The sequence below is a fragment of the Rhizophagus irregularis genome, chromosome 31 (genome assembly GCF_026210795.1).
Source record: "Rhizophagus irregularis chromosome 31, complete sequence".
Lineage (NCBI taxonomy): Eukaryota > Fungi > Glomeromycota > Glomeromycetes > Glomerales > Glomeraceae > Rhizophagus > Rhizophagus irregularis.
The window spans coordinates 2,193,964-2,482,321 of record NC_089459.1 but is presented as its reverse complement, the minus strand read 5'-3'; the positions used below and the strand labels follow the sequence as shown (position 1 = coordinate 2,482,321).

The following is a 288,358-nucleotide window of genomic DNA, read 5'->3' as shown; positions in this document are numbered from 1 at the left end:
AATCAAAAGGTATGAACTAGTACTCTTTTTATTGCTGTTCGTTTATAAATTTTACTATATCGTGTTTTTTAATAGGGAATTGTTGAAAAATTTCATGAAGATTTTGAAGATACGCTTAATTCTGGTCATTCTTCTGGTATAAATCGTTCATATTTTATAAGTATATCATTACGGTTTCAAAAAAATATAAAATTAATTTTATTCACAGAAAGTGAACAAGTGAATTTACAAAAACGTCTTGGATTTCCCATTTTTACTAAGAAATTTCTTAATTATGACCGAAGTAACTATATTAGTCAATCTATTTACTTTTTCAACCACATTAACAATTACTTATCGCAAATAAAATATATTTTTAGGCAAGCGTACTCAACAACAAAAACTTGAACAAGAAAATAAATTAACTTCAATAGAAATTGATGATCTTCGTGAAAAAATTCAAGAACTTAAAGCTAAATCTGAAAAAACCCTAAAAGAATCTGATGAAATACAAAGATTAAACAACGAATTAACAGAATATATTGAAAAAATTAAATCATCTTTAATTCAATTAGAAAGAGAAATTGGTCCCACAGTTAGATCTTCTGGTGTCAAATTAGATGATACTGAAAATATGGTTGCCTATATTAATGATTTTAGAAAACGTATTGTTAGTGGATGTCTTTTACAACCCGAGTAAATAGATTTTATGTGGTTAAATGTAATTGGTAACGAATTTATAATCTCTTGAAAGTCTAATTATAATTTTTATGTTCACTATTAGTATGACGTTTATTTGACAGTTTTCGTTAATACTGCATATGGCTAAGAAATTTTAAATTCTGGAATAAATCTTATCTCAATTTTTATAATTGGTTTGATAGATTGTATCACGTAGCACGTTTAGAAAAAAGTATAAATAGCTGAAAAAAAAAAAAAGTTTTCGTTTTCTTAAAATATAAAAATAAAAAAAAAACAATAATGCGAATAAATAAATTTTCTCCAAAATCGCCGATTCCAACAAAGGAAACAGCAGATCCTTCATTATTCTTAAAGTATGGTAGAAGAGTACAAAATTTAGGTTTAGTACGATATTTATCACCTTATTCAAGGTCTTATCATGTTGGTAGTATTGTTTTAAGTGTAGGTAAGTAAGAACGTGAAGAGCAATTAACTAATTGCAATTTAAAGTGAATAATTCGAATTTATTATTAGCTACTGGAGTATATATCGTATTATATGCAGACTTTGGACAAGATAGTCATTGTTTTGTACCTGTATGTTTTCTTATTATTAAATTCCAAGATATTTTATTTGCTGGTTGTGCTTTTCTATTTATATCCCGAAAAATTTTAGATACGAAATTGGTATCATCACAAAATTAGTGAATTCTGGTCACTTAGTGATAAAGAGAAACAAGAATTAAGCGAACAAGGAAAATTGTGAAGTAGTAATCTTTTATTAAGTGAATATTAATAAATTAGAAAAATTAGTTTTTATATTATTTATATTATTGGTGGATTAATAATGTCCAATTTATATTTAAGTTATTTAAGTTAATAAATTATGCTGTTCTCCAACTAGAAAACCGACAAAACATTTTTCCAACATGAACTCATAATTTACCCATGCGTGTGTTGTCACTAAGGAAAAGGAAAAGGAAAAAAAAAGAGAATTAAATAAGATTATTTTAGGGATATTATTCAGTATTAAATCTAACTTACTAAATAATTTGGTCCCATCTTTACCAGCAGATCTCATTAACTCTTTTTCACCTTTTTGAAATGATGCAAAATTTTAAATTATTAATAATATATATAATTATAATTATCCTTTTTTTTCATAGAGCTTACCTCCAGGGTGAAATTTGAGATATGGAGTAATGTTATAAATTTTGCCATTAAATACTGTCCATGCATCATCTTTAGTCTTATGAAGTCTAACTTCTTCAATGGGGTACTTTCTTATTTCTGAAACTCCCTATCAAATAAAGACATAAAATTAACTTTAATTCACAGTTTATTACAAATAGATCTTTTCAAATCACCCTAAGGTTAGCTCCACTACTGGTTAATTTTGCCCAATCTAATGGGGAATGACCGGGTTCCAAAGCAATCTTTTGTCGTAGTTTGTTTGCTTTCTCCAGAGGTGTTCGTTTTTTGGAACGTTGTGGACTGTCAATACTTGGGAACGTTGGAGCAACATCGGATATTATACCTATGAATATGGCGAAAGCTTATTAGAAACTATAATACAACTAATATCAAAAATTCGATTTTATGCATACCATTAAAATCAGACACTTGCATTTTCGGCACAGAAAGTGGAACTGTAAATTCTTTGGTAACATTTGCGGTACTTAAATTCTCTTCCGTCGTCAACGAAACTTTTACGGTCGTTTGTCCAGCTTGGGAGGTTTCTTCTATAGTTTGGTTTGTGGTTTTTGTATTTTTAGTAATTTCTTGTTCTGTACTTTCCTCGATAATTTGTTCTTCGGAACTTCCAACTACACTATTATATATTTTGCTAGCGAATGAATACATGTTTTGAACCGGAGCTAAAGTTTTATTATCAAAAATGATTGCAAAAGTCTTGAACAGTGAAAAAATGTATCACGATCCAAATGATAAATGACTAAATTGTAAAATTGATTATATATCAAAACGCTATATTATAAATGAAACCTTCTTGTACTACAGCTAGTACATTGATGTACAAATAAGTCACATATATTTAATCATGGGTTGAACTAATCATCAAAATTTCCTGTTAAGAACAAAATAACAAACAGATATATGTGTCTGAATTTTGTTTGCAATCGCGTCGGAAAATCCATTTTAGTTTAATATCAAAGTTAGTAATTAATATGTTAATCGGACAAACGTTAACGTCAGATCGTGAAAAGTTTACTGTTTGCTGATCGCAATTTATATTGAAAGTAAAGTGTTCAACCAATCTTAAAATAAATCCTCTTTAAGTGGTTTAGATTTCTCGTAAAAAATAAATAAGTTTCTTTTATAATAAATAAATTTATTTACGTTAATACAAATTATAGCTTTAAATCAATCAGTATTTTAAATATCATTTTCGGTTTTGTCAGTATTGTGTTTAAAATCTTCAATATTAACAACTTGTCCGATTCTCCTCGAATGTTCCGCGGCAAACACATATAAATGGGAATCTATTCATATTCAGAATTATAGAATTATTTTACTTCGAGCTTTTCTTGTTTAGATAATAAATAATAATGATGATGTCTAATTACCGAATGTTTCTTCAGCTCCTGAAACATTAAATTTGTTAGATTCGTCTTTTGATGAAATTGCATAAAGAAATGCTTCCATTAAGCCAATGTCACCTCCACCTGTAATTATTAATGATATTTAACATATTAATTAAAAACTAATTGTTACATTAAATTAGAATAAAACTTACCATGGCCACCCAAATCAGTACCACCAGTGATATTTTTAGCGTTTAGAATTTCTTTCTTTTTCGTTAGGAAATTATAATAGCTTATTGTGTTCATACCATCACATTCTATCTCTCCAAGAGAGCCAAAGATCCTTTTATATAGTAAAATTTATTTTTAATTCGTATATAAGAACACCAATATTTTGATAATGGATTCCTTTACCTAGTCTTTTTTTTATTAAATAAAAGAGAGACTTTTAATCTTTATTCTCGAGGTTATTTATGAAAAAAAATATATAAATACTAAATTCTTACTTTTCTTTCACATATGGATTCAGTAAAAGCAACCATTGTAACGGTTGCTGTAGCGCCACTCGCAAATTCCATATTTACAACCTATCATAGAAAGCAAAAATTTAAAAAATTGAATCGAGTCATGTCGCGCTTATTAGTACCTGGTGATCCGCAACATCATTATCACATTCATAGACACATCGACCATACGGCCCAGTTTTTAATGCTTCAGCCAAATGTTCAATATCTATTATAGTAAATTTAGGAATTGTATATTTTAGCATATAATGTGCCTAAATATGTTAGTCAATTCTTATTATTTTGAAAAAAATATTACCAAATACATCTGTAACCACGCTTACGGGCCAATGAGTATTTCCGTTTTCAAATGACTTGATATAAATCTTCTTCGCAGAATATGCACACGAAGGTTCATATGCACAATCTAGACATCGTCTACATAAAATTTGATAAACTTCTATAACTTTGATTTTTATATATATAAAAAGCATAGTTTTCACGTAACATACTTTGCATCTCCTGCTCCGGTAGGTTTATTTCTTGAATTAAAATGTGATAAGTTTCCAAATGAACTTATTTTCTAAAGTAAATATAATTTTAGCTTAAAATAATTTAAAAAAACGTCTCAAAAAGCAATAAAAGTCTAATCACCACACAAGGAGAATCATTCCAATGCAACATTAAATCTGTAAATTAATTTAATTAATTTGAATTGATTTTAATTTGAAATGAAATAATATACATTAATTCGTGTTTAATTACCAATATCGTGACAACACTTTTAATAAATTATAATCAAAAGTTAATACGAGAAATGATCGTAATTATATTAACTGCATTTAAACATACCTTTGTCATTAGGGAAAAGCAAGAATCTTGTTCTTTTCTCCAATTGCCTCTTACATACTTTGAATTAAAAGAATGTTTTCATTAAAAGTATGAAACATTTACTGAACCATAAAACAACTAACTTTCTACTCACCGAGTGTGCAAAATGCCAATTACCAACCGGTTCCAAGTGTTGAATATTAATAATATTTCCCAACAACCCTGAATCGATAATTCTTTTAATAAGCCGATTATGTGGAGTGTATCTTAACACGTGTCCTGAAATAAATGACGTTTGAGTTTGATTAAAATCATATGATCTAATAAAATTCGATCTGCCTATTAAACGGAAAATCTGCTTGATCTGGAAAAAAATACAAACCTACTAAGAACACGATCTAATTAAATTTTTTGGTTTGTTAATTAAAATAGTAATGTATAAAAGAATCCAATTTCAGTAATTCCTTACTTTGTTTCTGATTGCAGCATCGGTAATTTTTTTGCATTCATCAAGATTGACGGACATTGGCTTTTCTAGTAAAATATGATATTTTAAATCTGCAAATGCGATTGCGGGTTCCATATGGAGATGATCCAAAGTTGCAATTACAATCGCGTCACTTATCTTAGGACGTTTTGCGAGCTAAAATAATTCAGGATTTTAAATTAATTTGTTGAAGTTGTTTATTTAAAAGTAATAAAAATTACATACTTCTTTCCAATCGCTAAATACATTTTCGTCAGGAATATTATATGTCTAATAAAAAGCAAATTTAAATCAAAAAAAAAATTTTTAAATTCGTACAACATTAGTAATTAAACCAAAACCTCTTGCATTTTTTTCCTGCGACTTTCACGCGGTTCAGCAACAGCAACAACCTTAGCCAATTGTGGATTCATTTTAGCATAAAATGCGTATCCGCAACCTCTGATAATATAAGAAATAAGATTCGGTAATTATCGTTGGTTTTTGTTTGAAAAGATTCTTGGCTCGTAAAATTAACAAACCTCTGACCAGCACCAACGATAGAAATAGTAATTGGTTTAGCTGGAAGAGAAGGTATGGGATCTTCTAGAGCTTTTAATGTACTGGCAAATGAAGTTCCTTCATCGATATGCTTTTGTGGGACAATTTTAACGGCGCTAGCTTTGGACATTATGAAATTTCTAAAAAACGGTATCATAACGAAATCAACGAAATGAAATTTCAAAATGATAATCAGCCAATGCAATATCGACTCGTACATTTCTAAAATGGAAAAACAACACGCTTTTTACAAGGAAGCACAAGTACCTATTTTTGTAATAATAATAAAAAGTAGGACAAGACACAAGATACTATTTGTTTACACCACTGTCATTTGCTACGTTCTCTAATTTTGCCAAGACATGTCAACCATCTATTGATCTCGATCGTTTGTGTTCCATTAGATTTATTAGATTCGCGATAAACAACGGGTAAATTAATCCAATGATCCTATCACATACGGAGTGTTATCTCCTTACTAAAAATATAACAACTGTGTTTAAAAACCGTTTGTCATTGAGACAATCGAATTATGGCATACATATTCTAAATATAGATCAATTAAGGTTTAATCCCTGTAAAATTTCTATTCTTTTATTTTTGAATACTTTAAATAGTAACTTCCGGAATATATTATTTAGTCGACGATTTAAACGCGGATAATCATCTCGTCCAACGTCTCAATAAAACCGCATGAATTTCACTTCAATCGAAGACTAATTCATAATACGAAAAACCAGTCGTAAAATCACAGATTAATTTAAAAATTATAAAGTTTTGGCGAGGATCCTTACTAAATATAGTTTCGCCATAGTCGGAAGATATCATTAAATTTCGTCGTTTTTATAGTTGCACTGCATCAAAATCATAGCATAATTATCTCCTTCCAAATTGTTATAGGTTGAAGTAACCCTTTTTAAAGATTCAAAGGACCTTCTTTATAGCGTATTTGTTTATTTTTATTCTATTTATAATTTTTATTTAGTTAAATCATATTATAAATATTTTTTCCATAGTTCGTAACTTGCTCTGCAACCCTTTACTCACAATTATAAGCCCTTGGTCATCTCGAGTTTTTTTCCTATTTCAAAAAAAAAATAATATCTTTATGATGGCAGCTGACGCAACTATTCTCGGCATACCTTTAAAGTATGTCAGTTTGGTCACACTTTGCATTCAAAATAGTACGCTAGTAATCGTAATGCGTTACTCTCGACTTGATAAAGAGAATTTATATTATACTTCAACTGCCGTATTTTTATCAGAGCTAATTAAGCTCATTATCTGTCTCTATGTCGCTGGACGAAATCAAGTGCGTGAGACTGGACGACTTAGTATTCAAGAACTCTATTCTCAAATTTTTGCACCTGACGCATGGAAATTAATGATTCCAGCAGCTCTTTACACTATTCAAAATAATTTACAATATGTTGCCGTAAGCATGTTGGATGCTGCTACCTTTCAAGTTACTTATCAATTAAAAATCTTGACAACAGCTTTATGTTCTGTCATTATGCTCAAAACTTCTTTAAGCGGAATGAAATGGTTTTCTTTAGTCTTACTCACTTTTGGTGTTGCACTTGTTCAAATGCCAAGTAGCGATCATGTAAATTCAAATGAGGATGATGATGCGACCATGGAAAAAATTGTGGGTTTAGGGGCTGTGGCTGTAGCTTGCGTAATTTCTGGTATCGCTGGTGTATATTTTGAAAAAGTTCTTAAAAATTCTAAAGCTTCCGTATGGATTCGAAATGTTCAACTTTCATTCTTTTCACTTTTCCCGGCTTTAATTATGGGAGTTTGGTGGAAAGATGGGGCAGGAGTTTGGAAAAATGGGTTCTTTTATAATTACAATTATGTAGTTCTAGGAGCAATCGCCTGTCAAGCTATTGGTGGTATTATTGTTGCCATGGTCGTAAAATATGCAGACAATATTCTTAAGGGATTTGCTACATCAATCTCAATTATTCTTAGCTTCCTCGCATCAGTTTATCTCTTTAATTTTATTGTTACTTCAACATTTTTGATGGGGGCTACACTTGTTTTAATTGCAACATATGTGTATAGTAAACCTGATCCAAAAAAAGAAATACCTTCAAATAATAAGGAAAAAGATGATGGGTATGGTTATGATTATACTCCTGCTAATAATGTTAACGGAAACGGTTATACTTCCGTTGATGGATCTGAATCACAAGTTTGATTGGAAATTATTTTCTTTTTTTTTTTAAATCACACACATATATACAGAAAAAATTCCCAACCATTCTTCTTCAGCTTCAAAAAATCGAAGTAACGAAACATTCGATAAAAAATCATAATCGACTCTTCAAGTTCTTTTTTTTCCCTGTTTTAACTATTATAGATTTAAATGTATAATATAAGTTTTTACTTTGTAGATTTATAATTATTGTTATATAATAATAGCTTATTATAAATCTAAGATTTTTTATAGTGTATATTAAATTACAATACAGAGTTAAACTTTTTAATTTCTATTTGTTCTATAATATAACGCAGACTTGAACTTTTTTAATTTCTATTTATTCTATAATAATTAAAAGGGGGGGGGATTAGATTGATTAATTATATTATTTTAATTAAGGGTCGCTGCAAATTTCATAAATGATAATTTGTAAATAGTTAAGTTCAAAAATAAACTAACTTATAGGCTATGAAAATATAATAAATTAAATAAATTAATATTCTCTTTTATACACTATATTTGATATTTATTTTATAAATAACCTGATGTTTTAATCAATTTTAATATTCTTTCTTCGAGATCAAATAAATGAGCATCATACGCATTTGGTGCTATAGTTCTAAGTGCAGATGCAAGGTTAAGTAAATATTCACTGTTAGGTCCACTTGGACCTAATGAAATAATAAGAATAATAATAATAATTCAATATTGTAATTAATAAGTCAAGAAAGAATGAGACAATTATAAAATAATTTACCAATGCATTCATATATTTTCTGAGCCAACAAATCCAAAGAAGTTGGTCCAACATATTCCTCATTTTTGGTTGTAGCAATATATACTATCGCCTAATAGGAGAGATGTTAAAAAAAAAGAAAAGGTTGGAACGCTTTTAAATTAATTTAAAGGAAACTGATAAAGATGACTAATCTCCTACATTTTTTATAATGGGCTCTTCTTTTTCTAATTGATATATATCCAAATAATGTATAGTGTATCCATTCTATAAAGTAAATAAATTAGCATTTATCTACAAAAATTTTGTACAAACTCAATAATAACAAACCTTCTCTCGATAATCCAGATAATCCATCACTTCCTTAACATCTTTCTTGTTGATTTTGTATGCGACACCCCAAGTAACATCATCTTCTTTATGAACGTGCTAGAAAATTCGAATAAATTAGTGAAGTTTATATACATACATATATATATTTTTTTTACAATTGACTAAAGTTTTTATCCTACATAATCGTTAAGTAATTTCCATTCCTCAATTGGGATTAAAGTCACAACTCGACCGGGGTTTTCTACAGTTCCTCGATGGTCTGTACTTCGCTAAAGAAAGATAATCAATCGTACAAAGAATAAGAAATAAATAAAATAAAGCCACCAAAACAAATTTAATTAAAAAGCGATAGTATATACCTGCCAAAACCTTCGAACATATCCTTTAATAAAACCTGGTATTCTGAGTGAATAATTCTTTAGTATACAGTGATCTCACAAGAATAAAACAAAATATAACACTAACTTTTCCTCATATATAGGTGGTGGCTTCCAAATTAGAGAACCATAGCCGAATATCCAACATTCTGTATTATCAGTTTCTTCTGAAATGTTCTTTATTGTTACAACTTCATTAGAAATCATTGTTTCCAAGAAAATCTCCGAGTGTATCCCGCATGTGATTTATTGGTAATCATCTACATTCATCTACATATGTCAAATTTAATAAATTTATTGTTTTTATCCGGATCGATTTTTTTATCACAATAAAAATTTCCATTAATTTTAATTTCATAATTTCAATGTCTACCACATCAAACTCGACTGATATACAAACCGTCTCAGGTACTGGCCCTGAACGTCCTGAACGATCTAACAGAGAACAGCGCCACTATAATGATCATAGACCACGAGGAGGACGAGGACGAGGACGAGGTCGAGGACGAGGTCGAGGTCGTCCTTATCATCATTTTGTAAGACATTCGTCGAACCATCGAGAATATAATTCAAGCTCTAGTCAAAATTCAAGAAGCTCTGCAGCTACTAGACGTACTTTCTCTAATTCGAACGAAAATTCCAATTTAAATGAAAATTCTCATTCGGACGAGGATTCTAATTTGAACGGAAATATTAATTTGAACGAAAATGATTCTCTTTCTCCAGTTCCCTCAAATGAATCCGTTTGTTTTATCTGCGCAAACCCCGTTATATACTATGCTGTTTCGGAATGTAACCATAAATTTTGTCACTTGTGTTCATTGAGGATAAGAGCATTATATGAAAATAAGAATTGCGCTTATTGTAAGGTAATGATAAAGATTGATTATTTATTTAACGTCAATTTTCAACATAATGTGAATTAATTTTAATGATATATTTAGACTGAACAAGATAAAGTTATCTTTACTCGTAAACATGATAAAGAATTCCAAGATTTTAAGGAATCTGATATTCCATACTTTGACGAGGATTTGAATGCTTATTGTGAGGATCAAGAAATGCTTGATGATATAAAGTTACTATTGAAATATAATTGTCCATATTCGAACTGTGACGTGTCTTGTGAGGGATGGCCGGAATTAAAGCGACATATTAAAGATTATCATCATTTAATGTTATGGTATGTTAATTTATATTATAATAAAGTTATAAATTGTATAGTTTTAATTTTAATTATTAACATAAACATTTTTGAAATACTATAAATTTTAGTGATATCTGCATTCGACATAAAAAGATCTTTTCACATGAACATTCTCTTTTCAATAATAAAGATCTTGATAAACACTTTCGTGAAGGTGACGATGATTCGGGGTTCAGAGGGCATCCTGAATGTGAATTTTGTAAAAGACGCTTTTATGGAGATGATGAACTCTATGAACATTGCCGTGATAAGCATGAAGAATGCTTTATTTGCATGAGAGCTGGTATAAGACATGGTTATTATCGCGACTATAATTCATTAGTATGTATTATTTGTTTAATTAATATCTTAAATCTTGATTTATTTTACATATAATTTATAGTTTCTATCTTTTTTTTTTTTAGGAAGGTCATTTCAATTCGGAACACTATCTTTGTCAAGATAAAGAGTGTTTAGAGAAAAAATTTATTGTATTTGAAACAGAAATTGATTTAAAGGCTCATGAAGTAAGTTTTTTTTTTTTAAAAAAAATATTTTAATAATATTTCTAATAATATTATGACTTTTTTAATATAGGTCGAAGTTCACGGAACTAATTTAAGCGGACAAAGAGCTAAACATGAAGCAAGGAGGATTGGGATTCTTTATACCAATAGTTACGCAGATACACATCCACGACGGCGAAGAAGTCGTGAGAGACAGGTAGGAATTATAGACAAACCGTACTTATCATTTTTTTTTTTTTGAGTTGAATCAATGAAACATTCTAAATGAGTCATTGATGCTTTTTATCTAAGATCTAAAATTTAAATAATTTTGTGTAGTCGGAGAGGCGGGCAGATGGCGATGAGGTTGTACAAACTGTAGTTGAAGAAATTTCACGTCAAACTCAAAATCTTAATCTAGATTCCACTCCCTCTGCTGTCAACGGTACGACTGTTAATGCTAGAACAACAACAAGACCACCTCCAGGTTTCGGTGCTTTGTCTCCTGATGAAGTGATCGGATCAGCGAATGAATCACCAGAAAGTGAGGTGCAATTACGTAATGCTTACACACCACCTCGCATACGGGAAGAAGATTTTCCTACACTAAGTGATGCAATGGGGGTTAGCATGAGTAATAATTCAGGTACCATTAAAAATTACAGTGAAAGAGTAAAGCAAAATTCTAAGCCTGTTGATAAACCTAAACCAGTTGATAAACATAAACCTGCTGATAAGCCTAAACCCACTGCTAATAAGCCTAAACCCACTGCTGATAGACCTACACAAACGGTTGCAAGTAGTAGTCGAAGTGAAACTTCCCCAACTCCACCTTATTCTTTACAACAACCACCAATGTTTGAGTCTACAAAAAAAAGAAATAATTATGCCTTTCCTCCTTTACCATCTACGAGCCATTCAACTTCTACGTCAAATAGTAGCAATAGCACTAGTGCCTTAAACTACAGAGAAAAAGCCTTGTCTAGTTTTGAAAATTCAAATTCAAAGTATATACATAATATATATATATATATATTTCCTTTTTCTTTTCCACTTCATTTATTGTATACAAGTTTCTAACCATTCAATGAAATTTCAGTTCTCGTAAATTAGTTTTGCACCAACGTGTTTTCGGACTTTTATCCAACGATTCCGCCAAAATGGATGAATTTAATTCGATAACTGAATTATACAGTGACTCCTCATTTCTTAGCGCACATTCATACGTTGAATCATTATTGGAGCTGTTTAACAGAAAGGAGGATGTCGGTAAAGTCGTAAATGGTATGGTAGAAGTATTGGAAGACGAGAAGAAGAAACAAGAATTATTAAGAGCATGGAATGATCATAAAGCTAAGGTAATCATTTGTGAATTATATAATTTTCGATTTTATATAATTCTTATAACAATAATATTAATTTGAAAATTACTGGTTACAGCGTACTACTACCGATTTTCCTGCTTTAGAACCAGTAAATTCTACACAAAGTAATTCTAAACCAAATATTACGACACCTAAACCATCACCTCGTGTATTAGTAATTAAATCTTCAACTACTCGATCTGGTGGTACAAAATCAAGTAGTGGACCTCAAGTTTGGGATAAAATTGCTGCTATTGCTGCCCGTGAATCCAAAAAAAATAATTCTGCTTATCCTTCACTTGCAACTTCAGCTAGTACTTCTAATAATGATCTTTGGAAAAACTCTTCTCCAAAATTCGTCCAATCCTCTCCACGTAGGGAATCTCCTTCATCTAGTGTAAATAATTCTTCAAATACTTCATCATATACAACCGCTTTTGTCAGAGGTAGACCTACTAAAGCTGAAAATGTTGAGTTTCCTGAATTACCTATAAATTCAAACTCTTCTTTTTCACAACAAAGAATCAAAAAGAACGGATCAGAAAGCAATGCATGGGGACAAGGAGGATCATCTGCATCTGATAATAACAAGAATGAAAATGATAGTGAGGATGATTCTTCATACAGTGAAAGTACAAAAGATGGAAACAAAAAGAAGAAGCAAAAGAAACAGAAAGGCAAAAATGTCATATTTCATCTTGGTCCGAAAAATTACCAATAATTCTTATTCTGTTAAGTTCTCGTAATTTAGTAATTGATTTTCATATAATCAATCAAAATATTTAAAAGTTCTTTGAATGTATTTGTAATTGTTTATCTGTATTTTTTAAAAAAAAAATTTTTTTTTTATAAATATAGAGTACTTTTTCTTAACTGAAAATATATTATTGTAATAAGAATCTTTTAAAAACTATACCTTGAAACAATAAAGCAAAGCATTTAAAAGGTGTGGTTTGTCCACTTACTCACTAATGTTTAATTTTCGATTACGAAATAATGAAGTTTAGATAATTAATAGAGTTTCAACAGGAGCGAGCATCTTATACGCGTCAGTCGCGTCACGTTTTATACTAAAAATTTTGGTTATATTATCAAGATCTACATGATGACATGAAATATGCGTTCGGTTTAAAAGCTATTGTTTAATGTTAAATTTAAAGAGTTTAATGGTGGTCAAATTCGTGGTGACATGATCTTAGTCATGATCTTGTTACTTCCTAGAGTTAACTTTTAACGACCTTCTCATAAATTAGGGAGTAGACCTTCAAAAAAACGACGAAAATACGATTGAAAGGAAATTCATTTAATACGCGATCGTTAACCATCGATTCCCTTATTTTCTTTTTTATTTTTTTCGAATTTCTCCAATATATATATACATATAAAGTTATAAACCATGTTTAGGTCTGTATTTGCATAGATGATATGATATAATCATCATACATATCAAATACTAATGAAAATAAATGGTTTTACTCGACTTGATAGATACTATTTTAAGTGAAATTGATTAAGTTGAGACTTGAGATGTATAAGGGAATTATGGGCCTAGTGTACTTTTGGTTATCTTACTCTTTAAATAAATTAATGAATAATATAAATTTGTAAATTGTACTCTATCAGATACATATTGCTACTGTATGATGCACCACGTAACATTCTATTGTTATTCCCATTAATTTAAATAATTCCATCACAACTTAAAGACTGGTATCCGGTGACATTCACCACAGGTGAACTTTAAAAGAAATACTTACATATATATACCAGGGTTATCACTAAAAAATTTAATATAACTAAAATTTTTTTATTAGATCATAATTTAGAGAGATGAAGAAAAAAAAACAGAGAGAAAATTTTTTAAATGAAACCGACCGTAATAATGAATTATAAATTAAATTATAAAAATTAGTACTTTTTAACGACCCCAAGAAATTCTCATAATTTGCAAAAATAACTTCATATAATAATTTTTCAATTCTCACATCAATATATTTGAGAGAAACTTTTTTACGGGGGAGTTGATGGTAATGCTGGGGATTATTCACAAATATTCACGTGATTTTAACAATGGGACGATGTGTCACAAAAACGTAATGATACCGAATTGAGCCATGAAAGCTACGGTTTAATATGGATTTGAAAGGAAAATCTTATTAAACTTAAATTTGACCATTGTTGTAAATTATTTAAAAAAGCTGTCATTATTTAGGTATCGACAACTAATTTAGTCTATCTAATCTAATATAAAATAAACGAACGGGGGAATGAACGGAATGATTTAATTATGCAAGTAAAAGTTAAAAATAAATTAAGATTTCTTTTTTTTTCTCTTGTTTTCCTATAATGAAGAACAAGTCATCGTTAATAATAATAATAATAATAATAATAATAATAATATTTATATAACGATAATAGGAAAGGATTCATTTATTTTTTCTTTAAATAAAAGCATTGATATGTATATTTCGGGAATAAATCAATGAGTAAATTCACGAAATGCACAATAATCTATTTCAATTTATTAATTTAGATCCAAAAAGTTATTTTTTTCATTATTTTATTCTAAAAAGCGAAAGATTTATTATCGCGTTACAAAAAATACAAATATGCAAGTTACAATATGCAAGTGAAATGTTTTTTTTATTAATAAAAGTACATTAATAACATTAATAATGTTTTTATTTATTATTTAATAATGCTTTATGTAATCTTTTATTAAAGATTGAACTGTACCGTATAAAGTTAAAAAAAAAAAAAAAAGGATCCCGAATCTATTAAATATAAATAAAATTGAGATATCAATGAGAAGTTTTAGATCGTTATTAATTTTTAATGATTATTAATGATAAAATTAAATAAGGTTAATTCAATTTTAGTAACGCGAAAACGGATCGGAAAAAGGTTTCTTTTTTATTTAGTTCCGAAAATTCCGATTTTATGATTATCTTTTTAAGAATTTCCCCCCATTTCCCACGCAATATAAAAAAAAAAGAACTTATTTAATAATTACAAGATGAATAATATTTTTTAATAGAACGCGAAATCGGATAATCGGATAAAAGTAGGAAAAAAAAAGGTTAGATAATGTTGTACTCTTGACTATTTTCGTTAATATTTATGAATGAGAAAAAAAAAAAATTAAAGACAATACACTAAAGCTTTGTTCCTGAAAGTTTTTCTAATAATTGTGTTTAATTTTCTTTTAGGAGTTAGTTAATATGTGTCTATGTGATATTATGATATTATTGTGTTATATAAACTAATTAAATAATCACTAAATTTAACAGAGGTTTGACTCAGTGAAATACGCAATAATGAAGATTACTAAAATTATTTAATTTAGTTTTTTTAATTTAAACAAAGAGAACGCGTTAAATGGGCTACGACTCCATATTTAAATACATGGGATTTACAACAGGGATTTGCAACAGGGATTTGCAGACAAATAACCAACCCTTGATTTAAAAACAAAAAAAAATTATAAATTATAAACCTTTTATATACAGTACATCGGACTAATTAAGGGTCGATTTTGAAAGTCGTAGACCTATTGGTATAGTATGACCTCGGATAGATTTTGTTTAACGTGGACATGGGTAGATTATGTGATTTACAAGGGTTAATCATGTTACAAACGTGAAATTACAATTTTTTTTTTTGCCGGAATTACAGGATTAAATAAAAGTTTTGGCCTCTCATGGATGATTTAATAAAAATTCGGATATATTAATTATAGATAATAGATGATTTATAATGTACTATTTGTGGAATAACACTAAAAATTTTTTTCAAAGTTACTGTATGCTTTTATAATAAAATAAATAAACATGATTGGTTTGTTCGGAAAATGTTTGAGATTTTTATACATATTTTGCCGAAACGCTTGAACGGTAGAACCAATAATTTTATGCTTTAAAGACACCAATAATAAAATTTGATCTTTATAACACGAATCTCATCATTTTTAATTATTCAGCAGGTTGCATACTTAGCAGTGCATCATATGATAAATATGTCCAGAGACTATCATTAATCTTGGCTGAAATTATTGCGGAATTTGAAATATTTAATGTTGGTAGAATTAACTATAAATCATTAAATGATTGTCACGAAATGCTCTAAATGTCAGATGACATACGCTGATACGCAGGTAACGCAGCTGTCATAGCAAGTGCTTTTTATTATAAATTATATAACATAAATCACCACTAATACCCCAAAACATTTTTTTTTTTCAAACATTTAGACCTTAATAGCATTTTTAAACATAAAAAATAGTGAAGGAAATCAAAACTCAAAAATAATATGACTGAATAATCACATGATAAGTAACATTGCAATTCTATTGGCTGTGCGATATGCCAGCTTTAAAGGTCAGCTTTGTATTTCGAATATATATTCAAGTGAAAATTCGAGTATTTTATGAAAAATTGATAATCTTGGTCAATTCCCTGATAATAAATGTTAAAGTAAAAAGTCTTTTTTAAACAAATTTGAAAAAAAAGATCTTTATCAGTTTATTCGGACGAAATTTTTTATAGAAGCACTTTTAATGAGATTACGCAAAGGAAGAATAAAAATAAATAAATAAATAAATAAAAAATCCCGTGTTACCAGATAATAATCTTTATTTGGATACAAATCATAATTTATTTGATATTTTTCCGAATATTCTCAAATCTAATCTAAACAAAGAAAAACTTTTTTTTTTTTTGTCACCATATTACAAAGACCCAAAAGAATGAGAATATGAGGGGTTTTTTTTTCGATTTTTACCCAGAGTTTTCACCGGAATTTTTTATTTTCCGAAATTTGCCGGATTTTTCCAAGTTAATACCTATAGAATTAAAAAAAAAAGACCTTTTGACCCCTGTTTTATTTATAACAAGGTTTACCGATCTTTTTTTAGTCAATTCATGGTAAATGTTCATTTCTTCCAAAAAAGTTTTAAACCATTCACGCGATATTTCTTTTCTCGGGATTAAGAAAAACAAAGATGCTATAATAAATATAGTTTTTTTCACAACATACAATGAATTAAAAATGTTTCATATAGATATATATAACATTTAAATAAAATATATATAATATGATATAGCATATATATTTATGTTGTTTTTTAGTGTTTGCAAAAAAAATAAACTTGTTTTTTTTTTGATAAGCTTAGAATTTATTTATATTGTACAACTTAAAAAACAAAGGGAAATTACAAAGGTTAAAAATTTACTACAAAGGACGAAACTAATAAATAATACTGTAAATAATTGAAACGTTATTCTAACTAACTAACTAAATAAATGATACGTAATCAACATATTCGCCGTCCCAATAAGAAAACAAATATTAATATAAACAAAGCTATAATGGACGTACGAAATAAATTGGTATTACTTACATATCACGTACTGCGCTTATTAATATAGGAAAGTCGAGTTTTTAATGAAATTCTTTAATTGGAAATTTAATGTAAGTCCGAATAATCAACTTTAATTTCTGATTGTAATATATATTGATAAGCGTAAAGTCGGGATTAAAACTCCGTTTATTAATTCTATTTAATTTGAACTGAAAAAAGATAAATTATAAAAGAATTTAATTTAACTTAGTCATTTAAGGATTTACAAAAAACAAATAATAATAAAATAGTACGTCTTACGATAACGTATTTGTGTTTAAAAATTTGCAGAAATTTTAAATTTAAGCTCTGTTACATGGAAGGGTGGTCCAATCATTTTCTTGATTTTTTCCCGCCATTTTTTTATGATTTACATCAACAGTATCAACAGTGTATGCAAATGAAGTTTAAAAAAATTTTGAATTAAGGAAACCCATACCTGCATCTCATAAAAAGTAAGTAAGGAGAAAAAATATTTAAACAAGTTAATATCAAGTTTTTATTAGTAAAAAAAAATTTAGCCGTATCAGGTATAATATAAACAATTGTTTGACTTTTGAATACGGGGCTTTCCGTTGTGTGAAAAATAATATTGTGTACGACTTTCTGTGAAGTACAAAATATATATGCATGGATATTGATTTATTATCACCTAAAAAAAGAGGGTACTCACCCTTATTATCTCTGTGATAACTTAACTTGTGTCTCATATAACACATGTCCATATCATATGAAACCATCATCTCTTTTTGATGTGCAACTAAACGAAACCACCTAATTAAACTTGTCGAAATTTTAATATAATATTTTGGATAACAAAAGGTCATGCAAATTTATTCAATTTAAAACAAATATATATATATATATATATTCACTGCAGAAGTAAATCCACACGAGAGTGAATCTATCGTTTGATACCATAACACGCATAATGCTGTTACTCAGCTGTCATTTTTTTTATTTTTTTTTCATGAGTTATAAACACAATACAATTGAATATTTTCACGAGGTAAATTCTATTATACTAATGAATTTTTAATTTTCCGAGTTTAATATAGTACATGATCGTGCATATAATAAACTTAAAATAATATGACCATAATTTCTTTTTTTTTACCTTGAATACATATATAGAAAATAAGGATGATGTAATTTCGTTGCATGGGGTTTCAGTTGATAATTATTTAATTATTTGAACACATGTTTAATGTATTTAATGATCGGTTATGCTGCTGCGAGAAAAGCAAACCATTAAAGTAATAAACAAGAGCACATTGTATACGGTTTCGATTAACATTTTCATATGTAAATTCATTTTATATTTATAAAATCGAAAAAAATATTTAGGTAAATAGCAAATAAATATTTAAGGATCTACAATTTTCACGCCGAGTTATTATTATTAACGAAAATATTTAGTGATAATAATATTATTAATTGGTTAAAGTTAATTATCTATGAATTAAATCGATTTACCTTGATCAGATTCAAATTTTGTGTTCGGATTTTCCGCATATTAATAAATTTTTATTAGTGGTACTGATAAATGATTGGTTTAATATACTTTTACTTATATGCGTTGATTATTAACATATAATTTCACTGCATAATTATAATAATTACCGAGATAATAATCTTATTTATTTCAAAATAAATTTTATCACTAACAATAATTATTTTATCAAGTTTTTTAACAAGTCTTACCAGTTTTTTTGGTCTTGTGTAAAGATTTATTTGTACTTCAACGTTGATACCATAATTGAACATTATTGAATTTGTATATTTTGTTTATATGTAGTATCGATATATTTTTTTTTTCATTTACTGTAATTAACCCACGTGTAAAAAAAAACACATGGCCCGTGCATCAAAATCTACAATATTTTACTGCGTCTAATTGATTACTGCATTATGTAAAATACATAAAATAGGTAAGAATATAAATTATTATATATTATTGAATGATATCAAGTTACACACGTATAAAAATGTATGTACAAAATTCTTGGCCTGCAAGTCGGGGATTAAATTTCTTTTAAAAAAAAGCACAATTAATAATCATGAATTTATAGATCGTCTTAATAGAATAATATAATACTGTAGTAATCATACGCAAAAAAATAGTAATAGTAACAACCATAATACCATACATATTACATAGTACGCACGAAGAAAATAATAATAATAATAATAATAATAGATTGTTCTTAATTGTTGTAAAATAGAAATTTATTTTTAATTTTGCATAAACTTTTTTTTTTTTAAAAAAAATTTTAATTTTATGTTCTATAAAAATAGAAAAACATTATTTAAACTCCGATCATCATTATTGTAATGTAACTGCGGAATATTCTATCAACATCGTAATCATGTGATTTGTATGTAAAATCGGAGATTTTAATTTTTTTTTCTTTCTTTCTTTTTATTCATTTTTCTTTATTCGGAGTAACCTTGATAACATAAATTCGGAAACAAACTCCTTGAAAATAATAATATACATATTGCATGCTTACTATTAGAATTCCGTTCCTGAGTCAAAATAATTAAAAGATTGTTCTATTTTTCTATTTTTACAATTTTAATTTCTTACGAAACTGGAAACATATTAAATGTGAATATGTGATTATTTCGAATTAACTTTAAAAGAAATAAATTAAAAACATGTTTTACCATTTCAAACGCATAATGCTCATAATATTTACAGGTAAACCATACTAACTACCAGAATCCAGAATTCCCTTACTAATAATAAATAAATATAAACGCGTGTTCGCATATTTCAAGATAATTCTAACCATCAAAAGAAAACAAAGAAATTCTTTTTATAAGCCATCATAATAGAAATAAATAAATAAATAAAACAAATAAATAAAATAAATAAATAAACAAAATAAAATAAATAAAAAATATAATTTATATTATAGTATAAGTTGCGTGATCTTGGAATTATTGATTATCATCAATTCAATAATAAATCACAAGATGAAGTTTAGTTCTTAATATAGAGATTATTCGCTGAATTAAGATAAATAATTTATGACGAAATTGACGAAATTATAACTGATATAAATACGTGTAAAATATTTAGCGGAGTATGAAATGGAATACCCGAAAGAAACACGCGCCGCTAATTATTGATTAATATGATTAATATGATTAATATCAAACGTAAAATTAAACACGTAATGCATGATCCCGTTTGATGACAGATTATCTATTTGGGCGTTTTAGTTAATATTTATATATTATATAATATAATTTATTTATATTTTGTTTAATTAATTTTTACTGTACAAACAATCAATATTAATATTTATTATTAATTATTAATCGCAGGAATTGAAACAAGAAATAAAACTTGGAATCAAACAATTATAATTTTATAAATGCATATGATTGTGTTCTTTTTGAACCATTGATGTTGAATCTCTTTAAATGATCCTGGATTCAAATAATCGTGATTTTCAAATCAAATCAAACTTGTTTCACTATCCTTAATACCAATAGAATTTTCAAAAAAGAATTTGATTTTTTTTTTTAAAAAAAAAAAAAGGTTTTCTTTTTGATCTTGTTTTCCAATATTGAAAAACAAAGAAAAAAAAAAATTAAAATTAAATGAAGTAAATAAAATATATTAAAAATGTTTTTTATATATGATTTTTTTTTTTATAAGACGGTGCTTTGCTTATTATGATGGATCGCATGACTTCCAATGTGACGTGACTTTTTATTTATTTTTAGGTCACATTGTTTATTTAAGTAATGCTGCCATATTTAATTAATTCACGTAGTAATAGATTAAATATACGCCAGATAAATATATACATATTTAATCTTTTAAAATCTATTTTAAGTTTATTATTATAATATAAAACACGAACGAAATTATGTATGTATTTTATATCTTTGGTTCTCCTATTACAAATTGCAAAATTTGTAATTATGGATAATGTCATTATTGTGTAATTAATCGCGTTTTATTTTTTATTCTACTGTGCTTTGTATTCCGAATTAAGTTCTACTTCTATGAGAAAGTAAAGGGTTTATTTGACATTTTTAGGTGACGATCAACACATGTTGAAATTTAGCCAATTTAGTTAATTATTTTTTATTTCGTGGCCAGAATTATAAAAATTATGATGGTTTAATCCTAGTAAAAATTAGTTTAGTGATTTTAATGATCTACTTTTCTTTTCTTTATTTGATATATATGATAAAATGGACATTTCCGTCATTGCATGTATTTTGTTCATTGCGTCATGTATACTATTTTTTACAATAAATTTCAGTATAACAAGAAAAAATAGGTTCCCATCATTTCTAATAATAACATAATGATGAAACTAAACCAATAGCAGGGGAAGATGGAGGTATATTAATATTGATATATTTGATATTGATATATTTATATTTGATATATATTGATATCTGATATTGATAATGTTTACTTTAATCACATGACTTTAATATTTTTCCACATTGGTCATTTACCGTAAACATGTCGGGTATTAGACTTTTAATAAAATTTTTATTTCTTATTTATTTACATAAAAAATATTTTTAATAAATTCGAAACCTTGTAAAATATATGTGGCTTATATATCCTAATTAATTAAAATAATTGTTCGGACTTTATATAACAATGATTATAATGATTTAATGAATTTTAATGATTATAAACAACTCCGTAATCTAATAGAAAGTAATTGTTATTAATACATGTACGGTAATTAATATCATATAATATGTGTTTTATTACGGAGAAGAAATTAATTCAATCTATTACTAATGAAAATTCTTGTTTATCGAAAAAGAAAGCTTACTGTATTATATATTAAAGGATTCCGAAAAGGGTGATACAGGAATACAGGAAATGAAAGAAAAAAAATTCAATAATGGTATAGTGTGAAATGTGAAGATAATCTTTTACCCGCATAAATGACATAACATGCTTATTAGAAGATAATGAAGTATTATTCAAAAAAAGAAATAAAATATTAAAATTTCAACATTTTTGATTGGTTTCGGAAACCAGAATTTAAGGTTCATAATGTTGTTATTGATCATCATCAGGTATTTGGATTATTGAACAACTCTATTGTTGTTAGTCTAAACTCCGTTAGGATTCTGATTTTTGGAATTTCGAAGATCTCACTTCGATAAAATTTTTATTTACAATTAAAATCTATTTGAATATTGTTCAAGAGTGAATTGAAAAAAAAAATGTCCCCATAGTAACAAAAATAAATTTATTCATAATTTGTTTAAATGGCGTAGATTAAAATTAAATGAACAATCATCCCTATTCTCAAAAAAATTTATACTAGTAAACAAACAGACTAATTGTGTTACAATAGTAATTTCATTCAATCAAAATAAATTTGCAATCATTTAAAATTTGTCTCCAAAATAAAATTAAAGTTGAAGATGATAACCTGTTAATGTTATTTACTTGTTAAAAAAAAACTTAAATAATGGCGGCAATTGTTTTGCGGGGGAAACTTTTATATATTGGGGAATTTTTTTTTTTTTTTTTATTATTATTTTTTTTATTATTATTATTTTTTTTTCTTAAAAAAAAAAATCATTATATATGTTTTTTTTTTAACATTGTGTAACTTTGACACAGAGCTGACCTTGTCCAAATGTTATTCTCACTTTTTAATATCACAATTTGTGTCGACCCCTTTTTTTTAGGCCTATCACACGTACCAAAATTGTTAATCCTGATCATATGCCGTAGACAATGCACGAAATAATATTTTTTTTTTCATTTTCACGTAAATGCTACGTAAATAAAAACTTATTATGTGGTGTATCGAAATAATTATTCCAGTAAGATGTATATGATAATCTCTTGTTTTAACCACCGTTTCATATTAAATCCTTTTATACCAGTCCTAATACCTAATGATGATGGTACACGTTAATATTACTACGTAAATATAAATATAATGTAGTAATACAATGCGGTTTTCATTTAGTTATTAAAAATTTCCAATTTTAGAACTTTTATCCATTATATCGAAAAATGGAATAGCCATCTGTTAAAGTTCGAAAATTAGAATTTAAATTTAAAAAAAGTTGTTGGATAAAGGAGAAAGAAAAAAAATTTGTTATATAAAGATTTTTCATTCAAGGTTCTTTCATTCAAGGTTCTTTCATTCAAGGTTTTTTCATTCAAGGTTAAATACAAGGAATGAAATTATCAACCACATATACCAATGAAATTTTGACAAATTTCTTTGACGTATTCGTCGTATGTCCGATATAAATTACGTTTTAATCTAATCACATGAAAGAAAGGATTAATGATAACGTTAATAACGTCAATATGCAACCCTGTTTTTTTTTTGTTTGTGAAGAAAAATTTACATGTCCCATGATTCGGATTTTTCCTGCATGCCTTAATTACTTTATCAATTAGGAAAGAAAGTTTCATTCAAACGCGTTTGAATTGTTACCGAAAGTTTCACTTAATAATTATTGCATATCTTTTTTTTTTTCGAATAAATTTTATGTAAGTTTTTAAAATAGGAATGATCATTTGATTTTGTTTTTTAAATGTCTAGAACCTTAAAACTTGTAAAAAAAAAAACATTTGAGTAAATAATATAAATAATAAATAATTTTGCATATACAATCGGGGTTAAATGTTTCCTTGTTATTAACTTTCAATATTACCAAAAAAAAATTTTGACGTCGCTTTTTCATGAGCTCCAAACCCAAATGTCGGAAAAACGGAAAGTAAATCCCTACCAATCACATGACATTTATCATCCTGCAAGGTCTTACTAAAATATAAACATTAATTAACGATCATGTATGTTTTACTGTTAAATTTATGCAGCCCGGAATTTTATATCGACCAATAAAGAATAATCATGAATAAAATTTCGTAACAAAAAAAAAAATTCAAGTTTCTAGATTTTTAATTTATTCACGAAAAATATATTTTGAGCGGAAATGTCGAATTATAAATTATTATTTGTTAATTATTATTATTTTGTTATTAAGAAATTAAGAAATTCAAAATTTTATCGTAATTATTTATATTTATTAATAGATTTTTTTTAAAAAATTATTAAATTATTAAATTATATTTATTAATAGATTTTTTTTAAAAAAAAAATTATTAAATTATTAATAAATATTAAATTAATAATAATTTATTAATAATTATATTTGTTTATCAGGAGATTAAATTTACGAGCATTTTCATTAATTCATAATTAAACAAAAATATTTAAATAATTATTATCAATTGATTATTAAATTAATTCAGAATCTTTTCTTTTCACATACATGCTGTACATAAGGAAAGAATTCGAGTCATACGGGTGAACGACTTGAGTCCGCTTCAATTCGAAACATTATATATGCTATATTAACCACAAAACGATAAACAAAACCCTGAAGGGTTTAAATTTATTAAATTCTTAAACGTTTAATTTCATTTCTGCGCGAAATTTTATGGTTGCAATCATACCATTTGCTTAATAAAATAAGTGCGTTAATATTTGTCTACGACAAACATGCGAGGGAAAAGGTGAAAATATTTAAGAGTCAAAACATAAATAAAGAAAATAGTTAGAATAATAATGCGTCATAATTCATTTTATAATGGTTTTTACTAAAAATATTACAAATAATGAATATTAGTTGTGTAAATATAAATATTTGTACTATATAAAAAAAGTAAAATTCCCGCATAAACCAAGAAATTGTGCAGTTATTCAACCCGGGAATTTGACCTTTTAAAGGTTTATTAATTTCCAACTTTTTTATGTTTAACAACTTTTTTCTTTTTATTTGTAACTTTGGAATCCAAAGTCTTTTTCTAGAATGCGAGGGTTGAAAAAATCAAAGTCACGTGGTTGGGTGGATTTGATTGGATGTTACGATAAAATCGGATATTAAAATATTCCTATATTCCATATATTCCATGAAAATAAAATATAACGGTTTTAATAATAATATAGTTTTTAATAATAATAATAATATACTATGCAATATGTAACACAGAACAAATACGTATATCCCTGCGATCCCTACATTAAAAATAAAATAAAATAAAGTTGCATAAAATACAAAAATTTTATAAAAAAAAAATATATATAACAACTTTTGATCTGCCTTCTAGATTATTTACTCAATCAGTCCACAATCAGAAAATGGAGATTACTTTTAGTAAATTTAATGACCGCGTGACGCGTTTCATTTAACTTTCCAACAAAGGATAACAAGGTAAAAATTTTTATTTATTTATTTATTAACGTTAAAAAAAAAAAAAAAAAACAACTGTAAATTTTTATCTTAAATAATACAATTTGTACTCTCGTGGTTAAATTGCATTTTTCATATTTGGGAGAGAATTTTGTGTGATAGCATAAAAGGTTTTACCGAAAGTCATAAACTTTAAAACTTGAATTAAATAAGCTCCCATTTAATAACTATTAATAACTGCATTTTATTGACAAATAATATTTAAACTGGTTTGTTTGGTTTCTTTATCAAAATTATCTTACATAAAGAACGGAATAAGAATCTTCCAAGAAAAAAAAACCTGATTTGAACCAATAATTAAATAATAAAATTTAAATCATTGTTTTAGATTTAAATCTTGTAATCTCATACTTTTCCTAATCTGTCTCCTTTTTAAAGAATATTTGAATTTCAATCTATTTAATCTGTTTTGACTAATGAAAAAGAAAGTTTTTTTTCTTTTTTAGTTTAATGCAAAAAAATGCATCCCTGATTCTCCTGATCATCCCAACGAAGAAAAATGTTTCTTTTTTTTTAATCCTTCCTTAAAAAAAAATATATATTATAGTTCCTAACTTTTTTTAGTATGTAGAACATAATTTTTAATTCATTCTTCCAATACTTTTTTCACAGACTGGTTTGTTTACGGGATTTGGGTCACCTGTTATTATTAAAATGTTTTTTTTTTAAAAAAAAACAAATATATTCTGTTATTTTTAATATATACAGTAATATTTTTCTTTAATATAAATAAAGGATATATTATTTGTTTTTTAAAGCCCCTTTACCATTAAGAGAAAAACTTAAAATGTTGAGTGTCACCATTTAAGCCTAATCACACATCTTCAATTAATATAAATAAAAATTTATCACTTTCAAAATCTTGTTTTTTTTTATTATCAAATATCAAATATCAATATTATGTGATTAGAATGAAATTGGATCTTGCAAAGAAAAAAAACAAATCACCCAGTTTGTTTTTTTTTTCCAACTTGTTTACCTATCTTGAAACACAATAAATTTTTTAAGTTGAATAATCATTTAAATTAAGTTATCATTTTATCAAACCATTGTATTTTTAATTATAATGAATAACGATTGATATGGTTTGTACATCCCATACGAGATATATGAGACCCTCCGATGAAAAAATACTCATTAAAGTTATATTAAATGCATATAAATCATATGCTTTATAGTGAATTTTAAATTACAATAAACTCAATAATGAATCAATAAATTTTTTTTGGGGGTAGGAGTTTTCTATTTATTATGTATTATGAAATATCTAATTACTAATTAGAGTGAAATAATTACATAAAGGGAAAGTATGATTTTCTATGCATTTTATAATGAGTCAATTATTTCCAAATGAGATTTGCAACAAAAAAAAAAAAAAAAACGAAAATAGATCCATTTTTTTTTTTATTTACATTGAAATTTTATTTCTCCTTATTATACAAGAATGGTTATATATATAATGACCCCCCGGTCTTAAAAAACTATAATTCCGAAAATTTGTGTGACTCAATTTTTGTCATGCAGGTAATTTGACATCTTAAAAGAGTTAACAAATAAAACATGTAATATAAAAAAATGATGTGCCGTGTTACTTTATTACGTATATTGGTAATACTTTAAAAACCGCAGTTATTTTAATTTTATTTGGTTGTTTTTATTGAACTTTAAAAACGAACTGAAACAATTGATGGTCATAATATTGATTGATTGTAAATCTATTTAAAAGAAAAAATCTATTATAATGGTTAAATGCAAGGGTTTAAATAAATGCAAGGGTAGAATGAGTATAAGGGATTGAATAAAATGAATGAATGCAAGGGATTGAATGAAGCGCAACTGCGCAAGGGAGTGAATAAATGCAAGGAATTGAATAAATGGATGCAAGGGTTTAAATGTGTGCAGGGGAATGAATGAATGCAAGGGTTTGAATGCGTGCAAGGGTATTAATGAATGCAAGGGTATTAATGAATGAATGAATGTAAGAAAAATTTCAAGAGAGAAAAATAGGAAAAAAGAAGATACCTAAAAAAAAAATTATTTATGAAAGGTTTTCTTAAATTACACCTAAACTTTTAAACTTTTACAATATTTCTTTTGTATTTTTTTTTTTAGGGTTAGTAACAATTTAGTTTGGGGAATTTTTGCTTGTAAGACCGTCAAACTTTTCGAAACCTCCCCAATTGTTGAGGAGATGAGCTAATCGAATCATTACTAATTCTTCTCTTTTGTTGATGACATCATGAATACAATTAAAAGAATGAAATTCGGTCAAAGGTGATAGTGCAAGAATAGTTTTTTTGGATTAACGAACGAAATCTAACGAAATACGTATTATTACGTATTAGGACATTAAACAAAATATTGAATAAAAAGACATTTTAAAGGACGGAATAGAATGAATGTATGTAGCCTTGGAAGAAATAAATGTATATATTTTATTGAAAAAAATATATAATTAATATATAATTTATTGAAAAGAATAAATGTAATTCTTTTCGCGTGGATTTAGTTATCAACTCTTCTTTAATGAATTTATATACCAAATTTTCTTCCTTTCATCTATATTTCTTGATATAATGGTGTTTTGTAGCTTTGTATCGTCGTACTTTCTTTGTTACTTTTTCGTTTTTCAACTATACCGCCCCTCTTCGTCAAAGAAAAACTTTGTCAAGTGTCTTTGTGAAGGACGATCATAATATGCCTAATTTGGCTAGCGATGTCAAAAAAAGATGATTGAAACAATAACATTGTTTCGAGCCCTGAGCATAGCATTACACTGCTTCAAAAAAATTAAAAAGAAGATTTTTCTCTGTTTCAAAAATTAAAAAGAAACAAAGTTGGTAACACACGGTCCCATATGCCCGTATCTTGTGTAATGCGAAATTCCTGCATGAAAGACGGCAGAAATTTTAACCACGCTAACCAAAAATTTAGTTATTATTAACATCAAAATTATTACTAGATTTTATATTACAATTTAAAAAAGAAAAATATCAAAGCAAAAATGGAAAATTTTCATTAATATTTCGCTTATTAACTTCTCCATGTTCGGTTAACCATATGATTATTTATAACGCCACATCTTAAAGTTTTTAGTAATGTTAATTATAAATCGAACGAATAATATTTTAGATATTTTTTTATAGTATCAGAAAAAAAAAATTTTTTCACCCCAAAAAAAAAAATATATCACACCACAATATCACATCATATTTTTTTTTTGAGTAATCCTTATTTATTATATGACAAATTTTAAAAAAATTTAATCATGTTTTACACTTTAAACACAAATTTATCTCATTTAAATGATTTTAACTGTTGCCTTAAAAGTAATATAAGAACAAGTTTAATTTTCTTTCATGATACACATATTAAAGATCTTCACAGTGTGAACAGTGAGAAGAAAATCTACGGGTCATTTTTAACATTTTTTAATTAGAGAATGGTAATATATTTTATTTTAAAGATTCCCTTTATTAGAATGAATGATAAAAATCTCAAAGATAAATTAATAATGTATGACAAAAATTTTGGGTAATGTTGTAAAAAGACGTACGATAAGATTGTATGCTGCGTCACGATTTTGCTATATTTTGTTTGATGTTATCATGTTTAGTTATATATTTTACATATTTTCTAATTTATGAAACTATTTAGAATTATTTTTGCGATCCTTTAATTATGTACTACGAGAACAAAGATAAAATAAAAAAAAATAAAGAGCATTTATTGCGATCGGTATAAGCCGAAGATTTTTTTGTACCAATAATTAAATTTTTTTGTCGTAAAAAGTTTCAACGTAAAAAAAAAAAAATTAGTGTTTTCTTTGTGTAAAGCAAATTATCACAAAAATTACCCTTCCCTGCCGCAAATCTCCCACTCATTCATCATTCTAATGTTCTAAAATAAAAAAATGTGATCATCAGATTTTAATTTGGTAATAATTATCAGTTGTTACCCAAAATAATGTATATTTTGTTCGATATAATTAAGGTGATTTTTTTTTTAAAGCCTTATTACTATACAAGTTAATACAATTTTGAAGTGTCATTATAATCGTCGGTTATTATTTACTTTAGGTTGCATTTACAGATCATTTGTTTAAATAAATTAAACAAATTAATGAATGAAATAAAAAGTCATGAGAACAGGTTTTTAATAATTGAAATGTTTCGAATTTTTGATGAGTCATCTTTGATAACAACGAACACAATTCAATCTTGACTCTGATCCTTTAAATTATTGTTCTTTTGAAAAAAGGTAATTGCTGCAAGAAATGCGAAGAATTTTCTATTCACGCTAACTTATGTTATTCATGTGATTCCTTACAAGAATCACCCATTAGAACAGTGATAAATGTTACAGATTCATAACGTATTGTATGTACATATGTACAATTACATTACTTTAATTATATCATATTGTTCTTGTTTTCTTTTCTTTTTTCTCTTTTCTTTATATTATTCCGATTCCCACGTTTATAGTATGGTCTTTGCTTTTTGTTTATATTAATGCACTCCGAAATTGGTTTCATGGGTCCATGGAAATTTTAATCTACTCAAAAAAAGATAACTAAGATAAAATTACACATTAAAGACATTGTTTCACCTAAAATAAGCTTATGTCTTCATTTTTATTTTATTTTAAAATTTTTGGTTTCTTTGATTTACATGCGAAAATTACAACGATTTTATTACAATGTATAATAATTATCGTATTGTGTGAATTTTTTGGAACGGGAAATGTTTGAAAATTCCTGATTGATTAATGATTAAATCGATTTAATTTCATATATTATTTGGTAATAAACCAATGATAAAATGATTTGTCATAGTAAAAATGATTGACTGTACATTTAAGCCCGGAATAATGTCGAAACAATAAGTTCATTGTACAAAAATAAAATAATATCGAACTTAAGTACCTTGTAAGACGTCATGATTATGAAAATCAATATTACGACAAGGGTTCAATTATCACCTGATTATCTTGGCCATTTCGTATTTTTTTGAGAGACAGGGACGATAAATAATAAACAAAAGGGTTAAGAGTTTCAAAAATTAATAGATAACTGGTCCAATAATTCTTAACATGTGACTTGTCGAATAAAAATAAATAATAAAAAAAAAATAATAATAATAATTTTTTACTAGGTTTCTTTAAAATAGTTTTCTCATAGTGGAGGTACGGAAACAATGATCAAACGTTTCAAGGGGAAAAAAAAAGCTTATTCAGAACACATACACAAAGAAAATTTTACCAATTAGGAAAATATTCTTTTACACAAGAAAGAATATTGGAACGTATTTTCGATTGAAATAAAAAAAAAATTATAATTTTTTTTTTTTTTTTTTAAAAAAAAAAATTTATAATCGGCTTTTTACTCATTGAGGGGGGATTCTATAAATCCCAAAAGGATGAACATAAGTATATTCCCATGTTAGAATGTGGCTGATAAGGAAAATTTTACAAAACAAGATTAAAACCGGATTTTATGGCTGTGAAATTTGTATAACGACCCATTGTTTAAAGAAATCAACTCCTGTTTATCATGGGTGATTGTGTGGCGTTACATCGAATCATACCAAATTAATACTTTTTCCGCCACAATTACTCAATTACTTCGGTTTCTGTTCCGATTTTTAATTCCTCTTCTAGCTCCATTAGAATTTTTTATTTGAGACAAAGAAAAATAGAATATATGAAGGGAAAAAGGATTTTTAGCCCTAAAAATTAAAGTTAAGAGTAGAATTTCTCTTTACTTAATGGATTGGGTCCGATTTTATTATTACTAATTTTAACAAATGATTTAATAAATGCGATCTCGTTGTAACCCTTAAAATGCCGGAGTATCAATCATCAATCAAACTTTTTATTTATTTTTTTTTTAAACAAGGGATAAAAAAAAAATACTTAATTGGTAATAATATAATTATTTATTAATAATTAACTATAAATAATTTAAAAGAAGCGCCAAGAAAACGGTTGAATTGCTGCGTTATGAATGAAAAAACTTACACCCGATATGTACTTGATAAGAAAGTGTGGGTTGATTTTAAGGGAGTACAATATCCGTTACAATACCCGCAATTCACTCTATATTAATTTATATTGTATTGTTATTTAGATAAAATAAATAAATAAATATATATATATGTGTATGTATATATAATATTAAATATATATATAAAATATTATTGTATATAATTAATTGTATAGAAGACAATTATAAATTTTTAGATAGAATGAAAAAATGGAAACATCCGGAGTTCAATTATAAGTTAGTTGGAACCGTTTTTTCTCTCGCGTATACTTAATAAGTAAAAGAAGGAAGATTATGAATAGAAAGAAACTGATGATAATAAATAAATAAAAGTAAGTGAGTCATTTCGCGTTTTTTTATTCTTAACAATATATTTAAAACTTTAAAATGAATTCCACGTGATGCTTAAACAATATTTAAATAACTTAGAATTAGTCATTATTGTCACATATTTTACATATATTTATTATATTTCAAAAAATCTATTATATGTTTTAATGTAATTTACGGCGTAGCAAAAAAAAAAAATGGGGACCCTTTTTTTTCATATTCAATATTCATATATCACTTCAAAATCACAATATAAATTTTTATTTTAAAATATAACAATAATTTCTGATACATGATTGTTGTCACACTACTTTGGAATCAATAGGAATAAATTGTAATTGTTGTTATATATATATATTGAAAATTTTAGTAAAAAATTGAAGATCAAATTTTATTTTACCTAAAAAAAAAAATTTATTTATATTTCTCGATGAAATAATATAAAAATCAAATTATAATTGTTTCTATATATTCTATATGAATAAAATTTTCTTACTTTCCTCCAAATTTTTTTTTTTTTTTTAAAAAAAAAATAAAAAAATTAATTTAATAATTTTTTATATATAACCGTTCTACTTTCCTGTGGATTACGTAAATAATTATTACTTTTAAGTCAATAGCATGATTATTTTTCGCACTACCTTCTGTTTTATCACATTTATATACAGCAAATAAAAAAAACTTTTTATTACTCTAAAATTCTTTTGATGAACATATATGGATTGGCATAATTATATACCATTATATCAAATATATATATAATATTTTAAAGTAGAAAAATGTGTAACTAAGTATTAAAAAAAAAAAATTTTTTTTTTTATAAACGATTTGCATTTTAAAATAACATATATACTTTATTGCTCTTGGTGTGTAACATTATTTATTATATAAAAAGGTCCCTTCTTTTCTTACATATTTTTTTAATCAAAAAACTTCAAAACTTCAACTTCAACCAGTCTTTCATTTGGGACGGGACACACTCACTTAAATATTCTTTTATTTTTCAGAGAACAAAATAAAACAACCCTGTTTGCCAAGGACAAACACCCATTACCTTAATAAAAATTAGTAAATTCTGGTGGAGAATTATACCGTCCAAATTACTCCATTTTGAGTTTACTGATATTTTTTTTTTTTACCAAAAAGTTTTTATTTTATTTTATTTTATTTTTTTTACATTCTTTTTTTTGTAATTTATATTTTTTTTTTCTCTTTAAAAAAAACTTTTTTTTCATAAAAAAAATGGACGTGGAAGCGAGAAGGAAATATTGTGGACTCTTGATGTTCCCTCCAACACCATCGAGGAACAATGATATTACCATTAATAATATGTCAATGAGGGACGTTGACCCTTCCTCATCGACTTATGAATCATCTAGAATCATGATGAATGACCATCAATTCGTTATGCAAGACGGTTTCGGTGAATTTACAGCTTCAAGTCGCGCTCTCGCAGCTGGTGCCGCTGCCGGTGGTGACTTAATAAATCAAGAAAATCTTGATACTTCAAATGTAATAGATGGTGATGCAAATTCAAAATCTCAACCTGCAAAAAGAACTCCAAGACCTCCAAATGCTTTTATCCTTTATAGAAGAGCAAAACAACCTGGTATCATCGCATCTCAAAGAAATTTAACCAATGCTGAAGTATCAAGAACAATAAGTGATATGTGGAGAAAAGAACCTGAAGAAATTCGATTAGAATGGGAAAGATACGCCGATCGAAAAAAATTGGAACATATGCAAACTTATCCAAATTATGTTTACCGTCCTAATAAAAATAAGTCCAAAGTTGATAAAAGAAGGCAACAAAGAAAACAAAGTACTAAAGATTCAACAAATTCATCAAATAATAATAACAATAATAGCAATAATAATAATTTGGTTGAAAATAAACCAACAAACCCAGGACCCGTTAGAAGAAGATCAACAAAGAATGTTAACAGTAAACCACCTACTAAATTGGACTTACCTTTATCAATGAACGGAATGGCTGGATTCAATCAACAAAATTCTAATAATAATAATACTTCAAGTACATATGCCACAATACTTCCTAGTCCTGAGATTCCCTTGTTGTCAGCTCATTTTACAGAAAATCCCGGAGAATTCATTAATTCTAATCCTATAACTCCGATAACCCCTCTTACCCCTCCTGAAAATGATCACGATTATAAGTTATTGCATGAATTAACTTATCATCAACAACAACAACAACAGCAGCAACAGCAACAACAACAACATCATCATCATCAGGGAAATGCTCAACATTTCTCCTTCCAGCCCATTCCCTTAACACATTATAACGCTTCTAATCAAACGGTTGAACAATTGGATTTCTGTTTCGTTCCTGATGTTGAACAGCAACAACAGCAAATGCTTGCTGAGATGATGCTTCATCACGAGCAACATCATCACATCACTCCAACAGCAACCGTCCCATCTTCGAATCCTGCTTCTACTGTTCAATATTATGCGAACAATGGTTCATTCACCGAAATGCTTGGATTTGAATTTCCTTACATAGGTGGTTCTGTGAGCCACAATGGTAATAGTCTTGATACATCGGGTCAATACCTCCAATAAAAAAAATTTTTTTTTATTTGCATTCTCCTTTTTTTGAGAAAGAAAGAAAAAAGAAAAATTTTTACAAAAAAAAAGAAGAATATATTTATTTATATCTATAAAAAAAGAAGGTTCATTGGTTCTTGGGTTTTGGCAAAACCGGTTTGTGGTTCTTTTTGTCGTTATTATTAATTTATTTATTTTTTTCTTTTCCGTTTTTCTTTTGGGTTTGGGTTTTTTTTCCTTCTTTGTATGTACATTTTTCACCTTTCCCCTCTTCCCCCCTTTTTTCTTAGTTTTCTTAGTACAACATCGAATGAACATTTTTTTTTATTCTCTTCTTTTTTTTTATTTATTCAACAATTCCCTACTTTTTTTCTTTTTTTTCCTTTTCTCTTTTTTTTTTCTTTGTTTCACTAACCTTAGACGGTGAGCTTGGAAAAAAAATGTAGTATACATGTTTCGTTTTACATACATATAAATATATACCATTTACAAACCTACTTTTTAATTGGGAATTTATTAAGTGAAAAACGAAAATGGGATTTTTTATTGTGAAGCCAATTTACTGCACACAGAAATTTATAAGTAACCTGTTTTAAGAAAAGCCAAAAATAAGCAAAGCAAAGCACACAACACTAGTAGGTAGTAGAAAAAAAAAAAGTATTAAGAAATTAGAAATAGTCAAGTAAATATTTAATAGATTTTATTTCTTTTTTTCTTTATTTTATTTAACAGCTCTTTTAGTCATTATTTTGATGTGAATGCTTTTTTTTTATTTGGTTTTTCACAATAGCATTTAATTTCTTTTTTTTTTTTACAATCTTATTTTATATTGGAAAAAAAAAAAATTGTTTCTACTTCTTCCTTTACCCCCCTTACTTTTTCATCATTATCGCCCTCCTTTTCTTCACTTAATTTCTCAATTTTTTTTAAAAGAAAAAAAAAAAATTTATTATAGACACTTAGGTTATTATTTAGTATATTTATAATTTTTAATTTTCTTTCCTATTCCTTCTCGCACTAATAGAATTTGTCCTTTTTGGTAAACAATTTTTTTTTATTTTAGTTTTTTCTTTAGATAAGAAAAAAATAAAGTAAAAAAGTTTAGGGTTGTTGGTTTTGTTCTCTACAAATAATTTTTCATATTTTTTATTTTTTTTTTCTTTTTATTTTTTTTTGTCTACTGTGCAAAGAAATTTGAATAGTGTTGTGTGTTTGCTGATATGTCCTTATGTCCCCAACGACAATTGTAAAAGTCCCGCAGCAATTTATTAGGAAAAATTTTTTTTGGTTCTGTCCTATATGATTTGCAAATACGTCCCGCAGTTTATTATAATTCTAAATTACTCTAGGTAAAACGGATTTTCAGGGTATAAAACTATGTTAATAGTTAATAGCCGGTTTCAGTAAAATGTTCATTCTGCCCTTTTCACTGAGTTAAAAAATTATCCCTTAACATGTAACATGTAATAAATTCGAGACAATAAAAAAAAACTAAATGCAGAGCTGATACACTAAACAAACGTACTTTGTTGTTATATGATTGTATTATTTCGCCCATTATTCAGAAAAAGGGATAAACATTTTATATAAATATAGAAAATTCGGTACAATTTCACACCTACTACAAAACTTATAAATGTTAAGTAAAAATATATTAATAATCTAGCTAAAATGGAGAAATCTTGGAGAGGCGGAATTTTTCTGATAAGATAAAAAGACCTTTACGAAATTTTTTTTTTTCCGCCAAAATTTAATTATTCCGAATTAGAATTATCCGCAAAATACGCAAAATAAAATACCGTATAATAATAAATTACGGTGGTATCCGTCCGATACTTCCGATATCGAGAATACCGAGAAAAAAAAATTTAATCGAAAATAATCGCAATTATCCGTTTATTATCGTATTGTGTTAAATAAAAAGTTAACTTAACCCATTTTAATGCATTTTGGCATATACGCGAAATCGTATTAGTCATGCACTCAAAGCCACATGATATCAGATAAAAATTTTAAAATTAATCTCATTTCTGTAGCTTTATTTTTTTCAAAAAAAAAATACTGTGGTAGTTCATGTGATTTAAGACGCCACGGTTAAGGAACAATCTCAATTAATTGTTTAATCGTTGAAATAATAATAAAAATGATAAACCCTTTACAAAGGACTCGTGAATTCATTCAAAGTTTCAATTCATTGTGATACATTATTTAAATGTTTCAAATTTTGAACTTCGACCCACTAGTAAAACAAACATATATACAATTTTTATTGCACTGGTTTATAAATGCTAGTATAAAAGTATAAAATTCATCTGTGTATACGTGAAAAGTAATGATAAAACCGGTTATTTTATAGAAATCTTATGAGAACTCCGTATTCGCTGCAATATATTGTACTTATGAAATAACAAGTGTTTGAAAAAAAACGTACATGATTTTATCGGTAATTCTAAAATATTTATAGTATAAATGCTGTAATGCTGTTAATTTAAATAGATGATACGAGCCATTTGAAAAATTCTCAAAAGTTTTAACTAATTTTCGATTAGGCGACACAAAGTGGTAAAATGGTTTTCATAGTCCGGCCGGATCAGTTTTTGTTAGGTCTTAAAATGAAAAAAAATTTTTATATTGTTACTATGCCGGGTGAGAATTTTTTAAAAATTGAAAAAAAATTTCACATAAAATTCTTGAAAAAAAAAAATTAAAAGCCGGTTGCCGGGTTATTGATGAAATTTTTATATTATGAAAACCATAAAATCAAGTTTGTATGGCCTTAGTCAAATTCGTTTATTCTTTTGGAAATAAAGCAAATCTCGTGCAATACATTTATAAAACTTTTTTCACCTAAATTTCTTTGCCGAATCCAAACGATTTAATTAAATTATTCTATCGTTATCGTCGGTAGTCTGCATTAGAAACTTCCAATAATTGGAAATAATATTTAAATTGGAAGATTTGGAAGTACAAAACTAGTACAAATATGTTTCCAACTTCCAGTGCACATTACTGATTGTTATCGATTATTTTTATTTTATAAATTAGAAAATAGAAATACTATTGGAATCGTGTCTTAGACCGATATCTTATTCTTATGATCGGGTAATAAACGTGCAGATTTTCGTATAGCGCCGAATACAGTAGTGCTTTCTGCAATATTGTCTTCTTTAGACCGTTCAAATCTATTGAGCATATTGAGAACATAATTTAGAGCGGAATTAGAGAAAAATTCAAAACTATAATCTGAGTAACACGTGATAATAATAAAATGAATGAATCATTATATTTAATTTCGACCAAATTTAATGATAACTCCGGCCAAATACCACCTCTAAATTATATTGCTCGTGTACCAAAAAATTTATACTGGTGTTTTTTCTTTGAAATAAAATCAAACTGTATATAATTTTCGTCTTTGAAGCGACGGTAATCAGCATTTCTTCACATTTGATGAGTTTCAAATTGTTCCAATTGGTGAACGTAATCGTGTATGAGATCCCTATAAAAAACGAAATGTGCTAAATTTGTTTTATATTTGTGCTCGTGTAATAAATGACTAATAAACCACTATTTTGTTTAATTTTTGTTTTTTTGTTTTTTTTGCAATAAGCCATAAATCGGACAAAATGGTGCTTTTTAGACATTTTTTGCACATGAACACAAATATAAAATGAATTTAACCCATTTCATTTTTATAGGGATCCATTTAAAAAAGTTTTTAACTCCTTTTTTTTCGTGACGTGAAATTTTTCGTGACGTGAATTTAATCTTTAATATTTTATATGAAATATAAATCTCTCTTTATTACATTGTCAATGGAGTAATTGCTAAAATTACCTGTTGAATAATGTAGTAATATTTTGACAAAAGAGTGGACTCTAGATTCCAACCAAAAGAAACGAAGTCGTTGGATTGCTTAACCAATATTAGTTAGAAAGGTATGGTTTCTGTACATTGCGATTTTCCGACATACTGTACGTGCGTATCTTTTGCCCGATAACGATTGCCCGAAAAGTAAGACATTTTCCCGAATGGATCCGAAAATTGATTGATATACCGAAATGCTTGATCCTATAAAAATTTTTGACAAAATTTGTTCGATATACCAATTGAGGGTATTCAGACTTTTCGCCAAAGTCCATTTCACTAAAACCCATTTCACAGAAGCAATTTCGTCGAAGAGATATTTCACCAAAGTGCCATTTCCTGAAAGACATTTTGCCGACATTTCGCCAAAGATATAGAATTCTTAAGCAATATACATTGTATCAAGTCATGTTTGTTTATTTTTTTAATTAAAGGAAATTCGGTCCTAAGTTCAAAAAAAGATCATATCCAATAATTTTTCGAAACCAGTGAAAATAAAATAGTTTAAAGAGAATTTGTTCTTCGGGCATTTTTATTTTTTTTGTATCAAATGGTTAATGATTAAGGAAATATGTCAATCACCAACATTTTAAATGTCCTTCAATGAAATGGGGAAAGGGATTCGGCGAAATATCCTTTCGGAGAAACTTCCCTTCGACAAGATGGACTTCAGCGAAACGTACCGTGACCCAATTGAGATATACCGTACTTTCCTGACTTAAATCATGATTTAAATCAAATCAATTCTACGGCAAAAAACTTTCATGGAATTTATTATAATTAATCTTTGTAACATCACAATAAATTTCGGTGAAAAATATGAAATGGTTAATGATTATTTTATATATGGAATCAAAACATTTCGTTATTTAGTTATTTGTAAAAATTATTTGTGTATTTGTATTATTTATTATCAAATTAATTTATAATTTCGTAAATCAATTTTCAGAGAATATCCAGTTGGGAAAATGTCTTCAGAATATTATTCATGTCTGTCATGTCGGAAAATAATATATCGATACCTTATATTGTCGACTAGGTTTTGAAAATTTTTTATGCCATTGATCGAATCGTTAACGATTCAACGACATATTGACTGATATATATAACGATCAGGCTGGACAGAACTTAAAGGCAAAGATTCGTCAAATTAATGTTCATCCGGAATATCTCTTTTCAAGCAATCGTTGTCGGGCAAGAATTGCGTCCATCATCGATGGTTCTATAGAGAATGTATTGATATATTCTAACAATAAATTACGGTTAAAAGTTTTCGACATGTTAAAATTAGATCGTGAATTACTGCAACTTATATACCATATCTTTTATTAGCTAGTGGAAGTCTTCAATTACTGGTTTTGTTCCGGCTCGCTTATTAAAGAGAAATGTGCATTAAAATTTTATTCGCGAAGAAATATATCGTAGATGTAAGTATATCAATTTTATTCGAAATTAAACACTTATTCTCGGCTACCTAATTCCGTAAGTATAGTTAGTATAGTTATTCGTGCAAGATTGATTCCAAATCCAATTGCAAAAATGATATAAACACAATTTGTGCGATAATGTATCAATTTATTGACATGATTATACTATTTTTTTTTAATTATTTTTTTTTCCCTTTTTTTCCTTTTTTTTGAATTTTTTTTTTACATTTTTTTTTTAACTACGTTTTTTTCTCCGCCTTTTTTTTTGACAAATAATCTAATCTTAAAATTTACAATGTTAATTAATTACATAAAGATAACCTAAATGTTTAAATGATTGCAATTTGTCCGCCAATATCTTATTGCCTTAATCTTGCAAGAAGGTGAAAATATATATATTATATAGAAGTATATATTACTAAAATTAAAACTATAAATTTTATGTTAATTTTGTCTACAATTAAAAATCTTAAAATTTAAATCCTTATTATATTATCTTAAAGTTGAAACTTATTATTCTATACGACTTTACCATAGTATGTGATTTCACAAAAACTATAGCCTACAGCTAGACTATTAATAATATAGAATAAAAAGTTAGGGTAACAAATAAAAAAATATATAAATCATATAACTGCGGTGTTGAACACTGCGGTGTGAAATATAATTTTTGATTCTATAATATAAAAAATATTATAGGTCTTATTTCAAAAAAAACAAAAATTCAAAAAATTATATAAAAAACTACTCTTATTTCTTTCATCCTTCTCCTTTTGATTTTTACTATACACTGTAAAAGTAGTATTTTCTTTTGATTCCATTTCTATAATATATTCGCGAGCTAACTTATTATTCTCTTTTGATTTTAAAGTATAGTCGCGAATTAACCCATTATTTTTTTTTGATTTTATAGTATATTCGCGAGCTAACTTATTATTTTCTTTTGATTCCATTTCTATAATATATTCGCGAGCTAACTTATTATTCTCTTTTGATTTTAAAGTATAGTCGCGAATTAACCCATTATTTTCTTTTGATTTTATAGTATATTCGCGAGCTAACTTATTATTTTCTTTTGATTCCATTTCTACAATAATATAGTCGCGAATTGACTTATCATTTTCTTTTGATTTTATATTATTATGGTTGTAAGTTGATTTATTATTTTTATTTGATTCTACAAGATATTTGTATATTGACTGGTAATATTCTTTAGTTTCTTTTGATTCTTCACTAAATAATTTACTAACAAGTACTTTTAGTTTTGGGTCATTTGGAACATTAAGATATTCCGAATGTGAATAAAATACTGTGCAGTAAAAATTATACAAATGAAGTTTTTTGCGCGGGTTTATAGTGTTTATAGGAAGAGGGCGTTGTCTCATTAATTCTTTTAGAACTTCAATTCGATCCTCGACTTGATTTTGACGGGAAATGCATATTTTCGAAAGGATCAAAACCAAGATAACGAGAATCAATAAGTTGAAGTTGGAGCAACTAATCATTGTGAGAAAATAATAAGAAAGATTCATTGTAAGATGTTTTACTACCTTTGAAATTTGAAAGAAAAGGAGATATATTTTTTTTTTTTATGGAAAAGTGTAAAAGCTTTGATAAACTTTATATTCTTTCAAATGATTTATTTTTGGAAGGAAAAAATTCAAAGATTAAATAAGAATTTGCAAAACAAAATTAATCCATTTTAGTAAAGTAAAGAGCATTGATAATAGAATAATCACAATTAACTTTTTATTTAAATAAACAAAGAATTTGGGGATTTATTTTATTGTAATATATTATAATCAAAATTTTTTCGTTTAACATAGTTATTCCGTGATTTATTAGGAAGAAATTTATAAAATTATACATTTTAGAGTTCTCATGACCAAAAAATATTACAAATTTCCCCAAAAATAATCACAAGATTTTACATTTATTATTGTTTATCCAATCTTTTTTTCAATCTTTTCAAGCTATTTTCCCCAAGTATTGTCATTTTTAATACATTCTATTCCCCAAAATATGATGATGAAAAAAAAAATTAAAATTTTTTATTGTTTATCCAAATCTTCCAAGAGATTTCCCCCAAGAATTTCTCTCCCGAATACATATAATATATAATCACCTTTCCATGTGATAATCTCAAAAGAAATTGTATTTTCAATTAGACAAAGATTTTCGTCATTGTAATAATCAACCAATACTATTTTCCCCATTTTTCCGACATTAAATTCACTTTGTTTATTTCATTTCATTAAGAATGTCAATTAAACACTATTGGTTTAAATTTAGAGTAATTACCCAAAATAGCGAACAAATGACGAATTTTCGCTTTAAATTCAGATTGGTTATTAATCTATGATCATTTGGAATGGAATATGATCACACATACTAAAATTTTACTTGTGAATTAATTTGACAAAATTTGATTCGAACATTGGCTTAAAATTAAGTAAAATTATTTTAAAGTAATCATACAAATAGAGAAATTTTATATTTTAAATATGTAATCAATTTAGAATGAACTTTGATCACGCATTCTATTTTTATTTTATGCACAAATTTTTTTAATTTATTTCGCCTCAATTACTGAGATCTTCGAGGACGATCTTAGAAATATTTATGTGGCGATCACACTTTTGTTCAAACTTCAATAAACAAATATAATATTTACTTTTGTTTTTTTTTTAAAAAAAAATGGACATTTATTTGAATTTATTGAACAAAAAAAAATTGAAAAAAAAAATGATACAACAAAAAAAATGATACAACAAAAAAATAATAAGTTAAAGGTATATAAATAAATTACAAGAAATTAAAGTGAAAAAAATATAAATATTATGTAAATATTAAAAATAAAATATTATTATTGAGTCAAAAAAAAATTCTCTTCGATTGAATTTTCAACGATTGATTCTGGTCCCAATTTCAGGTAATTATTGAAGTCATTTGTGAACGATCCATATGGTTTTGATTCTCCCGTCCAGCAGGAATCGTGAACATCATTTGTGGACGCATCATTGTCTAGTTTTATATAACTCATGATCAATCCATTGTCATCATTATTTGATTTTATATTCAAGGAGTCGTTATCAATGATTGGTTCATTATTATCATTGTCTGATTTACAAAACATTTGCTTTAATTGATCATTAAGTGTTTTCTTAAATTGACCCGAAAGTTCTTTAAAATGACTTTTCACTTCTTTTGGTTGTATACTCCAAAGATAGCTAGCAATCTTTGAGTGTTCCTGCATACTAAAGTTGTATCCTAATGATCTTAAAAGTTCATTAAGTTGTTTTCTAAAAATAATAAAGCCATTTCCTCCATTCTTTGTAGTCATATCCTTAATTGTTTTACGGCTCATGTTTTCATTACGATTGTTTTTTATATAGCTCTCTACTCGATCATTATGTACTTTTTTTATCTTTTCTGAAAGTTCTTTATAGAACTCTTTTACTTGGTCTGGTTCACTACCCCATAATGATCCAGCTAGAGGAGAAAGTTGCTGCATAGTAATACGTTCTCCTAATATTTCCAGATGTTTATTGAGTATTTTTCGGTAAACCATAAAACCATTCCCTTTGTTCATTTTACTCATGTCTTTGATTTTCTTATTTTTTTCATTTTCGGAGACATATTCCTCCACGTTTATGAATGGCGGAAATTTTGGTCTGAAGTATTCGAAAATTAAATGATTAAAGTAATCACCATACAAGGCTTGAGCGTACGAAGGATCAATATGAAGTCTATTGAAATCACAGGGCACATTGTTATGTATCAAATAATGTAAAAAACATTCATTTTGTAAAGGGTTTTCTTGATTAATTTGACTTTGACTTTCCATCTTTACTATCCTTGCTTAATAGGTCGAATGGATCAAAGAAAAAATGATGATTATTGAAAAAGAAATCTCTTTCAAAAAGCGTTCATTATATATAAATCCTAAAATAAATGAAAGAATATCTGATTTACAATGTTAATCTTAATTGATAATGTAATGTAATCGAGGAATCCATATATATATTAGTTGTTTAACCAAATTAAATTACAATTTTGAAAGGATTATTCTGAATGATTTCGTGTAACATAAATCACATCCAATCGTTCATTTTGTCTTTCATAAAATTTCCTAATGGGATAACTCTATCCTTAATTTTTGACAGAAATCGCTTTGTTAATTTTTCATTTTAAAAACAAACAAACAGATTAGAGGTCCCTTTTTTTGTGTTACACCAATTGTTAATGGGCTTCCTCATACGTATTAGGTATTACGATTTAATAAAATTATAAAACAATCTACTATAAAAAATTAAATAAAGTTGAAATTGAAAGTAAAAAAAAAAAAGATTGTAATAAATAATTATTCTCTATTCCCACTTATCCTTATCAAACAACAAAGAAAGCAAATCATTAATTTTTCTTCCCCACTAGGTTGCACACAAAAACATCCCCCCTAATCCCCTTCCTTCAGCATGCATTGTAAATCATTTAATTACACAAAAAAACATGAGATCAAAAAAATACACACTATCTTCTATTATTATTTTGTTTTATTTACGCAATTTTTTTTTTTTTTTGACATTGTTTCCATTTTTCCATTATAAATAAGAAAAAAAGATTTATCGAATCTTTTATCTGGAAAAAAAGTAAATCCGATCATTTAAATAGCGAGAGATGGTCATATAAAAATTCTTCGGTAAATGATTCGTACGGCCGATGTCTTATAGTTTTATAGTACACAATATATCCGGGGACAATGAATAATAATCTAGAAATTTTTCACATGGTCAGATCTTGTTCAATAATTCAATCCCTTTTTTGTGCTAATTATGAACTTTAAAATTTTTTTTTTTTTCATGAATATCATAATTTAAGGAAAAAATGTAAAGTTAAATTTTGTAATGTCTAAATAAAGTTTTAATTTAAATAATACAGTAAAAACATTACCATTTTAGAAGAAAAAGGAAATAAACTAATGATTACTAATTATTATTTTTAATTAAAGTAATCAAAAATTTTCATAATAGACATTATTATTTAAAGACATTCCAAACATTTCAAACTTTATTTATGTAGTAGCACATTATTTATGATTAGTCGTGCCTTTTTACCCTTTATTGATAGGACAATCATTTTACCATTTTAATTCATATGAAAAATTTCCGGATAAATACAAACTATTGCTTACAACATTTCTAGAAATATTATATAATTATTATATATATATATAATTAGAGATTTTTTTTCTGTTTCTTTCATTTTACGAAAGTTCTTTTTTTTCAAAAAAAAAAATTATCTTATATTTTTTTTACTTCAGTAACTCTTTACGCATCCAATTAAATACATTTTTTCATGGTGTTACTATTAAAAAGTCACTTTATATATATCTTAAACTAAAAAGAATAATATATTATCTGATGATTCTGATCCCATCATAGTTATTGGATTGGGAAAAGAGATATCGGTCGACCGATATCTCGAGTTATAGTTCAGTCATTAGGAATACCGCGGTGACCAATAGAATCAATGTTACTAACAACGTTTTCAACATTGGATTTCTCATGAAAATATCGGTCATTAAAATCCGCATATTCCGAACAATAATATGTATTATAATCTCTTGATGTACGAACAAAAAAAATAGGTGACCAATCATTGGTTTAAATATTTAGCGAGAAAAACATATTCATCGATGCATGGATGATTATTCTTGGATTAACTATGACACTAGATTAGTTTGATGGTATTCAAATGCGCTGGCGCGCATGTAATCATCTGTCATATCTCAACCATCTATAACGTAGTGACTTACCTGATTTATTCATTATATTAATTATAAGCAAGAAGACCATACTTTCTTCTCGTTTAGCTGTAAAAATACATAAAGCATTGATAGATCTTATGAAAAGACTTGGAAAAAAAAAATTCTAATGTACATTAAATCACTAGAGTATATTAACAATGCTGGAATGTTAATATTAAAGAAGATGGGGACAGCAGCAGTAGATAATCCTTATGGCGAAAGTAATCGAAAAAGCAAGTTTGCTAGCAAAACGATAGTGTGCACGTGTGAATTTAACATAGGGTAGTTTGGATGAAAATATTGAACACTTTGTTAGACATTAATAATCATTTAACTATCCATAACGTAGTATGAAATGACCACTTGTATGTTTTATTGGTTATATTAATTATAAGCAAGAACTTCTCATTTAGTTGTAAACGCACATAAAGCGCTGATAGATCGAGTTTTTCCTATATTAAATCACTAGTGGGTTACACATGCAAGTCATATGAAGACTTCTATTCTGTCTTCATGGCGACCGGGTGAGTAATAAATAGGAATCTACTTATAGAAAGGGGTTAGAGTATATTACCTATAGAGAAGCTGGTTCCATCACAAAATTACATGATGCAAACAATGCTGCTGGCATGTTAATGTTAAAGAAGATGTGGGACAGCAGTAGATAATCCTTATTGCGAAAGTAATCGAAAAAGTTTAACTATGTTGTTATTTGGTAGAAGGGTGTTGGTCAATTACCCTGTAAAAAAAGTCAATCCTTTTTTTATATTCCATCTTTTTTTTTCCGTAGAAGGCTGGCTCATATTTCCGGAATTAATAACCTTATATCACGGAATTTATCGAATTATTTACATTTTCCGTGAATGGGTCCGTGAAAGGCTTATCTTTACAGAAATAACGAATTAAAATTTTTAGAGTTAAACATTTAATCGAAAAACCTTTACAACACCACTGCGACTATAGTGAACAGCCAGCAGATGGTAGTGCTCAATTTGATTACAATATAAGAGCCAAGGCCAAAGTTATTTTATCGAAGGTTGACTATTAAAATCTTTCTCGAGAAGAACTTACTCTTGATGATTTCTCGATTCAAGTTTGTTATCACTAAGGGTGAGTTTAAATTGATGTGAATTTCTTAATTATGTGAATTTCTTAATTATTTGAATTTCTTAATTATTTGAATTTCTTAATTATGTGAATTTCTTAATTACCCAACTTTTTATTGATTTTATTTATTCTTTTTAATTTTTTGCTCTTTAGGTTAAAATGATTTATAAATGTTTTGGAAAGGTCGTGTTTGTTGAACGTATAGTACCGTTATGCTTGGGTACCGTGATGATTGGATAACTAAATCTTTAATAATTCGTGAGTCAAATTGCATGTAATTTCTTTATAGTATTAACTGGTTGACACTCAATTATCTGCCCTAATTAATTAACCATCTTACTTGTTTATCACAGAAATATTTTGTTATTTTTCCCAAATTTCGAAAATTCGTCCCTTTTTGCAATTGATTCAAACATTACTGAACTAGTTTATCACAGAAACATTTTGTTACTTTTCCCAAATTTCAAAAATTCGTCCCTTTTTGCAATTGATTCAAACATTACTGAACTAGTTTATCACAGAAATATTTTGTTATTTTTCCCAAATTTCGAAAATTCGTCCCTTTTTGCAATTGATTCAAACATTACTGAACTAGTTTATCACAGAAATATTTTGTTATTTTTCCCAAATTTCGAAAATTCGTCCCTTTTTGCAATTGATTCAAACATTACTGAACTAGTTTATCACAGAAATATTTTGTTATTTTTCCCAAATTTCGAAAATTCGTCCCTTTTTGCAATTGATTCAAACATTACTGAACTTGTTTATCACAGAAACATTTTGTTATTTTTCCCAAATTCAAAAATTCGTCCCTTTTTGCAATTGATTTAAACATTACTGAACTTGTTTATCACAGAAACATTCGTAATTTTCTCAAATTTCAAAAATTCAATAATAAAGTCCTTTATGCAATAACATATTGAACTTGTTAACACAGAAACATTCGTAATTTCCCCAATTTTAAAAATGCAATAATAAAGTCTCTTTTTGCAATTGATTCAACATTACATAATAATAAAGAATGAAAAGAAAGTAACAAAGGGGAGGTAGAAGAAGTGGAAGATTTAATCATAAGCATGATGATGGGCAATTGATGAACTGTAATTAAATAGCCTGGTTATAGCATTAAGTAGTGACAAATACATTATAATTAGAAATATATAATTGACAACAAAAAAAAAAAAAAAATCAATAATTGCAAGTTATTATAGTACAGGTAAGTAGCTTGTGACAAATGTATTATAGTTAAAAATATAAATGACAACAAAAAAAAAATCAATAATTGCAAGTTATTATGGTACAGGTAAGAAAGTAGCTTTGATGCTGCAATTCATCGAATGTTCTAAACGATTTCTAATTATACATATTTTTTAACGCATTAAATTTTATACATAAGGATACAAAAGAATCAAGAATGAATTTCTGGATAGTGACTTTCCAAAAAGAGGTAAATTATTAATTTTTAATCACGAGATGTTGTTCGTAAAATTGGATCAACTAAAAAATATTCATAATATTTTGGTTAAAAGAAAGAAAGAAGGTACATAAAATTCTAGATATAATAATTCTAAAATACCTTTAATGGACATTTTTGATATACTTCACTCGAAATATGATAGCTATCTGTTCCATCAGGCCTTCAATTTTGAATAAAAAAAAAGGAATCAATTATATCGCACTTATTAATTAGACACTATAGTTCACCCTTTTTATAACGAAAATTATAGTGAATTTATAATAAAAATTCGGTATAACTAGAGTTATAGTAAGGGTGAGCCGTATCATATAATGATTATGAACTCACCATTTTATTTGAACAAAAACATCATCAGAATCATTCTCGGTCTCACGTACAACATTCAAAATAGTCGCATGATTTTCCCAATTATTGTGAGTATATAGTGCAAAATACTGATTTGTCCTTTCAATTTCTTCACTAGCAGGTTGTAACCATTGGGGAATATCAATAGTGATTTCATTGGAATCATTCGTGGAAACGTCACTATCACTGACAACGGTATTATTATCATCATTCGAGCCATTTGTTTCTTTAATAATGGTTAAATCAAGTTCTTGCTTTTTATTAACATTATTTTTCTTAAGAGATTTACGACCTCTACGATTTCGATTGGCACTATTTTTACGAGGGCGACCTCTGCGTTTAACGATATTTTTCTTATTTATCCAATAATTTCTGATCAATGATGGTGCGTTTCTTTTTTTTAAAAAAAAATTGTATTATCAGATATATTTATTTTAATTAATTCATTAAATCAAATTTTTCATAAGATAAAAAATCTTACGTGTCTTCCTCATCGATCCAACTATTCTCTTCATCACCAAAATCCTTCCATTTAAGCAAATATTCCATACCTCCCTTAAAAATATAGGTACATATGAAAGAAATGTTATGAAATAACGATAATTCGATTATCTTTACTTACATTTGATTTTGTTTTATGATCGATAATAGCCTCAACTTCAAAAAATATAGTTTCAAGTGTTCTATTATCTATGGTCATTTTTATTCGAAAGAATTTTTTGAGAGATATATAATTGATTTGGGAGAGAGATAATTATTTTGTGGGATATATAGTGGGATATATATAATTGAAACGAGAGTAAAAGTGATCAGTAAAAAAATCATTTTTGAAAAAAATCATTTTTTTTTTTAAAAAAAAAGTATAAATCATTTGAAAAATAGATAAACAGATCATTATAATAAAATAGATCATATAATAAAATAGACCATTAGAATAAAATGAGTCATTAGAATAAAATAGATCATTAGAATAAAATAAGTCATTAGAATAAAGTAGATCAATAGATTATTAGAATAAAATAAGTCATTAGAATAAAATAAGTCATTAGAGTTAAATAGATCATTAGAATATAAATCATTAAAATAGATCATTGGATTATGAGAGTCCATTGGAAAGTTAAAATATCAGTTTATTAAACTTCCTGTATACAAAATTATTTGTAACTACACGTCATCAGTTTCATCAGTTTCATCAGATGTAAAAGCGAATATTTCATGATTTTCATCACTTTTTTGACACAATTAATCACCTGATCACTTGTAGAAGATCAAAAAAAAACACGTGAATGATTTGAATGATTAGGAGAAAAGAAGCATCGTCTAAATCATGTGGAAAATAAAGTCTTGGCAAACTGTTCTAAATATAAAAAATATGACAAACCTTTGTCTTGGACTCTTGGCACTTACGAAAATTGATCGTAATTCGTTTAAAAAAAAAAATTCAATATCTTAAAATATTTTTTTTTGTTATGACAATAAATAAATGATGATTTACTGAAATTATCGATAAATCACTTTTCTCTGTGTAAGAACTTTTATACAGTACATTAATTATAATTACTAAAATATCCGGGGGAATAGATTATCCATCATATATCACAATTATCACAAGTGATTATCGTAAAAATTAATGGGAACGGATAATCCGAGATCCGAAAATATTTCAGAATCAAGGACCCTTGATTAAATTAATATTTATTGTACTGTAAAGTATTATATATATATTATTACACATACATATATTATATATACATTTACATTTACATTTACATTACACATTTACACATACAATAATACAAGAATTAGCTTAAGTCATTGTAAATCATTGTCGATTTTAGTTAATAATTTTGACTTAATAATGTTGAACAAATTTTCATAAAAAAAAAAAATTTTTTTTTCAATATTTACCCTGTTACATATTATTATAATAATTTACAAATAAGATGATTATTTTCTCTAAAAAGACTTTTCTTTCTTTTAATCATGAGATCATGTTTTATTATTAATTATTATTTGAAATCGGTTCATTTATAATTTACGTTAGATTAGAAATTATTTTACATGCATAACCTTTAGCATATCGTAATAATATATATGAACTTTCTTGTGTGTTTTCTCTTACAAAAATATAGTTATAATAAGAACATTTTGGTTTATTGGCGTATTTAATGTTTACCTTTTAATTTGCCTTTAAAAGATCTTTTAGATGAATAAAATAAGAATTAAATTACCCAATTAACGATATTTTTAACGGAGAGGAAAAAGGTTTATAATTATGACATTTACGGAGGTACTTTAGTTATTATAACATGTGCCCTGAAACCCTAATCTTAATAAAGCTAATTCATCTGTAGATCCGATCAATTTAATTTCCAAAAGGAAAATGTTATTTCCCAATTTTTTTTTTTGTTTAAAGGGAGTGAAAAATATCACGTGTTGTTAATTTGAAAAGAGAAAGGGGAGGGAAAATTTTTAAACTTTATTATAATCAAATTGAACTAAGGATAATTGATTCTCTTCCGATTTACCAGAGATCAATGTAATATATTTTTTATTTGTTTTTTATTTCTTTTTTTTTTTAAAAAAAAATATATTAAAATATATATTAAGTGAATTCCTTTATTTTCTAAAGAAAATTCAAGAACCGAGTTATCGTAGTACCATAATTTAAACAAATAATCGATTTGAAAGAGATAAGGGATTATAATTGGATATTGTTTTATGAAACCTAAACGCGAAAGGTTCCTTGACCCTTTTTTTTTATCTTATATAAACATAAGATATACTATAATAAGTAATTCGGCTTTAGAAGATCCCGAATTTACCTTCTTTTCCCGATTTTTTCATATAATATGGACAATCATAATGACGCGTAAATTTTATTATTATATATTTAAAATATTTAAATTAAATTGAATACTTTCTTTTATCTTAATTTATAATACGATGATTTTTTTTATTAAATTAGCGTTGTGAAACATTATAAAATGACATCTTTTTAAAGTCCGATAAAGCGGATTTACGCCCGTCAAATATTTTTAAAAATGGTTTAAAAAAAATGTTTCATAAACAAATCCTTTGCTATTAGTATAATTACAAACCTGTTTAAAAAAAATGTAACCAATAAAAATATTGATAATAATGATCATTGTTTTATTATTATAATGAGATATAATTTAATTAAGATTTTAATTTGTCATAACGTTTCAATCGTTTCATGATTTGTTCCTTTTTTTTTCCTTTATTTTGTTTGGCGTTTCATTTTATAATAAAATCAATAACTTTATTAGGAAAATAATTTTTCAAGAAATAAAAAAAAAGAGAGAAAGAAGAGAAATCATTTAACCAATAATTTTATTACATCCTATGTCATAATACGGCAAGCACGATGAGTCAAGCACGATGAACATGATACAAATAAAAAAAGCATTAAAATAATTGGGTACCCGGAAGGAAGTTCTTTTTTGGCGCAGTAGAATTCACGCGTACATAATATACAAATTATACATAATACTTTGTACTTCCTTCCAAGCCACAAATAATAAATTACCTGTTACAATATAAATCTATTTATTTGTTGTTTTTGTGTAAGCTTATATAAAAATTAATTTAGCAGGAGAACCTGTATTTAATAAAAGTTAAACTTTAAATGAATGTTAAAAAACTTTAAAAAAATAAAAAAATAAAAAAAAATAAATTTAAAAAAAAAATAAAAAAAAAAATAAAAAGAAAAAATTTATTTGTTTATTCCCGTTAATGGCAGCCACTCAACATTCGGGGCACACTTGTTAATGTAATTCATATATATGTTATATGTACGAAAGATTATTATTATTTACTATTTATATTAAAGATTTTCATTATCTGTTATATATTTCGCTACATTAAAAAAAATTTAAAATTTGTACAAAACTTTCTCCCTAAAAAATATTTAAAGTTATTACCCGAATATATAAAAACTTTTTAGTTGACCATTCACATAAATTTTGATCTTGATTCGTTTTCCTTTGAATGATTATAATTTGGTATAATTTTCTGTTGTAAAAAAAAAAAATTTACCTAAAATATATTAATTTGTGATGATGGATTTACAATCTATTCAATCTATTCCAATTTTTAAATAAAAAATGGTCACCAGATAGAATTACAAATTTTAATTCAACAATAAAAAAACTGGTATTTAAAACCCGCGTTTTGTAGGGTAATTTATTAAATAAGAAAATCGGTAATTTATTAATATAATTTTGATTCATGAAATTTTTCATAATCAAATTTTACTTTTAAATTCAACCAATCAAATTAAAAAATCAAATTAAATTTTTTTTTAACGGATACTTTATAAGGTAAATTTTTTCTTTTTAAAAAAAAATTCACTTATAAAGTAATTATCAACAAATATTATTAAACAATGTACGTTTTTAATCGGAATTCGGATTATTTTTTAAAGATTTTAAACTAATTTCCTTTGTTTAATTGTAATTTTTTTTTTATTATTTCTTTGTTTCAAGAAAAGATCATTATTATACAAAGAAACAACTAGACAATTTTCGATAATCTAAAATAAATCGGGTTTCTTTGTGTGATTAATCAAGTAAGAATGTATGTGTATGCGCTGCGGCAAAATCACTTGATAAACATCTGCGCCACTCTATTCCCAGCCCATTCCCACACTATAACTCCTTTAAATTTGATTCGTTTAATAAATAAAATTTATTTATCCAATAATAAAATTCATAATGAGTAAGCAATATTCCCTTTTAAAGTAAAATGTGAAAAGATCATCGTGAAAAAAAGAAGAAAAAATTTTTTTTTTTTCTAAATAAAAAAAATCTTTCTTTTTTTAAATTATATTTTATTTATATATTTATATATCTTTTTTTTTTTTTTTTTTTTTTTTCTTTTTATTTTGAAATTATGCCGAAATTTCAAGTTGATGTAAATAAAGCCGTTGGACATCAATATCCACCTCAAAAGGTATTAATTAAAGTTATAATCTCTGGAATTATTTAATCATTTGATTGATCACTACAGGTTTAATATTTACAGGTTTCATTTAATAAACGGGATCTTATTTTGTACGCTTTATCAATCGGAGTTAAAGAAGATGAATTTAAATATCTTTATGAACTAGGTTTGATTAATTTTGAATTACTAAATTTAATTTAATTATAATTGGACAATTTTTGATTAGGCGTTAATTAAACTTTTTATAAACTTTTTTATAAACTTTATAAACCTTTATAAACTTTAGATAAGAATTTTACACCGTTTCCGACTTATCCCGTTGTATTATTTCTTAAAGGTGACTCACCAGATGTAAATTTATTCGCTGAAACTATAAATATTAGTGGACCAACACCAGGATTACCTGATATGGATCCAAATAGAATAGTCCATGGAGAACAAAAAATTGAAATTTTAAATCAATTACCTACATCCGGAGAATTTGAATTACGTAGTAAACTTAGTGGAGTATATGATAAAGGAAAAGGAATATTATTAGAACGTACATATACTTTAGTTGATCCAAAGATTGATAAAGAATATTGTGTACTAACTACTCAAAGTTTTGTTGTTGGCTATGGTGGATTTGGTGGTTCAAAAGGCCAAAAAAGTCCTAGTTATAAGCCACCTAAAGATAAAAAACCTGATGTTGTCGATGTTTGTTCAACTAGTAAAAATCAAGCTATACTATATCGATTATCTGGGTGAGTATGAACTTAATTACAGTAATTACTGATTAATCTATTTAATCTATTAATAAGTTAATAAGTTTTAAACTTTATTGATGATTATAGTGATTATAATCCACTTCACATAGGTAAAGTACATGAGTGTTCTATAATTATATTTATTCATTATTATTATATAAGTATATTATAATAAACCTTTATTAATCCTTTTAATAAACCTTTATTAGATCCAAAAGTCGCGCCAAAATTAGGATTTGAAAGACCTATATTACATGGATTATGTTCATATGGGATTGCAGCTCATGCAATAATTAAACATCTTGCTAATAATAATCCTGAATTATTGAAAAGTATATCAGTTAGATTTACAGCTCCTGTATTTCCTGGAGATACTTTGGAAACTCTTATGTGGAAAGTACCTAGTGAAAAATCGGATGAAATTAATGTTATTTTTATTACTAAAGCTAAAGAAAGAGATTCTATAGTTTTAGGTAATGGTCTTGCTATATTAAAAAATGATAAAATTAATGCTAAATTGTAAAAAAAAAAAAAAAAAAAAATTTGAAAAAAAAATTGGTTAGTAAATTATCATTATGTACATGCATCTATATATATATATATGTATATGTATGTATATATATATATTATAAATGATATCCTTTTATATATATATATATATATATATATATCTTCTTTTCTTCTTTTTCTCTTCTTTTTTGAATTTATGAATAAAGGAAGTTGATTTAAAGAAATATTCAAAAAACGTAATGATGCGTCAAGTTACACACAGGTATCTTTCACATCACTCGCAGAAGTACACCTGGTAATCCTCATTCAAATTTCCATATAAAGCACTATTATTGTAAGAATCAACTAAACCAAATTAATAAATAAAATATCAAATCAAATCATTTAGGGTATTTTAATAATAAAGTACTTTTTACAGTGTGAATACATTGTGTAAATTAAAGAAATTAATTGTGCAACTTGTGTTTTTGTTTTGATATGTTGAGGAATATTAGTTATTAAAAAATTGAGTGATATTTAAAAGAAAAATGATTATGAAACGTTTGAAAGGATTCATTTTACACATTTTTACACATTTTTACACACTGAAAAAAAATAAACATTGATCAATGAAAATATAAAGTAAATAAAGTTTGGAACCTTAAATTATTATTCAAAAGGCGCAGCTGGGATATTAGTGACGTGACTCAGGATATAAAGATTTCTTTGATACTTTCTTTTTTGGATTGTACAATAAATTTCCTAATTAAGGATTTTAACGGCATTTTCCGTCAAACGAAGAAATACATTCAAAACAATATTATTCAAATTTCTTATTGTTTAAAAAAAAAAAAAATTTTTTTATTTCACTTTGATGATTTTCTAGTCATCATGAATTACGTGATTAATCTGATTATAATCTCCAAATACTAAAAAATCTTTTTTAAAATCTTTGAAATCTTTTTTGATAAATTATTATATAATATCTTTTTTATAATTATTATAATTTTGTATATCGATAATTTAATATATTATTTATTTTTTTTATGGCATTTATCTTTTGAAGATATCTTTTTATAAATAAATTACCTTAAATTGTATAGTTTTGAAGATTTATAACGAATAACGGAAATTCCGATTACGTAAATAGATTTGATCGTTTTATTATATTATATTTATATATTTATTAAAAGATTATTCACGAAACTTAATATAAAAACATTTGATAATTGGTAAATAAATATATCCTTTTCTGTTACTCGACAAAGAAAACCAAAATATTTAGATCTTTTTTTTCTCATTTTAAACTCCGGTTTTATTTCTAGTTTTGATTCATATTTACAGTATTTAAAATTTACCTTTCATGGAAATAACATAATAAAACTCATAAAAACAAACATTAAATAACAAGTTTATTTATTTTTTTTTCCTACTTCTTTCGATTTTTTTTTTTCTCAAAAATAAAAAATAAAAATACACCACAGAAAGAATAACATTCGTTGTACCAACTTAATTCCTTAAATGGATTAAAAAGGGAAAAGTCATTAGAATAAATTATAGTGTTACATGTTGAAACATGCGACTACATTAAATTCCCGATTGGATATTGATAAAAAAAAAATTTCCCAATTAAAGATAATTTGTGATTTACTATAATTTCTATTAATATTATTATTATAATGATTTGTTTATATCAAAAGGTTATAAAATAGAATAAATATTAGGTAATTCAATATAATATAATATATATTACCATGTTTAATCGGAAATCTGGAGTAATAATTTTACCCGTTTTATTATTTGAGATTAATCTTTAAAAAATTTATCTTTTCAATCTAGAAAAAAATATATATATATATATATATATTTTTTTTTTGATAGATCAATAATAGATCAGTAGATAAAAAAAGTTTATCACGTGTTACAAATGATCTGACGTAATAAAATATCGTTTATCGGTTGGATTCTTAAAAAAGTGGTGTGAACGATGTGGGAAATGTGTCAATTTATTAAAGTTTACGGGGGGAACATTTATTTGGTAAATCAAAATGGGATTGGTTTGTAATTAAGGTTTTTTCTTCTTTTAATGATTTACAATTTATTATTATTAGTCTTGTAAAAAATTTAATTTTCAATAAGGAACTTTTTTTTTTTTTTTTTTTTTTTACAAACGTTCAAATAATTATTGCTTTTTATTATTTTTTCGATTTTATACATTTTATACAATGTTTTCTTTTTTAATTTTATTATTTTGTATATTATTTGTTTCTCAGATTTTCTCAGGTAATATAAAGAAGAAGAAGAAAGAAAAAAAAATATGTAATATATATTATATATATATATTTAGAAAATAAAAATAAAAACGTGATAAAAAAAAATATTAGAGATCCATAATTAATAATTCTCTAAGGATGAATGAAAATGATATTACCATCTTATATGTACAATAATTATCTAAAAAATGCCAAAAAAGAGAAAAAAAAATAAAAAAAATAAAAAAATTTTTTTTTTTATTTATTATTATTATTATTATTATTCAAAATAAACTCTAAAAATGAAACCATTTATGCCAAATTTATTTATGTAATAATAAGTGATAAGAAAACCTTAAAGGGGAGTAAATAAAAGGTCAAAAATTTGCGCCAAATTAAACTTTAACTAAAATTGTACAGCCCTTATACTCCGAAAATTCCGAATTTCTTTTTAGATCCATTTTACTTGCATAAAAAATTCCCAAAGTTTACTTGCTTTATTGACATCTATTCTAAGAAGTTTTTGAGCATCACTTTTACGGAATGGTAAAGATTTTTGTATATATCTTCGAGCTGATGAAACTAAAGTATTCTTTGCTGTCAAGTATTGAACAGGTGTAAGTCGAAGTGTTGAAGCCACAATTGCTTCTTTTGGATGTAAAGAATTGTAATGTGGAAGATGTAAAATCGATAAAGGTTGTCCTTTCCAGTTTATTCTTGGATTTGCTTTATTTAATAATTCTGTTGTGAGACCTAATTTATCAATACTTTTTATTAATTCATCAAATTGCATTGGAGGCGGAGGTGGAATACGAAGTGGTTTAATTTCCCCTGTAGTTGTTGAAACAGGATTAAAAGTTGTTTCTAATAAGCCACGATCTGCCATTACTCTTGCAAGACTATTTCCTTTACGTTTTCTTTCTGAAACATGATTTTTTGATCTCTTTGTTTTTGTTTTTCTTTGTTTTTTAGATGTTAATCTTGGACTATTTGGTGGCGAAGAGTCAGATGATGAAAAATCTCCAAAGAATAATGAATTTGTTGAATTGGAATTTGTTGGTGGATCATCACTTTTTAAAAGTGATGTTGGATCCGCTTTAAATGGTGTAAAAACATCAACTTTAAGAGTTATTCCTGGTGAAGATTTTGATGGTGCTTTTTTTGGATATGGATTTTTTCTAGAACGATTTCTTTTATTTTTTTTATCTGTAATCATTTTATGTTGACTTGTTTGTTGCGCCGTTGTTGTATTATTTGGCGTCGTAATGATCACACGACCTTTGTTATGACTGGAGGATTGATTTAATGAAGAACTGTTTTTATCATTTGTACTACCCATGATGTCGGGGACAGCGGGTACTTCTCCTGTAGTTAACGCAGAAACCGCAGTTGATACATCAAAGAATTTTTTATTTGACGAAACAGTTGATTTATTTTTTTCTTCTTCGGAAGCTTTAATTAATGTTAAAATTTCTATTGGTGCTTCACAAATTCTCATTCTATATTTATTACGAGGTATTGAAGAAGTAATAGAATGAGAGTTTGATGATGAAGTTTCTTGAGTGACAGTAATTTTTGGTAAATTATTTACTTCTTCTTGTTGTTGTTGTTGCTGTTGTTGCTCTTGTTGTTGTTGTTGCGGTTCATTTGGTCCTCTTTCAAGAGGATTATTATTTAAATCATCATTTTTATTCGATTGAGTCATTTCTCTAGTTAAAGGACATGGATTTGGAGAAAGAGGAGGTGAAATAGGTGGAATTGGTTTTACCTCCAAGAAATTTGAGCCTTGCATATATTGTGAAGACATAATCTTTTTTTTTTTTTTTTACGGAGAAAAAAAAAATTTTTTTTTCCTCAATTAATTAATATATATATATATATGTAATTTTTTTTTTTTTTTTTTTTGTGAAATTTGTGAAATTGGGGCTTAAAAAAATTTTTTTTTTTCAAGAATAATCTCCTGTCTTTTTTTTTTTTTTATAAAAAAAAAAACTGTTGTTTATATAGTAAATGAATTCGGAATGATTATAATGTACTCCGATAAAAATAAAACTAAAATCGGATTTCAAGGAAAATAGTTTTTAATTGTTTTGGTTTTATGTTTTACTAAATATGTTAACTATGTAAAGAAACTTTATTTTAATTCTTTTTTAACAAAAAAAAAAAAAAAAAAGGTAAGAAAAGTTTTTTTTTTTTAATAATTTACAATAATGACGATAAATTCGAAGAAGAAAATAAATTTTTTCTTTATGAAAAAAAAATAAAGAATTGATAAGATATATCGATATTAAAGAGGGGGTTAAAAAAGGAGGAAAAAAAATAATTTATTTGTTTTTTTTCAAAAAAAAAAAAAATTTTATATATATTTTTTTTTAAAAAAAAAACGTGGTCAGGTTACTAAGCTCTTTAAATATAAATACTTTTTTTTCAAGTAATTAAATAAAAAAAAAAATGGATAATTTAGTTCCGATTTTATATAATGATATCATAAATAATTATATATATTGGATTGAAATAATAATAATAAAAAAAAAATTTTTTTTTATTGTACTCCCCTTCCCCCTTACAATAAAAAATTTAAATTAAGTATTGCTAAAATGAATAACAAAAAAAAAATGTTCCAGCGAAGAAACAATTCAGAAGGAAAAAAAATGTTTTAAAAAAAAAATATTTTTTTTTTTTTTTTTGAGTTGAATGGAAATTTAGCTAGTGCTAATCTGCAACATAAATAAAGTAATTTTCTATATCAAGTCGATTTTATTTAATTTTATTATATATATTTATTTTATATTACTCATTCAATTTCTAAATATATTACTTATTGTAAAAAAATTATTTTTTAAAATAAATTTATTTATATTGTGGTCATTTTAAAAAAAAAAGATGGTTTTGACGATTCATGTCATGTTTAAAATAATATTATTATCACTTATTATAATTTTACTAAATCCATATGATTGAAATCATTTGTAATAATAAACATGAAATTATTAAAATGCCAATAACTCCTCAAAGTATTGTTTGTGTTTATAAATGATTATTATAATTTATACATTCCGTAACAATTATTAAAACGTAATAAAAAAAAAAAGGTTTTCAAAAAAAAATTTATCATTCAAGTAAAAAAAAATATTTGGTTAATTAAAAAAGAATATTTTTGTGAATCGGTTTTTATCATTCTAATTAGTAAATTATTTCATTACAATGGTTTATTCGAATTTTGAAATAATTTCAAGAATTTACCAGGGAATTCTTGGTTTTTTCAAGTTTTTGAGTCGTTCTAATTCTAAATTTCTATGTTATAAATAGATCGTCCATTTTTGGTTGCTCAATGCGTTATAAGAAAGCACAACATGTAATTACCTCTTGATTGTTAAAGAAATTCTATTTTCTTAAAGAGAAAAAAGAGAAAAAAGAGAAAAAAAAATAAAAAAATAAAAAAAATAGAAAAAATAAATAAAAAAAAAATTAAAAAAATTGTAACATTTTTTTTTTTTTGAATTGTTAACTTTTGTTAACTTTTAAAGGGTTTCAATTAAATTTTTTTTTTTATTCTTATTTATTTTTTTATTTATTTATTTATTTATTTTTTTTTAAAATTTTTTTTTTTAAAAAAAAGATTGTTAATTAAGTTTCTTTTTTTTGTTCCCTCATACATTATCACCTGCTTGATTTGTAATTATTATGCCAATTCGAAGATCTGGATGATTTCTTGGCTATATATAATTTAAAAATGTAAGCCCCCTCTTTTTTTCAAAAAATCAAACATGATTTTTTAAATTAAATTAAATAAAATTATTCAAATTTAATGATGTCATAATAATAATTAAAAATTTAAATTGCAACTGGCAATCACCGAAATTCGATATTTCTAAATCCAATGATAAATCGTAACGAAACAATAAGCCACAAAAATTTCTGGTTTTATAAGTTACATAAAAATTGCCATTTTTCCATAGAAAGTAACGAATGTCTTATCACTACTACGCACAGGCGCAATGACCAAAGAAGCCTTATATTTTTTTAATAAACGAAAAAAAAAAAATATTCATGCGAACGAAATCATCTTTCTTTTATTTTCATGTAATAATAATTATAAGCATAGAAATACTTTTTGTTTTATTGAGGTTCCTTGAAATTATTCAGGGGATGGATATTTTAATCGGCCCATCATTTCATTCAACAAATAATTTCTAGGGAAAAGTGATTAGCCGTATTTATTATTTAATTTCGGAAATATCAATTATTTTTTTATATGCAATGTTATGCAAAGGAACATATAACGCCGTTGAAAAAAAAATTACAATAATCTCGTCATTAATTTATTCAAATGGCGCAGTAATTTTTTTATGATTTTTTTTTCGTTAACTGCGCCGGAGCCATTAAAAGTATGCAGTTCCATCACGCAATCACACTACGTGTCACATTACGCATCACCGGACATTTTTTTTTTTTAGTTTATATACCAAAAGTGGTAACCAATGCTTTGATTTCCATATGGTCTTTCATATGGTTTGCTTATTATTTACCAAACTATTCGTTTTCAAATAGGAATAAATAACACAATCAACTACATCAATTAACAATTACTCCCACATTTAATTCATTTCAAGTTCTTTTAATCTTTTTAATCTTTTTTAAATCTCCCCAACTTCATATAATAAAAACTTTATACACAAAAAAAAAAATACTACATCTTCAAAATGTAATAAACCTTTTTTGGTTGATCTAGTTAACTTTATTTATCAATGATTAGTAATTTTTGAGTAATGTTACTAATTGATAAGAAAAAATTATGCAATTTTATAATCATCGAATCTTTTTTATTGAAATTACTTCTTTTTGAACAAGGAAAATATATAATTAAATGATCATCGTAACACCATTTAAGTAAATGCTGTTGATTTCTGTGATTTCTGTGATTTCTGTGTGAATGTTGCATTATTATACTTAAATATGCATATTCATTTTTCTTTTTTTTAACCAAAAGGCGAATTAAGAAATTCATTTTTCTTTGTATTATCATCCACGAACCAACCCCATCTGTCCTCCCCATGAAAAAAAAAAATTCATTACATTAGAATGAACGAAAGGTTCAAAATTTTTTTAAATCGGATTACATGATATATAGGTCACATGTTATAAAAATATTTTGTAAACAAGTTAAAAAAGTTCATCAATATGACCCTATTAAAATGCGCCAAACCGCCTTCGTACAGGGAGAAAAAAATCTATTGCAAAATGATGATATCACTTTGAAAAACCTAATTTCACGTGATTAAAAGATTTTCAACAATTTTATCCCTAAATCAAATTACCGTTGTTGTTTATTAGGTTATGCATTTTTCTTTTATTCTGTTTGGAAGATATTTTAGGAAGTAGTTCGGTCACACATTTCATGCGTCTATAAAGAATATAAAGGAACGTGGCATTAAGGGAACTCAATAATAAAATTATTATTAGATCCTGGTACTCTTCCTAATTCGCCCAATACAAAAATGTGGTATGACTTTAAATAAACTTGCTATTCGATCAACAAAATTTTAATTTTATATAATTTGGATGCATTTATTATTCTCACGCCATTATAGCATTGTTACTGCGGTACATTAAATGCTTTTTAATTGGTACAAATTTTAGGTTTTACAAAAAAAAAGTAAACGGTTTGAGTTATATAATCATGTTTTTTTTGTTTTTGTTTGTGTCAATGGTACAACTTTTATTTAAGAATAAACTTTGCAAATTAGTTCCTGTTTAATATATATTTATAACGTATATAACGAAGATTAGTATGTTATTTTAATGTTATTTCAAACTATTTGAACCGAATCAACGAAGATTACTATTATTCAATGTTAAATGCTATTAATGATATTGACCGAATCAACGAAGATTTTATTAACCGAAGATATTATAATTTATTTAACTATTTGAACCAAATCAAATAAATCAATATATAATTATGAATCGTGTACACTATTGATTCAATTACTTTCGAAATAATACAAAAAAAAAACATTTCCTAATTTGGAAGTATCCGATAAATATTTTTTTTTTTTCGCGTCTACATTCGTCTATATTTATGTCAAATTAAAACATTTTTGATAAGATTTGTACATAATCGTTATTCGTTGGTCTTTCGTCAATTCAAAAAAGGTCCTATTAAAACTGAGCTTACAAAGCAGGTAGTTCTGGAGACTACTAATAATAATAATTATTTCGTGTACTTTGTGATGCGATTTTTTTTTTTAAAAAAAAAGATTATCTGTTTTCAAACCATATTCAAAATAATAATAAAATAATACATTCAAATGCATGAATATTTTTTTTTAAAAAAAAGAGATTATTAAAAATTGTTTTGAAAAATACATAAAATACATGTAAACATACGTAATTATAAGCAGGAGTTATTGTTGATGATCTGATTTTATCGATCTTTTTCACTGTTTTATTATTATTATTATTATTATTTTTTGATGGTAAATCACAATAGAAATAATGTTGCACATCAATTTGTATCATACAGAAAATGTTTTACTGTTTACACATTCTATTCGTATAAGAAAAACAATTTTAATTTTTGTTTACATGGCGTGCGTTTCTTTTAAAGAATGTAACAGGGGACATATCATTCATAATATCTCACTAAATATTATTATTAAATTTAAATTTTAAAAAAAAAATTTATATATTTTTTTTTCTTTTAGTAATTTTGGTAATCAAAAAGAGCGAATAATTACTATAAAAAAGATTGTGAGACTTTTTTCCGTCATTCAACCATTTAAATCGAACCAATCTAATAAAAAGAAAAAATTTTTTTTTCTCATTTTAATTTTTCCCGCAAATGAAAAAATATTTACAAAATTAGTCAGTGATCTTCAACATTTCAATTTTTTTTTTTGTTGTTATACAATCGTGGAGGACATCAATTGTAAAAATATGGTTATTATAATTAAAAAGATATATTTGGACCCTTACATAAAAAAATATAACCTTTTTTATATCTTCAATGAGGAATTTATAGGTTTTATTTACGAAATTTTTTTTTATCATTCGCTTTTTTTTTCTGTACGGAATTTTAAAAAAGAATGAACGCATTTTTGGTTATATTAGATTTATTCAATTTTAATAAGACGACGCCGTTATGCATAAATAGTAATTATTATTACACTTTTTTTTTTTTTTTTTCTGACGCATGTATTAAAAAATGTCTTTATTGTAAGTAAAAGGCTTTTTTAACTTCTTCAATAGAAAGAAAGAATGAAAAAAGATAAGATAAAAAAAATAGAATAAAAATTAGTCAAATGATAATAATAATAATATAAATAAAATGGGAATCAAAAGGAAATAAAACCTTTTGTAATACATTTATGGAATACATTTGCCACCTTTTCACCGCCACCCTTTTTTCTTTTTTATTTCTATTTTTTAAAAAAAAAAATTTTTTTTTAAAAAAATAATAACCCTGGATCGGATTCTAACCTTAATCATTATAATAAAAAAAAAAACTTATATATATTAAGATACTAGATATTTATCTTGTTTCAAAAAAAAAAATAAAAATAATAAATTCGGTTGTTTTTTATTATATTACTATTATTATTTAATAATATGGACAAGTTTTTTCTTTAACCAATTAAATTTTAGAAAATTAAGTTTATTTTACAATGATGAATCATAGTAAAAAAAAAAAAAATGTACTAATTTAAAAATCAAAATATTACGAAAACAAACATTTTTTTCATTCTCCTTATAAATAACTATAATAATAGCTATAATAATAATTTTATTAACTAAAAAGAGTTTGAAAAATAAACAAATTTTCTCTTTAAGAAAATAAAAAAATGCAAAATGCAAATATATTTCTCGTACGATATAAAAATATGTTGTTGTTACTTGACTCGATTAAACCATAATAATAATATTTTTTTTTTCAATGATAAGAGGAACGGATGAAACGTATCTCAATAATAAAAAAAGCCCCTCGGGACTTTTTAAAACCCGATAAAGAAGAGTGTATATTTATGGTATTTAATACACTTATAAGGAATAAAAGGGAAGGGTGGCGCATTTTAACACATTAACACATTTGAATCATATGATTTACCTGCTGCACTCATTAGAACCACTAGCCAATGTCGTTTAACACTCTTTGTCAAACTTTGTCAATTTGTCAAACGGAATAAAATTTACCGAGTAAAAAATAAAAAAATACACGTTTTACCTTTTGATCGATAATTATTTACACCAAAAAAAAAAGTAACTTTAAAAAAAAAAGATGATATAAGCTTATCGGAATTAATTTTCGGACTTAAAAAATTGCATGAAAATTTCTTTATTAAATATCATTTGATTCTCCTGATTACCATAATATAATAATAACCGAGTTCCTAAATTTAAATTACTTTGTTTTACTCATTTTAGGAGATAACCATCATTTAAACAATCATCCGATAATGTTACATCCAACCATTTTGAATGAAATTATTTACTTTAAGCAATTTTTTCAATGAAAAATTTTTGATTGTTAAAATGAGAATACGTATTTGAACATGTTTTCTCTCGTTTTGATTTAATAATTATAATTATTAATGAATTTTTAATAAATAAAAATAATCTTGAAAGATTCTTGAAATAATAAATAAATATTTATTGGTTTGATTGAACTTTTAAGGAAATTTTTTATTCCGAAATTCCGTAATTCTTTGATAATCAGGTTATGTTTCAAGTTTTTTTTTTTTCTAAAAAGATATTTCTTTCCATAAAGAACGAATTCGTTTCTTTTTAAAGTAAAAGTTTTTTTTTTTTTAAAGAAAATAAAAAAAGGTCAGCGATAGTCATTGGCATTATTAAAGAATTATTAGGCTAAAACGTTTATGGAAGTTTATCAATGATTTATTTGGTTAGAATTTACTTCGGAAAAAAGAATTCTAAATGGCGGGAAAGAACAATTATAAACTTGTTGGTAATTGTTGTAATGTTATAATGTTAAGTGTAAATGTTGTTATGTAAACGCCCAATGTAAACACTTTTTAATGTCAAACTTTAAAAAAAAACTGCGGTAATAAAAAGAATTTATATATCTGATTAGCATTTATTCGTAAACTACGTAATTGCATGATACATCTCTTATTGTATTCGCAAATAGTAGTTGGTACGACGGATAGAAAAAAATGTTATACGCAGTAAATTATTGTTTCTGTTATTAACTAAGCTACGTATAGAATCGCGTTCGTTTAAATAATTATAAATTTTTTAGAAAGAAAAGTCATTGTTTAGATTAGTTATCATTCGATTATCACTTAATTAACATGTGTAAAATTCCTCTTTCTTTCATGAATGAAAAAAAAAGGACGAAACAATTCTTTTTTGTTTGTTTATGAATTGTTTCACGCCGAAACAAAAAAAAAAAATTACGCCTTTTTTTTTTTTTTTTAATATAATTTATTCAATTATAGGAATGATATAAAATAAAAAATATCGGATTGTTCTTTAATGAAAATGCTAAATTTAGAAGGGTAAAAAGTTTTCTTTTTTTATTTAATTTTTTTTTAAAAAAAATATATTTTTTTTTTATTAGAATGAATTCATTCTATATGGGGGTCACATGATCATAGATAATAATTTTTAATTAATAATTAATAATAGTAAAATGTAATAATGATCATTTTTTTTTGGGGTCAGGTATACCTACCCTAATTATTGATTAATAATTTGGTGAAACCTATAAATAATAATTACCAAGTAAAATAACGTTAGAATAATCCTTAAAAATTTATTTTCCGATTTCAACTAAAATAAAACTGATGATTTCTTTGGATTATCAATGATATCCTTTTTTTTTTTATTATTATTTCAAATTAAGAACAAAGGATATCATGGTACGAATCCCAAAAAGATGAAAATTTAGATTATTATAGATTATGGCTGTTTGGCTGTAAATGCTTATAGTGTTATTGTATGCCAAGACGAAAATTAGATTAAATAAAAATAAATATGGATCTACATTTTGTTTCAATGAAACCTTCCTAAAATAATTTCCTTTCTAATTCGAAGAAAAAAAAAAAAAAAAAAAAAAGTAAATATTATAAAGAAAAAAGATTTTATTAAATGAACTTTTTATAAAAAGACAATACATTTTTTTCTTAATATAAATAAATAAATAAATAAATATTCCTTAAAAGAAAAATCTTTTTTTTTTAACGGATTAATTCAAAAATTTGTTGAACCTCAAACTAACGAATTCATTTAAAAATTATGCGGTGAAAATTACGGGTCAAAAAGTATGCAAATGTAAGATTCCGGTAATTAAAAATATATAATAATTATTTTTTTCTTTTTAATAAAAAAAAAAAAAAAAATTGATAAGATTGTGTCACTTTTTTCTTTTTATGAATAATTATAATAATTATCAAAGGTGATGAATTATCATCTTAATCTATTTTTTTCTTTTTTTTTTTTTTATTAAATGGCGATTTTATCACTGCGCCCAATTTTTAGCCAAAAAAATAAATCGTTCGTAAATATTTTTAATTTTAATATAACCGTTTAAAAATGTTTATGAAATGCAAAAGTACGGAAAAGCCGTACATCCATCATTTTAATGTATAATTATTTTTAAGAATCTAATGAATAAAAAATATTCGTTAAAAATTTTTGCCAAGTATTGAAAATCGCCAAGTAAAATGACTTTTATTAAAATGTAAACAAGTTACTAAATTTGCATAAATCAAAAAAATAAAAATAACAATAAAAATTAAAATGAGAAATGAGAAATAAGAAGAAAAAACACAAAGAACGTATAAAAAAAAAAAACTAAAAAAAAAACTTTTTTTTACACCAAACGTTTCTTTTTGATTTTCTGACTTGTTTTTGACAAACAAAGGACAACTACCACAAACATAATCCATACCAATAAAGTCAATGAAATGAACAAAAAGTAAATTCGAAACCGAACTTCAAAAAGAAGTAAAATGATGATCATTGATACCAAAAGAGATAATTAATTTATCCATTAGGATATTTGCCTGTTTTTATATAAATAAAATAAAATAATTTATTTTCTATTTTAGTCCGCAGTATTATGAGATTATCAAGAGAGAGATAATGCGATGCTCTGTGAATTTCACAATTTTATCAAATGCAAGACAATTAATGCATAAATAGAATTTCGAGAAATTTGGAGAGATTTCAGCATAATAATCATTTAACTTAATTTAACAAAAATGGTGAAATTTCATTGATTTTTTTTTTCAATTTACGATTTTTTCCTCAATAAAACCGATATAACTTTAAATTAATCCTTTTTAAATGCGTATTTTAACTTATTATAAATTTTTAATAATAATAAACCAAATGCACATCCTATTGCAGGAAGTTAATGAGCGTGAGAAAAATTCATTATTTTACGCAGTATGTAAGTATGTAAGTAGGCACAAAAAAAAAAAATGCTTAACCCTTTTTTTTTAATTTATTGATTCGGATCTATACCGATGATATTTTTCATCATGAATTTTACAATGAGAAAATATAAAGAAGAAAAGAAGAAAAGGAAAAAAAAAGAAAAAAATGTTAAAGTAAGAATCAATTTCCATAATAAGAAGTAAGAGAGAAAATCTATGTAATTATATATTTACAATTTGTTTAAATTAAAAATCTTTTTATTATTTTCATTTAATAATGTATGTTTGCTCATTTAATGTATGTGTGTGGCTTATAAGATACCATGAGTGGGGAAAAGAAGATTAAAAAAAAAAAAAAAAAGAGAAAATAGGGATGATGATAGGGGGATGTATATAAAAAGTTACACAAGAATATTATTAAATTTTTTTTATTCTAAGCATATTTATAAGTATCTATTATTTTTTTTTTTTTTTTTTCAACGTTTCATTATATGATAACACAATCTTAAATTAATTAAATCCATTTTACTTGCATAAAAAATTCCCAGAGTTTACTTGCTTTATTAACATCTATTCTAAGAAGTTTCTGTGCATCACTCTTACGGAACGGAAGTGATTTTTGTACATACCTCCTTGCAGATGAAATTAATGTGTGTTTGGCTGTTAAATATTGAACAGGAGTAAGTCTTAAAGTTGAAGCTACGTGAGCTTCTTTTGAATGTAATGAATTATAATGAGGTAAATGCAAGATGGATAAAGGTTGTCCTTTCCAACTGATTTTTGGGTTTATACGTTGAAGTACAGTTAAATCAAGATTTAGTTGTTCAATATTTTTCATTAATTCATCAAATTGCATTGGTGGAGGTGGTGGTATACGAATTGGTTTAATTTCTCCTGCTACAACTATAGGAGTTAAGGTTGATTCTAAGAGACCACGATCTGCCATAACTCTAGCGAGACTGTTACCTTTACGTTTTCTTTCAGATATAATTGGTTTTGTTCGTTTCGTTTTTGTTTTAGTTTTAGTGATTTGTTTCTTTGATGAAGAACGTTGTGGTGATTGTGGTGGAGAACTTTCTGTACCTGATGAACTATCATTGAATGATGATAAAAAGGAACTACTAGATGAAATTGAGGATGTTGTTGATGAATCACTTCTTCTCAATAAAGCTTTTGGATCTTCTTTAAGTGTCGTGTAAACATCCACTTGAAGGGTGATCCCAGGAGATGATTTAGAAGGAGCTTTCTTTGGATAAGGATTCTTTCTAAATCTGTGCCTTTTTTCATCAGAGGTAATAATTTTATGAAAACTTGAATTATTTGTTATAGTTGATGTTGAAACGGTCTTTACAACGGTATTAGAAGTGATAGATTTTTCCGGTAAAGACTTTTCATTCTTCATTTCTGAACGTTTTATCATTTCCAGTAATTCCGGAGGAGCATCACAAAGTCTCATTCTATATTTATTTTTTGGTTTTGGTTTATTGGAAATAATCTCGACATGTTCAACTTCATTTATAATATTAGACAATGATGATGATGATGATGATGACGGTGATGATGATTCCGAATTTTTAAAAATATTTGAATCTGGAGATAAAGGTGGTGAAAGTGGTGGCGCAAATTTGGCGCCCTTAGTAGTAGTAATAGGAACTTGCATTAATAAATTTGAGGACATTCTTTCTTTTGATAAAAAATAAAAAATTATTATTTTTTTAGTGGGTTGTTTTATTTATTTTTTTTTTTTAGTAAAAAACGAAAAAAAAATTTTTTTTTTTTTTTTTAGGTTTTTTATGACAAGAAAGAATGGTACCTTTGCGCGTTGTTTATATATGATTGTATGAGGGAAATTTCGGAGTTATGATAATTTATATCCGATTAAATTAAAAAAGAAATAATCAATGTTTATTTTAAGAAATTACGAAATTTCTATTGTAATATGGATTATTACTTTAAAATTCAATATGCCAAGAAAAAAAAATTTTTTTTTTTAACTTTGTATATATGTAATACAATATATAATACAGTGTATATAGTATATTATTATTATTATAATAATATATGAATATATATAATATGTGTGTAATATATTATAATATTTATTGTAAATAAATTAAATTAATGCGGAAAATGACAAATTATTTTTTTTATATGAGTCAAGATTTTTTGTCTTTTTTTTTTTTTTTTTTTGCTTTCCGAATTCTCTTTAAAAAAAAAATCATTTCATCTGCTTTATTTATATTTGAACGCAATTATTATTTTTTTTTTTATATTTTATTTTAATTGTAATATAAATTGGATTATTAAAAAAAGATTTTTCTATTTAAAATAATAATAAAAAAATTTTTTTATATAAAATACCTAAAATTATTTAAATTATTTATATGTCTATAATAAAAATACATTAAGATCGCCATTCACATAACATACATGTGAATAATAAATTCGGTGTGAGAAGTTTGTGACATTTCGAAAAAAAAAAAAAAGTTCATTTTTGAAATATTTATATCTTTAAAAGGAATTCTATATTATAATATAAAAAAAAAATTTTTTTTTTTGAATTACACCGAGCTAAAAATCATTTAACTAGAAGATTCGTCAATGAATTGGTAAGATATGGAGATTTGATTCTCTACTGCGGAAATTTACGAATTATTTGTCAAATTCCCATTGACTCACAATGAAAAACCATGAAAAACCGGCAAATACCGTTTCGAATTAATAAGAAATTTATAATTTTTCCATAGAAACAAAAGTAGAAATGGCGTAAAAAGTTACCCTGCCCAATCTAACCGAATAAAAGCATTTTTTTTTGTTCTTTTCGAAAGAAAAAGGTCAAAGAGAACCAATTTTTTTTTTTTATAATAATTCCCAAAATAATTTAAAAAAAAATTTTAAAACATTCGAATAAAAAATTTGCCGTTTTGGTATGAGGATATACATTACGCAGTCGATTTTTTCAATGCGCTTTTTTTATTCCATAAATTCCAGTCAATGAAAATAGAATTTTTTTTTTTTTATTATTATAAACAATTACCAATTCGGAATTGGAAATAATAACATTTTTAACCTTTAGATAATGATATAATTAGCGCAGTCATTAACTGCGACATATAATCAATATAATACATATAATATATTTCCTTTGTTTATATTTATTATTGGAACTTATGACCAATTTTGTTTATTTTCGGCGCGTTAATTTCCCCAACAAAAATTTTGCCAGATCATCCCATTTTTTCATTTATTTTATTTTATTTTATTTATAAAATTATTTTTTTTTTTTTTTTACGATATGAAACTTTGTTACATTTTAAACTTGTTACAGCTTTACATTTTATTATTATTATTATTATTTTATTATTATTATTATTATTATTATCATTATCATTATTATTATTATTTATTAACAAAAGTTTCTTTAAAAGAACCAACCTAATTAGTGAAAGAAAAAAGATGATCAGACCCGCTCCTGTAATTGTTGCTAATCTTCATTACTTTATTTGCGAAAAGTATTCACATATAATTATCTTCTTTTTAAGTGAATTAAATACAAATTTTCGGAATAAACCGTGAACCGTGGGAACGGTAGTGTCCGTCTAATTATTTTTATTAACAAGAGAAACAAACCATCGTAGAGAATAAGTGAGTTCCTAAGGTGGCGTGACAAATTGATTTGTAAAACTTTGCGGATATATGTTTATCCTGATTAGGCAATTCATATCCCCGATTGTATCATAAACTTTATTGATCACGTGATCTTATGACGTGATTATTTGATGTATTTTCGGAGTTTTACAACGTAGATCTTTTTTTTTTTTTTTTTTTTTTTAACGTTATGCATAAAAATTATTTCGAAACCTTGGTTTACCTGAATTCTTCCCCTGATTATGTTCGTTATATTATTTATATTACTTACCAAATAAATTCATGAAAAAAAAAATAATGTCGCGTTCAATTTGCTAGAAAGAAAACTAATTACGGATTGTTTATAAATCTTTTGCATATGGAAACAACGCGTTGGACTGATTATAATACGGTATTAAATTTCATTCATTTAAATTCGTTGATATTTATATTAAATTAAGCAAGTCTCATGCATCTTAAATACCTTAAATCTTATTTTATTGACTAATTGTATTTCGGTAATCTTGATTGAATTTATGCAAGGACTTGTTTTTTAATTTAAATATTTATTTTCCTTTTGGCTGAATGTAGTAGAAATTGCATAAAAATTTCACGTTTTGTTATGAAAAAATATGTATTTATATATTGAAAATGACTTTGATAAACATTTATAAGTAAGAATGATAATTTTATATTTTTACACGTAAATATATGTAAATATGTAAAATAAGTAAAAAAATACGAAATACGTAAAATACATAAAATACGTAAAAATATGTAAAATACGAAATACGTAAAATACATAAAATATGTAAAATACGTAAAATACGTAAAATATGTAAAATACGTAAAATACGTAAAATACGAAATATGTAAAGATCCAAATAAATGATAAAAGAAAAAAAGAGAAAGAATTAATTGGTTCGAAATAAATGAATTTAGTTAATTGTAATTTTTTTTTATGCATTTTATTTATCACATTTCACATTCATGCACATCCTCCCAGTTAACCCATTTTATATAAGATAAATGTTCTTCTCAATGTACAAGTAGATAACAGAAGAAATGATTTGCATATTAAAATTTTTTTTTTTTTTCGAGAAAAAAATATTACCCGTTCAAGTAAATGAAACTTTCTAATTGGAATGTTGCATTATAAAAATCAATTAAGTAATGGCAATTAATTATTGTGAATGTGACGCAAAGAAAACAATTTATAGGTTAAACTTGCGTAAGTAATGCAAAAATTTTGAGATTAATTAATATCAAATCACGAATGTACCTTTTTATTTTAGTGAGACATTGATATGCATTACCGGTAATATGCCGGTCCCCGTTCGTTCAAACATATATGCAATATGACTTTTATTGTGATTTTTTTAAAAAAAGATTTACAAAAACTTTAAAAAAAAAAAGCATTTGTTTTCAGAGATAGTTTGATCATCTACTTACAGTATAAAGTAATTAAATTATTTTTTTTTTTTCTGTGGTGTATGAAAAAAAATAAAGGTTTAAAAATAGTGTTTGGTTGAGATCAACGAAATCCCGCAGGGTTCAAAAATGTACTGTAATGCAATAAATAAAATGAAGATCCAATGTCTGACATATGGAAATTACGGTAAACGTTCGCTTGATCCGGGTTTAATTTAATGCATTTCCTTTTTATACGCGTATTTCACATATTTCGTATATTTTCGCATATATATTTATTTTTACTTTTTGTTTACTTAAAGGCCAATGATTGTTGTGAAATATTTAGTTGTTTTGACCAATATTGTAATTAAATTAACATTTCCTAATAAGCCTTTCAAAAAAAAAAAAACATTTTTCTATTTTTAACAAAAAAAAAATAAAATAAAATAAAAACTTAAAAATCATGCAAAGTATCATTTGTCCAATTATATATATCAAATCGGGCGTAAAATAAATAAAAATAAACACAAACCTGGCCCAGAAGGATTTTTTATATTTCCAATTAACAATTATTAATAATATTTTTTTTTTGAGTTATATTAAATATCGATTATAAACCAATATTTTTTTGTTTCATAAAAAAAGTATATGCAAGATAAGTGTTCCACATTTTATAAATTTTACATATTATGTTTACTTGGAACAACACCACAAAAAAAAAAATATTATTATTATTATTACAATAAAAAACACTTTAAACCAAAAAAAGAAATTTAAGAAAAAATTTGACTTTGAAAATCTTAATTTTTTTATTATTATTATAAAGATGAAATGTTAAAATACTTTTTTTAGGGTTGATGTTTAAATTTCATTAATGCAAAATGCATGGCCGACATTATATAAATAAATAAAATAATTTAAAAAATGCTTCTTAAAATTAAAAAATGCGAGTTGAATGCAAAGACATTTATAAAAAAAGACAAATGTCCGAAAATGTGATAAATACATGTTTATAATTAGGTGAAATGATATAATAATCGGAGAATTTTATTTTATACCTTATATCATTGTACTTTTATGGAACCGAAGCCAATTGTCATGTGAACGACGCAGCTCGAATGATTATTATCTTTAAGGAAATATATCAAAGTGTATAACCATTCAAAACTTATTCTTATTTTTAATTAAGGTTAATAAATCTTTTTGAATTCGAAATTTTTGATGGTATCTATTGTAAGTTGTAACTATTGTAACTATGTAACTATTGTAACTATTGTATCTATATGATATCTATGGTATCTATCAGTTCAGTTAGGGGAACATTTATTGATCAGAACAAAATATTTTGCCAAGAGTAACATTAACAGTATTCGATCAGAACAATATTTTGCCAAGAGTAAAACTATCGATCAGGGATATGCTGCCAAGAGTAACGTTAAGAGTAACGTTAACAGTATCTATCGATCAGGGAAACATTTAACAATATTTACCGGGCTCTTTACCGGCTCTTTAAAGGAAAATAGCAATATTTGCCAAGCACTTTAAAGAAAAATAGCAATATTTACCAGTCTCTTTAAAGAAACAAATATTTACCGGCTCTTTAAAGGAAAATAGCAATATTTATCAGGCTCTTTAAAGAAACAAATATTTACTGGCTCTTTAAAGGAAAACAGCAATATTTATCAGGCTCTTTAAAGGAAGATAGCAAAAGAAACAATATTTACAAGGCTCTTTAACAATATTTACAAGGTTCTTTAACAATATTTGCAAGGCTCTTTAACAATATTTACAAGGTTCTTTAACAATATTTACAAAGGCTCTTTATCAATATTTACAAGGTTCTTTAACAATATTTACAAGTCTCTTTAAAGGAAAATAGCAATATTTAGAAACGCTCGCTTAGCAATACTCGCTTCTTTAACTTCTTTAAGAGAAATTATAATAATTATTTTTTTTTTAAAAAAAAAAATTACTTTATTATTTTTTTGAAAAAATTGAGATTCCATAGAATAACCATTTTGTTTGTTTTGTTGTTGTTTTTGTTTTTTTTTGACAAAGTAAATTACTATCTTTTTAACGAAAAAAAAAAAGAAATAAATTACTTAATCTTAATCATACTATTATTAAAATCGAAGTTTAGCGTATTGATGAAAGTTTTCGAAATTAAATCGTTAAGGCGAATTTTTTTTCTAATCAATCTATTTTAATAGTCGTGTTAATTATATTAATTTAAAATATTTATACGCATATGTTTGCCCACGAATTACAATTAGTTACGCGATTACAGCCGTTGAAATTTCGTTCGTATTTACAAAAGTTATTGAAAACATAAAAATGCATTTGGGTAAGGAAAAAAAAAGGGGAAAATAAACGTTTAAAATTGTGTAAAACGTTTACGTTTGTAACAGAAAAAAAAAAAAAGATCTATTCACAAAATAAAATTTATAAAAAAAAAATGATCAAGAAAGAAAAAAAAAGAAAGAAAATCTAAAATTTATGCAATAAAAAAAAATTATTTACAAATAATATAATGAAATTCAGTTTCTTTGAAAAAAAAAAACAATAATAATAAATGGGAACGACTCATTGTATTTATAAGCATATTTATAAAATTTTTTGTTTGAGATTTTGCCAATAATTATCAATCCATAATAAATAAAGATGTTCTATAACAATGATATCATTGTCACCTTTAAATCCATTTGACTTGACGAAAGAATTCCCAAAGCTTACTTGCTTTATTTACATCGATGCGCAAAAGTTTCTGTGCATCACTTTTCTTGAATGGTAAGGCCCTTTGGACATATCTTCTAGCAGCAGAAACAAGTGTATGCTTTCCAGTTAAATATTGTACTGGAGTAAGGCGTAATATTGAAACTACTTTTGCTTCAATCTCATGTAGTTCACTATAATGAGGTAAATGAGCGATATTAAGAGGTTGTCCTTTCCAAGTGATATCTGGAGTATAATTATCCAAGATACTGTGATCTATATTCAATTCTTTGATGACACTTAATAATTCATCATGTCGCATTGGTGGTGGGGGAGGTATTCTAACCGATTTGATGTCAGTTGAAGTGATATCAGTATTAAAAATCGATTCCAAAAGTCCTCTATCTGTCATTACCCTGGCCAAACTATTTCCCTTTCTCTTTCGTTCAGGTTTGATGACACCAGAACGTTTCACTCTAGCTTCTTTGTGATGACGTCTTCTTCCCGATGATTTCTCCTTAATCTTTAAGGAAACGTTTGACTTCCTATCTGATTCATTGTTGGATTCAACCAAAGAAATGGGTGAGAATTGTGGAACGGATGTTGTTGATGACATTTGGTTTTTAGAAAATTGACGGGAATCTACTGAATCAGTAGGTGACGTAGCGGCAGAAGTGTCATTGCTGCGTAAGATTGCAGCAGGATCTTTCATAACTGGAGTATAAACATCTACCTTAAGATTAATTCCTGGAGCATCTTTAGATGGTGCTCTCATTGGATAAGGATTTTTACGACATCTTCGTTTTCTACCAGCATAAACCCTACGATCAATTTCCTTACCAAATTCAGGTGTTGTAGATGATGATGATGATGATGATAAATTTTCATATTCATCACATGAATTATCCAACATAAAATCTATGCTCATCCTAGATAACTTTTTGGTTTCAGTTTGTAAAATTTCGGTAACTTCTTCTTTATTATCATCATTAATATCGTTGTTTATCATCGAATGTTGCCTCCAACTTTCAATCGTTTTCATGTGATCAACATAATAATTTTGTTTCACGTGATTTGAATGGGATATCGCTCTAGAAGAATTGTAGGGATAAGGGCCATAATTCAAGTTTGGTGTCGAAGGATGAACCACATTGGACTTGTGTAAAGTTTCCTTGGAGTTGTTGTAAGGATAAGGTTCGTTACCTTTCATTGTTGGCCAGATGCTGTCAGACTTTGGTGGTGAAGGTGGAGGAGAGACTGGAGCAGGCGAATATCTTTGTTCTCCAGTATAAATGGTATAGTGTCTCATCTGAGGATACATTGTGTAGACTTTATATATTTTGTTTTATTTATTTTTTTTTTTAACAGGTTATAAAACGAAAAAAAAAAAGAGAATGAATAATGGATTATGGATTATAGACTGTATGTATGCTATTAAACGACAAAAACTATTTGTTAACGAGGAATAAAAAAAAAAAAAAGTTTCTCTTAAAGAAAGAAAGAAAGAAGGTATTTTATATTTATTGTTATTTTATTTTATATATATATATATATATATATATATATGTTTTTTTTTCTTTTTTTTTTTTTTTAGAGAGAACGATATTTATAAGATAATATTTTAACAACCGAGTGTTGAACTTTTGAGACTTTTTTAAAGGCTAAAGGAAAAAAAAAAATCACGAGTATCTAGTGAGATTAAAAAAATGACGAAATGTCAAAAAAAATTAATTCATTAAATTTAATGAATTAAATTTTTTTTTTTTTTTTTTAGAGAGATTGATATTTTTTTTTTGAGGAACAATCCTTATTTATATTTGCAACGAGTTCTGTTTTGTATAAAATTTAGTGTCACACTTGATTAGAGAGTTTTAGTTTTGATCCGACTAGCCAATTTGGGAGCATCACGGAGTTTTATTATTATTTATCAGTAATTTAAAAATTTTTAGTCGTATGTTTAATTTTAAAACCTTGATCGCTTTTTTATACTAATATATGCATGAAAATGGTAAATTTGCCGGTATGTATTATATTCCTTTTTTATTGTGTATTTATAATTTGTCTGAAATATAATAAGCATATAGTAATAAAAAAGCTTCAAGTTAAAAAATATTTAAAATATTTTTAAATATTTTTAATATTTTTTTTTTTCTTCTTATTTATAATTATAATAATATATATTTTATATAAATAATGTACTTTATATATACATATAAATTATAAATTTGAAATATGTAATAATATAAAAAAAAAAAAGGCTCATACGAACGGCTAAACTGTTGGGCCAAGTTTATATAGACAATGGAAAATTCTAAATCATTTACAAATGGGTGAACTTACAGTAATTCATAAAGAAGCTGGAGAAGGCCCTGCCCGAATTGTTTTTTTTGACTGTAACAACAACATATTCGGGGATGTACTACTGTGATAAATTTAGGTTTATAATATATACTGGTCATTTAAAAAAAAAAAAAAAAAATTTTTTTTTGTTTGTAAAATTTATATTCTAAAGGAAAAAACTAATGTAAATACAAATTAAATTATTTTAAATTTATTGTTGTATCTTTTAAAGAAATTTTTTTTTTTTTTTTTTTTTTAAGCATTTTTATTGTATTTTATTTTTATTTTTATTTTATTTTTTTTTGAATTTTTATAAAATAATAAAATAAAAAAATAAAATAAAAATAAAATAAAAAAAGTAAAATAAAATAATAATAATAATAATAATAATAATAATAATAATAATAATAGTAATAATAATAAAAAAAAAAAAATATGTAATAAAACGGTTTTGGTCATTCTCATCTGAAACCGCATCAATTTTTTTTTTCTCCGAGTTTTAAAATATTTTCATGTACGTAATAAAAAAAATTTCTTTCCTACCGTAGATGCAAGTGTAAGAGTAAAATGATGTAAAAGAAAATTTTTTTTAGTCGTACAAATTTATCGTTGAAATTCCACATAAAAAATAATCAGCCACTGCGTCATTAACATAAACACAAAGTAGCAAATATAACAAGGAAGAAAAGGATTTTTTCCAAATTCAATTGATCAAATTATTACTTATAAAGAAATAAGGCGTTATCAGACCATGTAATGTAAGAGACTTAAAAAATTACGAAATAACAATTATAATCTTTTTATTTACGCCGATTAACCTTGTAAGGATTTTTTGCCCCAAGAAATCAAAGAAATTCATATATTCCAAAACATCTGTCTCATAAAAAAAATTTGTCAAACCATATTGAAAATCAAAAGAGATACTTTATTTGTTTTTATTTATTTTTTTTTCCCAAGCGTATTTTTTTAAGCCTACTTAAATAATGATGAATGGGGAAAAGTTGTTAATGCAGTGTAATGCGTTTATTATATATAATTGTCTCTCTTTAGAATAGATTTTTATCATACAATGTGGGTGATTAATTAATAATTTTGCCATGTGAGTAATATGAATACGTGAATAAAAAGTAATAACATTCCTATGTATTAAAAATTGAAATTTTCTTACATTTCGGTTTTTTCCGGTTTTTTTTCTCCTTTTAGTACTTTTATTACATATAATTTCTTAATTATCACTTTTTTTTCTTTGTCATGACTCTCATGACTCAATTGACTCATGATTAAACAAAAATGCCAAGTAATTTCTATATAAAAAAGCCACATTTAACCATAAAATCGATCATGCCATCATAAGGCTTTTCAATAATCAGTACAAAATTCTAAATCCAGATTTTAAATTAAATTCCTAATCGAACTATCGAAGGTTATACATTTTTAAATTCTTTCTTACCATTCTCTTATGGGTAAAATATTTACGCGTTTTAACTATAAATGTATATAATTTCATATGTCTTAACATAAATATAAGATCTAAATGACGTATTGACTTTTATCTGTCCCGGAAATTTTAAACAAAAATTTTCCTATAACAGTAAATTTCAATCTTTTCCTTTCACTAATTCATAACCGGTAAATTTCTGTAAAAATTTTTTAAAAAAAAAGTAAAAAAAGGATTTTCAGGATTTTCCGATTGTTTAAATAAAGTGGTAAAAAAAAAAAAAAGAGTATGTATAGTAAAAGAACAAAAGGAATTAAAATATAATAATAAATTATGGCGTGATATTTATTCTACCAGAAAAAACTAATTGTCTGTGCATATAAATCAAAACTTTATAATTTATTTATGTTACAAAAGATCACATGGGATTGTTTAAATTTAATATCATCCCACTTCATTTCATCCATTAAAAGTAAAGATCCCATAAATTTTTGGACGAGGTCCACCAAAGATATTATGGAAACAAAAAAAAAATATATATATTTATATTGTGTAACAGGTTATAATATACAAATAATAAATTTTTCGGGAGTTAATTACTTGTTATTTTTTTTTTTCGTTTATAAAAAAAAAGTTTCAATTCTTTTTACGACAAACATTCGGAACATTTTATACAATATCTTCTTAAAAAAGACTTTGTCCGACCTTATTATTAAATCGAATACGCAGATGTCCGTAAAAGATTCCGCGGAATTCTCCTCTTCGCTTTTGAAACTACGGAAAATTGCGGTATATCTAGTACTTTTATATTCTGTAGACCGACGATCTTATGCATCATATCAATATTTGATTTTGCGGGATTAACCGAAGCAAGTACTTCTTTTTAAAGAAATTTAATAATAAACAATCCACAAAATTAAGTATTTGATTTGCAAAATGAACTTGTTTAGATATATGAGATATTTATAATCATCCAGATAATAATAAATTGTCACCAATGTGTTCATAATTTGTTGGAAATAAAGAAAACAAATAATTAAAAAGATTACTAAAAATATTTGAGTTATCAAAAAGGTTCGTCGACATTCCTGGTGATGATAGTAAAAAAAGTATTATGAACAAATAAAGCAAAAAATTGTCCGATATATTTTTCCGAGCCATATTGGTTAAAAAATTTTGCAGGTCTAATGTTATACAAAACCATATAAAAATGCACAAATTACCTATATATTTCCAAATTTAGAATTTTTTTAAATTATTATAAACATTATTGACGGGTAATTCTAAGCAATTTTTTTATTTTTTAATAAAAAGTTCGTGGTTAAATCAAGTTGGATTAGATGTATCATGTATCTTTTGGACCGGATAAATCATCTTATAACCTTATTATAATTTGAGAAAATGGTAATATATTATATATTATATATATATATACAAGGTAATATTATATATATATATTATATATATATAGTACAATACTTACAATACTTTGGGGATGATCTAAATATTATCAGGCTTTCTACCGAATACGCTAATGCTAATTTGTTTACTATTATAAATTCTAATTTTATTCGTCGTACCTGGTAAATTAATACTTGTATGTTGTTTCACAATCATTTACAACATCAGATGTTGTAATATGAGCGTTTTCTTTAACGTTCTCTAATTGAAATTGATAAATTTGACAGATTAATTTAGTTGACCAATTAATAGTTAGGTCTAGATCATCAGATGTTGTTAAAAACACTTGTGTTTTTTTTTTAAGGGAAGCAATTCAATTACGCCAATGATCATCATGAATTTAAAAAAAAAAAAATTTAAAAAACACCCCTTTTTAAATTCCTAATAAGTTTTTCCGAAGCCGCACTTTTATTGATATTACAAATCCAATAAAAAATACATATTATATGTGAATGATCTTTTTTAAATGACTAATTTATTTATCTTATTTTATTTTATTTAAATTTTATTTTATTATTTTATTATTTTATATTTATTTTATTTTATTTTTAACTCCGATTTACTCCGGTAATCTCTGGGTTTTTTTTTCCTATTTTAGATTTATGTTACATGTAAGTCATCTTTAATTATAGTTAATTAACTTTTTTTTTCATAAACCCCGGTTAAAAGCACCTATAATCGTGGAGACATGGGCGTTTTTTTTTGTAACCTGTATCAAACTTTTTCCTTTATATGTAGACATTTCACAACTTAATTTTTTAACACTTTAAACATTTTAGATCAAATCTATTCAGGGGTGTGATATATATAATTTTTACATTGAGTTAGACATTTAAGCGTGTAACACGTCAGATAAGAAGATGTGTAAACTTAAAATCATTTCAAACAAAAAAATATGGACCATGTGTAAAAATTATGATAGTGTGAATGAATGAAGATATTAAAAATTATTTTAACACAATTTTTTTTTTTTTCTAAAACTTTATTATTGGTACTGTACAACAAATAAAATTTATACTACGTTATTCAAGTTAATAATTATCAGATAGATCTCTTGGTCATTCAAAATGACCGATTTTTCATGTGTATATGTATGCCGGCTGAAACTATATAAAGTATCTATATATATATATATATATATATACATATATATACATACATACATGTATACATTACATAACATACATAGTATATATATATATTATATTTTCAAATTGAATTCATCAGAATTCATCAGATAACAAAAAAATTTTTTTTAAATAAATATATATTTGGAATACAAGTAAGTTCGTTCTTTACTTCTAAAGAAGAATTGAGAAGATTCTTAAATAAACACCTGATCAAACCCAAAGATTTTTATTACATTTTCTAGCTCGTAAGTGCTTTAGTGCTTTAGTGCAGTAGTGCAATAAAAAACTATATTTATATATATCACTCCACAATAATTCTTTTGTGTGTCGATCAAGCAAAAAAATAAATAAAGTCAATGAATCTTTAATAATAAATTATATATAGAGAAATTAAATTTTACAATGATCTATTGTGATCATTGATTTTATGGTTAAGAATAAACTAATAAACTGCAAGTTTACAAATAAAAGGAACGCGAAATTATGTTTGAACTCTTTTTAAATTTTAAAAAGAAACCTTTTTTGAATTTTTTTTGATTGAAAAATTTGATATTAAAATGAATGAGTAAATAATAGAAATAACGAACGCGTTATTAAATAAGTTACGATAATAAACGCCATTTTGTCAGTTTATCGGAAATTTCCGTTAAAAAATCTAAAACTGATTGTTTTTTTTTTTTAAACTCAATCATATATTATTGGGGTTTTGAAATATAATAATAACTTTAATTTTTGCAGAATAGTCATACGTTGTAAAAAAATGAACAATATTAAAAAAAACGAAAAACGAAACTCGTGTGTGATACGGCTTTTATATGTACACTTTATTTGAACCGGTTTTACAATAAAGAATAAAAGATTACTAATTGTTGAATGATATCTATACCTGATTTGTTTAATATTTTCTTTTTGTTTAATCCAAAGGGCGTTTTTGATGTTCTCATCACATGTAAACTTGGTTTACAAGTTGTGTAATTTACACACGGTAGTAAATGTACGTGTAAAAAAAAAATCATTTTATTAATAGAAAAAAAAAAAGAGATTTTTGAAGATAATGATTGAATATTTTTGTGACAAACAAAAATTTATTAAATATATTATATATATATAAAAAATCTATCGGGAAATATTTGTAATATTTTTCTAAATTAAGTATAAATTAGGCACTATTAAAATCACATGTTTTATTTCTTTGATGATTAGTTGGTACCCGCGTGACTTTTATTGACAGAAGTGACCGGCAAAGTCGGGGGATTTCCAGCTCACGTGTTATTTTATTTATTTATTTATTTATTTATTATACTTTAAAAAAAGATTTCTAAAAATTTGATCATAACACTGTTTTTGAAGTAATATGTCATTATATTATTTATCCTTGCTGCACAGGAAACTACCAAACAAAAATTATTATTTTTTTTTCCTAAATTTGATAAATTTGATCCAATCAATTTAATCAATTTCAAACAAAGCCTTTCACAATGAACGATTTATTTATATATATATATATATATATATGTATGTATAATTTTTTTTTAAAAAAAAAATTCAAAAGATCTATTTTTCGAAGATACTGTATATATACAATTAATAACATTATTTACATTAAATGGTAAACAAGCATGAATTTATTTGTCAGGGATTAAAATAATCACTCTTTTTTTCTTGCATAAATATAATCTATCTATCTATATATACATATATATATATAGTATTATGTATATAAATAAAGTTATGTATTTATTACTCAGATCATAATATGTCGCTTGAAACAAACACTCTAACTATTTCAATATAACAAAGGAAAAATTCCTTAAATTAATATTTAATATTGTCTTTTTTTTTTAAAAAAAAAAAGGAGAGGAACGAGGTAAAAAAATTTATGAATTATAAAAATAAAAATTTATTATTATTATATAATCATTTATAATTTGAATTGATTATCATCCTCTTTCGATGTTGGTAAGTAAATATAAGTAAACTAAAGGAAAAATCGTAAAAATATCATATTATTATTATTTTGTTTAATAAAAATATTTATTCTTTTTTTACTATTCATAGTTAAACATGCAGAAAACAAATTATAAATCGTGGAAGGGGCGAAAAGAACAATTGATATTTTTGAATTAAACAAATTTATCGTTTCGCGTAATAATATTAACAATGTTAACGAATAATTTTAAAAATGATTAGTGATCCTATTTACCATTGCTACAGTTCATGTGACTCGAGTTATCCAATCAATGATGATCTTCCTTAAACTTTAATAATTTTGTATTACGCAAACACGTTTATTTATACCATTCACAAGGGAAAAAAAAAAAGTTATTTATAATTTAAAAAAGTTGAATTTTTTTATCAACGTGAATTTGATGTAAAATTTTTTAATTGGTCCGTTAAAAAATTATTTTATTTTCATAAAATAAAAAAAAGTTCCGAAAGTAGTAATAAATTTTATAATGTCATAAAATTATACATTCAGTAATATAAAAATGACGAAAGTTAATGTACAAATATTTATTCATTTTAAAATTCGATTAAAATTAAAAAAATATTCAACATTCAAAAAAAAAAGGGATAAGGAGAGAATGAAAATCAATAAATTAAATAAAATAAAAAATAAGTAAATAAATAAATAAAAATGTAGAGTAACTTACGATGTCATGATCGGGAGTGATTCGCATTTCTTTATTTCAATAAAGAGTAAAAAATAAAATACTTCACATTGTTACCCTTTTACCGTTTATGACTACCGTATTGATAAACATACATCTTATAATTGAATTCGTCATTTCAAATCTCCGAATAATAAAGAAATCAGTACCTTAAAATGAATTATCGCGTGCAAAAAAAAAATTTTTTTTTTTTTATTCATATGCAGGGACAATATAAATACGACATATCTTCATTTGTTTTTTTTATGATCGGCTGAAAAAAAAAAAAAATCTTATTTGAACTTTTTTTTCTTTTTTTTTAAAAAAAAATAAAAAAAGAAAGAAAGAACTATCTCTTTTTTTGAATTTTCGTCAACGAGCCTTTTTAAAAAAAAAGTCCTTGAATAAAATTAAAGTAATATACCTATATATCGTTTCGTTACAGTATATATCGTTATATATATATTTATTTATTACACACAAGATATTATATATATATATATATATATTTTTACTTCTTTTCGTTTTGATTTATATATTTATTGTATTTATTGTATTTATTAGTATTTATTTGAAAGTAATGCACTCGCAATACAATAAATTTTATAACTACGATAACTATAATAATTATAATTATGATAATTATAATTATAATTATAATTATAGTAGTAGTTTATTGTCGCAAACACCTTCTCCGCCTATATCAACACCAACTTCACCAAATGATGATTTCGTAATAAAACGAAGGAACAATTTTGAAGATTCTTTATCTTTAAATAATTCATCTTTTAATTTTTTGCATCAAACACCTAAACCGATATCCCAAATTTATTCCCCGACAAATAATAATTATTCAAATTTTAATCATAATTCACAACCGGATTATTTTAATCAAAGTTCACGTCTATCAATTAAAATGTTATTATCTGAACCTACTCAAGATTTAACTTGCTCAGAAAGTAATCAATATAATAATAATATACCATTTGAAAGATCTTCATCAATTCATAAAATGACGATGGCTGTGCCTCAATGTGTGGGAGGCACAAATGGTGATATACATGCAAAAATTTCCACAATTTCCACATGCTTGATCAATGATGGAACAACATTAACACCAGAAAAAACAACAATGCAAACTACGGCCAAATCAAACGCATCAGAGATTGAACCTAATTTTGATAATAAAGTTCATATTGTAGGACCAACCCTTTGTTCCCGCGTAAAACAGTATCAAAAAATTGCACCAAACTTAAAAATTGATATGGAATCATCTGATGATTCGTCTTCCCCAATGAAGATAAATTATTTATTAAATTCACCAATTAATTCACCTATTAATTCTAATTTTCCAATGAATTCACACACTAATTTTTCAAAAGTACAAAAGACTAGTATTTCTAAAATTCGAAGTTATGATAAACCATTTTCTGAAAGAAAGAGAAAAAGTAATAGTTTGGCTAGAGTTATGCAAGACCGTGGATTATTAAAGTCCACATTAAATGTTACTTCGACAACATTTACTGAAACGAAATCAGTTCTTTTCCCAAATCCACCTACAATGGAAATCAACGAACTCAAAAAAAACATCAAAGATTTAAATATTGAAACTACTTGTTTAGATAATGCTAATATAAATATAAAATGGAAGGGTCAACCACTTAACATTTCTCATTTAACTCATTATCCTCTCTTACATCCAAAAGAAGCTCACGTGACTTCCATCTTACGTTTAACTCCTGTACAATATTTAACATCAAAATATATTTTAATTTCTTCAGCGAGAAGATATATTAAAAAGAATTTACCATTTCGTAAGAGTGATGCACAAAAATTATTAAGAATTGATGTAAATAAAGCAAGTAAGCTTTGGGAATTTTTTCAACAAATTAAATGGATCTAGAAACATCTTTTAAGAAGATGTATCGTGTTTACTAAAAATTAAATTCATTATTTATTATATATGCAATGTTAGTTCATTATGCAGATAGGTAATTTAATAATAGGATGTATTGTCTTTCTGGTTTCATTTGTTGTTTTTATAGATTCAGAACCAATTAATTTTTTTATTTTATTATTCTTATATTTTTTTTTTATTATTTATCCGTATGCCTTTTATTTATTTATTTATTTATTTATTTTATTTAAATAAATAATCAAAAGATGTAATTGGTGTTTTGGTAATATGTTTATGTAAAAAAAAAAATCATGGATGACGTAATAGCCTATTATAGAAACATTATAACAATTTATAAGATACTTTATATATACTATTTCAAATTATATTAAAAATTTTTAAACAAAGTAAGTTTTTTTAGAAAAAAAAGTTTTTTTTTTCTTTATTTAAAAAAATTATGCTCAAATAATTACATATAATTCGTCCATTCTTTCAGCGGTTATGGATAAATAAGGACATCAACTCAAATACGCGTACTTATTCTTTTGGTAATTTTATAACTAGTATTTAAGCGGGCTTAAATCCTTGAAACATAAAAAGTTTTATATTTTAAAAAGTTTTATATTTTTATTATATATATATATATATATATATATTATTATTATTATTATTATTCAATAAGTTTTTTTTTTTGTATATGAAATAAACACGGTAATAATTTACCATTTTTTTACGAGTCAATTAATATTCAAATTATTATATGAATTTTTATTTTTATTTTATAAAATAAACTTTTTTTTTTTTTTATATAACTGGAAGAATTTGTGCTCGGAATTACCTGCTTCTTCCCGATCATCTGCAGTGTACGTAAATCAACTCGAGCACAATATTAAATAAAATATATGCAAGAGACTTTTTCCATTTTATGTCACAAACAAATCATTTACTCGGAATAACCGATAAGAATAAGCATAAATAATATTTATAATAATGTATTATTACTAATTATAATTCCGGTTTACTTCATACTGGTTGAACTCATGACATCAAATTTAAAACTATTTCAAGTAATACAATTAAAAATATGAAATTAATAAATTAATAATTTCAAAAAACTTTTTTCAGCTCTTCAATGGCTGATAAATATAAATAAAATGTTATATATCTATATATATATATATATATATACGGTATATATATAGCGTAATGCTAAAAAAAAAAATAAATAAATAAATAATTAAAATAAAAGAAATATATAAATTCTAAATAACATAAAATAAACATATTATAACATATTGTACAATAACATGTAAAAGAATATTGTGTCATGTATAATTATGCATACGATAAATTCAAGTATATTTTAAAATAGTGTCTTATTTTACTTATATTATATACTTTATTTATTTTTTTTTTTGCATATCATTTATATCATTTATATCATTTTAAATATAATATAATATAATCGGAGGAAAATTTTTAATTTAAGGTCTTTTTTTTGTCTTGACCAAGAACACGTGTTATTCTGCCTCGTGACTGGTTGATCATGCTAAAAAATTTCAGTGTGAGCGTAAAATTATGCAAACTTCGAAAACCTCTACAAAATTTCCTTTTTGAAACTGCATAAATCATTTACCTTCAAATTTTGCGTACTTATGACGATCATTCTCTTCCTTAAGGAATTTGTTTTGATTTTCGAAATGCGTTAGCATAATAGTATTATATTAGTCAATAAACCATTTATTCTCTTTTTAATTTTAACGTGCATAAACTTTCAATGAATGGGAATTATTTTAAATTATATTTAATTGGATTTTTATAATTTATTAATTACATCATTTTACATCATTTTATTGATTTCATTGTATTTATGCCAAACCAAACTAAACATGACGTGAAATTACTCCATTAGAACAAATAATAAAATCCACGTGACTTATCTAGAATTATTTTGTGTCACATTATCAATTTTTGTGCAATTCTTGATTTGATTGAATTGTTGCAACTTTTTTATAACTTGCAGATTACACTACTTAATCTCTTTTTGACAAGAATTGACAAAAAAAATTAAACGTTTTGTTTTGTTTTGTTCTTGTACGAATCGTAAAAAAAAAAATATACATATACATATTTTTCCACTTTCTATAACTTGCAGTAAAAGCTTTTATTGGTGAAATAAAGTTAAGGGATTGATGGAGCAATCTTTCTTTTTTTCGATGATCATTTACGTATTAAATTTTTCCGTTAGATCAACATGAATTATTCTGGTATGAAACTAAACCGATCAAACGGGGGCAATAATTAAATAGGGAACTTTTCTACTTCGCCCTAGTCCGGAACTATCCGAAAATTTTTAATTTTGTAAAACCAAATTAAGAGAACCTAATTAAAGATATATATAACTTTTTTTTTGATATTGAAGTTTATGTTAGACTATCTTTTTCTGCGCAACAATAAAAAGTTTTAAACGAGATCTTTGAAAACGATTGGATCATTCATGCATCCTATAATAGATTTGTCATATAAATTTGTATTATTTTTAAATATCGGTCCTTTAATATCCGAATAATTATTATAAAATGGCATTCCGTCGGATTACCCCTGGTTAGGATTATCATTACATTTGAACATATTTTTTTCAAGAGTTACAAGTATTAAAAGCCACAATTTTGGCTAAATTTGGTACTTTGACTTAAATGAATGGAGATAAATGTTTACCCCTTTTATTTGTAATAAAATGATTTTATTAAAAAAAAAAGCCAATTTTACGGTTGAAATAACGTAACATACATACTTTTTTCGACATAAAAAAAAAAATTCTCTCATTTATAAAAGAGATTAAGAATATTATCTTAATAAATAATAAATTTAAATACATTCCTATAATAAAAATAAACAAACAAAATCACGAAGAAAAAAATATATTTTTTAAAAACCGAAATTATTTTTTTTTTAACAAATGAAATTAGAATGACGTATTATGATAATCATGTGATTGATGATGTAAGGTGGAAGTCGAGTGATTTGTGATGACGTTGATGACGTTAAAATAAGAACCGATGCGGTAAACGCTAATCGAGATAACTTAATATATATTTATACAACATTCCTGCATGAATGCTATACAAATATTAGTCTTAATATCCTAAGTCTAATTTAGTTTTTTTTTTTTTGTCATACTTATATATTATTATCTTATATAATAATTATATCCTTAATTTTCTTCTAAGTCTTAATTGTCTTATACCCTATGGAATAATTAATGAAATAGGTATTAACGAAATGTTCAAATATTTAAAATATTAATAATCAATTATACCAAATAAAGGTTTTTGATATATATATATATATATATATAATATATATATGAAAATTAAATAAATCTATGATCATCGAATTCGGGCATATTATTATTTGCCATTTCAAGTTGAAATAGGGGAAATGATCTGTCATCATGCAAAAATGTAGTAATTGGTAAGCCAACCATATTAACAAAATTGAAGAAGTTATGTTCAAGATTAAACCCGGTGTTGGAAGGTGGAATGATAGTTTGATCACTTTCATTCAAAACATGAGGATCGACATTAGAAATTTCAGGAGTTTCTAAAGTACCCTCAATTTGTTCATTAAATGCGTTTTTTTGTTGTTCAACACCTGAATCATTTGAAAGATTTTTTTCATATTCCGAATATACAAAAGTAAAAGTTTTTGGGGTATTATCGGTTGTTTCCCCATTATCTTGAAGCATTACAGAACTGGCAGCGTTCTTTCCTTGATGAACATAAAACAAATGTTTAGATCTATACAAGGTTTTAGTTTTTTCAGCAAGATCTCTATAATGTTGTTTAACTTCAGCATCTTCAAGCTTCCACTTATTTGATGCAATTGTTGAAATTTTACTCCAACATAAAGTAATCTTATTTTTCTTGATCTCAGCACTGACAACTTTTCTATAAATGATGAATGCATTAAGAGTTCTCAAGCTTACAGTATATTTGGAAGGAAAAAATTTTTCAAGTTTAACATTGGGAGGAAATGGTAAATTTAATGTAATCTCAGGATCTTTACGTTTTGATGATGATTTCCTTTTACCATTTTGTTTTGATGACTTCTTTTTAGTATTGGTATTACGAACATTTCGTTTTGGTTCTTGAATTGAATTCGTCATATGGAGGAAGTTGACGCGAAAATAATGATTTGTTCTAAGAAAAAAGGGGACGGGTATAATAATTTTCTTAGGATATTTTATGTAGGAATTTTTTTCCTCGGTGGTTTGGTTTGTTTCACAGAGAATGAATATAGTTATGGTGGGTTTAAAGTAGTGAAATTATAAGATAATAAATGAAATAGGAATATATGATACGAACGTAGAGAAAAAAAAAAATCATTCTTGTTACATGCACTATTTATAAATAAATTTTTACAATAGTTTATATATTTTTTTTTATATTATCCATTATTAAATAAACGCGTTTTTTTTTTAAGGATCCAAATCGGGATTTGAATTCGGTTGCTCGGTTGGTGCCGCGGAAAATCGAGCCACCTATTACAAATTCTTAATAATACGCGTAATACTAATAATGAATGATCAAATAATTGGTATACTTTAAAAATCTGATAATGTATAAGATAATTTTTGTAATTATTTAAACAGGTTGTTAATAAATTTTTTTTTTTTTCATTTATTTATTTATTTATTTACTCACTTATTTATTTATTTATTAATTTTATTTATTTATTTTTTTTTATTTACCCATTTTCTTTTTTTCTTTATTTATAACCCATATTAGTATATAACTATTAAAATGCGTGGCAAGATAGTGTACAGAAGTACCAATAGATGCTCAGTTTTATTTATTTATTTATTTATTATTATTTTATTTTTCTTATTTTTTATTTTTGAATGAATGAACTTTAACATTCATTTTTTTTTTCATATAGAAATAATTACTTTGCATTTTATTTATTATGAGAATCGGCGCAGAAAATAAATGAATTAAACCTAATATGGAGTTCGGAATTGTTCCACTTTTAGCGGATTTTCCGGTCTTCTTCCAATAATTACTACTAAAATAGTGAATTAGAACGAATAATGAAATGATTTTATTGGAAAAGCTTAACAACCTTTCGTTTTTTCCAAATCTTTATTAATAAAAAATTTGTAATCCATATTAGGTCTAATTAGATACACATTTTATAACGCGTAGAAGGAAAAGCAATTTAATTAACACTACCATTTTTTCTTCTTCCGATTACACTATAAAAACTAAATAATCAATGAATGCATACCATTTTTCGAATAAATGAATGAATGCAATTATGCATGATTCAAGTGTGAATAATATGTTGTAACCGTATCATATTTTTTAAGATTTTGCCATCATGACTTTATATAGTCATAGTGTATAATATTTTACCCCCTTATTGAAATCTGTCAAGTTATATGACGAAACTAATTTACATATTTAGTAAATTGAATATTTTAAAAAAGAAAGGGATGGAATTAATGGAATTTCTACAGTTTGTTGTGTTATTATTATTATTATAGAATTTAAACGGTTTCCGGAAAGATTAATTTTCAAAGAAGAATAATGAGAATAATGAAACAATATTAAAAGAATTAGTTGGTTTCTATATATATCAATATTTAATCTTCGGAATATTCGGGGACATCCGTATTTACTAAACTTATCGTAATTAAACTTTTTTTTTTAGAAAGATATATTGTACAAAAGTACTATTCCCGATTCCCTTTGTTTAATTTCCAAATTTTATATATTTTCATTGAAATTAGAAGGAAACACAACATCAATAAAAAAAGCGTAGTTTGAAAATTATTGCATCATTTGCGTGCGTTTTATTTCTAATCTAAAACGCGATATAAATAATTGATAACAATTAATGTAAAAAAAAAACTTACATTTTCTCATTCGTTATTTACTAAATGGAGTTTAAATTCCGCATTAATAAACGCCAAAAATGTTTTTTTTTTACACAAGGGATAAAAAAAGCGTAAGGGGTAAGCTCGGGTAAGTCGAAGTTTAAAAATAATCCCAGTTGACAGGTCGTTCGTCGTCACGTGATCTTACAAAACCCAAAATTGGTGTTTTCTATTTACTATTATAGTAATTTGATAAGAATCATCAAAAATTTTATTATCCTAATTTGAAATATATAAAGTACCCAATTAGGAAAGGTAAAAAAAAATCTAAAAAGAAAAATGTTTTAATATGGATAACAATCAAAGTTTATAACGGATTTTTTTTTCGAAAATATATTAATATATTTTGATATATATATATATATATATATACACGAAAAAGTACAAATTCATCTTAAAAATAATCTTGTGTTCTAAGAATAATTTGAATCATCAAAAAATGAGTTCTTTCCAAATTTATCATTAACGGCCGGATAATTATTTAAAAAATTTGCAAAACAAAACAAATAAAAAGTTTGTTAGTGAAAAATAGCAATGTATAAGAAACACTTTTATCTATGAATTACTATTTATATATTCAAAACAAAGAACGAAAAACTTCATACTTCATACTTCATAGTTAATTAATGTATACAAATTTATTTGTAACCGATCATCATAATATTCTCTCTTTATAGATTTCGAGATCATGTAATAAACCTTAGTTCAAAATTGCTACTTATGTAAACCATTCACCAGTAAATTTAAAGTACGACATATTTTATAAGATTTCTCGTTTAATAATTGTTTATCTTTTTTTTATTTCTTTTTTATTCTCCGTCTATTAATTTAATATTGATCATTTTTCCTAAAGTATAATATCTTAGGTATGCATCAAGAAGAATTTTAAAAGATCGTCTTAAATTCTGACATTTGAGGATGGATTATTAATAATAAATTTGTTTTTGTTTATTTTGATTTACTTTTCTAGACATGATATTTATCTTGAATGGACAAAAAATCGATCATAATATCCGATTTTTTCATTATATAAAATCTTACATAATCAATGCTGACCAATCAACATCAGTCATTCATTTGACAATTATCATTAATAGTTTGTTTCTTTTTTGTCAAACGTAAATAATCCAAAAATTTTTTTTTTTTCTTTTTGATTAAAATTATATTACGGAAAATACAGAAAAATACGAATAAAATATGACATTGAAAATTTTCCTAAATAATCATTTTTTTGGTTATGTAAAATATTACATAAAAATGAAAAAAAAAAGATTTGATTATCTTCCCTGAACAATATTCTCATCTCATATTTTCTTTCTAACAGCTGATTTTTTTTTCCGATTTACATTTATTTGTACACGAGATAAACTATTTTAAGAAATTCTTTACTTTATGTAATAGTATAGCGTGCTTCGCTTTCCCTGTCCAATAAAATAAAGGATAATTAATATTTGTAATTCCTTTTAATGATTTATGCGAAGAATCGATACACGTGTTTTTTAAATTGGATTAATCACAGTGTACAAGGTTAAACATGCTGTACATATTTTAGTTAGGAGTTGAGGACCGAGGATGAATATATGCTATATGTGCGATATATGCTATATATATGCGTCTAAAATAAATATACATTTTTTCATTATGATAATGTTTATCTCTTAAAAATAATGTAATGTAATCTAATCCGAGTTTAAACAATCTAAGATTTATAATATATCATAAAAATTAATAAGTGTTATTTTATAATTTTTTTACATAATCTAGTTTACGTTATAATATTATAATATTATGTAATGAATGATGTTGTGTTATTATCTTGTGTAATTTCAGTGTCTTAAATATATACGCGTAAATTCTTTCAAAAACATACAGCGGTTAAACACATTCATCAAATTAATAGGTACTTTAAACAAAAACGCATATGATTTAAATAGAGTGATACTGATGATCATAATTCACTTTTCATTCTTCTATTTTTTCTAGTCTCTTTAACAGTCATAGATGATAATCCGGATATACTAAATAAATAATTTTTTCTTACCTCATTTTAGAAACCATGAATGATTTATAACTTTAAATATTGTTCTTTTTTTGGGTTTATAAAAAGATTGATGTTTTCTAATCATTCTATGATTCTATGGGAATTTTTTTTTAAAAAAAAAAACTTGAATTTCAACAAGAAAAAAGTACACAGCATATTAAATATTACATCAAATGACTCACGAATCTATGGAGTTCGGGTAAATAAATAAAAAATTCCTTAATAGGTAGGAGATATGTATTTTTGAATAACTGATAGTTTTATTTGATCATTTATTCATTATTTCATTTAAAAAACAGAGATAATCAATCATGTTATACTACTTTAAAAAAAAATAACATTTAATAATAACATAAAGTTGATTATATAACTTATTATTTATTTTATTTATTTTATATATATATATATTATATGAAATTTATTTACTGTGTAATTCCTTGGCATTTTTTATTTCTTTATTTAAAATAATAATAATTGAAATACATATTAGGATAAATTTTGGATTTCTTACATTTTGGACATTTTGGATTTCTTACATTTGGTTTCGGGATTTCTTACATTCGGGATTTCCTCAACTGTGACAAATTTTCTCTTTTATTAACTACTAGTTTTAATTAAATAATTTGAAATTGTAATTCTACCATTCGTTATTTGTAAATTTATTTATTCGAAACATGTTTCATGAACTGATGATTATCAATTTTTGGTTAGAGGTAACCAACTAACCATTAACGTTCAAACCTTGTTATACTTTTCTAGTCTATTATCGGAACTTTTAACTTTCAACACCAAAGATTCGTAACAGATAATCAGATAATAAAAAAAAGGAAATCTTATAATCACTGATTTCGGGTTTTTACATTTTCCAGAAAAAAAAAATTTGATCATTGATACGATAACACATGATGGAATTCAACTCGGTAAAAATATAAGAACTATACTATAAATATACTATGATTATATATCAATACTTGCATTAGTCCTAATGTTTAAGCATAATAAATTCATTAATGGGCTATATCAGTCGAAGATCCTCCCCTTATCTTACAAATAATAATATTAATTAATGATATTACAATTTGCATATACTAGGTGTACAAGGAAGTTATTACAACCTATGAAGCTATTTTACAGTTTTTACACGAACGTACTAATACAATCAAACCGTTCGAAAGCGATTCGTTCATGGTAAAATAATATGGTAAATATCAAAATATATCAAAATATCAATTTTTTAACTCAATAAGCACATCAAAATATGTTTTGGCACTGCAAAAGTACATGTATTAATGTTATAGTCAAATATTTCATGTAACTTTGACATGTATTCTAATTTTGTTATCGGAAGTAATAACATGCACAAGTAGTCAAGAACTTTCAATTTAATAACTCTTTCATGGAACAGTACATATACGCGTGACGTGAACATGAATTATGAATAGCAGCAAAAGGTGAGATCAACATTTATCAACTTTTTTCATTGAACCAATTCTAAATCAAGTATGGTCTTGATTTTTTAGCATAAATGGCACCCGCTAGTCGGGAATATTATGTATAATTTTTGTTATTGAAATATTTTCTTTCCCGGTTGCGAAGTCTTAATGAAAGATGATTTCCTGGTGGCTAGCATACGATAATTCACGAGAGTATGTTATTTTTATAATTATTATAAACGTATCTTTTTGTCTATTTTATTATCAAATTCTTTAATTTTCTATTTATATATCGATATATACCAAAGTAAGAGATGGAAGTAGATGGAAGTATGACAATTGCAGTTGCAGTCTGGCCCCAGTATACCGATATTCGATATACCGATATATTATTAAAAATTTGATATAAAGATATCCCACTCTATATGAGGGAACATATATAGTAAATATCTTTTAAAAGATTTTCATAGAGATCCGGAAAGTATCGTCCTATAAAAAATTCACATGTCTGAGTTTTTTTTTTTGGGGAATAAAAACTAGAAAAATGGTCATTTATCGGAAAATATTTTTTAGGGTCGTTATATAGGAATTTGGTTCGTATGTAACAATAATAACATACTTAATACATTTCATTAAACTTTTATTACTTAAGATTAGTATAAAGTAATTAAGATTATTTTACATGAAAATCATTATATTTCACTATCGATTAATTCTATTAGATAATAAACACATTATGGTGAGATGAATCTAATGAGCTAAGTTTTTATTTTTATATGGCCAGTTATTTGTTAAAAATAATAAGTCGTAACATGTACAGTCGTACAGTCGGCCCTCGATACAACGAACCCTCTGGTTTTCACCTGTAAGATTATAGCGAAGAATTAATTGGCTGGTTCATTATAACGAGGGGATAAGCAAAGAATTTAAAAATTTAATTGCTGACTCGTTAAAAAATTTAATTGGCTGACTCGGAGATATTTGACGCATTTGAGAGAAAAATTCGTTATAAAGCGAGTTCGTTATATCGAGGGCTGACTGTATGTTATATAATATATTAACAAAGTATGTAGCGAGTTTTACCCAACAAACTAACCCTTTTTTTATCATCATATCAGAACGCTATTTATCAAGCATTTCGCTTTCTAACGTTTGTAATCAAAGTTGAGTGTTAACGCAAAACCCTCCCAACAAATAAAATATTTTATATTTTTTTTATGTAGACTCTGAACAAACAGCGAAAAAAGGTGGTCTATGGTTAAGGTAGGGAGTTCACAATGAGCACCATTGAGTTTCCACAAATAGATAATGTATTGGCATTAAATGCCAAATGCTTCTTTGAGTATAGCTAGGGAACGAAACAATTATTGTGGATTACCTCGATTCGATATACCGATATTTATTAAAAACTCAATATAACGATACTGAAAATTTTACTTTCCCATTATATAAGAGAACATATAAATATCGGTATAATTTTGATATGATATTTTTCAAAGATTTCAACATATCGTTATATCGGAGTTTGACTGTAAAGATTGATCTTACACTAAACCTTTAATATTTTTATATTTTAAGTTATTCTTCTAGATACGGTGAAGTATACCAAAGACATAATTATTATTAAAATCATTCGTACAGTAGAGAGAGGGTATTTAGAGGGTAAATAACTTATAAAATAGAAATCACTCATAATCACTCATATAATGCTATGTATTTTTAAATTAAAAAATTTTATTGAATAAGTGCAGCCATGCTCTTCCATAGTTATTTTTAATTAGATCTTGTCAGAAAAAGCTTAGTTAGTATTTAGTTAATTAACTTTAATCACTCATGAATGAGGTATATATATAGTGCTAGAAGGTATCACTTATAGAATTCTCGTGTCTTTTAAATTATTTGTCAATAAAAAAAAATGTTACTTAAAAAATACATTAAAATTAATAAAGTTAATACTATAACTGCTTATATAAGAGTTAAGGAATATTCAGATATTTTTTATGTTAAAAATGGTTTTTATTTTTCAGTTAATTAACTTTAATCACTCATAAGAGGGGTATATAGTGCTAAAGGATGCACTTATAGAATTCTCGTATCTTTTAAATTATTTGTTAATAAAAAATTTAACTTTAATAGATAGAATGTAGCTTGTGAAAACTTTGTCCTGATTTTTTGAAAATTCAATCCAAATAATAAATAAATGAGAGACCAATAACTGAGTTATAGTTCGGTAATTAGGAATACGGGTACGAAATCCAGAAACTCAAAATCCCGACAGCCACCTCTCTTCTTGCGATATTGTTTATTTTATTTTTAACAGGTAACCGTTTAATATGGCCAAAATCCCGATACTCAAAATCCAAAAACTCAAAAATCCGAAATCCAAAATCCCAAATCCCGACAGGTCAAAATCCACGAAACTAAAAATCCCGAAATCCAAAAATCCCGACAGGTTCAAAATCCCGACAGGTATAAAATCCTGAAAAATTGGCTCACATTAAGCTTTAATGCTGCCCGAAAGTCGACCTGTAAGATTTTGACCTATCGGGATTTTGACCTATCGGGATTTTGATTTTCGGGATTTTGGACGGTACCCAGGAATACTGCGGTGACCAATAGGAACTAATGCTGATTCATGTCCAATAATCGACAGAACAATTATTCATTTGTAAGTTGAATATTACATACATGAATAATATTACATACATGTATATTCTGAATAACTTGCCCCTGATTACCACAAACCAAATAATTTCTTCATTGGTCGAAATAAGAAGAATTTACTTTTTAAGCATATTTTACAAAAATCAATTATTTTCATTGGAAGTGCATTTATTTTTAAATTCTATAGTAGGGCAGTGACATTTATTACGTAATATTCATTCACTATAAGCTTATACCCACCCCCATGTAATATGAAAATCTTACGTTACACTTATATGTTATATAACCTTCAAATACCCTCCCACCCCCTAAAATATTACGTAATAAATGTCACTACCCTAATACCTGCACACCTCGAAATTAATTAAAAAATAAAAAAAAAGTTATAATTATATTTACAATAATTATTTTAAGAAAAGATAGGTAACATTAGTACTAATTATTTAAATATGACGGGATAAATTTTGATAAGAAATTTCTGTTTGCATCCACGTACTATGAACAGGTTCTTTCCTTCCTTCTAAATTTCTTGATTTAAATTCCCTATAAATAAATATATAAGTTACCGAAGATATAATACGCTTGCGAATAAATAAATATATAAAAATATGACTTACGAATAAATAATGAAGAATCCTATTATTCCAACCATTATTATGGAATATACATTACAAGTCAAGCAGTATAATAAATTTGTAATGAAAATTTCCATCAGAAATTTTTTATAAAAAATTGTTATGGGAATCAAACATAATACAAACAATAAACTTATTCCACCAAAAATATAATTAAACATTTTCATCTATAAAAAAATTAGTAATTGTTTAATAAATCTTTCTTTTTAAAATCCCAATTTGTTTACTTTACCTTGTGAATGTAAATATCGAATTTTTTCTTTTCAATATCTTTTCGTTCATCATTCATACCAGCTAAAGTTAAACTTTCCCTTGTAAGTTTAACTAAAATTCTACCATAATAGAGGAACAAAATCCAACAAATAAAATTAATAAATAAAAAAAAAAACATTTGTGCGGAAAATGCTATAATCATTTCTTTTACTTTTTGTTCTTTGAGAAAATAACCTGCCAAGACAGAACTTGATATTAATCCAATAGAAGTAATTGTTGATAATGTCCATAATACAGGGGTAATTTTTTTAGTATTTAGTATCCATAAAGTATTTTCTTTACATGTTAATCTATGTAAAATCAATCTTGGTATTGTACGAAACACTACAGCTAAATATAAATATATTACTGTTGCTCCAGGTATCCAAGATATTGCAAAAAATGATACTCTAAATATAATTGCTTCAGGAAATAAATTGTACACCACTATGAAATTATCAACACTTCTTACTAAAATTCGATCCGAAGAAATAATTGTTAAATTATAAAGTATGATTATAAAGTATGAAACATGAACAACATATACTTACATAAATTGAATATAAATGCGAAGGTTACCATATAATCTAATGGTGCACAACCTCTTTTTTCGACTTTCCTTAAATATACTCTCCATATAATAAAAAAAACATTTTTTAATGCTAATATACCATAACATATAGCAGATATATTCAATATCTTAATTAACAAATTTTTTTCTTTACAATTTCCTTCTAATGTGTACATCCATCTATATAATATTTAAAGAACGAATTTGATTATTATTAAAAATAATTATAAAAGTATGCGGTCAAACTTACTGGCATGGAATATTATTATCTACATTCATTTTGTACAAAAAAAAAATAAAAAATCATGTATCATATAATGTTTGTTTTATTTATCAAGAGTATTTATAATGAATTATAATGAATTCAATATTTATTGAATAAACAAATCAACTGTACATTTTCCCATTTTTCCGATTCCTTTTAAATTAATCATGAATGAAAAAAATAGGGGGTATGAAAAAGATCCAATTCGGACTTTCGGCGGAACAAAATTTCCAAAAATTGACACGTACAACAATAATAAAAAGGTCCATTCATTCATAAAGGGATAATAAATGAATTACCTAAATTAGAATGAACATTATGTCCCTCAAATTGAATAATAAATAGTCGAGCCATTTTTTAAAACTTGCAAGAAGATTTTTTCTTTTTTTTTTTAATGCTTTTTTGTAATACATATTTATAAGATGAAATGTAATAAAAATTTCGTAGTAGAAAAAGAATATTGTGTTTGGACATATGCTTTATGCGATTGTGGAGAACAAGAGAATATTTTTAGAAATATTATAATGGGTGGTGCATTACTTAACGGATTATGTGTTGTATTAAGTGTATTAAGTTTGATGTTATTAAAAAGGAAAATAAATTATATTAGAGTTTGGTCATTAATTTTTTGTACAACGAGATTAATTTGCTGTTCTGTCATATTATTTGATTTATTTAATGATGAAACATTACTTCGAGAATTAATATTTATTATTTCTTGGTGGCCTGGCATTGTAGCAATATTTGTTTATCTGTCAATCGTGATTCGAGTTATACCAAGATTAAATCTTAATCAAAATACAAATAATAAGTATAAAACTATTTTAATACCAGCAGGAGGTAAAAAACGAATTATTACATTATTATGGCCACTACTTTTATTTACATTATTTAGTATGACAACAATTTCCTCTATTTTATCCCATTATTTTAATGATCAACTTAATGAGAGAAATATTAATCGAGAGAAATTATTAAATAATTTAATAATTATGAAAAAATGTGTTTTAATATCAGTTTTAATTCCATGTAGTATTAGTTTATTATTAATTATTTATTATGGTAGATTATTAGTAACTCTTGCAAAATCAAGTTTAAGATTAGTTGGAATAAATGATGCAAATATCAATTTTAAAAATGATCATTTATTACATAAAAAAACATTCAAGATTGATTTATTTAGAATGCAATTATATAATTGGATATTTGGTTTGACATATTTTTGTTCATCAATTGCTTTACTTTTAATCATAATTTCCAATAATGTTTTATCAAATATGACATTAAATATTATTTATTGCATTGCCTTAAATATTATTATACCGATTTCCATCATTATAATATTATCTGTTACAATTAATGTGTAAGTAATCACATACATATTATTTACAGTATGTATATAATAAAATTTGTATACTTAATAATAATTTTTCTTTTTTTTTTTTTTTTCTTAGTGACATATTAAAATCTAAATCAGGTAATTTTAAATATAAAGTATTTAATTAAAATGAATTTCCTTTTTTTAAAATAAAATTTCTTTTTATAGGTTGGGACGAACAACAAATTAATACTACTTACATATATAGTAGTGAATATGGATCTAGTCAAAGATATCATAATAATAATAATAGTCAACAAACTTTAAGTTCATTTCAATCTATAACACGTGCGAGTAGTCAATTGGAACCTAATTGGACAAATAATAATCAAGAAATTCAATCAAACCGACAAAGTATTCAAAATTCACATCCTTCCCCGTCTCTTCCGCTACAGAATGAAGATTCAATACAAATTTCTATTTTACAATATAACATTGAATCTAATTTTGGACTTTTAAATGAATTGTAAATAAAATAAATACTTTTGTTGTAAACAATAATGTATTGTAAATTTTTGAAATGTAACCAATTATATAATACTTCATGATTAGATGTAACAGGGGATGAAAAATATATTAAAATTAATATTAAAGGGTTCGTATTAGGTTTAGGTAACAAAATAAATTTTTAATATAATTTAAAACTGTTACTTCTAAACAATATTTTGAGTCTAGATAATGGAAAAACTCGAATTTTAATTAAATAATAGAAAATTAATCTACATTAGACTTACTTTTTTTGATTGTATTATTGAAAAATATAATAAATAAAATAGATATTTAATTCGGCGAATTTTCCAAATTATAACGAACCCGATTAACTAACTGAATAATTAAATATAATTTTTGCAATTTTTTAATTATTATGTATTACTAAATTTGGCTAATTCGTTTATCAAATATATTCAATAATATTAATACAAATTTTGGTTAGTTTGTAAATCAGTAGATAGATGTTCCGGTCTCTCATCTTAAATTGTAACTTAAAACTTAAACATCGGGAATAATATATCTTTATATAGAATTAAATACAATATCATTGAAAAAAAAAATATGAATTAATGAATTTGATCCTCGTTTCGAATACTTATACTAATGTAACACCTTTTCTTTTTGATACAGTTGTATTTTATGTCGTCATCTCACCTAATATGAAATCAAGGAGTAGTCTGGACAGTTATATATTTATATATTTATTAATTATTTTTTATTCTATATTTGGTGCATTTAAAATCTTGTTCATTTTAAAATTTTTTTATAGTTTTTATAAATATCGTTGAATTCCCTCTTAAAAAAAGTTAGAAAAAAAATAATTTTTTTTTTAAAAATAAATAAAAAAAAATTTTTAATTTTTTCTAAAAAAAAAAAACTTTGATTAAAAAACAAAAAAAAAAACAAAAAAAAAAAGAAAGAAAGAAATCATGGAAAATAAAAATAATAATAATAAAACAATTGATACGATCGATAAAAATGAAAATTTAAAAATCTTGGATGACGATAATAACAATACTAATCTTGATGATATTGAAAAATTTATGAATGAAATTCGACCATTATATCCTCCTCTTATAACTCCTGAATTATTAATGCCAAAACCTTCTTCTTCCAATTCTTCGAGAAAACTTTCGAGTGGAATAAATTATAAAAGAAAAAAAGAATCAAATGTAAAATTTCCTAACGCATTTATCGCTTATCGTATGGAATTTTGTAGACAATTAAAAAATAAAAGAATGTGTTTAACAATGCAAGATGTTTCTTATTTTGCTAGTAGATTATGGAAAAAAGAACCTTGTGATGTTAAAAAAACTTATACTCAATTAGCTAATGATGCTAAATTACTTTATGAAAAACGTAAAAAAGAACTTTTATTGATCAAAGAAAAACAGCAACAAATAGAAAATGAAAATATAATGCAACAACAATTGCAACAACAATCCAATTCGATTAATATTTCTTCTTCTTCAAATTCTTTGGATTCTTCCCTCTTTCAGGAAAATACAAATTTAATGGATATGGGTCAAATACCTCAAATTTTTTCATCATCATTAGAAATGAATTCAACATATAATATCCCCGCAACAGATCCATGTAATTTAGTTTTATTTAATAATTTTCTTCCTCCTTTTGAAGATTTTAATATTCAACCTTCAATTGTTCCACAAAATTATTTTTCCCCAGGTTTTTTTCATTATATGATTTAAATCATTATATGAAACTACTGTCTTAGATTATGAAAAAAAAATACCTAATATAGAAACTTATTTAAAATATGAAACCTAATATGTTACAAAAAAAAAATACTAAGTCAATATTAATATTCTTTTTTATTATTATATTGTTATTTTAATTAATTTATTTATTTTTTTCAATTTATTTGATAAATTTAGTTTAATAAAAAAAAAAAATAATAATAATAAATAATTTGTTTATTAAACGAAAAATATTTTGTTTCACATGCCGTTTGAACATCGGTTTGGGATCTGAGTCAGCTGATATATGAAACTAACCATGTTTCTGATTATTTAAAGATTTTCATCGAAAAAAAGATTTTTGAGGTCAAATTTTTTATCTGATTTTTTAATTCTTCTTGGAACAATTTTTTTTATTAAACGTAAATTTTTAAAAGAAAATCCCATAAATTTCATATGTTCATAATAATTGATCATACAAGGGATGAAAATAAATTTTTGGGACTTTTTTTGTGGGGACAGTTTTAATTTTTAGAATCGTTCAAACTTGGGTTTGTACGGTATGTTTTTTTCAAATTTTTGGGCTAACTAACCTTTAAAAATCTCTTTTTACTTAGTAATATTGATTAGGAAAGAAAAAAATACATTTAAATATTTTAAATATAGTTAGTATATTGGTAAAGTTCATCACTGTAAATTAAAGATTTTCAATCTAGGCATGACACATTATACCCCTGTTTATAATACCATGGGTACACATAATACCCCTGTGTACAACGACCCCGCACCGCATCAACAGTGAATATTTGTAAGTGCACTATTAAAGTGTACTTTAATTTTTCAATTTATATGATAAAATCATTCCATAAAATCATCTATAATAATAATTACAAATGGTTTGAACTCCTGATTCAACGAATTTTAATAAATTGAATCAACTATAATCATCAAAAATCCACGAATAATAATAATTAAAAAATTATACTGAGAAAATATAGTATTTTTATTATTATTTATGCTTGGATATAAAGCGATTTTTTTAAATCCGGTCGATTAATTAATAATAGGGTTTTTTTACTTGTTACAAAAACACCATTTGGGGCTAATTCATTGTAAGTTTTTTCAACAAAGAACTTTCTCATAAAGAAGTTATGTGATGATCTAAATATCATCATGTGATGATATCATGCTGATTGATTTTAACAATATAGGTATTAGACAATGCACAAACATAAGTGCGTCATGTTGACATTCATTATAAAATGCGTGTTCTTTTCTTTTTTTTTTACGAGTTACGAGTTAACCTCTTTAATTATTTGCTAATATAACGGTTAATTTTAAAAGTAAGAGGTTTTATTTTTTGTTGTTAAACTCGTAACGCTTTAACGCTTTTTTTTTCCTAAACTTAACATTTTGTTTTTTTCTAATTCATTTGCGTTTTCACGTAAAAGAAGGAGTTTTTATATATTTTAAAGTCGGTAAATAAAATTTTTCAATTTTTATAATTTATATATTTGTAACGCATCATTTATCGATTTTGTTATCTTTTATCTCTTTTTTTAAGGGTTGATTATTTTTTTTTTCAAAATGAGTGAAAACGCTTCCCCTCTTCTTGCCGCGACTACACAAGCAGATGATATGATTCCGCACGTACTTTTAAATACTTCAATTGGTAGTCCATCTCATACGGGAGATTCTCCAACAACCCCTCGTCATGATCGTCATATATTATTTAGTTCTAGAGTAAGAGATTCAACTAGAAGAGATTCACAAACTGGTGATGATCCTTATCAGCATAATAATAATAATAATCAAAGAGATTCACAAGACGTAGTACCATTTTATCGACATCCAAAATTTATTTCATTTTTACAAATTTTTACTATGAATTTTGTATTTCCTTTTATAAATGGAGTTATGTTAGGATTTGGCGAAATTTGTGCAAATGAACTTGCATTTAGAATGGGATGGTTTGGTATTAGAAATTTACCTTTAGTAAGTGGAAGAAATGTTATACCACTTGGACCTAGAAGAAAATATGGTACTGGAATTGGTGAAATCAAAACAAAAAGGACAAAAATTGTTGATGGTAAAGAAGTTACTGAAGAGGAAACTGAAATGGTTTATGCTCAAATGGCACCTGCTGGTCCTATTGTATAATTTAATTAATTAATTAATTAATTATGCAACGAAATGGTAAGAAATTAGAATTGATGTAGGTATTAAAAAGGCAATGTAGCAATGTAGTTTATAATATCAGCGATAATTATAATAATAACCATTGACTAAAGATTATATATAATATTTTTCTTTTTTATCATGTTGGATTAAGTTAGTTATTTTTTCACAAAGTATAAATGTGAAAAATTCATCAAAAAGTTTATATATTTATTCTCATTATATTATAGAAAATTCTTTATACTAATTAACAAGAATCTTTAAATAATTAATTTAGATTATCGTTCGGTTAAAATTTCACTCATAAAAAAGAATCATTTTTTTTTTTCCTTAGAATTTAAAGATCTGATCCTAAAATAAATAAAGAAAATTAAATATCAATATACATTATCAATAATCAAATCAAAAATCAAAAATAAAAACTTTTAATATTTACCTCTAATTTAGAAATAGCTCTGGGTTTTTTATAACCTAAAGCTTCACAATGTTTTGCCATTACAGAAACCATGGGAATTGGACCACAAAGTAAAATTTTTATATCATCAGCTGGAGGTGGACAATATTCCTTTATAACTTCAGGAGTAACAAAACCAGATCCTCCAGTCCAACCTACTGGTGGCTAGAAAAAATATATATATATTTATTTAATATTTTGAAAGGTGACGCGAAATGGGACGCGTTACATGTCTTAAAACAACATAAAATATAATAATAGTAAATACCCTGTCCAAGGAATAATAAACATTAAAATTTTTGTGATTAGCACTAAGTTCATCCAATTCTTTTTTTAATAAGATATCATCTTCTGTTTGATTTGCAAAAATCAAATTGATAGTTGTTTTATCATTAGGATTTTTTGTTATTGCTCGAATGATCTATAAAATAATTATTCATTATTAATACATGCATATATATATATGTATATATTCATTTATTTGTAAACTTACTTGTAACATTGGTGTTATACCAGTACCACCTGTATATGAAAAAATTGATATAAAAATCTAGATAACCAAATTTAATTAATTTAATATAATAAATTACAAACATATTTACCAGCTATCATTCCAAAAGCTCTAACTAGACCAGGTCTATATTTAAATTGACCTTTTGGTCCTTTTACAGAAATTTCTTGTCCTACTACAAGTTCTCCGATAAATTTAGATATAGATCCATTAGGATAAGTCTAAAAATAGGATAACAATATAAATAAAAAAGATGATAAAAAAAAAAAATTTTCTTTAAATTAATTACCTTTACGACTAAATCGAAATGTCCTAAATCATCATCAGAACTAGTTGGAGTATAACTTCTTATGATATTTTTACCTTTAATTTCAGCTTGAACTGAAATATGCTATACAAAATTCGGAAATTAACTTTAAATTCGTCGTAATTTTACCGTAATTTTAAAAAGTCAATTAGTTAATTCACCTGCCCGATAGGAAGTCCAAGAACATCATCAGGATTAGGAAGTCTAAATCGATATCTAAAAAGAGATTCAAAAAGATTAGATTAATAAATGTTGATAATAATTTAATTTATTATAAAATTACTCACATTGCGACATTATGACTGACTTTAGTTTTTTCTACAAGGGTGAAATTTTGCCATTTTTCGGGGTTAAGAACCGTTTCTTTCAGAATAAAAAATAAACAATATATACATAAGAATATTTAGATATAAAAAAGATATTTTATGATAAAAATTAAAATGACAAAAAAAAAAATACTTTTTTTATTTTTATCGAGATAAAGATGCTTGAACCAAGAACCACCCACGACAGCTACAATTATAGGAAAAAAGTCGGGTAAAAAATAATAAAAACCACCAAGAATGATGACAGAAACTGCAACAGTTATAGTAGTTATAGTGGACATTATTAATTAAATTAATTAATTATAAATTATTAAATTTTTTTTTTCTTTTTGAAAAAAAAAAGGAAAAAGGAAAGCAAAAATAGTTAAAAAAAAAAGATTTTTATATATTTTATATATGCATCTTTTTTGAATCAATTTTTTTTTTGTGGATTTTTGTGGATCAAGGAATATATTTGACATATGATTATACTTTTTTCGTACTGATTTTCAAATATAAAAGGAAATTCTTTTTATTATGAGCAACTCTTAAAAAAAAAAAGATCGTATGAGGTATGACACGAACATTTATTAAAATCCATTATTAAGTCTCGTTTCGTTTAGATCATTTAGATCATTTTATTTTTTTTTAATAATTAAAGTACCGGTTCTGTTTACTTCGTATTATTACATATTGGGAATAAATAATTTATTTCGTGTTTCATTTTTAATTAAAATTTTATTTTCATTATTTTAATGGGTTTTTTTTTCGAATTAGTCAAAGGATATATGTTTTTGGCTTTTTTTGAATTAAATGCAAAATAAAATAAAAAAAGAAAAAATAAAAAAAAATAAATAGAAATAGAAAAAAACTATACAAAAAAGGAAATCGAATTTGAAAAAAAATATTAAAAAATTTTTTTAAAAAAAAGTATATATATGAAAAAAATTTACAATTGAAAAAAGAAAGAGAAGAAAGAAAGGAGAGAGAATTATGGTTTGTATATCCAAAAAAGAATGCTTTTGATAAGTTTATGAAGAGATGCCAGCTCTCCCTTCTTTCGATATTTTTTTTTCCCTTCCTTTTTTCCGTCTATGTAGATGTTACTTTTGTATATATAATAAAAAAAAAAAAGAATTTTCTCAATAAGAAAAAAAAAATAAAAAAAATGAAAATGAAAAATAAAAAAAATAAAAATAAAAAAAAAACAAAAATAAAATATCTACGAATAAATAATAATAAAATAATAATATATAAAGTTGCGGTTAAGGTTTAATGTTTCCCAAAATTAAAAGAAATCATCCATCAAAAGATGATTTCTAAATAAAATAAATTAATTTAAATAAAACACCCAATTCCGCAACACTCTATCAAATTAAGTAAAATTAACTAATTCTTTCTATACTTATTTGTTTTTCTCATTTCCATTACTACTGCTTCCATTAATATCATTATTTACTATTGAAAGATTATTTCTGAATAGATTTCCTGACGCGGTTGGGGATGTTGGTGATGATGATAATCTATTCATGGTTTCGATATTCGGTCTATTCCATATATTATTTGCATGATATGCACTCATTCTAGATCTTGTGGAGAATGATGATGTACTTGCTGGTCTCCATATTCCTTTCTCATCATTAAAAGGTTTCCCTATTTTTAACAATGACGGAAAAGGTTCGATTTCATCATCTTCAAATTCTCGCATATCTTCATATGTTGTATTCGTTGTACGTGTTTCTTGACTATTATAGCTTGTTGATGATGATGATACTATCGGTGATGAAGGTCTTCGTAATGGGGATGTAAATCTACGTGGTGAATTATACCGATCTGATATTCTCATGCTATTTGGTCGTGAGGTTGAAATTGGTGATGTTGGAGCCGATGCTGATTGACGTGGTATAATTGAATTATTTCGTATTAGTGGTGATTGTGGTGATTGTGGTGATGACGGTGATGACGATCGTTTAATTGATGATGTTGATGAAACTGTTTCATTATCTTTGTTATTATCATTATAATCTCTTAAAGGGCTAGAAAGTGGGGGAGTTCTTCTTGGTGCGGGTGAAAGTCCTCCCAATATTGGAACAGCTGATTTATTTGATAAACTTGATATAACATTATTTTGTTGTGGTAAAGGTTCTGAAGAATCTATCGCTGTAATCGCTGTAATCGCTGTAGCGGTAGTTGATGAATAAGTTGATGATGAGGACATTGATAAATTATTTCTATTTGGTTTTTGATTAAATAATGATGAATTTTCATCTTTAACAGACGATACTGTATTTTCATTTGATACTTTCTTTACTTTTTCTGCTTCTATTAAACTTTCTCTTGAAGCTGCAATAATTGACCACCTTTTCTTAGTTTTTGAAGTTATACTATTTTTACTTGATACTGTAGATGGAAGTTCCTCTTGCATTTCATTTGGTAAATTCGTATTTCCTTCTGTTATAAATGTTCTTATAGAAATAGATACACTATCTCTAGGTTCCTTTTCTGAATTTGATCCTACATTTCTTACTATATTAACATGAATTGAATCATTATTTCGCCTAAAAATCAAAAAAAAAATTTATATATGTATTAGCCAAAAAAAAATCAATAAAAATAACATAAAAAGAAAATTTTATTTTTATTTACCCTGTAATGAAATCATAGACTGGTGAAAAACAACTAAATTTCCACCAAACATATGCTTCCTTATATTGCTTAATTGATGAACCATTAGTTGCAAATATGAAAAATATTATTGTTAATGTTGTCATACCAATTCCAACTGATAGATAATTACAGAATGTTATTTCATTCAAATCAATTGGTTTATTCCAATACTTAAAATATTTTACCAGAGAATATATACTATATGGAATACCTAATAATGTATATAAAATACAATATAATGCCATTCGTGTTATGGCTTCATTGGGTATCTTGTTAGAACTTTGAGATGTTGATGGTAAATCAGATGGTAAACTTTCCGTTACTGGTGATGTTGGTGATGTTGGACGAACTATAGCATCACTTGAAACCTCTCTGGAGCGGGATGTCATCGTTGGATTCGTTTCTGTTTGACTGAAAGATTCTCGATGTTTACGTTGAGCTTTAATTGCCATTATCACAGATGGGATTATTGCAGCACCTGATTATCATAAAAACGCGTTAAAGCATTAAATACTACGTTAATATAATTAATATTTGATCGAGCCTTTCAGATAAATACATTAGACAATTTCTCGATCACTTGTAAATTAAAAAAAAAAAATCTCAGTACAATTGAAAAACAACCCTTTTTTTTTTAAAAAAAAAAGGAAAGAAAAAGACAAAAAAACCAGTCGTGCAGAATCAGAAAATAAAGGAAATTAAACAAAATAGTTATATAATGTCGCATGATCCAATTTTTTTTTTAATTTTTTTAAACTTTTGTTCCAAATTTCTATCATATTCATCTTTTTTTGTATTAATTTCGATCGATACCTACATGCTATCAAAGATCCAGGAATTGAAATAAACAAAAAAGGGAGAACTCTTACAAAAACTACTCCCCAAATGTTCCCTGCCCATTGAACATTACACCATCCACCATCTATTATATCTACAATTGGAATTTTATCAATTAACATTAGGATTATATTTAATAAGATACAAAGGGTAGGTTGAAAACAACAGAAAAAAAGAATGATAAATTTCAATATCCAACTATCTCTAATGGCTCTACTCTTAATCCTAAACATTACATAAAGCTCAATCGATAAGGCGAATACTATGGAAAAAAGTGCCATTGATTGTATTGCAAGCAATATTCCTGTGATATGGCACATAATTAATTCTTTTTTATTTAAATCATCAATTTTTTTATTTCCAGGAAGTGAGATGGCAGCAATTAAAAAAGAAAGACAAAACAATATTCCCGTGAAACCAAGACAAGTAAGAATGAAGGCACGCCTCTTAGCTTGTATATACGTATTAGCACATGAAAATAAGAAGACTATACTACACAAAGCTATGAACCACTGTTGCATAATGCAGAAATTCAAGCTGAACAATTTATTTCTTAATGTTTTTTTTTTTACAACGAGTGAAAAAAGGATTTTTTTTTCTTATAAAATTTTCAAAGTTTTCTTCTTTCACCTCGTCTCCTTATTGTCTGCAAGAGTAACATGAAGAAAAAAAAATTAAAAGAAAGAAATAGTAAATAATAAAAGTACTAATATTAAAAATAAATAAAAAAAAGGAAGAGGTGGAAAGTTTTTGGAGAATTCAATTGATATATATTTTAACTGTAAATGATCACAGGATCCATAAAGGTGGTAAACCAAACACAAATTATTTCTTGAGACTTTTTCATTGTGAAAGATTTACTATGCAAAAGCATGGATTGGTGCGTGAGTTTGAAAATGTGTGACCTCCGTGACTCCTCCTTGCATTTCAACTATTAATAAACTGAATTAAGAAATCGACTTACTGGTTGTGAATCAAGACAACTGACAAATTAAATTTAACGGTTATAAAAAAAAATACAAGAATTTACGTTTACTTACGGGGCGAACCTTAATTCTCCAAGAAAGATTTTGGTGCAACGATTCATAACTGATCCATTCCATTCTTTGAATTGTACGACTTGAATTTTTTTACCTTTCCTATAAATTATCAAAACACTCCCCCGAACACAACGCGAACCGCCGTTATTTATCCTAAAAGGATATTTTTTTAATTTTTTAAGAAAACAAAGAAAAGGAATTCCGTCGCGGATGGTATACTTTGAATCTTCCGATTAAAATTTGATAATTCTCTTGTCTATCCTCTTGTTTTTTTTTTCTTTTGCGACAATGAAAACAAAATTTGAATATTTAACGCATTTTAGCAAACAAACAAACAAATAAATAATCGTTCCGGGATCCCTTCACCTGATAGTTGATATTTCGAAGATATGATAAACAAAATATTGGAAATTAAAGAGGATAAAAGCACGTGCTTTAGAACTTTATTCGGCATCTTAGAATAATATAATACCTGGGATTAAAGAAATGGCTAATTTTTTTTGTTCTTATGATTCGTCGGAAATCCCGTTTATTCCAAAAATTTTCTTTGTTACGTCACGTACATTTAAGAAAAACAAACATATTTACTTTTTTTCAAGTGATATTACGTTAGGAGTTTAGGTTTAAATTTAGATAACAACGAATTCCCTTACTTAGGTACATGCATGTACTTTGAATAGTTTTACTTAATAATAGTAAATGTTTCGGAGACAATGAAACGAAAATATCTTTTTACAATATATTTATAACTCACAGAAAAGTTTGATTAAAATATTTTGGTAAAAAAAAAAAATTCCAATCTTCCGAATTTTCTAAAAAAAAAAATCATTAAAATTACCCAAATTGTCCTTTAATTCCGTAAACATATTGTTCTACATTCCGTCCATCAGTTCATAGTTAAACAATTAAATCGAAATTTGAAACACAAAAACAAAAAAAAAAATCATTCCCTTTTAAGGTCTTATTTAAATCTCCAAATTATACTAATCGTCTTGAATGTGTGAAATTAAATCCCAGCAAGATCGCTAAGGGTAAATGAACATCAAAATTAATAATTGTTAAGCATTTTTGAGAACGCAAAATTTTTGAGAATTTAATGTGATACAAGCTAATCTTGCCAAGAGAAAGAGTAAGAATATGAATCAGGAAGTTTCGTATTTTTTTCGAAGGAACGAATCTTGAATCTAGACATGAGGAAAATCAAAAAATCTAAATGCTGAGTATTTTTTGTAATACACTGAATACAGTAGTACCGGGCATCAGTATTACAGTATTAACCTTTTTAATTATACATTAATGACCAACCAGTTATCGATAGTGTACACTTTATCTGTTACTAACAATTATATCTTTTAATTATTCGCGTTTATCTTATTATTGGATATATGCATATTTCGTATTTCGCTTCCTTGAATTAATTAAATTTTAAAACGTTGTGTATATTAATTTTTAATGTTATATGAATAAGAAGCTAATTTATCCGATGCAAGTTGGGTACTAAATTTCTCTTTTTCAGTAATAATTCTAGTATTATCCATGTCTGTTGATGAATTCATAATATGATGGTCTCACGGATAATCCTGATACAGATTTACCTAATACAAGGAGCGTGGTATTAATTTATTAATTTTAATTTTGCCATTTTAAGGATGGCCATGTCGTTGTGAGTAAGGGAGTTGTTATTTGCTGAGTCATTATCGCGTATTATTACGAAATCTCTACCATGCATATTGCATAATCCGCAAGTATTCGAATAATAATGTAGGACCACTTCCAAATTTTTGTTGATCATTAAAAGTTGCAAAATTCTTGTTTGCAATCGTATATATATATATATCATATCCACTAACTTTTTCCATCTCTGAATCATAATTAATATGTTCAAATATGTTCCATTATAGGAAATTTCAGCACTGATTTTTATTCTCCTAAACAATATTACTTAGCTTTTTTTTCTTCACATAAATGTAGCGCTTAGTAAATTTCAATTATATTTGCTTGTTGTACCTATTTTTATTTGTAGTGGTTTTTATTATATTAATTAAATTTAATATATATAATATATATTTTATTTTTTATCTTTAAAATATTTTTTATTTTTTATTAATATTAGAAATTTAATTATTTTCAAGAGTAAATTTTTTCATTACTATAGTAATACATTACCTCTAGTCAAAATTGTATATTGTCAACAAAAATTAATACATATAATCATTTAAAGAGAGATGTAAAAATTAAATTCCCAGAATACATATAAAAAATTAAAAAGAAAGAAATGTAATATGAGTAATAAAAGTGTAGTGATAATATTACATGTGTAATATACTGTATTTAGTTTATGATTTAATTATATAATATTAAAGCCATTGTTTTTTTAACATCCAGATTTTCTGAAAAGTTTGAAAGAGAAAGGGATCTTTATTAAATAAACTAAATAAAATAAACATAATAAAACTTTGGAAATTTTAGAAAATTCAGAAAATTTAATGAAGGCATTTAAATATATATTATTATATATTTATTAAAATTTTAGATTTTTAAAAAAATAAAAGAAAATATATTAAACAAACAATCTCTTAAATTATAAAGGCTGTTATTTAAAAAAATTGGAAAATATGATTTTATAAATAAAGTACAATTTTTATTTTTTTAATTAAATTTTTAAAATTTTAATGTAATTGGTATTTACTTAAATTTGTATTATTTAAACTGAATTTTTTAAAAAAAATTTATAATGTTTTCTAGTCAAAATTATAATTTTTAGCTAGAATTAAATGATACTACTACTGGTGATTTTTAGTAATACTCTTTATATTTTATTATTAGTTTTATAAAAATTTTATTTATATTCTAAACTCTTCATAACTCATTAAGTAAAGTTATAAAATAGGCAAAAATATACATAGTAATTAAATTTTTAAGGCTTTATAATATGTATATAAGAATTGCAATATGAATATTAAAATTTTAATAGAGTCACATGATAATAAATTTACTATATAAAAATTACCAAAAATGAAAGGTATGCATATATGCAAATGTACACAAATTTTATTTCCTTTTATTAAAATATTTTGTTTTATTTTATATTTGAAAATTAATGTAAATTATTTGAAAATCTATTAGTATAGTATATTAGTAAAGTTAATTTAATTGTCTAATAAAAAAAAAACTTTAAAACAATATATATAGTAATCAGTACTTGAATTTTATAAAGTAGTAACTATCTTTTTTTTTTTTTAATGATTTATATATGCTTTATTGATATGTAGTTTATATACCATACAAACAAATTATCATAAGCTATATCCATCCAGAAGGATGCAATCATTAAAATAATATAAAGTAACTATCAGAATTCTTTTAATTTTATTATTAATAGTAATTTTAAAATATAATTAATTAAACTTTTTTTACTTATATAACTGATATCATTATTTAAATATTTTCTTTATCCAAAAAAAAATAAAATTAATTAACTAATAAATAGATATTAAAATTAATATATACTTTAGTAAGGGTTTTGCTTTTAATCACACCTATGTTATGTCATACCTCTATAATATGTTATATATAAAAGTCAAAAATAACACTCTAATAAATCCTTTTTGATATATTACAGTCTGGGATATTTCCAAAATTGGATTGTGTAATGGATCACGTTCTGGAATGATTCTAGAATGATCGGCAATTACGCTTTTAACATTTTAATTGGTTAATCCTGTCGTATTAACGTGATTTGGTGAAAGAATTTACTCACGATATATTACAATTCGTATATTTCCAAAATTGATTTCGTAACGATCACGTTCTTAACGATTCTAACGATCGGCAATTACACCAACATTTTAATTGTGTAATCCCCGTCATATTAACGATTTAGTTGAAATCTTTCACGATATAATTTTTGAAACTGCAAAACGTAATTATAAAAATACGTCATAAAAAGGTAGTATTTTCATAATCAGTGAATATTTTATCATAATCAACTCTCTTTCAAAAAGGAATGAAGACCATAAAATGACTATAAAATGACATAATTTCATTTTAAATGCTTTTTTTTTGAGTTTCATTAACATTTTTTTTTATTTTTATTTTAACTTTTTTCTTAATTTTATTGTAGTGATAATGTGCGAAAAATCATATGCTAAAGAGCTGCCTTTTTCGCAAATTTAGTAATCACATATGAGCGAAAAGGTTTGAGAAAATGTGAGACAAACCATCACAAGTAGATGACAACGTACATGTCTCCTTCTTTATCATACTTTTATCCCGAATCAATTACGGAAATATCAAAGATTTTGGGTTTATTTAAGAAAACTTAATTTTCTTAATCCAATGGAGGCAAAAACAGATATTAAGAGTCTAGGTGGAGAGAGTAAATTGAGTGACCAGTTGAAAAATTTTAGTAATTTGGCAAAAAAGGCATGACAAGAATATATTATTGAAGTGTTTTACAAAAAATGTTCAGTTCTTTCATTTCTGCCTATTCCAATAACTCAAGGTGTAGGCAGATGAATTCAACATAATACGAATAGAGATTTTGCATAAAGTAGAATCTCTTTTAGAACAAATGAGTGAAAGTATTCGCAAGCAGTGCCATGGAATAGAATCTAAAAAGAAAAGTGAATTGCTAGCCATATTACAAGAGGTACGAAATTTGAAATTTGCAGAGTGTAGATAATGAATTAGATGATATAGATGTAGTTTAGGCGAAAAAAAATATATTTTTCAAATACAGAAATAAATTAGAAAAAATAATAAAATTATCTAAGTTTTATTATTTCGAATGATCAAAGTAGCGATGTCAGTCATAGAATATTCTGATCAACATTCTTTGATCGGCATATACAAAAATGGTAAGATCACTACCAATCAAAATGCTTTAAAATGATTCCATTTATGGTAAAATCCCAGACTGTATTAAGAAAACTTGTAAAGCAGTCAAAAATACATATAATATAAAGTTTTTTATAATATATAATAAGTGCATAAGGTCTCATACCAGGATTTTTAAAAAATGAAAAATTTTAACAAAGTCATATAATCAAAATAATCAACATAATTAAATTACCAAAAAAGGAAGATATGATATATTGCAGATATGAAAAAAATTATATTCCTTTTAGTAATTATAAATTTAACTATTAAAACAAGAATTTTCTGATATAAATTCATATAATAAAAGTTATATTATAATTTAATAATAAACTAATATATTAAAATTTAAATTATCAAAAAAAAAAATAAAATTATTTTATTAAATTTAACAATTACAAATAATAATAATAGAACTTTTTTAATTGCTGCTACTGGTAATTATTACTGTTATTACATGATTAATATAATATATAATATTTACATATAATATGATTGTAATCAGTTACTTGCAAATTTTAAAAGTTTTTAAACTTTCTATGCAATTAACTTTAACTTAATTAGAACCCCAAACATCTCTCATATAACTCATATTAGAGTTTGCATAAAATTTATATATTAATTCTAGCCAAAATTACGTATTTCAAAAAGTATTTTCAAATTTTCTTATTATACATACTCCTATTTTTAAATGATCTAATAATTGGAATTTAACGAATTTAGGCTTGTTGAATTCATTTTGATAAGACAAATCTAATGATAGTAAAATCATATTTTTAGTATCAATATTGACTGAATTATTGCTAAAAATGCATTTTATTATATGTTACCCTTGAGTTGTATGAGAGATGTTTGAGGTTCTATTTAATCCTAAATTTTACTTTTAACGCAGTAATATTCCTATACAACTAACTTTAAATAGTATTCTGAACGAGTCAAGTTGAGTTAAGTCGAGTTATATGTAAACTCAATTCAACTCAACTTAAATCGAGTTGAATCGAGTCGAATTAAAATTATAAAAAATATAAACTTGACTCGAGTTGGCCCATCAAACCGAATCGAGTCGAGTCAAATTAAATTACATGATTTTCTTCAGCTATGCCGATATTTTCAATACAATTAAATCCAAGTCAATTCTAATACAATTAATTATATAATAAAAGAAAGCATTACAATATTAAAATTACAGAAGTAATTACAATACATTAAAAAGTTATAAAGAATTCTGTTATGAACATTTTCTTTTGTTATAAGAATTATATCCAAAATTATTACATATTCTACACTTATACTTATTTGCTAAACCTTTATCTTATAACTGAGTATCAATTAAATTTTTATTTTCTTTATCAATAGCAATAGAATTATTATAAATCTAAATATTTTAAATTATAATTTCATCTAAAGGTGCTATACATGAAGTTGAAATTAAAACCCAAAAGTTGAAATATTTTGACTTGGAAAAGTCAAAAATCAAAATTAAAGTCAAAGTCAAAATGGTTGAAATTACATCATAGTCATGTGATTTTTATAATTATAATTTAATATGAAATTTTAAACATGAATAACTCTATTAATATTAATATTATAGATATGAAATACATATCATTGGAATCCTTTTGATGAGCTGAATCCAACTGCATAAAGATTATAAAAATCGAATCACTGAATGCGAAGTTTGTTAACTTTAAATTTTAATATTATTGTTTATTATAAAAATTATAAGATTATTTAATACCAAATTTTGAATATGAATAACTCTGTCAATATTGATACTACAAATATAAAATACATATTATTGGAATCTTCTTGATGAGCTGAATCCAACCGTATAAAGATCATAAAAATTGAATTACTGAATGTGAAGTTCGTTAACTTTGAATTTTAATATTATTGTTTACTATAAAATCATATAACTCATATGGGCTGATTTGTCTACTCTGCATTAAAAAGAGTTATTGATTGATTTTCACAATTTTTGTTACTCAAAATTGTTTTGTAATACCAAAAAATCATCTGATTGATGATCACTTGACTAAATAATAAGTTGAACAAAAATTTACATTTGCGAAACTTAAATTATTAAATGTAAAAGAGCTGTGAAAAAACCCATTTCACTAATAAAAAACCATTTCTCATATATATGGAATTTTTAACATATATTATTAAAAAGTAAGTATATTTTAATAAAATATAAAGTAAAATAAAAATTTATATAGCCTTAGTAGCTATAAATGTTTATAAAAGTATAATAAAAATATCATATAAAAGATGGTATCATAATAAATATTTTCAAACAATAAAAATAATTATTTTATGTTAGAGTTTGTATTACCATCTTTAAACACAAATATATCAAGATTCACTGATCCATTTTCTATAATTTTAGGCTCGTTGAAAAGCCCTTGTTCTGGACTTTATAGGCGAAAAAAGAGCTCGCCAATTGAATCATTAGATCCGGAGATATTTACGTTTAAAGTTGAGGTACGAACTTTTTAACATGCTTAAATGCAAATATCTTGGGATTCACTGATCCATTTTTTATAAATTTAGGCTCTTTGGAAAGCCTTTGATCTGGTCTATATGAACGAAAAAAGAGCTTGCCAATTGGATCACTAGATCTGGAGATATTTACGTTTTAAGTTGAGATACAAAATTTTAACATATATAGTCAACCCTTGTTATAACGAACCCTAGGTTCCAGACCTCAACTTCGCTATAGGGCTATAGTGAAGATTTTAAGAGATTTGATTGGTTAATTCATTATAGCAAGGGAAAATTTATTATAGTTGTCTGAAAAATTCACTATATCAAGGGTTCGCTATATCAAGGTTTGACTGTATAGTAAGTGCTAAGAATTATATTAATTTAAAAGAAATATTTACCAAATTATAGTATAATATGGTCCGGTGCAAAAAGATTTGTACATCACTAAAAAAGGACAAGATTTACGCCAAAGAAAAATTTTGTAAAACTAAACATAACGGGCTGAGATTTACATATTTATTAGTAAATAATTGCCTGAATTTGCTGATAAAAATTTTTTTTATTGTATGATACTTCCTTCTTCCTTAAAATAAAGTGGCATACCACTAACAGACAACGAAAAACTAATGATAATAAAGTATGCATAATTATCTTCCAAAGGCTAATTTTACAAAAGAAAGTCATCTGGAGCTTAAATTACGCAAGCAAGTTGCTGAAACACTAATTGTACCAAGGGTACAGTTGGGAGCATTGCATTAGACTGGAATAAGTACAGTGATTGCACATTACACCACATAAAACACTTTGGATGGCCTAATCCAACTTCAAGCATGAAAAACTGGAAGTCAATATTGTTTTTCAAATGAATTACAAAAACTAGAACTATTGGAGCTGGTTTAAATGCACAAGAAAATGGTACTATTTTCTTGCATTAAAATAGCAAAACAATATGATCATGAAGTTTTTATATGTCACCTATTATTATGAACTACAGCCAATTGAAGGTGTTTAAGCAGTTGTAAAAGGTGAAATTGTAAGATCCTAAATTATTGCCTGTTTGAAATACACTTTTAAATGCATTAAAAAATGAAGTCAACTTAAAGATTATAATGAATTTTAGAAAAAAGTGCTTAAAATACCAAGGCATATTTTAGTATATTTTGAGGCTAACGAAAATGTCCAATTAATTAATAAAGAATCTAATAATTATAGTGAATCCGATGGTGATGCACAATTTGGTGTAATAATGATATTATAATATTTCCGAATATATACTAATAAGATTTATATAAAAAAAAATGAAATTTAATTTATTAAAAAATTTTTTATTGACATTTATTTTGATATACAAATCTTTTTGCACTGGACCATAACATTAAATAAAAATTTTTTAATACTCATTTCCAATTTACTGTATATTATATAGTATTTTGTATAATAAAAATGTAATAAAATTAATATTTTAATTAAAAGTAGACAAATCAGCCCATATGTATAACATAATTTTGACTATTTTGACTTTTGGAGGGACTCAAGTCAAAATTATTTCGACTATTTCGACCATTTCAGAGGTTAAAATTAACTAATTTCAGTTTCATGTATACACTGGATTGATATTGGAAATATATGGGAACCATTTTTATACCAGAAAGAAATACTACACAAGAATTTGTTTGATATCAATAATGTTCTAACCATTAAGCAGAAACGCATTATGACTAAGAAAGATAAGAAAAATTTGCTGAGGCTGTTAGTTATTAGATCTGTAAAGATAAGTTTGCTATTGATATAGAGGAAATTAAGCATTTAGAAAACAAAATAATTAGTCTTAAAGAGAAGCTAAAAAAATTTGATAAAAAGTCAACCGAATGCTTAAAAAAAAGCATACGGCTGATAAAGCATTTGAGGAGTATAAATATGTTTATTTTTATTCTTCTAGTCTTTTGTATCACTAATTTGTTTTTGGTATTTCATTTTATATAATATTAAAGCTATCTACTGTATGAGCAAGACTGAGTATCGCACCTTTCTGACTGAAAATGCATTCAAGGACTCAACCAACTTGTGCAAAAATATGAAGAGGATTTTAGAGGTTATAATGAGTTTGTTAAAAGATAGGATATCAGTTAGTAAAAAACTTGCAAATAAAAGTGTAAAAAAAAATAATCAAGAAAAATTAGTTGTATAGAATACTAGTATAGATATCATGTATCAGGTTAGCTTTGCTAACCAACAATTTGTATTTATTTTTCACATGTAATATAAAAAAAAATTGAATTTTGCAGATATATATGATAAGCAAAAAATATATAGTTATAGAACTGCCATCCAAGACTATAAACAATTTATTTATATCGTAATCATGCCTTAAATTCGTGCTAAAGCCAATATATATTCTAGTTCTAAACATTCATCTTGGTAAATACGTCATATAATGCATCTGATTTATGCTTTAAAAGAGTTAAATTTGAATAATAAAGGAATTTCATAAACATGTCATTCTTTTAAGCTTTCAATTTTTTATATTTCCAAGTTATTTCTATTAGCATAGTCAAGTTATCACTGAAGTAATTTATTTGGATTAGATTTTAAAGCAAAGATCATTTATTTTTTTTCAAAGGTGAATAAACTTATTTCTCTTACAATAGCAGTCTTTACAATAATAATAAATTTTTCACAAATATCTGTTCTAATTGTTATGACAGATAAAGACGGAATTAAGACTGAATAGTAGAAGTCAGCTAGGAAATCTAATTTAAATTCATTGACGTATGTAATCCTAATATTTTTTAAATAATCTGAAAGTCTATTAGTATATCTGTAATCTTTATGAATCAACTTTGGAATAGCGTTCCATTTGGGTCGATTTATTAATCTGTTAAAATATTAAGTACTATTTTTTATATATCTATAGAAATGAAGTAGTATAATGTAGTATATATTTTTCATTTATGATATACTTTTTCCATCCAAATTCAATTCAGATTTTTCATATTGAAATTTGAATTCTATAATGAGAAAGGTGTAAAAATATAAAAAATATAATAAATAGATCATTTTACCTGTCCACATATTAGAAAGGATGGAAATACTTATGGCCGAGTTTGCATCTACTTGGCAAGATGTTTGTTTTACTGGAAATTAAGTGCAAATAATATGCTAAAATCTTCATGTAGAATATATGATAAACCTACATTATTTTATATAGGCTATTGCTCTAAATATGCCAAAAAAATTTATCATCATCTCAAAAAAAAGAGATAATGAATAAGTTTATCATAATAATGTCTACTTATATGATAGTCATAAACCCTATTAATAAAAAATTTCTTAGCAAAACTTCCTGAATTCAGTTCAGAAAAAACATGTGATCATAATTTTTTTATTTTGAATGCAAGTATATAGTGATAAAAATATTTTCAAAAATAATATCTGAGATTAACTTATTTAAGCAGAAAAATGCTAAACTTATGGTTGAGAATGCTGAGTTTAAGGCCAAGTATGATGAGGCTAAAGATAAAATTACAAAACTAAAGGCTAAGCTCAAGAGTTGAATCAAAGAATTAGAAAAAACTAGAATATATAGATGCTGTTGCCAAGAATGCTAGACGTGATATTGAAAATGCAAGATGTAATGCTAAAAATGCTAAATTTGAGACTAGAATTATAAAGTTAGAACAAGATTCTAGTCAATCACAAAGTAATTCTTCTTCAAAAAACATACCAGACTCTATAGTAGCAAATGAAGTGGTATCTATCAATTCTAAATCATCAAAGGAAAAGATAATGAACTGTTAATAATAGGATAAAGTAGAGAAAGCGAGATGAGAAGCTTGCAAAAATGGAATTCATTTCCCCTAAAAAAGGTAATAAATAGATATTTGTTGATAAAAAGACACTTTACAAGAAAGAACAAAGGGAAAAATTTATCTAGGAAGTGTTCAGAAATGATTTGATACTTTTGGTATCTTCTCAAAGAAAATCAGATTCAAGCACTAATTGTTCCAATATTGTAGATAAGCTGGGTTTGAATTTTTTAAACGTTTGCTTAGAGCAAATAGTACAAAGCTGTGATTCCTTAGCAGTAAAGATAGGAATGCCAACCTTTTCTTTTTTGTATGAAAAATTTTGGGATACTGTTATTCTTACTGATCATGCAACTTAAAAAGCTATTTGGTGTTATTGTCAATTTGGTAAAGCTTTTATTCAAAGGCGAAATGAAATAGCATCTGAAAAACAAGTTAACCCGTAGAATTTTAAATAAGGAAATTAGAGCTCAGCTTCCTGTAGATATTTCTGATGCACTTTTATGAAAAAGAATTGAGTAGGCTGTGACACGCCGCCCATAGGATATTAATAAAATATCGTATATTGCCACTGACGTGTTGAGTTTGAATAATATCTCTGCTTGGTTCAAAATAAAAATTATAAAAATTAGTTACAAAATATAATTTCTTACCGAAATTTTAAATTACAATAATTTTCCCAAATTTATTAATTTTCATATTAAATCATTAATTAAAATAATTAATGAGGCACTTTTCTCATAAGAAAAGGCTAAACAGTGTGTTAGTTTCTATTAAAGGTGAACTAAAATTTATTTTTACTTAAATCGAACTACGGACTTGAACTGTGGAATTTCTAATGAAATCCACAGATATTTATACATTTTAAGAAAATTATTTCTAATATCTACTTATCTTTTTCTAATAAGAATTTAAGAAAATTTAAGAAAATAAAAGATCTATTATCATATGACTATTTTGTTACACTAAACTAAACTATAAATATAATTTTATCGACTGATTATTTACCTATCGGTTAATTATTTATCCATCAGCTAATTATTTATCCTTATTCTACTTTATTGTATTTTCAGTTATTACAAGGCCAAGAAACTCTGAAAGCTTTTTGATGCAATAGGAAATTTATTAGATACATTCATTTTCTGTTAACAGTATTTCAAAAATGATATATAAGGATATTTAGTATATTATAATAATATATTTACAGCATTAAGATTTAAAATAGAATTGTTCACCTGTGCTCTGCCAAAAGATGGTCTATTAAGTGATGAAAAAAATTCTGAATTGTTACATTCTGATCTCAGTTCAGGAAGTAATAAGAAAAATTCTGAATTGTCATATACTTCTAATACATTAGCATTTAATACATTTTTAAAATCTGGGATAAATATTTTACCTGCATCTTGTCCACCAATTCTTAGAACTAATTCAACTCATGACTACGCACTCCTATTTTTACAAAAGACATTGGATTAATATCCAAATTTATATAGAGAATTTAGTAGTGAAAATTTTGATTATTATGGTATTATTAACAAAAAAATATGCTTATTATGCAAGTTAGAGCATGATAATGAGAAAAGTTTAGAAGGTAGATATAAACAGTTCTTACTTTATTAAATGTGAACAGTGTAAAATCAAAATAGTTGTATAGTTTTATTGTTTTACAATATTATATTTGCTTACACTTCATTATATGATATTTTTTTATAGGACTAATTTATAACAGCTATTACCTAATTTAAACTGACTCACAATCATATAAAATTTAAACATAATCAAGTCTGATAAAATATTAACTCCCGAATATCTGGATTAGCATACCAAATTAAGTGGGTTACCAAGCATTTTGACAGATAAGATTTGGTTATACAAAAAATATAAAAAAAAAACTGGGCATGAGCCATGGCAATTATCAGAAGTACATACATTAGAAATCATAAATTTAATATCAGAAAATAAAGTATCTGATTTATCTTTTTCTGAACAATGTAAAGAAAAAGGACCTATCACTTTTGAAGTTAGATCCAATCAGTATAGCAGGCTTTCGATTTTATCACACGATTTTTTTGATTTTATCACGTGATATACAATTCTGATATGAAACATTGTTTAATTTTTTGAAAAATTCGGCATATTAATATATCCTTAAATTCTATCAATATATATGTCCTATGTTAAATTTTAATTATACCAATTTTTATTAAAATCAGATTATTATTGGCCAACTTTTATATGTAACAACTTTAATTTAACGTGATCAATACATTTTTTTGGATTATATAGTTAATTATTACGACTACAACGCAGCTGTGAGTACGAGTACGTGAATTGAATATCTTGTACTCATGTACTCACGTGTACTCACATGTATTCTCAATATATTTGACGAACTTTAAATTATTTTTTAAGTGAAATATTATTACACCGTTGAACTACAGTACTACACTACTTCATTTTTACATTCCTGAAGAGCTTATATATTAAGTTTTATTTTTACCATATTACAATATAACGTATGAAACACGAAATTAATAAAACATAAACAACTGTACATATAAAAGAAAAAATTGCAATTTTCTTTTTTGTAATTAAACTCTTCTAAAATACATGTTATAAAAAAAAAAGAATACAAATGAAATAAAAAGGGCGAATTTCTATAAAAAATGTTAGACAGATTATTGTTTTCTACTTTTTTTTAATTTTAGTGATTGGTAAAAGACGAATTGTTTTATGTTTTATCTACTAACATCCTTACAGGATGTACAACCTGTGTAAAATAATAAAAAAGTGATCATAGTTATATAAATATTGTTAATTCTAATAAACAACCTATACGTCTCTTTAAAATAATTTTTTAATTATCAGTAATTAACGTCACAGCTTATATTTTATTTAGTTTAGGCACATAACAATTAAAAGCTATAACTTAAAATAAGTTCATTATATAATACTTATTCATTTAACTCCTTTAACTCCTTTTCCTTCTGTGCAATTTCCAATTTCTTCAATTGGTTATCCAATCTTTTTCTTTCTAGTTCTTCCTTACGTTCTTCATATTCCAACTCCTGAATTCTTTTTTGAAATTCTGAGTCATTTTCCTTAACACTCACTTTCTGCCTTTTGTTTGGTAATTTTTGAATTTGGATATTCTTTCGTTTTTCTAAAGATAAATAATAATAGATAAGTAATAAGAATTAAATTTAATAAATAAATAAATTATTAATTACCTTTTCGCTTATTAGCATCTATTTTTCGTTTTGTACCACTTTTATTCTTGCTTGACATAGGAATATTATATTTCTGGTAATTATGAAACCGCCTATACAATGTTAGATCATAGTTCCATGAACTAAAAAATAACTTTGTTAATAATTATAAAATATATTAAATAATTATATAATTAGAATAGCTTACTGAAATATTGCAGTTTTTAATCTCAATCGCGTCCCTTCTCTATTTACATTCGCGTGTGAACATTCAGATACATTAGTATCAAAAGGGGTAGTCATCCAAATATCATAATCCATCAAAGAATAATTATGATTCAATGATGCTAATATCCATGGTGTTTGGTATTCAGTTATCCAATCTATTTATTAGCAATCACGTTAATAACAATATAAATAATACAAATTCTAATAAAATTAACCTATTTACCATGTATTTTCTCATTACCAATAGTTTCTAACTGCTCAAATATAAAATCTACATCATCTTTAGTTTTGGCTTTTAGAAGCTGACGCATTAAAAATTTGCTTTCATCTGAATATTTAGAATTTCTTACATTTCTATATTAATATAAATAAAATAATTATTAGCAATTTATTTGTAAATAATCAAAAAACTTCATTTTTACCTTTTAAAATGAACTGAACAAGACTTTAAAATATAAAGTAAATGTTGCTCAGCATTTATAGAATTACATAAAGAATTTAAAGCTAAAGACAATCCTTTAGCTTGACCTTTGTCAAGATCTACAATTATAGCAGCCCATCCTTTTTTTTCTGAATTAAAATGATAAAAAGATGGCTTTTCTCCTGTTAAATCTTCATAAACTTCAAAGAAAGTTGTAAACATGCATTGATAAATTTTAGAATCACTTCCATTTGTAAAAATTCTACAAAATGTTACAACTAAATAAAAAAAAAAATTAATTTATGTTATAATTAAAATCAAAGTTTGAGAATCTTAACTACTTACTACTATGATTATCTTCATCATAAGCATTAAACTCAAATTCATTCATTTCTCCAAATACACGTTTATAGGACATATCTACCATAAAATATTTAAATTTCGACATATGAATAGCTTGTAATTTAATCATACATAAAATAATAACATTTCCACTATCTGTAAATACTAAAAAATAATGATAATTGTATTATTATCTTTAAAATAAATTTATTAAACTTTTTTTATTAATACTTACTAATTCTTTGAATATAATCACGTAAATTTGCTTCATTTTGATTAAAAGCATGAACCACTCCCATAATTCCCTGTCCATGTGGATGTAATAATTTCTGTTCTTTCATTACAATATTACGAAGTTTATCAATATTATTCATTGAAGCATGAATATCTGATAAAACAACTTCTCCAAAAACTGCTTTTATTAATGGACCTTTTTTGAAAATCAAAAGTTATTAAAAATAAAATAAAATAAAATAAAGAAAAAAATCAACAATTTATACCTGAAATTAATTTTCGTGAAGTAGTATCACTTAAAAGATCATTTGAATTTTTAATTAAATTTTTTACATTTTCTTGTAAATGGCCAGGTATTCGATGAGGAGGAGGTAGTGGATGTGAGTGAGTGTTTTTTACAACCATGACTATATATGGACATGATTTTAAATCTAATGGTTCATATTTATGAAATATAACATTACATCCAATTTTTACAAGTGGTAATAGTTCAATTTTTCCATCTTTAACATGAGGGATTGCTATATAAAAATAGGAAAATTACTATTTAAAAAAAATTAAACATTAATTTGTTAATCATATAAATAATTACTTACGACACTCTTTTTTTCTAGATGCACTAGGAATAGTGGTAAAACATTTTTTATCATCCTATATAAATAAATAAATGAATATTAAAATTTATTATAAAATATTAAAACTGAAAAAATATTAAATTACCTCAATAGTACTAATTCGTCCTTCATTTCTAAATAATTCTTTTAAAAGATCTTCATCAATATTAGGTTTACCACTTATATATCTATGTCGCGTGCCAAAGGTATACAAACTGCAACCAATAAAGTACTGATTGGCATCACTTCTATTGGCTTTGTGATATCTTACCACAGGTTTTCCATTACATGTATAATTGTTATAACAACATTTAGTTTTAATTGCAGCAAGATATTCCCTTAAAATTAAAAGAAATTTAATTAAATTGTTATTTGTAAATATTCAATAAGAAATAAATAAAAATTGTAATAATAAATAATTACTCTTGTGTATTTAATTGAATTTGATGTAAAGAAGATAATGTAAAAAAGCTGGGATTTCTTGAAAGAAGGTCAACATCAGGATCTACTATAGTATGAGTCGTGTTTATAATAAGATCAGAAGCAGCAATACTGCAGAGCTTTAACCCTTGACATGTTTTTTTTTCGTCTTTGCATTTTACTCCCAAATACGGGCAAAAAGTATTAGAATGAGCACCACTAGGTTTTCCAAGACTATACTGAATCTTAAAATAAATGATAGGAAAAATAATTCATTAATTAATATTAAAAGACAAAATAATTAAAAATAAAACTCCATCACTTACATCACCAAATACAGCTTTTTTATCAGCCCAGTTTTCAACATGAAAAACATATGCAATTCCATCATTTGAACTATCAGGATACTCAATGGGAAATAAAGAATGGCGAATATCAGTTATATGATATATAGTATTAATTAAAGCTAATGTTTTTTCCAGTCTCTCTTCATTATAAGCAAGTTCCTGTGGCAATGAGAATTCTTGATCTTCACTTTAAAATAATGAAAACTTTAAAATTTTGTATTATAATATTAAAATATTAATAAATTGTTTTACCTCTGATGAATCAGAACTAATGTTAATGATTTTTAAATCAGACATTTTAGTTTGTTTGAAAATTTTAATTTGGTTTTTGTAGTTACAAAAATAAAACAGAATATAAAAAACGCGATTAAAAGTAAAATTGAAAAAATTTTGAACGCGTTTGAAATAAAACTTTATTGTAAAAAGTTGGTATAAACATGATTACACAATTTCTAAAAAAGTTATTGAAAATAATTTTTATAGATTTATTAATTATAAAATCGTCAAGGTTATTTCCATAATTAAATATAATTAAAATGTTAAAATTCTAAAAAATAACTAATTTACTTTTACTGAGAAGTATTCAACTCACCTAAATTGAAAATTGACTAACCAAAAAAAGTGTAATGGTCAATCAAGAATCCACAATGATGTAATTTACTTCAGTTATCAAATGATCGTATAAAAATACAAATAAATTTTTTTGCTAATATATAAATGATCTAAATAATGAGATTTCTTTTAGTTTTCATTTACATTATTTATGTTTTAAAAACAGAAAGCAAAAAAAAAGAATAAATATTAAACAATAAAAAAAAAGTGACTAGTAATATATTGAAATTCTTACTTTAATGCTTTATTTTAATATGGTAGTCATAATGGCGTAAAAAGTCTCTCATTCATAATGAGAAAATTCTACTTTGTTGGTAATTGTAGTGGTGTATTTATTTTATTTTCTTGTTGGTTTACTAGTTCTTATTCAAATGCTAGTTATCAGCTCTTCGTATTTTTATTCTGTAATTCAAACCAGTTAAAATTACATAAAACAAATTCCCTTTTATTAAGTTTAGCTCAATGAGTTTACCTTTAAAAATTCAAGCACGACATTCTTATTAAATAAGGTAAATAAAAGACAATGTTAAATAAATTTTAAAAAAAGTTGAATTACTTTAAGATCAGTTAAGAGTCCAAAAAATGCCAGCATTTCTGTAAATAAAGAAAAATAGCTGGTTTAAATAAATTAAAAAAAAAGCGCGATGAATTGCCTTTTGAAAAAATTAAAAAAAATTTGCCAAAACTGGTCGTTATACAATTAATGATTGGTACGTGAGTACGTGAGTACAGTGAGTACAAAGATTGTATTGCGTACTTGTGTAATCATTTCAAGTCATATGACTACATAATACGTGATTACATATCTATGTGATGCGTACTCACACGTAGTCGTACTCACTAGCCTGCTGTAGTCGTAATAAATAACAATTTACCGATTTTTTTGATATAAATGTTTGGTGAATTCAAAATTCTACATAATAATTATAACTCAAACTTTCTAAATTAATAAATAGCAACTTGATATACTTGTATTCAAAATTTTACTGAATATGGATGTAAAATAAAGAACTTTAATATATCACTGGTAAAAAAATGGTCTATCCTACACATATCCTACACATATCTTACATATATCGGGTACTCAAAATGTAGAAAATCATACACAAATAATACACATATCATACACATATCGGGTACTTATATATACAGTCAACTCCCTCTATAGTCACTCCCGTTATAGTCACATTCTACTACACTGGCCTACAATAAATGTTCGGATTTTCATCACGTAAATTTGCATCCCTGTGTTACGATCGGTGATTTCTCCCTATCGTACATATAAATAAAGGAGATAACAAAAATATTATTTTTCACTCTTCTTCTAGTTTTCAATGCCTGGAAAACAAGTTTCAAAAGCTAACCGGGAACAAATTATCGGCGCCTATTTTACTAGTACTAAGCAAAGAGTCATTTCCGTTCAACTTAATATACCAGAGAGTACCGTATGTGATATTGTAAAAAAGTATAAAGAAACAGGTTCTACAGAATCAAAGCAACGTCCTGGAAGACCAAAAACGCTCAAAAAATGCAATACCCGAGCTTTAAAACGTATCATACGAACTGACCAGTTTTCTCCTCTAGGTGATGTAACAGACAAGTTTAATACCAGTCTTGACACAACTTTCCACTATAATACAGTCAGAAGATACCTTCATGATGAAGGTCTTGGAAGTTACACTGCAAAAAAAAAGCCTCGTTTAACCGAAAAACATCGAACTGACCGCTTGAAATGGTGTAAAGATAAAAAAAATTGGGCAGAAGAGTGGAAACAAGTGGTATGGTCAGATGAATCAAGGTTCGCTCTTTTTCAATCAGATGGTCGAGCAAGAGTATGGAGAAGTTCTAGAGAAACGTACAATAAAGATTGTATTCAATCTTCAGTTAAGTTTGGAGGGGGATCGGTAATGTTTTGGGGTGTTTCGGTTGGCATGGGGTTAGACCTTTGATCGTGGTTGAAGGGAATATGGATTCTGATGAATACGTTAATATTCTGGCTAACCATTTCATCCCATGGGTTGACAATTATCCCAACTCTATTTTTCAGCAAGACGGAACATCATGTCATACTTCAACTTACACCGTTTGGTAGATGAGAACACATAACATTCCAATTTTAGATTGGGTGGCGCAAAGCCCTGATCTTAACCCGATTGAGAACCTGTGGAACCATTTGGATAGTCAGGTTCGAAAAAGAAAGCCTGTACCCAGGTTTAAACAGGAGTTAATTGAGGTAATACAAGACGAGTGGCAAAAAATCACTATTGAAACATGTCAACGCCTAATTTTGAGTATGCCTAATCGGGTTAAAGCAGTAATTAAGACCAAAGGTGGCCATACCAAATATTAATTTTTTCGTGATAATATTTTTTATATAATTACTTTATATTTTATATTTTAATATAATAAAATTTATTTGTCAATTAATAAGTACAAAAAAATTTTTTATATGTACACAAAATTATGAATTTTACATGTAAATTTTATAAATAAAAAAAAAATCCGAACATTTATTGTAGGCCAGTGTATATAGTTACACCAGTTGAATGTTCAAAACACTTTATTATTAAAATCTATCCTATATAGTCACAATCTATCTATAGTCACTATCACACCTATCTTCAAAAATCTTATATTAAAAAGAACCGTTTATAATCACAGTTATATATATAAAGAATATATTAAATAACTTGGCATCTAATAATCGTACAAAGATGTATCATAGCTTGTTAGAATCGTCTCACTGAGACGGATCGAATGGTAGTAGTATTATCCTTTTCCTTTGCAAGTGTTTACAGCCAGACCACCCATTGCCTCTTATGAGACTAATCTCGGGTCTGTGTCCTATCATCTTCAATGGGCAACCATTATACCGAGTACTTAATTCCTCAGGTAACAGCACCACTATAGAAGACATTCCCATCGGGCCATTTTAGGCTGATCTGAAGCTAGGTACACGCTGCCTACTCATCCTATACCCATTGCATGATACTAATACTCAATTTATTTAACGACCTTTAGAAAGCATCTACTTTTATGGAGGACTTTCGACAAGTAACATCAACCATCTAGTACCCTTCCATACCGCCATTTTAGGTACTAAGTCTCACTCAAAGGCCACTACAGCCCGCGATTACCTAGCACCGATAGTACAGTTGTTTACCCAAGTGGTATACTTTGTAGTGACCACTCAGACAGGAAGTAGCAGGCATCTGTCTAAGATCACCGCTTATGGTGGGTATCAACCACCAGGGATCATCAACCAGGACCCAAGGAGTAGGGAATCGAACCCCATAGCCATGCTACCTGTTCTGTGCACAAACACCTTGGTTGGTCTAAAACCTAACAGAAGGTTTAACTACCACTAAGACATTGCACCCTCAGCTTTACCATCTAGGACGACCATCTAGCCATTACTGACCACAAGCGGTATCGTAGAGTGACCATCCGGACAGGAAGTCCCCCAAGGTATAGTAGTGACCTCAAGGACAGGACTGCGCACATGCCAATGGCCTCATAGGGAACGTTAGAAGGACACCATGACCCTTAGTTGAAATGTGCGGCCTAACTGTACACACTAATTCACTATGATGCAGTCCAACTACACTAATCCCTGTACCTTCACACTATTGGTTGTAGCGTCCGCAGTAAAATTCTTTTTATTTCTGTGGTCATAGGAATTGAACCTGCGACCTCACCATACTTAGGCTTAATGAGGGTCTCAGTGACTAACCACTGAGATAGGGTGACCAACCCAGTATTATCCTTTTCCTGTGCAAACAGTCTTATGACTTTATTTTTTATTTTATATTTAAACATCGAAAGTATAATCGAACAATATTACAAAAATAATAAGAAAATAAACTAAAAAATAAAAAGAGTAGCTTCACGACTCATACAAGTAAAGAAATCTAAACTAAAATAAATTGAAGCAAAGAAAAACTAAACTATTACAGAATCGCATACCCCAACTTTACCCGAAGGCCAGTGTGAGTCAACTATCCAACATCCAAAAATCCAGTCCGTTACCAGAAAGAAATCCTAAGAGGTTGAACTATTAAGCGGCGCAGAAAATCCAAGTGCGAGATCCATGATCCATCCCGAATTATAGAAGAGGATATCCAAGAAATCCAGGAATCCTGAGAAACTGTCGCCAGAAGAGAATTGTGAATTTGTAAAGAAGAAATAATAGATGAAGAATTTAAAGATGGGTCACGTAATTTGGAAGCAGCCGAGATACCCTGAGACTCTTCCCAAGCATGGAAAAGAACATTCTGACATAACCAAATTTCACCATACAGTTTGACTTGGAAGTCATTAAGAAGAGGAGATATATTTTTATATATAACAGAAAGGGAAAAATATTGTTTTAGAAATGCCGTTAAATGCGCAGGCAATAATCCTCTAGTAAGCCAAAGACAGGACGGAGAAGGGGTATCGTAATCCCAACAATCTAAAGAAAAAAATTCAGTTTGAAAGGAAATATCCAAGGATTTCAAGGACAAGAACGAAGATAGACAGAGGTCTCTAAATTTAATGACTTCGGAACAATGCGTTGAGCATGAATTAAGATCAGGTAAAATGTAGGGACAAGTCCAAAGATGATTCAAATCTTCAGAAGCAGAGTTACACTGCGGACACAACCAGTCCAAAAAGTACAAGTGAGGCATACGTTGTTGTAGAGTAGTCAAGGTAGGCAACATATCCAAGAGAAGTTTGATACGAAAGATCCAAAATTTAGGATGACCATTCTTATGCGAAGCGAAACCTTTAATCTGCGAAAGGCAAAAATGTATACCAGCCCAGTCAAAAAGTGTAGGAGAACCAAGTGCAGTAAAACGCGCCATAGAACAGAATGATAAAAGAGCACGAACATCTGCTATAGAGCGTATGAAATGACGGATATTCATGTCAATAAGCAAAGAATTAAAAGCCAATAGACATGGAGCGTGACAAAAGGCCAAAGGTGAGAAAGTAGGTTATAAAGATGAATGAGCATTTTTAGCCAAAGAATCCGCTTGTATATTATAAATGTCATCGCCATGAGCAGGGTTTTTAATCAAATCAACATTGAGATTACGTTCCATGATAAGGTGCCGAATAGAAAGCCAAAGAAGATGATTGGGTTCACGAAGCAACTTCGGTGAAAAAGGAGCATTAACAAAATGTTTCCATAACGAGATAAGTTAACTACAATCAGTATAAATGGAAATTGAAGAGTTATGGGAAAGAGCGTTTAGTTCTAATACAACAGCATAGATCTCAAAACGCAAAGCGGAAGAGAAACATGAAGGGAGACATAAAGATGAAGATTCAAGAATAAATTCGTCATCATCAAGAGCAAGCCAAGCAGAAGTCATAGAAGGAGAAGAGGAGTCCTTAACAGACAAGAATGAACCATCGGTATACATAATATGCACAGAAAGAGGTAAAACATCATCGTCATTAATTCTTGATGTAGAAGGAGAGGAAGTGTCCGGAGGATCAGGGAAGGATAAATTTGTCAAATGCATAAGAGCCAGAGAAGAAGCATAACTCCATGAGGTAGATAGAGTTATAGGAAGATAAGCCGCAAACACTTTAGCATTTCTGGTAGGATATCCCGCAGTTTTAGATAAGGCAACATTGAAAAAACATTTTTCACTATTACAGCGCTGTTTAATTGCAGATTTCATGGATAAAGCAGGTAAATTAAAAGAACAACCAGGACAAGGATTCACAGGTCGAAAAGTGAAAAATCAGGCATCAATCAGTTACCAATCGGTCACCAATCAGGTACCTGATTGGTGACCGATTGGTGCCTGATTGGCATTTTCGCCAAATACCGTCACCAATCAGGCAGTTTGCTAACTTTTGATCCAGTGATCAGAAAAAGATGAAATATAGCTCATTGGAATCGTCTCAACAAGACAAATCTAATGGTAGTAAAATCGCATTTCTAGGATTAATACTTGATGAGAAATTAAGTAAAATATAAAAATGAAAATGTATCATTTATATTTTATTTAATTTTTTATTAACTATCAATCCTAGAGATGCGATTTTACTACAATTAGATTCGTCTTGTTGAGACGATTCCAATGAGCTATATTTCATCTTTTTCTGATCACTGGATCAAAAGTTAGCAAACTGCCTGATTGGTGACGGTATTTGGCGAAAATGTCAATCAGGTACCAATCAGTCACCAATCAGTCACCAATCAGCTACCTGATTGGTGACCGATTGGTGCCTGATTTTTCACTTTTCGACCTGTGATTATAGGATCGTTCATCGGCTGAAGTAGATACAGGAAGCCAATGAGATATGATAGCAGAGTTTTGTTTCTTATAGGTGATGCAGACACAGCCAACAGATAAAGTTTGGGTAGCAGAATTAAAATTAATAGCCCATTAAGGATAAAAATGATAATCTTTAAATGTATGATCTAATAAACAAGGTGAAGCTAAAGTAAAAGAAGAATTAATAAAATACAAAGGCAAAAACAGAGAAGAAGAAGAAGAAGAAAGAAAATTATTTTTAATAAAATTAAACCAAGTAGGAATTCGTCCTTTACGACCAACGATACCAAGGTAACGAAGATCAAACCAATTCATAAGATAACGTCCACAAGGAGAAGCCAATTGAGCAAGCACAAAAATGTTCAAATTTTTCCAAAGTTTCCAAGCGGTCTGAAAAATCGAATGTGGTAAAACAGATCGAAGCAGCAACGCTTGTTGTAAATCCCGTCTCGGAGGTTGGAAGGAGAGGGACCATGTGATATTCAATCACGAAGAAAATAAAATTGAATTAAACAAGGTATGTGTTCGAAGAGAGACTACTTGAGACTATGGTTCCAGACTAATGGTAGTTGGGTAGCTTTCAGCGCCCAAATATCCTTGAAGATAAGAGATAGCATAAAGAGCAAAGTTCCTGAAATCAGGATGTGTAAATATTTTTTGCCAAGATGCAATGTGGAAGGAAAGGAACCAATAAAAGGCATTTTGAATTGAAAACGGAAGTTTAAGAAATAATAAAGCCAATGGCGTAGTAGCAGCAAGTCCAGCTTTTTTCTGTAAAACCGAGAATATAGGTTTAATAATCGATTCAATCGTTTTTTCTGAAAAAAGAGTGGTTTGTAGGCGAAATTCCAACTGTGGGAGGAGAACAGCATTGTACAGGTAGGCCACATGTTGCACTAATAATTTTTTTGGACCAAGAAGAGCAGCCATGTCCTTAACTATAGAGCGCGCTTGCTTAAGCACAAATTGAAAAGAAGCACACAATGTGAAAGTGGGGGTTTAAGGACCGAAGGTCTGGCCCCACTGAAACATTGTGTGTACGGGTCACAGAACGTTAAAAACAATATCGATTTTTCTTATTATATTAGAAGAGCTTCTATCAGTTCTAGAATCTTAATTTTTATATTATATTTCTTAATTCTGTGTAGGTTCTCCAACTTCAGAATACATATTGATTTTTATTAATATATTAGAAAAGCTTCTAACGGCTCTAGAATCTTAATTTCTATATTAACTTTTCAGTTATATTTATTAAATCTAACGAAAAATATTATATCAGGAATTGATTCTGCGCGTGTTAGCTCTTTAAAATAACATATTAACTACTTAAGTCTAACGAATTTAAGTCTAATGGTCCTTATTACCCCATAAATAAGTCTAACGAAAAAAAAATCATGTGACTTTTTAAATCTAACGAACTTTTCTATATACAAGAATGCCTTCTGTACAAGCTAGCTCATTAAATAGCATATTTGTTAAATAAATCCAACGGGATTTTTGTCCCAACTTTTCCTTAATTAAGAATGGGTTCAATGCAGGCTAGCTTACTAAATAGCATATTTTATATAAAAGTCTAACGAAATGCCACCCCTGCAAAATTCGCGGAATTGTCCTAACTTTTCTTTAGTCAAGAACGGGTTCAGTATAAGCTAGCTCATTAAATAGTATAATAATTTAACAAAAAATAAGTCTAACTGTCCTAATTTCCTCCAGAATATACCGTTCTGTAATATAAGTCTAATGAAAAATAGTACCGTTGGCCACTGCATAAAGTACCCCGGGTCTTAATCAAGAACTCGGTTTTTTAAATTGATTAGTACCCATGGGTACTTTGTGAGGAACCGGGTACTATTTGTAGGGGGATATTATATAAGGGGGATATTATATAAGGGTTATTATATAACGGGCCGCTTACGTTATACTGCGGTATTGTGATCACAAATTTTGTAATATAAATAAATCAATCAAATCAAACGATTAATAAAATTTATTTCATCTATTTCGTTGTTCTGAACATATATTTATTTCTAAAAAATATAAAAATAAAATTTTTTTGAAACAAATATGGCATTTCGTCAAAATCAAAAATTTAGAAATTGGCTATAAGAAACGAGAAAATTTTCCAGAGTAGATGTCAATACTTCTTTTTTGAGTTATCATCCGTGATGTTCATGATACCCTCCTTGATAAAGCAGATCCTATTACCCCCTATTTACCTACTTCGAACCTTGAAAAAAAACGCGAAATTTTTGAAATATTATTTACTTTTAGTGCCTCTTATATAGTATCCTAAAAATGCCGAAGGGAAATTTTGGTGCACGACGAGCAATAAATACACAAAAAAAGCGTCGACAATGGAATGCTCGCGAAAAGTTGATGGTTGTGTTCTATCATGAAAATGGACGTAGTATTCGGGCAACTGCAAATAAGTATGGAATTGAACCAAAAGCAAGGATTCGCGACTGGAAAAATAAAAAAACTAACTTGATGTGCGCGGCTCCATATGTTCAAAAACTTAATATTGGTGCACGACCAAAATATCCACAACTTGAAGAGGAACTTTTGGAGTGGGTTCGTGACCTAAGAAGACAATTAAAAACTGTAACCAGATATATGATTGGTGCAAAAGCTCGAAGTTTGGCTCCATAAACAAGAATACCGTTCCCAGTATCCTGATATTCATAAATGTCAATTTTCACATAAGTGGGTGGATGGATTTATGTCCCGTCATTCGTCGGTAAACCGCCGACGCACTACAGTTGCACAAAGATTACCTGAGGAATATAACGAACAACAACAAAATTTTTTATCATACCTTCTTTATCTACGAACTGAAAGCATAACTATCCTTTAAATTTGATTGGCAACATGGATGAAACCCCTATGGCATTCAATTTGCCAAGTCAAACAACCATTGAAGAACGTGGAAAACGAACAGTCTCAATCCTTACAACAGGCCATGAACGTACCCATTTTACAGTAACCCCGCTCTTGCCTTGCAGATGGCACTAAGCCTTCCTCCACTAATCATTTTTAAGTTAGTTAAAGTACCACGAGAGCAGTTTCCAGATGGTATATATGTTCATGCAAATCCAACTGGCTGGATGGATGAGAAAGAAATGATTTGGTGGGTGGAAAATGTGTGGCGACGAAGGGCTAATTTAGGGTTCAAATCCACGTTCACTTCTCGTTCTTGATTCATTTACTGCTCATAGGACAGATCCTGTAAAACGTCATTTTAAAGAAAAAATACAGATATGGCTGTAATTCCGGGTGGTTTAACCTCACGTTTACAACCATTAGATGTGTCCTTGAATAAAGCATTTAAAGCAAAGGTTGTTAGATATTATGAATTTAAAATAAATATTATCTGCGAATATTAATAAATTTTCTTTATTTTATTTTTATAGGTTCGTCATGTTTATAACAAATGGATGGACGAGGCTATAAAAGAATACACACCTTCAGGCAAGATTAAACGTCCATCATACTCATTAGTAGCATCCTGGGTTAAAGAAGCATGGGATAATATTGATCCTATAATGATACAACGGTCCTTCAAGTGCTGTGGAATCTCCACGGAGGTAGATGGTTCTGAAGACAAATATATTTTTGATTTTGAGAGAGTATCAGGTAAAAAAGGTGCACAAGTAATCAATATTGACGAAGAAGAGGGAGAAAATGATGAAAGTGATGAAGAAAGTGGTGGAGAAAGTGGTGGAGAAAGTAGTGAAGAAAGTGGTGAAGAAAGTGGTAAAGAAAGTGGTGAAAAAAGCGGTGAAGAAAGTGGTGAGGAAAGTGGTGAAGAAAGTGGTAAAGAAAGTGGTGAAAAAAGCGGTGAAGAAAGTGGTGAGGAAAGTGGTGAGGAAAGTGAAAATAATTCAGAAAGTGGATATTATGATAATGAAGAGGGAAATTATGTAAACATTTGGGACTAGTTGAAGGAAATATCAGATAAAACAAATAAACTTTAGAAGTACTTGTATTTCAATATACCCGTGTATAAAGTTGTAACAAAAAATTATTTTTGAAATAAAGATAAAAAAATTACAAAATACGATTTTTGCATTTATATAAAGAGATCTGATGTTACCGTACAGAACATGAGTAGCTATTTTTAAGGGATCGTGTAACTAACGTTAACTAAACTAAGGTGTATCACGAGAGCATTTTAACTCCTTATAGTATTAAAGCAAACATTACAACTTTCCTTATTTTACAAATCATTGATATAATTGATATAGTACGGGTCTTAATCAATTTTAACAACATTTGACTTTGAAAAGTACCCGGGTACTATACATGGACAGATCACAAAGGGTGGTGAATAATACCCGGGTCTTAATCACGGGGGGTATTATTTTTGGGGGGTACTTTATGCAGTGGCCAACGGTATATCAGAAACTGTCTCTATGCAGATTAGCTTATAAAATAGCATATCAAGTCATATAAATCTAACGAAACGTCACCCTGTAAAAATTCAGAAAAATCCGCGAAATTGTCCAAACTTTTTCTTAGTCAAGAACGGGTTCAGCATAGGCTAGCTTATCAATTAGCATAAAACTTTAACGAAAAAATATGCTCTAACTAAAAAGCAAGTCTAATGAAATGCCCAGCTAAATTCTGGCTAAAATTAAGGTATAAAGCTAGCCGAAATGGTCTTTTAATTTATTCTGGCCGGCAACTATCACAATATTCTCCTTCTTCTAATTTTATCGGATGGAAGCATTCCCTGCAGAGAGTAATATTAAGCTTTGCAAGCGCATCTCTATGAGTAACCATTAATTCCTCAAAAGTTCTTTCTCGTATCTCTGATCGAAGTCTTTCTTGTAACTCTGATCGAAGTCTATTATAGTGTTGGGTAACATAGTACCCTCTGATATGTAATGGGCATCGTCCACAAGCTGAAGCAGTAGGTTTACCACAATCGGAACAAGGTATACGTTTTTTAGCCTTCCAATGGAAGCGACATCCTTCAGGCCTAGTACTAGGATTTCCACAAGCCTTTCCGGTATTGCAGAGAAATGGGCAAGAATATTCACCGATCATCCTACTTTTTATTACTAGATTCGAAAAGATTAATTAATAATTAGTTAATGCTTCAGTTTTGCAATAGCTAGAACTGCTTCAGAAAGCTTGTAAATGCTTATCTTCGGTAGGGTTTCTATGATCAAAAGTGATAGGTATATAGGAAATAAATAATTAAAGAAAAAATTATATAAGCAAGTAATAGTGTGACGGTTAGAGCTAACTAATGATATCAAATGTCTGATGCTTATCCAGAATATATAGAAGAATTTAGTATAGAGATATCTGATTTCAATCCGATTGGTTCTACTGCCTATATACCTTTGCCAGAAACTTTGCCAAAACGTAATAATGGAATTATTAATATTCAAAATAATGATGACTGGTGTTTCGGGTGGAGTATTCTAGGAGCTTTGCATCCTGTAAAAGTTCATTCAGAGAGAAATCCGCATCGGCTATATGGAGCTTTCGTGGGGGAACTTAATATGGAAGACATCCCAATTCCAGTGCCGATCTCAATACCAGTTTATAAGAAGTTCGAAGAAAATAATCCTGAAATCAGTCTATGTGTCTATAAATGGCACAACTAAAACAAATGTCTTAATTTTCGCTATGTTACAGAAAGAAGAGGAGATGAATACAAGCAAATAAATCTTCTAGTAATTACAGAAGATGATAGAAGCCATTACTGTATTATCAAAGATTTACATAAGCTAGTATACAATCATAGCAAACATAAAGGGCGAAAATACCTCTGCCGTTATTATCTTTATGTATACTCTTCAGAGATAAGATACAATAAACATTTGCCAAAATGCAAGGGTCTAAATAATGCCCCTCAGCGCCCGCAAATGCCGGTGAAGAATAGGAGTGTCAAAGCTTTCTATAATCATAAATGCATGCAACCAAATCCATATCATATTTTCTGGGATCTAGAAATGTTAACCGAAAAGTTAGCCTCCGAAGAGAAGGCGAAGTTAACCCATACCGAAAGATTACAGATGCACAAGCCGTGTGGCTATTGTTATGTAGTTGTTCGTATGGATAGTTCACTTAACTATGAGATTATGAGTCATGATCTATACAGAGGTCCAGATGCACTTGAAAGATTCGTTACAAAAATTGAGGAGGAGCAGGTAAACATACAGGAGGACTTATCCGCGCCGGCTGAAATGATAATGGCACCAGGAGATCTGAAAACGTACAATGAAGCGACAGAATGCTGGATTTGCAAGGGACCTTTTTTAAAACCAGCACCAGAGGTGGTACAAAAGCTCAAAGAAGCAAAGCATAATTTATTAGAAATCAAAGAATGGGAAACATGTATGGAAAAAGAACATCCTAAAAAGAAAGAGGCACAGAAAGAATATAGCAAAGCTTTAAGTGGGATCAATCGAAAAGTAAAAGACCACGACCATATAAGTGGTAAGTTCTGAGGTCCAGCTCATGATGTCTGCAATAAAAAGTTGCAGATAGGATCTTTTGAGACGAAAGTGCCTCTCATCTGCCATAATTTCTGTGGGTATGATTCCCATCCGCTTATGAAAGTTGTGAGCAAGTTCACAGCTGATAAGCTAAATTGCATTCCAGAAAATATTGGAAAGTATAAGGCCATGGATGTAGGTCAACTCCGATTTCTAGATAGTTTTCAGCATATGGCAATGGGTTTAGATAACTTAGTAGCATGTCTAGGAGAAAACCCAGAAAAGTTCCCCTAAGTGTTAAGCATTTCACAGAGAAAGGCTACTCAATAGATAAGATTAAGCTTTTTTTTCGAAAGGGCGTTTTCCCATATGACTGGACAAATGCATGGGAAAAATTCGACAGAATAAGCCTCCCACCTAGAAAGGGTTTCTATTCGCTTCTTAGCCAGAAAAATATTAGTAAAGAGGATTATGAACATGCTCAAAAGGTATGGCAGGAATTTGAGATGAAGAATTTTGGAGAATATTATGACTTATATCTTGAGACAGATGTACTCTTACTAGCTGATGTATTTATGAACTATACCATCATGTGTCTGCAAGTTGATGGCTTAGACCCTTCCCACTACGTCTTAGCACCTGAAATGTTTAATGATTCTCTTTACAAAAGTAGTGGGGCAGAACTCAAACTCATGACAAATATGGATGAATATCTAACGGTAAAAAAAGGCATTCGTGGAGGTATGATAATGTCAAGTCATCGATATGCCAAAGCAAATAATCCACAATGTCTAGACTATGAGTCCAGCAAGCCGAATTCCTGGATCATGTATGAGGATATGAATGCCTTATACTCAGGCGCGATGACCCAATACATGCCTACTAAGGTTGCTTGCCGAAACCTAGGGGTTTAGGCGAGATGGCGTTTCGCCGAAAAGCGAAATTCTGCTGAAACTATATTAAAGTTATATTAAAAAACTGGCGAAACTTTGGAGAAAAGCGAAACTGCCAAAACTTATTATAAATGCCGAAATTGCCAAAACTCTGCCAAAACTATAATAAATCTATAGTAAAATTTTGACGAAACTAATTGTAGGATTTTGAAGAGGTTTAGACAAGCAACCTTAATGCCTACAGAAATCTTGGGTAAGGTGAACCCGAAGGAAATACCAGATATCCAAAGCATCGCACCTGATGCAGATATAGGTTATACACTTGAAGTTGATCTAGAAATTCCAGTATACTTGCACGATTACTTTACAGATTATCCATTAGCGCCAGAAAAGCAAATAGTACCTGAAAACTGGTTAAGTCCATACAACGCAAAATTAGTACAAGACAAGGAAGTAGGAGGTGGCAAATATGTAACAGGAGAAAAGCTCGTCCAACCCCTTTATTCCAAAAAGAACTACGTGGTCCATTATCGTGCATTTCAGCTATATATGAGACAAGGGCTAAAGGTCACAAAGATCCACGGCGCACTCAAGTTTAAGTAATCCCCCTGGATGAAAGAATATATTGAGGAAAACATTCGCAAGCGTAAAATTGCTAAAGCTAATGGGGACGAGTTTGGGGTCATGTACTATAAGCTAAAGAACAATGCAGTCTTTGGCAAACAAATGGAAAATGTTCGTAAACATATGAGAGTAGAATTACTCCGAACAGAAGAGGATAAAAAAATCAGGCGCCTAGCAAGTTCACCATTGTATGTAGGCTTTAAAGCATTCGAAGGGGAATTACAGCAGTCTATATGTTAAAAAATACAGTAACTCTAAACAAACCAATCTATGTAGGGCAGGCAATTCTCGACATTAGCAAGGCTATGATGTTCAACTTTTGGTACAGTTACATAAAGCCTCGCTATGGAGATAAGGCCCGTCTACTTTATACAGATACAGACTCGCTCATAATGTGGATAGAAACTGAAGACATATATAAAGATCGAGCAGAAAGACCAGATATTTTCGATCTTAACTATTCAGGAGACTTGTTTCTAATGAAGGATGAGACAAAAGGGGATCCAATAGACGAATCAGTATGCTTAAAGCCAAAAATGTATTCAGTTCTTCCAGCAGGTCATGATCCTAAAACTCCCAATGATCCCGATTCAGAAGACCCTAAAAAGAAGCATGACATCCAGAAGGCAAAGGGTGTTAAGAAATGCGTGGTTAAGAGAGAACTTCAACATGATAAGTTTCTAGAATGGCTTAGGAACAAGAAACTAACCCGGCATGATATGTATGGCCTCCGAAGTTATGATCATCAAATATATCTGGAGAGGGTAAATAAGATAGGGCTGAATCCATATGATAACAAGCGCTGGATCTTACTTGATGGAATTCGAACTCTCCCCTATGGACATTGGCGAATTGGATTATACAAACGCCTGGTAGCATCTGGAATATCTCCTGAGAAAGCAGAAGAAAGGGCTATGAAACTTAGACTTCGAGTCAAGGAATAGAGACTTTATAACAAATATTTTTTCTGGAGGTAAAATTATCAAAGAATATAATTTTATTAATTAAAGTTTTTCTATTGCTATATTAGAAACATACAAAAATGGTAGATCATAAAGATATAGAACTTGCGCAATTCAAAGTCATAAAAACTGCTTTGCGAAAGGGCAGAAAATATGATAATCTTGCGAAAAATTATGGAGATTATCTAAAGAAACTGCGAGCTGAAAAGGATCTGAACAACTATATTAAGACACTTGCAGTAAAAATGTTCCCTAAGGAAGAAGCATATACTGAAAGGCTAGAAAATTATCGCAAAAGGTATGAAGATAATGATCTATATAGCAGTTTAGAGGTATTATATGAGCTTTATTATCTAATAGCTAGGGAGGAGAATCGCAAAAGATCAGATGACGAAATAGAGCAGATGTTCAAAGCAATGGCAATCTAGTCGTCTTTGGCAAAGCTTTTATATAAAGATATTTTTTCGTCTAGAGAATAATGTAGGTGAAAATTAGCAATTGAAATAAAAAACATTAGTTAAGTAAATCATTACGTTTGATATACAATGCATTCATACAACCCGCTCGAAAAAGCAGATACAATTGCTATAATCATTCAAAAGCTTCCATTAGAGGTTCTTGATAAGCTCTGCTGGATAAATAGTACTTGGTATAAAGAAATCCAGCATGAGTTTCGGCGAAGATGGAAGATACAAGTACTAGAATACTATAAATTGGGACATGAAGAAGAGAAACTGGAATATCCCTTTAATTGGGATGTAGTATCAGAGGAATTTATTGAAAGGGAAACCGAAATAGCTAAAAAACAGGTAGAGATCGAAAGATATATGCTTCATAATGGAATGCTTGAAGGACAGGAAAAAGAAATAGTCAAATATAATATTCGGCAGATAGCTAAAAATGTTGTCCCATGGTAGGATGTAGATAAATGGGAAGAATCAGAATTTTTAGGTTTCATTAAAAAAGATACACGCGAAGGATTTGCTCCAAAAGAATATAATAGACCTTTTGGATTTGGAATGAAACAATTTATAAACAAGATCCTTTATTATGATGATGAAACGCTGTATTTTGTAGAGGATGATCCTATATAAGAGAATGTGCCTGATGTTATTTTAATTCATATACTGTAACATAGTCTAGAACAGTGAACAAGAGAAGAATCGCGAAAGATCAGATGATGAAATGTTATATATTTTTTCTGGCATATGAGCAAGCAAGCGGGTAGGGAAGTCACTATGCATACATTAATATTATTTTTTTAATTAAGGATATAGGCTCATATAACAAAGTATGGGGTTTGCTAGCAAATTACACAATATGAAAAGTTTAGATGATATTATAGAAGATGCGAATAAAAATATTAAAAAGGTGTTTCTAGCAGGGGTTGCACCTGAATTTTAACAAGAAGTCTATATAATTGGTCTTAAATTAACATTGGATAGATTGGCACGAGAGCTAAAGTTTGCACAAAAAGATGATTGTTCTTCTAAGCCAGCCAGCCTGGAGCAGTGATCACGTAATTTTATTTTTTCGTTTAAAGATACAACATATAACATGCACTATATATGGCGCAATCAAGCATCTTTTATTTACCAGAACTATTAGAACAGATTTTACATTTCTTATTGATAGATAAATCCCTCTATCCCGCTCTATATGTATCCCGATTGTGGTACAGATGCGGTGCCCCTATTCTATGGAGACGCATTGAGCTAAAGGGAAATGAAGTAGAGGATAAATCTCGACTGGAAAAATTTATGAAATTAGTACATGGTGTGGTATACCACTCATGGGGAGGGCGAAAACCAATCTATAGCTCAAAATTAACTCATCTTAAAATATCACACTACCGACTTTCAAATAAAAAAATCAAAGGCATTGTGCAGATGTTCACTTTGAAGGAAGTATGGACTGTACAGGTAAAATTCTAAAGCTAATAGCAAAATCATATTCAAATTTGGAGTATCTTAATATATCTGCTATACGTGGAAGTTTTAATTTGGAAAATGATAAAGGCCTATGTGCAATCACGAATTCATGTTATAAAATAGAATGTCTGAACATTTCTAGACGTACAGAGTTTTCTGAAACATCAATTTGTAGTGTTATTCGTTCTTGCCCAAGGCTCCAGCATCTTGACCTCAGCTTTTGTAAAATTACCGATATAACTATCAAAGAAATTGCTGGTTCGTGTCTTAACATAAAGTACCTCAATTTGGAAGGGTGTAATAATATTAGCAAAGAAGCCATAGATCAGCTCGTTTCACTTAATCCAAATATCCATGTTGAGAATTTCATGCCGATTCGGGTACCTTCCCTAGATGTGATCCGCGAACTCGCAAGGAGTCTGGGGATACCACATGATGCACCAAGAGATGTTGCATCCTTAGATAATTTTATTATCGACAAATTATCAAGGAGATTGAGTGAACGTTGTATTCTAGCTAGACTATCGCTCTGAAGTGGTGGTCGATTATATAACACCCGGCATAGTGTTGATAATAATCAGTATTCAGTTATATCTCAGATGCGCCAGCAACCTAACAGACGATCGCCAAGGATTAATTTCGGTAGAATACTAGCTGATCAAGTAGAATGGTGGTACTCTACCGATCTAGCTAGTCCGGAGCAGTAATCACTTCACTCAAAAGAAGAATTTGCTGGGCCATGCACAGCGCCTTCGGTCAGATTGTGTGACAAAAAATATAGATTAGCTAATCTGTTCTAGACATAGGCACTGTCCGGTGCTAGATGGATTTTTGACGAATATTTCATGCAATTGTTGAGGAGAGAGATTTGGAAATAACGGTAGTATCTCTCCGGAAAACTGAATTTTATTTACCCCCATTTCACCATATTTCTGTAAAATCACAATTGGAACATCTTCTAATGGACCGTGGAATTCCTCAAACTTTTGGAGATATGCTCTTGCTTTTTCATCGACTTCTTCTGCCCTTTCTTGATTAGAATAACCAATAATACCGAGTTCATCTTGAATTGTTATTATATCCTCTTCCAGATATAAAAGCAAATTATATATTTCTCTATATGAAATATCCGTAGAAGCTTTATTGCTTTGGAGTGCCTCTTCTAGAATGGGATTACCATCAATGCTGAGATCATCCTGTATTGGTATTATATCTTCCACCAAATTTAACAATAACTCATATGAATCGGCAAGTGTTTTTTGCCTTCTAGCTTCAATGTTTGTCATTTGATTTGCATTACCACTAATACCGAGTTTTTTCTGAATAGCTATTATATCCTTCTTCTTATATAATAGCACTTCATATAATTGATTAAGTGTTTCGAAATCATTTGCCATGATTGCTATAATAAAGTAATATATTTAATGAGGAAATATTATGTTCGGAATACTGATCGTCAACCTGGGATAGTGATCATCAGCTCGGAAGAATTTGCTGGGCCACTCCTGTGCGACAGAAAAATAAGTGGATCATCAGTCAGGTCATGTGCAACATAATTTTCGCATATACTGAAAAGAAGCTATGCACGCTACCAGTACTTTATTTTTTATTAAGTATAATTGCTCTATTAGCAAAATGTCAGATGACGAGACAGATGAAGGCTACAATGAATTTATCGAAGAATATGGATCGAGATATGAATGGGATAATAAAGGGAATCCTGAATTTATACCAGAGTGGGAAGACTGGGAAGATCTTTTTTGCGAAATCAAAATCTATTGGAAGACAAAGGCAATTAGGCATTGGAAAGAAAAAATACTTAAGAAATTTGTATATAGTCTGCCCGGCATAAGAAATCCAGCATCATTATTTCATGTATTCATACAATTCAATGCTTTTTACCTCCTACAAATTTTAAGCCTAATAGAATTACCGTATAGTGCCGAGGAACTTTGATGGGAAATATGGCCGGATGGTAAAGATACAGATGAGATCAAGGTAGAAAATAATGCAGATGAGGTTGATAAGTTCCGGTGTGGGTCATTGCTTCAAGATGAAGACTCAATAGTGGATTATTACTCAAAGATAAAGAGATGTAACGATGTTATCAAGCTCTGTAAAAATCATCTTAGAGAATTATTCCATAAAGGATTGTCATCAGAAAGTCAAAGGTATATCGCAAGATTTGGATGTTATTATAATCACGATCTTGATCCTGATAAAATGGTAGAAATGCTTATTCGAGCTGAAAAGGAAAATGTGCCCAATCTAATTACCGCATTTAGTGATTATCTTAGTCAGGTTAGCAATGTTCAGATTTCGACCCAATCTGGGTTCTCTAATAATAATATTATTTCTGCTTTTCTTAATCTGGAATTAACAAGACCCTCTATGGCGGGGTGGTACAATACCAATCTATCTAGTCCAGAGCAGTAATCACCAGCTCAGAAGAATTTGCTGGGTCACTCCTGTGCGACAGAAAAATAAGTGGATCATCAGTCAGGTCTTGTGCGACATATTAATTTTTGCATATATATTCGAAAAAGAAAACATACTAACCAGTACCTATATTTTTTTCCTGAACAAATGTGAGAAAATGTGAAAGGAGGTCTAGTTGCAACACAGGACCAACTCCAAAAGTAAATAGTTACAGTAAAAGCATATGTTATGAAAGGCTGAGGGACTCGCAATTCCGAGATCGCCAGGCGTAAAACCAACTATGTCTTTCCGATAGATCTACATATGAAAAGGTAAGAAGATTCCGTTTACATGTGCTTTCAAAGAGCTCTTGGCATCATACGACAATACTAATTATGCCTCATGCCTCCTTAACTTTTTCCCAGGCATATATAAAGCATGTAGAGGTATGTGGAAGTTCAGCCAACTTTCCCAGAGAAAATAGTTTCACTAGCGTAGCTAACGCAAAATAAGGTATGTATATGCCAGAAGTTATGAATGTATGAGAGCGAGTTTTTCTCACCATGGGCCTTGTATTTAGGAAAGCAAGATGTCTGGTACTACTATTATTACTCTCAATTGTCTTCTTTCACCTAGCGGGGTAGCTCAAAGATCAAATTTATCAGAAGGAAGTATTACTACGCTTAAAATCTCTACCAACGAAACAGTTGATCAGTTAAGGATTATGATTAGAGAAAGGTGGCCACATTTATTTGAAAAGGTTCCTCCTGCCGAGTTTTTACTCTGGAAGATCAATGATACTGAGGGAGTTACATCAATTGAAAAGCAAATTGAAAAATTTGTTTGTGGGGAACGTCTAAACGAAACAGGAATGCCTCCACATGAGTTGATTTCTACGCTCTTCCCCGAGCCACCCCTAATGATAGAATTAATATTTATGTATTTATTTAAAACATCATGTAATAGCGATATAGTCGCATTTTTATGTATTGTAGGCCGACTTGGTAACGTTTTTTATTTCATAAATAAAGTATTATTTTACCAGTACATGAGAAACGGGTCACGTGTAATGATGCGGTCCATAAACTAGCCGTAAAGGCGCTTCGCATAAATCTAACATTTTTATCTAGCCTATATAAAAAACGTCAGGTGATAAGTGAGAAGAGTCTTTACGGTTAGGGAGGCGCAGTGATTAGGCGATCGTTGCACCTGGCTGATTATACGGCAGGCTTGTGAAACAGAATAATTTCTCACATATAGTCTGCCTCAGTATTTTTTTCGCCAAATAAAATCTTTTTTATTCTTGTCCTCACTTACGCCAGTTTGCACCAATAATATTCCGCAAAAAATACTATATAAGCCATAAACATGCCTATCACTTTACTATGTCTCGTCAAAGGAAATACGACCACGAGTGCTTTTGCCGTAGATATTGATAGGGAAAAGTTGGTTAGCCACCTCAAGGACACTATAAAGGCGAAAAAACAAAATGACTTCGCTGGTATTGACGCAGACAGGCTCAAGCTATGGAAGGTGTTGATCCCTGGCAATCAGAATGATCAATTAAGAAATCTAATACTTCAGGACAGTGACGAGCTATTGGCAATAAGAAAGATTTCGAAATATTTCCCAGACTCACCTCCCGAAAAACATATCCATGTTATTGTAAAATTGCCACGTAAGTGTCTGGAATAGTCTATGCAAAGCGCCTTAATGGCTAATTTTTCGTCATTTACCCTCGCATAATTTTAACTCATTCGTTTCCAGTTCTCAGCTTGGAAGAGGCGTTGTCGTGTATTCCACCACCCATAACATATTCTCTGGACTGTACTAAATCGAAGACCACTACAAAGGTTAATGGTGACCCACCGACAAGTGTACAATTATGGGGCGACTTTTTCGATAAAGTGAATCAATTCTGCTTCGACCAACAACCGATATTCGAGAGGCCAAAATTTGTGGTGAAAGAGATAGAAAATGAAGAGGATGTTCGAGGTGTTTTAGATTTCAATATTTGTCAGACATTGAATTATCTTTTGGGATCTGATCATAAATTTTCAAGACGTTCACCTGATACTCCTGGCATACCGGATTTCACCTGTCATCTCGTGGGTTCGTTGATCTTGGTGATTGAGGCAAAAAGAAAGCATGTTTTAGAAGATATGGACAAAAAAACATTTCCCGAGTTTTATCAGACGAGTAAAGGCAAGGATGTAGTTCAACAAATCTATAATTATATAAGAGGAAACGAACTTAGATACGGTATTCTTACCACCTACGATAATCACTGGTTTCTATACTGAGAACACAGGAAGCTCTGGATCTCAAAAACCCTTTCACTGGAATCTGAATCTCCACCGTACTCAAGGTATATGCTTATCTAACTCGACAGGCGAAAGAGAATCCCAACTCTCCTAAACCTCAAGTACTAGTGCCGGCTCAAGGGGATAATAATTCACATACTCTTCGATCAAACTCAAAATCATCATCCAGCTCTTCATTAACTAATCAGGCTTCCAGCACCTTTTCGAATCAACAATCATCTTCTAACGTTCCAGTAAACCAGCAAAAGTTTAGCTTTGCAGACTTCAAATTTAAGAGCATACTAGGTGAAGGTCGAAGTGGAAAAATGCTCCTATGCGAATTTCGTGGCGAAATGATTGCTTTGAAGAGTGTAGACTTATCGAAGGCTCCATCGTATGTCCTGGAAGAAATGCAAAAAGAAGTCGAGATTTATAAAGATCTAGCTGATATTCAAGGTAAGTATATCCCAAAGCTGATCTGTTATGGATATTATGGAGGAGTTATGAGCTTCGTTATCGGCATGACCATTGTCGGCACTTCGTTGAGCGAGCAAAAAATAAAGAAACGGCAAAAGACAAGGGCTATTAAGGGATTAGAAGCGATCCACAAGCATGGTATCCTCCACAATGATATTCGGGAGGAAAATATCTTAATTAACGATAAAGGTGCCCTATACCTGATTGACTTCGGAATGGCAAGCCGGGAGGACACAAAAAAGAAGAGAAAGCTTTTTGACGAGGAACAGCTCAAATTATCTCAATTGCTAGATGGATATATTGTGTAAGAATTTATTATTTTACAAATTCCTATACTACGATTACTTGTAATCCTAGTTTCTTATAATTAATAATCATGTATTTTACAGACATTTCGTAAAGAAGGAGGGGCGAATTAACCAAGTCACGTAAATGTCAGGTGGTTAGTAAGACTGTAGGGATATACATTAGACATTTAGTATAGAAGCGTTATGTATCACGGGCAATGTCCCAAACATTTGTATTTATTTTTCGCATGTATTAATAAAATATTTTTTTCTTGGCATTTTTCCGAGACCGCGCGGTTAGAGCTCCGCACGGGTAAGGGTCAATTCGGGTGACCCGTCGGGTTGACCTGAAATATTCAGGTCAGGTTGTCAAATTCGTGACCCGGTATCAGGTCGGGTTACAGGTTTGACCCGACCCGATTGACCTGTCAACCCGAATACTTTAGCTCAAAAAAAATGTTTATACTCTGAAATGGCGTTTTTTCATGTTACTTTATGAAAAAAATGCCGTTTCGGCATTGTTTTTTATAAACAAATACGCCAAAATGGCGTTTTTCATTTTATTTATGAAAAAATGCCGTTTTGGCATTTTTTTCACTTCTTTTATGAAAAAAATCGCCAAAGCGGCTTTTTTCATATTATTTTATGGAAAAATGCCGTTTCGGCATTTTTTCCCACTTCTTTTGTCGAAAAAAAATCAAAAAAACAAAACAGCATTTTTTTATATTATTTAATGGAAAAATGCCGAAACGGCATTTTTTTCCACTTCTTTTATGAAAAAAATCGCCAAAGCGGCGTTTTTTCATATTATTTAATGGAAAAATGCCGAAATGGCATTTTTTTCTACTTTTTTTATGAAAAAAATTGCCAAAGCGGCATTTTTTTCTACTTTTTTTATGAAAAAAATTGCCAAAGCGGCATTTTTCCATATTATTTAATGGAAAAATGCCGAAACGGAATTTTTTTCACTTCTTTTATGAAAACATCGCCAAAGCGGTGTAAACGGCCGAATATCAAGTACGAAAAGATGATAAAATTCAACCGCCAAATGTAATTATCAAGTATTAAGAACGAATAAATTAATCGTGGATTGGTGTGGATGGATAAATAATTAGCCGAAAAGGATAAACATTTAAGAAGAGTAATGATCTACATGATGTAATATTTATCAAATGATTGACAAAGAACCAATAGGATAAATAGAGTCGATCAATTGCGGCTTGACGATCTTTAACAACAAGAACGATAAGAAAGAATAATTATAAGCCACAAAAGATAGATTATAAGCAAAACACATAAAGTGGATTAAAAGAACATATAAAATAATGTCGGAAAGATTAAAGAACACAAAATAATATAAAAGATAATATGAAAAGATAGTAAAAAGATGGAATATAAAAGATAACATATTAAAAAGAACATATATAAAAAGATAACACAGCCACAAAAGATGAATTATATCTTTACGACATAATATTTGAAAGATTATTTTAAAGAAAAGATAGCACAGCCATAAAAGATGGGTTATAAATTATTTCTTTACGATGTAATATTTGAATAATAGAAAAGATAACATATAAAATAATATATAAGATAGCATATTAAAAGATAGCGTATTTAAAATATAGATAGTATATTAGAAAGATAGTTCAAAGATAATATGTAAAGAATGTAAAAGATAGTATATAGATAGAATAGAAAGTAGCATAAAAATTGTATATATAGAGAACGGAATTCAAAGTAATTCCATAGTTCGCATCCACAGAACTCAATAAAATATAAGTTTTATTTTTTAATTATTAATGAAGTTTAATATTAATTAAAGGTAATAGGTTCGCCCTAAACTTTAATTAATGTTTGATTAATTAATTTTAATTAATGAAAATTTAAGAAGAATTAAATATATGTTTTGAAAAGTGATAATTCGTAGCGAGAGCTATCGAAGTTTGAAATTAAAGGTAAAAGTGGATATAATTTGAGGAAAGAGAAGTACATTTTATTTTATATCGCTCAACGTTTTATATTACTAACGCTATTTATTTTGTGAACCAAGAATGTTGTTGTATATTGTTCGTTAATTATATTGTTTGTTAATTATGTTGTTGACTATTTGCTTGTTCGTTTAATTGTTCGTTCGTTCGTTTATTCGTTCGTTCGACCATGAGAATGCCCGTTCGATGTGGCAACTCTGTAAATTGATGACAGAGGGAACTGGGGGACCTCATATGGTGCATGCTCGCAAGAAAGGAAATGATCATCATCACATGATTATTACTAATATGAAAATTTAATTTCGTTAGTAAGTCACTGATAGGTATTATTAATCAATATTTTATTTTAGAATTTATTTTTAGATTTCAGGTTTTGACGAGTTCAAAAGGAACCAATAAATCAATGAGGATTTAATGAGTTGAAAACTTGAAAAGGCGAAAGATTGGAGTTTGAAGTTGTGCAAGTAATCACTTAATTGATAGAAAGCACAAGAATGTTTCTTTCGGGAATAAAGTACCTGAGAAATTTCATAAGGAGATGTGGAAGTTAAAGATAAATTTTGGAATAAAGATTAATAATAGGAGAACACCAATGTATTGTCCGGGGTTCATCTGTGTGGTATGGGTTACCTCTGAGTTTGGATTTTGGATGAATGCTCGAGATTGGAAAATTTTTATTCTTCGATATTAAAGATTATAACGTATGGGTTACGTCAAATCTGGATACCCAGCTCAATAACGTACGAATTGCTTTGGGGACGGGGAATAAAGATTGTAAAGACACCTACTATCAAGAAACGTTGAATGGATAAAATGGGACAAACCTGTAAACTATCATGCTTTGACCGAAGGGAAAAAGATAGAGATAAGCCCAGTATAGGTCCACCAATTTAAGAAAGTTGGTTAGATGAGTTTTATGGATAGCTGATGACTTTTGAAACTGGATTTCGGAAGATTAGATTCACCCGTTAAGAGACGAGTCGGCCAACGAAGGAGGAAAAGACAGATATGTTGTATTGTTACAGGTCCTAGGCTACATTTCAGATGAGGGTTCCTGGTGTAGTGTCCTAGTTCACGCTTTCATTACAATGTTCCGTTAAAAGAAGAAAAAAATAGAAGGATATTTACACATTAACGAGCCGTATAATGAACATTACGTGCAGTATTTAATAATAGAGTAAAATCCGAAAAGAAGGACATTTATTTAAAAGAAGAACATTTATTTGAAAAAGAATATTTATTTGAAAAAGAACATTTATTTGAAAAGAAAGACATTTATCTGAAAAGAACGACATTTTGTGTGTTATAGATTAATTTATATAATATAGAGTATATAGTGAGAAAGATTTATGTGGACGATAAGAAAGATTGGAAATTCGCAAACTTTAAAAGTTATGAAAATTTTGGAGTTTGTGATATGTGAAATTATGGATCTTGGTGACAAAAAGAGGTGATAAGTAAAATTATGAATCACGGTGACGAAAAGATGTGACATGTGAAATTATGGAAATCGGTGATAAAAGACAAATTTTAGGGCGCAGTAAAAACCTCCGCAGCCTGAGGAGATTGTGGACTTAGGAAAATTTTTGAAATTTTAAGGCGCAGTAAAAATTAATAGTAAAATATGGCATAGTAAATATATAGAACCGAAAGATGGAATCGAAAGATTGGAAGAAGTGACCTATTTAAAGATAAAAGAATGCTTAGAAGATTGAAAATAGAAATGATAAGATGGATGAATGATATGTTTAGATTAGGAGGAACGGTATGCAAAGATTGTGAAGAAGAAGATATCGATGAAATTGATGGTTGGGTAAAAGATTACGGAAGATATTCGAAGAAATAATTAGAATGGATTTGAAAAGAATGAAATATGATGTAGAAATAACGGAAATTGAAAGAACAAGAAAATTTGGAGTAACTGCAAAGATAATAACAACATATGAAATTATGAGGAAATATTTAACAATATGGAATCTTGAAGATGAAGTGGAAGAGGATATAAAAGGACCCGAAATTGGCTCGAGTAAAAATCAAAAAGCAAAAAGGAATGCAAGAGTGAATATGACAGGTGAATATGATGACCAAGAAAAGTGTGATTATAATGAAAATGGATATGAGGAACCACAATACGATGGAGTATATTATACACAAGGATATTACGATGATTATGAAGATGGAGAATTAAATTATCATAGTGAATTGTATGCAAAAGATAACGCAGTAAAAACAAGAAGACAAACAAGAAGGACGAATCCAACAGTGGGATATAAAAATAATAATGAAGAAGGAAATTTACAAGAAGAATTAAGAGGAGCAGGAAGTAGAATGGATGATAGAGAAATACCAAGTGGTACAACGACACCAAATTATATACCTGAACGAACTGAACAGAATTGGGATAAACCGATAGGACCACGAAAAATGAAATGGAGTAATAAAAGACAAGATTATTATGACCCAACAGAAGGACTAAGAAAATGGAGAGAAGCAGGAGGACCAACAAAACCCAGAGAGTATGGACCAAGATTAACTGATGAAATACGACCTTATGACATTGAGGGAGACGTGAAAAATTGTAGAGCGAATATAACATATGGACAATTAATAAATGAGAGTACAACTTGGTGCGAAAGATGCGAAATAAGATGGGTAATGGAATTACAGCAATATAATTTTGAAGTAATACATAGGTCGGGAAAAGAAAATACGAACGCCGACGCATTAAGTAGATTATTAAAGATAGTAGAGGATCAACCAGAAATAGTAATAATTGACGGGGTAGATGGATTGGGAAAAACAAGTATAGTACAAAATTTAATTAAAGAATGGGAAAAACAAGGATTAAAAGTAAGATTCAATACTTATAAAAGAAGAAGAAAAGATAAAGATGAATTTCACGAATCAAAGATGGATACAGAATGGAAATTTAGAAAAGAAGTAGTGGAACAAATAAATAGAAGAATGTTAGAATATGATGAAGATACAGATATAATAATTTTAGACAAATCACCATATTGTGAATATTATTATCAAAAGACGAAAAGTTTTGACAGAGGATTAATTACTCCACATGGAAATCATGAGATGGAAAAAGAAATATTCAGACTGAAAGAAACGATAGATAAATCAATAGTGATATTTTTAGAGAAAGATGGTGACGTATGTTGGAAAAATTACATTGGAAGAGAAACAAAGAAAACGGAAAAATCATCATATCCAACATTAAAGAAGGATGAATATTTGGACATGGTTAAAATGTTTGAAGAAAATCAAAGTGTGTATAAAGATACCAAAAGATACAGTCGAGTAAAAGTTAAAAATGACAATAGTAGTTGGAGAAAAGTATTTAAAGAGGTGGAAAAATGGAGAAGAGCACAGAACTAAAAATATAGAACACATAACGAAAATAACAAACTCAGAAGTAGAATCAATTAAAGAAATATTATGGAGGAAAATAATTATAAGAGAATAATTGACAATATCGAAAAAGAGAATAAATATGAATTGAAAGAAGGAATTTTATATAGAATAAAAGGACAAAACAGATTTAGAGTAATCAGGGATTATGAATACGAGGGATTGATGTACATGATGCATGATAATGAATTATCAGGACATTTTGGGATAGAAGCGACATTAGATAGAATAAAAGAAAATTATTGGTGGAAAAATATGAAAGAAGATGTAGAAGAATATGTAAGGACGTGTTGGAATTGTCAAATGAGAGGAAAACCAAGAGGAAAGAACGAATTAACGCCAATAAAGATAAATGAACCATTTGAGATGATTGGGATAGATATAGTTGGACCGTTAAAAGAGACAGAAAAGGGAAATAAGTACATTGTAGTAGCAATGGATTATTTTACAAAATGGCCCGAGCCGCACCACTAAAAGAAGCTACAGCAAAAGAGGTAGTAGAATTTATTTGGAGGGACATAATTTGTAGACATGGATGTCCAAAGAAAATAATTAGCGATAGAGGGACTCACTTTAACAATAAAATGATGGAGGAATTAGTAGAAAGATGTGGGATAAATCATAGATTAAGTACACCATATAGGCCACAAACAAATGGTTTGGTCGAAAGATTCAATAAAACTTTATGCGAAGGATTAGCCAAATTAGGAGAAGAAGATTGGGATAAACATATACCATCCGTATTATTTGCATACAGAACAAAGAAGCAATCGTCAACAAGAATTAAACCTTTTTATGCAACGTACGGAAGGAGAGCGAAATTACCATTAGACAAAGATGAAAACAAGATAACGTTAGCTAATAGAGTAAAAATACTAATTGAGGAGCTACCAGTAATAAGAAGAAAAATAAAAGAAAATGTGAAAGAAGCTCAAGAAAAACAAAAACAACAACACGACAAAAGGGGAATTAGAAAACCTAAATTTGAAATAGGAGAAAAAGTATTATTATATGAAGCATGGAGAGAGAAACAATGGTCTGGAAAATTACAGAACAAATGGAAAGGACCATATTTAATTCACGAAGAATTTGGAAATGGAGCATATAAACTTAAAGAATTGGACGGAAGAATACTAAAGACACCACAAAATGGAGAATGGTTAAAGAAATTTTATGATTGAGGGGGATTTACACCAAAAATAATAGTTAAAGGAAAAGAGGTATTCGATAAGACCCGAGTTCGATTCAATTAGAATTATTATGAACGAGACCCGAGTTCGATTCTTTTAAAGTTATTTGTGAGGTCACAAATAGCGAAGAGGGGGATAATGTAAACGGCCGAATATCAAGTACGAAAAGATGATAAAATTCAACCGCCAAATGTAATTATCAAGTATTAAGAACGAACAAATTAATCGTGGATTGGTGTGGATGGATAAATAATTAGCCGAAAAGGATAAACATTTAAGAAGAGTAATGATCTACATGATGTAATATTTATCAAATGATTGACAAAGAACCAATAGGATAAATAGAGTCGATCAATTGCGGCTTGACGATCTTTAACAACAAGAACGATAAGAAAGAATAATTATAAGCCACAAAAGATAGATTATAAGCAAAACACATAAAGTGGATTAAAAGAACATATAAAATAATGTCGGAAAGATTAAAGAACACAAAATAATATAAAAGATAATATGAAAAGATAGTAAAAAGATGGAATATAAAAGATAACATATTAAAAAGAACATATATAAAAAGATAACACAGCCACAAAAGATGAATTATATCTTTACGACATAATATTTGAAAGATTATTTTAAAGAAAAGATAGCACAGCCATAAAAGATGGGTTATAAATTATTTCTTTACGATGTAATATTTGAATAATAGAAAAGATAACATATAAAATAATATATAAGATAGCATATTAAAAGATAGCGTATTTAAAATATAGATAGTATATTAGAAAGATAGTTCAAAGATAATATGTAAAGAATGTAAAAGATAGTATATAGATAGAATAGAAAGTAGCATAAAAATTGTATATATAGAGAACGGAATTCAAAGTAATTCCATAGTTCGCATCCACAGAACTCAATAAAATATAAGTTTTATTTTTTAATTATTAATGAAGTTTAATATTAATTAAAGGTAATAGGTTCGCCCTAAACTTTAATTAATGTTTGATTAATTAATTTTAATTAATGAAAATTTAAGAAGAATTAAATATATGTTTTGAAAAGTGATAATTCGTAGCGAGAGCTATCGAAGTTTGAAATTAAAGGTAAAAGTGGATATAATTTGAGGAAAGAGAAGTACATTTTATTTTATATCGCTCAACGTTTTATATTACTAACGCTATTTATTTTGTGAACCAAGAATGTTGTTGTATATTGTTCGTTAATTATATTGTTTGTTAATTATGTTGTTGACTATTTGCTTGTTCGTTTAATTGTTCGTTCGTTCGTTTATTCGTTCGTTCGACCATGAGAATGCCCGTTCGATGTGGCAACTCTGTAAATTGATGACAGAGGGAATTGGGGGACCTCAGCGGCATTTTTTTATTTATCTTATGGAAAAATGCCGTTTTGGCATTTTTTTTCACTTCTTTTATGAAAAAATTGCCAAAACGGCGTTTTTTCATATTATTTTATGTAAAAATGCCAAAACGGCATTTTTTTTTTACTTCTTTTATGAAAAAAATCGCCAAAGTGGCGTTTTTTCATATTAATTAATGGAAAAATGCCGAAACGGCATTTTTCCCACTTCTTTTATGAAAAAAATCGCCAAAACGGCGTTTTTTCATATTATTTTATAGAAAAATGACCTGAATACTTTCAGGTCAGACGGGTCAGGTCAGGTCAAAGCAGGTTACCCGACCCGACCTGACTTGATAAAAATTTTTCAGTTCGGGTCAGACAAATTACCTGACCCGATCCGACCCATGCAGAGCTCTATGCGCGGTCCTGGAAATCTGGTGACTTTATAACCTATTTCTCTTGGTAAAATGACAGTCTCTATGTATATATATACTAACTAACTTTTGAATATTTCACTTCTTGTATAAAATTTATCAATCATGTCATCTGAGCTTGAAGTATTGAAACAGCGTATTGTTGAACTTGAGGCTAAGAATGCCGAGCTTGAGGCAGAAAAAGCTGAACTTTTAAAGCGGATTATGGAGGAGAATAATACTAGACGAGATGTTAGAGTTGAGGAACTGGAGCAAAAAAATAAGGAGCTTGAGACCAGACTTGCGATAGTGGAACAGGCTTATACATGAAAGAGCAGACGTATAATGATAATCCTTCTGATAATAGTACATCTAACTTTAATTCAGTTACAGAGTATCATGAGAAACCATTGGTGGATGTGGAAACAGATAATTCCTTTCCTGAAGAGATTTGCTATAATAAACAAGAACTGGTGGCGATGGTACCTGCCAACTCTGCGAAGCGCCTTAACGGCAAACCGTTGAAAGAGAAAGATATGGATAGTTTCTTGCTTGAGGCTCATAAGAAAATCGTTAGTAGTGAAATAAAGCGACGCAATAAGGAAAAGAAGAATGAAAAAAATGGGCAGGGATTGATTCAAGAAATCTCTTCTCCGTATCAAAGAAAATCATGTGACTAAAATTTCCAAGACCGCGTGGTCCCGGAAATCTGATAATTCAAATGCATTAGTGTCTTCATTTCATGGGACTACTATGATAGAGATATCTCAATATTTGGCCCAGTTATGTGATAAAGCGCTTATTGCAGAAGAGCACAGATTGGAAGCAAATCAAGAAGAAATATTATGCTGGTACCACTATGGAAGAAATTTCGTATTTCAGTTGGAGGCCTTGTGTGATAATAATAAAATTGGTGAAAAGAAGGCAAGAGGTCTAATATACGATGAAGTCGTGAAGCAAGTTAATATCCTTCGTAAGAAAAGATCTCAAAATACAGGGGTGCCACTCCCAGACATAACAAGAGATGGTTTGCGCAAAAAAACTCAGAGAGCTGAGAAGATCTACAAGCTTCTCGAAAAAATAGGATTGGATAAAATCCAGTATATCAAGTCGTATAGGGACCAGGTAAGTGAATCAATAGCACCTATCCCATTAGCCCATATCTCTAATTCTTCTGATGATTCCAAAGAAGTCAGCCCAAGCAATTCGCTCGAAGCTGAGGACGATTACTACAAAATGCTCTTGGAAGATTGTGTGTATTTCGATTCTACACCTAAGCCAGTGAAAGAAACGAATGAAGAAGTTGTTTCGCAATCAGTTAAGACAGACGATGATAGTAACTGTAATCGCAACAGTGATGTTTGCTTAAAGCAATCGATGCCAGACGATTCAGATGATGATGGATACAATGGATACGGTGGATATAATGAATATGGTGAACGTGATAGAGGTTATTATTGTTGTGACGGAAGATATGAAAGGAAAGTCTCACCAATGATGAGTCCTATTATCTCACCGGTAACCGCCTAGGTGAATTATGTACAGCACCTCCAGCACTGCGTTAATTGTATAGTTCTGAATTATTATTTCTTTTTTCGAATCCCGTGGGTGGCTTAGATAACATGTACAGTAAGACGTCATCTATACTTTTCCGCAGTAATAAGAGCGTCATTGGTTCATGTGAACATATCCGCAGAGCAGTCGTTTATTTTTAGAGGATCTATTAATAATCAGTTATTTTTGTGTTGTTTTCCGTCATACACTTTCCAATAGTTGTATTTATATTATGCATAGGCGTGAGGATTAACTCTATAGTAATAAGGAAATTGGCTGAATTATATAATACATATTTGACTGATTATGACTCACACATTTGTAAATCTTATCATTATGAGGTCAAAATTTGATTATCAATGTTAATCTCGTTGTGACGCGATTCATATACATCATAGTATGGTGACATTTGGCGGTGTGTAACATAAATGGTGTGAAGCATACTCAGGTGATGAATAGACACCCGGCCCATTCTGAATCACGTGTTTGGCCCGCCGTGTTATTTGTCACTTGAGTAAACTGTCACGTAGGGGTCCATACTCTACTCATCACGCTGACCCGACCATACTCTTTTCCTCCATATACATGGCGACTTGGGACCCAGCAAGGTATTTTTAGTTGCCTCAGCATTTTTTGTTATATTTATACAGAATTTCTTTTAAAGTCCGTTCAGCTGGCTAGAAAAATTTGAAGAGCAATGGCAAGTAAAATTGATTTCGGAATTCGTGGAGCCATTCAGGTAAGGAGAGGAAGTACAAAAAAATGCTTGAACAAGTTCATAAAACGTATTTTATGTAGAACGAACCAAACAATCGTACCTCTCGGCCCGGAGGGAAAAAAAATTACTTTAGACAATTTCCATCCAATATTGATTATCACCATTTGGGACGCTTGGTCTTTTCTCTGGACCTACGCATTTCAACCCACAATGAAGATGAAATTAAACGAACAAATAGATTATTTGATGGAAAGTCTGAAACGCTTAGCAGAAAGTTTGATAATAATTCAACCGAAAGAACAATTGAGACCATCAACTGTGAACGTAACGTACTCAGTAGAAACTTCGAGACAAGAAGGAATAGTTGTGAAATATATGATGGGTGCATCGATTCGTTGCAAACGATCAATGAACAAAAAACTAGCGGAGTCAAGGATGAAGCAAATGGAAACGTTACAATGGGCAAAGAATGTGAAGGATGTTCTAACCGAAGAACAATGGGAGAATTGCAAGCACGCTTTGGGAAATTGTTCAGAATCGGTTCCCTGGGAGACAATGCGTGGAAATCCACAATCCCTCCAAGGACGTGCCGTCTTATACACGCGCAGTCTCGCTATACCCAGGGGGGATCATCAAGTATTGAGTGTCATACAACCGTGCATCAAGTGCAATTATGTGATGGAAATGATGAATCGTCATCAGGTTGCAACAATACACTCGTATTAGTTGACGCATTTGAAGATAAATCTCGTGTTGCAACCTCTTGTAAGTTTAAAATTTTTGATAGTGACCCAAAAGAATTAACTTACTATATAAAGTGTATTGCTGAATTTGGATTCAATCATATAATTATTGTCGGAGAGACCAACGGTGGAATGGTCTTTTTAGATTGTTATGGTCGTGTTTTTCTGTGGAACGATGAAAGTTTATCATTATGGCCACTTGGGGATTCTCCCGAAGAAGCGTCAAAGTACACAATTAAAGGAAAAGATCGACTGGAATGGTTTGTAGAAAATGGAATTGTATATGAGATTATTGAGAAATGGCAAGATATATATTAATTGCTGATTTTAGTTTTATTGCTTTTCGATTTTTACATATGTAACTTCTGTAAACTCGTAAAAAAAAAATCAATTTGTAATAACACTCATCTATTCGATGTATCGCAAATAAGAAACGCCTTTGGTTTTCGTGTATGCTTATTGACACTGAATGTGACCATAAAGAAAAAACTATAGGGAATAATATAAGTGGTGAATGTGGTTGTGGTGAGAACGAACTTTATCGTGACTAAAACTTCGTCATGTGAATCGATCACCTGAAATGCGCAGTAAGATATCGGTAAAATTCTTGCCGAAGAATAGGGGCTGTGCGACATGCGAATCGCATATATATTTCGCATTAACAGTTAATTTTTCTGAGTTGATTTGCATTTATTTTTTGCCGGCCACACTATTCATACTGACAAAACAATAATCGGGTATGGATATTTTTTTCCGGCAATCCTTATTTCGCATATGAGATTTGGGGATGTGTATGCTAATCCTTCGTCATCCCGGCTCCTTCGATCAAAGATCTTCAGGAGAAAAGCTTTCCTATTAATCCCAAAAAAATAGTTGGCTTATCTTTCGTGACACCATAGGTGTCGGAAAGGCGATTGTAGGGGGATAAGCGAAATGACGAAATGCAGTGCGTAATTGCTGGTGAAGATCCGGGAATTGTTTTCTCCTGTGGATTTACAAGTGTTATAAAATGGGCTGGATGACAAAGAATTGACAAAGCTAGTGTATCCAATATGTCGCCTTCGAAACAAAGCAGGACATTGAGAAAAAAAGGCAAAACTTCAGAATCTGTCAACACGTCTCTTGAATCACATGAAGCTTGCTTATATTATCTTGAAAAATCTCGATGATGATATCGTCGTGGATAAAGAAATTCCAGAGCTAGATCAATGTTCAGAATGTAATAATGAAATTTTAACACGACCTCCGAAGGTGATTACTATCCTCAGCTGTGGCCACACCTTTCACAGGATATGCATTGAGAAAAAGCTTCTACTAACCATGCCGAATACATGTCCATTTCCCGACTGTGGAAAGAATGTGGATATCATAGAAGAAGTTCCTACTACTGATCAAGAGTCGCCAATTTCGGCTTTATCCAACAGGATGAATGAAACCTTTATCCTATCTTCGCCAATCTTACGGATGGAGGGAATCGAGAATACAGGATTTCAACAAGCCAGAAGTTATTTAAAATGCGCCAAATGTTCCGAAGACCTTTCTTCATGGCTTCCACCCATAAGCTCTATTCGTTTCCCACTTCAACCTCAAGGGCCTCCGAAACATCTCGTATACTTAACCTGTAAACATATTGTGCACTATGCCTGCATTGATAATCCACGCAAGTTGTGCCCTGTATGTCCTTCAACTGATATGGAATCGGAGGAAGAAGAAATGGATGTTGATGGCGAAGAACAACCCGATACCAGCAGTAAAAAACGTTCTAACGAAGGTACGGACGCCAACTCATCTACACCCAAGAAGAAGGCAAAGAAACCAGTTAGTAGAGAAGATTCGCCCATTTTGAAAAAGCTCATCAAGGAATTGTCCGCTCCAATTCCACAGCAAAGATCTTCCGGTGGTATTATTTCCTTACAGACGTTCCCTGAAATGACTGATATTAAGTCTGTTAATTTTCGTGAATTGAATGACAGGATCGTCGAAGCCGAAGGCGATAATCAAAAAGCTATTTTAGTTGTGATCCGCTCATATTATTTCTTTGGGAAAGGGTATATGTTATGGTTTAACCACTATAAAAAAACATATAGTGAAGATACATCCAATTCTCTAGTTAATGATAAAATTCGTGAGTGCTTTCTGGACCAGGACAAAACTTCAGAGGCTAATCTTAGAAAAAGGAAGGAAAGGGCAATAAAGATCTTTAAACTTTTTGATGGGGTTGGAGGGGAAGAAAAGATATATTGTATTAAGTCTTTTTCTGCGTCAACTATTTCAAGGCTGGGAGTGGATGACATTGATTATGTGATAGCTAAAGTTTTAAAAGCGAGCCAATGAAATTTACTGCGCCAAATTTTTCTCAAGTGTGACCACCCTGGTCACAGCTACCGAAATTTTTCCCGATTTTAGTGAATATCAAATTTTTACTTAACTGTGACCGCCTGGTCACACTTGCCGAAGTTTTTCCATGTTTTACTATTATCTAGACATGTGTGCTTATCGTTTCTACAAATAAAATCAATGTACACGCTTATCAATTATTTTAAACTTGTGTACTTCTATAAATGTTACAGTATAATTATGAACTGCTTAATGGCTTATCTTTTTTTCTCATAAATTCTGAAAAGAGCCAAGTATTCTCCTGATTGGCTGATCTGTAACTCATCTCGTGATTTGAGTTGCGGGAAGGTTGCGAGGAAGTACCGGGAACTGACTGGGAGCCAGGGTGATACAAATTTTTATGTTATAAATCATGCAAAGCGTCTTTGGCTAATCCCTGTTAATCACGAGAGATCCACAAACTGCATGTAAATATAAAATTAGCATATAAATTCCGAAATGTAATAAAAATGAATTTTGGATTTACTAGCATGTAGTCTCGCAAATCGGCTACAAATCATCTAATCGCTAATCAGTAAATCTGTATAAATTTGAATGATGATATTATCTAGTATAAGTTGCTAAATCATTGCTAGAATTCGCTAAAATTGCTATAATTCGCTAAAACGCTATACAGTAAATCACTAAGATCGGTTATAAACTATAAAAATGGTTAAAACTAACTATTCCGGTTTAAATCCTGTTGTAGTGCAGGCATTAAATAATCTGCAATATAGGTATAGTGATGAAACTCCAGAAATGTGGTGTTCTTGAATTTCTTATCCATTTAAGAAACTTCTCGAGAATAACCCAAAATACTTCTCCAAGAATGCTTTTATCCAAATGACTGAAAGATCATATAAGAATGGGAGATTTAGAGTCAGAGAGCGCTCAGTTTATATTTATTGCACTGTATGCGACTCCTTAGTAACTATTCGTGAAAATACAATTGAATATGCGAATAATCATCTGAATGAATGCATTACTAAATCCACTAAAAAGCATCTTGCATATTCTAATCCTATTCAGAAAAAAGGAGGAAGAATAGCATTGGAATTAAGTAAAGATGAAATTTATGAGATTTGTGGTAAATTTACTGATTTTCCTAGTCGGGGTTTTAGAATTAGATGTGATGCAAACTATGAATTGTGGAAAAAGACTGCATATCATATATTTAATAATGCAAAAATTATCTAACGGGCTTGGAGAGCTTTCAAGTTGAGACCTGAAACTTGGGCAAAACGAGTTTGGAATATGGTGAGGAATGATGGTACTCCTGACAAGAAGAAGTTTCTAGGTATAACTCCTTGCAAAATAAGAGTTCCTGATGATCGATATATAGACTATATATGGGATCCCAGTTATCTTCTAGCGGGAATTAATTATGGAGATAGAATTCAAGCTAAAGATATGCCTGCATATTATCAGAATCTTCCTATATTATATGATCATTATTCTTCACAAAGCTGGGTAGAAAAGAAGAGAGAACAGTTATGGGAATGATTAAATAATGTAGCATACATAGTTGCTTTTATAGAATTACATCGGCAAGGCTATAGAATTGTTGAATATTCAGGATGGAACTATATGTTAAAGTGGCTATCAAATCCTGAATATTATCGTATTGATAAATATCTCAACAATGGCAATGAAAACTTTGTTAGAAGTTCAGAATATGTACTATATAAGTGTAAATTGGCAGGCAAACATTATCAATATAATTTACTAGATATTGGCTATTATAAAACTGGAAATATTAGTATTAATGGAGAGACTACTACTATAAATTTCTCAGATTTACATAATAATTGTGAGTATATGCGCCAAATTTTCTGGAGTATAGATTCTTTATTAAAATAGTGTAATATATTTCATGTATAATTATTAGCCTAGCCCTTATGGCGCTTTGCAATATCTTTCAACTAAATATTAGTATTATGTATCTCTCAACTATGTCGAGGCCAAACATAGCTTATACTTTATTTTTTTGCACTATATAATCTGCATGCATGATCGCCTAGTATAATTGTGAAATGTACTACCTGCCGAATTTTCCAGATTAGTCCTTAACCCAAATCCTGGTTAAGATCATGCGCTTTCTGAGGATCAATATAAATCAAAGGTTCTCCCATTCTCTTTTATAATCACGAAAAAAAGAATGTCATTTCACAGATCTCACCTAAGGCAGAGAAGAACATGTGAAGAACATAAAGTTGAGCTGGAAGAAGAGAACTATCATCTTCATAGTGAATTGCAGATAGAAGTTGATACTAATCGTCAGAATGAGAGATGAATTAATCAACTGGAACGGGATTATACCCGATGTGAGCAAGAAATTCAAGATCTCAATAAGGAGATAGAGCGCCTTGAAAATGCTTCGAAAGAAGAGATAGTAAAGTTAAAATCTGAAATCTCTACCCTAAAAAGTCAGCTATATCAAGCTAGGAATGATGTGCGAGATAAGGGAAAATATATTTCTAGTTTAGAAGAGCAGTTAGTAGAATCTGAGGAACAAGTTAAGAAATTGCGATGCTGGATCAAAAGCATCTCATCACGAAAAAATTTGCCTGAACGAGGGAATTCTCCAGACTTGTATAATTCTGATGATAATATGGCCACAATCACAGAGCTAGCAAATGCTATAGATGGTTATGTGGATAATAGAGCAACAACTAGGGATATTCTTATAGACCAAATAAAAAGAGCTACAAGGCAGATACGCTGAAAAGAAAATAATTTGCATCAGGATTTAGTCCGTGAGCAACAAAGGCGTTATGATGCAGAAGCTGAACGTGATAATGAAATTATACGAAGGCAACTTGCTGAAGGTAGGATAACTAATGTTATTGGTGATCTCCATCAATATCAAACTAATACTCAAAACCAGGTAAATAGAATGATAGGTAATATGGCAAGAAAACAAGCCCGTATAGGTATGCTGGTACAAGAAAAATTTGCCTTACAATTATTGTATCAGCGAAATGCCCACCACTTACAGCGAAGTAGAGGGGATATAGGTCTGTTAGAATTTAATCGAGACAGGCTCTATGAACGATACGAGAAATGGAAAAATAAGACCCAAGCAGAGCACCAGAATAATTTAAATTTACAGGGACAAATTTTGGCGCTTCAGAATAATCCACCTAATCAAGTAAACATGGCAGGAATACCTCATCCATATTTCGACTGGGATGATAGTATCCCAGACTTTCTTGCACAACTTAGACTAGACTTGCAGAATCGGAGAATAGATCCAAATGATAATGTAGCAGGTCCTCCAACAGGAAGAGATAATGCAATAGGACATTTAAGAGCCTGTATGAGAGGAAGGACTTTAGAATGGTTCGATGATGAGATTACTACAAAGCAGAATTGGGAGCTAACTAACTTACTCGATAATACAGGGCAGGCTAACTTAGTTGCAGTAAATGGGCGAACTGCAGTACAGATAGGAGCTAATGCATTAAATGAGGCTGTTGGCCAACCAGGAAATGCAATAGTCAAGTTAAGAGCTGTAGAAGATGCTTGGAATGAAGACTGGCGTATAGCAGGTGGCCGTTCTACTAATGCTCCTGTAAATGCACCAAATGCTAATGCTGGAAATACAGTAGTTGTAGCTGGTATTCGATTTGGTCAAGCCGTATAGTGGCTAAAAACTCATTTCCCTACAGTAGAAGAGGAACTTTGGGATTTGATGTATGGAACAATCAGAAAGGGAGATATGACTATAGATGAATTATATAGAAAAATATTACGAATAGGTAAACGAGCTAACTATAGACCTGAAGAATTACGTAGAAAGTTCTTAGATGCTTTACCACTTTTATGGCTTGAAAAAGCTGAAGATATTGGTGAACATTTGCTATTAGATGAATTAGCTAAAAAGCTTTATGAGATAGAATTACGCCGAATAGCTAGACATAAAAGAAATAGAACATCTGATCCGCTAGTATCTAATCGAACATCTTGGCAAATATATGAACTTTCACCTGTTTCAGCCTCACAACAGCATGGAATATCTTTTGAAGATATGCAAAAAGCAATCCAGAATGCACTAGCACAGCAAAAAACTGAATACCAGTCTTTATTAGAAAAACAAAAAGCCGATTTCCAATCACAAATGGTCCAGCAAACTAAAAAGATACCTCCACCAGTTCCTCCCAAAAATATGGAACAGCTTCTTGATACATATGAAAGCGCTAATCCTTTCCCTAATACACTTACTAGGGAAGAAATAATGAGAGTGGTCGCAAAAGCTTATGGGCCACCTCCTAAACCGCAAAAGCCAGAAAAGTTGCAATCATCTAGAATCGATAGATTAGAGTCAAAAATAGATGAAATTGGTCAAATGACATCTAAGTTTGGTAGGATATCACTTAATGATCAATCTCAAAAGCCTTTTTATTGCAGTAATTGCAGACAGGAAGGGCATAAGAAAAACAATTGCCCAAGGTTAAATCCTGTAGCTAAATCCAATTTTACTCAATGTTACTATCCTCAACTTCCATCTACACAGCCCCAATATACGCCTCCAGATTCAGATAATGAGGAAGATGGTTATGATAAAGTAGAAAATGCGTAGTATTATACACCTGAAAAAAAAAACAACTACCACTAAATGATAAGTTACCTCTAGAGTCCAGTCAGCCAAAAACATATGATGAATTATTTCCAAAACTTTCACCGGCAATGCGAAAAATGTGTCAGTCTCATACAGTTCAGAAGAAAGAATCAATATCAGATGAGTGGTTTTCATCATTACAATATCTGAATGCTAAAATAGATGATTTAACGATCTCTAATTCTTTTTTAGATAGTGCGAGTGAGTTCGGGGGAGCGAATAATGCAACAATTAATGCCCTTGGATGGAAAGCTGATAAGCTATCAGACTTCGCAATAAAAGGTAATTCCAAACACATTACTGATTCATTGGAATGGTTTACTGATGTACCAATCAGTATAAAGGATAAGGATGGTAAAACTGTCACAGCTACTGGAAATTTTACTCGTATTGATAATGGAGAACCTGAACTAATGTTATGTTTAGGTATGATATGGATTAGGAAAGTTCAAGGTGTCCTTGACCCAAATAAAAATCAATTCTGAATGAAGTTACATGGGAAAGCTTACATTATCCCAACTTTTAGCAAAGCTCCAGAAGTTGAAGATCCGCCAAAAGAAGATCAGGACCAAGCATCTACCAACTCCTCTAGCCCAAATAGTGAGGAGGACTTAAAAAAAAGTGTGTAAAGCTTGAAGAACGTCTTGCAAAAGCTGAAGAGTGGCTTGGTAAGGCAATAAGTGCTATAAAAATACTTGCTGAAAAGAAGTAAGTTATTTAATATTATCCATTTGTTTTAATATCTCTTCAAGTTCAGATCCCATTTTAGATATATTATCAGTATTATCAGTGGTATTAGCACTGCGCTGTGAAAGTACCTCTGTTTCCGTCTCAGTAGATGCTACACTTATTTTACCTGTTTTCTTTTTTCGGCTATTTTTCTTCAGTGGTAAGGCAGGTGGAGAGGAAATAGCAGGAGGTGAGTCGTAGTTTACTACAGGTAAACACCCACCCGCATATGTAGTATTAGAAATATCAGCTATTGGTTGATTCCAGACAATTCTATTAGCTTCTTCGCCTCTCCAAATCTGATATATGCGCTTCATTGATGTCTTATATTTGTCCATCAATTCATCTAAAACTTTCTTTCTCGGCCTTTCATTTTCACGTTGCATAATAAAATTGTAATCAGCTGTTGAAAATAAAGGCGCATTACAATTTATACGCTGTCTAACTATAATCACGATGATGTATTTTTTTTTCAGATAAAATATTTCAAAAAATATTAAATAGGATGACTAGAAAAAATGTATTCTTTGAAATAAATAAGATAAGCGTAGTTTTTATGATATTTAGAAAAAATGTATTATTTCGAAAATAATTTAATAGAATAAATAGGATAAATACATTAATTCGAAAAGATTTATTGGGATAATTAGGATAAATGTATCATTTTGGAAATATAGGAAGAGCATATTATTTTGAAAAATGTTATTATTTTTTTTTTTGTCTATATTTGTGAGATAAAAAACTATGCCTCAAATCTACACTTTAAACGATGTACCGTATATCGTGGGCCATAGTACCCCCTATGCATAGTACCCCCCTTGAAAAATTTCATAGAATTGTATAGTACCTGGGGGGATATTTTACAATTATCTCGTGATCTAGTGATCAGATTTGAGCCATCTGTTTTTTGTTTGATAGCTCTCATTGAGCTCTTCAAAATAAAAAAATGATCGTTCAAATTGGACCGGTAGATCGTGAGATATTCGCAAAAAACGGAATTTTTAGGCTTTGTTTAGTACCCGGGGGTACAGGGTCAAACCCCCGATTTTTGCAAGATACCCAGGGTACTGTGGCCCGCTATATACGGTAGGTAATAGTAATAGCAGTAAACTTGGAAGCTCTCCATCCAATCGATATCTACCAAGCCGATTAGAACTTGAAGAACAGCTAAAAAAAGATCGCGAAAAATTTATAAGATCTGCCAAACAGCTTATAACTAAATATCATGCCTTAGATAAAAAAAATAAGTGTATGCAAAGCGCCTTGGACGCCTCTCATGAAGAAAATGAGAGTATACAAAATGATCTAGACCGCTCCTATGAAGAAAATGAGCGTATGCAAAAATCTATGAATCAAATGATTCCTCTAGCTAATCAACTAAATGGTTTGAATAATAAGCTTGTTTCCCAAATTACTTGCGAACAAAAGTCTCATGCCGATCTTAATGCCAAGCAGTTAAAAGAAATAGAATCGCTAAAGTCTACGGTTAAATCACTGGAAAGTATAATATCTTTGATGCAAAAAGATTCATCTTTGAAGGATTCTGATATCATCTCTCTTGGAACTAAAATAAATGAACTGGAGGCTGAGTTGGAACAAGCTATGCAGAAAGTTTTATTAAAGAATTCTGATACTAACCAGTTGTGTAGCAATCCCTCTCTTGAGATTAAAGCAAAAGAATTAGAAAATGAACTGGAAAAAGTTACGCAAAATTCATCATTTAAGGATAGGTTAATTTTCTGTCTCAGGTCCAGGGTAAGTAATCTGGAAGATGAACTAGATCAGATTGTTTCGCAACCACATCAGATAATTCATGATTCAAAAATAGGTAGTGCAGAAGCGGACCCAGTCTCATCATCTAATGATTATAAGCATGATGAAGTAGTAGAAGAGATACCCCATTTTCCTTCACACTACTCAGTGTGCGAACCTGATGGAAAAGGAGATTATGATAGTATTCCAGCCGTACCTGTTATTGCGTTAGGAGGTAATAGTAATACTTTAGTTAATGATCAGAAAATAATCCCACTTATATTCTTCTTTATTATTCTTGCCTTTACAGTAATATTAATTATATGGCTTATATACAGGTGATATTTTCATCCAACCAAAAAGAAAGAAACTTTTTATTCAGACTATAGAAATAAAAGTTATGGGTTTCCAATCTGATACGCAGAAGAACCAAAAGACAGGACTACCCCCTATGAAACTTTACCTTATGGATATAGATGAGGCCACAAAGCACGAATCATCCTGAATTCAATCATTTTGCCAATCCTTTAAAGGTTTGTCCCATCTAAATCTAATTGATAAGGGGTCATCAGATGGTCTTTGGATATCAATAACCACGAAATGTTTTTTTATCACTTCATAAACTTTTTTTGCTAGAGGCTCATAATCATCATACATATCTTTAAGAATTCGTTTTATACTATCTAATGTTTCACATCCACGATGCAACGAAATATATTTAAAATTTCTGCGTATATTTTGATGGATTTCATAGAAACGCTGGGCAATATAAATTGAGCTAATTCCTTCATGTCTGCCTGATCTAAAGAAAGGAACAATTTTTAGCTGAGTTGCCAAAGGTTCTCCGGCAAGATCATCAAAGACTATAACAGTAGATCGGCCAGTTCTTTTAAAAGATGAAATATCAGGTAGATCTTCAGGTGCGATTAGCTTGAATCTCATATTTTCATACCATGGAGCTTGCTTATCCATGGCTATAAATTCATAAAAACATTGTACTACTTCTCATAGCTCTTCATCTTGGTGTTGCACAACAACAATTAGATCATCACACGAAATATATCTTTCACCAAAATTTTTGCTTTTGCCTTTTGGTATTTTATGACCACGTTTTTCACCAGACATCCATGGATATACTTTTGGATATTTACTTCCTAGGAGCTGATGTACTACCATCTTTGTCTTTCCTGACTCAGAGGTGCCCGCAACTTCTAGTCTAAATGGAAGTTTAGGAGCAAATGGATTCTGTTTTTTCGAAGGTACAGTTTCGTCTAATTTGCATAGCTCGTAATACTCCATAGTTTTGAAAAGCTAGGATACTTATTCAAGAAACATATTTTTGTTAACCGCAAGGAAAAAAGTGCTCTAGCTAATAAATAGAATCTGATTTTATAGATGCTAGCTTTTTTTCGTAATTATAAAAATTGGAATGGGAGAGCGCCAAGCCGAAAGACCGGTTATTTATATCGATCTTCAAAAAGCTCAAGACTTAGATCGGGATCTTACTTTACAGAAATTTTATTACAGATCTGAAGGTTATTATCGGACTGCTGAAAAGATGCTGGTTGTTTGCAAGAAAGCTGGGTATGATTTCACTTTAGCTGTGATAAAAAAATGGCTAAACCGTCAAGCTTTATATCAGATACATAAGCCTCGGCCTAAATTCATTCAGTATGTTTCTTTTATTGATATACAAGATCTAAATGATGTTCATCAATCTGATACTACACCATTTTCTCATTGTAAAATAGGCAATCGAATTTATAAGCATAGGCATGTAATAAAAGATGTAGCTACTAGATTTCGTCGTAGTTTTGCTTTAACCAATAAATCATCTGCACAAGTGGCCAAGGCATTTCAAAAAATTTATGATGACCCAAATTGCCCTCTTATTTGGCCAAATGTTTTAATCATTGATAGAGGTACTGAGTTTATGGGTGAATGTAAGGATTTATTGTTTAGACATGGTGTAAAAATTCAGTATGCCAACTCTAAACGTTCTGTAGCTATTGCTGAACGTGACCATCAAGAATTTGAAAAGTATGCTTATTTTCGGCAAGATGCTGTAGATTTTCATTTACCTTTAAGTGATAGATCTAGAGCGTGGGTTAAGGGACTTCGTATAAATGATGATATTTACAATAACACTCCTACTCAGTTAATAGGAATGTCTCCCCATGAAGCTGTAAAATTAGCATTAAAAGGAAAAAAAATAATAGCTAAATCTTCGGTAAAACATAGGAGGCTAGTTGGTTATAATGAACCTCTTTTACCTAGTTATACAGAAGTTCGTCACCTTTTAGAACCTGGCGAATTAGAAGGTGGGAGAAGAAGGGCAACTGATTGCAATTGGTCTTCCGAAGTCTTTACAATTAATTCTTATTTGATAAAAGAAAATCAACCTGTTCTCTATAAGCTTTACAATGGTCCTAGATGCTCATTTGTAAGAGAAGAACTTCAAATTGTCCCGCCAGACACAGTATTACCACCCAAATATATTCTCAAGCATTAGACTTACCTCCTCTCTCCTCCACTTGGTATAATATTTGTTCGAAAGCATTGCTTAAGTAGTCATCTATTTCAGCTTTATTGTTAACTATAATTTGCTTATTTCTAAGCCAATCAGTCTGTGAATTCTTTTTTTCTGGTTTATCATTCCCAGGTTTATCATCTATAAGAAATTTGGTAAGAGAACATAGAGCAAACTTGAATTGCCCGCGCTTGTCAAATTCCTTTTCAAGTATTTTCTTAAACTGCTTTCTCCGGCTCTCTAACATTTTTTGTATATCACTTCCATTGTCTGAATGAGATCTGGGAACTTTTGCACGATGTACGGCTACATCAGGAAGTCACGGGAAAAATGTTCATCAAATGTACATCAGTCACTTGATGTACATCATAAAGAAACGCTGAACATCGGACCCTGCAATGTACTACCGATGTCACAACATTTGATGTGCATCACCTAAATTTAATGTTCATTAACGATGTACATTATTTTAAGATAATAAACATCATATCAATATTTTATTATTTATGTTAATATGTCAATGTTAAATATTATTGAATAATAAATTATTTTATTAAATTACATTATAACAATCTATACTAAAGTCTACTATAAAATCTATACTACTTAATCTAATTAATCCAAAAATATTAGCTAATTCTATTAAAAATAAAAATAAAACAAAAACAACTGAAGTTTCGTAACAGGTATTGTGAAACTTACTGCTTTCATTTCCAGTAGTATCACTCATTCACAACGTTTATAATAAACATTTTCTTTAAAAATCTTCTAAATTCATCCTTAATAGCGTTCATGGTTTAGCCAACGTAAATAACAATACGCACGACATATATTTGATTCTCCATCAACTGGTCCCACAAGAGATAGTAAATGTAATTCAATCCTATACTAATAAACATTCAGTCATGACAGGTTATCTTTAACTTCTTTGCGTCTATACAATAGCAATTGTATCAAGATATATGGTCCTAACACAATTCCTTGCTCCATGAGTGGAAAAGGTCTCGCAACATCACCAAACAGAAGAAATGCCAATATAAACATCATCACCGCCCTGCTAGACATGATCAACATTAACATAATTATAAATGTAGTTGAAATTTCTATGCATAAATCAAAATCAAAAGTAAATAAACAAATTAAATTAATTAGTACAACTGAAAACGCGAAAAAGAATCCAAATTTCCCTTTAGAAGAATATTGTGTATTAAGTAACATAAACTTAGAAAGGACCTGCAGTCTCGGTTGTTCCCTGTAAATAATCTATCGTTACGTGCTCCTGTGCCTTCTCCGTTCTTACTGAAGTCACCATTACTGACACACGATCTGAATGCTTTACTGATCCCATTATGGAGGCGATACCTATATAAAAATACAAGAAAAATTAAAAAAAAAATAAATTAAAAAAATAAGTTTCAAATTTTTAAATCGAAACTTACCAGATCAAAGTCCTAAAGCTGAAGGAATCAACACTTATAACTGAAAAAAATACGAGAAAAATTAAAAAAAAAATAAATTAAAAATTAAGTTTCAAAATTCAAATCGAAACTTATTAGATCAAAGTCCTAAAGCCAAAGGAAACCGACACCTATAAAAAAATACGAGAAAAATTAAAAAAAATAAATTAAAAAAAACATAAGTCTTGAAATTTAAATCGAAACTTACCAGATCGAAGTCTTAAAGCCGAAGGAGCTGACACCTATAAAAAAATATGAGAAAAATTAAAAAAAATAAATTAAAAAAAACATAAGTTTTGAAATTCAAATCAAAACTTACCAGATCGAAGTCCTAAAGCCAAAGAAGCTGACACCTATAAAAAATACGAGAAAAATTAAAAAAAAAACAAATTAAAAAAAACATAAGTCTCGAAATTCAAATCGAAACTTACCAGATCAAAGTTCTAAAGCCAAAGGAGCCGACACCTATATAAAAAATACGAAAAATTAAAAAAATAAATATATTAAAAGTTTCAAATTTCAAATTGAAACTTACCAGATCAAAGTCTCAAAGCTGAAGAAGCCGACACCTATTAAAAAAAAAATACAAGAAAAATTAAAAAAAAGATAAATTAAAAAATAATGTTTTGAATTTTCAAATCAAAACTTACCATATCGGCATATTCAAGTTCAAAGTCGAAAACTGATATCTACAAAAAAAAAAAATCAAAAAAAAAATCAAAAAGAAAAAAATATATATGTAAGTTTTGCTTCAAACTTACCAATTCGAAGAAGCCGATATCTAAAAAAAAAATAAATAAAATTAAGCCAAATTTTTTTCAAAAAAAAAATTTACTAAAAAAAATTTCAAAGGAAACTTACCAATTCAAAGCCTAGGGACAAGGCGATATCTACAAAAAATAAGTTTCGAAAGCGAAGAGCAAAGTCAAAGCCAATACATACCTAAAAAAAAAAGAAAAAAAAATTAGTTTAAAAAATAAAGTTTTGAAAGAAACGAAACTTTCAAAACTTTACCGATTTAAAGCGCAACGTCAAAGCCGATACATACCTAAAAAAAGAAAAAAAAAATTAGTTTAAAAAAAAATAAAGTTCTGAAAGAAACGAAACAAAACTTTCAAAACTTTACCGATTTAAAGCGTAACATCAAAGTCGATACATACCTAAAAAAAAAAGAAAAAAAAATTTTTTATTTTAAAAAAAGACAAAAAAAAAAAATAAAGCTTCAAAAAATGAAACTTTGAAACTTTACCGATTTAATACCTAAAAAAAAGAGAGAATAATTTTTTTAGAAAAAAAGAAAAAAAGTTTATTTTTTTTAAACTTTACAGTAAAAAGATTATCTTTCGGCACACAAACCATAATTAGACTAGTCTGATCAGCCAGTTTCTTTTAGCCATGGTTTAATTTTAGTCAAAGTTTAACGTTCCGTCAGCTAAAATTAAGTCAAAATATGGTCATTTTATTACATGACCGAATTTTTTTGGCTTCTTTTTTAGTCTTTATAATTTGTACTATAACTTATATATGAAATAAAAATAAAAACTTTAATGTACATTGAATATTTATTATTAAATGCTGCACATCATGATAAAAATTGCATTGATGATGCTCATTAATGTTAAATATTACTTGTACATTAAAAAGAATGAATATTGCAATGTATATGATTTGCATAAATGTACATGTAATGTATATTTTTTTTGTAACTTCCTGATGTATAGCTCTTCTTTTAACTGCCGTGCCTAAATCATCTTGCTCCCTAAATTCTAGATCTCTTTCTTGTTCATCAGTAATTTCCCCCAAACGCCTGAATTCCTTATTATTTGCCTTTTCTCTATGCATCTGAGTTACTGGACCAGGACCTGCTTCGGGATCAGCTTCTGGAACTTGAGGTTCTTGTCTGAACCATTTCCCATCTTTCTCTAACTCCTTCTTTGTAGAAAGTCTATGTGCTTTAGGATCATATTGATCCAGGTCATGACAACACTGGTCGAAATAGTCCAAATCGGCTAGAAATCAGATGTCTGATTTTAGGCTGAATTTGGTGATAAATATGGCCGATTTATTAATTTAGGCAAAGTTCTGATTGGCAGGCCGATCGATGCCGATCAGAATGTCTGAATTGTATCTGAATTGCTTAGTATTTTTAATCCGAATTGTTTAAAAAATATTATTCATAAATTTACTGAATTGCAGTGAATTTATTCTGAATTATGGTAAATTTGTGACAAAATTTTCTGAATTGTAGTAAAATTTATTCCAAATTGTAGTAAAATTTATTCCGATTTGTAGTAAAATTTATTCCAATTTGTAGTAAAATTTATTCTGATTTGTAGTAAAATTTATTCCGAATTGTAGTAAAATTTATTCCGATTTGTAGTAAAATTTATTCTGATTTGTAGTAAAATTTATTCCGATTTGTAGTAAAAAATTTATTCTGATTTGTATTCTGAATTGTATCGCAAATTACAGTAAATTTTATTCTGAAATTTAAAATATTACATATACATATAAAACAATTTCACCAAAAATCATCCCAACTTTCTAACAAATCCGGTATACGTTAAATTCCTTAATTCCCATTTGTTTCTACAAATTGGAGATGATTTTCCTACAAAAAAAAAAAGAAAAAACATTAAAATAACGTTTTTTTTTAAGTTTCAAGTTTCAAAAATCAAAACGTTACCTGTAGGATGGCAAATCGAAGCCAATTTCCATACAAAAAAATTAATAAAATATAATAAAAAATGTTAAATTAAACATTTTTATTAAGTTTCGTCAAAAAGTTTCAAAAAATCGAAACTTTACCTGCGGGATTCCGGTACAATTTGGAGCTGATTTCCTGCAAAAAAAAATAATAAAAAATAATAAAAAAAACGTTAAATTAAACGTTTTTTTTATTAATTTGCGTCAAAAGTTTCGACGAAACTTTACCTGCGGGATTCTGGTACAATTTGGAGCCGATTTCCCTGCAAAAAAAATAATAAAATCTAATAAAAAAACGTTAATTTAAACGTTTTTTTATTAAGTTTCATAAAGTTTCGAAGTTTCATAAAGTTTCGAAACTTCGAAACTTTACTTGCGGGATTCCGGTATCCAATTTGGAGCCGATTTCCTGCAAAAAAAAATAATAAAAAATAATAAAAAAAACGTTAAATTAAACGTTTTTTTATTAATTTGTGTCAAAAAGTTTCGAAAATCGAAACTACTTGCAGGATTCCGATATCCAATTTGGAGCGATTTCCTGCAAAAAAAATTAATAAAAATAATAAAAAAACGTTAAATTTAAACGTTTTTTTATTAAGTTTCGTAAAGTTTCGAAACTTTGAAACTTTACTTGCGGGATTCCGGTATCCAATTTGGAGCCGATTTCCTGCAAAAAAAAAATAATAAAAATAATAAAAAAACGTTAATTTAAACGTTTTTTTATTAATTGCGTCAAAAAGTTTCGAAAATCGAAACTACTTGCAGGATTCCGATATCCAATTTGGAGCTGATTTCCTGCAAAAAAAATTAATAAAAATAATAAAAAAACGTTAAATTTAAACGTTTTTTTATTAATTTTTTTCAAAAAGTTTTGAAAAATCGAAACTTTGCATGTGGGATTCCGGTATCCATATTGGAGCCGATTTCCCTGCAAAAATATTAATAAAATATAATAAAAAACGTTATATTAAACATTTTTTATTAATTTTTTTCAAAAAGTTTCAAAAAATCGAAACTTTGCATGTGCAATTCCGGTATCCATATTGGAGCCGATTTCCCTGCAAAAATATTAATAAAATATAATAAAAAACATTATATTAAACGTTTTTTATTAATTTTTTTCAAAAAGTTTTGAAAAATCGAAACTTTGCATGTGGGATTCCGGTATCCATATTGGAGCCGATTTCCCTGCAAAAAAAAATAATAAAATATAATAAAAAACGTTATATTAAACGTTTTTTATTAATTTTTTTCAAAAAGATTCGAAAAATCGAAACTTTACCTGCAGGATTCTGGTATTCATATTGGAGCCGATTTCCCTGCAAAAAAAAATAATAAAATATAATAAAAAACGTTAAATTAAACGTTTTTTATTAATTTTTGTCAAAAAGTTTCGAAAATTCGAAACTTTACGGTATTCCTACAATAATATTAAAAAAAAAAACGTTAAACGTTTTTTTCAAAGAAGTTTCGAAAATGCGAAACTTATCTGGAATATCGGCGTCCACGTTGGAGCTGATTTCCTATACAAAAGTAAAAAAAAACGTTTTTAGTAATATTAAAAAACGTTTTTTAAAGTTTCGAAACTTTTGTTTCGAAACTTACCTTTGGAAATCAGTATCCAAGTAGGAGCCGATTTCCTATATAAAAGTATAAAAAAAAATGTTAGAAAACGTTTTTTAAAGTAATAGTTTTGCAAAAAAAAATTAATAAAATCAGAACGTTAACTAATGTTCCGATTGAAAATATTAAATGAAAAGTTAAAAAACGTTTCGTAAAAAATAAAAATGTTAAAAATTGGAACATTATTTCCGATAAAAAATTAAAAAAAAATCCCAAAACGTTTAAAACCGTTTTGTTTAGGAATGAAGTTAGATGAAGATAAAGTTTCGAAACTTTAGTTTAAATAAAGTCTAAATTCGGTAATAGATCAACTAATTGCCAGATTAATTTTACTGTGGCTGCGGCTTAGTACATCATAAGTTGATTTTGAAAAATCGTTTATTCGAATAACTTCTGAAATTGAGACAATTTTTCTATGCCCAAAAGTTTTGATTTCGACCAGTGCAATTTGATATAAAAGTGCCATAAATCAGACAATATTAGGCAAATTTTAAGCTGTTAATCAAATATGATAATTTTTTGCTAAATTTTTATTGAATTTTTATTGAATTGTTAATTTTCCATAAATCTGAAGTACATATTTGAATATTGTAAATTTTAGGTTGATTTACAAATTTGTCAGATTTTTTTTTGATATCAATCAGCCGTCAATCAAATATAATGATTTTTTAACAAATTTTTGTTGGATTTTTATTGAATTTTTATTGAATTGTCAATTGTCCATAAATCTGAAGTACATATTTGAATATTGGGTAAATTTTAGGTTGATTTGCCATTTTGTCAGATTTTTTTTTTTAATTTCAACCAGCATCAATCAGCCGTCAATCAAATATAATGATTTTTTGCTGAATTTTTATTGAATTTTTATTGAATATTTATTGAATTGTCAATTTTCCATAAATCTGAAGTACATATTTGAATATTGGGCAAATTTTAGGTTGATTTGCTATTTTGTCCATTTTTTTTTTAATTTCAACCAGCATCAATCAGCCGTCAATCAAATATAATGATTTTTTGCTGAATTTTTATTGAATTTTTATTGAATATTTATTGAATTGTCAATTTTCCATAAATCGGAAGTGCATATTTGAATATTGGGCAAATTTTAGGTTGATTTGCTATTTTGTCCATTTTTTTTTTTAATTTCAACCAGCATCAATCAGCCGTCAATCAAATATAATGATTTTTTGCTGAATTTTTATCAAATTGTCTGATTGGCATCAATCAGATGTGCCGATTTATAATGTTAGTCAATTTTGGTCTGATTTTTGGCCGATTTTCCATATGTCCGATTTTTTTGATTTCGACCAGTGCAAAGAAGCTTGCAATCATTTAAGTTTTCTGGTCTTTTACAATCTCCTAGTCCAAGATCTTGTACCCATCTTTTATATAATCTTGCTCCCCATAACTTATAATGCTCACCTAGCTTTCGGGCATTTGGATTGACCCATCTGTCTGCTTTTTCCTGGCTAATAAACTGCTTTCCTTTATATGTATCCTCTTTTCGACTAGAAGTTTCAGATGTTGGGATAACCTCTTTTGGTTTTTCCCTTCTTCGATTTTTTCCTTTATCTTGCTTTTTTCTTTGTTCGTTATCTTTAGTATCTTTATTAGGTGTTTGAGTGGGTAATTCTTGATTAGCTTCTTGAACGGATTGTTGGTTAACTTCTTGAATAACTTGAATTGGTGCTTGAATTGGAGTATCAGTTTTTGGTCTGCATGGATTTTTTCGCTTAAGATGCTCACAAAGTTTTTGGAGTGTTGAGCATTCATGACCACAACGTTTACAGATTGTATCTTTTTTATCATTTCTTGTTTTTCTAACCATGGTGTTATCTCTAACCGTCACACTATTACTTGCTTATATAATTTTTTCTTTAATTATTTATTTCCTATATACCTATCACTTTTGATCATAGAAACCCTACCGAAGATAAGCATTTACAAGCTTTCTGAAGCAGTTCTAGCTATTGCAAAATTGAAGCATTAACTAATTATTAATTAATTTTTTTGAATCTAGTAATAAAAAGTAGGATGATCGGTGAATATTCTTGCCCATTTCTCTGCAATACCGGAAAGGCTTGTGAAAATCCTAGTACTAGGCCTGAAGGATGTCGCTTCCATTGGAAGGCTAAAAAACGTATACCTTGTTCCGATTGTGGTAAACCTACTGCTTCAGCTTGTGGACGATGCCCATTACATATCAGAGGGTACTATGTTACCCAACACTATAATAGACTTCGATCAGAGTTACAAGAAAGACTTCGATCAGAGATACGAGAAAGAACTTTTGAGGAATTAATGGTTACTCATAGAGATGCGCTTGCAAAGCTTAATATTACTCTCTGCAGGGAATGCTTCCATCCGATAAAATTAGAAGAAGGAGAATATTGTGATAGTTGCCGGCCAGAATAAATTAAAAGACCATTTCGGCTAGCTTTATACCTTAATTTTAACCAGAATTTAGCTGGGCATTTCATTAGACTTGCTTTTTAGTTAGAGCATATTTTTTCGTTAAAGTTTTATGCTAATTGATAAGCTAGCCTATGCTGAACCCGTTCTTGACTAAGAAAAAGTTTGGATAATTTCGCAGATTTTTCTGAATTTTTACAGGGTGACGTTTCGTTAGATTTATATGACTTGATATGCTATTTTATAAGCTAATCTGCATAAAGACAGCTTCTGATATACTATTTTTCGTTAGACTTATATTACAGAACGGTATATTCTAGGGGAAATTAGGACAGTTAGACTTATTTTTTGTTAAATTATTATACTATTTAATGAGCTAGCTTATACTGAACCCGTTCTTGACTAAAGAAAAGTTAGGACAATTCCACAAATTTTGCAGGGGTGGCATTTCGTTAGACTTTTATATAAAATATGCTATTTAGTAGGCTAGCCTGCATTGAACCCATTCTTAATTAAGGAAAAGTTGGAACAAAAATCCCGTTAGATTTATTTAACAAATATGCTATTTAATGAGCTAGCTTGTACAGAAGGCATTCTTGTATATAGAAAAGTTCGTTAGATTTAAAAAGTCACATGATTTTTTTTTCGTTAGACTTATTTATGGGGTAATAAGGACCATTAGACTTAAATTTGTTAGACTTAAGTAGTTAATATGTTATTTTAAAGAGCTAACACGCGCAGAATCAATTCCTGATATAATATTTTTCGTTAGATTTAATAAATATAACTGAAAAGTTAATATAGAAATTAAGATTCTAGAGCCGTTAGAAGCTTTTCTAATATATTAATAAAAATCAATATATATTCTGAAGTTGGAGAACCTACACAGAATTAAGAAATATAATATAAAAATTAAGATTCTAGAACTGATAGAAGCTCTTCTAATATAATAAGAAAATCGATATTGTTTTTAACGTTCTGTGATTCGTACACACAATGTTTCAGGGGGTGCCAGACCTTCGGTCCTTAAACCCCCACTTTCACATTGTGTGAAGCAGATAAAGAGAACCAAACACCTAAAAAGCGAAATGAAGTATTCAAAGCTAAAGAAGAAAGAGAAAGAGAAGTTATCGTAACTAAAGGGGAGGGTAAAAGATCAAAAATTATGTTCGATGAAGGAAAGGAGGATGAGAGTAGAACATATTTAGCCGAATTAACTTGAACATTATTTAAAGTATAAAATTCAGCAGTAATAGAGAGTCAATCTTCAATGCCAGCCTTCGAAGAAGCAATAAGGGTAGAATCATCCATAAAAGTCAAATGTGAGACAGGTAAAGAATGTTGTTCAAATTCAAGTGGAGAATAATTTAGAAGAGCTGAAGATTTTAAAATAAAAGAATCTCGTGCTTCATGATTTAGAACAGTAAGTAAAGGGATCTAAATAAATAATCCAAAGTAGAGGGAAAATAATTTCTCCTTGATCGATACCAACACGCACTCGATAAGCAGCAGTATCACCATGACAAGTAATAATTCTATTGTTATGTCGTGTAAAAAGATTCAAAATAAATTGCACTAAAAGCGCAGGGATGTGTAATCTAACTAAAGCTAATTTAAGCATATTCAAATCCATAGAGTCAAAAGCTTTAGAAATATCTTGAGAAACGATCTATAGTTCCTGATCATCAGTAGAGTCATGTTTCTGCTGATGGATAATTGCATCCAGCATCTTAATAGGGGTATCAGTAGAACCACCAGGTAAGCCCGCAAAGTTTCCTTCTTGAAGGACATTATTGTCCGCAAGGATGTTAGAGAGACGATTAGTGACGACCTTAACTACATATTTTTGAACAGTTTCCAGAAGAGTAATAGGTCGAGTGTTCTTGAGTTGAGCATCAAAATCATGAGGTTTAGGAATAGAATAAACCACGGCTTTACGCCAATCAGCAGGAATATCACCGCGAGAAAGGCAGGTATTGGCAAGTAAAAGAGAAAAATCCAAGACTTCACCGGACAAATGTTTAATCATTTTATAAGAGATTTTAGAAGGGCCAGAAGCTTTGTTGTTTAGTATGGAAGAGATCACATCAGACCATTCTTGTAAGGAAACAAGCGCCAAAACGGGATCATATAAAGAAGCGGATACACCGGAAAGGGGAGTGTAAGCTTGTTGCCATCGAGCAAGGAATGAAGTAATAGAAGAATAACGGACTAATGAAGGAGAAATAATTGATTGAAAGTGAGTAATAGCAGCTTGCTTAATATCCGAAGGGTCCGTTAATAAAGTAGGAGTAGAGTCCAGGGTAACCAAGACGCGGTCAAGAACAATCGAACGTTTTTCAACTGATAAAGCAGAATCTATAAAAGTGCCAAGCGAGTTTGAAAAGTGTTCATCACGTAATGCGGTGTAGTATTCTACAGAGTCCGTAAGGGAGCTTACACATATTATGTAATTATTATAGGGGGGGAGGGGGGTAGTTAAAATTTTACGTTACACTTATTTAAATCATATGATTTATAAATATTATAATTTGATTGGTTATAAAATCTAACAGGGGGGGGTAAGGTTTATAATAAAATGAATATTACGTGATATGTGTAACTCCCCTAAGATGTTAGGCGAATTTAGTAGATAGAAAAGCAGAAACTAAATTCTTCTGTGATCGTAAAAATGATTTAAATTCAGATATAGGAGTTGTAGAATAAGTAGGAACTGAATAATCAGGAAGCAAAGATGCAAGATTCTCTAGATGGGAAGGTAGAGCGGCAGTTATACATGCTGTCCAAATTATTTTGGGATGCCATAATTATAATTTGGAATGTCGTAATTCATTCAATTTATATATAATTTACTATGTAAAGTGCCAAAATAATTTGGGATGTCATAATTGAATTTGGGATTTTACTTATAATTACGGCAGCCCAAAATAATTTGGGTGGCATGTATAGTGGCAGTCATCTGCGAAATTTGAGTAGGCCAATTAAAATGACGAGTTGTAAGACGATATAAAAATCGATCTAAAAACTTGTTAATAGCAATAAGTTTAGTTAATTCGGGAGAGTATGAATGTCGGTGCATGTTGGAGACTTTTTGAAAAGATAATGTTTCAATTGCAGCACTAAGTACGGCAGCTTTCAAGGCATGCCACATACGATCAAGAGAAAGAGAAGATAAATCAAGACGAGAATTATATTGTCTGTCTAAATACACTTCAAGAGAATCATCCATCTCAGTGGTAAAATTATTCCATTGTTCAACTGAGGTGGAGGTATAAGAAAAGATAGTACGCAATTCTTTTTTCTGTTTGAGACGAGATTTGGCCAAAATAGCCAGACAAGAGCTAAAGTCAAAAACAGTAATAAGAACTTTATGATCGGTAAAAGGACGATCAAGAAACTTGGGGCAATCAACCACTTGCGAAAAGAGGCCAGGAGCAGGAAAACCAGGTGAAGATCAGATATAATCCAGTCTAGAAGATCCATTAGTATAATAGAAGGTAGGATCAGGACCCTCGATAGAAAAATGAGCTTGATGATCGGTAAAATACCGAGAAGAAAGTAATCGAAGAAGTTTGAAATGATTGGGTGAATAATTGGAATGGGCGATTTCATCAACATTGAAGTCGCCAAGAATGACTACATGATAGTTATTAGCACGAGCATGATCAAGCCAAGAAAAAAGTTTGGCAATAAGATCATTACTAATAGAATGATGAATAGAACCAGAAGGAGGGTAATATAAGGAAATAATAGAAATTTTCGTTTGATGAAAAAAAAGATCTAATTTAAGAAGGCGACCATTCCAAAAGTCAATTGTTTGAACATGTTTATGAAGAGGAGTTCGAAGCAAAATACCAACACCATCATGAGGACGAGAAGAAGACGAACAGGCCCAATAGGACGGACCTAAAATGATGTTGGGAATGTTCGTTGTTAAAGATAAATTTAGCATTCGAAGGGGAAAGACGAGTGTCATTCAAAGATAAAGCACCAAAAGAAGAGTGAAAAAAAAATTAAGCAAATGTTGTTGTCAAACTGGGGAACATAATCCATTAACATTAATTTGACCAAATTTAATAAGGGGAGAAGGGTGAGGAGAAAAATTATGTTTTTTGTTGTCCATCATTACTACACTATGATAAAAGCGTAAATAGTAAAGGAAGATAAATGTGAATCAAATATTTATTGGAAGTTCGCGTTATCGCGAGCAGCCAAGAATTGTTTTTGTTGAGCCATGCCTTGTTGAACTGTTTTAGTGAGTTCAGTAACTGTAGCAGTAAGAGAGAAGAAGCGATCTTGTGGTGATGCAGCAGGACCAGGGATCAAACTTATACAGGGAGGGAGGGAATATGTGAGTGAGCGGTAAAGGTAGGACCATTTGAAGGTGAAACAGGGGAACTGAAGTCCATGAGATTGTCACTAAGACGTCTAGGATCAGAAGGTTCAATGTTATTCCATCCTTGGTTCATAGATTTGGTCTCAGGAAGAGGAGGAGCTTGAGGTTGCGAAGACCTTGGAATAGGAGGGGAAGAATAGTGGTCTTCTAACCATTTAACTCGATTTTGAAGTTGAGCAAATTCAGTGGTAAGGTGAGTAATCTCTTCAAGTATGGCAGTGATTTGTTCAGTAATATACTGCCAATCCATTAAAGGGGGAACATCCATAGCAGCTATGTTGTGATCCAAATCAGATTGAGAAGGACGATGGGATGACGACGATTTTGTGGTCAAGAGCGTGAGCGTGAGAATCTCGAGCGAGAATGGGACCAGGAAGGAGCTTTTCTACCAGCAGCATCAGCATAAGATCTTTGTTGGAAATTGGCCGGATGCGCAAAATGATTATGACGTTTAGCAGGATGAGAAGGAGGTAAATGTTTGTTATATAATTCACGCAATTTATCATGATTGCTAGACCATGGATGAGAGGGACGTTGAGGAGCACGTGACGAGGCACAATTATCAGGGTTACAACTGGGGCGACCACAACGATGACAAAGAGAGGAGACTTCAGCAGGTTTATGCCAAGTAAGGCCAATAGATTTAAGAGCGCAAGTAATCCCTATAGCTGATTCTTTAGTGGTAGCGGAGGAGAAGTGCACATATGCATATGGCTTGGGATTAGTATATGAATTATAGAAGAAAGGAATGTTGACACTTTTAGCGGAAACTTCATCGGCAATTTCAGAAAGGTCGGCGGCAACCAAACCGCGAGGGAGGTTGGCAAGAAGAGCAACATGGGCGCGTCTGATGGCACGTTGGTCAGAGGAGTAAGAAGCAGGGCAGACACGTAAGCAGTGTCCAGTACAAAGAACAGCCCACGTGTTATCAAATTGGTCCATGGACGTAGCAGAGTCAAAAACTATATACGTAGTGCGATAAAGTTTCGAAAGGCGTGTTCGGCAGTGGGTAACAATGCCATAACGAGAAAAAGTACCCTTAATTGTGCATCGGTGACAAAGAGAGGGACATCGGTAACTACCAGGGTACGAAGCTGTTCATCTACCTTTTTAGCAGATGGATCATGTTCATGGAACTGTAGATCATATAGGGAGGCGATGGGCGCAGCGATAGCCTTTTCCATATCGGGTTTAGAACGAAAGTAGACAACGATAATTTTAGTGTCGCCTGATCCTTGAGTGGTAGCTTTACTACCATAAGAGGAAAAAGAAGAGAATTCTCGGTCAGTCACGTCGCAAGCTTCGCGATTGGTTTTGAAGTGGGTCCAAAATCCTTCGATAGTAGAGGGCGTAGCCGCAGCATAAAAGCGAAGGGGAGAAGACTGTATAGCAGCGGTAGACATATCAGGAGACGTGGCGCGGTCAGGTTTAGGAGGCAAAATTTCTACAGATTTTCCTTTGTCTGCAGAGTTAGAAGGCGAGTGTTGGGAGTCATCAAGGGAGGTACTAGTGTCAGGAGCTGAAGGGGGTGCATTGGTATCAACGGGAGGAGGAGAAGAAGTTGAAGTATTATCCTGAAAAGCAGGAGGGGTCAAAATATTGTCTTGGTCCATGATGGGTTCAGAAGAAACTCGAGTGCGTTTTGCAGAGTTGTCGGTCGAAGGTTGCGAAGTAGGACCAGGAGTAGAAACAGAAGAACCTTGACCTTGAACGTTGCCAGAAGAAGGACTCTGAGCAGGACGTTTTGGAGCAGAAGTACCAGAAGCTTTATTGTTTCGTCTGTTAGTCATAGCTAAAAGTAGAAGGGAGAACTAGAAATATGTAATAGTTAATAGTAACGCGAAGTAAATAATAAAAATACTTCGAAAAATTTTTTTATTTTTTGTCGCAATATTGTCGTGAAGGCAACAGGAGAGAGTTTTAGTTTTATCCTTTTAGTTTTTAGTATTATCCTTTTCCTTTAAGCTAGTGTTTACGGCCAGACCACCCATTGCCTCTTATGAGACTAATCTCGGGTCTGTGTCCTATCATCTTCAATGGGCAACCATTATACCGAGTACTTAATTCCTCAGGTAACAGCACCACTATAGAAGACATCCCCCATCGGGCCATTATAGGCTGATCTGAAGCTAGGTACACGCCGCCTACTCATCCTATACCCATTGCATGATACTGATACTCAATTTATTTAACGACCTTTAGAGAGCATCTACTTTCATGGAGGACTTTCGACAGGTAACATCAACCATCTAGTACCCTTCCATACCACCATTTTAGGAGTATTATCCTTTTCCGATCACTGGCTGACGAGTTATTCAACAAAATGTTAAACATCGGCATTATAATATTTCTTGATTTACGTTTACTGCACCATTTAACATTTTGCTAGATTTCTCGGTACCTAGTGATTGTAAAAAGACGGTTTATAGCTCGTTGGAATCGCCTCATCGAGACGAATCGAATGGTGGTAAGCTCATCTCTCTGTGATCAATATTGACGGAGTTATTACTTAAAAACCATTTAATATTTTTTAATTTTGGAAATTGATCTAGTGATTGGATTTCGATGTATTTTATACCATTAGATTCGTCTCATCAAGACTAATCGAATGGTAGTAAGATCGTCTTTCTAGGATCAATATCGACAGAGTTATTACACAAAAACCATTAATATTTTTTTAATTTCGGAAATTAATCTAGTGATTGGATTTCGACGTATTTTATACCATTAGAACCGTCTCATCAAGACGAATCGAATGGCGGTAAGATCATCTTTCTACGATTAATATTGACGAAGTTACGATACAATAAAGTTTTAAGTATAATTCTGGCTAAAATTATGTTAATTTTTGGCCGGAATTATGAAATACAAATATAAGAAATTTTTTATATAGTCACATTTCTTTATAATCACCAAATATGGACTGTCCCAAATGTGTGACTATAAAGAGAGTTGACTGTATAGTATACCTATCAGGTACTTGATATATGTATGATATATATATGAGTACCCGATATGTGTATGATATGTGTATTATTTGTGTATGATTTTCTACATTTTGAGTACCCAATATGTGTAAGATATGTGTAGGATAAATCATTTTTTTACCAGTGTATATCATCTGTGTAAAATTAAAATCGAACATAATTCTTATAAAAAAAATGCAAATAATTTAACTTACATATAAACTAGGTGGACGTTTTTATATTCACTTTAAAGAATAGATCAAGACCTATCCAACAAATTAAAAATTACTTTAGTTGAATCATTGGTTGATAAATAAATGCGTTCAACACATTTATTCCTAATTATGAATTTGATTGTCAACATTTCTATATGTAGTGAATCAATTGGAAAGATCTTTGATTCCAAAATTAGAGTGTGATTTAATCTTTTAAAATGTAAAATTATTTGTTTAGCCAATATACTTACTGAGAAAATAATACCATATTACTAATATTACATCATAAAATTTCTTACCAATAAGTTATTTTTAAGATTTTGTATTTTATTTAAAAGAAATAAAAAGAAAAAATTATTTACTATTCAAAGAAAATAAAATTTTAGAAAGATCAGTTTCTAACGTAAAAATTATGTAAATAATTTATTATAAAACCCAAAAAAAAATTTTTAAGAAGTTGTTAAATATACAAAGAAAAAGAGTCATTTACTATTCAAAAGAAAATAAAATTTAGAAAGATCGCTTAACAGAAAAAAATTATGTAAATAATTTATTATAAAACCCAAAAAAAATTTTTAAGAAGTTGTTAAATATACAAAGAAAGAGCTTGTTCAAATGGGTTCTTCCATCATAAATTTCAATAAACATATAGTAGATTAAAAAGCTTAAGTAAAAACAAACCTTTAAATATGTCTGTTTCCATTGTTGTAAATAGATCTCATATTTCTTTGTTTCTTCAGCTTATTACAATTTGAAAGAAAATGTACTATGCTTATTTTCGTTTTATAAGAAGTTTTCAAGTATTTATAACTTCTGGATTCCATCTCCAATAGCCAGATTCCTTTGTAATACATTTAAACATAACCTGAAGAATTGATTTTTTTTTATCGTCCTTTGCTATTAAATTTTTTGTGGCACAATTAAAATAAATTAGTACAATTATCATATGCCGATATATTTGATATCCAGCCAATAAAATACATATCTATATAACAAACAATTACGTCAGTGTTATGACTGTTACGTCATTTAAAATTACTTGAAAACTTGATGATTTACTTAAATTTTATTTGTTATTTAAGCAAAAATCACATTTGCCAATCATCATGCGATTATTCAAAATCGGAAAGCCTGCTATGCTGATCCAATCTAGAATTAATTATCAAATACATGTTAGAGCATTTCACATATTTAAAATTCCAAAATAGTTTTAGGAAAATTGATAATTATAATTTTGCATTACTTCAGCCGTGGAGCTCACCATGCTCTATTTGCAATGGAAAACATGGGAATTATGAATTATATAGCTCATGGTACTGTGAAAATGAAAATCAGTTCCCTTATAATTTTGAATTAGCAAAGTTGTATTTCCAAATAAATTGGAATATTATCTTATCTGCAATACTTCAAGCAATAAATTTAAGTTCGCAATAGTAATATAGTAGGTTGGTCATGTGAATCGATCTCCTAAAATGCGCAGTATGATATTAGGAAAATTCTAATTCCTTTAAAAAATAGATTTTTTTAAGAGAAAGTCCAACAGAAAAATTTATGACATCTTCAATATGATAGAGGAAGATAAGATTCTTCGTATTAAAACTTTTACTGCATCTAGTTTTTCAGATCTAACGAAAAGTGAAGTCAAATTCTAAGGATTAGTGGTTATTACTGCACCACTGTCATGCGAGAAAATAAATTAAGTTGTCTCCTTAGTAATACATGTGATTATCATTCATACACTTAATACATACTGTAAAAAGCTTTTTAAAAGTTTTCACGTTATAACTACCAAGGTCAGTCTAATTTATTAATGTTTTCGTGCAAGTTCTCTGTATATTTATATAACAAGTCAAGTGTATCCTTACTGGCGTATGGCTATATCTTCCTGCATTAGATATTTGATGTTAATCTTCAGGGAAGTACTTGAGCTAAATGCTAAAGTCCTGATCCCTGCATGCTAGTGACCAGGATGTGTTATGTATACCTACTGGCATATGGCTATATCTTCCTGCGTTAGATGTTTGGAGGCAGTCTTCAGAAAAGTACTTAATCAAGGCCTGATCTCTGCATGCTGTTTTCCAGTATATCTTGACTATTTATTTAAAAAAGTTTGCTTACTTGAGCTGAAAAGAATTATTAGTCATTGTTATCTGTTATTATAAAATGTATAATTCGTCATGTGTATAGTATACTAAGTTTTTTTGGAGTTCAAAGAAAGTTAGATAATACGATTCGTTAATTATTATAATCAATATAGTTTAATATAATTCAACTTAATTTTATTCTTTCTTAGAAAGTTTAGATCTATCATAACAAAGTATTTCAGCGAAATGAAATACAAACATTGGTCAATTATTTTTATTTTGGAATATACAAATCAAAATGTTGATTATATTCAGATTTTCATCAATAATCTTAAGAATGATATATATGCATCATTATAGAATTACAAAGAAAATGATAATTATGTATATGTAAATAACAAATTGGACAAGATTATAACTGATTTCAAGAAATCATTCTCTACGGCCGAAGTAAAAGAATTTGTCGACAAGAGCAAAAGGAACGTGAATTTAATACAGCTTGTAAGATTTATAATGCAACATCTACTTCCGCAGTTAAAACTTTAGAGGTAAGCTTAAAACAGTCTTGAAAACAAAAGTCACAATAACATAACTAATAATTCTATTAGTACCACTGCATGAATCATACATACATTAATGAATTAAATAATGATGAACACGAGGTTAATAAATTTGTGATTATAGTCTTTATTTACAGCTACAAAAAGGTATATTAATATTGACTACATTGTTTTTTATGATAGGAAAGAAGTTCTTCCAGGAGATTTTCATTCAGAAAAAGATCCAGAATAAATTATGCTGAGTCATTATATTCATTGGAAGAAGAGACTGAACCTACTTATAAAATGCAACAAAAAAAGTTTAGTAATACCAGTAATACCAACATATTCCAGTTATTTTAAAACTCAATGATTGACATTCCTTTTTTATAATCTTTAGTTTAGGTAAAAGAACAATTTTCCTAATCTAAAGCTGGGGGAATTATTCAAGAAAATAGGAGTATACCTGTACGTAATGAGAAGATGAATGTTTCTAAATCTAATGATAGCCAGTTTGTATTGTTAAAATAAAGTTTACTTTGTTAGTGTGAACTTTAATTTGTTGCTCCAGCTTAATCAGAAACAAAGTTTTATTTTCATCTGAAAATATCTACCAATAAAATAAATAAGATCCATAGTGAACTTCAGAGACTATATAACCTGATTTTATTAAAGTAACATGTAAATTTTGAACCATTTTGATGGTTGTTAAATTTTGTCAACAAGATATTTAAATTTATTATAGCTAGTTATTATGTATCTTAATCCCAAATTTACTATATACAAATCATATGATTTGATGTCAATCATTCACAGATTACGACTTAACCATTTAAAAGGAATACCTTTTTTTCAAATTACAAGAGGATCAGTCCTTAATGCTCAAGACCATCTATAGTTAAAAATCTAGTTAAATATCAAAAAATCAATATTAATAAACAAAACTGTAAGGTGATCAAGAAAATCAAGAAGATTGATAAGGTCTTGGATGGCGTTAATTGATGCACATAGTATTAGCAGAAATAAGGTTAATGCTAAGAAAATTAGGAGTATCTTGATAAATTCTAATGAATGTTTAGATAGTCTTAATTTTAGAAGTATAGTTGTTGTAGGGAAACTTTCATTTACTATTTATTTCCCCTTTTTTTTCATTTTGTTTTTTTTGTTTTCATTTTTGTATGTGGGTTCTTTTTTTTGATTTATTTTTTCCTGTCTATTTTCTTTTGGCTCAAAGGCACATTTGTGCCAAGTAAGGTTGCTTGTCTAAACCTCTTCAAAATCCTACGATTAGTTTTGTCAAAAATTTACTATAGATTTATTATAGTTTCGGCAGAGTTTCAGCAGTTTCAGCATTTATAATAAGTTTTGGCAGTTTCACCTTTTTCCAAAGTTTCGCCAGTTTTTTAATATAACTTTAATATAGTTTTGGCAGAATTTCACTTTTTGGCGAAACGCCATCTTGCCTAAATCCCTAGGTTTCGGCAAGCAACCTTAGTGCCAAGTAGATCAAAGCATTTTCATTGCACTTCAGGATGAAAGAGAACTATTTCTATATTTGTGATATTTACATCTTTACTGTATGGAACTATACTCCTATTTGATTTACTATACAAATAAAAAAAAAATAAAAAAATAAAACAAAACTGTATAACACTTACCATCATCATTTTCAAATTCATCTGATTTATTAGCAATATAACTATAGCTATTATTATCATCAAATATTGTAGGATCATTCAAATTAATTTCATCATTATAATTATCAATATTTATTTTGGAAAAAAAGAAAGTATATATAAAAAAAAATAAAAAAGAAGAATATTTGTATATGAAAAGAAAAAAGTACTCTCACAAACTATTTTGATTTAATTTGAATCTAAATAGAATAATATCGTAATATCATGTGAACAAACTTTTGCGGTGATGATCACCTGCGGCGGTACTAAGATTTTATCATGGAAAATAAAAACTAAAAAAACTTACTATATAATTTTTTTAAAATTATATAACTAAATAGCAGTTATATAAAATATCAGATATTTTAATTACAATAGTAATTTTTACTATAAAATAAGATTTTTATTTATACATTTAAAATTTTTTTTAATATTTAAAAAATTTTGAAATTTTTAAAAAACTGTTCCTCTTTTGAAATTAATATTCATATGTGTTTATAAAAATGGTATAAGACAACCTGTTCATAATACTCTAATCTCAATCTCCATACTCGCCCCATTTGAGATTATAGCGGAAAGAATCTTCATCTTTGCGATAATTCCATTCCCAAATAGAATCAACGGTGATTTGAAAATCTGGATGTTTCTTATTCCACCATGCAACAAACTTTTTAGGAGTAGTGAGCCCTTTTGTTTTAAGGTCGAATATGTATTTGGGGTCGGGAAATTCATGGATTTCTTCATACATTCTCTTGAGAGAAACTTAATTTTGAAATGAAATGCGAACAATTAGTCTGGTAGTCTCCAAAAAAAACTTACTGAATCAGAATCGGTCGGATACAATACGAATGCGATGTTTAACCGTTAACGCTTTAGACTCTTCAGAGTCACTAAAATCGTCATCAGGCGAGTAGTAGGACAAATCGTCCACTAAAAATTAATTGTAATGGCTTCAGTATTTAATAACAAAAAGAAAGTATTGATCTCTCAATACCTTGTGTCTGATTCTTGTTAGTTGAATCCATAGAGTTATTTCCTTCTAAAGAAGGGTTTTGATTAGTTTTAACGGATGTATTTTGAACTTGGGCTTGACGGGCAGTTGTTCTATTTTCTGGCATGCCGTTAATGAACGAGAATTCAATAAAATACAAATTCTGATTGTCTTGTTTAATATTGTGCTCATGTGGAGTCTGCAACAGTAATAATTACGAGTAAAATTTGGCGCAGTAAATTTCACTTAGCCGAAAACAGAAAAAGACAATGTGATTTGTTTCATCTTTCCATCCCTTTTCTAAGATAAGTCTGCGTTTTATCGTTAAATAGAGAATTAGACGTATATGGTTTTTTTATAATGATCACATCATAACTTATACCCTTTCAAAAATAATAATATGTATGGATCACTTCTAGAACGGTTTTTTTATTATCATCTTTGGCTTTGATAACCCTGTCATTTAATTCACAAATTGAAAAACATAGATCACTCACATATTTCCTATTTGTATATAATGATGTAATCACTGTGCATAACACGAAATTTCGCTTCTATGCTGATTTCACATTCACTATTGGGATTCCACCCCCGAAGATCATTCCAGCATTTGAGGCGATAAGTTCGTTCTCTGCAATATTCACCTGAACTCCATTCACCCTTTATATTCTTACATATAGTTTCTTTATGATCCCTGTTGCATATAGGACAGATTACTGAACTATTAAGATTAAATCTGTCATCACGTTCATCGCTATCGCTTAAAGATAGATAAGGAAACTGCTCTAACACCAACCCAATGATATGTTTTTGCTTCTCTTCGGGATCTTCAGGTAAGATAGAAATCGGAAGTCTGGATTTGCTAGATGATATTGAAGATGTATATTGTACATTTGTTTGAGACGTGATTGATGTGCTCATCTTTATATCAGGTAATTTTTCGCTAAAAGAGTTAGAGACAGATGTAGATAATGCATTTACTTCGGACTCGCCGGTCTCAGAAATTTCAGTCACATGATTTTCCTTACCCGAGGTAAACGAAATTTCTGAAGTCTGTTCTTTGGCAAAAGAATTCGAATTATTATCATCGGAGAAACTCTTAATAACTTCTTTGGAGTTCTTCTTTACTAAGTTTTGAGATAGAATTCGCGCTATATGTTGTGATACATCGAACCTTATCTCAATCATTAGCCTATCACATTGAGGTACAATGTTTGGCATGCCGAAAAAGTCCTCTTACAAATATATCGTCAAAGAAAAGTTCTAGTTCTCATAATGGATTAGGGGTGAGGTATGGAAAAAATAAGAAACTAATGTGAGCTACAGGCCTCACGGATATTAATCTTGTAATATTTATCTACAATTTAAACATAAAGTTACATGTATCGTAAGTTATTGATTATAGGAGATCAAAACTTTTGGATGCTTGATTAACGAGTTCTTTAATTTTTCGTATCCTTTCTGGAATAACAATTTCCGGGTTTTGATCATCAATAAGAAAAATTCCATTATCTACACAAATGCATCTTTTTGCCGATCACGATTAACGATGTCCTCGAGTTTTTGACATCTTTATACTAGCTGGTGCTATGAAACCTATGTTGAGCCCCTTGCACCTCCAATGCAATTTGATATTTTTGGAAAAAGGCATCAAGCTCTAATCCATTCAAGAAAGAAGGACGATAATCAATTATCGGCTCTTCATGAAGAATTTTCTTGGCTATCTGGATGCATTTTTCTTAGATTCTGATTCTTTTTCAAGCTCATCGAGATACTGCTCTAACTTCTCAATTCTAGCATCATGTCTGTTACTCTCTTCCATCATCTGCCTTATAAGCTCCGCATTTCTGGTATCGAACTCGGTAATACGTTGCCTCAGTGAATCTATTTCGGATTGCATGTCTGCTAACATAATATTATTTATGCTCTGTATGTTAGTATTTAAAATAAAAAAAATCACGTGCTTTTCTTCACGGCCCGTTAGCGAAATTTGCCAAGAAAATTTTTTATTAATACATGTGAAAAATAAACACAAATGTTCGGGACTTTGCTCGTGATACATATTATTTTTTGATAATTTTTTTGATCCTAGCCCTCTTGCTAGCTGGGGAACTATCGACACTAATCCGATCCTTCAACAACTCAACAATGATGCCGATTACCCTTTTCACGTTACTACGAAGTAGTTCTGGATTTTCTTTTATCGCAGACTTCGTAAGATTGATCTGGTACTCACTACCACTCGTGGAATAGATGCCATCCGGAGTATATATGATAAAATGCCACTCCGTACCTGTGGTCACAATACCATAGATGTAATCAAAATAGTCACTCCCAAACGCTTGATCCGCAGTTCGTTTTTTCTTATTAGTTTGGAACGTACTTTCAAGTTGCGCCAGATTCTAAGAAATAAACCATCATTAATGTCTCTAATATGTTAAAAAGCGAAAATGTGGATAGTAGGCCCACCTGCGCATACTCAATCTTGATATTGCGTGGTTTCCCCTCAATTATACAAAGGAGGTCTTCCAAACTTTTGATCACGTAATCTACTCGACCCGTTGCATCTTCACCGGAAACGTCTTTCTGCAAAACTATAAATATATCTTTGGTGGTAAGTTTTTTGGCTATGGCAATTGATGCGTGTAATATTGCTGAAATAAATTCACAACGCGCGCCTCGTTAGCATCGGTCATGGTTTCCACGTTCGAAAGTTTTAAGATAATGTCCTCCATACAGTGTTCGAATGCCTTATCATCATCACTAATCTCCTCGAAGACTGCAGAGAAAAATAAGGTTATTATGGCTATCTAGTTAGTTTCAAAAGATAATTACCTACCAGGAGTAAACTGCTTGATACTCGTTATATCTTCCCCATTAACTTCGCAACATTTCTTTCAAGTCGTCGAGAGTTTTAAGCGAAGAATAGTTTCGTAGCTTCTGCAATGAATTTCATAAGTCTTGTTGCTGGGCCTAACGCAAAACCAATACTACGGAATTTTTCTTTTGTTAATTCAAGAAAGTCAGAGCCGGCAATTTTCTCTTTGCGAAGAATTTTTAATATCATCTTTATCGAGTTTTAAGTTTTTCCTCCCCAAATATTCGATAAGCTCCTCTGTATTAAAATCCTTAACAACGTCCGACATTGTTCGTGAAGAGACTTCTTCCGTTATTGAGGCGGGTGAAAGAAACTTGTGATTTGTGAATACATGGTTTTATATGTGTGGAAAAATATGCACCCGACTACAGTTACAGGTAAAGCTGGTTTATGGATATAAAAGTATTTTTTTACTTCCGAAGTAAACACGCTCGGAGCCTCACGGGTCCCGAAGGGACTCACATCTTACACGTGACATCTATCGAGATTTACGAAAGAACGAAATATATGCTTTATTTAAGAAATAAAAAAAAAAACGTTGCCGGAACCGGCTTACAAATACATAAAAAATTGCGAATATATCGCTTTTACATGATGATCTTATCTAGCAAGGTATAGACTGAGTTTATATCTCCAGTATACCATCGTTGTGGTGAATTAGGAAATATCTTCAATTTTTTCATTTTTTATTATTATCATATCATTATTTTTTCAGTTCGTTTTATATTATTATTATTTTTTTTTCGTGTCATATTTTTATGTGTATTTTTTTATATGTATTAAGCTATGTAGTTTTTTTCAAAAATCAATCCCTTGGTATATATATAAATCCATACCATCTGGAGCTTCATAAAGACCACCCTTTCATTCGCAAGAGCAACTTGTTTGTCTATGATACTAGATATTTTTTTTCATCGGAGGTGAGATGGTTGGGAGTATTACCTCTACCTTTGCTTAACTCGTTAATTGTTGAGGTATCAGATGTATTGGTTTTATTGAGCACTTCAGCCTTATTAGACATCTTGCTTTCCTAAATACAAAGCTCATAGTGAGAAACTTTCACTCGCATGTATACATAACTTCTGGCATATGTTTTTGCGTTATTTTCTCTAGGAAAGTTTTTGCGGAAAGTTGGCTGAACTTCCACATATTCCTACATGCTTTATATCTTGCTGGGAAAAAGTTAAGGAGGTATGAGGCGTAAATTAGTATTGTCGTCTGATGCCAAGAGTTCCATGAAAGCACATGCAAATGGACTCTTCATACCTTTTCACATGTAGATCTACCCTGCAAGGCATATAGTTGGCTTTACGCCTGACGATCTCGAAATTGCGAAGTTCTCAGCCTTTCATAACATATGCTTTTGTCGACACTATTTACTTATGGGGTAGGTCCTGTACCGCAACTAGACAACCTTTCACATTTTTCTCACATTTGTTTGAGGGGAAAAAATAGAGGGACTTAGTATAAATATTTTTTCGATAATTAATATGTCACACAGACCTGTCTGGTGATCTGCATATTTTTGTCGCACAATTTGTGGCTCAGCAAAAAAATCTCCCGGGTCGAATGCCACCGCAAATTATCCCGCATACTTAGATCTAAAAGGATTCCGAAGGCTCCTGAGCAAATATTTGATTATTGGGATGTATAAGATATTCCTAACTGCTCCAATAAGATCAGAAGTTATAGTACTCACCCTTTGCTAATTTTACAACACCCCTCAGATCCTTCGATCAAAGATCTCAGGATGAAAGCTTTCCAATATTTCATAGCAAAATTCCAGAAAAAAAAATTTCACTAAACAGTTTGCTAATCTTCCACAGATCAATGATCAAGGGAGGGATATTCTAATTTATGGCATGAATTTGTGATTGCAGTTAGACCTATATTATTCCCTTGTACCTTTAGTACTGTGGAATATAAGCTAACTATTTCAGATAAAAAATTAATTGGAAGACTTTATTCCTAAAGATCTTTGATCGAAGGGAGGGATGAGTTAGATGTGAGCATAAATTGGCTTTCGTCCTCCACATACTAATTTTAAAAATCTTTCCAATTAAGATTAATTCTCTACTTCATTTCCCTTTAGCTCAATACGTCTTCACAGAATAGGTGCACTGCATTTGTACCGCAATCGGGAAACAAATAAAGTAGGATAGAATGACTTACCTACCACTAAGAAATATAAAATCTGTTCTAATAGTTCTGGTAAATTTTATAATACCTAAATTGCGCCATATACTGAAACTGCTGAAACTTGGCTGAAACTATAATAAAACTATAGTAAAATCTAATCGTAGGATTTTGGAAAGATTTCATTAATTTTATAATTATAGCCAATCTAAATTATAATGCAAAAGTTTAATTTGTGTTAAAAAGAGAGAATTTAATAAAGCTATGACATTTATTATTAGCTAATTATCTTTACAACTATATATCGCCTGAGTAGTATTAGTAACTGATTATATATTATATGCAATTAGATTTACTTTAATATATGGTACAAGTAACTGATAAATTTGTGTTTTCATGCACAGCCTTAAAGATTTTTGGCGTTATTGTGCAACCATATCAGAAATATTGAAGATTTGGTGTGTGTCAATTTTTTTTCACAATATGGAACTATTACTTTATCGTTGTAAGCTATTTTTCAGGGCATTAAATGAAGGAAAAACATCCTTTTTCTTTTCGGATGCACCCAAATGGTTACATTCGGATGAAAACTTCTTTCCACAATATATTAAAGCACCACTTCATGGCTTATACGGTGAATATTCTTGGAAACAGGAAGATACCAATAATATAATAAAGTTGATAATAAAAACACTTCCCCGTGTATATCCTTTCTACTTCACTTCAGAAATGGCCTCCATTGATTATACCAATAGAAACAAATGGATATCTTTTAATTCTTCTCATTATCTTATGAATAGACTCGAAGCCAATTTGCAAGATAAACTTGTCCAAAATTCTGTAAGTCTCTTTCCAAAAAATTGGCTTTTAGGTTTTAAGTTCCTATATGAGTATGACTGGCATCCAGTCCCGAATCGTCCAGATAAGGGGAGAAATGACATTATTCTTACGAATGGCAAGGGGATATTCGCAGTTGTTGAGGCAAAAGTTATCAATTCCCATTCTGACAAATATCAAAAGTATCGTGATGTAAAAGGACAGGCCACTGATTATAAAAAGATGTTTCTTGAGCGCTTTGCTGATGATCCTGCAGTTATTGCAGTTATTGGTGTTTGGTTCACAAATGAAAATTACTATAAAGAAAACTTCTCAATTGGATTCACAAATGAAATAGACCAGACAATTGCCAAAGCTGTAGAACCAGGTAAAATCACAAATAATCACTACTTCTATTGAATACTTTTTCAACAATTTTATCTATTTTATTTCCCTTTTTATTTACTAAATTATTCTTAGATAATCCTCATTTGCTTGGATATCTTTTAATTTTGCGGGGAATCCTTGGATCACTCTTCGTCTTGGCTCTCTTCTCGGTTTTCTGTAGGATGGTTATTCCCAATTTTTATTGGACCGTTGTCTACCCGGATTGCAATTATTTTTCATATAACGAATGTGGAATTCTTATCGATATCTCGTTAGGTTTTATCACATTTTTTATACTAAGTCTCATAGTTCCTGCACAATTAGAAATAAATTCATTAACAGCTTTGTAAACTTGCACCAGCATTTCTTCCTCCTGCTATTTTACATTGTTCATGTTTTCGTTCTAGTTAGCGAACTATTATTAAAAGATTATGGGTTTAAGGTTGAAATCAAATTCATATGCAAGGAAAAAAATACAAAATGCATATGTTACTATACTTTGTAATGGTATTGTCGTGCATAAATAGCTTAAACTGCATACTATACATGTAGTGTGTATATGTTAAGCTGATAACAACAATATTGCAATGACGCGCATTATCATGATTTTTTGCATACCATATGTGATGTTGGCTTCGCAATAAGACAGGAAAGAAATATTATGTCTTGGATACACGCGAAAAAATTCTTGGCAAGTGAAACACAGAAAGCACTTGTAATTTTTTAATTTATTGACCGGAGTTAATATTACTAGCAACCTAGATGCATCACAGTACTAACATGTAAATTTATTAGTAAAAATAAAGCTTTTATTATAAATTCTATCTGCATAATATGAAAAGTTACCTTTATTGTAATAATACAAGTAATTTATTATCTTTTATAAGAACAATTCGCAAGTATTAACGTATTGAAAGCTAGACACAAAGGGGTGGGAAATAACAAATTCAATTTAATTTCAATATAATTAGAATAAGTAGACAAATTTATCAGATTTTATTAAATAAATTTTATTTAATATATATTGTATAGTATAATTAGAAATATCAGGAATAATTGTAAATAGTTTCAAAATAAATAATAAAAAAAAAAATGATTTTAAATGATAGATTTAAAGCTCTACATAAGCTGGCTTGAGCTGAGTCACAGTTTGGCTTGGCTCAGCTCAAAAAAAAATTCTGGTTTGAGCCAGAATAAGCTGAGTCATAAAAATTTTAGCTCAAGCTAAAATGACTATGGAAATCATGGCTCAAGTAAGAAAAATGTTTCACACCATTTTTTATTAAAGCATTGAAAAAAACTGTTGCAAAACATTTTTTTTAATATAATATTATAAAAAAAACATTTTTGCAACATTTTTATTAAAGCATCAAAATGGTGCAAAACATTTTTTTAATATAATATTATGCAAAAATATTTTTACAACATTTTTATTATAATATCAAAAAAATGTTACAAAACATTTTTTTTAATATTTAATAGTTACTCGGCACTTCATGCCGAGTAACTGTTGTATTTGCAATAAGCAATATGATTGGTAAGATTTACTGAGTGCAGCTCAGTAAATTTTACTGATCATATTCTTATTGCAAATACATATAAGACATGACAGTGCCGCAGTTATGAGGTCATGTTGTACCGAGTAAGGTTGCTGGAGAAACTAGGGAGTTTTGGCAAATTGGCAAAATGCTGAAATGGTGAAAGTTTGCTAAAACTATATGAAAGTCTTATTAAAAAGTTGGTGAAACTCTGGAGAAAAATGAAATCTGACAAAACTTATTATTATAAATGCCGAAACTGCCAAAACCTTGCCAAAACTATAATAAAATAAACTATAGTAAAATTTTGGAGAAACTAATCGTAAAATATTGAAAAGGTTTAAGCAGACAACCTTAGTGCTGAGTAACTGTTTTATTAGTTTTATGTAATAGGTATTTTTTATACAACTTATTAGTAACTGGTTGTACTAACATAAATCACCAATTAGTAAATACCTGATAAAATATTATGCAAAAATATTTTTACAATATTTTTTATTAAAGTATTAAAAAATATTGCAAACTATTTTTTTTAATGTAATATTTAATAAAAACATTTTTGCAATATTTTTATTAAAATATCAAAAAAAAATGTTGCAAAACATTTTTTTCAAACATTATTATGCAAAAAATCATTTTTGTAATATTTTTTTATTAAAGCATTGAAAAAAATGTTGTGAACCATTTTTTTAAATATACAGTCAACTTTCTTTATAGTCACACATTTGGAACAGTCCATATTTGGTGATTATAAAGAGATGTGACTATATAAAAAATTTCTTATATTTGTATATCATAATTCCGGCCAAAAATTAACATAATTTTAGCCAGAATTATACTTAAAAATTTATTGTATCGTAACTTCGCCAATATTAATCATAGAGAGATGATCTTACCGCCATTCGATTCGTCTTGATGAGACGGTTCTAATGGTATAAAATACGTCGAAATCCAATTACTAGATTAATTTCCAAAATTAAAAAAATATTAATGGTTTTTGTGTAATAACTCTGCCAATATTGATCCTAGAAAGACGATCTTACTACCATTCGATTCGTCTTGATGAGACGAATCTAATGGTATAAGATACATCGAAATCCAATCACTAGATTAATTTCCAAAATTAAAAATATTAAATGGTTTTTAAGTAATAATTCCGTCAATATTGATCACAGAAAGATGAGCTTACCACCATTCGATTCGTCTTGATGAGGCGATTCCAATTTCCAATGGGCTATTAATTGTCTTTTTATAATCACTAGGTACTGAGAAATTTAGCAAAATGTTAAATGGCACAGTAAACATAAATCAAGAAATATTATAATTAGAATTCCGAACAGGTTAATCAAATTCAGGTAACCTGACAGGTTGATCTGAATTTTTCAATTCAACATCAGTTCAGGTTGTAACATCAGTATAACCTGAATGACCTGTTGACCTGAAACTATGATTTTATATAATAAGTAAGTTATGGTATTATAATTCACTTTTTATATTGATTTTATATAATAAAAGTGAATTGTGATATTGGGATTCACTTTTTTATATTGATTATATATATAAAAAGTGAATTGCAGCGTCAGAATTCACTTTATTATATCAATTTTATATATAAAAAGTGAATTCTGATAAGTGAATTGCGGTATCAGAATTCACTTTTTTACATCGATTTTATATATAAAAAGTGAATTGCGGTATCAGAATTCACTTTTTTATATCGATTTTATATATAAAAAGTGAATTGCGGTATCAGAATTCACTTTTTTATATTAATTTTATATATAAAAAGTGAATTGCGATATCGGAATTCACTTTTTTATATCAATTTTATATATATAAAATGAATTGCGGTATTGGGATTCACTTTTTTATATTGATTTTATATATAAAAAATGAATTGCAGTATCAGGATTCACTTTTTTATATTGATTTTATATTTAAAAAGTTAGTTGCAGTATTGCGATTCACCTTTTTATACGATTTTAATATAAAAAACTGAATCGCAATATTTCAAAAAAAATAGTTTGCACCATTTTTTTTTGATATTTTAATATAAATTCTGAAAATTTTCAGGTTTCAGTTCAGGTCAGGTCAAACAGATAATCTGATATAACCTGACCTGACCTGACCCATTCGGAACTCTAATTATAATGCTGATATTTAACATTTTGTTGAATAACTTATCAGCCAGGCAGTGATCGTAAAAGAATAAAACTAACTCACTGTAATGAAATTGTAAAATTTTGGGATACTTGTATTGCCTCATTTTTGTCCTTAAAATCTTTACAAGCCTCATTTCAAAACGAATTCTCTGCATTGGATTGTTAGAACTTTAAGGCTCCTTTTCCATCCTTTCTATGGCTCACTAGGGGATTACTCCCTGCCTATCTAACAACATTCTTGAAGAATTATTTTCCTCTTTCTGTTGTGTACAAGACTATTTTTCCTCTTCTTAATGAATAATGATTTTCAAGTTGAATTATATGGTGAAATTTGGCTATGTCGCAATGTTCTTTTTCATGCTTGGAAAAAATCTCAAGGAATTTCTGCTTCATCTAAATCATGTAGTCCTTCTGCTGTTTCCTCTCACACTATTTCTCCACATCATTACAACTCTTCTTTGGCATTAGTTTCTCAGGATTCCTGGATTTCTTGGATATCCTCTTCTATAATTTGGGGTGGATCTTGGATCTCGCACTTGAATTTTTTGCACCATTTAACAGTTCAACCTCTTAGGGTCTCTTTCTGGTAACAGATTGGATTTATAGATGTTGGATAGTTGACTCACACTGGCCTTCGGGTAAAGTTGGGATATGTGATTCTGTAATAGTTTAGTTTTTCTTTTCTTTAATTTTATTTTAATTTAGATTTCTTTGCTTGTATGAGTCATGAAGCTACTCTTTTTATTTTTTAGTTTATTTTCTTATTTTGTAATATTGTTTGAACTTAAATTTTCAATTTTAAAATATAAATAAAAGATAAAGTCATAAGACTGTTTGCACAGTAAAAAAATAAAACTACTACCATTTGATTTGTCTCAGTAAGACGATTCTAACAAGCTATGATACATCTTTGTACAATTATTAGATACCAAGTTATTTAATATATTCTTTATATAACTGTGATTATAAATGGTTCTTTTTAATATAAGATTTTTGAGAATAGGTGTGATAGTGACTATAGATAGATTGTGACTATATAGGATAGATTTTAATAATAAAGTGTTAAACATTCAACTGGTGTAACTATATAGTAGAATGTGATTATAACGGGAGTGACTATAAAGGAAGTTGACTGTACTTATTTTTATTTTTTACATATATTAATAAAAATTTGAAGATTGTTTAAAGCAAAAACAATTTACATAATTTGATATAATATGAGTAAACTAATTTTTTTATAAATTAAAATTAATATAAACTTAAAAATCATAAAATAAGTATATTTTAGTATACTTTACAAATTTACTTAAAAAAAAAAATAGATTTTAAATACTGATTTTGATTTTATATGAGTAAAAGATAGTAGGATTTGCTAATATACTGTAAGTGGATTATACATTTTAAATATATAGTTAAATATGTAAAAGTTTATTATCAAACATGCAGTCTAAAATTACTATTTTATAGTCTTCAATATTGCTGATGATTTTTCAATCAGAAGCATTAACTAATACATCTTTTTCTATACCAGAACTTTTTGAACCTAAATCATTTAGAGATATTAAAAGATACTGATAAATTAATAGGAAAGCTATAAAAGGCTTAAATGTACTTTTGATGTGAAGCATGATTTTTAATCGTAATATAACAATCTTTGGTCTGAAATTGCTAAGTTTAAAGCTAAAAAAACTGAACTTGAATATAAGAATGAGAATCAAAAAATGTTATAAATGATCTTACAAAAAAGTTGGAATTCAGAAAAAATTACAAATTTCAGGAGAAATGTATTATAATTTTCAAGTATTGCTTGAAGAAGAACCCATATATAGTTGAATATCAACCATTTTTATAAGAAAATTAGAATTTGATGTTTTCTTCTAACATCATCGAATGGCATTAGAAGTGCAAAGAACACAACATCAGCTTCATAATACTAGTTGGTATAAAATGTTAAAAAACTCAAAGATATTGTTAAGGGACAAATTACCACTTAACCAGAAAATTTTAATAATGTTGATTTATGCAAATTATCTCTAAAAATGGCTAATACTCTTTCTTTACCAGATTATTATATCATCATGTAATATAATACACAAATTTTAAAAATGGTAATTAATAGTGACAATCCTAGCTAAGCCACTTGCAAAATTTGAAATCGCTAGTTTCATGTCTTTGACTTTTCTATATAGGAACGCAAGATTCTGACAGTAAATTTCCTATTAACTCAAATATTGAATGAAAAATTTTTGAATATTTTTCACTGTAACTAAGCTATATTTGGTTTTTTATTTAGTTTTTAAATTTTTATTTAACTATATTTGAATCTTTTTAATATTCACATTTTTTGTTAAACTTATACAATTCTTACTAAAACTACATATGTATACCTATAGTGCAAGTTTATGAAATATTTTTTTTGAATATGAAAGTTATTGTATACTGTTTTTTTTCACTTATTGGAAAAAAATTTATAGTAAAGAACAAGAAATTCCAAAAAATTTTTTTTTATTAATTACAAAGCCTATAAAATTAATTATAGAATGTCGATTATTTTCTCTGGTTGAGTAACGATTTGTCTCTTAATCATGATTGGAAAAAAAGAACTTTATGTCAGCTTAATGGAATTTATCTTCTTGAAGTATGGTATGATGAGAATCTGGAAATCATGATTCCTAAGAAAATATATAAATTTAAAAAATGTATTGGTCAAAAAAACTTTAATCTTTAATCATATATACTTTATTTCTAAGACTCAATTTGCATTTATTTTTTGCGCGTATTACAATAAAACAATATTTGAATATAGTATTTTTTTTATTTCGCATAAGATTGGGATGCATATGCTAATCCTGAAGTCATCTTTGTTGATTTGCAGGGCAATTAGGAAATACAATAAGGATAAGCTTCTTTTGCGCGAATTAGCTAGAAATTTGTAACTTCCAGGTTATTACATGATGCAAAAATGGTTGTTAATATGACGTCAGGAGAATCCAAATTATTAAAATAGCGGAAAATATTGTGCATTTTGGTTTTATTATAAATTAATCAGAGCAGAGATATCAAATCACATAACAAAAGTTCCACTGATGAAAATGGTTTATCTATCACTGATATTACTAAATTTGGCCTATTTATATCTGAAAACTTGTAAAGTGATAAAGGCCAATCAAGACGAGATTTTATGCTTGTACAATTACATTGTTGAATTCGATAGTTAGTTTAAAAAGCATCATGAAAAATGATAAAGTTGGTGAAAAAAAAGCGAAAGAATGAATCTATGATTCGCAACTCAGTACTAAACGTAACATATTAAAAAAGCAGACTCGAAGAGCAGAGCAAAAAAAATTTATAAAAATAGCATTTATTAATGACTTATTTTAAGAGAATTGTAATCAGTGTATGAAATTCCGGTCAAATGCTTGTTGCGCAATGCGCAAAAAAAAGTCACGTGCAATTTGCGGAAAATCAACCTGGACTTGCGCATTTGCGCAAATATTTTCAGAAACGTTTTGCGCAAAATTTTTTAAAAAACATTATACATTAAATGGGTAAAATAATATTTATTTGTTAAAATTATATTATAAAGAAAAAAAAATCAAAAATGTTCATTAATTATAAATTTATATCTCAATTTACACATTCACATTAAAATAGAACGGGGTAATTGTGCCCAATAGTTATATGCTGCTTCAAAATCAAATGAATTTAGTGATGGTCCATTAATTAAAATATTTAGATGAAAATGAAGTATTTCCAATTTTATCTTATTTCGTAGTTTACTTTTAATTAAATTTTGACGTGAAAAAACTCTTTCTACTGAAGCATTAGAAAGTGGAATTATTAAAATAATATGAATAATTTTTGAAATATTAGGATATAAAGTAGAAAAATCTGTTGTTGAAAAAATTCTAAACCATTGCTCAACAAATTTAGATTCTCTAAAATTAGCAATGAATTGTCTCACAACTATCCATTCATTTTTTAATTCTTTTTTATCAATTATTGGTTCATAAATGTTGCCATCTTGATCAGTTTTTTGATTACCATAAAATTCTCCAACAATTTCAATCTCTTTTTCGCCATACTGATTAATTAAAGTTTGAGTTAAAGGTAATTGTTGTGCATCAAAAATCCGCATTGAATAATGAAAATCAGAGTCAGGAAACCTTTTTTCAATATTTTGAATTATAGATAAAGAAAATTGTGAGAAAGAGTTTGGAATTGAACTTATTGATAAATTATTGCTTTCAATATACTCAAGTAAGTGTTTTCCATATGTTGGCGGTGTATTATCATCCCCAATAAACATTGTTTGAATCGCTAGAATCGTGGAATTTAAATGATAATGCACATCAGATAGTGTAATAAAATCTCCTTGAAATGCTTTGATTAATCGTTGTAAAACACCAAAGAGGTCAGCCAAAAATTTTGTTGCTAGAATAAAATTTGGATCTAACTCTTCTAACAATTTTTTCGCTAAATCAGCTCCATCATCATTGACAAGAATATCTGTTTGTAAAGATGATATAATGGAATTTAATGTTTGATGCAAATTGGAGACAGTTTGTGATAATGACAGCCATCGTGTTGAAACTAATTTCAATATCGCAAGTCCAGGATCATCATCATCATCAGCTTGAATCATACGTAAATTTTTTAATCGATTATAAGATCTACTAAAATAACTATATAATCTTTTTAAAGTAGATTCGTATTCTTTAAAATATGGTACATCATTTGCTGAATCTTTACCAACAAGTGCAAATCGATGTGCTATGCAATGAATTGAAGTCATAAATGGGTTTTTATTTTTTAGTTTTGTAACCACTCCATTGTGTTTTCCTAGAAAAAAAAAAGAAAATATAAATATAAATATTGTAAATAAATAAATTATAATTAAATAAATTACAGAATTCACCTGTCATTACGGATGCTCCATCACTTCCTATATGAAATAAAGACTTAAATGAAATACCTTTCGCGTTTAAAAATATCTCAATATCTTTCGTAATTGAATTTGCGTCACATTCCTCTAAATTTATCATATCAAGATATCGCAAAACTGGTTCATTTCCAACTATATACTTGCTTATTATCGCCAAATGTTTATCAATAGTGATTGTAGTACTTTTGTCTAAAAGAATGCTCCATCCAGTGCTTTTGTTAATTTCGTCTATTACTTGACGTTCAATTATACATGAAAATAATTCAATAAAGTTAAGTCCGGCTTTAGAATTTTTGTATGTAGCATAATTAGAAGAAGTTGAAGTTGAAGGTAATGTTTGTGAATATAAAGGAGGTGGTAAAACTTTTGTAGGTGGTTTTTGATAATGAATTTCGTCATAATTTTTTATTTGATACTCTACAAGATTATTAAGATCAGGATATATGTTAAGTGCTAAATTATGTTTAGAACAAAAATATGCATTTCTCATTAAAGTGATAATTTTTGATTTTTCTACTCCTAATTGTGTTACAAACCCGGCAATTATGTTTGGTTGATTTGTATTATTTTTTAATTTTGCAATTGAACTATGCGTATCAGTTTTTATATGATTATCAAGATAATCTTTTTTGAATTTATTACAACCCTTTGTAAAAATATTGTTTACTTTTCCCTCTTCACACCAAACACAATACATGAAAGGGTTTCCCTCTTCGTCCTCTCTTCTCACTAACCATGGGTATGTTTGCGGCCATTTTGGATCCCAGTCATTTCGTTCTTTTTTATATTTTTTATTTTGAATTTTTTTATGTGATTTAGAAGAATCACCAATGGGATGTTCAATATTGTCACCTTCTTTGCGTTTCCCTTTTGAGTTACTTGCACTTTGAAAATATTTTTCCATTTGAATAAATGATAAGAAAGGTAATAATTTAATTATTCTTTGTTTGCTATCTTTATATATAGTCATGGCGAGAATAATTGCCTAATTAGATAATTTTTAGGGGGAATATTTGCACAAAAATTTTGCGCAATTTGCGCAATTTGCGCAAAATTGCGAAGAGTTTGCGCAAAATTTGCGGGGAATTTGCGCAAAATTTGTGGGAATTTGCGCAAAATTTTAGTTGTGCAATGCGCAGATCGTGAGCACGTGCAATTTGCGGAAATCAAAAGTATGTTGCGCTTCGCAAATTCCGCAAATAGATTTCATACACTGATTGTAATTGCTACTAATATTAATACTATCATAATTATAATAATGTATTTAGTACGCCTTCAAATTTGTAAATATGATTCATATTTACTTTTATGCTTTACATTGTATTAGGAGCAAAGTTTTCTATAAGGTCAACTTCTCTGTCACCGCAAGATAATCTAATAATTGTAAAAATTGTATGTATACATCATAATTATTAAAATAAATGTCTTAGATTTAGATATAGTTACATAATTTATATCTATATGCAGTTGCTTTTCAGATAATTAAAAAAAGAAGGACGTTCACAATAAGCCATTCACTATCCACCAAGTCTGGTTACTTAACTGGTACCTTTCACAAACTGTGACCATGATGCGCTTCCAGTTCTTTATCTAATTATCCTAGTGGCAGCGTAAATTCATATATGTATAACTTGGCATTACTTGGTGAAATGTACATCTGACTTTGTAATGGCTTTTTAGTTTTTCTTATATTTCACGCACACGTCAAATGACCAAAAACAGGCAAAAAAAATGGCTAGAATTGCATAAACTATTCGCAAATTTATATAAACTATTTACAAATAATATAGGTTAATTCGCAAATAGCCAAAAACAGCCAAGAATAACCAAGAATAGCCACTGCTTTTCGCGCCATTTTTTTTGCTGATTTTTAGCATTTCAACCTGTGACGTTAAAATTTAAAATTTATGAAAAGCGTAAAAATATAAGACTAAAAAGTTATGAACTTTATACTTATTACGAGCTGATATATATCGACGCGACTTATTTAAAGTCTGAAAATATACTATTAAAGTCAAAATGCAAACAGAATGCAAACTCAGAAGTTTTATATATTTACATGTGCACGTGATATTTAGTCTTTAAAGTTTGAACTTAAGTACGAGCATTATAATCATGTGTAAGGTTGTCTGCCTAAACCTCTCCAAAATTCTATGATTAGTTTCTCCAAGATTTTACTATAGTTTTATTATAGTTTTGGCAAAGTTTTGGCAGTTTCGGCATTTATAATAAGTTTTGTTAGGTTTCACTTTTCTCCAGAGTTTCGCTAACTTTTAATAAGACTTTCATATAGTTTCGGTAAGGTTTCACTATTTCAGCATTTTGCCAACTTGCCAAAACCCCCTAGTTTCTCCAGCAACCTTAATTACGTGTAGAATTGACTATTTTAAAGATCATTATATTAATGGTAAATGATCACAGTGACATGACAATGATAAATTAGCTAAATTAGTTTCTGAATAAAATTGTTGAATGAAAAATTGCATTTGAAAAGTCTATAATTGGAAAATGTTAATAGATAGAAATCCTGATAGAAAACAGGTTATGTCACACAGTCATGGCTTATAAATTACTTCAAATAAAAGCATGTAAGTAGATAACAAATATTAATCGTTAAATTTATTAAATAAAAATTTTTTTCATTATACTATATCATGATAGAAGAAATCAAAAATATTCTATTAGTTGGCAGAATAGGCGTTGGCAAATCAGTCTTGACAAATGTGATAAGTGAAACAAAGAATTTTAAGGAAAGTGCAGGTAGTATTAGTGAAACAGCAAAAGCAAAAGCAAGAAAATTTAAAATGAATTATCAAGTAATAAATACTATTGGTTTCCAAGACACAACATTGGAAAAAAGGAAGAATTATTGTCTAAATTCAGAAATGAGATTGAAAAGTATATTTGTGAAGACATATTTCAAATTTTACTTGTAGTAGATAAAAGATTTACCAAGAATGAAATAGATGATTTTAATTGGTTTAGTTCATATCTTTTTGATGTTAAAGTTTTTGATTATACTACTGTTGTGCAGACACATTTTCCTAATTTTGAAGATGATAATGCGTGTTGAAATAAGTTGCTTAAATATATGTTTGAAAGAGATAGCGAGAGGATGAATAATTATAAGCCAATGACTTCAAAAAGTATAAAGAATAAATTTGACTCGCTGAAAATAGAAATAGGGTCGTTACTAAATACAATTGTTCACAATGTTAAGGATTATTTTGGTAGGTTTTTTTCATATAATTTATATGAGCAACAATTGCTTTCAAAAAAATTGGAGGAATTGATTGAGTTGAAAGAAAAAATGGAGGCGAGAAAACTAATAAATAAGAATTTAGAAAAAAGGGATTCAAAAATATTCAAGTTAATTAGTAAATTCAAAGATAGACTGGATGAAGAAGAAAAGAAAATTTTGGATAGATTGCTAGATGTTCAGAAGGAAATTGCCAAGGCTATTTTAGAAGGAGAAAAAAAACTAGAATTAGAAAAAAAATTAGGATCTTTAAAAAGGAAACTGGAAAACAAATTACCTAAATATTGGGTAGACAATTTGTTATATGAAAAGGAATTAATTACAAGATCACTAATTTTATCTGGAGAATTAGAAATAAATGAAAGAAGACAACTTCAACAAGAAATTATTAAATACTCTGTAATTATTAGATTAAAAGATATTAGAAACAAAAGAAATATAAAGAACTTATTATCTGAAAAGTGGTTATTAAAGAAATTTGAACTTGAGAATGATGACGATTCTGTTTCTGATGATGATTCTACTTCATCTGTAAGTTTTGAAAGTTTTGAAAAAGCGAAAAAGATTGATTTGATTATGAGAATTGGAGAAAAAACTCTTGAGTTGAAGCGGCTAATAGAGAATATTGGTTTTAATAAGAAAATTCAAATTCTATTAAGTGCTTAGGAAAAGGTTCTGAAGAAAGGTGGTATTGCTGCAGTGCTGCTAAGCAAGAAAAAAATGATTTGCAACAAAAATTGATGAAGCAAGATGGTTATAATAGGTTGATTAGAATTTTAAAGAAAAATGAAAAAGTTATCAAATTAAAAATTCAATTATTTGAATATGAAGAGAAAGAGTCACCATTTAATTATTTAAATTTATAACAATATTTAGATAAATTATATCCAACTAAGGAAAGTAAAAAAGAAGTAAAAGAGATTGCAATTGATTTTTATGAAAATCCTATTGAAGTTGTTGGTGGAGGAAAATTAATTTTACAAGGATATCATGATTTAAAGAAACTGATAATTGATGGAGATTATCTGAAAAGTAAATTGACTGAGTTGGATGTGAGTGATTGTTATAATTTGGAATTATTACATTGTATAGAAAATGAGTTGATCTCTGTGAATTTAATTAATAACAAAAAACTAAAAAAATTAACCATAGCTTATAATCAATTAAATGATGTTAGTTTCTTAAAATATATTCCTTGTCCTCAAGGCCTTGTTCATTTGATATTTCCAACAATAATATCCAAGAAAATGGCTTAGAGTTTTTGAAAGATTTTGTAAACTTAGAGGTTCTATCTTTGGGAAATTATGATGAAAGTTTCTCTAATAACTTTACTGGTTCATTAGAATCTTTGAAAAAACTAACTAAATTAAAGGTATTAAATATTAAAAATTCTGTTGTTGAAGGAGTTGAGAATTTAGTTGATCCTGCGGTGCGCATAGACTAACATAATGCTGGTGTTAGTTTTAGTTTTTTTATATGATCGTGTTTTTTACTATTCCAGTGTGAGGAAGGATATCGTTGTACTGTTGTACTGTAAATCTACGAAAAACAGCTAAAGTAAGCTAAAGTAACTTTTTTATTTATCATAAGCACTTCGCGCTCAAATTTTGATAAACTGAAGATGAAACTTCAATAGTCAATTCTCAAAGTGACCTCGCTGAGGTATCTAAAATGATGCCCAAAGATGTCCTATAAATGATTGTCCTTTTGACTGGAACTATGACTACAAAAGTGAGAAAATGCAATAATAAATAAACTCATTTTGAAAAAAACATAATTTTGCGAATCCAATAATATCCCAATCGTACTCTCAAGTTTTTGTATTATATTAATATTAATTTAGAAGACAATAAATTTGATAATGTTACTTCCAATCATTTTTTTAAAGTAAATTTATCTAATGATTTGATCATAGATCGGAATCACTTACATTAAAAACATGGTCAATGCTTCAATGATACCGAATATAAGAGATAAAATTTAATTAATTTAAAATAACAATACAATATCCATTTTTTTTTTTAAAAGCTTGAAACTTATTGACTAAAGACATTACATTTATTTAATTTCAATAAAAAATCGATAATTCTAATTTTAAAAAATTTAAACCCATTGTTATAAAATTACAAATTACTATTTAAATTTCAAGTTTACACCAACAGAAAATTTTATTTTCTGTTAACTAAAAGGTTATGGCATTTTATTAGTTATTATCATTAAAAAGGTTAACTTTCTATAATCTGACCACAAATTTCTGTACTACGGCCAGAAAAAGAGAGATCTTCAGAAATATTAATAAGTTGAAAGAATTTCCATCATCCATCATTATCTTCGCTCAATTTAATTATAATTGTAGGAACTTGAACCTTAACAAATATTAATTAGCTATAACAATACATTTATTATCTTGCCAATTTAAATGAGCAAAATTCTAAATACCTTTATTTGTATTGTATATTCGCTGAAAATTGAATTGAGTCGGTTCCACTGAACCAACCTCTATTCCATGTTATGATAGTAAATCGTTATCAAGAAACTTTATTGCTAAATTGCTAAAATATAAGATGTATAAATTAGTTATAAAATGAAAAAATATATAAAGAAAATTTCAAGTAAAACTCACAATGACCATAGGCTTATTATATAAAATGTAGCCATGAACATCATTTAAAGCTTGAGTCGCCATCTCCACATTTGGAAATATCACAAATGCTTGCCCTCTTGGGTGTAATCGTATATCCATTTGGCTTAAAAATATAGAACATATTCAGCACTATAATAGTTTATAATAACCTTTATTTAAAAATAATCAAATACCTTTTTGTATGAAAATATCTACCAAAAAGATATTCTAAATCTTCCTTCTTCACCTTTTTTGGTGCCAAATTCTTTATATACAAGGTTGACTTGGGTTGTCCAGGTTCGTAATTTTTCATTGCAGATATCTTGATTAACTCTAAAATTATCCAAAAAGAAAACGGCAATTCTCAAATTTAGAAATTGGATAATTATTGAAAAAGTAATAATATTAACATACCTTCTACCGGCATCTTATTACTGTTGAGCTCTTCCAATGTTATACATTTTATTGGGGATTCTGCTTGTTGATTTAGTGAACTAGTATTAATTTCAGTTTCTTCTAGCATGACTTCGGTTGGAATCGAATTGTTATGGAACTGCTGCGGAGGTAAATGTGGCGCAGGTATAGGAGTTATTGATTCAGAAATAATTGGTTCAACAGGAGCTCCTATAAATATAGGATTCATATAAGAAGCAACAGGGATAGGTGGAACAGCTCCAGGAAGTATTTCTGTTGTTCTAAGTTTTTTTATTGGGATTTGTTCCTCTTCAACTTCACTGTCAATTTCGGATTCATCATCTGACAACAATTCATCTCTCTTCCTGCTTTTTTTTCGATTTCCTTTAATGTCTCGATTTTCCATCTGGTGTTGTTGGAGCTATTTTATTTAATTTCCAAGAGAGATAAATGTTAATAAATTTAATTAAAAAAAAAGTGAAATTAATAATTACCAACGTTGGTACTGATTCTGGTAATATGGGACCAAATGGTGGTGGTAAATTCATTTTATTCATTAGATGCAAGACTTGAGTATATAATTTAGGGACAGCTGCAATGGCATTCATAATGTTATACAAAATTTCTACAGTTGGAGGTGGATAACGATAACGAAGTGTAGGAGGTGCTGGATAATTAATCCTATATCAGATAATAATAAAATTAGAATTAATGTGCATCCAAAAATTAAGGATTTTAAGTGGTAATGGATGCAATTATTACCCTAGCGAAGGTGCAATTGGTTCAGCAACGAAGCTCGGTGGTGGCGGAAAAGGAGGCGGTGGAGGTGGTGGCTGGGATGATTCCAAATTATCCTGCCTATTTTCATTAGTATTATCTTCGGTTTTTGAATTTCCCCTTTTTTGCAATGCTTCTTTACTCGGTAATGCATATTCTACACGAATTTTTTTTCCTCCTACATCTCCTAATTCTTGTATTTTGGAAAACGCATTAGTTGCTGATAAACGATCCGGAAAATCCAAGAATGCCGAATTTTTCTGTTATTTTTAGACATTATCGATTAATTTTTTAATCATGCTTGTTTTCATTTCACAAAACGAATTTATAATTATACCATCGATTTTGAAGTTCCGAGACGAATTTCTTGCGGACCAAAATGCTTAAGAAAATCGAGTCGGTCTGATTCGGGTAGGTCAGGTAAATTTTTTATGAGAAGGGTGGTCGTTTCCTGTGAAAAAAGTTATATTATAAAATATAAATAACAAAAATTTAGTGGCTTATTTATTAGTTACCTGTTCAAGAAACTGAACATCCTTATTAATTGAAAGTGTTGGTGGAGGATTCATTTTTCCATAAAAAATTTAAAAAAAGAAAGGCAAGAAAGGAACTCTAAAAAACTCGCGGTATAGTACACGTGACAAAAGAATTTGTTACGTCATTGATTGATGGACTGCCAAGTACTTTACAAAGTTGGCCTGCACTTGCACTTGCCAAGATGATTGGCCTTGTGTACTGTGCGACCAATAGACCTGATTAATATTGACAATGCTTTTTTCTTCGAGTAGAGATTCACCTTATATCTACAACATTCTACATTAAAAAAAAAAATCACTTTTTATAACATAATAATGGAGGCACATTATCCTACCCGACCAGTTGATCGCGAAAAAGCTGAACATGACCTTGCACTCAATATCAAAAAAGCAACTAGCCCTGACGAGACTGCTCCAAAACAGAAACATGTTAGAAGTGAGAAATAATGATCCCTCACTTTTTACTTTTAGTTGTTATCCTTATCCATCGTACAATTAACCAATGTTTTACACCATAGAATGTATAGTATATACATGGGACTATCGCACTTCAGATTCGATTTGGAATGGACTAAAAGTAGCTCCTATACTTGCCGATGAGATACAGACATTTAAAGCATTAATTACTGTACATAAAGTTATTCGAGGTGGTCACCCAGTTGTAAGTATTTGTAAGAATTTGTAATTAAAAATGATTCTTATTTTTTTATAATAAATTAATTGAATCGATTTAAACTAATTTAGACGTTGAAAGAAGCACAAAATCAGATAAACTGGCTTGATTCATGTGCTCGTTCTGTTACAGGAGATGGAAGTCGAGGTGAATTGTCAAATCTGTTAAGACATAATAGAACACTATTTTTATCCTATATCTTTATAACATATAATAATTCACCAAAATAGGTTACGGTACTCTTATTAGAGTTTATGTTGACTTTCTTAAAGCAAAACTAGCTTATCACAGGCACCATCCGGAATTCAATGGGAATTTTGACTATGAGGAATATATAAGTCTGAAAAATGTGGATGATCCTAACGAAGGGTATGTTATATTTTGCTATTCAAACTTTGTATATTTTAATAACATTTTTTTAAAAAATTATTTGTAGATACGAAACAATTAGCGAATTGATGAATTTACAAGATCAAATTGACCAGTTCCAAAAATTAATTTTTGTCCATTTCCGTCCATCATCCAGTAATGAATGTCGCATCGCTGCTCTTGTACCATTAGTTGAAGAAAGTTATGGCATATATAAATTTTTGACTAGTATGCTTCGAGCCATGCATAAGCGTACAGATGCTATTGATGCTTTAACGCTACTTAGAACTCGTTACAACGCTCAGCATTATGGACTAATTAAATTTTATTATGAATGTTCTAATTTGAAATACTTGACAAGTTTAATTAATGTTCCTAAATTACCCCAGGTAGGTTTATTTATGATATAATTTTTTTATGTAATTATTCGTTAAAATATTATTGTAATTTATGACATAAAATTAAAGGATCCTCCAAGTTTGATTGACGGTAGTGCTCCAAATCTACCTAAACCTAAATCACCTGCACCTTCTTCTCATTCAGAACCGGAACCAATAACGGAATTTTGGAAAGAAAACGAAGCACAGAAACAGCAAGAGTTAGAAAGGCAGAGATTACAATATGAAGAACAACAGAGACAACTTGCGCAGCAGCGTGAATTGGAACTTCAAGCTCAGCGTAGGATGGAAGCTCAAAGACAAAGAGAGTTAGAAGAACAACAACGCATGCAACAGGAACGTGAAAGGTTAGCTAGGGAACAATTAATTAGGGAACAAATGCAGAGACAGGCAGAAGGAAGGGTAGCTGAATTGGAAAGGGAATTATTAAATATGAGAAATAATGTTGAACGTGGTCAACTAATGTTGGAACAATATGACAGGGTATTTAATAATCCATTATTTTATGATATTTAATTTCCATATTTGATCGTAAGAATTAATATCATATTTTTACTCAATATATTTATTGTTTAGAGAGTTAAAGCTCTTGAAAATGAAATGAGTCAGCTTAATCTTAACGCTCAACAACAAATAAAATCCAAGGATGAAATGATGAAAAATTTACAAGGTAAGTATATGTATTCTATGCTAAAGTTAATCCTGGATGACATGTTTTAACCCATCAATAAATTATATATGTAATTTCTTTCTAGATCAATTATTAATGTGGAGAAATAAATATGAAGCTTTAGCAAAATTATATTCTCAACTTCGCCAAGAACATCTTGAACTTATTAATAAGTTTAAGGCTGCACAACTCAAAGCAAATTCAGCACAGGAAGCTATTGATAAAATGGAGAGAATGGAGAGAGATATGCGTGCTAAGAACTTGGAATTAGCGGATATGATCAGAGAACGAGATCGTTCCCGACATGAGCTGGATCGACTAAAAAGTGTAAATATTTTTATTAGTTTTAAAATTTGCCAACTATGAGCATCATCATCTAAATTCATTTGGGTTAATTTGTAATAAGGTTTTTTATGTAATTTTGGGAATAATCATTTTGTGATAAATATTTTCCAATTGAGAAATTATCCGCTTCAGGATTAAAAATTCCAAAACCAAATGATGAAATTGAAGTAAAATTAGAATATAGATATTTTAGTAAAGGAAAGACACTTTTAGAAGGGAAGATTGAAAATATATAACAAATATGATACAAATATGATTAGAGTGGTTAATAAACTCAACTCAAGAGAAATATGCCACAAAATACGATCAAAGAAATTCCGTGTCTTATTGAAATTTTTAGTAGAAAAACATGTATTAAGACTTATTACTATGACTATTCCTATAAGTGAATTAGTATTTCACTTTATAAATAACATCGGAACTTATCTTAAGTGCGTGTGATTCTTACTCGGTATTAACCTAATTTAATGTGTCTTTAGAGTCAACGAGAAGATTTAGAAAGGGCCAAGCGAGATCTTAACGAAGCTAATGCTAGAATCGAAGAACTTTCCAGATCTAGGACAAATGAAATTAGCTCATTAACGTCCAAATTTAATAAGGAGAAGCAAGAATTGGAAGATTCGTTAAGGGTATTTACTGATAGAAATTTTATTTCAAAACTTTTTTGTTTTTATTTATTAATATATATATATATTACTATAGTCAAAACAATCATTTGTGGATACTTTACTAAAACAATTGGAAGAAAAGAAAAACGAAATCGAACGCGTCACTCAGGTTGGTCTAAATTTATTTAAAAATAGTTTTACTCGTTTAACAGCGTAGTCTCAAAAAATGATGCAATAATTGTAAAATTTAAAATCAAACGAATCTCTCGATTTATTGATATAGGACAAAGACGTCGAAATAGCAATTATGCAATCAGCCATGGATCAAAGTATGAACTTGGTAGCAGAAATGCAGCAGGTTCGAATATATATATGTCTGTGTTTTAATTTAATGTTTTAAATAATAACTTTTCTAATTAAAGATTATAAATTAAATAGTCAACAACAGAATCTGAAAAATACCAGTCTAGAATTGATAATTTAGTACTTGATCATCTTAAAGATTTGAATGAAATTCTTGGTAGCTATTTTTATTACAATTATTATTTTATTATTTTACGACCTCATTATTTTATATAATAATTCGTAATTAAAATGTTTTACTTTACTTATACATTAATAGATAGCATATTCCAGACATGTATACAAAAGATTGATGATAGTCTTTACGAGCTGGAATCACCAATGCAAACAGGAAATCAAAATTCTACACCAGAATATACATTATCAATGATTGAAAAGGCAACAACAGAATGTTCAGAATTTTCATATGCTTTACAAAAGTTTTTAAAAAATAACAGAACAAAGGATCATACGGAAGTAATTAAGAGTGCAACCAATTTCTCACAAGCAATTGCTGATGTATTAATAAATTCAAAGGGTATTACACGATTAGCTGATGAAGATGATGAAATATCAGAAGAGATTGTTGGAGCAGCTAAAATGGCTGCACATAATTCACAAAAATTCTTTTTGAATGTTCAATCATTTAAACTCGATGATTTACCCGCTTCCAAAAGATCCAGTGTAGTTTTACAAAGTGATATGGATGTTCAAGCAGCATTGCAAAAAATATCCAAAGTAATTGAAGGTCTATTAAGACATACATTGGATGTTACCAAGAAGGCTGATGGGGAAATAGGTAATCTTGTTGAACAAGAGATGTTAAACGCCGCTCAAGTTATTAAAGCAGCTGCAGAAAAAATTCAAGCTTTGATGTCACAACCTCGAGATGCAGGACTTACTGCTAGCGAGTTAAATATTCATGATGCCATTCTGGAATCTGCATTGGCAGTAACAAATGCAATTGCAAATTTAATTAAGTGTGCTACTGATTCACAAGAAGAAATTGTCGCACAAGGTCGAGGTTCAAGCAGTCATGCTGCTTTCTACAAAAAGAACAATAGATGGACTGAAGGTCTTATTTCTGCAGCTAAAGCTATTGCAGTAGCTACTAACCTTCTCATAGAGACTGCAGATGGGGTTATTCATAAGACTCATAATCTTGAACAACTTATTGTAGCTTCTAATGAGGTAGCAGCAGCTACAGCTCAACTAGTTGCTGCTTCTAGAGTAAAAGCTGACTTTATGTCAAAGACACAAGATCGCTTAGAGACAGCATCTAGAGCAGTTACAGAAGCATGTAAAGCTCTTGTTAAAGCTGTTAAAACTATAGCTGCGAAACAACTTGAACAACAGGAAGCTTCAGTTGATTATTCTAAATTAACACGATATGAATTCAAGGTTACTGAGATGGAACAGCAAGTAGAAATATTAAAACTTGAAAAGGAATTAACTAATGCTAGAAAGAAGTTGGCAGAATTGAGGAAATTTAGTTATCATGATGAAGAAGAAGAGTAATGGAAATTATGGAAATTACATTTATAAATGATGTTTATAATGTTGATAAGTAATTCATTATTTGAATTATACCAAGTCATGAAATTAATTCTTATTTTTATTATATTTTAATTTATCATTTGCTTATTTGCTTTATATTTCATATTATTTTATATAATTAATTTTTTGACAAAAAATCATTTGTAAAAAAAAAAAAAGGATCATTGGTTAACTGATTATGTTGAAGATAATTCATTATTTGTGTATAATTTGGTTCAAATAGAAATATATTATTATTATTATTATTATTATTGAAATTTATTCTTGGATTGTCTTTGTAATTTATTTTTAACGACAAAAAAAAAATATAAAAAATATATAGAAAGCAATTACAAAGGAGACGGTAAATTAAATTAAATTAATAATTATTGTTTCGTTACCGGTACTCAAATATATTGTAATAAGAAATAACAATAATTATTCGAAACTTGTATTATAGATTTGATTGAATTGGTTCACTTGTTCAAAATTATATTGTTTCGTACAGCTTTAACACGGATATTCATTGCCAAAATTAACATTTTAAATTAAATAAAATAGGTTTTAGATTTAATTGTTTTAATTCGCAAATCGCAACCATTAGATGGGAACATCTAAATCCCTATTATGGATTTTTTTCTTGAATAAAAGATAAGATAAAGAAATTGCATAAAATCTTAGGAAACAATAGTTTGGTATTTGGATGACACATTAATTATTTGGTGTTATGATGCTTAATTTATAATACTTAAATTTATGCATCAATGAATTTTTTTCGGATTCTTTCCTTTGGATAAATTAAAAGAAATCCGCTCGAGTACAAATAAAGTATTCTATTATGTTATGGAACTAAGTTTGTTCCGTGAATCCATGAATTATGTTTTTTTTTTATTTAATATTATTATCCTATTTTTCTCTCCGTCACAATTTGTGTAAATAAACTTTTGTGACAATGTTTATATTACAAAAAATAAACTTTAACATGCTTTAACATGCTTCATGCTTTAACGTACAGTATATTACGTAAAATGCGTTGTGTTGAATTAAAAAAGACGCGTTTTAAAATATTAAAGTAATATTCACACGATCATTAACCATCATCTTTTTTTAAATTTTACTTTTTAATTTTTTTTATTTATGTTTTTAATTTATTGTATTTCTTTATTTGGAAATTTATTATATAATGAAAGCGGAATTACCAATGACACATTTATAATTTAAAGCATCAATAAAAAAAAAGAATGTATCATATTATATAGTATTATTATAAAGTATATATATATATTTTTTTAAAGTTTTTCTTTGTTAAATTAATTTGGTTAAATTAACAAAGTTTTATTATTTTGAGAAACAAATAAAAAAGTTTTTAAACTTTCTAGACCAAAAAAAAAAGTCTAGTATTAAATTAAAGAAAAAAAATTATTTTAAAAAAAATAAAAAAGTATTTTTAAATTAATTTTTTCATTATTTTCTTTCTATAAATAAATAAATAAATGGGATAGGTAAATAAATGGATAGGTAAATAAATGAATAGTTTATAAATATAAATTTTTTTTTTTTTGGAAGAAAAGAAAAAGAAAAAAAAAAAAAGGAGAAAAAGACGCAATAAATAAAACACTAAATTATTTAATTATTTTAAAAAAGATCCTTTTTTTTTTACGTTTCAACTAAATTTAATTTAAAATGTACTGTTTGGTGTATTTGTTATGTTTATTTAGATTAAACTTTAAAAAATTATTTGATTAACCTAAAAGAGAAAAAAAAATAAATAAAAAATTTAAAAAAAGAAAAAAAATAAATATTTTTTTATTTTTAATTATAACTTGTAAAAGGAAAAAAGAAAAAGGAAAAAAAATAAAAAAAAAGTTTTTTTTAATAAATGCAGATATTTTAAATTGAAAATATTATGTAAATTATGTAAATTATGCAATATGCAAAAGAAAATTATGATAATCAAATAAACTTTATCAAACCTTTTATCAAAATTACTAAAATTATTATGATTATTGTAATGATTATTAACTATCTTTTTTATTTTGATCCGTTAAAAAGTGCGTTAAAAAACGTGTTAAACCATAAAGGGATGATCAAAGAAACATCCGATATTCCCTTTTTATTTTATTTTTATTTTTTTTCATATATGACTTTGATAATGATAAATACTTTTAAATATTTTAGGAAAAAAAAAATAAGTTTTTTAGAACCTTCCGTACTTAATAATCAACTTCATTTGTAAAATTAATAAAGATCAAAAGTAGATATAAATTTAGTGTGAAATTTCTCGGCGTTTCGGGCACTCATTTTAACACACCTGTGGGGGAATTTGGGGGAAATATGTAGAAGCAAAAAGAAAAATTTTTAGTAAACATACATTAGAATTACCTTTTCTTCATTCGGGGTTTAACGAAAAAAAAAAATTATTTTTTTTTTATTTTGAAAACCTAAAGAGGGAAATCGTGGGGCGGAGTTGAAAAATTAATGCGAATAACAAAAAAAGTAAATTTATTGAATAGGAGTTATCCGTAATGATTGGATATAAATTTTGCTGCCATGTTATGTATCGGAATATCATAAAAAAATAAGAGGAGGCGTTCTTTTCTCGAATGAGTTAATAGAAGAAAAACAAGGGAAGCAAACTAAAATTAGAGTCATTCATATTTTTTTTCCTTTCGGTGATAAGCAGCGGATTATTATAATTTAAAATGGCTTGGCCTGTGAGTGTTTCATATAGATAACTAAACGAAGCAAGTAATTATTACACATGGTTTTATATAAATATCATTATCGGTTATTTATGACATATTAATACATTATCTACATTTTTCATTTTCTTGTTTTCTTTCGCTAGGCATATTGTTTTAATCTATATTGTTAAAAATCAAATCAAGAAATTTTCGTGTACCTAGATTTGCTTAATATGGGAAAGAAGAGAATTAATAAATTACAATGTTGTCCATTGATTCTTTTTATAGCATCACTGATCGTCGATGTTACACAAACAATAAATCACAATAAAGCATTCATGATTTTTGCTGAAATTTCCTGTGACCAATTATGCGACCTAGACCAACTTTACGGTGAAATCATGTAATTAACAATATGTCCATATGTACCTTACATAAATGCTAATATAAGTTTGCATGCATATATGATCTCAACATTTAGGAAAATTAGGAAAATTAGGAAAAGGGCGCAGGATTAGTTTATCATTACTGCGCATATCACGCGATCTCTTAAATATTTAACCGAACTTACATCATACTTTATTATCGAAAGATACATATAATTTTTTTTTTAAGAATTAATTTTATAAAGTTGTTCTTAAAAAACATTTAAATTTTTTTAAAAATATGTTAAAAATATTGTAGTAATAGTAGTTGTAATAGTTGTAATAGTTGTAGTCAGATTATCATAAATTTTATCACGATTAAATCTCAATCAAAATAAGCTGTCTATAAAATCAAAATTTATGCAAACTAAAAAATATGTAAAAATATGTAAGGAGAGATACTTCCAATAAAGTAAATAAAAATGATAATTATTATAACCCAATTTAAAAAAAAAAAATATTAAAAATGAAAGAAAAATTTATAAAATTAAAATGGCAAAAACTGGGAAATCCGATTTTATATGATTCGTTGTTAATTTTTATTATATAATCACATATATTTCATATTTCACATATTTTTTTTACATATTTTACATATTTTACATATCTTCAAAAAAAATAGTCGGAATTAAAGATTAAAAAAATTAAAAATACATACATATCATACATATTTATGTACTTTATATTCGGATGAATTCTACAATGGTTTTCTCTTTATGAAAAATAAGAGATAAGAAAAAGGTTAACAAGACAAAAAAAACAATTTCCTTTTTAGAGAAAGGTTCAATGAAAAATTTAAGGAGTTAATGTGATGATTTTTTTTTAAAAAAATGGTATAATACTATTAATAATGTACGTAATTTGCATCTCATCGATTCGTGTCTTAAAAGATTGATAATCAGATTTACTTGTGAAAAAAAAAATAAAATAAAATAATTAATTCGCGTCGCATGATAATGTGTATTCCACACGCGAGAAGCATTATTTTAAAGTGGAAAATTAATCTCCGCTTATGTATTTTTTAATTTGACCTTTATGGATAAAGATAATTTTGGAAAATTCAATAAGATCAAAAAGAAGGGATGCATTTTAACTCAGGTCTTTTTCTATTCAATAATGAGAACAATAAGAAACAAATAATTCTCTGAGAAATTCAAGAAAATAAAAAATCATAAGAAGATGCGCGAAGAATACACAAAAAAAAAAAATATAAAAAATATTTGATAAGAAAAAGATTACCAACAAACATTATTACATTAAATTTTATTTGAGCAAACAAATTATAAACAAATTCTTTGTCTTCCAATTAAACAATTTAGATTTTTATCTTTTAACATCAATGAACAACATCTTATCCACTAATCAGAATAAAGTATCAAAATAAAAGCAAAGGGTTCACAAAAAAAAAAACTAGATCAAAATCAAGTTAGATAACGATTTTAACTTGGTTTAATTCTACTATATTAGTAATATTTATATAGATTAATTTTTTTGATAAATTTAAAAGAAACCATATATGTGTTTCAAATATTTTCAAATTTATAATTTTTTTTACCTAAAATATAACTTAATAATCTTACTCGATGTTTTTTGAATGCATTACGTATGATTACGTGGGAGTTCTTTTTAAAATTTTCAATTTGATGCACGTTTACGTGTTAATTATGCGCGACCTTCGGATAAAGTTATTCTAATTTGGTATATTTTGAAAAACAATTAAAAAATGACAATCATTATTCTCTAATAAATCCTTTTTTTTTTAATCGATTCAAATGGTTCAAATAAAAACAATGTTGAGGCGCATTTAACCATTTAACAGCCATTATGTTAAAAAATTCATTATGATAAGCCACTTTTACTTCCAGAAAAAGGATTTTTGTATGTACGTATGCCGGTATGCGTGGCGAAAAAGAAAATCATAATCATATCCATTATGAAGATATTCTTTCATCACAATAATTACATTTTAAGGTCGGAAGTCGGAACTGTCCAACGTTTCAGATGATTTCTCATTCCTCGTGTTTAACCAAAATGATTTTTCTTTTTTTTTCATAGCAAACAAATGAAAATTCAATTATATGCATGCATTGCTTAAAACAACAAAAAGTTGGAAAAAAATGGTTTTTTTATTATTTTTTGCCTAATTAAGTTTAATTTGTTTCATATAATAAACAAAAAAAAATAACCAAATTTGTAAATGGAAAACCAAATTCGTAATCACAATAAAACCTTTCATTTCTATTTCATATACGGAATAGTGTTTATAGTAAAAATAACTTAATATTAAATATTTTAAAATACTTTCTTTCAAATACTTTCAAACACTTTCAAATACTTTCAAATACTTTCAAATACATTTTCAAATACTTTTCATTAGTAAGCTCAAACAATTTATTCAAACAGTTTCGTTATAATGCAATCTTACGTCATGATCTTCATTATAAAAAGAATTTTGTCTGGCTTGTCTGGCCCGAAGATTATAAATCATAATTTGCATCCCTTGCATAATAATCACATTGTTTTTTTTTATGGTCGGTTATCTATTTCGTAAAATCCGTAATGATAAAAAAAACCTTTTTCTATCTTTTTATATCTCTTTCCTAATTTCGTTAATAACAAATTTTTTTTTAACAAACAAGTTAGGATATAATGAAAGAATACATACATGGGTTAATTGATCACTTCATTCTTACCCAAATTATTATAAAACTATAAGTTGTACGACCTAATAATCCATGAAATATGACCGAAAAATTTACGATATCAGGCAACATTGTATTATTACATTGTAATAAAGTTTTCTTTCCCTTCTTTGCCATTTTTGTATTTGTATACAAATTATACAAAATTTACATTTCATTTTTTTTATTTTTTTTTCATTTTATTTATTTTTTTTCATTTTTTTTTTATTTTATTTTATCCAAATACAATTTTTTATATACTTAAACTGGTAACTGAATCTTTTATCTCTTTTTTATTTTTATTATTTATTTATAATAAAAAAGTTTCTCAAGAAATAATGAAAATACCCAATCAAATATTAATCATTTCCCCTTATTACTTTATTTATCGATTTATTTTCCCTTAATAAAGTGCCGTTTATTATTTCTAAAAATATATTGAGAAATAACAAGGTTTAAAATAAAATATTACGACGAATCACAAACTTTCGGATTTTACTCGAAAAAATAATTATCCACTAACGGATAATCACAAGTTTCATTGGATAATTAAAGGCATATTAATTCATCTAACGTAATCATTTTTATCCCTTAATATTGATAATTATTGGTAAAACAAAAATCCAAAAGTAATTTTTATAATGAGAAAAAATATTTTTGATCACAGTTCACATACAGTTCACACAGTTCACACAGTCCACACAGTTCACACAAAGTCCATTCAATCCATACATTTCACACAGTTTAATCTTAATCCTTAAAAAAACAGAATCACAATGAAATAATAATTCAATTGTTTTTAATCTTTATGCTTAAATGTTTTTTTCGGATATTAGGTAAAAGATGAATTAAAGAGAGCATGACTGAAACCCAAACCCAAATATTATTTTTCTGTGAGATTTATTACAAATCAAGTAACAATTTTATATATTTTTATATATTTTTTATATATTTTATTTTTCCTTAATTTAGTCTTTGATTACAACTTTATTTGTTGCGTCTGGTGTTGCGTCTGGGATTTACATTGCTGACAAAAAAAAAGGAGAAAGGTAAAGCGCGTGATTAACGTGAGAAAAATGTAATTTTACTTTAGATGTAAAAGAAAGGTATTACGTCACGTACGTCACGTAACTTTATTTTATATATATATATCTAAATATGTTACATAATTAAATGTATTTATGTTGTATTCAATTCATTCAATTCATAGGCAAAGTAGGCAAAGTAGGCAAAGTAAAAAAAAAAAATCGGAATTTCAAAAATAAAATTAATCCTTATGAATCATGATTATAATACCAGATAAGGCGAAGTCCGGCTATTAAATCCGATTTACAAAATATTGATTTTAAAATTAAAAATTACATATTACAAATTTTACAAGGGTAATTCCGTAAATTCGTAAAATTCCATTGTGTGGCGTAGTAATTTTTGGCGATGTGGCGTAGTTTTATTCCCTTATTGAACTCGCCAAATATTTGGCTAAAGAATAATTACTAAACAATAACACAAACGGTCAAACGGTTTAAAAAAAACCATTTATTGAATAAATAAATTTTCTTTAGAACGGTTTATAATTCAGAATACTTGCGGTTATTCAATTGTTTCCAAATTATTTTTATTTTGACTCGGTGTAAATTGACGCGGTATAAAAAAAAGCGAACCCGATAATTTGGTATAAATGATGTAATTTTTTTCGATTTAGAGGTTTTTTAATTCAATACAAAAATGATTCATTGTTCTTGAATTTTTTTTTAAAAAAAAAAAAATAATAATTTGAAAATTTAAAATAAATAATTGGACTACTTGGCGCCCTTTTTTTTTCCAATTTTAGTCAATATTCATGTAGATTACTTCATGTAAGATTGTAAATTTTTTTCAAATAAAATTATTCTTTTCAAGCACACGAGTACTTTTATCAGCTTAAAATAATGACAATGAGGATGGATTTAATTGTATTATTAAAAACTTTAAATTTATTTATAAATATTATTATATGTATCAATGTATCAATGTATCAAAAAAGGAATCAGATCCATAAAACTTTTTTTTTAAAATTACCATAAAGACAAATGTTACAAAATTTATGCCTCGTATGCGGTATGCCTCGTGATTCAAAATTCAAAATAACATGTTGGTATGAAATTATAAAGACAAAGGGAGAGGGAACAATTTGAGACGCGTATATCATGAAATTTCATGAGTAGTGATACGCGGGCGAATATACTTATATAGTATTTAAAACTTAAAAAAAAAAAAACAAACGATTTTTTCGATTACCAAAAGTCACATGATACATGTGACGGATGATTTACAATAATGTGTGGTTATTTTTGTTTGACCATTATTTATATGTGGGAATAAATTAATTTTTTGGATGAATTTGGGTTTCAGGGGATGCACATAATTTTATTTTTATGAAAAAAAAAGTCAATCCGGTTTGAAATAAATTTATTTTAGTTCCGGTTTGAAATATCGTTTAGCAATTTTACACGTTATTTTGAATATTGTGTTCTCAGTTTAAAATATTTCGTAACGTATTAAAATTTTTCATAATTCCTATTTTTAAAAAAAAACTAAAAAATTTTTTTTTTTGTTATACCAAATTCTGATAAATTAAAAGAAAAACAAATCTTGCTTAATTGTTTATATTATATGAGTTGGATTAAAATTTCTTAACGAGAAGTTTAATATTTCGTAATGTAATAAAATTTCATAATTCCTATTTTTTTTTAAAAAAAAAAATTTTTTTTTGTTATACCAAATTCTGATTTAAACAAATCTTGCTTAATTGTTTATATGAGTTGAATTAAAATTTCTTAACGAGAAGTTTTTTTTTACGCCTAATGATTCAAATTTTATATGCACGAAATAAAAAATGACTACAAATTTGGGCAACTAACCATTTAATATTTCAAAAAAGTTTGAGCTGCTAAGTAAATCAGCTAAAGTTAGAACATTATGTGATAATTTTTCACATTACACAAAATCTTAATTAACACATCAATTTCCATTAATGAAAAATGATAATGTTACACCAAATTTGTAGGAAAAGACCCTGCGAGGGGGACTTGCATTATTAGTCTCATAAATATACTTTTTAATCTTGTGATTTTAACTTATAACTCGCAGATTCTTCATCTGTGATTGCAGAATACTTTTAAACTTTTATCACGTAAGAAAAGAATAAAATGTTTCTTTTAATAATTTATTTTAACTTTTTTGATAACAATAATAAAACGTCATCAACATCGTCATTAACTTATTTTTCAAGTCAAAAAATAGGTAAATTAATTTAAACTAAAAGTAGAATATAATAATATTCTATAAATAATTTAATAAATGTGATACTACTAATTAAACTTGTCTATCTCTTATGCTTGTCAATGTTGATTGCGTAAATAAACTATTTTTAAGATTTTTCAAAAATTTTTAATAATAAATTCCTAGTTTATCATCAAAAAAGTTAAATTTAGAACTATTTTTTTTATTTATTTGTAACATTAAAATCATTTAATCATTTAGATAATTTACATATTGCATCTAAATACTAAAATAATCTAATACTAATAATTCATATCACGAATTGTCTATGAAAAGATTTAACCGATATTTATTCTTCGCTTTAAGATTATTATCTTTTGTGGCTTTTCCTTATCTTCCAATGATAATTAAATCTTTAATAACGTTCAATTCATTCACGCTAAGAAAGGATAACAAAATGTTTAAGAGGTTTCTTGATCACATATGTGTATGCATCACAGTTTCAAATTTCTTTAAAAAAAAAGTTGTAAATATATTAAATATATTAATATATTTCTTTTTTTGAAGATATAATCGTTATTTTACAATTATTATAAAATGTTAGAATTGTTTGTTTTATTGAAGAATAAAAAAAAATTTTTTTTTTTTTTTTTTATACAAGCAATTCAAAAAATTTCATATAATTTAAAAAAAAATTAATATAAAAATTATAATATATATATTTATATATATAAATTAAATAAATATATATAAATAAATATTAAAATGGGAAAAACTTTATAAAATGTATCGCAATATATATTTTAGTTTAAATCTTCCAACTTCGAAAATTAAAATTACCGAAAGTGTATAGCAAATAAAACTAATTTAAAAAATATAAAAAAAAAATTTTTTTTTTTTTATTTATTCATTTTAGAATATTTAGAATATTTAGAATAGAAAATAAATTATTCTTATAAAAATAAAAAAATTTTTTTTTTTTAATTATTAAAAATTTTTTTTTTATTTTGTATCCTTAAACTGTATAAAATATTGCACAAAAAATTTTTGATCGACCTTAAATGTGCACCCAGCTTAATAAATACCCTCTCTGAAATTTCAGGAAATCAGAAAAAAAAATTCGTGTTAAAAAAAAAAAAATTTCTTTTAAAGTAAAAAAAAAAAAAAAAAGCAAATAACCTAATCTTGTTGAACCCTACATATTACATTGACATTTTTTTTTTACATTAAAAAAAAAATTTTTTTTTTTTTTTACTTTTTACTTTTGTCAATCATTTTATTTATTTATATTACCCTTTTATTTTATTATTTTATTATTAATAATTTTTTTTTTTTTTGTGTATAACCTTGTTATATCGTACTATATCGTACAGTAAAGTATAGTAAATAGTTAAGTAATATATTAATATATTTATTTATTTATTTACTTTTTTTTTTTTTTTACTTCCTACCTTCCAACAAACACTATATAAATAGTGGTCGAATTTTCGGATTTTGCTTTTTTTTTTCAGTTCGTTAAATCATTTCATAGCTTGTATCAATAATTCTTTATTTTTTATTTTTAATTTTTTTATTTTTACGTTTTATTTCTTTTCTTCTTCTTCCGTTGCCACATTCCCCGTAAAAAAAAAGTCCCTTTCTATTTTGTTCATTATTTTATCTTTTTTTTTCTTTCTTGTATATTATTCTTTTAGTTTCTTTAATTTATTTTTTTTTTCCCTTTTTAAAAAAAAAAGAACCCCTTTATTTGTAACGGTTACTGAGGTAGCTAGTTTACCTATCTAAAAAAAAAAAATTTTTTTTTATATATATATAACAGAACGTGCTTTTAAAAAAATTTAATTTGTATATATTCAAAAAAAAAAAAGCAAAACACGAAAAATGAACGACGATAACAAGATACAATACTTGACACGAAACATGAATAACGTACACTTACATACATCAGCTTCGTCAAGGACCTCGAATTCTGTAAAAGGTTCAGATACAACATCGAAGCCTCCAGCATTTCAGTTCATTTCTCATGACGAACTCCTCAGTTTATTCGAACAACGAAAGGGTTCTCAATACTTCATTCCAGAAGGATTTGAGCCGGTCTTAATTCCAAGAGGTTCTCCATTACAACCGGTAGCAAACCTTCTACAAAATGGCAAGCTTCTTAATCATCAAAAACAACAACATCAGCAACAACTAAAAATTCAAAACCAGAACGCGGCAGCGCCGGACGTGGTCGTCGTTAATAATAATAATAAACAAAAATTATTACCTAATATAAATAATAATCAATCAAATACTACTACATCGTCCGACGTTCGGTTCCCTCAATTAGTGTTAGCTAGATCTACTGCACCGACTCCGCCGCGCGGATCGGTTGCAAAAGCCCAAAAACCAAAGAAGCCTCCAAGACCTCCAAATGCCTTTATCTTATACCGTCGTTCAAAACAACCTGATATAGTGGCACAAAACGAAGGTATATCAAACAATGAAGTATCTAAACAAGTCGGGGAAATGTGGCACAAAGAGCCCTTAGAAGAGAAAATGAAGTTCCAACGTTTAGCTGATGCAGCAAAGATGGAACACATGAAGAAGTACCCAGAATACAAATATAGACCACGAAGACCTCATGAAAAACGCCGCCGTACCAAGAGACCTAATGCAAGCTTGAACAATAACGCGAACAAGACCAATAATGATAACGCGAATAATAATAATAATAATGACTGCGCCATCGATACAAGCCCCTTAATGAACTCTATTTCAACAACCAATGATGATCTTTCATTCTTACAACAACCGCAGCAAATTGAAAGACGGTCTTCAATCGAATCTGTTAGTACGATCGATTATTTTGATGAATCAAGAAGGAGCTCAATGATTTCTTGTGGGGACATAAATGACTTAAATGACATTGAATATAATGAATATATTTTTGATGATGTTCCCTCATTAGATGATCAATCTCAGTTACAATATTCTACGACTTCTTCATGTAATGCTTCAAATTCTCATGAATTTAATGTTTGCGTTGAAAACCCAGCTTTTGATCTTATGATGGAGGGTGTTTCACCTGGAAACGATTCGGATGTTAGCTCTTATGATTTCTTTGGCTTCGGATATCCCGACTATATACAGTTCAACAATACATTTGATTTGAACTCATTAATGTCTTCTCCAAGTGACCAGATGATGTCGTGCGAAACTTTAAATGCCACGACAAATATTGACGCTTAATGACTTTTTTCTAATGACTTTTATTAATTTTTTTTTTAATGTAAGTAAAAAATTTTTTTTTCGCGTTTTTTTTTTATATTAATAATAATAAATAAATAATAATATATATTATTTTTATTTTTATAGTTATTTATTTTCCCCAAAAGTATTCTTATATTATCTGGTCCGACGAATTAACGCCGGGACCCTAATCTGAAATAGCCGAAGAAACATTAACCGACTTTTTTTAAAAAAATAATACTTTTTACACTTACTACTACGGACAATTTTTATTTCTTGGTTATTAAAAGGCAAAACCTTTATGTATAAAAAAAAATTTGAACTTTCTTAAGAGGTTTAGTCTTTTATTAATTAAGATTTGTTTGTATATTTATTTTTTATAAGGTGTGGGTTTATGTACGTGGGTTATTGTTGGATTTAAAATATTTTAAAAAAAAAAAAAAAAAATCTTATGTGTCCGAAGTTCGTGTAGGGTATTATTAATTTATAATTATTTATTCTCTTTTTTTTTCTCTCTCCCAAAAAATTATCTGTACATATTTAGTTGTAAAAAAAAAAAAACTCTTCGAAAAAATTTTTTTGATTCGCTTTTTTTTACATCTTATTTCCAAGTGTAATAACATACCTCCAAACTATCATTTTCGTAAAAAAAAATTTTTTTTAACTTTCGATTCATTTTTTTTTTGTTCTTTTCTTTCGTGATAAATAAAAACCAAAAGATGATTTGACTTTATTTAAAAAAAATATTATCAATTGCTTGTTTACAATTTAATTTAATGATGTTTGATGTAAAAAAATAATCTTTTAAAAAAACTCGTAATAATATTTTTGTTACGCTTTTCTTTTTTTTTTTTTTTTTTTACAAAAAAATCTTTTTTTTTTTAAATCTAATCTTGCCAAAAAATCTTCGACTCCAAATTTGGCGTTTGAAAATGGTGTTAAAGTAAAAATACTAAACTTTTTAAGGATTGGCTAAGTTATATTTCAGTTTGTGATTTTGTTATGATATATTTGTTTTATTGTGATATTCTCGTGACCAATGACACCCATTTTTTTTCGCGCGAAACGCCAAAATATATATATATATGTATATTTTTATTATATTTATTGATATATTTTTGAATCAAAATATTAAAAAGGCTTAGTAAAAAAATTTATAACTTTAAAAAATTCAAAACAAACGGGGAAAAGCTGGTAAAAACGGCACGGCAAATCACAAAAAAAAAAAATCACATTAATGAACCCTAAAAAATTCGTGCGAAAAAAAAAAATAATAATAATAATAATCAAATATCTAAAATCGAAAAAAAAAATCTTTTTTTTATTAAAAAAAAAAAAAGGAAAAAAGGATAAAGAAAAAGTTTTCATAAAAAAGTAAATAACTAAAAGGTCAAAATAAATAAATAAATAAATAAATAAACAAAAAAAAAAAAAAAAAAATTTTTTTAACCCGTTCAGAAAAAAAAATATTTTTTTTTTTTTTTACAGATAATGTAATTTTTTTTTTCTCAATTTAATCATTTATTTATTTATTTTTTCAATTTGTCATTTATCAATTTATCTTTTATTTACTTTTTTTTTTTTTTTTTTTTTCAATTAATTTTTTTTTTCAATTTATCATTTTCAAAAATTCTCACCCAACTTTTTCAATTAATATGAAATACCGGAATGTTATCCGCATCTCCGAATTAATACTTTAAAATAACCTTTGAATGTATCAAAAAAAAACATCATTCAAACCATTAAATCTCCACATATAGATTTCAAATATGAACATAAAAGTTTTTAAACAGGTTTTATTATTAAGAATGCATATAATGCGACATTTTTTTAACATTTTAAATTCCAAAAAAAAAAATAGTTAGCATATAGTAATGACGCATATTCATGATTACATATTCATTATTTATGCATAAATGCAAGGGCCTTCGGAATTATTTCGGAGAGGCCCAAATAGTGGAAGGGAATGAAAAAAAAACTCGTACATTATCTTTTTTTTTTTCAAACAAATCTCTTTTTTTTTTTTAAAAAAAAAAATACTTTTAGGAAACCTTTCACAGGAAGAAAAAAAAAATTTCCATAATAATACATTTTAGGCTAAAGTTGAATAAGCCTACCATGCTACCCATGCAATTGGCATAAGATAATTGCATGTTAAAAAAATAATATATTTCTAATTCAGTATGTAACGTTTTTATAAACAAATAATAATAAAAAATAAATAAAAAACAAAATATTATCTAGGGAAATGATCTAACCATCAAATTATTCAAATTCAACCTATAAATTTACCTATATTACGATTTATTATCAATATATCAATATCAAAAAAAAAATTTATTTTGTGTCTCATAAACAGTAAACAGGTTTTAGTAATGATCTTACAGGGATGGATACCAAGGAAATTTGTGTTTAATTAATTGAATTTTGATAGATTTTTTTTTTTTCTCAAAGTAGTATTTGTATGACGCAGTAATAACTAGAATTTTACTTGATTTATGCATGCTTTCAACTTAAAAAATTACGTGAACTTATTTCCTTAAAAAAAAAAAAATTCATATTAGAGTTCAATTAAATATTAATCAAATATCCATTATGACCAATCTTAAAAATACAAGTTTTTTTGATATATTAAAAATTTCATTATTATTATCATTATTATCATTTTTAAAGTTTTAATACGTTACACTACAAAATTTTTTTTTAAGTAGTACGATATTTAGGTTTTATACCCTGCGTAAAGAAAAAATTTTTGAGGGTAAAAAAAAAATAATAATGGGTTGTTATCATACTTATCCAATTATCATAATTTTTATTTATGAAAAAAAAATTTTCAACGAATAAGAATTCAACGAGAAGAAAAAGATTCCATAGAAATAAATGATCATATAAAATCTTGTGTTAAAAAAAAAAAAAAATTGAAAAGGCGGAATTTCTTCTTGTTCAAACATTCAAGGACTGAGTTAATGAAGGACAATTGTTCATCTTTCGATTGTATTTACGATTTAGCGTAACTTTTGTGAGCGTATAAACATAAAAATCACATTCCCAATAATTTTTACCCCAAGAAGAAAGGAAAGGAATAAAGTACGGGATGATTAAATAAAACAACATTCTATAATTCTATGATTCTTATTGACCTCATTTGTACTTCCAAATATTTTAGAAAAAAAAAAATATATATTTTTTTTTCCCTTTTTTTTTCTGGAGATTACAGAATTTCTTTCCGAAAGTTAATAACCTTCTGACCTTGGATTCGTCGTCATTGTATGATCTTTCTCATTTGGAAATTCAGGAGTAAAAAAAAGACGTGAAACATTTAATTGAGTTATTAGATCATAATAACTGGTTCATGATTGGGTATAGTAATGTATAATGATAAAAGGATATGTGATGTATTATTGTACAAACAACAACAGCGCGTGGTGCGAATTCTTCGGCAATCTCCAATAAATATATCATGTGCATGAATGGGATATCAAATGTTTCCTAATCACATAGAATGTTAAAGTAGATCATTTCTTGGGTCACGTGGAATCGGAATTTCTGAATAATTTTTCCCCGAATAACCGCTTTTGGTTTTACGTAAAAAAAAAAAAATTAGTAAATAAATAAAAATTCTTTTTTAATTTTTTTAAGAAGAAATGTTCTTAATTATTCTTAATTGATTCTTAATTATATTATGCATTAAATATTGCCAATAGCATTATAAATTTTGGTTTTTTTAAAAAGATTCCCAATAAACTTTATTAAATCCAATAAATCCAATAAATGAATAAATGATTCCCCAAAATTTATTTTGATGTGATCATATAATGTAATAATAATGTAATAATAATGTAATAATTAATAATGTAATGATAAAAAGTTCATTTGTATAAATAAGTAATCATTGATAAATCGCAAAAAAAAAAAAAATGTGAAATGTCTCGCAACATTATAGATTTTTTAAGGAGAAAAGAAAATTTTCTTTAAAGTGGTTTCCCAACATAAAAAATTTCACTATATATATACCCATATCTATACTAGAAAATTTTTAGACGAGCATTTTTTCGCTTTTTTGTTTATAACCATAAAATATCATAAACCATTCGTAAAATGATGATGAGGGTAACAATCACAATAGGCAATTGGTGATACCATTGTGGTTCTGCATATTTATTGAAATTTCATTCTGGGTCCTAGGGAGTTTATGTTTTATGTATGGTATGCGCAAATAAATGTGTGCATGCTCATTTATGACATTGAGAATTTTTTTAAATCATAGAATGAAATATGTTGCTCTGTTTTCTGCGCATTATACATTTCTCCACTGCATATTTATTTTGAATTATAAACATTTAATATATAAAGCGAGATTTCTAAATTTAGTAAAACCTACACAAAATATTTTGATAACCAAAGCGAAAAAATATTTCTTTCAATAATTTCTACAAAAGGAAAAAAAATATTCACAAATATTTGGTTTACATAAATCCATCTATATAAAATTAGGAAAAGTTAATAGTTTTTATCCAATGATTCATACAAATAAATTTTATATAATATTATTTTTCATTTTTTTACAGTGATTTTTTCCTATTAAAGTTCATAAAAGAAATTTTTTAAATGTAACACATATCCTAATTGTTGTTTCTATGAACCAATGTTTATGCATTAGAATTTTTTGTAAATCAAGGAATGTTTTTTTCTTCTTATTTATTAATATCAATTTAGAATGTTGCTACCGTATTGAGAATTTATTGAATTTATTTATTTTACAAATTAGAATGAAACTTCTTTGATCAATAGAATATCGTTTTAATGAATGATTTTTTGATAAAAATCATCAAGATAAATTGATAATAAAAAAAACTTGTTTATATGATAATGTCAGCATCAGGGTCCTTGTAAAAAAAAAACAAAGTTTTTACATAATAAAATATTTTTAATACAGGTTTCATATTTTACCTATTTTTAAATGCATACATGTATCGCGATATAGATATGTACGATATAGTTCGTACCTTGTTGTTTATAAATGTTTTTAAGCAGCGGTTATTATTGACGTAAAAAAAAGCAAGGCATTATTTACGCGTTGATTTATTTTGTATAAACATGTGATTTTGTTGATTGCAGGTGAATAAAGAAAATTCAAAAAATTTTTTCTTTATTATACAAAAGACCGCAGTCCCGCAGTAACGTAGTTACCAGATTTTTCCGAATTTATATGTATGAAGATCTTTTACCATCTTTACCATCCAATCCATCCAATTAAAAATTTGTGTGACAATCCATAATAAAAACTTTATTCTTTTTTATCCCCGGTCTAAATTACAAACTAAAAACTAAAGATTTTTCATATAAACAATAAAATTGATTTTCAAAGTGTTTTTTTTTTAAATTAAAATGATGGATTTTCAAAGTTTTTGAATTATTAATTATGATTTTAGTAATGAATATAATATTTGTTTAAAATCTATTTGATTTTTTAATTGCGCTATCTTACTTCTTTGTTTTGTTTAGAATTTATCCTATTGATGAAAAAAAAAAACATTCCTGAAACAAAGAAAGAATGCAAAGGAGAAAGATAATAATATATTATTATAATAAAGAATAAAAAATAAAGTTATTATTTGTTTTATCTTTATCAATAATATTTATCATGAGAAGAAACGCGTATCAGCGCATGCATCCAAAACCAATTATTTCGGGTATTTTCACGTTAAAATATTTACGTTACGTTACATATTGTTTGTTATGAAATTAATAATAGTGCATCAATAATAATAGGCTGTTCTAGAAATAAAATGTTCCTTGAATTTTTAATTCTGGTTGGTTTAAGCAAAATTATTTCCATTTTATCATTTACGCGTTTAAAAAAAAAAAGAAAAAAACGAAAAAAGATAAATTATTTTATTTCGTACACTCAAACATATTTTTGCATCGGAATTAACTTTAATATAGAAGTAGTAAAATGGCTTGAATGTTATTTTTTTTTTTGTAATAATTATAATTATGTTATGTATTTTTTCTTTTTAGAATTTTAAATTTGTAAAAAAAAAAAAAAAAATATTATTATTATTTTTTTTTTTGTCCACTGTTCCCCTATTTTTATGTATTATTTGAAATCAATAAAATTCCAAGTTTGGAATAATCATAAAAAAGAAATATATGTATGTATTATATATTATGCAGAACCACTAGCTCGTTTTCTCACCAAACCGTTATATATTTCGGAATTAGCGCCGTATATATATTAAATATGTGATTGATGCATCAAGTAAAACTTAATCAGTTAATGCAGTTAAATGGTAAATTTATTTACCCAAAACTCCGTTTTTCTTCTAAAAGTAAACATGATAATGATTATGATATAATGATAATTATGGTTAATTAATCAACTTTATCTTTTTCTTTTATTTGTATCCAACATAGTAATTTTTCCCAGCGGGTTCCCGGTTCCCATGGACGTGTCAGCCTTCCAATAATGACCTTCTTTTGATCATCCGTGTATCAAACAATTTGAGTAATAAATGTATTGTTAAAAAATAACGAATGACCCCTTCTATGTCGTCTTCCTTTTCAACATGTGTGCAAATGTGCAAATGTGCAAATTAAATTTATATGTTATTACATAACTTTTGTAAACTTATCATCGCATGCATATTACGGTTAAATTTATTTTGCCTAGACCGTTTTTTTTTTTGTTTATAGTTGTACCTGGTAAAAAAAAAATCTCTATCGATTTGATTTATTATTTATTAATTATCTTTTTTTTTTTCATTCGCGTTTCTTCATTTAACTTAAACAAGTAAATCTTAAACCCCGATAATAAATTTTTAACAATTAGAATCGGAAATAACGGATCTAAAAAATTTGTTTAAAGTAGAAAAATTATTTGTTTTCGTTTAACAATTATTATTGTAACCTACTAATAACTCCCCCTTTTTAAGATTCAAACTAATACATATTAGTTAAATTAGTGAAGAGTTTTATTATTATTATTATTAAAATAAAAATTTCTTACATATAAAATATTATATTGCAATGTGGCGAAATGGGGAAATTCGGAGATGTGGGATGATTTTTAGGTTTCCTTAAACATCAAACAATATAATTTAATTATTTGAAGATCTAAATTTATTAAAATTCAATTTTTTAAACATTTGTAGGATTTTTTTTTTTCTTTTTTTTCAAAAACAAAAAAAAAATAAATAAATAAAAAATAATAATGCTAGAATGTCTATTAAATTATAAAAAGAAAATTATAGTTAAAAGAAACAAACTTAAATTGTCTAGAAAAGTAAAAATTCAATGCAAAAGTTGAAGTATACTGCAATGTGTCAATCATTTGTAAATGTACTTTACTGCAAATAACAAAAAATAATATTGTTTGGATTCTTTTTCCTCTTACCTTATTTGGCTTTTTAAAGGGGACAGACAAAAAAAAATAAAAAGAAATAAAGAAAAAAAAGTGGAAAAAGTTTGAAAAGAATGAGTAGGGAATTATTATTAAATTATTATTATTATTATTTTTTTTTTCGTTATAAATATTACCCATGTCTGACGTAAGTTTATAATATAAGATTTATAGCGATGGTCAGGTTATCTTTGATATGCATACATAACAAATTTCGATCATCGAAATGATTTTCGTAACTAACTAAAATATTTTAGGTTAAGATAAAAGTTACGTAAAATAATATGGACCAATGACTGTTAATATTGTATGAAAGATCCTATATATTGATCAATTTAAAATTATTCTAGAAAGTTAGTCATAAAATATAAAACTCTTTCAAATTTCCCTTACATGATAGTGATATATAATATAGGTTCTTTAACATACAATATAGTTTCTCTTTTAATTCTACTTTGTTTCCCATTGTATTAAATAAACAATAGTAATCTTGTATAATAACTCGTTTATCACTTTGTCATGACAATGAATTACCGTATTTCATATTAACTAAAGTCTTAACCATCCTCCCAAACGGTTTTGAGGGAATGCAAATTGTCATCATACATTAATGGGTTCATGGTCATACAATATATGCGTTTTTTTAGTTGACATTTTAAACATCTGTGCGTGATGATGAGAAATTTTTTGCCGCTATAATATGCAGTAACTGCATCTTCTTTGTAAATTATCATAATAACATGTGATACTATACAAGTATCGCATATTAAAGTTGTTGCGCTAAAGGTTATGGTTATAGTTATCTGCCATCCAAATTCAAAAATTGTCAATTCCAAATCCAAATTATATTGGATTTTGGCAACATATATACAGTTTAATAAAATTAAAGCAATGGAGGGATGGCCCATTACAATGTACAAGAGATTCAAATAGTGAAATTGTTTTAAAATGTTTGCATAATTCACAAAATCCCATTGATTCTTTCCTTCATCTTCACGGAATTTTTAAAGAAATTACGGATAAAATTCTTTACAGGGTCAAATAAATAAGGTATAATATTTCTAAAAATATTGTTACATTTATTATTACATTTTTAATATTTTTAATATAATGTTAATTTCATCATTTTAGGTCAAATGACTACATTTTGGCTTTAAGTTGGATCAGCGGGAAATGATTTCATTCAAGAAACGCAATTAAAAATGAAAGGTCTTTTGAATGGATACCATATAATCAGTCTAATAAAATTAAATGCAACAGGCAAAAATGGATTTATAACAGTAATATAGAGGGATGAGCATTACAATGTTATTATAGAGATACAATCGGTTTAATAAAATTAAAGCAATAGGCAAAAATGGTACTATAACAGTATATTCAGGGATGGCCCATTATAATGTTAATATGGAGTTTCAAATAGTGAAGTTGTTTTACAGAAATTACGGATAAAATTTTTTACAGGGTCTAATAAATAAGGTATAGGATTTCTATAAATATTATTACGTTTATTATTACATTTTTAATATAATGCTAGTTTCATCATTTTAGGTCAAATGACTAACTACATTTTGGCTTTAAATTGGATCAGCGGAAATGTGATTTTATTCAAGAAACGCAATTAAAAAATGAAAGGTCTTAAGGATGAATACCATACAATGGGTTTAATAAAATTAAAGCAATAGGCAAAAATGGTTCTATATTCAGTAATTTTGAGGGATAGCCATTACAATATTAAATGGATACCATACAATCGGTTTAATAAATTAGTAGCAATAGGCAAAAATGGTTCTATATTCAGTAATATGGAGAGATGGGCATTAAATGTTATTAAAGATTAATTTTGTTTGAATAAATACCAATAATCGGTTTAATAAATTAGTAAAAATGGTTCTATATTCAGTAATATGGAGAGATGGGCATTACAATGTTATTAAAGATTAATTTTGTTTGAATGGATACCGTAATAACCGTACAATCTGTTTAATAAAATTAAGCAATAGGCAAAAATGGTTCTATAACAGTATATTCAGTAATATGGAGGGATGGACCATTACAATGTTAATACGGAGTTTCAAATAGTGAAGTTGATTTACGAAATTACGGATAAAATTTTTTACAGGGTCTAATAAATAAGGTATAGGATTTCTATATATATTATTACATTTATTATTACTTTTTTAATATAATGTTAATTTCATCATTTTAGGTCAAATGACTACATTTTGGCTTTAAGTTGGATCAGCGGGAAATGATTTCATTCAAGAAACGCAATTAAAAATGAAAGGTCTTTTGAATGGATACCATATAATCAGTCTAATAAAATTAAATGCAATAGGCAAAAATGGATTTATAACAGTAATATTAGAGGGATGGCATTACAATGTTATTATGGAGATACAATCGGTTTAATAAAATTAAGCAATAGGCAAAAATGGTACTATAACAGTATATTCAGGGATGGCCCATTATAATGTTAATATGGAGTTTCAAATAGTGAAGTTGTTTTACAGAAATTACGGATAAAATTTTTTACAGGGTCTAATAAAATATAAGGTATAGGATTTCTATAAATATTATTACGTTTATTATTACATTTTTAATATAATGCTAGTTTCATCATTTTAGGTCAAATGACTAACTACATTTTGGCTTTATTGGATCAGCGGAAATGTGATTTTATTCAAGAAACGCAATTAAAAAATGAAAGGTCTTAAGGATGAATACTATACAATGGGTTTAATAAAATTAAAGTAATAGGCAAAAATGGTTCTATATTCAGTAATTTGGAGGGATAGCCATTACAATATTAAATGGATACCATACAATCGGTTTAATAAATTAGTAGCAATAGGCAAAAATGGTTCTATATTCAGTAATATGGAGAGATGGGCATTAAATGTTATTAAAGATTAATTTTGTTTGAATAAATACCAATAATCGGTTTAATAAATTAGTAAAAATGGTTCTATATTCAGTAATATGGAGGGATGGGCATTACAATGTTATTATGGATATTAATTTTATTTGAATGGATACCGTAGTAACCGTACAATCGGTTTAATAAAATTAAGCAATAGGCAAAAATGGTTCTATAATAGTGTATTCAGTAATGGATGGACCATTACAATGTTAATACGGAGTTTCAAATAGTGAAGTTGATTTACGAAATTACGGATAAAATTTTTTACAGGGTCTAATAAATAAGGTATAGGATTTCTATATATATTATTACATTTATTATTACTTTTTTAATATAATGTTAATTTCATCATTTTAGGTCAAATGACTACATTTTGGCTTTAAGTTGGATCAGCGGGAAATGATTTCATTCAAGAAACGCAATTAAAAATGAAAGGTCTTTTGAATGGATACCATATAATCAGTCTAATAAAATTAAATGCAACAGGCAAAAATGGATTTATAACAGTAATATAGAGGGATGGGCATTACAATGTTATTATAGAGATACAATCGGTTTAATAAAATTAAAGCAATAGGCAAAAATGGTACTATAACAGTATATTCAGGGATGGCCCATTATAATGTTCATATGGAGTTTCAAATAGTGAAGTTGTTTTACAGAAATTACGGATAAAATTTTTTACAGGGTCTAATAAATAAGGTATAGGATTTCTATAAATATTATTACGTTTATTATTACATTTTTAATATAATGCTAGTTTTATCATTTTAGGTCAAATGACTACATTTTAGCTTTAAGTTGGGATCAGCGGAAATGTGATTTTATTCAAGAAACACAATTAAAAATGAAAGGTCTTAAGGATGAATACCATACAATGGGTTTAATAAAAGTAGGTTCTATATTCAGTAATATGGAGAGATGGGCATTACAATGTTATTAGAGATTAATTTTGTTTGAATGAATATCATATAATCGGTTTAATAAAATTAAAGTAATAGGTATGATGGCTATAGTTATTCAGAGAAACAATTTGGCAGGAATACAACACGATGCTTCTGGAGTTACGAAGCAAATATTATTAACATATCTGGAACGAAATAAAAAAAAAATTAGACAACTTAATAAGCCTCATAGCAACGTACCGAAGAAACTCAGACACGTGATTAAGTGGATGACTATAGTCATTCACCGAATAGTGAATGACTAAAATGGTTCTATATGGGGGATGGGCATTAAAATGTTATTATGGAGATTAAATGAATATATCATACAATCGGTTTAATAACATTAAAGTAATAGGCAAAAATGGTTATAAATTCAGTAATATATGGAGGGATGGGCATTAAATGTTATTAGAGATTAATTTCTATGAATATCATACAATCGGTTTAATAAAATTAAAGTAATAGGCAAAATGGTTCTATATAGTAATATGGGGGATGGGCATTAAAATGGTATAATGGAGATTAAATGAATATATCATACAATCGATTTAATAAAATTAAAGTAAAAGGCAAAAATGGTTATATATTCAGTAATATATGGAGGGATGGGCATTAAATGTTATTAGAGATTAATTTTGAATGAATATCATACAATCGGTTTAATAAATTAAAGTAATAGGCAAAATGGTTCTATATAGTAATATGGAGGATGGGCATTAAAATGTTATTATGGATTAATTTTATTTGAATGAATATCATACAATCGGTTTAATAAAATTAATAGGCAAAAATAATAATATGTTCAGTAATATGGCATTACATGTTAATATGGAGTTTCAAATGGTGAAATTGATTTAAAATGTCTGCATAATTCACAAAATCCCATTGATTCTCTCCCACGGAATTTTTTACAGAAATTACGGATAAAATTTTTTTACAGGGTCTAATAAATAAGGTATATAAGATTTCTTAAATACTAAAAGTCAAGTAATTGTAATGGTTTTAAATCAAAATTACCATCTTTTAGCTAACCACAATATTGTAGTATTTACAGCCTATTTACAATTTACGTTTATAATATTACAACCACCAAGGTTGTAATTCAAAATAACTTACGGCGACCAACCTTAAATGTATGGAATTCAGATACAATTGATTCAAAGCTTTACAAATTGATCAAAAATAAATGATAAATGCAATTAAAAATGAAAGGTTATAAGGACGAACGAATTTAAATGATTGGACCATGATCATGTGAATTAAACGATTTTCAATGATTGGTCCATTTTCATGTGACTTGGACCAATACAATAATAATTGGTTATTGGTGGAATCCATTATTTTGTGCACATGACCATGACATGACCATGACATGACACATAACATGAACATAACATAAACATAACATAAACATAACATGACCATAACATGACCATGATAACCAATAAACAAAATTCCCTTCTGTTCAAATAAATTTGCGCAAAGAAGAATCCAGGGGTTCAGGATCTTTGTCTTTAAAGTTAAGTTAGTTTAGTTGAATGCAGCTGTAAGATGATTCCCGCCATATAATAAATTGATAATAATATGATATATTAAACTACATTTGGTTAATAAACCCGATTTGACGAAAATTACGGTGCATACTATTCCAGCTGCGGGTAAATGTGACTCAGTAACTAGGTGACTAGGTGACTTGGTGACTAGGTGACTCGGTAACTAGGTTACTAGGTTACTAGGTTACTACTCGGTAACTAGGTAATTAGTTAACTAGGTAACTTAAGTAACTTATCGATAATTTCATTGTAAAAATAAAAGATTAATTTAACCAACTTTGAAGTTATTGTGATTGGCGTGATTGTATGATTGGTGTATATTGTTACATTAAATTAAGTATAATTTTAGAACGTTTTCGTGATTCAAAATTTGATTCGTTTCAATGAGTCACATCGATTATGTCGATTAACGTCGATTAAAAGTTGATTAAATTGATAAATTGATAAAAAAATTTTTTTTACGCGTATCTTATTTACTTTATTTGGATATTAATAAAAAATGATTTTAATAAATTAATATTTATCAACAAAATCTTTTTTTTATGAAATATTTAATTAAAAAAGTGAATTGATTTTTAAATTTTATTTTTATTTTTATTTTTTTTTATTTTTAATTTTTTTTTTTTTTATTTTATTTTTACTTTATTTTATTTATTTTATTTTTGTTGTTGTTTTATAAACAGCAATGTCAATCCTTTTTTTTTGTGTAATCGATAAATCATAAGACCATTTTAGATAGTACGTTGATAATCTTTTCTTAAAGAGATAAATAAAAAGAAAAAAAACTTTATCTTTTAGTTCTTTGTTATGCAAGAAGAAAGTCTGTGCCTCTAAATTTATCACGCCATGAAAAAAAGATTATCATATCACCTATTTAAATTAGATAGGTAAGATTAGAGAAAGAAAAATTAACATGTGAAAATAGCGTGTACCATATTTGACAAGTTAAATTCTAAAGTACAGTATAAAAAAAATAATACCGAGAAATAATTTTAATAAAAAACGAAACGAAATAACGGAAAATGAAACGGAAAATTGAAAGAAAAAAACAATCAATTATTATATAATAATAAACAATAATTATTATTCAAACATTAAAAGAATACTTAGATTTCTTTAAGATAATATAAAAATAGAACATTAGAATAATTCATTTATGTTAAGGAAAAAATTTAATTGTTTCAGACTTTCAGATTAATAAACAGGTTGACAAAAATGAAATCATTTTAATTTTTTTTTTTTTAATTTAAAATTTATAGAAATTTCCGCACTTATCAAAATATTCCCAATTTTAAATTAATTGTTTTTTTTTTTTTATTTAGGCGCTTTGATTTTTTTTTAAGCATATTTTTTTTATTCAAACATTGAAAAAATATTAATTAAAGGAAACATAAAAGGGTTATAGAAATTGACCAACAAGATTTGAATTTAAATGTTCAAACCTGTATATCTCCTTCTAAATATATATTTATAAGGTAGATCATTTACTTGATTTATTCGATTTATTATGTGATATTTTTTTTAAAAAAAACTTATTATATAATTGGACTGGGTTACGGCTAATAATGTTTTTAAAATAGGTAACATTATTATATCTTAATTAGTTAAATTAATTCAAAAAAAAAAATTTTAACGTTGATTCATTCGTCTGGTTTGAAAACTTGATTATTATTGACTAAAATGATTGATTCCCCATACCCAATAAGTTCATTATCAATTGACCGGGCTAGGGTATTTTGTTACCCGTAACACTTTACCGCAGTTTTAAACTAGAAAAAAATGAAAAAAAATGAAAATAATAATAATTAATAAAAATAATAATAAATAAATAATAATAATTTCGGAAAAAAAAAGTCATTTTAATTTTTTTTTCTTCTTCTTCTTCTTTGATTGTTATCTAAAAATTTATTTTTTTTTCCCTTGTACAAAAAAAAAAAAAAAAAATGTTTTGGTTTCATTTCAATAAAAATGGATTTTTTTCATCATATTTTTGTTTTTAATGATACATAATAATTTTTTTTTTTTACCGTTACATATTTTCCCAGATATTTGGGAAATTAATGAAAAATTTTCATATATTTTTTTTTTCATACAGAGATAAATCCGGTTTATTTGTTTTAATACGCGATTATTCTCAAAAAAAAAACACCCCTTAAAAAAAATAACTTTATATGTAAATCGAAATTACCCTTCTAAATTTCTTATTTAGATTATTTGTCATGCCTAAATATCTGATATTACGATTATTAATAATAACACGTAATCTTAAATTTAACGCCATTTTCAACTTTATTATTTCCATAAATGTAAAGTACCGCCTTATGAAATTTTTTTTTTTTTTTTTTTCTTCAAAACAATAAGTTCATAAGAAGAAAAATTAAAATTATGAGTGAAACTTAAAGGAGAAATGAGAAAAAAAAAGTTTGTTTTTTTCAAAAAAGGTTTTTGTTTTTTTTTTGTTATTCTTTTTTGGAAGGTTTTTTTTTACGAAAAAAAAATAAAAAATAAAAAATAAAAAGTTAGAATACATTCGATACATTCGGCATTCGGAATAAAATTATGATCAATCTACTAGTTAATCTATTGTAATTCATTATAATCTCATATAATAATTAATTCACTGTAATCTATTAAAATTAATCCAGTACAAGAAAAAGATTGTATCATTGTGATACGTATATCAAATTATTATTATTTTTTTTTTACGCGTGCTTCACTATTAAAAATTCAATATCCAACCATCGATCGTGAAATTATTATTTGTATATTTTTTTAAAGATTTAAATAGATTAAATAATAATAAAACCTCGCGTGTAAATAATTTGATTTTTTAATGACAATAATAAAATTTTTTTTTTATAATTTTTTATAATTTTATTCCAAAGTTGGTTCTTTCTGAAACATTAACAATCAAATTCTCTTGAAAAAATTTGTATCAGATAAATTTTTTTTTTTTTTCCCCAAAAAATATATTAATATATCGGTTAAATGATTATTATATTTGGAATTTTATGTGAATCTTTTTTTAAGTGTCACCATTTTATTATAACTAAAATAACTAAACCATATTTCTTAATCGGCTTTACATTAAATTCCGGATCATCCAAATATCAAAAAGATAAGAAAAAAAAAAAGTTTTTTGTTTTTTACATAATAAATTCAGTTTAATATAGAATAATATATAGAATAATATATATATATTTTATATATATTTTAACGAAATTTTATTTTTATTTTTTTTTAAAAAAAAAATAAAAATCTCAATGTTTATTCTTATTATTAATATTATTTTTATTATTTTCCTTTAAATAAAATACAATATATTACCGAATGTGATATTTGTAACGTAGTATCAAATATAAATTTTTATTATCGTGTGTGAGATGAAAAAGAATGATTATTAGTACGAGGGTACAAACTAATTTATAAAAGGGGTTTATGTATAACTATAAGAATAAACCAATAAATAACATATTTATAATTTACACTGAGTTCGCACTGAGTTAATTCCGAGTCATCCGAGTCATGTGTTACACATTATGATGAATGAATTTCTTATTGGTAAAAATGGACATTTACCAATATAGTTTTTCTAATGAAAAAATTTTTTGGTTAAGACCATGTTTTATGAAAATCCATTAACTACCCCTTTAGAATATACTTTATATCCAAAACTTTACCAATCTTTTATTACGCGGAAGATCCCGTCCGATATTTGATATTCTTTCAAGGAGAACGATGCATAAAAAGTAAAAATTATCATTATGGTTACAACTAATAAAAAGATTACAACAAACAAACACACGCGTGCAAGTAATTCCGGTTAAAAAACATAGTATTATTAACTTGATTAAGTAAAGTAAATCATCAAAATCATCATCTGACGATGATTATCATTAAAAACAAAAACGCGTAAAAGGCTCGCGATTGTTAAATCCTTTTCGTTAGTAATTTTAGAACCTTTGGGGATTATTATTATTAATTATTATTATTATTATTATTGTTGTTTTTTTATTTAATTGTTTTACAAATAACCGAGAAGATAAGATAGTATCTATCAATCGCTAACAACCGAAAGATTGTACAATTTAAAGTTTCATAATTTAAAAGAATGAATCTATTAAAGGGAAGAACTCTTTGGTATCCAATACCTTGATATCGGCTTTTGGACTCATGATTTCGGCGATTAAAGACCGTGTGTAAAAAAATTATAAAAAATTTTTTAAATTTTAATTTGTCAATTGTTTTTGAATGAATACTTATCGGAAAGATAAATAAAATGAAAAAATGTCCATTCATCCTAATTCCGAAAAAAATTTAATTATTATATTTACGGGTTTACAATCCCGTTAATTTTCCTTTTTTAATTACAAGTTTACAATTAAACTTGTTTAGCCCCTGTTCCAATGAAATTTAAAACAATGAACAAATAAAAAAAATTTATTTTAATAAAAAAAAAATTCCCGAGTTGAAAAATTCTCTTATTGGGAAAATTGTTCTACTAGTTAAACTTTAAGCTTTAAGTGTGGCGTCATTTTTACCATTTTGTGTCATGTTTATTTACTTTTATAATTCGATCTTTAACAAACAATTTTAAAACCACATAAATTCAGGGGTTCAATAACTTTACTACATTTGGATTTATTTATAGTTATATGTATTAACCATATTTATAATAAAGTGTATGAAAATCATTAATCAAAAATTCATAAAAATTCACAAACAGGATATTTTTGAAACACTTGAATCCCCCAGGGTTGCATATGCAAATCTTAAAAAAATAATATTCATATATATATAGTTATATATATATATATATATATAGTCTATATATATATATAATATATGTTCTGAGTCACCGAGTCACCACGGAGTCAATCAATTCTCCTCGTTTCAAATTTTGGTGGGCGTTTCATTAAACTTTCTTCCAAAATCCTGTTCCTTGGTTTAGCTTTTATACTTCTTTAGGGAAAATATTTGTTTTAATTATTGACGTATGTTTATTTGGATTCAAAAGTTTTTTTTTCAAAAATAGTTTTAGGAATGACAAAACAATCAAACTTGGAACTGACTTTACATATTTTGAAAAATGAACAAATAAATGAGCAAATGAGAATAATGAAAATAATGAAAATAATGTTTTTTTTTAATATTTTTCATGTTTCAAAAAATAAAAAACAATATTAAAGTTTCTAAAATAATGATTTTAAGGGTTTTCTTTCTATCTTACGTCATGAAACATTATTTTTTTAAGGTTAACCTTTTCCGTTTTATTATATTAATTACAGGTTATCATCATTATATTATATTATATGGATAATAATTATTATTATTATGTATGTAATGTACTTTTTTTTCTTTTAATTCCGTCATTTGATGTTTATGTTTTGTGATGACATTTTATTATTGATTTACATTACGTTACTTTTTTGAATGACATTTTACATTTGCTTTTCTTCTTTTTTTTTTTAAAAAAAATAAACATTTCAAACATTAACCTAAATTAGTATGATACTTTATTTAACAAGTTTTACATTAAATTTAGTAACCACGTCTTTAAATGTCTATCGATTTCTCTTATCGGAGAATAAAATAAAATGGTTTCGTTAATCAAAAACTTTATTAAGAAACTATTCGGAATAAATTCGGAAATAAAATGAAAAAAAAAATAAAGATATACTATAATAATATTATATTTTATTTTATTTTTTTTAGTAAAAAAATAAATTTTTAATTTTTTTTTTTTTTTTTACGTTTCATCGGTTTCATCATCATCAATTTTTCACTTTTTTGTTTTTTTTTACGAAAAATTTTTTTTTTCGTTTTAAAAGTATTATACAATAGATTTTTTATTGCTTCGCCCTTTTGAAATTAAAAAAGGAGAAAAAATGTAAAAAAGGAGGAAAAAAAAAAAAAAAAAAATGTCCGAGTGAAACAATGATTAAATTAACCCAATCTAAAAAGTAAGAATAACTATTGTTTCAATTTGAATAAATATTATTTCCAAATCAAGAAAACCAAAAATGAAATTATGTTACAAGGAGATATGATTATCATGATTTTATACCATATTTGGTTTAGTGATCAAAAGCTTATTTTTAGATCAAGAGGAAGTCGGTTAATTAGATGTAAAGAAATAGGAAATGATTAGATATGTATGAAGAGAAAAGCGAAACAAAAAAAAAATTTCAAACAAATAAAGTTAAAACAAGGAGTTTTTTTTCGTAATTACACGTAAAAATAATTCTCTCGATATTATATTACTGTACTTTTATTTAATTATCTAAATGTGATAGAATATTTTCAATTTTAGAAATCAAGGTTTCGTACAACAACCACATTTCACAAATATTTATCACAATCCATTTCACAAATGTCCTTTGTCTCTCATTAAACTTGTATATAGTTTTGACATTTAGGTCTTATTAAATTTAAAGTTGGGAAAAAACTTGAAACGAAAGATTGATGGTCGTTTAGACTAGCCTAAATTAGGGATTTCCGTGGTACAACATTAAAAGACTCGGTTTTTTCTCGGAAAATAAAAAATCTTTTTTTTTTTTACTATCTGTCCATTCAAAGAGATTTTCGAATATTTGTTCTAATATGTGTTTAATGAATATGAATGCTCTTCAAAACAAATCCTAAACAAAACCTTCTGTTTTTAAACGTTATGCATTCTCTATTATTAACCCTATTTTTTCTCTGAGTATTAAGTGAATGTCCTTGTTTTAAAACGTTATTTCTCGTTAAAGGTAAAATGATAATTGAAATTCATTCTAGGGTTTTGTCTATTATGAATAAATTTGTTATTAATTAGTTCTCAGAGAAACAATGATAAGAGATTTAATCCAAAATATTATGCAATAAGAAATTTATTGAAATTTAAAAAAGGAAATTAATTGTTGCCATATCAAAATAAAGTTAATGAAAAAAATGAAAACAAGAAAATGAATTATAATAATATAATTAGAAAAACCGGATTATCAGATTATCTCGGAAAAAAAATAAATAAAATTAAATTAAATTAATCTCCATTTTCGAATAAACAATGGACAAATAATTTTAATTTAACTTTCCAAATATCAATCACAAATAATACAATAAATATCATAATATCCTTAATATCGTACAAAAAAATATTACATATATTTACGCGAACCTTTAATTTATTTTTAGATCCTTCTATTTCAAATAAAGAATAAATCGACAAAACATAAACAATATATATATATGTATATATCATTTATATATTTCTTTCTTTTTTTGAATTAGATATTCAATATTTACGCGCCCAATTCAAAAAGGTCTGAGTCATGTTGTTTTTTGAATTACAAACAAACATTAATATCAAGTAATTAATTTAAAAAAAAAAACTGGTTATTCATCCGGCTTATCATTACATATAGTACATATAGTACATATAGTACATATAGTAATTGTAGTAATTGTAGTATAATTAACTATATTAGTCAATTGTATATATATTTAATGTGGTTATATGTTGTTTAAATTGGTAAAAAAATTATGTCCAAAATACGTTAGTCTATAATTTGAAATCTCTTTTTTTTTTTTCTTTACGATTATCGTACTTAATCTATAAAGTTATGTGATAACTTGTTAAGTGATAATTGGTAAAATCAAATCCATCACATGGTTTTTAAACCTAAAATTATTAATAAAAATAATCATAATAAAAAAAAAAAATTATTATTATAAATTTCTAACAAATGATACGCATGCGAGAAAAATCTATTTATGGATTTATTGATAAAAATAAATATTACTTTTCTTAATATATTCGTAAAATGTTTTACATATAAGTTATGATTTTCTTAATATAAAAAAAATTGAATATATTTAATATATTTTCTTTTTTTTTTTTTTACATGCGGATGTTATACCAAAACATACGACGAGATAATCCGGTGATCGTCAATAATTTTCGTGACACCAAATTTATTTTATTTTATTTTTTTTCTCTCCTCTTTATCTATATCTTTTGTTTGTTTTGTTAGGATAATTTTTGTGAACCAGCATGATGCTATGCTTGAACTGAAAATTGACATACTTTTCCTTTTGTTTGTGTACCAAATATGTTTCAATTTTTCAATTTTTCAAAAAAAAAAAAAAAAAAGGTTCGGAAAAAAAATTTTTTAAAAAGGCTTTTCAAAATCTTTAGCAACCTGATAACTATCATATTTTGTTGGTAAAACCTAACATTCTGGAAATTAATATTTTGCATGAAAAGTAAATCAAGTGCTTCCAAATGCAAAATTATTAATTATGTTACAAAACATTAAGAAAGGCAGTAAACTTAAAATATTGTTACTTGTGGTTACACAACTTTAAAAATAATGGGGTTTTTGAAGTTGAAGGTTCTTCATTAGAAATTTTTCGAGATGATGTTTACATTAACTTTTTAATATAACAACATATTATTACATATTATTACGGTCTCATAATGCATGCAATAGTTATTACGTTAATACTATAGGCCTGTCGGTCTGTCATTTCAAAATAAACAATCCTATTGGTGAGACACATTGGACTAAAAAAGAATATTGGTGTAAAAGCTCTGTCGCGCAAACAAAATGTAACAAAGATCTGGCCAATCAAATTAAATCTTCTTGACCAAAATGAAATGGTCTTTATTGATCAAACCTCTCGTTCCATGTAAAATATAAATATGGTTAATGATTAAAATATATTAAAAATTGCCATATATTGATTATTTGTTGGGAGGTTTGGCCAAGGATAAAGTTTAAGTTTCAAAATGCCTCCATGAACTATAAACTTATGCTCTCTTCACAGTTACATTACCATGTAAAACTTAATATATTTTACTTAATTATTTACGTCAAAATATGACTTGACCATTTAAATTTGCATTTCATTTGTATTATTTTTTACTTTAAGCCACTAAATCACCATTCCATGTTTATAATGTCTTTACTTTGGCGTACGCGGGTAGTTGCGTTGCAGAATATCAGCTGTTAAATACGAAAGTTAAGGAATCATTGCACTAATAACGCCAACAAAAATTATTTCTTGGCTTATTCTAAAGGTTGAGTATGATTACAAAAAGGGGGAAGGGGTTAAACTAATTGAACTAAAGATTCAAACTATAAATAATTAGTTATCTTTATTATTATCATAATATCTTAAAATAAATAATTCGTGATCCTATTATGTTACATGTACTTTTTATTGGTAAAATTAAAAAATCTGGAATTCCAGAAAATTAAACTACACATTTGTAGATATACTTTTTGGTTATATAAACTTCCAGAAGTAACATTGTTGGGTATTATATTTTTTAGATTAATAAAAACATCTTATCTATATATATATAACTTTATATCATTAACTTTTAACGGCGGTTTATTGTTTATTGACTGAGTTATGCATATTTTTTTTAATAAAAGCTGAACATGTTCAATAAACTCAGCAAAATGAAGTATAATTGTTTTTTTTCATAGTAAATGTACTATGTTCGGTCAACTCTCCATACTATTAATTATGTAATATGTATGCTCCCTAAATAAAATGCACAGTAGCAAAGCTTATATGATCTCTAAATAAATGTTCTTTATAAATGTACACTTCTAAATGCATATCCAGTGATATGATCTCTTATATTGTAACACATCATTATACTAAATCAATATATATTGAAGATTTTTGGCAATCAATTTCTCTCCGCATTGGTCAATCATCAAGACGCCAACGGCAAAGCAAATAATCTTCCAAGGCTAAATTCAAAAGCCATTAAAATATCCACCAACCAGAAGATTACAGATTTCGTAAATAAATATATTTATATAAACCATGTCGCGTGTTCATCATGCAGTAAAAATTCACACATGAATTTGAGCTACTAGTAGATTCTCACACGGAAAACTATTTTTTTTTTTTTTTTTTTTATTATTTTGAGTATATTCGGAAATAAATTTATGAGGAAGGGGCTTGGACAATTATATCATGCAGAAATTAATAAATAATTTCAAAAGCTTATTTTTCTTTTGAATTTACTTTATTACTATTAGAGAAATTATATTAGGAAATAAAATTTTTTACGCCTAAACCTAAAGTTTTTATTATCAAGTAACTTAATTATTTATAAACTGTAATTATTCTCATTGATTGAATAACATCAGGAAATTTATTTGACAATTTGGCATGATTTTGTTTTTGTCATCTGAAACTTGTTTCCAAAGTTTACACCGCTAAACTAGTTTTGGTCAATCAATATTTACATTTTAATATATTTACAATCGTTTGTTTTTTTATAGAAATTTATTCAAAGTGCCATTTTTATTTTAAAGAGATGTACGTGTATAAAGAAAAATGAGATGTTAGATATATTAAGATGTTTCACTTGACTATTTCCATTATTTTCCATCGGACAAGATCATCACTTTACAACGAATAGATTACCGAAAAACTTCCTTATTTGTGAAGTAAATAGAGTAAATAGTCAAATTAAAAAGATCTCGAAACACAAGGAAAAAATGATGTTTAAAAAAAGAATTCTTTTATAACTTATTATATATTACAAAAGAAAAAGTACTACAATTTGTACTATGAATAATAATAAGGTTACAGATGCAGCTGTGCCACATATCCATACAGGGGTTTATGATGACAAACGCAGTTTAGTCACGTTTATTCTGTGAAGTAATATTTGTGTTTTATATTTCGTTCATTGTGAAAGTATTTACATTTTTCTTGTCAGGTGGTTAAATGATCTTGTGATTATCTTAATGAATGTTCAAATTTATGACAAAGCCAAAATGTATTTTTTGCAACATTGTGATTAATACACTTCAACCTTGGATATAAGTCTAAATAATGTTGGAAATGTTTTACTATTCAAACTATGGCAAGACATTCTTGGAACTTTACTGTTGTATATATTGTTCATGTGTACATTATATCACATACACACTAAATGAGTATTGTGAAAATAAGTATTTAAATAATAAAAAATTAACTATAAAATATGATTCATTTGTTTTATTATAATGTTTTTACAATAAATTTTAATGTACTGCATCTTTTACTTCAAATTTGTTATTTTACCAAATTTTAATTTTCATAAACTTTATCATTTTCAAAAACCTTAATTTTCAATATTAACAGTTAATAGTTATTAATAGTTATTACTTTCTTAATTGCTAATTCACCTAAATTGCAAATATTATTTTTTTCTATATTTTTTTTTTTGTATCTAATATATTTAATGTTAAAATTATTTACTTTCTTATATTATTTATTTTGTTTTATTTTTTAAATTTTACTTCATTCCAATCATTTTACTAAAAATATATTAAAAATAGCTTACATATAATTTTTTTTTTACAATTTAATTTATTTATACTGGTTTATTATTATTTTTTTTTTATATATTTTGATTTTTTTTAGGTAAATATAAAATTTAGAATAATTTTAATACTTACTAAAAGTAAAATTATCAAAGGTAAGATTTACCAAAAGTTATTCAAAAATCTAAAAAAAAAAAATTTTTACAATTTTTAATATAATATTATGACTTTATTAAATCATACCACTGGTACTCAATACTATAATATGTTTTCATGAAAACTATAGTTTAAACTAAAAAAGTCACTCTGATTAAATTATTCAGCACTCCTGAAAATGGTCAGAAAAAGTTCACTTGTTACTTTTTTTTTTATATGCCACAAATATTGCAAAATAAAAAAAAATTAAGAAACTAAGAAAATATATGTGAAATATATATTATAGCATTTAATATTGTAATATGAATTATAATATTTTATTAATAAAAACATCTTAATTAGACTATTAATAATATAAAATAAAAAAATTATATAATAAATAAAAAAATAATTAATACATATAACTGTGATATTGAATATCAGTAATATGATTTATAATTTTTGTAATATTGCATATAAGATAAATGAATAAACCTATTTAAAAATTAATTTATAGTTTCTGGTAAAAAGAATGGCAGTGTAAATATCATTTTGTTATTTTGAATATGAGATTAGAATTTTTTTATTTAAATTAAAACTTATAATGCCCAATAGATTTTTAGAATACTATTTTAAAAAGCAATGAAAAAAAATGAAAATTTATTATTATTTTTACGCTTATTTTACTTTCTAAAAACAAAAAAGTTATAAATTTAATAGAAATTATATTGAAGAATTAAAAAAAAAACTATTTACTTTTAATTACCAAATATTATAATTGCATTTTGTTATATTACATTATCATAAAGAAATACTACTGATAATTTTTACATTAAAATTAAATTTAGTATGAAATTTTGAAATAAAAAGTTTAAACTTCATTTTCTTATTAATCAAAGCTTATATTGAAACAAAATTACAACTGTTAGATAGTTTTGCAATTATGAGATTTAAATAATGATCTTTTATTATATTATTAAACTTTTATATTGCTTTTGAAAAATAATTTTCTTTATGCAATATAAAAATTCATTATACTCACTATTATACTTAAATTATTACATTACATAGATGATAGATGTTATACAGAAATTTTAAAGCTATCATTTGAACAAACTATATAATCAAAAAAAATCCAATGATAGTAATTTTATTTTAATCTAACTTCTGGATGGTGAGAAAGTTAAAAAAATATTAAAATATTATAATAAAAGAATATTAGTTAAAAGTGCAAATAGTACATAACAATAATACTAAATTAAATATTTATTGGCATGGAAAATAATTATTTAAATAATGAAATATCTGATATATGTATTTTCTATTTTTCTTTCAGAAATAAAAAAAATTTCACATTTTACTATAATTGCATTTGTAATATCAAAAAAATAAATCACCATTCTTTTCATTGGAATCTATATATATTACAGTCAGCTCTTGTTATAACGAACCCTAGGTTTCAGACCTTAACTTCGCTATAAGGCTATAGTAAAGATTTTAAGAGATTTGATTGGTTAATTCGTTATAGCTAAGGTTACCTGCTTAAACCTCTCCAAAATTTTATGATTAGTTTCTCCAAGATTTTACTATAGTTTTATTATAGTTTTGGCAAGGTTTTGGCAGTTTTGGCATTTATAATAAGTTTTGTCAGGTTTCATTTTTTTCCAGAGTTTCGCTAACTTTTTAATAAGACTTTCATATAGTTTTGGCAAAGTTTTGCTATTTTAGCATTTCGCTAACTTGCTAAAACCCCTAATTTCTCCAGCAACTTTAGTTATAGCGAAGAGAAATTTATTATAGTTATCTGAAAAATTCACTATATTAAGAGTTCACTATATTAAGGTTTGACTGTATATACATTTAAGATAAAATTTATAATGTAAATTAAAGTAAAATTCATCTCTAGTGAATTAATTTAAATTAATTTTTAATAAATATAAAATTAATTTTTTTTTTATATAAGACTAATTTTAATTTGAAGTGATTAAATAATTTAATTTATTGATAAAATTTATATAATTTTACTCAAATTTAAATATAAAAAACATTATCAAGAAATATCTAAATAAGTAAAATTTATATAAAGTGAAATGAATAATATACAAATGTTTTTTTTAAAAAAAAAATTTTTTTAAAAAAGACTAATTGACTAATTGACAAAAAATTATATAAATTATAAATTTTTTTAAAAAAAAGAAGAATTATTGTACTTTTTAAAATTCTGTTATCTTCTATATACTGTAAATTACCTAATAAAAAGATTATTAGATTATCAGAAATTATAAATTAATAAACATTTAGTAATTTAAGTAATAATAAGATTCTGCTTACTTATCACAGGTCAAAATCGAGGCTATCGGTTGCATATCGGGTACCAGATATATGTAGGATATGTATATGATATGTATACGATATGCAACAATTACACACATATCGGGTACCTGATATCTGTAATGTTTATGCAGAAGTTCGGTGATATATATTATAGATATCGTGCACATATTACACATATATCGGGTAGTATAATATCGGGCACATATCTTATACATGTCGTATAAATATCATATAGATATTGGTCAGTATAATATCGGACACATGTTATATAGATATCGGGTAAATATAGGATATATATCGTACATTTATCTGACAATACGATAGATAATTTTTTCATATAATATTATAATTTAATCTGGGCAAAATTATAATTTCAGATTAATTTTTAATTTTAATTCGGGCTAAAGTAAAATTTTATTACACAAATTTTATTATTTTCAATTAAACTAAAAGTTTTATTGTTTTTTAATTAATAATAAAAAAGATTACAAAAAAATATATTATTCTATATAGCTATATAAATAATTAGATATCTGTTATCTACAAATAGCGCTTATTTTTATCTGTTTAATATTTAAAAGAAAGAAATAGTATTTTAGTAATAAAGATATTAGTATGAATAATGTATTCGTAAAAGAAAAAGAATAGTATTAAAAAAATGTTAGTAAAAAATGGTTAGTAATAGAAAATGTTATTAGTATGTTTAGTAGTAAAATATATTAGTAAAAACAAACATTAGTAGGTTAGAAAAAAAGAAAAGAAGTGTATAATATAAATAAAAATTAGTAAAAAATATACCTTTGTATTTATTTCACCTCTTTTTTTGAAGTTTGCTGTTTAAAGAGAAAATAGATCTTGTTAATTATTTTTCTTTAATAAATAAAAAAAATAAATATTTAAATTACCTTGATGTGCGTTACTCTCATATTCTTCTGAAGATATATGATTAGATCTTCTTTTTCTTGAGTTTACTATATATAAACCAAATTAATTTTTAATTAAATTTTTTTAAAAAGAATGCTTAGATTACCTTGATATGTGTTGCTTTCAAATTCTTTTGATTTAGAGTTTTTTTTCTTGAATTCACAGATATAGGATTACCATCTTGACGCACAGTATCAAAAAATGTCCGCCTTGATGTGGAAGGTACTTAGGAACCATCTTGCCTCCCGATTAACGAGACTTGTCGTATGAGATAGCCTATCGGGTACAAGTACCCTACAACTTCATCCCTAGGTAGTCAAAAATCTCGGGTGGTTCCAGACCACAGCGTACTACATGATTAGTCTTTGGACATGTTGGGATTTGATAAGTGAGAGAAAAAATAACTCCAGCGCCAGCGTTTTGTAAAGAATAATAAAATAATATTTTTAAATTAGTTCTTTCTTTATTAAATTTTTGAAAAAGTTTTGTTTCTTAAAATCGTAAAAAAATGCTGGTTGCTACAACTGACGGACAACGACAAATTGTCAGGCTACTTCCGGACAAAGTAATTGGAAGGCAGAAAATGTCATAAAATATCCAGCCCTATTTCATAACATTTTCCTCCAGGCTAAAGCAAATATTACAAAAGAAATTGCAAATATATTTAACAAGCAATAGATACATGGCAGTTGAAAAATATATTCACACTTCATATTGTAATACCACAGTCTAACAAAGAAAGCAAATATATTTAACAAGCAATAGATACATGGCAGTTGAAAAATATATTCACACTTTACCACAAAGAAAGACTCAAACCACTATTGTAAAGAAAAATATGAAAAATACGCGTATATCCTATTTTCATACCTTGCTTAACAGTTCCACTATTTATTTAAAAGAGACTTTTCTCTTTTTTGTATGTGGGTAGGGGTACATTTTTTTCCTTTTTTTTATTCTTTTCTTTTGTATATGGTAGATGAAAGACGTCTTACTATATTAAATATATACACTAAAGTGCCAAAGTATTGTTAATATTGTAAAAGATAAGTGAAGTATACTTGGATAAAAGAGAAAAGAAGAGATGAACCGTAAAGCGTTAATAAAAGATAAGTAAGAAGAGAAAAGTGTATTTTTGAAAATAAACAAAAAAAATCGCGCATTAATTTTAGATATCACATGTATGTAATCAAAGCGATTTTAATTGGTTATTAATATACATGCATAAATGTCATGTGATTTTAGTGACCTATACAAAAGATAAAAATTATTTTACAAAAAATACGTTTCCAACCTTCCAACCAGTGTATAAAATCTGGAAAAAAAAATGTGCTCACATGCACATAAGAATAATTTTTTTTTTTGTGCACGTCACGAACTCAATTTTTAAAAATTTTTGTGCATAAAAATGTGCACTATATTAATTTATAATATAAAACGTCCTAACTTTTAAATCCTAAATTCCTAATTATATTATAGATTTTATTTATAAAATATAATTAATTACACTAAAATGTTCCAAAAAAATGAAAAATAAATCACTATAATTATTAAATTGCCCGATCTTTAGAAGCCCAATGATTGTAAGCTGCTAAATAATTGAAATTTTCAAAATTTTGAGGGCCATTTAAAGAAACATGTAAATGCATATTAAGAGTATCAATATGCACTCTGTTTCGAATGTCAGTTTGTTTTGATTAAATTTTGCCTAGAAAATACACGCTCTACCACAGTGTTAGAAAAAGGTATAATTAATGACAAATCAATAAGAATAATAAGATTAGGGAATTGGTTTCGGAAATGAGTAGTATTAAAGATCTTATACCAACATTCAGTAAATTTACATCCTTTGGCAAATCTATATGACGCAATTAGATTTTTAGCCAAATTCCATTCTTTCTTAACTTCTTCGTCATCAATTAATGAATGCTCATCATTATTAATTCTTTTTTTCTTTCCATAAAAATGTATAAGATCCGAAAGCTCTTCTTCACATAGTTTTTTGTAAAGCATTTTTATGCATTTTTATCAAGCGGCACTTCATGAGGATCAAAAATTCGTAAAGAATAATATAAATTTTCATTAGGAAATCTTTTTCACAAATTTGTAATAACTTTTTCAGCATAATGTTTAATAAAATCTAATTAACAAACATAATTGAGCAAAAATTTATTAGTAATTAATTTAATAAATAAGTTAAAAATAAACTAGCCTGGCAAATCTTCAGGGTGTAATTCTAACTCATCTATTAACTTTCGCAAATAGGTACCATACTTCGGTAAAAGACATCTGCAGATCCAATAAAATTTGCGGTTATAGATTCATATGCCATTTCGAGTTGTGATCATAAAGAAATATAATCAAATTGAAAAACCAATATAATTTTTTTTAAAATAAAAAAAAATATCAGCAAAAAATTTCGTAATAATAAGAAATTCGGTATCCACATTGCGTTAAATAAGAATTTAGCCGTATTAGATGAATTAACATCACGTTGTAATGCTTTTTGAATGGGTTCAATTATTTGGTGAAAATTGTTAATTACATTAGACCATGATAGCTATCGCGTATCACATACATTAAGAATTGTTAAATCAAAAACTTCCATATCTTCTTTGATTTTTTTTAATTCATACATTCGCTTATATGAATTAGAAAAATAAGAATAAATCCTTTAATTATAGGTTTATAATGTGCGAAATATGGTGTTTCATTTGCAGCTTCTTCTGAAGCTAAGTGTAAGTAATGTGCAACACAATGTGTTGATGTAATAAAATTATTAAGTTTTTTTAGTTGAGTTGCAACACCATTACGAATGCCTAAGTAAAATGATAAAATATATATATATATATATATTATTAAATTATATATTTTTGATTAATTAATTATTATTTAATAATTACCTGTCATGGTTGCAGCTCCGTCACTACCAAAATGTCTTAATTTCGTTATATCCAGTTCTTTTTGAGTTATAAAAAGGTTTATTACATTCATAATTCCATCAGCCGATGCATCTGTTATTTGTGTCAATCCAAGAAAACGAAAATAGGTCCACCATTTACTAAATGTTTCGAAACTAATGCAATAGTTTTTTCAAATATAACATTTGTATTGCTTTCATCAATAAGTAAACTCTAACATGGTGATTCTTTAACCTCAGCAACAACGCTTTCTTCAACAATAGTAAATATAGAAAAAAGTAATTCTCTTTCTGGAACTGCATTTTTATAAAGTGCATAATTATTAGTTGAAGATGATGAAGTTGTAATTTCAGAATGATTTTGAAGAAGAGGTGGACGAAGATTTTGGATAAAATTTTCATCCCCAGTTTGATATTGATAATTAATTTGATATGTAATTAAATCACAAAGAGATCCATAATTATTAAGTGCTATATTACGTTGTGTTAAATAATATACATTACGCATACAACAAATAATTAATGCTTGATTATGGTTCATTTGTTGCATAAAGCCTTCTTTAATTGTCAACTGATCTGAATTTTTTGCATTAATTGCTTTTATATGCCTTTCAATACAATCTTCCTTTAACCACTCCAAACCAGTAGTTGTCCACACACTAGAACTATTTGCATTTTTGCATATTTTACAAAACATAACTTCTTTTCCATTTCTTTTTTCACAATATAACCATGGATATTTGAAAGGCCAAGATGGATTCCATTTAAGGTTATCTTTTTCTAAACGTGAATATTTATTTTTTTTTATTTTTATTTTTCGCCTTAAATAATCTCATTTAATTCTCCTTCACTATTAATTTCATTATCTTCAACATCACTAATTTGAATAACCTCTGTATTTTTATCATTTCGACTTCTTTTTTTTGTTGGTTTGTCAGTTTTTTTCTCTTGAGGAGTATAATTATTTAGATATTTTGTGATATCTTCCATTCTTATTACACTTAAAAAAAAAGAAAAATTAGATTATCATATCGTTTATCTAATACGAATATATATACGATGCATATCAAATTTTTTTGTGCACGGAATAAAATTTTTTGTGCACGAAAATGTGCACTATTATTTATGCACTATGGATAAACCACGTGTGAAAAAAAATTGGTGTATGGCAGTCTGCCAGATGATCAGTAATTGAAAGGGACCAATAAATTAATTAGCATAACGAAAACAATTTTTAAGAGCATTGGATATCATTTAAGGATCTTATAGAAAAGGCTTTAATTTTTAGCGGCGCTGAAAATTTTGATGGTAGTCATGTATCAATTATTAAGTATTATTTGATTCTTGCATCAAATCATTAAGTTTAGCATTATTTGAAGACTTTTTTATTTAATATAATAATTACAAACATGCTATTATTTTATGTATTTATTATAGCTTTGAAGGATATCGGAATGTGAATTATTATTCCGTGAATGAAAATAAAAAACTCATTCATCATTATCGACTAAAAAAGGAAAGAAATTAATAAATTTTGTATTTACGACTAAAAAAGAAAAAAAAATTAATAAATTTTGTACTTACCATTTCGATCTTCTGTATTTAGAGTATTCGTATTTTGAGTATTCCGGCTCCCACGTGCTATAAAATAATAAAGAAAATCAATAAAAATTTATAATTTGATTAAACTTTTATACTTTACATACCATTCCTTCTGTTTCGTCTGCGTTGAGTTATATTAACACCAATTGAAGCCTGTACAAACTGATCATCTAGAAACATATTAAATCATATTAAATAAAACAATTTACCTCTTTAATATAATCATTTTGTTGATTATGTAATGTTGTTAGATTTAAAAGTTCTTACCTGGTTTCTCCCAAAACTGTGTATTCATGACTTCAAAAAAAATGGCACCAGCACGGCTTCTTGCCCCTCTCGGATCGTTTGCAATCACTAATAATTGATCCTAAAGTATTAAGTGTTAAATAAGTATTAATAAGTATTAAAATTACTATTACAACAAATTTTTATTAATATTTAACTCACGTGATAACCGGTCACTAATCCATTGAATTTTGTTTGGCACTGTTTGCCCGAATAATTGCTCCCACACCTCTCATTTACTTTATTCGCAACGGAATTCCAGAAATTTTTTCTACTTCTTCCTGCAATTTGATAATAGTACTTGAAGTTTCTTGACCTCCGCTGCTCAATCAAAGCAGCGATTTGGTCATCCGACCACTCCATCTGGCCAGAAGAATAAGTTATAGTGTCGAAAATGGAGGTAGTATTGACATTGATGGTATTGGTATCATTGACGGTGGTTGAATCAGTTGAAGATGAGGACATTGTTTGAAATTTTGTTAAAAAATTGTTTAGAATATTTGGAAACATATTTGATAAAAAAAAATGTATTGATTATAAAAAAAATATGTATTGATTATTAATTAGTATTGATTATCAAAAAAATGCGAGAAAGTTCTTGTAACAATTCTAATTATGCCATTCAATTATCATGATATTACATCATTTCATTTTTTAATTATTAGTACAATTTTTAATGTAACACCATTTCAAAATGATTTCGTTGATTCATGATATTATATCATAAAATTCACAAAACATAGAATTCGTAAAACTCCGTCTCTTGTCCATTAAAAGCGATTAAAATGTCGATCTTCCATTGTTTTCCATCGTACAAAAAAAAAATTAGCCATTAAAAGTGATTAAAAATTTTGTAAATTAGGCCCGGTATTATTCTTACGTAAAAATTAACATTTATTTATTACGACTTACTAATGCGAAAAAAAATTAATTAATTTTATTAATTTTACATCTCGGATAGGGATGGGGGTTAATTAACCACGGTTAATTAACCATGGTTAATTAACCGTTAATTTTGTTAGTTATGATTGATTTAAAATGGTTAATTAACCGTTATTTATAATTAGCCAATCAAAATGCAGAATTTAAATCATGTGATTAAATGATAATCCATTATTTTGTTACACAATTAAATATTAATTAATATAAATATTGATTAAATCTATGATCTACATATTGCATGATCTTTTTTTTAAGATAAATTTTTTTTAAAAAAACACTTTTTTTTTGCAAATTTATTGTTCATTATCATGGTAAAAAAAAAGGGAACTGTTTGGAAACATTGGACAATAATTACTGAAGCAGAAAGTAATGAAGAAGGTAGTAGGTCTAAGAAAAAAACACATCCTTCTGTACGTTGTAATTATTGTTCTAAAGTTTTTGAACAAGGTACAGCTAAAAGAATGCAAGTTCATCTTAATGATAGTTGTCCTGGAGCCTCCAGAAAGTGCAAAAACAAAGAAACAACAAATTCCTGAACTATTAGAAACTTCTGATGCTACTACTTCTACTTTTATTCCTACAGTAAAAACATCAAAAAAGCATTTAAAAAATACAACAATTGAGAATTTTGTTGATCGTATGAGTGAAGAAGAACAAGATACTCTTGAAATTTTACTAGCTCAAGCATTATTTGCTGCTGGAGTTCCTTTTTCTTTTCTTGAAAATAATTATGTTATTCAGTTTTTTCAACAATTACGTCCAGCATTCAAATTACCTAATCGAAGAAAACTTGCTGATGAATTACTTGATGATGTTTTTGATGAAGTTAAAGCTGAATGTAATGAACAAATTTTACAAGCTAAATCTCTTACAATGGTTTCAGATGGTTGGTCTAATATTAATCAAGAATCAGTTCAAAATTTTGTTATTTGTACTCCAAAACCATTATTCTTTGATGCTATTTATTCTGCGAAGAATCTCATACAGCTAAATGGGTTGCAGATGAAATTATTAAACAAATGGAAATTGTTGGTATTAATAAATTTTCAGCAGTTATTACAGATACAGCTAGTGTAATGAAAGCAGCTTGGCGAATTATTGAAGATAGTTATCCAAGTATTGTTTGTTTAGGATGTAATTCTCATGTAATGAATCTTTTAATTAGTGATATTTTAAAGATTGATCAAATTAAATCTGTTGTTGAAAATGCAAAAAAGTTGGTCAATTATTTTAAGGCACATGTACAGGCAACAGCTAAATTGAAACGTATTCAAAAAGAAAATTATTCTAAAGAAATTGCATTGGTTTTACCAGCACTTACAAGATGGAACACATCTTGCTTGTTTTCAATCACTTCAAAATTCAAGAACAGCACTTGAACAGGCTTTAATGGATATAAGAATTCGTCAAAATATGGATTTAACTTTAAGAGCTCATATTTTATCAGATGAGTTTTGGGAAGATTTAGATATAATAACAAAAATTATGGAACCAATAGTTTCAGCATTAAAGTTATTTGAATCAGATATTTCAATTCTTTCAAATGTTTATTCATATTTCAAAGAAGTAATGAATCAAATTAATCAAATAGATTGTAATTTTTCTGATAAACTTCAAGAACTTATTGCAAAGCGATGGGAATATACTTATCATCCTATTATGATAACAACTTATATGTTAGATCCACAATTTTTGGAAAAAAGTAAAAATGATGAAGTTGAATCTATTGGTTATGTAGAATTTACAACATTTGTAAATAAAAGATTTAATCAGGAAGAAGCAGTAGAATTATTTGCTGAATTGGTAAATTTTCGTAATAAAAATTCACCTTAGCGATAATGAAATTATTTGGAAATCTGCTAATATTAATTAATCTTTATGGTTTCGCAATCATGGCCAACTAGTAAACTTCAACAACTGGCTATTAAAATTCTCTCAATTCCTACATCTTCCTGCAGCTGCAGAAAGAAATTTTTCTACTTTTGGTTTTATTCATAATAAAATTCGAAATAGATTGAAAAATGAACGTGTTAAAAAATTAGTTTATATTTATGGAAATCTTCGAATGTGTAATAGACTTGTAAAAATACAAAAAAAGAAACAGATTAGTAATTTTAATGAAAATGAAGAAGATAGTAATAATAGTTCTGATAATGAAAATAAAGAAGATGATAATAATAATAGTTCTGATAATGATAGTATATTTGGATTTGAAGCAAATGTTATTAATTTAGATGATGAAGAATAAATAAAATATATTAAAATTTTATAATATTTAATAAATTATAAATTTATTTTAACTTCCTTAAAATTATATATACAGGTTATTTATGGGTTAATTAACCGTTAACTAACCGTTAATTAACCGGTTAATTAACCAAATTCATAACTAACGGTTATTTTACCAACCCTAATCTCGGATTGATTTAATGTTAATTTTCAAATGTTGAATTAATGTTGAGCGCGTTAAACGAATTCGTTAAGCAAAAATTATGCTTATGTAATACGCGATTAATAATTTTTCATTTGATGAAAGTCACGAGACATACTATCTTCTTGCTTATATTATACACGATTATCACTAAGCCTTGAAATGGAAATCAAATGTGTCATCATTTTCTTTATTTGGTGTGGCATACTACAAGTTAAATCTTCTATTCAAAGGTATAATCGACAAATATTTTTGTTTTCCTACCATAATATTTCTAAATTTTGTAGCTTGACATAATATCCTATGAACCGCTAACAGGGAATCACAACCTTCTTGAAAGTATTCGGCTTTCCATAATTCGGTATTTGATATTTCTGGCTCCATAAAACTATGTTTAAACCGAATACTAGAAGAAGGTGCAGGTTTATACCACTTGACATATGCTAGGAGGTGAGTTTTCGTTCCTTCTGGAAATCTAGGGCATGCTCAAAATAATATTGGACTTCACCCGGATAAGTGTCAACTGAATCATCATTAGCTGCTTTCCATTTTGCAAATATATTCGCATTTTTTTCATGGCGACCAGAAATCATAGATCCAAATATTTCGGCACCAATTTGTAGTCTTGCATGCTGATTCATATGCAAATCCATAAATCCTAACACATCTTCTTTTTCCCTTTCATATAATATTGCATACCATTCACATAGAAATCCTCGCAACTCCAAAGGCATAACGACATTGATATATGATGGGTTAAGCATTTGGCCAGGTAATGGTTCAGTGCCATATATTTTGGAAATCATAGACGTATTATGTCTCATGAATAGAAAATGCTGCAGTTCCTCCCTTTCTGCTGTGATTGCTAAACTTCCTACAGCTTTTTTTGGTACAAGAAGATGGAGAGATTCATCTAGAAGGCCAGATGTCCATTTCATACGATAAGTGATAATCCACCAAAGTGTTTTTAAGAACAATTTTCATTAATTCGGGTTCTATTTGTCGGTTACTATTAGGATATGATCCTAAATAACAGGAATTTTTTTAATAAAGGTACTAAAGTTAATTGAAAAACACTGAAGTAAATTTACCTATATATCCATTAAGTCTTTCAAACGGGAAAAGCTAAAAACTATATATAGGACCATAATCACGACAGCAATCAGAGATATGAAGTGCGAGATGTATATTGCTTGTTATAAATTCTGGTCCATATGTATATTCTATAAGGTAGGCCATATCTTTTAACCTCTCTTGCGCCTCCTTCAAATCATCATCTGTAATAAATCTTGCTACTAAAAGATTACAAGCTCGAACAAAATGCCCTAAGATCTTTCTATCATTATCATCTAGCATATCCCATAATATAGATGTAGAATAAATCATAATAAAGGTCTTCCATTGATCAGCAGTTAAGTTAGAAAACCCATCATTTCCGATTGCAATCTTTGGAGGAATTCTACCAATGTTAGAAGGTAAATCAATATTATCCATTCTGTTTTATGCTACACGAAGTTGTTCCATAGTTAATTTTTTTTGGTTTACAAAAATGGATTTAATTATCCATTTTGCAACACCGAGGAAAAGACAATACATAGGATCCATTACAGCAAATCGTATAGGATCCATGTATGGTAGGCGAAGCACTTCAGTCCATCTTATACCATGTACTTTAAAATGTGCTTCTCTGGAGGACTTTGAGTTACACTGCAACCATTCATGAGCATATTGCCTATGTAATAAAAGATCTGCAGGCTTTGTTACCCATTCATTATAGTCTTGCATTCCTCCGTAATGAGTTTTTCTAAATTCCTCGCTATAAGTGGTACGTTTATCACACCTATAGCATTTCATTACTGCAGATCCATGACCAAATAACTTTCGTGTAGCTGGAGTATCAGACGATCCAACAATTAACGCAACTTTTATTTCTAAACTATTGGAAAATTGGTGAGTTTTTGGTACTTTCCACCCCTTCCAAAGTTCTAATAACTCATCTACAATAGGAGCTAGATAATGATTAATGCGTTCCAACCCTGCCTCTTTTGGTCCTGGTAAGAAATCCAAATATATAATATTTTCGGGCTTATTCCTTTCTGATCTTGGAAGATTGCAAATAGACGCATAAATAGCGCCAGTACTATGCTGCGTGTAGGAGAATGGTTGGAACCAATCAAGATTAAGGAGAAGACCTAGATGGGTTGTGGCAGTCTCTGTTGTAAAAAAGGTACTACCATCAAATGGAAAATTTTTCCATACCTTACCATCGTAAATATCTGAATAGATATTATTTTCGTTTCTTTGAGTTCCTGATAATTTTAACATGTTCTCAAAATCTGGTCGTTGATATAAAATGCTCAATTGCTGACGAATGTTTGGCTTAGGATAAAGCATGCGAGGTACCGCAATTGTTGCATTTTTATTTTTTTTGAGAATGGAAAGTGGATTATTGCATTGGTGATTACGACTTGATATTGGATTATTTGGATACTCTTTATATGGGCAATTCATTATAGCAACTTTTCCTTCTTCCTTATATGCAATAATATCTTTAACATTATGCAATTTATGGCAATCGGTACATGCAGCTAATTGCATTTTCGGTTGAAAAATGTTTAACCATATTTTTGCCATATATAATGAGGTAGAAAAATTTTCAAATTGCAACTTATCAAAGCGCATAAGAATTATATGAAAAAATTTTATTAAGGATTCAAGTGCAATATCAGGCAATCGAAATCTTTGTTGAAATTTAAATAGCCATATTATAATCTCAGTATTAATAGAATCACTTAAGCTTTCCACTATAAATGCTTCTTCATTGTCATTGTCAATCTTAGGAGATGCGAAAAAATCTTCTACATCATCATTCTTCTCTCCTTCATCTACATCATCATTCTCTTCCTCATCCATATTATCTACATCATCATTCTCCTCTCCTTCATTCACATCATCATTCTCTTCCCCATCCATATTATTTACATCATCATTCTTCTCTCCCTCATCCACATCATCATTCTCTTCCTCATTTATATTATTTACATCATCATTCTCTTCCCCCTCATTTATATTATCTATATTATAATTCTCACCAAAATAATTGATTTCATCATTATTTTCATCAATTGTATGGTGCGTCTCACCTATAAACCACAAAGTCCGAAATTTCAAAAACGTAGATTTCACGTGACTTAGCGTGATATCATGTGACTTCGTCATATGATTACGAATCGAGTTTCAAAACAAATTGCAATCGCGCAGTTTATTCAACTTTATTTAACTCAACTAAAACATAATCTGGAATACAACGGTGGGATTTATACTTTTTGGCTGCATATTCAGCCAATTTACCTGTTATTCCATTTCTATATAAATCCATATAACGCCACGCCTTCCTTGCAAATTTTCTTATCATAATCGTATCGACAGACTCTAAAGCTACAGGAACAACACGTTGCAAGCTTGACCACGAATAGTCACAGTTTTCGCGAGCATATCTTTTCGCTGCCCCCCAAAATATCTTTCAATAAAGTTAAGTTCACAATGGAACTTTGGGTAGAAAATGCACAAGTGCCCAGCTTCTAGTATTGCTTCCTCTAACGCACTTTTTTGTGCCAAAAAATCAGGTTGCAATGAAATAATCCGGCGTGCACAACAATCAATCCGTGTTATATCATCCACCTTATCTTTACACAACTGACAGTCGGCATTAAGGCCATTTTTCCATAAGCCACGTTCAATTAAAACTTGTTTCATCCCTTTGGGTTCCCCATTTTCGTTTACCATTGATTGGTACTGATTGTTTAATCCAAAAACCGTGTTCCTCATTTTTGGCTGTTTTCCGCCCGGTTTTAAGTTCATTTTACTGGCTACAAGAGCATCATGCCTAAATGCTGCGTGGTTCGAACTATTATCAAATGCAAACAATCCAATACAATTAGGAAAAAGAGTTTTGAAAATAGGGATTGCTTTTGTCTTTACTTGATCGATTAGGTGTTCACTTGTCCAATATCCTTCTCGATCTTTGCCTGGCTGAAGATAAGTGCGCGCTTCTTGAGGTATGGAAGAGTTTTCTTGATGCTGTTGTGCATTTAATTTAAGACGGCCACATTCTTCTGACAAAAATTCGCTAACCATTATCGAACGTCCATTTCCCTTTTTACGCAATGGCAATTCTCCTGTTTTTGTCCATACACCTCGTTTCCCATCATTAGAGTAAAATATACACTCATCATGTGTTACAAGGATTATCTCTTTATTATTAGATTCTAACATTGGTGGTATTCGTTCCATAGTTTCACCTTCATACTTAGCCATGTACCTTTCATAACTATAAATTTTATCCAGAAATAACTTTCGATATTCAACAACATCAGGACGTTCATGACCATCATAGTATGTACCTTAATATAAATAATGTGTGATTGTTTTTTTTGTATAATACTGTATTAACGAATTCTTACCTTGTTTTTGTGATTGAAAGCTATAGCCAAGTACATTTAACCATCGAGTTGCAGTTGCTTTGGCGATAGTTTTCTTTTTCGTTATTCCAGAATTAATGAGCAATTTTTGCTCAACAAATTCCTTAAACTTCAATGGGGTGGTTGTTCCGCCTTGAGATCGAATCCATGTGTGACATTTCACTGCTATATCCTCATCATCTATTAATCGTATTGTTTTTTGATGTTTCCCTTGACGACTCATTGGAAGGTGATTATTCTGAAGCCAAAAATTCGCCCAATATTGAATTGATCTTGCTCTGTTTGGTGCACAATCTATAAAAATCAACTGCGCAGCTTCTTTGCTAGCTTTCATCTTCCCCTTTCCATTTTCATCTAATCTCTTTAAATACTCATATATTGCGCGTTTTTTATTATATTCAGTTACTGTTAAAATCTTTTGCTGTTCTCCAAGTTCAGTCTTTAGATTTTTGATTCTTTCATCTATATTGAGTTGATTCTGTTCCTCTTCATCCAAATCATCCAAAACTTCTACAAAATCATCCGGAATTGTCTGATTTCTATTCATGAAAGTTGAAATTTTCATGGTTCTTTTTGCAGCTTTTGTAAAGGAACCACTTGGTCCATACTTGTCAAAATATGTTGATTTTTTTATTTTTCCGGTAAGATATGGTCCACGTTTTTTTTGTTCCAAGTGTGTGTTATCTGACCAAGTCAACTCAAGAGCTTTTTTTTCGTTTAATAAACTAACTTCATCATCATCCCACCCACTATCATTTTCGTCTCCCCATTCATCCAATTCATCAGATATCCTTGATTTTTTTGTAAACGTTCCATAGTTGTTTCTTTCTTGCTCTTTAGCCTTGGATTTTCGCTTTGATGGACGAGTCATTGATTAATGTGTGAGAAATTAATTGAAATCGGTAATTTTCATATGAAATTCGCGTAACATTAGGTTGGATATATCCTGATCTTGTAACGATATATTCCGATCTATAAAATTCACATGATGATATATCCCCGATCTCAGTCCGAAATTTTCCTTTTTTCATATAGATCATATAAATTATTCTTGAACTTTCGAACTTAATAAAATTAAATTTTTCTAATAAATCTTAAAAAGTAAACCGTTAGAAATGTTTAGCTTATGCTATTATATTATTTTATCGGTTTCAATTTGTATTTTATTACTTAATACCTGACTTATAAAAATTTAAAGTCACATGATATTTTTGTGGTTTATAGGTGAGACGCACCATAGGTGCTGGAATACGAAAACATGAAGGTTTTAATGAAAATAATGTTATATTTTCTTCAATATATTGGAAAGAGGGACCAGGATGGGAAGAGTCCTGATCCGGACTAGATGTACCGGAGTAATTATTTCTTTCTCGCTTTTTTGATATGTTCAATGTTATTTCTGTATTTATATATGTATTATTAACAGATGATGTTTTTTTCTTTCTTATCATGATGGTATTTTCCTGATTTTTTCTAGAATCTTTTGATCTCGATTCCCACAAACTATCATCATACGTATGTTTCTCTTGAGTGCGAGAATCAACTTCTGCACCTTTGCAACGAGCACAATTGCAAATATACAAATACTTTTTTTTGGGCTTTATTAAATCAGCCACAAAGGTTTCAGAGGTTTCAACTTTACGTTTTTTATTACTCTTTATTAATTCAGATACAGAGTTACATTTTTTATTACTCATTTTTATTAAAATGTATAAAATATATTTTTTATTCTATCACTTTTAATAGTTAGTAATCAAGACGTTCAGAAACGAGCTTTTAATAATCCTTATCATACAAAAGAATTGCACAAGAATTTTATGAGCGCGTTACTTTTACCTGGTGAGAATTGCGCAAACACGTTGCTACCTTTGAGCCTTGATCTGCATCCTGAAATCTCCGAAATTATTATAAATTTGCACACAATTAACTTTCTCGCGTTCTGAAATCTCTACTTTATACGGGATTTTTTTATTTTACAAAATAACAAAAAGATTTTATACTTCGTAACAATGAATAGTGATAATGTATCATCTAGTGATGAATCATCATCATCATCATCCTCCTTCTCCTCTTCTTCTTCTTCCTTTTCTAAAAGTTCTTATAACACGATAAAAGCAAGTATTTGATTATTTTATATATTATTTCTGCTTTTATCCTATTTACATTTATCTATTATTTTACAGAAAGAAGTGTTTATTTGGAGCGACTCCGAGCTAAAAGACGTATACAGTATTAACTATGAGCTCACATGGGCTGAGCAAAAAGATAACATAGTCACCAAGTTGCTTCCACCACTTTACAAACTTGTAAATAAAAAATATAAAGTCTCAAATAGTGATTTATTAAAGATGTTATATGGACATTGGCGATCTCGCCATCGCGTTAGTAATATTAGAAAGCAAGGGGAAGCCCAAATAAAACGTAACAAAAGAAGAGCAATGAAGAATTCAAGGATGCAGGATGTAAATTATTTAATTAACAGAAGCTATTAAATTTAGTTTTTTTTTAAATTAATTATATTGTGCTTTATAATTAACATTGTTAGAAAAAAAAAGAAGAACAAACGCGGCCAATTACCTAATACAAAACAAAGATAAGTACATTTGCCGATATCCTGAAAAGGATCTAGTTCAAATTTTAAAAGATTCAGGCTACCATTCCGAAGAATAGGAGGAAACCGACGAAGATGATGAAGATGATGAAAATGATGAAGAAGAAGTAGTCACAAAAAAAAATTCGATATATATTTATGAAAGATGGTGGAGATCTCCTGCTGTATGTATATTTTATTATTTTTTATCAAAGTATAAACACTAATTTATAGTTTAATTTCTTTATTTAAGCTTTAACGTTTATTACATGATCGTATTGATCCAACGGTAGAGTTATTAAGGAAAAAACCACCAAACTTAAAATGTAAAAGAGTTCTAGACAAAACAGAAACAGCTACTGTGCCACCTGCCGGCGCACCAAGCTGGTGTTTGAATAGAGAAGCACTTGAAAAATTCAACTGTTTAACCAAAAATATCCCGGTTTATGATTATGATACTGATGAAAGCATTATTCAAGACAACAATGGTGCCGATGATGATGTTGATAATAACGTCGTAAATAACAAAAATAACAACAAAAGGAAAAAAAAGAAAAATAAATCTAAATCAAAAAATAAAAAATCAAAAAAATAAATTTTACAATTATTACACTTTTGCCTAAATAGGTTTATCGTAAAAAATACTAATCAGACTTTAATAAAAATCAGAATTCAACCATTTTCATTTAATTTTTTTAAAAATTGATTGATTAAATTAAAATATCATGGTTTGATAAAGCTATAGATTACAGTTTATTTTTTATTAATAAACAAGTTACGGTACTGATTACTTTATTACAGTAACAATTTAATTACGGATAAGGTATTTAATAAGATATCAAAAACTGATTAATTAAATTTTCTATATTAACATACGATAAATTAGATTAATGAGCTAAATACGATAATATTATTTTTTCAAAAAAATTAAAATGAAAATATACACAAATTTTTGTTTTTGGTATGTAAGTCAAATTAAATTACTATATGCTTAAATCATAACTCATAACCCAAAGTTGAGGATTAACCGGGTACCTTGCTTTAGATTCAGCGACACTTCCCAAGTCAGATGAGGTGCCACAGGTACGCTTTAAGAAAACTCGCTATGATAATAAGGATAAGTATATTCGAAAATACCATTTATGAATGAACATAGGATACGATGAATAATCTCAAATAGAAAAATAAAAAATAAAAAAATAAAATAAAATAAAAATAAAAATATAAAAAATAAAATAAAATAAAAAAAATATTTTCAATTAGACAAAGCATCCTCGTTCCTTCCTGGAATTCTCATTTGACTAAATTATTATTGTTTGTAATTTGATCCATTTGAATCCACCATAAATTGCCAGACAGGGCGAACCCTTATTAGACAATTATAGCTTCATCACCAAATGGCTGCGATGTGTTTAATGATATAGCAACCTGTTTAATTCATTTTTAAATGAGCAAACGTGGCCATAAAACTCATTAAAAAGGTAGGCTACAGAGTGCAATGCAACCTACCTAACCTAACAAGTAGGTCTAAGGGTTAGGGAATAAAATATACCCTAAACCCACGCAGTTGGTATGGAAATAAAAGTTTACAAACAGAAGTTTCAGACTGTGCCTGACGACAAAATGGGTGAGGTGCAATCAGGACTTTTTCCTCTAATCCAGCCCAGAATTATAGAGGCAACATTGTTATCATACAAAGCACATCGACGAAAATGTCTCTCAAAGAAATTAATCAATAAAGAGTATACTTGGGCAATAGCCGATCTTCATTGTCACCCTATAAACTCCAAAAGGACAGGGATCAGCGCAGGCATTTTGGCTTACGTATTTCTTTAAAGATTAATTAAATTGAAAGATAGGATCCAAATTCAATATGATCGAATCGATCGCCTCCAGTTATCAAACTTCCATCAGAAGTCGATCGCGAATCAAAGATACCAATAATCACCCTTATCGGTAACGATCGAACTAAAGATGTTGGAGAAATAAAATTCGTCATTTATATGGAATTAGTTTGTATTACAATTTTATTACGATTTGGGTAAAAAAATATCTCCTTAAAATTTATTTTTTTTCAGGTATCCTGGCTATATGGAAAGATTCCTAATATGGTAATAGTACAATACACCTTATACGCCATTTTGCAAATTCAGTGTAATAGTTTACAAAGAAAAAAAGGGGAACGTATTTATTTTTTTGCCATGAGAAATTTAATTACAATAAGTGGATTTCAGAAAATCGCGGTAATTTGAATAATTTGTATATGCTTTTGATAACGGGTTTGAAGTTTAGGTATTCTCTGGCCGCACTACGATAATATTAAATAAACACACAAATTTTTTTTAAAGATCGTACAAATATCGGTGACCGATATATATTAGATAACGGATCGGTGACTAATAGTTTGGATATCGGACACTTAGTAATTTACATTTTTTTAACCGTATTTGAAATTTGCGCATTATGTGACAAATCGGGTATTCGATATGTTGTTAATATGTAAAAATGCCCGATATGTACCTAATTAGTCACCGATATATAGGTACCTGATATGTGTGAGATAGATCATTTTTTGACCTGTGTATAATAAAAGTCACCATAGAAAATTAGCCCTTTACTAATAGTTTTTACCTTACTTTTTTCTTAAATTCTATTGGTTAATTAGCTAAAAAGGAAAAAAATCATAACAATGTAACATAAAATTTCCTTTTATAGTAGGATCTGCAAAGAATTTTATATATGATTTTTACCTTAGGCCTAGGGGTGACCTATCTTATAAGTAAGCGGAGTTCTGTAATAATTTAATAATAATCTAAATAATCTAATAATTTAATAATTTTTTATTAGATAATCTACTTAGAAGTAGAACCAAGATAAGAATCTGAATATTTTGCAAAATGACGGTAATGGTAAACAGACTAAGAAGAAAAAGTCTTTTGGAAAACAGAAGCAATCTATTTCAAATATAAAAGGCTTTGACAGCTAACTGAAATTCAGACTTTACTAAGATCACTAGTCTAAATATAATATTTTTGGGATAAATAGGAGTACTCGCTATCATGTCTATATATATTAATCCTTTTTTTACCCTGATTTTTTTTTGTTTAAATTCTTTTTTTTATTTTCTGTTTTGTAATGGGTCTTATGAACTTTTTTTACTAAGACTGAAAGGAGGGATCTTTTTTAAGAATAAGTATATATATGTAAATGCAGAAAGTATTTTCATAGCACAATATTCACCTGACAGTGTATACGTGAGGTCTTCATCAGAAGATAACAAGATAACGAATGCACAGGTTGAAATGCTAAAAATCGGCAAAAAAAATGGCGTGAAAAGCAGTGGCTATTCTTGGCTATTCTTGGCTATTCTTGGCTGTTTTTGGCTATTTGCGAATTAACCTATACTATTTGTAAATAGTTTATATAAATTTGTGAATAGTTTATGCAATTCTAGCCATTTTTTTTGCCTGTTTTTGGTCATTTGACGTGTGATGGTTTAAAATTTACTAAATTAGTTTAGATTTTTTGTATTTACTTGTATGTATAATATGAATTTATTTTTACTAATAAAGTTTTAAATATGCTGCAGTTAATAAAAAAAATAATAATAAATTTTTTATTAGGTAATTTATATTAGGAATTAGAACCATTTAAAAAAACCTTAACTAGTTAAAAACTGATTAATTAAAACGTTTAATCAAATAATAATTGGTTAAAGATATAAATTTTATGTTTAATGCATTTATAAGTTTTATTTTACCTATTTGAATATTTAATAAATCTATTGCAATTTTACTCTTAAAATTGTGCATTATTTATGATAAAAACATATTTTTAACTTTATTCATAAATATTTAATAAATTGTAAATAAAAGTATTTACTTAAACCTTATAAAATAATAATCCTATATAATCCAATAGCTACTATCAAAGATATAAGTAAATTTTATAAGGTAATAGTAGGGTATAGGAGTAATCTTATAGATGGAAAACTGGTTTAAAATTTTAATAAATTAGTTATACTGTATAATAGAAGTTTTTGTATTTTTATATATAATTAATAAACTCACAAATTGCATTACTTTGAAAAAAAAAAATTGTAAACATATAATTTATATAAATAATGTAAATATAAATACTAGTAAAAACAATAAAATTGAAATAATGAAAATGATTGGTTATTTTTAATCTATTTTTTCTAAAAAGACTTTATAAATAACATTCCAAATATTTAATTATGATATTTATTTACCTTATTAGTGCTAGCAAGTTAATATCATCTATATTGTATAAAAAAATAATAAATAAAAAAAAAATTTTGTAAAAAATTAAGTAATAAAAAATTTTCAATCAGTTTATTTTTTTAGCTAGCTATTAGCTAATATAAAAAGATTTTGGAAGTACTTCAGGTAATTTTTTTCTAATAACATCTCATAATTTTACATTGATATAAAAATACTTTACTATTTATTATTTATGCTTCACTTATAATCAAAATAGTAATTTCATAAGCTAATACTTTTATTATAATTAAAATAAGTTTTACTACTTTTTAATATTAAATTAAATATTTTAGTTACAAATAATATAATAAATTTAGCATCTTTTACTTCTGAAATTAATACTTTAGTTACAACTGAAATTACTATAGAAACTTCTGGTATTTTAATAAAATATATTATTTTTTCAATAAATTTTATTATACTTTAATATTATATATAATATTTAATTAAGGATAAATCTAATTGTAACAGCCTGTCACAGGTCAAAAAAGAATCTATCATACACATATCGGGTACCTATATATCGGTAACCAATTAGGTACATATCGGGTATATATACATATTAACAATATATCGGGTACCCGATTTGATTTTTAATGTGAAACTTCAAATATAGTTAAATTATCAGGTATCCGATATCTAAACTATTAGTTACCAGTATGTTATATAATATATATCAGGTATCCGATATGTGTATCACTGGTCAAAATCGATTCTATCAGGTACATATCGGGTACCTATATATCAGTGACTAATCAGTTATATATCGGGCATTTTTACATATCAGGTACCCGATTTATCACATTAAAAATACTCCTAAAAATTGAGACCCTGATATCTAAACTATTAGTCACCAATATATTTCTAATAGATATCGGGTACCGATATTTGTATGAAATTCTAATAATCGGAGGTACTATGTGTGACACAAATTTTTCTATTTGGTTAAAATCTAATCGACAGTCATCTGACTGATCATTAATAATTTTTAAGATCGTTTAAATATATATTTATTCTTTTTTTTAGAATGCTGGATCTCTTGTTTGTAGAATAACGGGACTTCTTTTTTCGCTGGATTTTGAATGAATCTGGATTGGAATGTAGTAAGAAATAGAGAAGGGGAGAAGAACTTTTTGTTAATTTTAAAGAAACATAGTAAGGAATAGAGGGGGAGATTTCCTTTTAATATTAAAGAAACGTACTAACATTTCTTTCTTTCTTTTTTTTAGGTTTTCAGACTTTTTGAATGAACTTAGACTTGAAATGTAAGAAATAGAGGAGGAGGGGGTTTCTTTTTAATATTAAAGAAACGTACTAACATTTCTTTCTTTTTTTACTGATACTATATATATATATAAATGTTGATTCTTATAAGTACATTGCTTAAAAAAAATGTTACATTAATATTGAATACATCAATTTCTTATGTGACATGGCCAAAGATCGTGTTTTAGTAGGTTTTATATATAAAAGTTCCTTTAAAAATAAAATATGTATTGTGATTACAAAATAATTCCTAATATATGGAATTTTTATAAAACTTTATTATTTTTTTTTTTAAAAAAAAATTATATTAAAAATTATTCATATGATAAAAAAAATATAAAAAAAACATTATTGAATATTATAATATATTACGAAAAGAACATCTGACCACAATCAGAATGCTGTTCGACCCCACTCGAACCAAGTCCAATTACAATTGGACTAAAAAAAAAAATTTACATCTGACCACAATCAGAATACTGTTCGACCCCACGAATCAAGTTCCAATTACAATTGGACTAAAGAAAAAAAAATTTTTTGCTGACCCAAAAAAAAAAGAAATTGGCTGCCCCACTTAAACATAAAAAAAAAATTCAGCCGATCTGATCTGAAAAAAGTTAAATAATTAGATTCAAAAAATTAGTAATAATAATTTTAAAAATTTTACTTACAAAAATTATAAAAAAAAAGCTCTAGTGCCAAGGCTCTTTCTGTCTATTAGATTTACAATCCTTTGCTTGGTGCCTGGTACTTTTCCAACACTTTATACAACTTCCCCTATATTTTGGAGGTATTTGGTGGCAATTTACTAGCCAATGTGGGCCATAGCAATATAAACAAAAAATTTTTGATGAATCACCTGTTTTTGTAATTTTAAAAATTTTTATATAATAAGTCATTAGATAATTTATAAACTTTAATTTCGTATTAAATTAATAAATACTAGACTGGTGTAACGGTTGTAGTGGTTGTTGTTGTAATTGTTGTGGTTGTTGGTATGGTTGGTGCTTGGCAGCCATTGTTACTAATAATAAATATAATGGAAATTTTTATATTAATAACTAAATTGATAGGACATTTTTTCTCAAAAGTGAATTGTTAAAAATTTCTTACTAATATTGCTAATATGAGATAACGAAGAAATATATTTATCTGTTTCATAACTAAAAAATATATTTAAAATTATATTTAGGAATTTCTTTTTATTTATATTTTTATATTAATTATTTTACTTACGAATCATTCTTTTTAAGTTGCGTCAACAGTAAGTTTATAAATTTCCTTTATTCCATCTTTATAAACTTGACTTGCGATCTTTTGAGCTTCTAACAACAATATCTTATTTTTATCAGTTTTTTCAATTTTTTCATCTTCGTGACGAAACGTCTTACTTTTTTCAGGTTTTTCAATATTAGATTCATGGTTTTTTTTGTACATTTTAATAGAAATAAAAAAATGTAGGAAAAAAATAAAAAACGCGTACATTTTATCTTTTTAAAAAAAACTCTTATGAAAAAAAAAAAAATTGATGTTAAAATGTTAAATTGGGGAATAAACCATTATTTTATAATATTTTTTAGAAAATCATGACGTTATAATTGATAATCTAAAGATTAAGAGCATGATAAACTTAGCTATATAAATCAATAAATAATGCTTTCCAGTAACCAAAAATGAATATCAGACAGTACCACATGAAAATACAGTATTTATATATAATCTTGCACATTAGAAATCAAATCGGATACCTAATATGTTATTAATATGCATATATATATACCCGATATGTATCTAATTGGTTACCAGGTATCCGATATCTAAATTATTAGTTACCAACAGCAATGTGCGGAGTGTGCGCGCGCACAAATTTTAAAAACTCCGCACATGACCAAAAATTTTTGCATGCGCTTTGCGCACACAAAAATTTGCATATCTGACACATTCTTGTATATTTTACACATTTCCGCACATTGCATATGAATTTGCGCACATAAAAATTTCAAATAATGTGCGCATTCTGCACATGATTTAAAATCTGAATTTCCAACACTGGTTACCAATATGTTATATAATACCCGATATGTGTAGGATTTTTTAATTTAAATAATATTTTGAAATTACATGTTTGTTAATTAAAATTTTGTTCCAATTAATCTATTTCGATATTTTTTATAAGCTTATAATAAATAAAATATAACAAAATACATTGTTTTGCTAAATGTTAGCTTTTATGCAGATCAAATCAGATTAGATCTGTTCGATCTAAAGTTTAATCATTCAATTTATTATATAATCCAATAAAGTAAACTTATTTAAGACTAGATTATAACAAGTATTACATAAAAAAAAGAATTATTTTGATTTATGTTTCTTATTTTTTTTTGATTTGACCTTTTTTTGGTTTTTTTTTTCTTTTTTTTACTAGAATTTGTTCTGTTTTGAATTTCTTCTTCATTATTATTTTCATCTTCAATATCATTATCACTATTATTCTGATCATCAGTATTATAGTCATATACTGGAAT

General features: G+C 27.6%; 61 protein-coding genes across 62 annotated transcripts in view; 34 read left to right on the top strand and 27 right to left on the bottom strand.

Annotated features, from left to right (window-relative positions):
* The window catches only part of OCT59_022661 (uncharacterized protein), a gene marked incomplete at both ends in the record, with an annotated part of 1,036 nt that extends 357 nt beyond the window's left edge, over nucleotides 1–679 (top strand). The window contains 4 exons of the mRNA XM_025334314.2: nucleotides 1–9; nucleotides 76–136; nucleotides 209–283; nucleotides 360–679. The exon at nucleotides 1–9 is cut by the window's left edge and continues 241 nt beyond it. Of these exons, the coding sequence (XP_025182643.1) occupies nucleotides 1–9; nucleotides 76–136; nucleotides 209–283; nucleotides 360–679 (465 nt within the window). The remainder of the gene's footprint in view (nucleotides 10–75; nucleotides 137–208; nucleotides 284–359) is intronic.
* A 253-nt stretch (nucleotides 680–932) lies between these two features.
* Nucleotides 933–1,563, top strand: OCT59_022660 (uncharacterized protein). Its single transcript, XM_025315528.2, has 3 exons — nucleotides 933–1,126; nucleotides 1,195–1,256; nucleotides 1,336–1,563. The coding sequence occupies exons 1-3, from the start codon at nucleotides 961–963 to the stop codon at nucleotides 1,423–1,425; spliced, it is 318 nt and encodes a 105-aa protein (XP_025182642.1). The 5' UTR covers nucleotides 933–960; the 3' UTR covers nucleotides 1,426–1,563.
* Nucleotides 1,404–2,600, bottom strand: OCT59_022659 (uncharacterized protein). Its single transcript, XM_025315527.2, has 5 exons — nucleotides 2,267–2,600; nucleotides 2,027–2,196; nucleotides 1,833–1,959; nucleotides 1,704–1,754; nucleotides 1,404–1,622 (listed from the first exon to the last, which is right to left on the bottom strand). The coding sequence occupies exons 1-5, from the start codon at nucleotides 2,520–2,522 to the stop codon at nucleotides 1,531–1,533; spliced, it is 696 nt and encodes a 231-aa protein (XP_025182641.1). The 5' UTR covers nucleotides 2,523–2,600; the 3' UTR covers nucleotides 1,404–1,530.
* Nucleotides 2,601–2,963: 363 nt separating this feature from the next.
* OCT59_022658 (uncharacterized protein) lies at nucleotides 2,964–3,508 on the bottom strand (the record flags this gene model as incomplete). The annotated part of the gene is made up of 3 exons (XM_066144914.1): nucleotides 2,964–3,160; nucleotides 3,245–3,343; nucleotides 3,415–3,508. The coding sequence occupies 3 exons, from the start codon at nucleotides 3,506–3,508 to the stop codon at nucleotides 3,054–3,056; spliced, it is 300 nt and encodes a 99-aa protein (XP_066006330.1). The 3' UTR covers nucleotides 2,964–3,053.
* Nucleotides 3,509–3,612: 104 nt separating this feature from the next.
* Nucleotides 3,613–5,693, bottom strand: OCT59_022657 (uncharacterized protein; the record flags this gene model as incomplete). The annotated part of the gene is made up of 14 exons (XM_025315526.2): nucleotides 3,613–3,621; nucleotides 3,709–3,789; nucleotides 3,849–3,934; nucleotides 4,025–4,143; nucleotides 4,218–4,288; nucleotides 4,360–4,394; nucleotides 4,471–4,486; nucleotides 4,558–4,614; nucleotides 4,691–4,815; nucleotides 4,919–4,934; nucleotides 5,006–5,179; nucleotides 5,249–5,293; nucleotides 5,365–5,464; nucleotides 5,545–5,693. The coding sequence occupies 14 exons, from the start codon at nucleotides 5,691–5,693 to the stop codon at nucleotides 3,613–3,615; spliced, it is 1,083 nt and encodes a 360-aa protein (XP_025182640.2).
* Nucleotides 5,694–6,511: 818 nt separating this feature from the next.
* OCT59_022656 (uncharacterized protein) lies at nucleotides 6,512–8,286 on the top strand. Its single transcript, XM_025315525.2, has one exon. It carries the CDS (start codon nucleotides 6,672–6,674, stop codon nucleotides 7,764–7,766), a length of 1,095 nt encoding a protein of 364 aa, XP_025182639.1. The 5' UTR covers nucleotides 6,512–6,671; the 3' UTR covers nucleotides 7,767–8,286.
* OCT59_022655 (uncharacterized protein) lies at nucleotides 8,069–9,429 on the bottom strand. Its single transcript, XM_025309152.2, has 7 exons — nucleotides 9,304–9,429; nucleotides 9,198–9,240; nucleotides 9,018–9,107; nucleotides 8,836–8,934; nucleotides 8,707–8,772; nucleotides 8,527–8,617; nucleotides 8,069–8,440 (listed from the first exon to the last, which is right to left on the bottom strand). Exons 1-7 carry the CDS (start codon nucleotides 9,420–9,422, stop codon nucleotides 8,301–8,303), a joined length of 648 nt encoding a protein of 215 aa, XP_025182638.1. The 5' UTR covers nucleotides 9,423–9,429; the 3' UTR covers nucleotides 8,069–8,300.
* A 23,839-nt stretch (nucleotides 9,430–33,268) lies between these two features.
* Nucleotides 33,269–36,412, top strand: OCT59_022654 (uncharacterized protein). Its single transcript, XM_066144913.1, has one exon. The coding sequence runs from the start codon at nucleotides 33,571–33,573 to the stop codon at nucleotides 34,912–34,914; it is 1,344 nt and encodes a 447-aa protein (XP_066006329.1). The 5' UTR covers nucleotides 33,269–33,570; the 3' UTR covers nucleotides 34,915–36,412.
* A 4,488-nt stretch (nucleotides 36,413–40,900) lies between these two features.
* On the bottom strand, nucleotides 40,901–41,698 carry OCT59_022653 (uncharacterized protein; the record flags this gene model as incomplete). Its single annotated transcript, XM_025310418.1, has 1 exon — nucleotides 40,901–41,698. The coding sequence occupies one exon, from the start codon at nucleotides 41,696–41,698 to the stop codon at nucleotides 40,901–40,903; it is 798 nt and encodes a 265-aa protein (XP_025182632.1).
* Nucleotides 41,699–43,059: 1,361 nt separating this feature from the next.
* On the bottom strand, nucleotides 43,060–44,040 carry OCT59_022652 (uncharacterized protein; the record flags this gene model as incomplete). Its single annotated transcript, XM_025325152.1, has 1 exon — nucleotides 43,060–44,040. One exon carries the CDS (start codon nucleotides 44,038–44,040, stop codon nucleotides 43,060–43,062), a length of 981 nt encoding a protein of 326 aa, XP_025182630.1.
* A 4,323-nt stretch (nucleotides 44,041–48,363) lies between these two features.
* On the top strand, nucleotides 48,364–49,311 carry OCT59_022651 (uncharacterized protein; the record flags this gene model as incomplete). Its single annotated transcript, XM_066144912.1, has 4 exons — nucleotides 48,364–48,409; nucleotides 48,503–48,553; nucleotides 49,047–49,123; nucleotides 49,210–49,311. 4 exons carry the CDS (start codon nucleotides 48,364–48,366, stop codon nucleotides 49,309–49,311), a joined length of 276 nt encoding a protein of 91 aa, XP_066006328.1.
* Nucleotides 49,312–53,824: 4,513 nt separating this feature from the next.
* OCT59_022650 (uncharacterized protein) lies at nucleotides 53,825–55,545 on the top strand. The gene is made up of 5 exons (XM_025315519.2): nucleotides 53,825–53,902; nucleotides 53,975–54,059; nucleotides 54,180–54,636; nucleotides 54,727–54,749; nucleotides 54,849–55,545. Exons 1-5 carry the CDS (start codon nucleotides 53,843–53,845, stop codon nucleotides 55,160–55,162), a joined length of 939 nt encoding a protein of 312 aa, XP_025182627.1. The 5' UTR covers nucleotides 53,825–53,842; the 3' UTR covers nucleotides 55,163–55,545.
* Nucleotides 55,546–57,642: 2,097 nt separating this feature from the next.
* On the bottom strand, nucleotides 57,643–60,001 carry OCT59_022649 (uncharacterized protein). The gene has a single exon (XM_025315518.2). It carries the CDS (start codon nucleotides 59,185–59,187, stop codon nucleotides 57,832–57,834), a length of 1,356 nt encoding a protein of 451 aa, XP_025182626.1. The 5' UTR covers nucleotides 59,188–60,001; the 3' UTR covers nucleotides 57,643–57,831.
* An 8,863-nt stretch (nucleotides 60,002–68,864) lies between these two features.
* Nucleotides 68,865–70,580, bottom strand: OCT59_022648 (uncharacterized protein). The gene has a single exon (XM_025310417.2). The coding sequence runs from the start codon at nucleotides 70,458–70,460 to the stop codon at nucleotides 69,297–69,299; it is 1,164 nt and encodes a 387-aa protein (XP_025182625.2). The 5' UTR covers nucleotides 70,461–70,580; the 3' UTR covers nucleotides 68,865–69,296.
* Nucleotides 70,581–76,015: 5,435 nt separating this feature from the next.
* Nucleotides 76,016–77,996, bottom strand: OCT59_022647 (uncharacterized protein; the record flags this gene model as incomplete). Its single annotated transcript, XM_066144911.1, has 2 exons — nucleotides 76,556–77,996; nucleotides 76,016–76,020 (listed from the first exon to the last, which is right to left on the bottom strand). The coding sequence occupies exons 1-2, from the start codon at nucleotides 77,853–77,855 to the stop codon at nucleotides 76,016–76,018; spliced, it is 1,305 nt and encodes a 434-aa protein (XP_066006327.1). The 5' UTR covers nucleotides 77,856–77,996.
* Nucleotides 77,997–86,134: 8,138 nt separating this feature from the next.
* Nucleotides 86,135–87,457, top strand: OCT59_022646 (uncharacterized protein; the record flags this gene model as incomplete). The annotated part of the gene is made up of 1 exon (XM_025315515.2): nucleotides 86,135–87,457. The coding sequence occupies one exon, from the start codon at nucleotides 86,135–86,137 to the stop codon at nucleotides 87,455–87,457; it is 1,323 nt and encodes a 440-aa protein (XP_025182622.1).
* A 3,367-nt stretch (nucleotides 87,458–90,824) lies between these two features.
* OCT59_022645 (uncharacterized protein) lies at nucleotides 90,825–91,619 on the bottom strand (the record flags this gene model as incomplete). Its single annotated transcript, XM_025315514.2, has 1 exon — nucleotides 90,825–91,619. The coding sequence occupies one exon, from the start codon at nucleotides 91,617–91,619 to the stop codon at nucleotides 90,825–90,827; it is 795 nt and encodes a 264-aa protein (XP_025182621.1).
* Nucleotides 91,620–99,897: 8,278 nt separating this feature from the next.
* On the bottom strand, nucleotides 99,898–101,381 carry OCT59_022644 (uncharacterized protein). Its single transcript, XM_066144910.1, has 4 exons — nucleotides 101,239–101,381; nucleotides 100,969–101,168; nucleotides 100,148–100,888; nucleotides 99,898–100,073 (listed from the first exon to the last, which is right to left on the bottom strand). The coding sequence occupies exons 1-3, from the start codon at nucleotides 101,265–101,267 to the stop codon at nucleotides 100,389–100,391; spliced, it is 729 nt and encodes a 242-aa protein (XP_066006326.1). The 5' UTR covers nucleotides 101,268–101,381; the 3' UTR covers nucleotides 99,898–100,073; nucleotides 100,148–100,388.
* Nucleotides 101,382–101,646: 265 nt separating this feature from the next.
* On the top strand, nucleotides 101,647–103,101 carry OCT59_022643 (uncharacterized protein; the record flags this gene model as incomplete). The annotated part of the gene is made up of 3 exons (XM_066144909.1): nucleotides 101,647–102,616; nucleotides 102,708–102,730; nucleotides 102,800–103,101. Exons 1-3 carry the CDS (start codon nucleotides 101,676–101,678, stop codon nucleotides 103,099–103,101), a joined length of 1,266 nt encoding a protein of 421 aa, XP_066006325.1. The 5' UTR covers nucleotides 101,647–101,675.
* A 951-nt stretch (nucleotides 103,102–104,052) lies between these two features.
* Nucleotides 104,053–104,832, top strand: OCT59_022642 (uncharacterized protein; the record flags this gene model as incomplete). The annotated part of the gene is made up of 1 exon (XM_025325151.1): nucleotides 104,053–104,832. The coding sequence occupies one exon, from the start codon at nucleotides 104,053–104,055 to the stop codon at nucleotides 104,830–104,832; it is 780 nt and encodes a 259-aa protein (XP_025182617.1).
* A 1,277-nt stretch (nucleotides 104,833–106,109) lies between these two features.
* On the top strand, nucleotides 106,110–107,390 carry OCT59_022641 (uncharacterized protein). Its single transcript, XM_066144908.1, has 3 exons — nucleotides 106,110–106,163; nucleotides 106,272–106,298; nucleotides 106,385–107,390. Exon 3 carries the CDS (start codon nucleotides 106,408–106,410, stop codon nucleotides 106,978–106,980), a length of 573 nt encoding a protein of 190 aa, XP_066006324.1. The 5' UTR covers nucleotides 106,110–106,163; nucleotides 106,272–106,298; nucleotides 106,385–106,407; the 3' UTR covers nucleotides 106,981–107,390.
* Nucleotides 107,091–108,927, bottom strand: OCT59_022640 (uncharacterized protein). The gene is made up of 9 exons (XM_025315510.2): nucleotides 108,730–108,927; nucleotides 108,558–108,633; nucleotides 108,432–108,486; nucleotides 108,253–108,354; nucleotides 108,055–108,184; nucleotides 107,946–107,974; nucleotides 107,721–107,873; nucleotides 107,435–107,617; nucleotides 107,091–107,349 (listed from the first exon to the last, which is right to left on the bottom strand). The coding sequence occupies exons 1-9, from the start codon at nucleotides 108,875–108,877 to the stop codon at nucleotides 107,329–107,331; spliced, it is 897 nt and encodes a 298-aa protein (XP_025182615.1). The 5' UTR covers nucleotides 108,878–108,927; the 3' UTR covers nucleotides 107,091–107,328.
* Nucleotides 108,928–109,980: 1,053 nt separating this feature from the next.
* OCT59_022639 (uncharacterized protein) lies at nucleotides 109,981–112,600 on the bottom strand (the record flags this gene model as incomplete). The annotated part of the gene is made up of 3 exons (XM_025315509.2): nucleotides 109,981–111,133; nucleotides 111,222–111,720; nucleotides 112,060–112,600. The coding sequence occupies 3 exons, from the start codon at nucleotides 112,598–112,600 to the stop codon at nucleotides 109,981–109,983; spliced, it is 2,193 nt and encodes a 730-aa protein (XP_025182614.2).
* A 14,644-nt stretch (nucleotides 112,601–127,244) lies between these two features.
* On the bottom strand, nucleotides 127,245–130,402 carry OCT59_022638 (uncharacterized protein; the record flags this gene model as incomplete). Its single annotated transcript, XM_066144906.1, has 13 exons — nucleotides 127,245–127,453; nucleotides 127,521–127,642; nucleotides 127,708–127,882; nucleotides 127,951–128,081; nucleotides 128,150–128,426; nucleotides 128,494–128,655; nucleotides 128,726–128,920; nucleotides 128,991–129,245; nucleotides 129,321–129,375; nucleotides 129,445–129,676; nucleotides 129,762–130,003; nucleotides 130,085–130,264; nucleotides 130,358–130,402. 13 exons carry the CDS (start codon nucleotides 130,400–130,402, stop codon nucleotides 127,245–127,247), a joined length of 2,280 nt encoding a protein of 759 aa, XP_066006323.1.
* An 8,888-nt stretch (nucleotides 130,403–139,290) lies between these two features.
* OCT59_022637 (uncharacterized protein) lies at nucleotides 139,291–139,644 on the top strand (the record flags this gene model as incomplete). Its single annotated transcript, XM_066144905.1, has 1 exon — nucleotides 139,291–139,644. The coding sequence occupies one exon, from the start codon at nucleotides 139,291–139,293 to the stop codon at nucleotides 139,642–139,644; it is 354 nt and encodes a 117-aa protein (XP_066006322.1).
* Nucleotides 139,645–142,259: 2,615 nt separating this feature from the next.
* Nucleotides 142,260–143,741, top strand: OCT59_022636 (uncharacterized protein; the record flags this gene model as incomplete). The annotated part of the gene is made up of 3 exons (XM_066144904.1): nucleotides 142,260–142,584; nucleotides 142,645–143,448; nucleotides 143,614–143,741. The coding sequence occupies 3 exons, from the start codon at nucleotides 142,260–142,262 to the stop codon at nucleotides 143,739–143,741; spliced, it is 1,257 nt and encodes a 418-aa protein (XP_066006321.1).
* A 1,702-nt stretch (nucleotides 143,742–145,443) lies between these two features.
* OCT59_022635 (uncharacterized protein) lies at nucleotides 145,444–145,908 on the top strand (the record flags this gene model as incomplete). The annotated part of the gene is made up of 1 exon (XM_066144903.1): nucleotides 145,444–145,908. One exon carries the CDS (start codon nucleotides 145,444–145,446, stop codon nucleotides 145,906–145,908), a length of 465 nt encoding a protein of 154 aa, XP_066006320.1.
* A 98-nt stretch (nucleotides 145,909–146,006) lies between these two features.
* Nucleotides 146,007–146,354, top strand: OCT59_022634 (uncharacterized protein; the record flags this gene model as incomplete). Its single annotated transcript, XM_066144902.1, has 1 exon — nucleotides 146,007–146,354. One exon carries the CDS (start codon nucleotides 146,007–146,009, stop codon nucleotides 146,352–146,354), a length of 348 nt encoding a protein of 115 aa, XP_066006319.1.
* A 117-nt stretch (nucleotides 146,355–146,471) lies between these two features.
* Nucleotides 146,472–147,020, top strand: OCT59_022633 (uncharacterized protein; the record flags this gene model as incomplete). Its single annotated transcript, XM_066144901.1, has 2 exons — nucleotides 146,472–146,735; nucleotides 146,844–147,020. The coding sequence occupies 2 exons, from the start codon at nucleotides 146,472–146,474 to the stop codon at nucleotides 147,018–147,020; spliced, it is 441 nt and encodes a 146-aa protein (XP_066006318.1).
* An 815-nt stretch (nucleotides 147,021–147,835) lies between these two features.
* On the top strand, nucleotides 147,836–148,390 carry OCT59_022632 (uncharacterized protein; the record flags this gene model as incomplete). Its single annotated transcript, XM_025325149.1, has 1 exon — nucleotides 147,836–148,390. The coding sequence occupies one exon, from the start codon at nucleotides 147,836–147,838 to the stop codon at nucleotides 148,388–148,390; it is 555 nt and encodes a 184-aa protein (XP_025182610.1).
* A 249-nt stretch (nucleotides 148,391–148,639) lies between these two features.
* On the bottom strand, nucleotides 148,640–149,254 carry OCT59_022631 (uncharacterized protein; the record flags this gene model as incomplete). Its single annotated transcript, XM_025310415.1, has 1 exon — nucleotides 148,640–149,254. The coding sequence occupies one exon, from the start codon at nucleotides 149,252–149,254 to the stop codon at nucleotides 148,640–148,642; it is 615 nt and encodes a 204-aa protein (XP_025182609.1).
* A 238-nt stretch (nucleotides 149,255–149,492) lies between these two features.
* OCT59_022630 (uncharacterized protein) lies at nucleotides 149,493–150,293 on the top strand (the record flags this gene model as incomplete). Its single annotated transcript, XM_066144900.1, has 2 exons — nucleotides 149,493–149,732; nucleotides 149,856–150,293. The coding sequence occupies 2 exons, from the start codon at nucleotides 149,493–149,495 to the stop codon at nucleotides 150,291–150,293; spliced, it is 678 nt and encodes a 225-aa protein (XP_066006317.1).
* Nucleotides 150,294–150,864: 571 nt separating this feature from the next.
* On the top strand, nucleotides 150,865–153,487 carry OCT59_022629 (uncharacterized protein; the record flags this gene model as incomplete). Its single annotated transcript, XM_066144898.1, has 5 exons — nucleotides 150,865–151,279; nucleotides 151,909–151,953; nucleotides 152,043–152,488; nucleotides 152,644–153,359; nucleotides 153,445–153,487. 5 exons carry the CDS (start codon nucleotides 150,865–150,867, stop codon nucleotides 153,485–153,487), a joined length of 1,665 nt encoding a protein of 554 aa, XP_066006316.1.
* An 8,551-nt stretch (nucleotides 153,488–162,038) lies between these two features.
* OCT59_022628 (uncharacterized protein) lies at nucleotides 162,039–162,392 on the top strand (the record flags this gene model as incomplete). Its single annotated transcript, XM_066144897.1, has 1 exon — nucleotides 162,039–162,392. One exon carries the CDS (start codon nucleotides 162,039–162,041, stop codon nucleotides 162,390–162,392), a length of 354 nt encoding a protein of 117 aa, XP_066006315.1.
* Nucleotides 162,393–162,465: 73 nt separating this feature from the next.
* Nucleotides 162,466–163,242, top strand: OCT59_022627 (uncharacterized protein; the record flags this gene model as incomplete). The annotated part of the gene is made up of 1 exon (XM_025330206.2): nucleotides 162,466–163,242. One exon carries the CDS (start codon nucleotides 162,466–162,468, stop codon nucleotides 163,240–163,242), a length of 777 nt encoding a protein of 258 aa, XP_025182606.2.
* Nucleotides 163,243–163,845: 603 nt separating this feature from the next.
* OCT59_022626 (uncharacterized protein) lies at nucleotides 163,846–165,210 on the top strand. The gene is made up of 2 exons (XM_025315505.2): nucleotides 163,846–164,005; nucleotides 164,065–165,210. The coding sequence occupies exons 1-2, from the start codon at nucleotides 163,964–163,966 to the stop codon at nucleotides 165,043–165,045; spliced, it is 1,023 nt and encodes a 340-aa protein (XP_025182605.1). The 5' UTR covers nucleotides 163,846–163,963; the 3' UTR covers nucleotides 165,046–165,210.
* A 267-nt stretch (nucleotides 165,211–165,477) lies between these two features.
* On the top strand, nucleotides 165,478–167,298 carry OCT59_022625 (uncharacterized protein). Its single transcript, XM_025325148.2, has one exon. The coding sequence runs from the start codon at nucleotides 165,859–165,861 to the stop codon at nucleotides 167,059–167,061; it is 1,203 nt and encodes a 400-aa protein (XP_025182604.1). The 5' UTR covers nucleotides 165,478–165,858; the 3' UTR covers nucleotides 167,062–167,298.
* A 648-nt stretch (nucleotides 167,299–167,946) lies between these two features.
* On the top strand, nucleotides 167,947–168,300 carry OCT59_022624 (uncharacterized protein; the record flags this gene model as incomplete). The annotated part of the gene is made up of 1 exon (XM_066144896.1): nucleotides 167,947–168,300. The coding sequence occupies one exon, from the start codon at nucleotides 167,947–167,949 to the stop codon at nucleotides 168,298–168,300; it is 354 nt and encodes a 117-aa protein (XP_066006314.1).
* Nucleotides 168,301–168,357: 57 nt separating this feature from the next.
* On the top strand, nucleotides 168,358–168,606 carry OCT59_022623 (uncharacterized protein; the record flags this gene model as incomplete). Its single annotated transcript, XM_066144895.1, has 1 exon — nucleotides 168,358–168,606. The coding sequence occupies one exon, from the start codon at nucleotides 168,358–168,360 to the stop codon at nucleotides 168,604–168,606; it is 249 nt and encodes an 82-aa protein (XP_066006313.1).
* Nucleotides 168,607–170,260: 1,654 nt separating this feature from the next.
* OCT59_022622 (uncharacterized protein) lies at nucleotides 170,261–171,685 on the top strand (the record flags this gene model as incomplete). The annotated part of the gene is made up of 2 exons (XM_066144894.1): nucleotides 170,261–170,723; nucleotides 170,775–171,685. 2 exons carry the CDS (start codon nucleotides 170,261–170,263, stop codon nucleotides 171,683–171,685), a joined length of 1,374 nt encoding a protein of 457 aa, XP_066006312.1.
* A 107-nt stretch (nucleotides 171,686–171,792) lies between these two features.
* On the top strand, nucleotides 171,793–172,209 carry OCT59_022621 (uncharacterized protein; the record flags this gene model as incomplete). Its single annotated transcript, XM_025310414.1, has 1 exon — nucleotides 171,793–172,209. One exon carries the CDS (start codon nucleotides 171,793–171,795, stop codon nucleotides 172,207–172,209), a length of 417 nt encoding a protein of 138 aa, XP_025182602.1.
* Nucleotides 172,210–172,437: 228 nt separating this feature from the next.
* Nucleotides 172,438–172,839, bottom strand: OCT59_022620 (uncharacterized protein; the record flags this gene model as incomplete). The annotated part of the gene is made up of 1 exon (XM_066144893.1): nucleotides 172,438–172,839. The coding sequence occupies one exon, from the start codon at nucleotides 172,837–172,839 to the stop codon at nucleotides 172,438–172,440; it is 402 nt and encodes a 133-aa protein (XP_066006311.1).
* An 865-nt stretch (nucleotides 172,840–173,704) lies between these two features.
* OCT59_022619 (uncharacterized protein) lies at nucleotides 173,705–174,710 on the top strand (the record flags this gene model as incomplete). Its single annotated transcript, XM_066144892.1, has 2 exons — nucleotides 173,705–174,440; nucleotides 174,544–174,710. 2 exons carry the CDS (start codon nucleotides 173,705–173,707, stop codon nucleotides 174,708–174,710), a joined length of 903 nt encoding a protein of 300 aa, XP_066006310.1.
* Nucleotides 174,711–174,712: 2 nt separating this feature from the next.
* OCT59_022618 (uncharacterized protein) lies at nucleotides 174,713–175,177 on the bottom strand (the record flags this gene model as incomplete). The annotated part of the gene is made up of 1 exon (XM_025325146.2): nucleotides 174,713–175,177. The coding sequence occupies one exon, from the start codon at nucleotides 175,175–175,177 to the stop codon at nucleotides 174,713–174,715; it is 465 nt and encodes a 154-aa protein (XP_025182600.2).
* A 1,529-nt stretch (nucleotides 175,178–176,706) lies between these two features.
* Nucleotides 176,707–176,982, bottom strand: OCT59_022617 (uncharacterized protein; the record flags this gene model as incomplete). The annotated part of the gene is made up of 1 exon (XM_066144891.1): nucleotides 176,707–176,982. One exon carries the CDS (start codon nucleotides 176,980–176,982, stop codon nucleotides 176,707–176,709), a length of 276 nt encoding a protein of 91 aa, XP_066006309.1.
* A 1,310-nt stretch (nucleotides 176,983–178,292) lies between these two features.
* OCT59_022616 (uncharacterized protein) lies at nucleotides 178,293–179,551 on the bottom strand (the record flags this gene model as incomplete). The annotated part of the gene is made up of 8 exons (XM_066144890.1): nucleotides 178,293–178,323; nucleotides 178,401–178,434; nucleotides 178,512–178,545; nucleotides 178,843–178,881; nucleotides 179,054–179,134; nucleotides 179,207–179,240; nucleotides 179,442–179,452; nucleotides 179,549–179,551. 8 exons carry the CDS (start codon nucleotides 179,549–179,551, stop codon nucleotides 178,293–178,295), a joined length of 267 nt encoding a protein of 88 aa, XP_066006308.1.
* Nucleotides 179,552–183,767: 4,216 nt separating this feature from the next.
* Nucleotides 183,768–184,349, bottom strand: OCT59_022615 (uncharacterized protein; the record flags this gene model as incomplete). Its single annotated transcript, XM_025310413.1, has 1 exon — nucleotides 183,768–184,349. One exon carries the CDS (start codon nucleotides 184,347–184,349, stop codon nucleotides 183,768–183,770), a length of 582 nt encoding a protein of 193 aa, XP_025182599.1.
* Nucleotides 184,350–197,128: 12,779 nt separating this feature from the next.
* On the bottom strand, nucleotides 197,129–198,721 carry OCT59_022614 (uncharacterized protein; the record flags this gene model as incomplete). Of its 2 annotated transcripts, XM_025315504.2 has the most annotated exons (6): nucleotides 197,129–197,571; nucleotides 197,656–197,739; nucleotides 197,804–197,999; nucleotides 198,069–198,111; nucleotides 198,298–198,304; nucleotides 198,376–198,721. In XM_025315504.2, 6 exons carry the CDS (start codon nucleotides 198,719–198,721, stop codon nucleotides 197,348–197,350), a joined length of 900 nt encoding a protein of 299 aa, XP_025182597.2. In that variant the 3' UTR covers nucleotides 197,129–197,347. The 2 variants fall into 2 exon arrangements, with proteins under 2 accessions (XP_025182597.2, XP_066006307.1); XM_066144889.1 differs by having other exon boundaries at nucleotides 197,129–197,739.
* A 50-nt stretch (nucleotides 198,722–198,771) lies between these two features.
* OCT59_022613 (uncharacterized protein) lies at nucleotides 198,772–199,234 on the top strand (the record flags this gene model as incomplete). The annotated part of the gene is made up of 3 exons (XM_066144888.1): nucleotides 198,772–198,833; nucleotides 198,933–199,091; nucleotides 199,177–199,234. The coding sequence occupies 3 exons, from the start codon at nucleotides 198,772–198,774 to the stop codon at nucleotides 199,232–199,234; spliced, it is 279 nt and encodes a 92-aa protein (XP_066006306.1).
* A 286-nt stretch (nucleotides 199,235–199,520) lies between these two features.
* OCT59_022612 (uncharacterized protein) lies at nucleotides 199,521–200,946 on the bottom strand (the record flags this gene model as incomplete). Its single annotated transcript, XM_066144887.1, has 7 exons — nucleotides 199,521–199,705; nucleotides 200,184–200,202; nucleotides 200,270–200,284; nucleotides 200,374–200,394; nucleotides 200,479–200,579; nucleotides 200,640–200,694; nucleotides 200,938–200,946. The coding sequence occupies 7 exons, from the start codon at nucleotides 200,944–200,946 to the stop codon at nucleotides 199,521–199,523; spliced, it is 405 nt and encodes a 134-aa protein (XP_066006305.1).
* An 841-nt stretch (nucleotides 200,947–201,787) lies between these two features.
* Nucleotides 201,788–202,451, bottom strand: OCT59_022611 (uncharacterized protein; the record flags this gene model as incomplete). Its single annotated transcript, XM_066144886.1, has 4 exons — nucleotides 201,788–201,850; nucleotides 201,945–201,984; nucleotides 202,274–202,300; nucleotides 202,378–202,451. The coding sequence occupies 4 exons, from the start codon at nucleotides 202,449–202,451 to the stop codon at nucleotides 201,788–201,790; spliced, it is 204 nt and encodes a 67-aa protein (XP_066006304.1).
* A 597-nt stretch (nucleotides 202,452–203,048) lies between these two features.
* OCT59_022610 (uncharacterized protein) lies at nucleotides 203,049–204,852 on the top strand. Its single transcript, XM_025315500.2, has 2 exons — nucleotides 203,049–204,018; nucleotides 204,111–204,852. Exons 1-2 carry the CDS (start codon nucleotides 203,211–203,213, stop codon nucleotides 204,365–204,367), a joined length of 1,065 nt encoding a protein of 354 aa, XP_025182593.2. The 5' UTR covers nucleotides 203,049–203,210; the 3' UTR covers nucleotides 204,368–204,852.
* Nucleotides 204,853–215,316: 10,464 nt separating this feature from the next.
* On the top strand, nucleotides 215,317–215,735 carry OCT59_022609 (uncharacterized protein; the record flags this gene model as incomplete). Its single annotated transcript, XM_066144885.1, has 2 exons — nucleotides 215,317–215,478; nucleotides 215,562–215,735. The coding sequence occupies 2 exons, from the start codon at nucleotides 215,317–215,319 to the stop codon at nucleotides 215,733–215,735; spliced, it is 336 nt and encodes a 111-aa protein (XP_066006303.1).
* A 237-nt stretch (nucleotides 215,736–215,972) lies between these two features.
* On the top strand, nucleotides 215,973–217,365 carry OCT59_022608 (uncharacterized protein; the record flags this gene model as incomplete). The annotated part of the gene is made up of 4 exons (XM_066144884.1): nucleotides 215,973–216,452; nucleotides 216,581–216,674; nucleotides 216,798–216,973; nucleotides 217,099–217,365. 4 exons carry the CDS (start codon nucleotides 215,973–215,975, stop codon nucleotides 217,363–217,365), a joined length of 1,017 nt encoding a protein of 338 aa, XP_066006302.1.
* Nucleotides 217,366–218,236: 871 nt separating this feature from the next.
* On the bottom strand, nucleotides 218,237–220,304 carry OCT59_022607 (uncharacterized protein; the record flags this gene model as incomplete). Its single annotated transcript, XM_066144883.1, has 10 exons — nucleotides 218,237–218,287; nucleotides 218,361–218,408; nucleotides 218,459–218,473; nucleotides 218,545–218,668; nucleotides 218,739–218,877; nucleotides 218,959–219,379; nucleotides 219,453–219,639; nucleotides 219,721–219,995; nucleotides 220,073–220,186; nucleotides 220,251–220,304. The coding sequence occupies 10 exons, from the start codon at nucleotides 220,302–220,304 to the stop codon at nucleotides 218,237–218,239; spliced, it is 1,428 nt and encodes a 475-aa protein (XP_066006301.1).
* Nucleotides 220,305–220,586: 282 nt separating this feature from the next.
* Nucleotides 220,587–225,485, top strand: OCT59_022606 (uncharacterized protein; the record flags this gene model as incomplete). The annotated part of the gene is made up of 13 exons (XM_066144882.1): nucleotides 220,587–220,707; nucleotides 220,790–220,932; nucleotides 221,016–221,091; nucleotides 221,175–221,313; nucleotides 221,381–221,702; nucleotides 221,781–222,194; nucleotides 222,288–222,381; nucleotides 222,467–222,708; nucleotides 223,206–223,355; nucleotides 223,429–223,503; nucleotides 223,618–223,692; nucleotides 223,773–223,854; nucleotides 223,957–225,485. The coding sequence occupies 13 exons, from the start codon at nucleotides 220,587–220,589 to the stop codon at nucleotides 225,192–225,194; spliced, it is 3,171 nt and encodes a 1,056-aa protein (XP_066006300.1). The 3' UTR covers nucleotides 225,195–225,485.
* A 10,287-nt stretch (nucleotides 225,486–235,772) lies between these two features.
* On the top strand, nucleotides 235,773–238,231 carry OCT59_022605 (uncharacterized protein). The gene is made up of 3 exons (XM_066144881.1): nucleotides 235,773–236,027; nucleotides 236,132–237,534; nucleotides 237,621–238,231. Exon 2 carries the CDS (start codon nucleotides 236,145–236,147, stop codon nucleotides 237,492–237,494), a length of 1,350 nt encoding a protein of 449 aa, XP_066006299.1. The 5' UTR covers nucleotides 235,773–236,027; nucleotides 236,132–236,144; the 3' UTR covers nucleotides 237,495–237,534; nucleotides 237,621–238,231.
* A 28,485-nt stretch (nucleotides 238,232–266,716) lies between these two features.
* OCT59_022604 (uncharacterized protein) lies at nucleotides 266,717–267,046 on the bottom strand (the record flags this gene model as incomplete). The annotated part of the gene is made up of 1 exon (XM_066144880.1): nucleotides 266,717–267,046. One exon carries the CDS (start codon nucleotides 267,044–267,046, stop codon nucleotides 266,717–266,719), a length of 330 nt encoding a protein of 109 aa, XP_066006298.1.
* Nucleotides 267,047–267,658: 612 nt separating this feature from the next.
* OCT59_022603 (uncharacterized protein) lies at nucleotides 267,659–268,943 on the bottom strand (the record flags this gene model as incomplete). Its single annotated transcript, XM_066144879.1, has 4 exons — nucleotides 267,659–267,852; nucleotides 267,937–268,047; nucleotides 268,173–268,733; nucleotides 268,805–268,943. 4 exons carry the CDS (start codon nucleotides 268,941–268,943, stop codon nucleotides 267,659–267,661), a joined length of 1,005 nt encoding a protein of 334 aa, XP_066006297.1.
* Nucleotides 268,944–271,259: 2,316 nt separating this feature from the next.
* On the top strand, nucleotides 271,260–273,030 carry OCT59_022602 (uncharacterized protein; the record flags this gene model as incomplete). Its single annotated transcript, XM_066144878.1, has 2 exons — nucleotides 271,260–271,814; nucleotides 272,881–273,030. The coding sequence occupies 2 exons, from the start codon at nucleotides 271,260–271,262 to the stop codon at nucleotides 273,028–273,030; spliced, it is 705 nt and encodes a 234-aa protein (XP_066006296.1).
* Nucleotides 273,031–276,651: 3,621 nt separating this feature from the next.
* On the bottom strand, nucleotides 276,652–278,565 carry OCT59_022601 (uncharacterized protein; the record flags this gene model as incomplete). Its single annotated transcript, XM_066144877.1, has 2 exons — nucleotides 276,652–277,616; nucleotides 277,677–278,565. The coding sequence occupies 2 exons, from the start codon at nucleotides 278,563–278,565 to the stop codon at nucleotides 276,652–276,654; spliced, it is 1,854 nt and encodes a 617-aa protein (XP_066006295.1).
* Nucleotides 278,566–288,358: the final 9,793 nt, after the last annotated feature.

Bases quoted from the DNA above. Each gene is read 5' to 3' on its own strand.
- OCT59_022640 (XM_025315510.2), bottom strand. From the start codon at position 108,877: ATGTCCACTATAACTACTATAACTGTTGCAGTTTCTGTCATCATTCTT. The intron at 108,634-108,729 runs GTATTTTTTTTT...TTATTCTGAAAG, and splicing joins TCTCGATAAAAATAAAAAAA to AAACGGTTCTTAACCCCGAA. The intron at 108,355-108,431 runs GTGAATTAACTA...AATTTTGTATAG, and splicing joins TTGGACTTCCTATCGGGCAG to CATATTTCAGTTCAAGCTGA.
- OCT59_022626 (XM_025315505.2), top strand. From the start codon at position 163,964: ATGGCAAGTAAAATTGATTTCGGAATTCGTGGAGCCATTCAG. The intron at 164,006-164,064 runs GTAAGGAGAGGA...TATTTTATGTAG, and splicing joins GAATTCGTGGAGCCATTCAG to AACGAACCAAACAATCGTAC.
- OCT59_022625 (XM_025325148.2), top strand. From the start codon at position 165,859: ATGAAGCTTGCTTATATTATCTTGAAAAATCTCGATGATGATATCGTC.
- OCT59_022654 (XM_066144913.1), top strand. From the start codon at position 33,571: ATGGACGTGGAAGCGAGAAGGAAATATTGTGGACTCTTGATGTTCCCT.
- OCT59_022641 (XM_066144908.1), top strand. From the start codon at position 106,408: ATGAGTGAAAACGCTTCCCCTCTTCTTGCCGCGACTACACAAGCAGAT.
- OCT59_022605 (XM_066144881.1), top strand. From the start codon at position 236,145: ATGAACGACGATAACAAGATACAATACTTGACACGAAACATGAATAAC.
- OCT59_022656 (XM_025315525.2), top strand. From the start codon at position 6,672: ATGATGGCAGCTGACGCAACTATTCTCGGCATACCTTTAAAGTATGTC.
- OCT59_022660 (XM_025315528.2), top strand. From the start codon at position 961: ATGCGAATAAATAAATTTTCTCCAAAATCGCCGATTCCAACAAAGGAA. The intron at 1,127-1,194 runs GTAAGTAAGAAC...ATTTATTATTAG, and splicing joins TAGTATTGTTTTAAGTGTAG to CTACTGGAGTATATATCGTA. The intron at 1,257-1,335 runs GTATGTTTTCTT...GAAAAATTTTAG, and splicing joins ATAGTCATTGTTTTGTACCT to ATACGAAATTGGTATCATCA.
- OCT59_022648 (XM_025310417.2), bottom strand. From the start codon at position 70,460: ATGTCCTCAAATTTATTAATGCAAGTTCCTATTACTACTACTAAGGGC.
- OCT59_022610 (XM_025315500.2), top strand. From the start codon at position 203,211: ATGCACAGCCTTAAAGATTTTTGGCGTTATTGTGCAACCATATCAGAA. The intron at 204,019-204,110 runs GTAAAATCACAA...AATTATTCTTAG, and splicing joins TGCCAAAGCTGTAGAACCAG to ATAATCCTCATTTGCTTGGA.
- OCT59_022655 (XM_025309152.2), bottom strand. From the start codon at position 9,422: ATGATTTCTAATGAAGTTGTAACAATAAAGAACATTTCAGAAGAAACT. The intron at 8,773-8,835 runs GTTTGTTATTAT...TTTACTTTATAG, and splicing joins ATCTGGATTATCGAGAGAAG to AATGGATACACTATACATTA. The intron at 8,441-8,526 runs GTAAATTATTTT...TTATTTCATTAG, and splicing joins GAAAATATATGAATGCATTG to GTCCAAGTGGACCTAACAGT.
- OCT59_022650 (XM_025315519.2), top strand. From the start codon at position 53,843: ATGCCGAAATTTCAAGTTGATGTAAATAAAGCCGTTGGACATCAATAT. The intron at 54,060-54,179 runs GTTTGATTAATT...TATAAACTTTAG, and splicing joins TAAATATCTTTATGAACTAG to ATAAGAATTTTACACCGTTT. The intron at 54,750-54,848 runs GTAAAGTACATG...AACCTTTATTAG, and splicing joins TTATAATCCACTTCACATAG to ATCCAAAAGTCGCGCCAAAA.
- OCT59_022644 (XM_066144910.1), bottom strand. From the start codon at position 101,267: ATGAATGTAGATAATAATATTCCATGCCA. The intron at 101,169-101,238 runs GTAAGTTTGACC...AATATTATATAG, and splicing joins GATAATAATATTCCATGCCA to ATGGATGTACACATTAGAAG. The intron at 100,889-100,968 runs GTAAGTATATGT...ATCGAATTTTAG, and splicing joins CGCATTTATATTCAATTTAT to TAAGAAGTGTTGATAATTTC.
- OCT59_022659 (XM_025315527.2), bottom strand. From the start codon at position 2,522: ATGTATTCATTCGCTAGCAAAATATATAATAGTGTAGTTGGAAGTTCC. The intron at 1,755-1,832 runs GTAAGCTCTATG...CATTTCAAAAAG, and splicing joins TCTCAAATTTCACCCTGGAG to GTGAAAAAGAGTTAATGAGA. The intron at 1,623-1,703 runs GTAAGTTAGATT...CCTTTTCCTTAG, and splicing joins AGATGGGACCAAATTATTTA to TGACAACACACGCATGGGTA.
- OCT59_022649 (XM_025315518.2), bottom strand. From the start codon at position 59,187: ATGTCTTCACAATATATGCAAGGCTCAAATTTCTTGGAGGTAAAACCA.